The sequence below is a fragment of the Eublepharis macularius genome, chromosome 4 (assembly GCF_028583425.1).
Source record: "Eublepharis macularius isolate TG4126 chromosome 4, MPM_Emac_v1.0, whole genome shotgun sequence".
NCBI lineage: Eukaryota > Metazoa > Chordata > Lepidosauria > Squamata > Eublepharidae > Eublepharis > Eublepharis macularius.
The window spans coordinates 167,497,473-167,740,158 of NC_072793.1; the positions used below are offsets into that span (position 1 = coordinate 167,497,473).

The 242,686-nt window shown below is 44.4% G+C and overlaps 5 protein-coding genes and 1 pseudogene across 5 annotated transcripts; 3 read left to right on the forward strand and 3 right to left on the reverse strand.

Annotated features, from left to right (window-relative positions):
• Positions 1 to 11,158: 11,158 nt before the first annotated feature.
• LOC129327781 (zinc finger protein 160-like) lies at positions 11,159 to 60,524 on the reverse strand. Its single transcript, XM_054976536.1, has 11 exons — positions 60,242 to 60,524; positions 59,360 to 59,494; positions 58,632 to 58,739; positions 57,110 to 57,208; positions 56,803 to 56,904; positions 43,494 to 45,217; positions 30,011 to 30,239; positions 28,831 to 28,938; positions 28,103 to 28,210; positions 26,274 to 26,375; positions 11,159 to 14,692 (listed from the first exon to the last, which is right to left on the reverse strand). The coding sequence occupies exons 2-11, from the start codon at positions 59,481 to 59,483 to the stop codon at positions 12,963 to 12,965; spliced, it is 4,434 nt and encodes a 1,477-aa protein (XP_054832511.1). The 5' UTR covers positions 59,484 to 59,494; positions 60,242 to 60,524; the 3' UTR covers positions 11,159 to 12,962.
• Positions 60,525 to 70,758: 10,234 nt separating this feature from the next.
• On the reverse strand, positions 70,759 to 85,904 carry LOC129327153 (zinc finger protein 420-like). The gene is made up of 3 exons (XM_054975625.1): positions 85,705 to 85,904; positions 85,497 to 85,598; positions 70,759 to 75,803 (listed from the first exon to the last, which is right to left on the reverse strand). Exon 3 carries the CDS (start codon positions 75,760 to 75,762, stop codon positions 74,074 to 74,076), a length of 1,689 nt encoding a protein of 562 aa, XP_054831600.1. The 5' UTR covers positions 75,763 to 75,803; positions 85,497 to 85,598; positions 85,705 to 85,904; the 3' UTR covers positions 70,759 to 74,073.
• Positions 85,905 to 93,988: 8,084 nt separating this feature from the next.
• On the reverse strand, positions 93,989 to 154,492 carry LOC129327782 (zinc finger protein 420-like; annotated as a pseudogene).
• A 2,748-nt stretch (positions 154,493 to 157,240) lies between these two features.
• Positions 157,241 to 171,817, forward strand: LOC129327144 (zinc finger protein 397-like). The gene is made up of 7 exons (XM_054975614.1): positions 157,241 to 157,315; positions 160,467 to 161,425; positions 164,167 to 164,275; positions 165,997 to 166,079; positions 168,247 to 168,373; positions 168,817 to 168,924; positions 169,962 to 171,817. Exons 2-7 carry the CDS (start codon positions 160,742 to 160,744, stop codon positions 170,768 to 170,770), a joined length of 1,920 nt encoding a protein of 639 aa, XP_054831589.1. The 5' UTR covers positions 157,241 to 157,315; positions 160,467 to 160,741; the 3' UTR covers positions 170,771 to 171,817.
• A 3,651-nt stretch (positions 171,818 to 175,468) lies between these two features.
• LOC129327125 (uncharacterized) lies at positions 175,469 to 208,717 on the forward strand. Its single transcript, XM_054975580.1, has 13 exons — positions 175,469 to 175,606; positions 178,485 to 179,475; positions 180,502 to 180,622; positions 180,871 to 180,953; positions 182,524 to 182,650; positions 184,295 to 184,429; positions 190,666 to 190,741; positions 195,204 to 195,912; positions 197,589 to 197,709; positions 199,284 to 199,366; positions 199,629 to 199,755; positions 201,260 to 201,367; positions 204,804 to 208,717. The coding sequence occupies exons 2-13, from the start codon at positions 178,765 to 178,767 to the stop codon at positions 205,703 to 205,705; spliced, it is 3,303 nt and encodes a 1,100-aa protein (XP_054831555.1). The 5' UTR covers positions 175,469 to 175,606; positions 178,485 to 178,764; the 3' UTR covers positions 205,706 to 208,717.
• A 5,167-nt stretch (positions 208,718 to 213,884) lies between these two features.
• LOC129327783 (zinc finger protein 397-like) lies at positions 213,885 to 227,907 on the forward strand. Its single transcript, XM_054976537.1, has 6 exons — positions 213,885 to 214,583; positions 217,226 to 217,316; positions 221,650 to 221,732; positions 222,594 to 222,750; positions 223,623 to 223,730; positions 227,102 to 227,907. The coding sequence occupies exons 1-6, from the start codon at positions 213,885 to 213,887 to the stop codon at positions 227,905 to 227,907; spliced, it is 1,944 nt and encodes a 647-aa protein (XP_054832512.1).
• Positions 227,908 to 242,686: the final 14,779 nt, after the last annotated feature.

Below are 242,686 nucleotides of genomic sequence, written 5' to 3' on the forward strand. Positions count from 1 at the left end.
ACGTTTTTGTACAAGGAACGAGAGGAAAGAGGTTTTAGATCCCCAAAGAACATGTTCTTCTCTAAAACAATGGAGTGAAACTTTTGATTATGTGAGACTGCACCTGTGCTGTGTAGAACTCAAAATAGTTAATGTCTGAACCTTCTATAGAAGGTATGCAGTAGATATAGTAACCAGACTCAACACGGTACACTGACAACAATAAAGACGGCAGGTGTTTGATATGGAAATTAGGTATGGAAAACATGTATCCATTAACATTCCAATGACATCTGAAAAGGTATATAACCTCTGTAGGCTGGCTATGTACCTTGACAAAAAAGCTTGTAATGTTTTCTCCTCCACTATTCTGCATTAGTTCATTATGCTTTTCTTTCCAGAATCAGCACCTTATGTCTATTAATTGGGTTGTACATACAGGGGTTCCCTATTTGGGCTAACATCCCTTAGCACTTTTCAGGGCTTGGTTGTCCTTAGGAGAGGAGGATCCCTGACGGATTTCAGCAAATTTCCCTCAAAAGGGGGGGGGAATTGTCCCAGGGCTGCAGCCCACCAGCCTCGGTTTTCCAGCCTGCTCTTAAACGCATCCATCTCCAGGAAATCTTCGGGTTCCAGGGAGATCCTGGGAATTGTAGCATCCGCCTGGAGAGCCAGAGGTGACCATGTAAAAGCAGGTAGGGAATGGAATGGCCAACAAGGCAAAAAGGTAGGGAGATGTTAATGATCCTTTAAAACAATATTTTAGAAAAGAAAGCCTTAAATACTGTACTTTTATTAAGCTCTTTCTGGCCAAAATTAATCAGGAAGAGCAGGGAACCAGGATATTACAGACTTTGTGGGGAGGGAGCAGAAACCAATAGGAAAAGTCAGATGAAGGCAAGAACAACATTCTAGATATAAGGGCAGGAGATGGTTTAAATTTATTACACTCTTCCCAAACTAAACTCATTTTAAACAACAAAAATACATTTGAACTACAGGTAAAGGCACCGTAATCAGCCAACTCACATATTAGGGAGGCCTAGATGGGGAGTGAGGCACCCATCCACAAAACTTTCATAGGTGCCAAGTTCCGGGACTCATGGCATGCAATTTGCTGTTTTGTGCAAAAAGAGAACACAAAGTCCCTTTACACGGAAATCCTAAGCAGAATTACTCCAGTCTAAGCCCACTGAAATCAATGGAGTAACTCTGGTTAGGATTTCACTCCTTGTGCACAACCTCCATGGCATGCAGGTTCTACATCAAATCTGTTTGAGGAAAACAATTTTGTGATGCAAAAACACCACTTAATGTGTGTTCCACAGCATGTTGTGGCCAATCAATCATTGTGTAAATAAACTTCCCAGACAATGTCTTCTAAGGTTTTACATTCAACCAGACGCCCCTCTAATGGTAAAACTGAAGGTCACTTGCACTTGCCATACCACAAAGTCCTCTGTGACGATATTCGGCGTATCAATGTATTTAGGTATTAGAATACTCAGTCTCACCCCATTTTTGCATTTAGAATTAAGAACTATGTCACAATCTAATTTATACTACTAGAGTTTTACAATAAATAACCACCACAGAAACACAAACACAAGACAGACTCAACGGAAAAGGCCTACAAGGACAAAAAATTCAGATGATCTTGGAAGATCTGTAGAAAAGAAACTATCTGCAGTACAGGGGGGCTGGGATGGGGAGTTCTCAAGAGGAGGTGCAGCTACTGAGAAAGTTTTCCTGTCCTTCCCCGCCCCCAACTAAATTTCTTTGATGGGGTCCCACAATAAGGTCTCCTCAGCCAAACTCAGAATAAGAGCCTGGATTAGCTTTCCCAACTTTGGGTTGGAAAATTCCTGAAGATTTGGGGAGGGGAACCTGGGGAGGGGAAGGTTTGGGGAGGGGACGGAACTCAGTAGGGATGTGATCTCACAGCGTCCACCTTCCAAAGCTGCCCTTTTCTCCTGGGGAATTGTTCTCTTTAGTCTGGGATTGTAATTCAGGGAGAACTCCCAGCCCTGCCCGGAGGTTGGCAAGCATAATCAAGCCATTTGGGGCCTGAAAGATGAGTACCAACACATTATATTGGCTCCAGTGACACACTTTGGCAAACAACGTATTCGGTAGAAGACTGTGCCCAGTCCCTGTAAGCACCTCCTGGCCAGACCCGCTTTATAAACCAGTTGACAGTTCCAGGTCATGGCAGCTCCAATAAACAACATGTTACGCGGATCCCGGCAGGAGTGAGCCTCACCCCTCTACTTTTCCTCACGAGCCAAATTCCGTCTCATGATTGGAACTATCCCAGTATTTCTTGGCCGCGAGGCTCACTGGAGGATTATATATTCTCACTGGGACTTCCAGTCCCTCTGACTGATGCTGATTCACAGGGAACCCCCTCCTCTGCATTTGCCACCTTGATATAGGTCTCTTTGGGGATTTCTTGTGCATAGGATTGCCAAATCTGGTTGGGAAATTCCTAGGGATTTGGGGTAGAGATTGGGGGAAGGCAGGGTTTGGGGAATGGAAGTACCACCAGGGCAAGGGGTATAATTCCATGGAGCCCAGCCTCCAAAGCAGCCATTTTCTCCAAGTGAAGTGATGTCTGTAGCATAGAGATCACTTCCTCTATAGTCTGCAGATTCCTACTAATTTGGGGGGGGGGGTTGGTTGTCTCCAGACCCCACCTGGAAGTTGGCAACCATACTTATGCCCTTCTGGGTCATGTCTGTTCTGCTGTCTTTGCTCTAGAAGGTGGCATGCCTCTTACTTTTCACAAAAGAAAACAGGTTTCTCATCGGAATATTGCTATTCTCCCCTGCCACAGATGACTGGCCCATTGCCTTCCTTCTTCTCATTTCTCACCCTCACACCTTTCTCAAGGCATGTTAGAGGCATGAGATCCTTTACCTGTGACCCGTCCCATTCATTAGTTTGGCAGTCATGCCTGGGATCTGAGACCCTGAAATAAACTGAGGCGTTTTAAATCTCTCAATGAATCTGCAGCTAGAGCTAATTGTTACGGAATCATAACAATTCAAACTCGGCCAGGAAAATTTATTCCCTGGATAGGCAGTTCTGGGGGTTGTGATGAAAGGGAAGCGCAGCACTCGCAGTCTGTGTTCCTATGGGGCCACTTGGTGGTGGAGAGTGCCCTCAAGTCAGAGTGGACTTATGGCGACCCCTGGTAGGGGTTTCATGGCAAGAGTCTAACAGATGTGGCTTGCCATTGCCTGCCTCCGAAACCCTGGTCCTTGTTGGAGGTCTCCCATCCAATTACTAGACTAGGCTGACCCATTAGTTTCTGAGGACTGACGAGATCAGGCTCACCTGGACTATCTAGGTCAGGGCAAGTGGCCAATTATTTACTTAGTAAAGTCTGTTGTGCCCCTCTTTTCCTCTGGAATCAAGGCTGCTTACAGGTTGCAGTTAGAACATTCTGATTTAAAACCATCAGACTAAAATCCCAGGTAAACCTGGACTTCTGGTTTGGATAATGGTGATCTGACGTGGTCCGGGGAGCTGGACCATCAAGAGTGACTGTTTGGGCAGGCCAGGTGCTTAGATCGCCAGCTGCCACCCCTCTACAGGGAGAAGAGGGGCTAGAACGCTACGAGACCCTGAGAGTGAGTGATCTCGGCAGCAGGGGGAGTCCTAGATAAGGATTTTCCTCATCGTCTTGAGGTCCCCTCGGAGAAGGGCGAGCTAAAATCTCTGTAGTGCTCTTGGAGTCATTGGATTGACATAAGGTCACCAGAAACCAAGCTTCAGTACCAGATTTGGCCAATTTGAAACAAAAGAAACAGCACAAAAGACCTAAACAGAACAAATTGAGGTAAAGATCTTTATCTTGCTTTCGGACTCAAAACTAGAAGAGAGTTTTAATTAAAAGTTAATATTGTGGATCGTGTTGATAACACAAGAAAGGAGCAAGGCATTTTGAAGAAAGAAGTGGAACTCAATAGACTATAAAGTGCTAAAGAAGAGAAAATAACTTTTGTTTATGCATACCTGTGGTTTCGGAAGAGATAACTGACGTTGAGAAAAGGGAGGAGGCTGAGAAGCTGTGGAGCAAATATCGCGAGAGGGCAGAATGCATGAAGAACAGAGAGTGTCACTGCCTAGAGAGGCTTAGTCTGGAGAGCAAGAAGGAAGTGGGAACTGCAAAGAAGACCACGGAAGGAAAATGAATGGAAAAACGCGAGACAAAGCAACGAGAGGACAAAAGGAAGTGGATGCCCACCATTCTGAGAAGGGAAAAGGACGAAGGAAGCTACCATGGAGAATTTCCGCCCGTCATTTGGTGAGATTATAGTAGATTGGACTCTTAAACTAACAAAAACAATATATTTGAACTAAAATATAAAAAAGTGGAATACTAAAAACTGAGTTTTGGGGCGGGAAGAAAACCAGCTTAGGAGCATGAAGAAAGTAAAGAAGAAATGGCAGGCTGCCATAGGAACGGCTATAGAATTGCTGGGGGGAAAAGTCACAGAGGGAAATAAAGAACTGAGCCAATCTATGCAGAAAATGGGAGAAAGTCTGATTAAAAACATAAAGGATTTAATTAAAGTAGAAATGGAGAAGGAGGAGCCACAATCTACAAAGCAGACAACTCAAGAGATGGAGGGAAAAGACACTGATTTGTTACCTAGTTTAAAAGTTGAAAAGCAAGCATTTCAAGATCATGTGTCAGGAAGCAAATATGAAACTACAGGAAAAGAACCGGGAATTTGCGATGTGCTAGAGGAAATATCACAGGGTATGCAAGAGCAAATGATTGAAGTTTTGACAGAATTTTTAAACAAGCAATCAGAAGAGTTAACAACAAATTTGGTCTTGGCATACAGAGTCAACTCCAGTTATATGCAACAGAAGAATTTACAAAGAGATAATACTAATCAAGGGAAAATTAGAAGAGTGAAAGAGGAAACCCTGAAATGGCAAGCTGAAAGTTCACTGTTAATGGAGGAAAGCAGAGAAGGAATTATGAAAGAGCACCTTAGCAGGAGCAGGAGAGAAAACAAAAAGAGCAGAGAACTACCACCAAAGCTGAGAGACAGTAGTTCAAAATTTAAGTTGCAGGAAGGACTAAGTTTCTAGCTTTAAGCCGCAAGAGCAATTTAAAGGACTGAATTTACAGTTAAAATCTGAGCTGCATCTAAATGGTTAATGGAACAAAATTAGAATATGTTGAAAATTAAATTTAAACTTGTATATGATAGAAATGGATAAATCTATAAGAAGTTATGAGAATGAAAGTCAAGTAATTTTTATAGATTAGGAGAAAGTAAAAATTAAAATTTATTGGGGAAAAAGCTGAGAGATAAAAGTGTAAGATTTAAGCTACAGATGGGAAATACCTGAAGGACTAACAGTGCAATCCTATGGAGAGTTACACCAGTCTAAGCCCATTGAAGTCAATGGCCTTAGACTGGAGTAACTCTCCATAGGATTGCACTGTTAGTTTCCAGCTTTAAGCTACAAGAGCTATTTAAGGGATTGAATCTATGGTAAAAATGCAAAGTTATATTGAATTGGTTAAGGAAACAAATTGTAATATATGGAAGATGGGAGTTAAACTGTGCTATATGGTTGAAATGATCAAATTGCTAAGATAGTTATGAGAATAAATTCAAGAAAATACTTTTTTATAGATTGGAAGAAATTTTAAATTAAAACTGATTTTGAAAAGTAAGGGGATCTGATAGAATAAGGGTAGTCTATTGAAAACTATAGAAATGTAGTAATAAATAATAAGTTACAACTTTGCCTTTAATAATAGGGACAAATGAAAGTAATGTAGAGTTAACGATAAGAAATAAAAGAGTCGTAGTGCTGTTGGGAGTCAACATAGAAAAAGGGGGGAGGTGGGTCACATATCAATATAAGGGGAAAATATGTAATAAAATGATTTGTGGAATGTATGTTAACCCATCCAATAAATTTTTTTTAAAAAAAAAATCCCAGGTAAACCTCAACATGTGCCAATGCATCCACCCTTCCTTCTCATTCAAAAGAGATAGATTTAAATGGGTTTTTATTGTGCCTTTCCAAATAAATTGTCTGAGGCAGCAAACAAGACCGCTCAGGGACCTGACAAGCACTAGGGACCTGTCCACTTCCAGCTTGGTCACTCTTCCCTGATTGGCCCAGCCATTCAAGGTCATTTGCATATGCAGGCTGATTAGGGCTCACAACATTCCACACCTCACCTCCCCAGAGACAGTTGGAATACAGTGGTCATTTGCATATACGACCTGATTGGGCCTCACCCTCCACATTCTAAACAGTATGCAGTTGCTATTGGGAGTCTTTGAATGTGTCCTGAGGTCAAATGCACCTCCCCTCAAAGTTCACTAGGGTTGCCAATCTCCCTGTGGGGCTGGCAGGCTCCTGCCTGCTTGCCCCCCCCCCCTCTGATTGGTTAGCTGTGGAACTCTGTGTTTTGAGGTAAAAATCAGGTCAAGGAAACTGCAGACAACTGAAGACAGTACAAGACTCTGTGGGTCCAGAGGCCAGGTCTACCTGTGTAGCAGCCAAGAAAGGGGAAGGTAGATCGGGTCTCAGAAGAAAAAGCCAGTAAGGGGGAGGAAGAAGAGGTGAGGGGGAAGGTGGGGGTGGGGGCGAGGAGGCGGCCAGCCGGGGCGATTCAGTGTCCCTCCAGCCAGTGGAAAGGTGGGGGGGGAGGGGGGAGGCGGCCAGCCGGGGGGATTCCACGTCCCTCGGGCCAGTAAGGCAGCCGGCTGGGGCAATTCAGTGCCCCTCAGGCAAGTGGGAAGGTGGGGGGGCGAGGAGGTGGGGGGGAGGCGGCCACCGAGGCAATTCAGTGCCCCTCAGGCCAGTGGGAAGGCAGGGGTGGGGGTGAGGAGGTGGCCAGCCAGGGCGATTCAGTGCCCCTCGGGCCGGTGGGAAGGTGGCAGGGGAAGACGGCCGGCTGGGGGATTCAGCACCCCTCAGGCCAGTGGGAAGGCGGGGGGTGAGGAGGTGGGGGGAGGTGGCCACCGAGGCGATTCAGTGCCCCTCAGGCCAGTGGGAAGGCGGGGGTGGGGATGAGGAGGTGGCTGGCCAGGGCGATTCAGCACTCCTCAGGCCGGTGGGAGTTGTAGCATTGTACCCCACACGGAGGCCCACCCGTCCCCAAACCCGGCTTTCCCCAGGCTCCACCTGCAGATCTCCAGGAATTTCCCATTCCATAGCTGGCAACACTCCCCAGATGAAACTCGTTTCAACAACCACCCCAGTAAAAATACATTCAAAAAGCAGGTAAAGGCAGCTGAACCAGCCAAGTCGCATATTAAGAGGCCTAGATGGGGAGTGAGGCACCCATCCGCATACCCTTCACAGGCTCCAAGTCCCAGGACTCATGGCATGCACTTGGCTGTTTTGAGCAAAACAGAACACCACGGGTAATTCTCCTTAGTCCACAACCTCCAGGGCATGCCATTTACTGTTCTACATCAAATCTGTTTCAGCAAAAAACAGTTTTGTGCAACAAAAACACCGCTTAATTTGTGTTCCACTGCATGTTGTGGTCAATAAATCATTGTGTACATAAACTTCCCAGATAACCTCTAAGGCTTTACGTTCAACCAGATGCCCCTCCAATGGCAAAACCCAAGGTCACCCACACTTGCCATTCCACAAAGTCCTCTGTGATGATATGCAGCGTGTGCTGCTTCCACAGCAAGCTGAACATGTTGCTCAGTTAATGAGTATGTACTAGGAACAGAACATTTGGCTGCAGCTTTAAGAGAAGTGCATCCTGGGAGTTGTAGGGCCTTACTCCATACATCTCACTTTTTGAGGAATTCAGAGCCTGCCAAAACTTGTTAGGGCCATTTCCTCCTCTGTTTATTCACACCTTGGCAGGGAGAGGAGCAAGTCATCTCTTTTTTTACACATTCACAGGGTCTACAAAGCTTCACCATGGACCTCTATCCATGAAAGATGCACTGTCTCCTTTCATTATTTAATAGAAGTGTGTGTAGAGATTCCTATAGGGTTGCCAGTTCAAAATTGGGAAATTCCTGGAGATCTGGGAGGTAGTTTTAAATCAGAATGTTTTTTGTGTGACCTCTAACCTGCCTTGATCCCAGAGAAAAGGAGGAGTATAACATACTTTAATCCTGTAACATAATTGTGTTAACAGGTTTCCGACAACTCACATTTTATCCTGGTGCATCTGCACGGGAACACCAGGATAAAAAGTGTGTGGTCGAACATGGCCTCCAGAGGGCGCAGCTGGCAGCAGATGGCCAGGCAAGCCTGCCTGTCCCTCTGCCACCGGACGACATAGCCTAGCTGGAGGGGAACGGCGCAGTAAGAGCGATGCGCCTGCAAGGGGAGAGCAATGCGCCCGCCATCCTACAAACCCCGGTGGAGCTGGGGTGTGCCGCTCTTGGCAGAGCCAAGGCAACGGGGCAGGATCTAATAAGGGGCTGGGAATATGATCTGAAATTGGATTTACCTTTTTGACCAAATGATAATACCCGCTTAGTTGGGAGCAGTGGAAGTCAGTGGGTAGCAGCAATGCTACGATTTCTTTTTCATTCCCTCTTCCATTATCTTTTGTATCCTCAGCTGGGTTTGATGGGAAAAACCGGGGTTACCTTTACAATGCCTGGGTAAACTTCGAGTTACATATGATAATGGTGAATTTATGTATTTATTATTTATTCAAAATGAATAAAGGCATATTACACAGTATAAATCAATGCAACCAATAGGCAGAGATATCTATTAAACCAAGTAATAGGACTAGGATTACAGCAAAGTGAAACAAAGTACAGCGCATCATATATGATATGTTAAACAATGAAGAAAATGGCATTATGTAAATATAAGAACAACATAGTGAGAGTAGGGTAGTATTACATTTAGCAAACAAATAATACATAATATACACACAGATATATCTGTCTTTTCTAAAAATGCAGCTCTATTACCATTAGAGAAATCCACTCCTCAGTAGTTCTGCTTTATATAGTTTGCAGAATGCTATCAACCACCTCTGTAATGTGGGCGGTTGGGGTAGGCATGCTGAGACGTCTAGGGCAACGTGGCTCCTCAGGAGTGGAGCGGGGAGTTTAAACCTCCAGGCCTTGCGCCTCTCCAGCAGGTAGCTCAGGTACTCCGGACTGAAGCCCAATGGGGTTGTTTGGTGTACAAAAAATCGGAGTGGAATAGAAGGCATAATCTGCTCCTCACGATGCCCTTGTTCTAGTCCTAAATGAAGTCTGTCTCAACCCTCCCCCCCAAAAAGGGGTAAACTTCACACTCTGAACTCACAGCAGAAAGAGGCAGCTATCCGTTACATCTCTGTATGAGTCACAGACCTGTGCCTGCCTCCTGCTAGTCAGCAGCCATGCTCAGAACACTGAAGGGTGAGAATTCTGACAATCATACTTTTTCAAGGGGCAAAACTCTTGGTCAGGCTACTGAATTGCCTTCTATTCTGGATAGTCACTGAGCTACCTGGATACATTCTCATGCTGATAAAGATACCAACCTCTGAGAAAAATGTTGAGTGTTGTACTCATTACTCATCTTGACATCTTTCCAGTTAAATCTGGAATTTGGAGAACTGCATAGTATCCCAATTGTGTAATGAGAGATCTTAAAAATCTTTCAAAAAAGAACACACATACCATTCTGCTGGAACATTCACAAGGAAATTCTTTAATTAGTAAAGCTGGCATAATACAAATAATAGAACTACAATGTCTTCAGAAAGAGAGCTGGGAGCTTCAACCTGAGAACAAAACAGGCACTCGAAAATCCATCTGGTTCAAACAGGGAGGCTTACACGGCACGGGCAACCTGGAACCAACTCAGCGTGATTAACAGATAATTTCTTATGGAACCTATACAGCACTACAACACATCAAGTGTATCAAAACGGAGGGATTAGAAAGTTGCATAACAGCTGTAATGACCCCATCCATAACAGCCAAAACAGAGTTACAGCAGAGCAAAAGCAGAAGAGAAAAAAAGAGGAAAAAGACAGAAGATAACAGGGTGGTTTAAGTTGATTTAAAAATAATAAAATTTGCTGTTAGAAATTTTAATTGGATTTTTCTTAAGACAAGATTCTCTGGCAAAGTCAATAATGCTAAGAAAAGTAGAAGACAGTAAAAGAGGAAGACCTAAAACAAGATGGTTTGACTCAATAAAACAAAGCCACGTCCTCCAGTTTGCAGGATCTGAGCAAGTCTCTCAACAATATGCCATTTTGGAGGTCTTTTATTCATAGGGTCTCCATAGGTTGGAGGCAACTTAGTGGCACTTAACACACACATTTTTATTCAAATTGAATTTTGGGGTGAAATGTTTTTGAATTAAAATCTACCTAAAGATCGTTTTGTATTTAAGATACATTATAGCCCAAAGCCCATCATGAAATAAGGATTAATTTTGAATTATGTAGTATGACACTTTATATTCATACAATGTTTTAAAAAATTATAAATGAATGCCATTAATTCATTCCTTAGGGCCCTAATGTCATGATCTCCCAGAGGGTTTTGTAAGATTATTCTGAGTAATTTTTCTATTTAGAAAACACCAAGGCAAACTATTGGTTTTGCAGTTATCTAAACTCAAGTTCCGTCTGCACAGATAACATGCCTCTTCTTAACAGCAACATTTAAAAAAAAACATTAAGAGTTGAGAAAGAGACCTCAATCCTATGTTTCCTCTGCAAATCCATGTACACATGATCAACCCCTTACCTCTTAAGTGATAAGTTTCAAGAACGTCTATATATAAAGACAAGCGTCTTGACTGACTCATCAATGCCCAGCCCAAACTCCTGGGCCTAGAAACATAATTTAGGGAGAACATTCCATTCGTACAATATATAATTCGTACAATGTGGACTTGGATTATTTGGGCAATAAGGTTAAAATATTGAAGGATGTTCCATTTTTGGCTCGTAAAAGAAGATTTAAGTATAAAGGACTTGTGGCTTTCTTGAGGAAATGTGATGTAAAATATAAATGGTTGTTTCCAGAAGGCGTCTGGTTTAGATATAAGGATCAAACCTACAAGATTATATCGGAAGCGCAGCTGACAGACTTTTTGTTCAACCATCAGGAGTTCCAGCAAGAAGAAAGTCCAAAGTCTGAAGGGGAAAGTGGGGGGGGGGGGAGGAGAGAGCGGGCACAGCCGCTCCAGCTGCGCAGAGAGAACTGAGACCGAGACGTAGGGGGGGGGGAGGAAAACCTGATCCTGAACATAGTCTGTATTGTATAAGATCTACCAATCTGATAGCATATTAGAAAGTTAACTTTTAAGAAAAATTGCAGCATGAAGGGAATACAAGATATGTAGTGTAGCGTTTGTTGTCTGTATGTTGCTCTTCCCTTTTTCCCAGTTCCTTTTCTTTTTTTCCCCCCATTATACTTTGTAGTCTTTTGTAGTTTTTTATGTTAGATATTAAAAAAAAAATTCATTCCTTAGGGCCCTTATGTCATGATCTCCCAGAGGGTTTTGTAAGATTATTTTGAGTAATTTTTCTATTTAGAAAACACCAAGGCAAACTATTGGTTTTGCAGTTATCTAAACTCAAGTTCCATCTGCACAGATAACATGCCTCTTCTTAACAGCAACATTTAAAAAAAACATTAAGAGTTGAGAAACAGACCTCAATCCTATGTTTCCTCTGCAAACCCATGTACACATGATCAACCCCTCACCTCTTAAGTGATAAGTTTCAAGAACGTCTATATATAAAGACAAGCGTCTTGACTGACTCATCAATGCCCAGCCCAAACTCCTGGGCCTAGAAACATAATTTAGGGAGAACATTCCATTCCTTTCATGATTCCTTTCACCTACTAAGAAGGGATTTTAAGAAATTCGCCCCCTAATGGAGTAAAAAGAGGTAAAATGTGTTTTTCCAGAGATACAGCTTCCCTGTGTGGCTGGCAGGCTACTGCCTGCTTCTACCCCCACCCACTGCCAGCTTGGCCACTCTTCCCTGATTGGGCCAGCCTTTCAAGGTCATTTGCATATGCAGGCAGATTGGGGTTCACAACGTTCCACACACCACGCCCCCACCCCAAAGAAGTTGGAACTCAGAGATCATTTCTGTATGTGGCTGGATTGATTCTCAACCTCCGCATTCTAAATAGTATGCAGTTACTATTAGAAGGAATTGAATGTGTTCTGAGGTAAAATGCACCTCCCAGTCTTTCCCTAAAATTTCACTAGGATTGCCAATTTAAAAAAACAAAAACAAAAAATGTTACATACCCCTAAATATTATAACTGGATTTAGAGTAGTTGAATACCATAGTAAAGCACAGATACCAAGCTCGTCAATGAATAAAAGATTGTTTGGGGTGGAATAGATCTGGTAAGAGAATATTAAGTGCTAAGTGTAAGGAGTAAACACTACAAATGAAAGTGAAACTTCTAGAACAGAAGACACTAGATGTCTTTTGATCTTTGCTAGAGGCGCCTGCAATTCATATTATTCTCACCCTTAAAAGAGATCCCATTTGGAAATATTTTTGTTTAACCACATTAGTTAACATGGATGTTTAAGCAAATATAAGAATAGGTATTTATTTATTCATGTCATTTACACTCTGCCTTGCTCACTGAAACTCAAGGCGTATTACGTTGTGTGAGATTTCAATAAAAAATGCCAAAGGAGAAATAAATGCAAGTTTACAAAGACATAACATTAGCAAAAATCCAATACAAAGTTAAAGAAATGCTGAAAAAGAACATAAACAATTTTATGATTGACATTTCTAAAAATGAAATCTTCATCAGGGTTGTAAATATTAAGATGATAAAAATCAGCCAAGAATGAGCCTTTATATAGAAAACCATGATTTAAATCGACCTTACTAATGATTTAAATCCAGTTGATTTCAATCTAATCCACTTGTACAGTTTCTCTATCACAGTCTTCATATGTACAGTGAAAGTTGAATTCCAACAACTCCCTCCTTCGGCATTTATATATGAATGTTTTGGTGTGAATTAAGGCTGTCTCTCCGACAGAAGCTCTCGCCACATTTCAAACATTTATAAGGCTTCTCCCCCGTGTGAATCCTCTGATGTATTTTTAGGCTGCTGCTCACTGAGAAGTTTTTCCCACATGCCAAGCATTTGTATGGCTTCTCCTTTGTGTGAATTCTCTGATGTACTCTTAGGCCACTGTGCCAAGAGAAGCTCTTCCCACACTCCAAGCATTTGTAGGGCTTCTCCCCTGTGTGAATTCTCCAGTGTTGAATGAGGCTTGATTTAACAGAAAAGCTCTTGCTACAATCTGAGCATTTGAATGGCTTCTCTCCTGTGTGCCTTCTCTGATGTTGAATAAGGCTTCTTTTTTCAGAAAAGCTCATGCTACAATCTGCACATTTGAATGGCTTCTCCCCTGTGTGAATTCTGTGATGATAAGTAAGGCCTGATGTAAAAGAAAAACTCTTGCCACAATATGAGCATTTGTATGGTTTCTCCTTTGTGTGAATGTTTTGATGCATAGCAAGGCTGTTACTTCGACTGAAGCTCTTTCCACACTTCAAACATTTATATGGCTTCTCGCCTGTGTGAATTCTCTTGTGTCGAAAAAGGCCTGATGTATCAGAAAAGCACTTGCTACAATCTGAGCACTGAAAAGGCTTCTCCCCTGTGTGCACCCTCTTATGTTGAATAAGGACAGATTTATGAGAAAAGCTCTTCCTACAAACAGAACATTCATATGGTTTTTCCAGTGTGTGAACTCTGCGATGGACAGTTAGGTGGCTACTGTGGCTGAAGCTCTTTCCACACTCTAAGCATTTAAATGGCTTCTCCCCTGTGTGACTTTTCTGATGTGAAGAAAGGCTGTCATTCCGAGAGAAGCTCTTCCCGCACGTCAAACACTTATATGGCTTTTCTGCTGTGTGAATCCTTTGATGTTCAGTTAGATGATGATTCCGTGAGAAGCTCTTCCCACACTCCAAACATGTATATGGCTTCTCCCCTGTGTGAATCCTCTGATGCAAAGTAAGGCTGCAATTCCGTGAGAAGAACTTCCCACACTCCAAACATTTATATGGCTTCTCCCCTGTGTGAATCTTCCGATGCAAAGTAAGGCTGCAATTCCGTGAGAAGAGCTTTCCACACTCCAAGCACTGAAATGGCTTCACTCCTGTGTGAATTCTTTGATGTAGAGTAAGTCCGCCATTAATAGAGAAGCTCTTCCCACATTCCAAACATTTATATGGCCTCTCCCCAGTGTGAGTTCGTTGATGTTCAGTTAGGTGGTGATTCTGAGAGAAGTTCTTCCCACACTCCAAACATTTATATGGCTTCTCCCCTGTGTGAATCCTTTGATGTACAGTTAGATCGGATTTCCAAGAGAAGCTCTTCCCACACTCCAAACATTTATATGGCTTCTCCCCTGTGTGAATCCTTTGATGTATCGTTAGGTAGCGATTCTGAGAGAAGCTCTTCCCACACTCCAAACATTTATTTGGCTTCTCCTCTTTGTGAATTTTCTGGTGAAACTTAAGGTTGTCATTCTGAGAGACACTCTTCCCACACTCCAAGTATTGATAGGGCTTTCCTCCTGTTTGAATGTTTTGTTTTTTCATAGCCCTCAATTGATACCTGAACCCTTCCTCTTCTGCCTCCACATCCTCCACTCTTGCCACAGCCATTCCTCCTGGTTCCTTGCCACTCTTTGTCTCCCACTCATGCCCTGATGGAATATAAGACAGCAATTACCAAGCAATATTTTCCCCAATGAGAACTAGAGGCCACTAAACCCTCAGCAATCTCCAGGCAAAAACCTTGTTTTATTTCTCTGCAGTTACTTCTAAGGACTCTCCAGAGGAGCACCCAGCAGGCTAAATATGAGGCTTCCTTTCTTTCCTGATATTATGGTTGGAGGAAGGGGAAGAGAGGGCAATTGGACTCTCAGTGTTTCTTGGGCAGAAATCCTTTCAATGAAGGAAAGTGAACTCGGCCCTCCCAGGACTCCAACATGACTAGGAAATCCGGAAGAAACACATTCTTGTACAGTAATCAGCATGTAAGGAACATCATCTCATTCAGGGTTCAGTTCCGGACAGGAGTGGATGGCGTCATGCCAAAACTTGGAAAGAGGGATCTGCGCTTTAAAAAATTGGGTGCTTTTTCAGATTCTGGTATCAGGAAGGCCATAAATATCAGCATTTCAGACATTCGGTTCTAAAAATACCAGTTTTGCATTCAGATTTTGTTTCCCAGGAATCCAAAATTATTCAGCTGCATTCTCTATAGGGTAATCTCTCTAGGGGCCTGAAGGGACTGATTTTCAAGCAAAACTAAAGCAGAGCTACTGCTGCCTCTACATTAACCCCCCCCCCTCCCCAAGTTTCAAGAGAATTAGACCATGGGGTCCAATTCTATGAGACCCTGGAGAAGCCCCCCCCCAGTGACTTTTCCTTGTTTCCTGGGTGTGGGGAATCCAATGCTTTCTCCTGGGAACAGAAGCCTTAGCCAAACACACAACAGCAACCACAAGCCAAAAGCCACCCAACGCAAATGGAACCAGCAAAGCCCAAGAGCTCTCCATCACTCACAGTAGTTGAAGAGTGGCAAGCTGACCCTTAAAGAAGACTAACTGTTCAACTCTCCCTCCCTCCCAATCCTAGGTTCCTCCGGTAGAGTTGCCACTACCCTAACTGAAAAACCTTTGGCTCTTCACAAGCTCTTTGCAAGAGACGAATCACACATTCCTTCTGGAAAACCCAGAGTGGGAGATCCACATGTCCTCTGTGAAATTAAATGGGATGCCAGTTTTTAGACAATAGATGATCCCCACAACCAATGAAGTACCTGCTAGAAGCTCTGCTTCCTTCAAGTCCTGGACAAACACTCTTTCTCCAGGCGAGAGAGAGGGCTGTCTTTGGAAAACAGATATTCTTCCATGGTAGGGACAAATAGCAAGAAATACGGATCATTTAAAAATCTGGTTTTAATAGGAACTCCAAGATACAGAGGGAAAACTCCCAGGAACCCCTCAACTGTATACTATATATATCAAAATTTAATTACACTATCATGATCCAAATACAAAGATATACACAATTTCATACAATGTTACAATATTACAAAGACTCATTCCATAAATACAATCACATATTATACATTTCCAAGGTGCTGTAATAGACAGGAGCCAATTCTGTTACACAGTTAAATCCTTTCCTATGCCAATGGCTTGAAAGGAAACAAATCTCTATAGTCAAAAGAGGTGTGAATTCCAAATAGCTGCAGATACAGTTAAATCCTTTCCTATGCCAATGGGTTGAAAGGAAACAAATCTCTATAGTCAAAAGAGGTGTGAATTCCAAATAGCTGCAGATTTCATAGTAGAAAATCTAGATGGCAAATTCCAGAGTACACCATCCGGGTCCCTCCCCGGTTCTCCTGGTAGTTGGCAACGAGCCCGCCAGCTAAAACTGCTCGTTTCGGATTCCCTTCTTCTCAGCCTCCTTTCTGCCATAAAAATGTCACAAATTACCAGCTACACTTAATACAAACATTTAAACAGTACAGTTAACTTCTTTAACTTACCTATACATAACTTCCGAAGTCACAGTCTCCAACTTAATGTGCTCACAGCAAGGCTTTCTCCTTCCAATCAGTGATAATACACAACAGGTGCCTGTCTACAGTTCCGTGCCTCTTTATTCTTTCCTCTTTCCTTTTTCTCGTTCCTCTTAAAGGCACAGTACTCTCTGTCCTCCATACCTCATTGCTGCAGATCCAACACTACTCACAGGAATACTGCAAAGTTAATTTCATTGTTTAACCCATGGGGTACCAGACAATTCATTCTATAGATCCATTGAGTCTCCAATTGCAGTAACTTGTTGTCGTTTCGTACTGCCCACATAAAACAGGGGACATGGACATTGAATAATATATACCACTTGTGACGTAGAACATGTCGAAAAGGACTTGGAATAAAGTGGCCTTCCCGTCCCAGGATGTTTAATCGATGTTAAAGGTATACTTAGGGCACATACATTACAGTGGCCACAAGTATGATGGCCAATTGGCAATAAAGACGGAACGATGTCCTCCCTGAAGTCTGAATGTACCAAAACGTCACGCAAACTGCGAGTTCGTCTGAACCCGACCTTCAAAGGTATGTCACATCCTGGTATATCCTTGATGATATGCCAATGCCTTTTAACAATACTGGCAATATTACCAGCTAAATGGGAAAATTCAAGTCCCCATGTAACACCCCCATCAACATGCCTCTGTATATAATGAGTTCTTAATAAGTCCTGCCGCGGTTTAGCTATTGCCCGCCTCCGGGCACCATCTACCACTTTTCTCGGATATCCTCTCAATTCAAAGCCTCTACTCATGTTAAGTGCCTTCTGTTTGAAATCCGAGACATTGGTAGAGTTACGTTTAATGCGAAGGAATTGGCCATATGTGGGCAGTACGAAACGACCAGTTAGAGTAAGAATAAGGGAACATCTTTCTAAAATTCGTACAAGAAACCTAGAAGCCCCATTAGTGGATCATTTCACTCAGTGTCATGACAACGAAACAGAACTTAGATTTTCAGTACTTGAGGTAGTGCAATCTAATAACAGCAACAACAACAAGTTACTGCAATTGGAGACTCAATGGATCTATAGAATGAATTGTCTGGTACCCCATGGGTTAAACAATGAAATTAACTTTGCAGTATTCCTGTGAGTAGTGTTGGATCTGCAGCAATGAGGTATGGAGGACAGAGAGTACTGTGCCTTTAAGAGGAACGAGAAAAAGGAAAGAGGAAAGAATAAAGAGACACGGAACTGTAGACAGGCACCTGTTGTGTATTATCACTGACTGGAAGGAGAAAGCCTTGCTGTGAGCACATTAAGTTGGAGACTGTGACTTCGGAAGTTATGTATATGTAAGTTAAAGAAGTTAACTGTACTGTTTAAATGTTTGTATTAAGTGTAGCTGGTAATTTGTGACATTTTTATGGCAGAAAGGAGGCTGAGAAGAAGGGAATCCGAAACGAGCAGTTTTAGCTGGCGGGCTCGTTGCCAACTACCAGGAGAACCGGGGAGGGACCCGGATGGTGTACTCTGGAATTTGCCATCTAGATTTTCTACTATGAAATCTGCAGCTATTTGGAATTCACACCTCTTTTGACTATAGAGATTTGTTTCCTTTCAACCCATTGGCATAGGAAAGGATTTAACTGTGTAACAGAATTGGCTCCTGTCTATTACAGCACCTTGGAAATGTATAATATGTGATTGTATTTATGGAATGAGTCTTTGTAATATTGTAACATTGTATGAAATTGTGTATATCTTTGTATTTGGATCATGATAGTGTAATTAAATTTTGATATATATAGTATACAGTTGAGGGGTTCCTGGGAGTTTTCCCTCTGTATCTTGGTATTTTGGAATCCATCCCATTTAGTATTGTATTTAATAGGAACTCACCATTTGTTTGTTTGTTTAGGTTATTGACAGTTCACCTTTCACACTGAGAAGGTGATTGCACCGTCTAAGTCAATTTGATCAACAGCTCCAACATTCAATAAACAGAACAATAGACTAAGCATTGCAGAAATGATAGAAGTATACATTCAAATACAGGAATAGAGAGATGAAATTCTGCTGAAGCAAAACACGTGTAAGTGGACATTATTAAACAACAGAGAAAGTATCCAAAGGGAGCTAGTACCTAGTAGGATAGTTTAAAGTCCCAGGCACTATACTAAAGCATATCTCTGAACCATTTCCTTACAGCACAGCCCTATCACCTGAGTAAAAAAGCCCCATGAATAAGTCAGTTGTGCGTATTTTGCAGAAAGAGTGTGCAGGCAGCTGCAGATCTTGCCCATTTGCAAGTTTCTATCTGCAGAAGGCCCCATTCAGAGCATGGCAGAGCATGAGGGAGAGGCAATCAACAGATATGAGCGGCTGTCAGCCTCCGCCATCAAGGGATCAGTGCCTAGGGGAGGTTCACCCTCCAGGGTGCCCTTTCTGCCAAGACTGTGCAGTGGATAGGCCTCAGAACAGGGAAGGATGGGTTTACAAGCTCACTTGATCCTGCTCTCCCCCCTCAGACCAGCCTGGTTTCCTCTCCCTCACGCTTGACTAGGCTGGATCTGGCTTCCTCCGTGTCTACCCTGCCCCCCTCCTTTTATAGGGCCTCATGGATGTGGCTCCGCCCCCACCTCCTTCCCCACTCAGGGCTGTTGTTCCCTCCCACTTGGGAGGAGCACCGGTCCCACGAGCCAATCCCTGTGTCTTGCACCCCCCACCAGCTGCTCCATAGCCCTGCTCAGCTTCCCTGATCGGAGGGGCTGCTTGGCCCTTTCCATGCAGGGGGGCCTGAATGCCACGCCTTCACACTCAGCAGCAGCAGTTGATCAACAGCACCAACATTCAATAAACAGAACAATATACCAAGCATTGCAGAAATTAGAAAATATAAATTCAAATGCAAGAATACAGAGATGAAACTCTGCTGAAATACAACACATGTAATTGGACGTGACATATTAAACAGAGAAACTATCCAAAGGGAGCATATCTAACAGAAAGTACCTAGTAGGATAGTCTAAAGTCCCTGTCACTATACTGAGGCATATCTCTGAACCACTTCCTTACAGCACAGCCCTATCACCTGAGTAAAAAAGTCCCGGTGCCGTGCTCAATTGGCATTCTTTGGGGTCTTCCAACAGACTTATGGGTAAACTCCTGACTTGATGAATTGCCCTGTTTCGTGCCTGAATAAAGACAAAGGCCATCTTATTGCTCCTCCTGGATCTGTCTGCAGCCTTTGACATAGTAGACCATGCCATCCTGTTGAGGCCCTGATGGACAGTGCTCTTGTGGCTACCAGAAGGAAATTGAATGCTTTGCGAAACTTTGAAGTGGTTGAAGATTGCAGAGTCGCTCCTGAAGAAGCAGCTACTGCGAAACCTTTGAAGCTAGCCTTTGGTCAGTAAAGCTAGCTTTACTACCACCAGGCAGATTTATTACTACTCCGTTTCAAGTTACTGCTTTGAAATATACTTCTTTGAATGAGAAGAAGCCCCTTTTCTGAACTGCTGTAAGAAACTCATTGGCACTTTGGTAACGACTATACTGTTGTATAGACTGTTGTACTGGGATATTTGGTCTTGTATTTGTTTCCAGATTTACTGGTTATGTAACTGTTTGTTGAAGAATGAAGATTCTGGTTGCCTTGCATTTTTGACAAATTGGTACAAGTAAAAATATCTGTGTGTTTAGAAAGGACTGACTGTGATATATGTAATTGGAATAATATTTTGAATATATAGGATTGATTGCACCTTTGCACATTTACATTTTAGTAAATTGTTGTTATATTTTTGAAATTTAAGAGGAGAGCTTTTTTGTCTGGAGGCATTTAAAAACAGACGTGGGCATCAAAGGATGCACCCTGGACTGGTTTAAATTGTTTCTCATGGAGCAGACTCAAAGGGTTGCTGTCGGAGATCAGCTATCTCCAGAATGATAACTATTTTATGGGGTCCCACAGGGTGCAATCCTATCTCCCATGTTATTCAACCTCTACGTAAAACCTTTAGGAGAACTCATTCGCAGTTATGGAGTTGGATGTCATCAATATGCAGAAGACACCCAACTCTATTATCTCACTATCTAGGTCCCCACAGGATGCAGTAGAAATCTTAGATCGCTGCCTGACAGCTGTGGTGAAATGGCTGAAAAATAACAAATTGAAATTAAACCCAGACAAGATCAAAGTGAGGCTTGCTGGGAAGTCAGATGTCCTGAAAGACATTGTACTCCCCACTTTCAATGGAGTTTGTCTGACCCTTGTAGACTCAGTTAAGAGCCTAGGGGTTATATTGGATCCAATGCTGCTACTAGAAAAACAAGTTAAAACAGCTGCAAAAAAATGCTTTCTACAATCTCACTCTAACTTGGAAGATGGCTTCTTATCTTGACACAGCCGACCTGGCCACCTGGATCCATGCCATGGTAACAACAAAACTTGACTATTGTAATGCATTATATATTGGTATTCCATCTAAGTTAACTAGGAGGCTCCAATTGGTGCAAAATGCTGCAGTTTGACTGTTAGCAGGAGCATGAACATCACTCTCATCCTGCAGTCACTCCATTGGCTACTTATCAGCTACCCTGCTCAATTCAAGGTACTGATTGTTACATACAAAGCTCTTCATGGTCTTGGCCTGATATACCTATGGGACCGCTTCCCTCTCTATGTCCCTCCTCAGCAGCTTCACTCATCCAAACAGGGTCTCTTGCAGATACCAGCCTGCACATGGGCAAACTCAACTGCAGACCGTACATGGTCTGTGGTGGCCCCTACCCTATGGAACAGCCTGCCTGAGGAGGTCAAGAGAGCTCCTACACTCCTGGCTTTCCGCAAACAATGCAAAACTGAATTATTCAAAAAGGCTTTTTACTCAGATTGGAGGACAGTATTGTAGGGAGGGAATCCTGGATGTTTCACTAATAGGAGGCCGGTATTATAGGGAGGCCCCCCCGGATGTTTTGCTAATGAGTTGGGAATAGGGATGTGTGCTTCGGGATTCCAATTCAGGTTAAATACCCGAATCAGGCTCGATTCAGGAAGATGTTGGCCTGTTTACATTTGCAAACAGCCAGCAAAGTTCTGAAAAATGCAAGCTTCCTGCTCTTTCTTAGCAGAGGGGAGGGGAAGGAGTGAGTGACTCACTAGAACCTCCTCCACCCCCTCCCATCCGGTAAAAAAAGGCAGGAAACTTGAAAGCAACACTTTCCTAGCTGTTTGCAAAGTTGCTTGCAAACAGCACGAAAAGTGCTGCTGTCAGAGATTCCCTCCTTTTTTTCTGAATGGCAGGGTAGTTAAGGAGGGATAGTGGTACAGTAATGCCAATAAAGGTTGCTGAACTGATAGCAGTACCAGGGAGAGGAGGGAGGGAGATCAGAGAAGGGAGGGGGGAGGTAGGAGTGTCCAATCCTACTGTTGCATCCTCCTTCCAGCCAACGGATTCTCTGGAAGGAGATGCTGCAGGGGATATAAATTGGAAGCTTGTATTTTGGCCAGCCTACATTTTTCCTTGGCCTACAGTGAGACATTGAAAGACTTCCTCTGCTGGATAGACTCTGTGTCTCCATGCTGTACATGGAGATTACCTCGGGTTCCTCTAGAGTGTCTCACAGTTTCAGCCTGAAGCCAGCATTGGGGGGGGGTAGTCCCTCTTTTAATAATTTAATATTGATGTAATAAATGTTAAGGTAACATTAATGGCTGCTGTTACCATAAATCTAATACATTAAATTTATTTAAATTGAATTTTTGTTGGTATGATTCTCTGATGTGAAGTTTGGTCCTCATTGGGAACAATGGAAAGTGGCACTGGCTGGCCAGCCTGTTCTCACAAGCCCTAAGTGGAAGACCTCTCCTTTCCTACAGACAGCCACCCAACCTTAAACGACTTCTCACCTACAACCATGAATTGGCTAGCAGAGTCACCAGCAAAGATAACAGACCCGAAAACAGACCAAGATGCCAGCTCTGCCCTCATATCTACCCAGGAAATACAATTACAGGACCCAATGGCGTCAACTACACTATTTCTGGCTCTTACAGCTGCTCATCCTCCACCATGATATATGCCCTCATGTGCCAACAATGTCCATCTGCTCTGTACATTGGACAAACCAGCCAACCTCTGCACAAAAGAATAAATGGACACAAATCTGACATTAAAAATGGCAACATCCAGAAACCAGTGGGAGAATACTTCAATCTACCAGGACATTCCATCAAGGACTCAAATGTCACTGTAATTCAACAGAAACCTTCAAAAACAGAATCCAATGGGAAGCTGCTGAATTGGAATTCATATGTAAATTTGTTTCAGTTAGGCTTGGATTGAATAGAGACTATAAATGGTTGTCTCATTATCAGAAGCTACTGATTGCATCTACTCCCCACCTCCCCTCTCCCCCTATATATCTGACCAGTTACCCTCCATGCATCTGATGAAGAGAACTGTGATTCTCAGAATCTTATGCTACAGTAAAGTTGGTTAGTCTTAAAGGTGCTACTGGATTCTTTTCTATTCTGGTGTGATGTTAGTCCTCATAGGGAATAATGTGGCTTGGAGAACCTTGGGGGGGGGCATAACATGGCCCCCCAAAGTCCAATCTCCCTGAAACTTGGGAGGCCGTGATAGGACGGTTGGGAGAGCATTCCCTGTAGGTTTGATGCATTTTGCTAGCAAAATGCCACCCCCAGCCTCCTGGGAACCATCCCCTACCATTTTCCCCACAGGGAACAATGGAGATCGAGGGCGGCTGGGGGGACTTTCCTATCTCCCTGAAACTTGAGTGGTCTTGAGAGGAGGGTTGGGAGAGGATCCCCTGCAGATTTGGTATTATTAGGAAGGAAATGCCACCCCCAAGCCCCCGGATAGCCAGGAGCAGCGTTTCCCATTGGAAACAATGGCCAAATCTTCCCTAAAAATGCCTAATTGGCTTAAATACTCGAACCTGAAGCAGCTTGCTTCGGGTTTTGGGTTTACCCGAATTTTTTTCTTGCTCTCGGTAAACCAGAAGCAGGAAATCTCTTGGGGGTGACCACTCCTAGTTGGGAACCATGGGCCCCACCATTATATTACTTTACATATTAACTGTTGCTTTGAATATGTACTCATATATGCTGCTTGTGCTTCATGTTGTCTAATGTCAATCCTTGAAGTGGTTAAGTTCGGTTTCAGCTATCCTTCAACCCTGTAATGGATCCTTGCTAATGCTATGTCTCTGTAAACTTGTATTAATTTACCCTATGATATTGTTTATAAGAAACGTCTTTGACTCTGTATGAAAATGCTTACCCTTGTGCTTGCTACTAATTGTACTGATCTCACACTATGTAATCTGCCTTGACTGTCAATGAGAAAGGTGGACTATAAACAAATAAATAAATAAATGCTGTTCCGGGGAGAAATTCACTGGAATTCACTCCACGCTATTACATCTCAGTGTACATTTTGTGCTAGGTCAACTTTTGTTATTTATTTATTATATTGGTAGAATACTGTTTATGAGATATGCATACCACCGAGGAAGGCCTTTCGGTCCAAACTGCATCTGGTTTGGGGTTCTATACCTAGAGATGAACTGTACTAATTTACCTGTATGTTCGTGGTTTTATTTGAATATATACAAAGTTTTAGTACTTATATGTTCAACTGTATCATGGATGTTTTTAAATCTAACTTATGTGTTTTTATCTGATTAATTAAATTAGACACTTGTGTTTTTAATCTTTTCTCTTACATTCAAAGTTATATTTTATATTTTTCTTTTGTTCCAACCTACTTGGTTACCCGGATCTGTGATATCGTAGCAACCATTTTTTTGTGAATGCTTCAGCATTGCATCGAGACACCACAGAGTAGGTCTACAGGCAGCTGCTACCACCAGGAAACACCCAGTCCACTAAGCATGCAAACAGAAGCAAGGGCAGTCGTCCTCATCCCAACCCAGCCATTTGCAAGGCACTCCGCCACTCCTACATGCATTTAGCTGTATTAAACTCTTTCTACCATCCATAATTAAAGCAGCTCAGTGTTTCCCTGGGAGCATTCAGGCAAAGTTAGTTTCCCAGTATATCGGTTGTAACGAAGGAGGGATGAGAAACTCTCTTCCCCCTTTTTAATTTGGCTGCCCTCCCATTCCTGCACACTGCACAACAGTTCACCAGTACTCAGAGCAAGAGATCGCCACAATTGTGTGTGTCTCTCTCTCTCACACACACACACAGTCACACAGACACACCCCATGACATCATTTGGCTTGCATTCTGGAGACGTGCAGAGGGACGCCTCGGCTATAGACCAGGTGTTAGTCTTGGGTGACTATTTCAGGCGTTGCAAATGTGTCGCAGCTAATTCTCTTCTCTTGACCCAGTAAAGCTTCAAATTTAGGAGTCAGAAGATGTCAAGATTATTTAAATAATTGGGATGAACAAGCCTTCTGGAACCCAGAAGGATCTATGACCCTCCAGGGGAGAACTATTTTAACATCTCCCCCCTTTTTGCAGGGCTTTAGTGCCATATTCCCGCTTGCCTTCAGTGGGTAACGGTCAGACCATGGGTTCAGGCCCAGTCTCCAAACCCAAAAGAAGACCTTCCCTCAAAGGCTCAGCGCAAAAGATGCAGTCCAGAGTGGGGCCTGTCCCTGTTTTTTAATACTATTCTTTTATTTATATCATTTATAGTCCACCTTTCTCACTGAGACTCAAGGCAGACTACAAAGTGTGAGATTAGTACACTCGATATCAGGAACATTTCCGTAACCAATGCCATAGGGTAAATAGATACAAGTTCACAAAGATGGCATTAGCAGGAATCCAATACAACATAGCGGTGAGGTCTATGGTTCCTAACTCATTAGTGGATCATCTCAGATCCCCTCCCTACAATACTGCCCTCCTAGCTGAGAGTGGCCCAAGGCTGCCAATAAAGCAAGTAAGTTCTGGGCCAGCCCTGACAGGGAGCATTCAGCCAGAACAATCGGTCTAGATGTCTCCGGCACCATGTCCGACAGCCCCAAGAGGCAAAGCAGGACCTCCACCCACTGAGCTACAACGCCTCCTCAGAACAGAAGGTGGTGGCAGGATAGGTCATCAAAGGGGAGGAAGAGGAATCCAGAAATGGAGCTGCTGCTGCTGGGAAGGGCTGTGCATTCTCTGTCATGTTTAGTTTGGCCCTGACATGGCTACTGTCCTGGAAGTGGCACCCACAAGAACGTTCCCATATGAAAATAGAACACCTTTTATTTTCATTCCTTCATCAGACAAAACAAAACAGGCGGAGATCCCATAGAAAAACATCCCAAGGAATGCTTTGAAATGGACCCTTGGTTGTCTTGCTTCCCCCCACCCCCATTTCTCTTCCTGCACAGGAGGTCTTCCCCAAATCCCCTCGTTTTCACACTGAAAGCCAGTAACGAAAGAGACAACATCATTTTGTCACCTGGCGTGTGTTTCTTCTGGTCTCCACAGGCCTGCTTTGCTTCTGGAGAGAGGAGCAAGGGGCTGCCTGCCTTGCTGTAAGAGGCAACAGGCCGGGGTCCAGCAGGGAACACAGGGAATAAGGAAGGGGAGGGAGAATGATCGGGGAACTTCCTCCTAACTCAAATCTCCCGTGCCAGCATAACGTAAGAACTTGGGGGGCCCAAAGAAGAGACCCTTCCTGGCACTGCCGCCCCTGTTTCTGCAGGAGCAAAGGAGAGGAGACTCACTCTCACCTGGCTCAGCTGGGAAGGACACGTTCTCTCGAGAGCGTCCTGGTAACCTGTCCAGCACTCCTTCCGAGGCAAGGCCTTCCTCTTCCCTCAAAGTCCCATCATCTGTGTGAGGAGGAAGAGAGATAGGGAATCTACAATCTATAAAGAGAGGATGTCTGAGAGAGGAGAAAATTGTTCTCGGATGACTTTGAGAAGTGGGCCAACCTACAAGGGTCTTTCCAGGGTTCAAAGGGTCTTTCCAGGGTAAAATTAAATAGAAACCTAATTCTCAAACCTTAAAGGGTCCCACCACATTCCAAGCAGGTACCTGCTGCTAGTTCTGTGTCCTTGGGGTCCTGGACACATGCTTCTTCCACTTCCTCCTGTTTAATGGCGTGGCCATCATTGGGAATGTGATTTTCTATAGCTGGGGGAATTCGAGAACACACCATTTAGACATGACTTTTCTTATATACACTGAACGTCAAAAAGATCTACTATCTCCTATGCGTTCTTCATCATTTCTTCCACATGGAGCTCTTCTTCTGTGTTTCCTCCAAATGAGAGTGGATTTTAATTGGGCTTCTGCATGACGTCACATTATTTTTGTCACACTTCTGGGCTTTCCTCAGCTCTGATTTGGAGTTCCCCAAACCTCTCTTGATATATAATCTTTCCTGGGAGATCCTCCCCAAACAGGTTCTCGGAAAGCACAGAAAGGGAGGGGCGGATGTTCCCCTCTCCCTCCCCATTCAAACGAGTCTCAATTCTCCTCACAGCCGCCATTCTCCATCCTCCTCCAGGCTTTTTGTCATTTTACTGGTCTATTGCTACAGGGTAAAAACTCTACTGCAATAGACCAATCAATGGTTTGGAAAAGAGGCAGAGAGCTCCCTATTAGCAATGTGGGAAGGGGTGGGGGGGAATGGTGGGCAGGAGAGGGGGAAATGGAGAACATCATGGTGTTTGTGGGGGGGGTTATCTGTTTGCCTTGAAAGTGACAATGAGATTGAACACAGTATTGCTGAATTTAGCCAGTATGTGGGGAGGAGGACGTTGGAATTTGAACTCGTGACCCTGCCTTAAACTGAGTCAGACCACTGGTTCGTCTGCCAACTTGTCACTGACTCAGGTCTCAGGCCAAATATTATCCACTCTGGTCACAGGCACAGAAAGGGCTTTCCAAACACCTCCTGTGTGAGATCCATTCACTGGAGATGCTGGGGGTTGAACTGGGGACCTTCTACAAGCAAAGTAAACGCTCTAACCACTGAGCTCTGACTCCTCCACCCAGCAGAAGGGCAGAAGATTGTGTGTGTGGTGGTCAAGAAAGAAGGGAAGGGGGAAGAAACCAGACACGGAGCTGCTGTTCCTTGAAGTAGCCGTGCGTTTGCTCTCCAGTCTGCTATGGCCCTGATGTGGCTAATGTTTTGGAAGTTGCATCCATGAGAGCAGCCGTTATGAAAACTGGACGCTGCAGTTTTACTGAAGTTTTAATGTAAATTATGTTTTACTAGTAAAGAGAGGCAGGAACTGCCACCCGCTCCGTGTCTGATCTCAGCAAGTTGAACGGAGGTGGTGGGCATCACCCCCTGCTCTGTGCCTGATCCCAGCATCTGATCTGAAGGCTCCTGATCTGCTCCTGATTCTAGCTGGGTGAAGGGGGGGGGGGTAGGCATCCCACCTGCTCCGCTACTGATCCTGGCCTTGGCTGGAACACGGTTAGCCTTTTATATAATAGGACTGTTGTAACCCTCCCTGAGCCTGCATATGCAGAGGGCAGGATAGAAATCTAATAAATAAACAAATACCCAGAAATGACCTTTACTGCTTTGCTTCGACTCTCTTACCTGACAAGGGGACCTTTCCACGCCTTCCCATTTCCTCAGAGCTCTGGAGGAACAGCATTTCCCTTGGAGGCAGCTGAGAATCAAGGAATGACCCTGGGACCAAAAGCCCTTCAAGGCGGAGCAGGAAAAGAACAAGAAAGGATTTAGTCCTTCTAAGAACGTTTTGTGCCAGGGGAGTTAGGGGGACAGAGGTCATTTCCAGTATTCAAGGTGCCTACAATGTCTTGGTGCCAAGATGAGCACAAGGAAAGTATCAGATTACATATACACTTATAAACAGATAAAAAAGCTAGAATGAGAGGGAAGGAGGAGAGATTGTGGGGTGTGGGATAACATCTTTCAGAGATGTCAGCTGAAAAACTGGGGTGCCCTGTGGTTTTTCCAGGGGTATGAATGTAGGAGGGGATCATGAAAAGGGGGAGGAAGTTCAAACTGGAGGCCAAAGAGCACCTTCCTGTCCCTCCAAAATACCACAGCAGTGTTCCTGGAACCGCTCAGCAGAGAGGACGGAGGGGGGCTCTGCAATGACGGTTTCAATTGGGATGTCATCCGTCCTTCCCAATCAGAGCCTTCTCCAGCTAGAGATTTCTCCTCAGAGCACAAAAGTGTTGAATGCATTCATTCAGAGGCACTGCAAACTTAGGAGAAGGAGAGTTGGTGTTTGCCTCAGTGGCAGATGAGGAAAACATTCTCTTCCCTATCAAGGAAAAAAGGGGAAAGACCCTTACCCAGAGAAGCCACAGTCTCGTAAATTTCCTGCATCACTTCCCAGTAGAGAGCTCTCTGGGCCGGATCCAGGAGAGCCCATTCCTCCTCCGTGAAGAGCACGGCCACCTCTGCAAAGGACATCATGGAGGGGGTCTCTGAATTAGGAGAAGACACCCATTTGATTCATCTCTTGGCGTTCCTGAGCATTTAAGTAACTAAGCATATGCCTAATACAGCTCATTCAATTTTTTTAGAAAATGCACTACACAACAAAATAGCAATAAAAATTATTTTTCCAGCCTCAGAGACTACTGTCTTGCATGTTGCAATCCAGAAATACCCAGTGGCATTTTCAAGCAATTACTCTGCTTTAAATGTCTTTGACTGAGAAGGAGTTCTGTTCTACTCTAAAGCTTTCATCCAGTTCAATAAACATAAGCTGGGCCATTTATGAAGATCATATCATTTGTACTCTTTGTAGTCTTTCTTATAACAAACCGGGGGTAGGAGCAGGCGTGTGCCATAGAATAGCAAGCTTTTGTGCTGATGTTTACTGATCTTTGCTCCTTCTGCTAGGATTGCAACATGTACAGCTTGCACCTGAAGTGCCAATAACGTTCTGTATCTCAGGAGATTTTGGATTTAAAAGGAAAAGGAGAAGTATAATGGAGGTGCTGCAGCAAACTGCAGTATTATGAGGAGCGGTTGAATTTCGTATTTTAAAAACTAAGGAGGGAAATTATTCGGTTAGGGACTCGGGCTGGTTGCATGCCAGGGCAGCCTCTCTTTCGCCTTTTCTTTCCCCTGCGCTCCCTCCCGCCATGTTTCTCTCTCTCAATTCCTGCCTGACCCCCACCTGCTTCTTGCACCGGAACTCTCACGAGAGAGAATCATCAACTCACTTTTGCTGCAGCCACGGGAAAGCCAAATTCGACCTTCAAGCAGGAAAAACGAAGAAGAGCCGCAGTTTCCAGCAGATTCCCTCTGAAAGAGAGGAAGGCAAGAGTCCCACGGCAGCAGCCCAGAGGCCTCGGTTTTCCCGCCTTCTCCAGGAGCAGAAACAGGCAAGATATTTCACACAAAGACGCTCGAGAGCCTGCCAGTTCGCGCAGCCTGAGAGTCACGGGGACTCCGTCTTGCAAGCCGCGCACACGGAGCCAGATCTCGCGCGTTCTGCCTGCGAAGGCTCGCGAGGCCGACCCCAATCCCGCCGCTTCCGCCTCCGGTTGTGCCTTCTTTTGCCCTCGACGACCGGCAGGTGTCGCTGTTTCTCCCCGTATGTCCGGCGATTCCCTGCAGCGATGCTAGTGGCCGCTGCTGGAGAGGGTTTCGGGTGCCTTTTGTCAATGCCTTTTTCCTGCGACGTGCCAAGCATCTTGTCCCCATTCATTGAAAAGCAAGGGATCCCCTGAGGGATCTGAGTCTGGTTCTAAGGAAGCCACAACGGCTTCTCGGTAGGAGGAAATGGGGTTGATCGGGTTATAGCTAAGATGGAGAGCCAGTTTGGAGTACTGGTTAAGAGCGGCAGGACTCTCATCTAGAGAACCGGGTTTGATTCCCCTGCTACAAGCCAGCTGGTTTACCTTGGGTCAGTCACAGCTCTTCCGGAGCTCTCTCAGCCCCACCCACCTCACGGGGTGATCGTTGTTGTGGGGATAATAATATATTTTGTAAATCGCACTGAGTGAGTGTTAAGGTGGCCTGAAGGGTGGTATATACATTGAATGTTGTTATTGTTATTAATGTGGGAGCATAAGAGTGAATAAGGCACAGCAGAAAAATTGGACGTTTTTGTACAAGGAACGAGAGGAAAGAGGTTTTAGATCCCCAAAGAACATGTTCTTCTCTAAAACAATGGAGTGAAACTTTTGATTATGTGAGACTGCACCTGTGCTGTGTAGAACTCAAAATAGTTAATGTCTGAACCTTCTATAGAAGGTATGCAGTAGATATAGTAACCAGACTCAACACGGTACACTGACAACAATAAAGACGGCAGGTGTTTGATATGGAAATTAGGTATGGAAAACATGTATCCATTAACATTCCAATGACATCTGAAAAGGTATATAACCTCTGTAGGCTGGCTATGTACCTTGACAAAAAAGCTTGTAATGTTTTCTCCTCCACTATTCTGCATTAGTTCATTATGCTTTTCTTTCCAGAATCAGCACCTTATGTCTATTAATTGGGTTGTACATACAGGGGTTCCCTATTTGGGCTAACATCCCTTAGCACTTTTCAGGGCTTGGTTGTCCTTAGGAGAGGAGGATCCCTGACGGATTTCAGCAAATTTCCCTCAAAAGGGGGGGGGGAATTGTCCCAGGGCTGCAGCCCACCAGCCTCGGTTTTCCAGCCTGCTCTTAAACGCATCCATCTCCAGGAAATCTTCGGGTTCCAGGGAGATCCTGGGAATTGTAGCATCCGCCTGGAGAGCCAGAGGTGACCATGTAAAAGCAGGTAGGGAATGGAATGGCCAACAAGGCAAAAAGGTAGGGAGATGTTAATGATCCTTTAAAACAATATTTTAGAAAAGAAAGCCTTAAATACTGTACTTTTATTAAGCTCTTTCTGGCCAAAATTAATCAGGAAGAGCAGGGAACCAGGATATTACAGACTTTGTGGGGAGGGAGCAGAAACCAATAGGAAAAGTCAGATGAAGGCAAGAACAACATTCTAGATATAAGGGCAGGAGATGGTTTAAATTTATTACACTCTTCCCAAACTAAACTCATTTTAAACAACAAAAATACATTTGAACTACAGGTAAAGGCACCGTAATCAGCCAACTCACATATTAGGGAGGCCTAGATGGGGAGTGAGGCACCCATCCACAAAACTTTCATAGGTGCCAAGTTCCGGGACTCATGGCATGCAATTTGCTGTTTTGTGCAAAAAGAGAACACAAAGTCCCTTTACACGGAAATCCTAAGCAGAATTACTCCAGTCTAAGCCCACTGAAATCAATGGAGTAACTCTGGTTAGGATTTCACTCCTTGTGCACAACCTCCATGGCATGCAGGTTCTACATCAAATCTGTTTGAGGAAAACAATTTTGTGATGCAAAAACACCACTTAATGTGTGTTCCACAGCATGTTGTGGCCAATCAATCATTGTGTAAATAAACTTCCCAGACAATGTCTTCTAAGGTTTTACATTCAACCAGACGCCCCTCTAATGGTAAAACTGAAGGTCACTTGCACTTGCCATACCACAAAGTCCTCTGTGACGATATTCGGCGTATCAATGTATTTAGGTATTAGAATACTCAGTCTCACCCCATTTTTGCATTTAGAATTAAGAACTATGTCACAATCTAATTTATACTACTAGAGTTTTACAATAAATAACCACCACAGAAACACAAACACAAGACAGACTCAACGGAAAAGGCCTACAAGGACAAAAAATTCAGATGATCTTGGAAGATCTGTAGAAAAGAAACTATCTGCAGTACAGGGGGGCTGGGATGGGGAGTTCTCAAGAGGAGGTGCAGCTACTGAGAAAGTTTTCCTGTCCTTCCCCGCCCCCAACTAAATTTCTTTGATGGGGTCCCACAATAAGGTCTCCTCAGCCAAACTCAGAATAAGAGCCTGGATTAGCTTTCCCAACTTTGGGTTGGAAAATTCCTGAAGATTTGGGGAGGGGAACCTGGGGAGGGGAAGGTTTGGGGAGGGGACGGAACTCAGTAGGGATGTGATCTCACAGCGTCCACCTTCCAAAGCTGCCCTTTTCTCCTGGGGAATTGTTCTCTTTAGTCTGGGATTGTAATTCAGGGAGAACTCCCAGCCCTGCCCGGAGGTTGGCAAGCATAATCAAGCCATTTGGGGCCTGAAAGATGAGTACCAACACATTATATTGGCTCCAGTGACACACTTTGGCAAACAACGTATTCGGTAGAAGACTGTGCCCAGTCCCTGTAAGCACCTCCTGGCCAGACCCGCTTTATAAACCAGTTGACAGTTCCAGGTCATGGCAGCTCCAATAAACAACATGTTACGCGGATCCCGGCAGGAGTGAGCCTCACCCCTCTACTTTTCCTCACGAGCCAAATTCCGTCTCATGATTGGAACTATCCCAGTATTTCTTGGCCGCGAGGCTCACTGGAGGATTATATATTCTCACTGGGACTTCCAGTCCCTCTGACTGATGCTGATTCACAGGGAACCCCCTCCTCTGCATTTGCCACCTTGATATAGGTCTCTTTGGGGATTTCTTGTGCATAGGATTGCCAAATCTGGTTGGGAAATTCCTAGGGATTTGGGGTAGAGATTGGGGGAAGGCAGGGTTTGGGGAATGGAAGTACCACCAGGGCAAGGGGTATAATTCCATGGAGCCCAGCCTCCAAAGCAGCCATTTTCTCCAAGTGAAGTGATGTCTGTAGCATAGAGATCACTTCCTCTATAGTCTGCGGATTCCTACTAATTTGGGGGGGGGGTGTTGGTTGTCTCCAGACCCCACCTGGAAGTTGGCAACCATACTTATGCCCTTCTGGGTCATGTCTGTTCTGCTGTCTTTGCTCTAGAAGGTGGCATGCCTCTTACTTTTCACAAAAGAAAACCGGTTTCTCATCGGAATATTGCTATTCTCCCCTGCCACAGATGACTGGCCCATTGCCTTCCTTCTTCTCATTTCTCACCCTCACACCTTTCTCAAGGCATGTTAGAGGCATGAGATCCTTTACCTGTGACCCGTCCCATTCATTAGTTTGGCAGTGATGCCTGGGATCTGAGACCCTGAAATAAACTGAGGCGTTTTAAATCTCTCAATGAATCTGCAGCTAGAGCTAATTAATAAATAAATAATTGTTACGGAATCATAACAATTCAAACTCGGCCAGGAAAATTTATTCCCTGGATAGGCAGTTCTGGGGGTTGTGATGAAAGGGAAGCGCAGCACTCGCAGTCTGTGTTCCTATGGGGCCACTTGGTGGTGGAGAGTGCCCTCAAGTCAGAGTGGACTTATGGCGACCCCTGGTAGGGGTTTCATGGCAAGAGTCTAACAGATGTGGCTTGCCATTGCCTGCCTCCGAAACCCTGGTCCTTGTTGGAGGTCTCCCATCCAATTACTAGACTAGGCTGACCCATTAGTTTCTGAGGACTGACGAGATCAGGCTCACCTGGACTATCTAGGTCAGGGCAAGTGGCCAATTATTTACTTAGTAAAGTCTGTTGTGCCCCTCTTTTCCTCTGGAATCAAGGCTGCTTACAGGTTGCAGTTAGAACATTCTGATTTAAAACCATCAGACTAAAATCCCAGGTAAACCTGGACTTCTGGTTTGGATAATGGTGATCTGACGTGGTCCGGGGAGCTGGACCATCAAGAGTGACTGTTTGGGCAGGCCAGGTGCTTAGATCGCCAGCTGTCACCCCTCTACAGGGAGAAGAGGGGCTAGAACGCTACGAGACCCTGAGAGTGAGTGATCTCGGCGGCAGGGGGAGTCCTAGATAAGGATTTTCCTCAGCGCCTTGAGGTCCCCTCGGAGAAGGGTGAGCTAAAATCTCTGTAGTGCTCTTGGAGTCATTGGATTGACATAAGGTCACCAGAAACCAAGCTTCAGTACCAGATTTGGCCAATTTGAAACAAAAGAAACAGCACAAAAGACCCAAACGGAACAAATTGAGGTAAAGATCTTTATCTTGCTTTCGGACTCAAAACTAGAAGAGAGTTTTAATTAAAAGTTAATATTGTGGATCGTGTTGATAACACAAGAAAGGAGCAAGGCATTTTGAAGAAAGAAGTGGAACTCAATAGACTATAAAGTGCTAAAGAAGAGAAAATAACTTTTGTTTATGCATACCTGTGGTTTCGGAAGAGATAACTGACGTTGAGAAAAGGGAGGAGGCTGAGAAGCTGTGGAGCAAATATCGCGAGAGGGCAGAATGCATGAAGAACAGAGAGTGTCACTGCCTAGAGAGGCTTAGTCTGGAGAGCAAGAAGGAAGTGGGAACTGCAAAGAAGACCACGGAAGGAAAATGAATGGAAAAACGCGAGACAAAGCAACGAGAGGACAAAAGGAAGTGGATGCCCACCATTCTGAGAAGGGAAAAGGACGAAGGAAGCTACCATGGAGAATTTCCGCCCGTCATTTGGTGAGATTATAGTAGATTGGACTCTTAAACTAACAAAAACAATATATTTGAACTAAAATATAAAAAAGTGGAATACTAAAAACGGAGTTTTGGGGCGGGAAGAAAACCAGCTTAGGAGCATGAAGAAAGTAAAGAAGAAATGGCAGGCTGCCATAGGAACGGCTATAGAATTGCTGGGGGGGAAAGTCACAGAGGGAAATAAAGAACTGAGCCAATCTATGCAGAAAATGGGAGAAAGTCTGATTAAAAACATAAAGGATTTAATTAAAGTAGAAATGGAGAAGGAGGAGCCACAATCTACAAAGCAGACAACTCAAGAGATGGAGGGAAAAGACACTGATTTGTTACCTAGTTTAAAAGTTGAAAAGCAAGCATTTCAAGATCATGTGTCAGGAAGCAAATATGAAACTACAGGAAAAGAACCGGGAATTTGCGATGTGCTAGAGGAAATATCACAGGGTATGCAAGAGCAAATGATTGAAGTTTTGACAGAATTTTTAAACAAGCAGTCAGAAGAGTTAACAACAAATTTGGTCGTGGCATACAGAGTCAACTCCAGTTATATGCAACAGAAGAATTTACAAAGAGATAATACTAATCAAGGGAAAATTAGAAGAGTGAAAGAGGAAACCCTGAAATGGCAAGCTGAAAGTTCACTGTTAATGGAGGAAAGCAGAGAAGGAATTATGAAAGAGCACCTTAGCAGGAGCAGGAGAGAAAACAAAAAGAGCAGAGAACTACCACCAAAGCTGAGAGACAGTAGTTCAAAATTTAAGTTGCAGGAATTACCTGAAGGACTAAGTTTCTAGCTTTAAGCCGCAAGAGTAATTTAAAGGACTGAATTTACAGTTAAAATCTGAGCTGCATCTAAATGGTTAATGGAACAAAATTAGAATATGTTGAAAATTAAATTTAAACTGTTGTATATGGTAGAAATGGATAAATCTATAAGAAGTTATGAGAATGAAAGTCAAGTAATTTTTATAGATTAGGAGAAAGTAAAAATTAAAATTTATTGGGGAAAAAGCTGAGAGATAAAAGTGTAAGATTTAAGCTACAGATGGGAAATACCTGAAGGACTAAGTTTCCAGCTTTAAGCTACAAGAGCTATTTAAGGGATTGAATCTATGGTAAAAATGCAAAGTTATATTGAATTGGTTAAGGAAACAAATTGTAATATATGGAAGATGGGAGTTAAACTGTGCTATATGGTTGAAATGATCAAATTGCTAAGATAGTTATGAGAATAAATTCAAGAAAATACTTTTTTATAGATTGGAAGAAATTTTAAATTAAAACTGATTTTGAAAAGTAAGGGGATCTGATAGCATAAGGGTAGTCTATTGAAAACTATAGAAATGTAGTAATGAATAATAAGTTACAACTTTGCCTTTAATAATAGGGACAAATGAAAGTAATGTAGAGTTAATGATAAGAAATAAGAGTCGTAGTGCTGTTGGGAGTCAACATAGAAAAGGGGGGGAGGTGGGTCACATATCAATATAAGGGGAAATATGTAATAAAATGATTTGTGGAATGTATGTTAACCCATCCAATAAATTTTTTTTAAAAAAATCCCAGGTAAACCTCAACATGTGCCAATGCATCCACCCTTCCTTCTCATTCAAAAGAGATAGATTTAAATGGGTTTTTATTGTGCCTTTCCAAATAAATTGTCTGAGGCAGCAAACAAGACTGCTCAGGGACCTGACAAGCACTAGGGACCTGTCCACTTCCAGCTTGGTCACTCTTCCCTGATTGGCCCAGCCATTCAAGGTCATTTGCATATGCAGGCTGATTAGGGCTCACAACATTCCACACCTCACCTCCCCAGAGACAGTTGGAATACAGTGGTCATTTGCATATACGACCTGATTGGGCCTCACCCTCCACATTCTAAACAGTATGCAGTTGCTATTGGGAGTCTTTGAATGTGTCCTGAGGTCAAATGCACCTCCCCTCAAAGTTCACTAGGGTTGCCAATCTCCCTGTGGGGCTGGCAGGCTCCTGCCTGCTTGCTCCCCCCCATCCCACTTTGATTGGTTAGCTGTGGAACTCTGTGTTTTGAGGTAAAAATCAGGTCAAGGAAACTGCAGACAACTGAAGACAGTACAAGACTCTGTGGGTCCAGAGGCCAGGTCTACCTGTGCAGCAGCCAAGAAAGGCGAAGGTAGATCGGGTCTCAGAAGAAAAAGCCAGTAAGGGGGAGAAAGAAGAGGTGAGGGGGAAGGTGGGGGGTGGGGGCGAGGAGGCGGCCAGCCGGGGCGATTCAGTGTCCCTCCAGCCAGTGGAAAGGGAGGGGAGGGGGGGAGGCGGCCAGCCGGGGGGATTCCACGTCCCTCGGGCCAGTAAGGCAGCTGGCTGGGGAAATTCAGTGCCCCTCAGGCAAGTGGGAAGGTGGGGGGGGGCGAGGAGGTGGGGGGGAGGCGGCCACCGAGGCAATTCAGTGCCCCTCAGGCCAGTGGGAAGGCAGGGGTGGGGGTGAGGAGGTGGCCAGCCAGGGCGATTCAGTGCCCCTCAGGCCGGTGGGAAGGTGGCAGGGGAAGATGGCCAGCTGGGGCGATTCAGCGCCCCTCAGGCCAGTGGGAAGGCGGGGGGGGCGAGGAGGTGGGGGGGAGGCGGCCACCGAGGCGATTCAGTGCCCCTCAGGCCAGTGGGAAGGCAGGGGTGGGGGTGAGGAGGTGGCCAGCCAGGGCGATTCAGTGCCCCTCGGGCCGGTGGGAAGGTGGCAGGGGAAGATGGCCGGCTGGGGCGATTCAGCGCCCTTCAGGTCAGTGGGAAGGCGGGGGGCAAGGAGGTGGGGGGAGGCGGCCACCGAGGCGATTCAGTGCCCCTCAGGCCAGTGGGAAGGCGGGGGTGGGGATGAGGAGGTGGCTGGCCAGGGCGATTCAGCACCCCTCGGGCCGGTGGGAGTTGTAGCATTGTACCCCACACGGAGGCCCACCCGTCCCCAAACCCCGCTTTCCCCAGGCTCCACCTGCAGATCTCCAGGAATTTCCCGTTCCATAGCTGGCAACACTCCCCAGATGAAACTCGTTTCAACAACCACCCCAGTAAAAATACATTCAAAAAGCAGGTAAAGGCAGCTGAACCAGCCAAGTCGCATATTGAGAGGCCTAGATGGGGAGTGAGGCACCCATCCGCATACCCTTCACAGGCTCCAAGTCCCAGGACTCATGGCATGCACTTGGCTGTTTTGAGCAAAAACAGAACACCAAGGGTAATTCTCCTTAGTCCACAACCTCCAGGGCATGCCATTTACTGTTCTACATCAAATCTGTTTCAGCAAAAAACAGTTTTGTGCAACAAAAACACCGCTTAATTTGTGTTCCACTGCATGTTGTGGTCAATAAATCATTGTGTACATAAACTTCCCAGATAACCTCTAAGGCTTTACGTTCAACCAGATGCCCCTCCAATGGCAAAACCCAAGGTCACCCACACTTGCCATTCCACAAAGTCCTCTGTGATGATATGCAGTGTGTGCTGCTTCCGCAGCAAGCTGAACATATTACTCAGTTAATGAGTATGTACTAGGAACAGAACGTTTGGCTGCAGCTTTAAGAGAAGTGTATCCTGGGAGTTGTAGGGCCTTACTCCATACATCTCACTTCTTGAGGAATTCAGAGCCTGCCAAAACTTGTTAGGACCACTTCCTCCTCTGTTTATTCACACCTTGGCAGGGAGAGAAGCAAGTCATCTTTTTTCACACATTCACAGGGTCTACAAAGCTCCACCATGGACCTCTATCCAGGAAAGATGCACTCTCTCCTTTTATTATTTAATAGAAGTGTGTGTAGAGATTCCTATAGGGTTGCCAGCTCAAAATTGGGAAATTCCTGGAGATCTGGGAGGTGGTTTTAAATCAGAATGTTTTTTGTGTGACCTCTAACCTGCCTTGATCCCAGAGAAAAGGAGGAGTATAACATACTTTAATCCTGTAACATAATTGTGTTAACGGGTTTCCGACAACTCACATTTTATCCTGGTGCACCTGCACGGGAACACCAGGATAAAAAGTGTGTGGTCGAACATGGCGTCCAGAGGGCGCAGCTGGCAGCAGATGGCCAGGCAAGCCTGCCTGTCCCTCTGCCACCAGACGACATAGCCTAGCTGGAGGGGAACGGCGCAGTAAGAGCGATGCGCCTGCAAGGGGAGAGCAATGTGCCCACCGTCCTACAAACCCCGGTGGAGCTGGGGTGCGCCGCTCTTGACAGAGCCGAGGCGACGGGGCAGGATCTAATAAGGGGCTGGGAATATGATCTGAAATTGGATTTACCTTCTTGACCAAATGATAATACCCGCTTAGTTGGGAGCAGTGGAAGTCAGTGGGTAGCAGCAATGCTACGATTTCTTTTTCATTCCCTCTTCCATTATCTTTTGTATCCTCAGCTGGGTTTGATGGGAAAAACTGGGGTTACCTTTGCAATGCCTAGGTAAACTTCGAGTTACATATGGTAATGGTGAATTTATGTATTTATTCACTAAGAATAAAGGCATATTACACAGTATAAATGAATGCAACCAATAGGCAGAGATATCTATTAAACCAAGTAATCGGACTAGGATTACAGCAAAGTGAAACAAAGTACAGCGCATCATATATGATATGTTAAACAATGAAGAAAATGGCATTATGTAGACTTGCTGAGACGTCTAGGGCAATGTGGCTCCTCAGGAGTGGAGCGGGAAGTTTAAACCTCCAGGCCTTGCGCTTCTCCAGCAGGTAGCTCAGGTACTCCGGACTGAAACCCAATGGGGTTGTTTGGTGTACAAAAAATCGGAGTGGAATAGAAGGCATAATCTGCTCCTCACGATGCCCTTGTTCTAGTCCCAAATGAAGTCTGTTTCAACCCTCCCCCCCAAAAAGGGGTAAACTTCACACTCTGAACTCACAGCAGAAAGAGGCAGCTATCCGTTACATCTCTGTATGAGTCACAGACCTGTGCCTGCCTCCTGCTAGTCAGCAGCCATGCTCAGAACACTGAAGGGTGAGAATTCTGACAATCATACTTTTTCAAAGGGCAAAACTCTTGGTCAGGCTACTGAATTGCCTTCTATTCTGGATAGTCACTGAGCTACGTTGATACATTCTCATGCTGATAATAAAGATACCAACCTCTGAGAAAAATGTTGAGTGCTGTACTCATTACTCATCTTGACATCTTTCCAGTTAAATCTGGAATTTGGAGAACTGCATAGTATCCCAATTGTGTAATGAGAGATCTTAAAAATCTTTCAAAAAAGAACACACATACCATTGTACTGGAACATTCACAAGGAAATTCTTTAATTAGTAAAGCTGGCATAATACAAATAATAGAACTACAATGTCTTCAGAAAGAGAGCTGGGAGCTTCAACCTGAGAACAAAACAGGCACTCGAAAATCCTTCTGGTTCAAACAGGGAGGCTTACACGGCAGGGGCAACCTGGAAGCAACTCAGCATGATTAACCAGTAATTTCTTATGGAACCTATACAGCACTACAACACATCAAGTGTATCAAAATGGAGGGATTAGAAAGTTGCATAACAGCTGTAATGACCCCATCCATAACAGCCAAAACAGAGTTACAGCAGAGCAAAAGCAGAAGAGAAAAAAAGAGGAAAAAGACAGAAGATAACAGGGTGGTTTAAGTTGATTTAAAAATAATAAAAGTTGCTGTTAGAAATTTTAATTGGATTTTTCTTAAGACAAGATTCTCTGGCAAAGTCAATAATGCTAAGAAAAGTAGAAGACAGTAAAAGAGGAAGACCTAAAACAAGATGGTTTGACTCAATAAAACAAAGCCACGTCCTCCAGTTTGCAGGATCTGAGCAAGTCTCTCAACAATATGCCATTTTGGAGGTCTTTTATTCATAGGGTCTCCATAGGTTGGAGGCAACTTAGTGGCACTTAATGCACACATTTTTATTCAAATTGAATTTTGGGGTGAAATGTTTTTGAATTAAAATCGACCTAAAGATCGTTTTGTATTTAAGATACATTATAGCCCAAAGCCCATCATGAAATAAGGATTAATTTTGAATTATGTAGTATGACATTTTATATTCATACAATGTTTTTAAAAATTATAAATGAATGCCATTAATTCATTCCTTAGGGCCCTAATGTCATGATCTCCCAGAGGGTTTTGTAAGATTATTCTGAGTAATTTTTCTATTTAGAAAACACCAAGACAAACTATTGGTTTTGCAGTTATCTAAACTCAAGTCCCGTCTGCACAGATAACATGCCTATTCTTAACAGCAACATTTTAAAAAAAACATTAAGAGTTGAGAAACAGACCTCAATCCTATGTTTCCTCTGCAAATCCATGTACACATGATCAACCCCTTACCTCTTAAGTGATAAGTTTCAAGAACGTCTATATATAAAGACAAGCGTCTTGACTGACTCATCAATGCCCAGCCCAAACTCCTGGGCCTAGAAACATAATTTAGGGAGAACATTCCATTCGTACAATATATAATTCGTACAATGTGGACTTGGATTATTTGGGCAATAAGGTTAAAATATTGAAGGATGTACCATTTTTGGCTCGTAAAAGAAGATTTAAGTATAAAGGACTTGTGGCTTTCTTGAGGAAATGTGATGTAAAATATAAATGGTTGTTTCCAGAAGGCGTCTGGTTTAGATATAAGGATCAAACGTACAAGATTATATCGGAAGCGCAGCTGACAGACTTTTTGTTCAACCATCAGGAGTTCCAGCAAGAAGAAAGTCCAAAGTCTGAAGGGGAAAGTGGGGGGGGGGGGGGGAGAGAGCGGGCGCAGCCGCTCCAGCTGCGCAGAGAGAACTGAGACCGAGACGTAGGGGGGGGGGGGGAAACCTGATCCTGAACATAGTCTGTATTGTATAAGATCTACCAATCTGATAGCATATTAGAAAGTTAACTTTTAAGAAAAATTGCAGCATGAAGGGAATACAAGATATGTAGTGTAGCGTTTGTTGTTTGTATGCTGCTCTTCCCTTTTTCCCAGTTCCCCTTTTCTTTTTTCCCCCCATTATACTTTTGTAGTCTTTTGTAGTTTTTTATGTTAGATATTAAAAAAAAATTCATTCCTTAGGGCCCTTATGTCATGATCTCCCAGAGGGTTTTGTAAGATTATTTTGAGTAATTTTTCTATTTAGAAAACACCAAGACAAACTATTGGTTTTGCAGTTATCTAAACTCAAGTTCCGTCTGCACAGATAACATGCCTCTTCTTAACAGCAACATTTTAAAAAAAACATTAAGAGTTGAGAAACAGACCTCAATCCTATGTTTCCTCTGCAAATCCATGTACACATGATCAACCCCTTACCTCTTAAGTGATAAGTTTCAAGAACGTCTATATATAAAGACAAGCGTCTTGACCGACTCATCAATGCCCAGCCCAAACTCCTGGGCCTAGAAACATAATTTAGGGAGAACATTCCATTCCTTTCATGATTCCTTTCACCTACTAAGAAGGGATTTTAAGAAATTCGCCCCCTAATGGAGTAAAAAGAGGTAAAATGTGTTTTTCCAAAGAGATACAGCTTCCCTGTGTGGCTGGCAGGCTACTGCCTGCTTCTACCCCCACCCACTGCCAGCTTGGCCACTCTTCCCTGATTGGGCCAGCCTTTCAAGGTTATTTGCATATGCAGGCAGATTGGGGTTCACAACATTCCACACCCCACGCCCCGCCCCAAAGAAGTTGGAACTCAGAGATCATTTCTGTATGTGGCTGGATTGGTTCTCAACCTCCGCATTCTAAATAGTATGCAGTTACTATTAGAAGGAATTGAATGTGTCCTGAGGTAAAATGCACCTCCCAGTCTTTCCCTAAAATTTCACTAGGATTGCCAATTAAAAAAAACAAAAACAAAAAATGTTACATACCCCTAAATATTATAACTGGATTTAGAGTAGTTGAATACCATAGTAAAGCACAGATACCAAGCTTGTCAATGAATAAAAGATTGTTTGGGGTGGAATAGATCTGGTAAGAGAATATTAAGTGCTAAGTGTAAGGAGTAAACACTACAAATGAAAGTGAAACTTCTAGAACAGAAGACACTAGATGTCTTTTGATCTTTGCTAGAGGCGCCTGCAATTCATATTATTCTCACCCTTAAAAGAGATCCCATTTGGAAACGTTTTTGTTTAACCACATTAGTTAACATGGATGTTTAAGCAAATATAAGAATAGGTATTTATTTATTCATGTCATTTATAGTCTGCCTTGCTCACTGAAACTCAAGGCGTATTACATTGTGTGAGATTTCAATAAAAAATGCCAAAGGAGAAATAAATGCGAGTTTACAAAGACATAACATTAGCAAAAATCCAATACAAAGTTAAAGAAATGCTGAAAAAGAACATAAACAATTCTATGATTGACATTTCTAAAAATGAAATCTTCATCAGGGTTGTAAATATTAAGATGATAAAAATCAGCCAAGAATGAGCCTTTATATAGAAAACCATGATTTAAATCGACCTTACTAATGATTTAAATCCAGTTGATTTCAATCTAATCCAGTTGTACAGTTTCTCTATCACAGTCTTCATATGTACAGTAAAAGTTGAATTCCAACAACTCCCTCCTTCGGCATTTATATATGAATGTTTTGGTGTGAATTAAGGCTGTCTCTCCGACAGAAGCTCTCGCCACATTTCAAACATTTATAAGGCTTCTCCCCCGTGTGAATCCTCTGATGTATTTTTAGGCTGCTGCTCACTGAGAAGTTCTTCCCACATGCCAAGCATTTGTATGGCTTCTCCTTTGTGTGAATTCTCTGATGTACTCTTAGGCCACTGTGCCAAGAGAAGCTCTTCCCACACTCCAAGCATTTGTAGGGCTTCTCCCCTGTGTGAATTCTCCAGTGTTGAATGAGGCTTGATTTAACAGAAAAGCTCTTGCTACAATCTGAGCATTTGAATGGCTTCTCTCCTGTGTGCCTTCTCTGATGTTGAATAAGGCTTCTTTTTTCAGAAAAGCTCATGCTACAATCTGCACATTTGAATGGCTTCTCCCCTGTGTGAATTCTGTGATGATAAGTAAGGCCTGATGTAAAAGAAAAACTCTTGCCACAATATGAGCATTTGTATGGTTTCTCCTTTGTGTGAATGTTTTGATGCATAGCAAGGCTGTTACTTCGACTGAAGCTCTTTCCACACTTCAAACATTTATATGGCTTCTCGCCTGTGTGAATTCTCTTGTGTCGAAAAAGGCCTGATGTATCAGAAAAGCACTTGCTACAATCTGAGCACTGAAAAGGCTTCTCCCCTGTGTGCACCCTCTTATGTTGAATAAGGACAGATTTATGAGAAAAGTTCTTCCTACAAACAGAACATTCATATGGTTTTTCCAATGTGTGAATTCTGCGATGCACAGTTAGGTGGCTACTGTGACTGAAGCTCTTTCCACACTCTAAGCATTTAAACGGCTTCTCCCCTGTGTGACTTTTCTGATGTGAAGAAAGGCTGTCATTCCGAGAGAAGCTCTTCCCACACTCCAAGCACTTATATGGCTTTTCTGCTGTGTGAATCCTTTGATGTTCAGTTAGATGATGATTCCGAGAGAAACTCTTCCCACACTCCAAACATGTATATGGCTTCTCCCCTGTGTGAATCCTCTGATGCAAAGTAAGGCTGCAATTCCGTGAGAAGAACTTCCCACACTCCAAACATTTATATGGCTTCTCCCCTGTGTGAATCTTCCAATGCAAAGTAAGGCTGCAATTCCGTGAGAAGAACTTTCCACACTCCAAGCACTGAAATGGCTTCACTCCTGTGTGAATTCTTTGATGTAGAGTAAGTCCGCCATTAATAGAGAAGCTCTTCCCACATTCCAAACATTTATATGGCCTCTCCCCAGTGTGAGTTCGTTGATGTTCAGTTAGGTGGTGATTCTGAGAGAAGTTCTTCCCACACTCCAAACATTTATATGGCTTCTCCCCTGTGTGAATCCTTTGATGTACAGTTAGATCGGATTTCCAAGAGAAGCTCTTCCCACACTCCAAACATTTATATGGCTTCTCCCCTGTGTGAATCCTTTGATGTATCGTTAGGTAGCGATTCTGAGAGAAGCTCTTCCCACACTCCAAACATTTATTTGGCTTCTCCTCTTTGTGAATTTTCTGGTGAAACTTAAGGTTGTCATTCTGAGAGACACTCTTCCCACACTCCAAGTATTGATAGGGCTTTCCTCCTGTTTGAATGTTTTGTTTTTTCATAGCCCTCAATTGATACCTGAACCCTTCCTCTTCTGCCTCCATATCCTCCACTCTTGCCACAGCCATTCCTCCTGGTTCCTTGCCACTCTTTGTCTCCCACTCATGCCCTGATGGAATAAAAGACAGCAATTACCAAGCAATATTTTCCCCACTGAGAACTAGAGGCCACTAAACCCTCAGCAATCTCCAGGCAAAAACCTTGTTTTATTTCTCTGCAGTTACTTCTAAGGACTCTCCAGAGGAGCACCCAGCAGGCTAAATATGAGGCTTCCTTTCTTTCCTGATATTATGGTTGGAGGAAGGGGAAGAGAGGGCAATTGGACTCTCAGTGTTTCTTGGGCAGAAATCCTTTCCATGAAGGAAAGTGAACTTGGCCCTCCCAGGACTCCAACATGACTAGGAAATCCGGAAGGAACACATTCTTGTACAGTAATCAGCATGTAAGGAACATCATCTCATTCAGGGTTCAGTTCCGGACAGGAGTGGATGGCGTCATGCCAAAATTTGGAAAGAGGGATCTGTGCTTTAAAAAATTTGGTGCTTTTTCAGATTCTGGTATCAGGAAGGCCATAAATATCAGCATTTCAGACATTCGGTTCTAAAAATACCAGTTTCGCATTCAGATTTTGTTTCCCAGGAATCCGAAATTATTCAGTTGCATTCTCTATAGGGTAATCTCTCTAGGGGCCTGAAGGGACTGATTTTCAAGCAAAACTAAAGCAGAGCTACTGCTGTCTCTACATTAACCGCCCCCCCTCCCCAAGTTTCAAGAGAATTAGACTATGGGATCCAATTCTATGAGACCCTGGAGAAGACCCCCCCCAGTGACTTTTCCTTGTTTCCTGGGTGTGGGGAATCCAATGCTTTCTCCTGGGAACAGAAGCCTTAGCCAAACACACAACAGCAACCACAAGCCAAAAGCCACCCAACGCAAATGGAACCAGCAAAGCCCAAGAGCTCTCCATCACTCACAGTAGTTGAAGAGTGGCAAGCTGACCCTTAAAGAAGACTAACTGTTCAGCTCTCCCTCCCTCCCAATCCTAGGTTCCTCCGGTAGAGTTGCCACTACCCTAACTGAAAAACCTTTGGCTCTTCACAAGCTCTTTGCAAGAGACGAATCACACATTCCTTGTGGAAAACCCAGAGTGGGAGATCCACATGTCCTCCGTGAAATTAAATGGGATGCCAGTTTTTAGACAATAGATGATCCCCACAACCAATGAAGTACCTGCTAGAAGCTCTGCTTCCTTCAAGTCCTGGACAAACACTCTTTCTCCAGGCGAGAGAGAGGGCTGTCTTTGGAAAACAGATATTCTTCCATGGTAGGGACAAACAGCAAGAAATACGGATCATTTAAAAATCTGGTTTTAATAGGAACTCCAAGATACAGAGGGAAAACTCCCAGGAACCCCTCAACTGTATACTATATATATCAAAATTTAATTACACTATCATGATCCAAATACAAAGATATACACAATTTCATACAATGTTACAATATTACAAAGACTCATTCCATAAATACAATCACATATTATACATTTCCAAGGTGCTGTAATAGACAGGAGCCAATTCTGTTACACAGTTAAATCCTTTCCTATGCCAATGGCTTGAAAGGAAACAAATCTCTATAGTCAAAAGAGGTGTGAATTCCAAATAGCTGCAGATACAGTTAAATCCTTTCCTATGCCAATGGGTTGAAAGGAAACAAATCTCTATAGTCAAAAGAGGTGTGAATTCCAAATAGCTGCAGATTTCATAGTAGAAAATCTAGATGGCAAATTCCAGAGTACACCATCCGGGTCCCTCCCCGGTTCTCCTGGTAGTTGGCAACGAGCCCGCCAGCTAAAACTGCTCGTTTCGGATTCCCTTCTTCTCAGCCTCCTTTCTGCCATAAAAATGTCACAAATTACCAGCTACACTTAATACAAACATTTAAACAGTACAGTTAACTTCTTTAACTTACATATACATAACTTCCGAAGTCACAGTCTCCAAATTAATGTGCTCACAGCAAGGCTTTCTCCTTCCAATCAGTGATAATACACAACAGGTGCCTGTCTACAGTTCCCTGCCTCTTTATTCTTTCCTCTTTCCTTTTTCTCGTTCCTCTTAAAGGCACAGTACTCTCTGTCCTCCATACCTCATTGCTGCAGATCCAACACTACTCACAGGAATACTGCAAAGTTAATTTCATTGTTTAACCCATGGGGTACCAGACAATTCATTCTATAGATCCATTGAGTCTCCAATTGCAGTAACTTGTTGTCGTTTTGTACTGCCCACATAAAACAGGGGACATGGACATTGAATAATATATACCACTTGTGACGTAGAACATGTCGAAAAGGACTTGGAATAAAGTGGCCTTCCCGTCCCAGGATGTTTAATCGATGTTAAAGGTATACTTAGGGCACATACATTACAGTGGCCACAAGTATGATGGCCAATTGGCAATAAAGACGGAACGATGTCCTCCCTGAAGTCTGAATGTACCAAAACGTCACGCAAACTGCGAGTTCGTCTGAACCCGACCTTCAAAGGTATGTCACATCCTGGTATATCCTTGATGATATGCCAATGTCTTTTAACAATACTGGCAATATTACCAGCTAAATGGGAAAATTCAAGTCCCCATGTAACACCCCCATCAACATGCCTCTGTATATAATGAGTTCCTAATAAGTCCTGCCGCGGTTTAGCTATTGCCCGCCTCCGGGCACCATCTACCACTTTTCTCGGATATCCTCTCAATTCAAAGCCTCTACTCATGTTAAGTGCCTCCTGTTTGAAATCCGAGACATTGGTAGAGTTACGTTTAATGCAAAGGAATTGGCCATATGTGGGCAGTACGAAACGACCAGTTAGAGTAAGAATAAGGGAACATCTTTCTAAAATTCGTACAAGAAACCTAGAAGCCCCATTAGTGGATCATTTCACTCAGTGTCATGACAACGAAACAGAACTTAGATTTTCAGTACTCGAGGTAGTGCAATCTAATAACAGCAACAACAACAAGTTACTGCAATTGGAGACTCAATGGATCTATAGAATGAATTGTCTGGTACCCCATGGGTTAAACAATGAAATTAACTTTGCAGTATTCCTGTTAGTAGTGTTGGATCTGCAGCAATGAGGTATGGAGGACAGAGAGTACTGTGCCTTTAAGAGGAACGAGAAAAAGGAAAGAGGAAAGAATAAAGAGGCACGGAACTATAGACAGGCACCTGTTGTGTATTATCACTGATTGGAAGGAGAAAGCCTTGCTGTGAGCACATTAATTTGGAGACTGTGACTTCGGAAGTTATGTATATGTAAGTTAAAGAAGTTAACTGTACTGTTTAAATGTTTGTATTAAGTGTAGCTGGTAATTTGTGACATTTTTATGGCAGAAAGGAGGCTGAGAAGAAGGGAATCCGAAACGAGCAGTTTTAGCTGGCGGGCTCGTTGCCAACTACCAGGAGAACCGGGGAGGGACCCGGATGGTGTACTCTGGAATTTGCCATCTAGATTTTCTACTATGAAATCTGCAGCTATTTGGAATTCACACCTCTTTTGACTATAGAGATTTGTTTCCTTTCAAGCCATTGGCATAGGAAAGGATTTAACTGTGTAACAGAATTGGCTCCTGTCTATTACAGCACCTTGGAAATGTATAATATGTGATTGTATTTATGGAATGAGTCTTTGTAATATTGTAACATTGTATGAAATTGTGTATATCTTTGTATTTGGATCATGATAGTGTAATTAAATTTTGATATATATAGTATACAGTTGAGGGGTTCCTGGGAGTTTTCCCTCTGTATCTTGGTATTTTGGAATCCATCCCATTTAGTATTGTATTTAATAGGAACTCACCATTTGTTTGTTTGTTTAGGTTATTGACAGTTCACCTTTCACACTGAGAAGGTGATTGCACCGTCTAAGTCAATTTGATCAACAGCTCCAACATTCAATAAACAGAACAATAGACTAAGCATTGCAGAAATGATAGAAGTATACATTCAAATACAGGAATAGAGAAATGAAATTCTGCTGAAGCAAAACACGTGTAAGTGGACATGACTTATTAAACAACAGAGAAAGTATCCAAAGGGAGCTAGTACCTAGTAGGATAGTTTAAAGTCCCAGGCACTATACTAAAGCATATCTCTGAACCATTTCCTTACAGCACAGCCCTATCACCTGAGTAAAAAAGCCCCATGAATAAGTCAGTTGTGCGTATTTTGCAGAAAGAGTGTGCGAGCAGCTGCAGATCTTGCCCATTTGCAAGTTTCTATCTGCAGAAGGCCCCATTCAGAGCATGGCAGAGCATGAGGGAGAGGCAATCAACAGATATGAGCGGCTGTCAGCCTCCGCCATCAAGGGATCAGTGCCTAGGGGAGGTTCACCCTCCAGGGTGCCCTTTCTTCCAAGACTGTGCAGTGGATAGGCCTCAGAACAGGGAAGGATGGGTTTACAAGCTCACTTGATCCTGCTCTCCCCCCTCAGACCAGCCTGGTTTCCTCTCCCTCACGCTTGACTAGGCTGGATCTGGCTTCCTCCGTGTCTACCCTGCCCCCCTCCTTTTATAGGGCCTCATGGATGTGGCTCCGCCCCCACCTCCTTCCCCACTCAGGGCTGTTGTTCCCTCCCACTTGGGAGGAGCACCGGTCCCACGAGCCAATCCCTGTGTCTTGCACCCCCCACCAGCTGCTCCATAGCCCTGCTCAGCTTCCCTGATCGGAGGGGCTGCTTGGCCCTTTCCATGCAGGGGGGCCTGAATGCCACGCCTTCACACTCAGCAGCAGCAGTTGATCAACAGCACCAACATTCAATAAACAGAACAATATACCAAGCATTGCAGAAATTAGAAAATATAAATTCAAATGCAAGAATACAGAGATGAAACTCTGCTGAAATACAACACATGTAATTGGACGTGACATATTAAACAGAGAAACTATCCAAAGGGAGCATATCTAACAGAAAGTACCTAGTAGGATAGTCTAAAGTCCCTGTCACTATACTGAGGCATATCTCTGAACCATTTCCTTACAGCACAGCCCTATCACCTGAGTAAAAAAGCCCCGGTGCCGTGCTCAATTGGCATTCTTTGGGGTCTTCCAACAGACTTATGGGTAAACTCCTGACTTGATGAATTGCCCTGTTTCGTGCCTGAATAAAGACAAAGGCCATCTTATTGCTCCTCCTGGATCTGTCTGCAGCCTTTGACATAGTAGACCATGCCATCCTGTTGAGGCCCTGATGGACAGTGCTCTTGTGGCTACCAGAAGGAAATTGAATGCTTTGCGAAACTTTGAAGTGGTTGAAGATTGCAGAGTCGCTCCTGAAGAAGCAGCTACTGCGAAACCTTTGAAGCTAGCCTTTGGTCAGTAAAGCTAGCTTTACTACCACCAGGCAGATTTATTACTACTCCGTTTCAAGTTACTGCTTTGAAATATACTTCTTTGAATGAGAAGAAGCCCCTTTTCTGAACTGCTCTAAGAAACTCATTGGCACTTTGGTAACGACTATACTGTTGTATAGACTGTTGTACTGGGATATTTGGTCTTGTATTTGTTTCCAGATTTACTGGTTATGTAACTGTTTGTTGAAGAATGAAGATTCTGGTTGCCTTGCATTTTTGACAAATTGGTACTAGTAACAATATCTGTGTGTTTAGAAAGGACTGACTGTGATATATGTAATTGGAATAATATTTTGAATATATAGGATTGATTGCACCTTTGCACATTTACATTTTAGTAAATTGTTGTTATATTTTTGAAATTTAAGAGGAGAGCTTTTTTGTCTGGAGGCATTTAAAAACAGACGTGGGCATCAAAGGATGCGCCCTGGACTGGTTTAAATTGTTTCTCATGGAGCAGACTCAAAGGGTTGCTGTCGGAGATCAGCTATCTCCAGAATGATAACTATTTTATGGGGTCCCACAGGGTGCAATCCTATCTCCCATGTTATTCAACCTCTACGTAAAACCTTTAGGAGAACTCATTCGCAGTTATGGAGTTGGATGTCATCAATATGCAGAAGACACCCAACTCTATTATCTCACTATCTAGGTCCCCACAGGATGCAGTAGAAATCTTAGATCGCTGCCTGACAGCTGTGGTGAAATGGCTGAAAAATAACAAATTGAAATTAAACCCAGACAAGATCAAAGTGAGGCTTGCTGGGAAGTCAGATGTCCTGAAAGACATTGTACTCCCCACTTTCAATGGAGTTTGTCTGACCCTTGTAGACTCAGTTAAGAGCCTAGGGGTTATATTGGATCCAGTGCTGCTACTAGAAAAACAAGTTAAAACAGCTGCAAAAAAATGCTTTCTACAATCTCACTCTAACTTGGAAGATGGCTTCTTATCTTGACACAGCCGACCTGGCCACCTGGATCCATGCCATGGTAACAACAAAACTTGACTATTGTAATGCATTATATATTGGTATTCCATCTAAGTTAACTAGGAGGCTCCAATTGGTGCAAAATGCTGCAGTTTGACTGTTAGCAGGAGCATGAACATCACTCTCATCCTGCAGTCACTCCATTGGCTACTTATCAGCTACCCGCTCAATTCAAGGTACTGATTGTTACATACAAAACTCTTCATGGTCTTGGCCTGATATACCTATGGGACCGCTTCCCTCTCTATGTCCCTCCTCAGCAGCTTCACTCATCCAAACAGGGTCTCTTGCAGATACCAGCCTGCACATGGGCAAACTCAACTGCAGACCGTACATGGTCTGTGGTGGCCCCTACCCTATGGAACAGCCTGCCTGAGGAGGTCAAGAGAGCTCCTACACTCTTGGCTTTCCGCAAACAATGCAAAACTGAATTATTCAAAAAGGCTTTTTACTCAGATAGGAGGACAGTATTGTAGGGAGGGAATCCTGGATGTTTCACTAATAGGAGGCCGGTATTATAGGGAGGCCCCCCCGGATGTTTTGCTAATGAGTTGGGAATAGGGATGTGTGCTTCGGGATTCCAATTCAGGTTAAATACCCGAATCAGGCTCGATTCAGGAAGATGTTGGCCTGTTTACATTTGCAAACAGTCAGCAAAGTTCTGAAAAATGCAAGCTTCCTGCTCTTTCTTAGCAGAGGGGAGGGGAAGGAGTGAGTGACTCACTAGAACCTCCTCCACCCCCTCCCATCCGGTAAAAAAAGGCAGGAAACTTGAAAGCAACACTTTCCTAGCTGTTTGCAAAGTTGCTTGCAAACAGCACGAAAAGTGCTGCTGTCAGAGATTCCCTCCTTTTTTTCTGAATGGCAGGGTAGTTAAGGAGGGATAGTGGTACAGTAATGCCAATAAAGGTTGCTGAACTGATAGCAGTACCAGGGAGAGGAGGGAGGGAGATCAGAGAAGGGAGGGGGGAGGTAGGAGTGTCCAATCCTACTGTTGCATCCTCCTTCCAGCCAACGGATTCTCTGGAAGGAGATGCTGCAGGGGATATAAATTGGAAGCTTGTATTTTGGCCAGCCTACATTTTTCCTTGGCCTACAGTGAGACATTGAAAGACTTCCTCTGCTGGATAGACTCCGTGTCTCCATGCTGTACATGGAGATTACCTCGGGTTCCTCTAGAGTGTCTCACAGTTTCAGCCTGAAGCCAGCATTGGGGGGGGGGTAGTCCCTCTTTTAATAATTTAATATTGATGTAATAAATGTTAAGGTAACATTAATGGCTGCTGTTACCATAAATCTAATACATTAAATTTATTTAAATTGAATTTTTGTTGGTATGATTCTCTGATGTGAAGTTTGGTCCTCATTGGGAACAATGGAAAGTGGCACTGGCTGGCCAGCCTGTTCTCACAAGCCCTAAGTGGAAGACCTCTCCTTTCCTACAGACAGCCACCCAACCTTAAACGACTTCTCACCTACAACCATGAATTGGCTAGCAGAGTCACCAGCAAAGATAACAGACCCGAAAACAGACCAAGATGCCAGCTCTGCCCTCATATCTACCCAGGAAATACAATTACAGGACCCAATGGCGTCAACTACACTATTTCTGGCTCTTACAGCTGCTCATCCTCCACCATGATATATGCCCTCATGTGCCAACAATGTCCATCTGCTCTGTACATTGGACAAACCAGCCAACCTCTGCACAAAAGAATAAATGGACACAAATCTGACATTAAAAATGGCAACATCCAGAAACCAGTGGGAGAATACTTCAATCTACCAGGACATTCCATCAAGGACTCAAATGTCACTGTAATTCAACAGAAACCTTTCAAAAACAGAATTCAACGGGAAGCTGCTGAATTGGAATTCATATGTAAATTTGTTTCAGTTAGGCTTGGATTGAATAGAGACTATGAATGGTTGTCTCATTATCAAAAGCTACTGATTGCATCTACTCTCCACCTCCCCTCTCCCCCTATATATCTGACCAGTTACCCTCCATGCATCTGACGAAGAGAACTGTGATTCTCAAAATCTTATGCTACAGTAAAGTTGGTTAGTCTTAAAGGTGCTACTGGATTCTTTTCTATTCTGGTGTGATGTTAGTCCTCATAGGGAATAATGTGGCTTGGAGAACCTTTGGGGGGGCATAACATGGCCCCCCAAAGTCCAATCTCCCTGAAACTTGGGAGGCCGTGATAGGACGGTTGGGAGAGCATTCCCTGTAGGTTTGATGCATTTTGCTAGCAAAATGCCACCCCCAGCCTCCTGGGAACCATCCCCTACCATTTTCCCCACAGGGAACAATGGAGATCGAGGGCGGCTGGGGGGACTTTCCTATCTCCCTGAAACTTGAGTGGTCTTGAGAGGAGGGTTGGGAGAGGATCCCCTGCAGATTTGGTATTATTAGGAAGGAAATGCCACCCCCAAGCCCCCGGATAGCCAGGAGCAGCATTTCCCATTGGAAACAATGGCCAAATCTTCCCTAAAAATGCCTAATTGGCTTAAATACTCGAACCTGAAGCAGCTTGCTTCGGGTTTTGGGTTTACCCGAATTTTTTTCTTGCTCTCGGTAAACCAGAAGCAGGAAATCTCTTGGGGGTGACCACTCCTAGTTGGGAACCATGGGCCCCACCATTATATTACTTTACATATTAACTGTTGCTTTGAATATGTACTCATATATGCTGCTTGTGCTTCATGTTGTCTAATGTCAATCCTTGAAGTGGTTAAGTTCGGTTTCAGCTATCCTTCAACCCTGTAATGGATCCTTGCTAATGCTATGTCTCTGTAAACTTGTATTCATTTACCCTATGACATTGTTTATAAGAAACGTCTTTGACTCTGTATGAAAATGCTTACCCTTGTGCTTGCTACTAATTGTACTGATCTCACACTATGTAATCTGCCTTGACTGTCAATGAGAAAGGTGGACTATAAACAAATAAATAAATAAATGCTGTTCCGGGGAGAAATTCACTGGAATTCACTCCACGCTATTACATCTCAGTGTACATTTTGTGCTAGGTCAACTTTTGTTATTTATTTATTATATTGGTAGAATACTGTTTATGAGATATGCATACCACCGAGGAAGGCCTTTCGGTCCAAACTGCATCTGGTTTGGGGTTCTATACCTAGAGATGAACTGTACTAATTTACCTGTATGTTCGTGGTTTTATTTGAATATATACAAAGTTTTAGTACTTATATGTTCAACTGTATCATGGATGTTTTTAAATCTAACTTATGTGTTTTTATCTGATTAATTAAATTAGACACTTGTGTTTTTAATCTTTTCTCTTACATTCAAAGTTATATTTTATATTTTTCTTTTGTTCCAACCTACTTGGTTACCCGGATCTGTGATATCGTAGCAACCATTTTTTTGTGAATGCTTCAGCATTGCATCGAGACACCACAGAGTAGGTCTACAGGCAGCTGCTACCACCAGGAAACACCCAGTCCACTAAGCATGCAAACAGAAGCAAGGGCAGTCGTCCTCATCCCAACCCAGCCATTTGCAAGGCACTCCGCCACTCCTACATGCATTTAGCTGTATTAAACTCTTTCTACCATCCATAATTAAAGCAGCTCAGTGTTTCCCTGGGAGCATTCAGGCAAAGTTAGTTTCCCAGTATATCGGTTGTAACGAAGGAGGGATGAGAAACTCTCTTCCCCCTTTTTAATTTGGCTGCCCTCCCATTCCTGCACACTGCACAACAGTTCACCAGTACTCAGAGCAAGAGATCGCCACAATTGTGTGTGTCTCTCTCTCTCACACACACACACAGTCACACAGACACACCCCATGACATCATTTGGCTTGCATTCTGGAGACGTGCAGAGGGACGCCTCGGCTATAGACCAGGTGTTAGTCTTGGGTGACTATTTCAGGCGTTGCAAATGTGTCGCAGCTAATTCTCTTCTCTTGACCCAGTAAAGCTTCAAATTTAGGAGTCAGAAGATGTCAAGATTTTTCAAATAATGGGGATGAACAAGCCTTCTGGAACCCAGAAGGATCTATGACCCTCCAGGGGAGAACTATTTTAACATCTCCCCCCTTTTTGCAGGGCTTTAGTGCCATATTCCCGCTTGCCTTCAGTGGGTAACGGTCAGACCATGGGTTCAGGCCCAGTCTCCAAACCCAAAAGAAGACCTTCCCTCAAAGGCTCAGCGCAAAAGATGCAGTCCAGAGTGGGGCCTGTCCCTGTTTTTTAATACTATTCTTTTATTTATATCATTTATAGTCCACCTTTCTCACTGAGACTCAAGGCAGACTACAAAGTGTGAGATTAGTACACTCGATATCAGGAACATTTCCGTAACCAATGCCATAGGGTAAATAGATACAAGTTCACAAAGATGGCATTAGCAGGAATCCAATACAACATAGCGGTGAGGTCTATGGTTCCTAACTCATTAGTGGATCATCTCAGATCCCCTCCCTACAATACTGCCCTCCTAGCTGAGAGTGGCCCAAGGCTGCCAATAAAGCAAGTAAGTTCTGGGCCAGCCCTGACAGGGAGCATTCAGCCAGAACAATCGGTCTAGATGTCTCCGGCACCATGTCCGACAGCCCCAAGAGGCAAAGCAGGACCTCCACCCACTGAGCTACAACGCCTCCTCAGAACAGAAGGTGGTGGCAGGATAGGTCATCAAAGGGGAGGAAGAGGAATCCAGAAATGGAGCTGCTGCTGCTGGGAAGGGCTGTGCATTCTCTGTCATGTTTAGTTTGGCCCTGACATGGCTACTGTCCTGGAAGTGGCACCCACAAGAACGTTCCCATATGAAAATAGAACACCTTTTATTTTCATTCCTTCATCAGACAAAACAAAACAGGCGGAGATCCCATAGAAAAACATCCCAAGGAATGCTTTGAAATGGACCCTTGGTTGTCTTGCTTCCCCCCACCCCCATTTCTCTTCCTGCACAGGAGGTCTTCCCCAAATCCCCTCGTTTTCACACTGAAAGCCAGTAACGAAAGAGACAACATCATTTTGTCACCTGGCGTGTGTTTCTTCTGGTCTCCACAGGCCTGCTTTGCTTCTGGAGAGAGGAGCAAGGGGCTGCCTGCCTTGCTGTAAGAGGCAACAGGCCGGGGTCCAGCAGGGAACACAGGGAATAAGGAAGGGGAGGGAGAATGATCGGGGAACTTCCTCCTAACTCAAATCTCCCGTGCCAGCATAACGTAAGAACTTGGGGGGCCCAAAGAAGAGACCCTTCCTGGCACTGCCGCCCCTGTTTCTGCAGGAGCAAAGGAGAGGAGACTCACTCTCACCTGGCTCAGCTGGGAAGGACACGTTCTCTCGAGAGCGTCCTGGTAACCTGTCCAGCACTCCTTCCGAGGCAAGGCCTTCCTCTTCCCTCAAAGTCCCATCATCTGTGTGAGGAGGAAGAGAGATAGGGAATCTACAATCTATAAAGAGAGGATGTCTGAGAGAGGAGAAAATTGTTCTCGGATGACTTTGAGAAGTGGGCCAACCTACAAGGGTCTTTCCAGGGTTCAAAGGGTCTTTCCAGGGTAAAATTAAATAGAAACCTAATTCTCAAACCTTAAAGGGTCCCACCACATTCCAAGCAGGTACCTGCTGCTAGTTCTGTGTCCTTGGGGTCCTGGACACATGCTTCTTCCACTTCCTCCTGTTTAATGGCGTGGCCATCATTGGGAATGTGATTTTCTATAGCTGGGGGAATTCGAGAACACACCATTTAGACATGACTTTTCTTATATACACTGAACGTCAAAAAGATCTACTATCTCCTATGCGTTCTTCATCATTTCTTCCACATGGAGCTCTTCTTCTGTGTTTCCTCCAAATGAGAGTGGATTTTAATTGGGCTTCTGCATGACGTCACATTATTTTTGTCACACTTCTGGGCTTTCCTCAGCTCTGATTTGGAGTTCCCCAAACCTCTCTTGATATATAATCTTTCCTGGGAGATCCTCCCCAAACAGGTTCTCGGAAAGCACAGAAAGGGAGGGGCGGATGTTCCCCTCTCCCTCCCCATTCAAACGAGTCTCAATTCTCCTCACAGCCGCCATTCTCCATCCTCCTCCAGGCTTTTTGTCATTTTACTGGTCTATTGCTACAGGGTAAAAACTCTACTGCAATAGACCAATCAATGGTTTGGAAAAGAGGCAGAGAGCTCCCTATTAGCAATGTGGGAAGGGGTGGGGGGGAATGGTGGGCAGGAGAGGGGGAAATGGAGAACATCATGGTGTTTGTGGGGGGGGTTATCTGTTTGCCTTGAAAGTGACAATGAGATTGAACACAGTATTGCTGAATTTAGCCAGTATGTGGGGAGGAGGACGTTGGAATTTGAACTCGTGACCCTGCCTTAAACTGAGTCAGACCACTGGTTCGTCTGCCAACTTGTCACTGACTCAGGTCTCAGGCCAAATATTATCCACTCTGGTCACAGGCACAGAAAGGGCTTTCCAAACACCTCCTGTGTGAGATCCATTCACTGGAGATGCTGGGGGTTGAACTGGGGACCTTCTACAAGCAAAGTAAACGCTCTAACCACTGAGCTCTGACTCCTCCACCCAGCAGAAGGGCAGAAGATTGTGTGTGTGGTGGTCAAGAAAGAAGGGAAGGGGGAAGAAACCAGACACGGAGCTGCTGTTCCTTGAAGTAGCCGTGCGTTTGCTCTCCAGTCTGCTATGGCCCTGATGTGGCTAATGTTTTGGAAGTTGCATCCATGAGAGCAGCCGTTATGAAAACTGGACGCTGCAGTTTTACTGAAGTTTTAATGTAAATTATGTTTTACTAGTAAAGAGAGGCAGGAACTGCCACCCGCTCCGTGTCTGATCTCAGCAAGTTGAACGGAGGTGGTGGGCATCACCCCCTGCTCTGTGCCTGATCCCAGCATCTGATCTGAAGGCTCCTGATCTGCTCCTGATTCTAGCTGGGTGAAGGGGGGGGGGGTAGGCATCCCACCTGCTCCGCTACTGATCCTGGCCTTGGCTGGAACACGGTTAGCCTTTTATATAATAGGACTGTTGTAACCCTCCCTGAGCCTGCATATGCAGAGGGCAGGATAGAAATCTAATAAATAAACAAATACCCAGAAATGACCTTTACTGCTTTGCTTCGACTCTCTTACCTGACAAGGGGACCTTTCCACGCCTTCCCATTTCCTCAGAGCTCTGGAGGAACAGCATTTCCCTTGGAGGCAGCTGAGAATCAAGGAATGACCCTGGGACCAAAAGCCCTTCAAGGCGGAGCAGGAAAAGAACAAGAAAGGATTTAGTCCTTCTAAGAACGTTTTGTGCCAGGGGAGTTAGGGGGACAGAGGTCATTTCCAGTATTCAAGGTGCCTACAATGTCTTGGTGCCAAGATGAGCACAAGGAAAGTATCAGATTACATATACACTTATAAACAGATAAAAAAGCTAGAATGAGAGGGAAGGAGGAGAGATTGTGGGGTGTGGGATAACATCTTTCAGAGATGTCAGCTGAAAAACTGGGGTGCCCTGTGGTTTTTCCAGGGGTATGAATGTAGGAGGGGATCATGAAAAGGGGGAGGAAGTTCAAACTGGAGGCCAAAGAGCACCTTCCTGTCCCTCCAAAATACCACAGCAGTGTTCCTGGAACCGCTCAGCAGAGAGGACGGAGGGGGGCTCTGCAATGACGGTTTCAATTGGGATGTCATCCGTCCTTCCCAATCAGAGCCTTCTCCAGCTAGAGATTTCTCCTCAGAGCACAAAAGTGTTGAATGCATTCATTCAGAGGCACTGCAAACTTAGGAGAAGGAGAGTTGGTGTTTGCCTCAGTGGCAGATGAGGAAAACATTCTCTTCCCTATCAAGGAAAAAAGGGGAAAGACCCTTACCCAGAGAAGCCACAGTCTCGTAAATTTCCTGCATCACTTCCCAGTAGAGAGCTCTCTGGGCCGGATCCAGGAGAGCCCATTCCTCCTCCGTGAAGAGCACGGCCACCTCTGCAAAGGACATCATGGAGGGGGTCTCTGAATTAGGAGAAGACACCCATTTGATTCATCTCTTGGCGTTCCTGAGCATTTAAGTAACTAAGCATATGCCTAATACAGCTCATTCAATTTTTTTAGAAAATGCACTACACAACAAAATAGCAATAAAAATTATTTTTCCAGCCTCAGAGACTACTGTCTTGCATGTTGCAATCCAGAAATACCCAGTGGCATTTTCAAGCAATTACTCTGCTTTAAATGTCTTTGACTGAGAAGGAGTTCTGTTCTACTCTAAAGCTTTCATCCAGTTCAATAAACATAAGCTGGGCCATTTATGAAGATCATATCATTTGTACTCTTTGTAGTCTTTCTTATAACAAACCGGGGGTAGGAGCAGGCGTGTGCCATAGAATAGCAAGCTTTTGTGCTGATGTTTACTGATCTTTGCTCCTTCTGCTAGGACTGCAACATATACAGCTTGCACCTGAAGTGCCAATAACGTTCTGTATCTCAGGAGATTTTGGATTTAAAAGGAAAAGGAGAAGTATAATGGAGGTGCTGCAGCAAACTGCAGTATTATGAGGAGCGGTTGAATTTCGTATTTTAAAAACTAAGGAGGGAAATTATTCGGTTAGGGACTCGGGCTGGTTGCATGCCAGGGCAGCCTCTCTTTCGCCTTTTCTTTCCCCTGCGCTCCCTCCCGCCATGTTTCTCTCTCTCAATTCCTGCCTGACCCCCACCTGCTTCTTGCACCGGAACTCTCACGAGAGAGAATCATCAACTCACTTTTGCTGCAGCCACGGGAAAGCCAAATTCGACCTTCAAGCAGGAAAAACGAAGAAGAGCCGCAGTTTCCAGCAGATTCCCTCTGAAAGAGAGGAAGGCAAGAGTCCCACGGCAGCAGCCCAGAGGCCTCGGTTTTCCCGCCTTCTCCAGGAGCAGAAACAGGCAAGATATTTCACACAAAGACGCTCGAGAGCCTGCCAGTTCGCGCAGCCTGAGAGTCACGGGGACTCCGTCTTGCAAGCCGCGCACACGGAGCCAGATCTCGCGCGTTCTGCCTGCGAAGGCTCGCGAGGCCGACCCCAATCCCGCCGCTTCCGCCTCCGGTTGTGCCTTCTTTTGCCCTCGACGACCGGCAGGTGTCGCTGTTTCTCCCCGTATGTCCGGCGATTCCCTGCAGCGATGCTAGTGGCCGCTGCTGGAGAGGGTTTCGGGTGCCTTTTGTCAATGCCTTTTTCCTGCGACGTGCCAAGCATCTTGTCCCCATTCATTGAAAAGCAAGGGATCCCCTGAGGGATCTGAGTCTGGTTCTAAGGAAGCCACAACGGCTTCTCGGTAGGAGGAAATGGGGTTGATCGGGTTATAGCTAAGATGGAGAGCCAGTTTGGAGTACTGGTTAAGAGCGGCAGGACTCTCATCTAGAGAACCGGGTTTGATTCCCCTGCTACAAGCCAGCTGGTTTACCTTGGGTCAGTCACAGCTCTTCCGGAGCTCTCTCAGCCCCACCCACCTCACGGGGTGATCGTTGTTGTGGGGATAATAATATATTTTGTAAATCGCACTGAGTGAGTGTTAAGGTGGCCTGAAGGGTGGTATATACATTGAATGTTGTTATTGTTATTAATGTGGGAGCATAAGAGTGAATAAGGCACAGCAGAAAAATTGGACGTTTTTGTACAAGGAACGAGAGGAAAGAGGTTTTAGATCCCCAAAGAACATGTTCTTCTCTAAAACAATGGAGTGAAACTTTTGATTATGTGAGACTGCACCTGTGCTGTGTAGAACTCAAAATAGTTAATGTCTGAACCTTCTATAGAAGGTATGCAGTAGATATAGTAACCAGACTCAACACGGTACACTGACAACAATAAAGACGGCAGGTGTTTGATATGGAAATTAGGTATGGAAAACATGTATCCATTAACATTCCAATGACATCTGAAAAGGTATATAACCTCTGTAGGCTGGCTATGTACCTTGACAAAAAAGCTTGTAATGTTTTCTCCTCCACTATTCTGCATTAGTTCATTATGCTTTTCTTTCCAGAATCAGCACCTTATGTCTATTAATTGGGTTGTACATACAGGGGTTCCCTATTTGGGCTAACATCCCTTAGCACTTTTCAGGGCTTGGTTGTCCTTAGGAGAGGAGGATCCCTGACGGATTTCAGCAAATTTCCCTCAAAAGGGGGGGGGGAATTGTCCCAGGGCTGCAGCCCACCAGCCTCGGTTTTCCAGCCTGCTCTTAAACGCATCCATCTCCAGGAAATCTTCGGGTTCCAGGGAGATCCTGGGAATTGTAGCATCCGCCTGGAGAGCCAGAGGTGACCATGTAAAAGCAGGTAGGGAATGGAATGGCCAACAAGGCAAAAAGGTAGGGAGATGTTAATGATCCTTTAAAACAATATTTTAGAAAAGAAAGCCTTAAATACTGTACTTTTATTAAGCTCTTTCTGGCCAAAATTAATCAGGAAGAGCAGGGAACCAGGATATTACAGACTTTGTGGGGAGGGAGCAGAAACCAATAGGAAAAGTCAGATGAAGGCAAGAACAACATTCTAGATATAAGGGCAGGAGATGGTTTAAATTTATTACACTCTTCCCAAACTAAACTCATTTTAAACAACAAAAATACATTTGAACTACAGGTAAAGGCACCGTAATCAGCCAACTCACATATTAGGGAGGCCTAGATGGGGAGTGAGGCACCCATCCACAAAACTTTCATAGGTGCCAAGTTCCGGGACTCATGGCATGCAATTTGCTGTTTTGTGCAAAAAGAGAACACAAAGTCCCTTTACACGGAAATCCTAAGCAGAATTACTCCAGTCTAAGCCCACTGAAATCAATGGAGTAACTCTGGTTAGGATTTCACTCCTTGTGCACAACCTCCATGGCATGCAGGTTCTACATCAAATCTGTTTGAGGAAAACAATTTTGTGATGCAAAAACACCACTTAATGTGTGTTCCACAGCATGTTGTGGCCAATCAATCATTGTGTAAATAAACTTCCCAGACAATGTCTTCTAAGGTTTTACATTCAACCAGACGCCCCTCTAATGGTAAAACTGAAGGTCACTTGCACTTGCCATACCACAAAGTCCTCTGTGACGATATTCGGCGTATCAATGTATTTAGGTATTAGAATACTCAGTCTCACCCCATTTTTGTATTTAGAATTAAGAACTATGTTACAATCTAATTTATACTACTAGAGTTTTACAATAAATCACCACCACAGAAGCATGAACACAAGACAAACTGAATGGAAAAGGCCTACAAGGACAAAAAATTCAGATGATCTTGGAAGATCTGTAGAAAAGAAACTATCTGCCGTACAGGGGGGGCTGGGATGGGGAGTTCTCAAGAGGAGGCGCAGCTACTGAGAAAGTCTTCCTGTCCTTCCCCGCCCCCAACTAAATTTCTTTGATGGGGTCCCACAATAAGGTCTCCTCAGCCAAACTCAGAATAAGAGCCTGGATTAGCTTTCCCAACTTTGGGTTGGAAAATTCCTGAAGATTTGGGGAGGGGAAGGTTTGGGGAGGGGAGGGAACTCAGTAGGGATGTGATCTCACAGCGTCCACCTTCCAAAGCTGCCCTTTTCTCCTGGGGAATTGTTCTCTTTAGTCTGGGATTGTAATTCAGGGAGAACTCCCAGCCCTGCCCGGAGGTTGGCAAGCATAATCAAGCAATTTGGGGCCTGAAAGATGAGTACCAACACATTATATTGGCTCCAGTGACACACTTTGGCAAACAACGCATTTGGCAGGAGACTGTGCCCAGTCCCTGTAAGCACCCCCTGGCCAGACCCGCTTTATAAACCAGTTGACAGTTCCAGGTCATGGCAGCTCCAATAAACAACATGTTACGCGGATCCTGGCAGGAGTGAGCCTCACCCCTCTACTTTTCCTCAAGAGCCAAATTCTGTCTCATGATTGGAACTATCCCAGTATTTCTTGGCCGCGAGGCTCACTGGAGGATTATATATTCTCACTGGGACTTCCAGTCCCTCTGACTGATGCTGATTCACAGGGAACCCCCTCCTCTGCATTTGCCACCTTGATATAGGTCTCTTTGGGGATTTCTTGTGCATAGGATTGCCAAATCTGGTTGGGAAATTCCTAGGGATTTGGGGTAGAGATTGGGGGAAGGCAGGGTTTGGGGAATGGAAGTACCACCAGGGCAAGGGGTATAATTCCATGGAGCCCAGCCTCCAAAGCAGCCATTTTCTCCAAGTGAAGTGATGTCTGTAGCATAGAGATCACTTCCTCTATAGTCTGCGGATTCCTACTAATTTGGGGGGGGGGGTTGGTTGTCTCCAGACCCCACCTGGAAGTTGGCAACCATACTTATGCCCTTCTGGGTCATGTCTGTTCTGCTGTCTTTGCTCTAGAAGGTGGCATGCCTCTTACTTTTCACAAAAGAAAACAGGTTTCTCATCGGAATATTGCTATTCTCCCCTGCCACAGATGACTGGCCCATTGCCTTCCTTCTTCTCATTTCTCACCCTCACACCTTTCTCAAGGCATGTTAGAGGCATGAGATCCTTTACCTGTGACCCGTCCCATTCATTAGTTTGGCAGTCATGCCTGGGATCTGAGACCCTGAAATAAACTGAGGCGTTTTAAATCTCTCAATGAATCTGCAGCTAGAGCTAATTGTTACGGAATCATAACAATTCAAACTCGGCCAGGAAAATTTATTCCCTGGATAGGCAGTTCTGGGGGTTGTGATGAAAGGGAAGCGCAGCACTCGCAGTCTGTGTTCCTATGGGGCCACTTGGTGGTGGAGAGTGCCCTCAAGTCAGAGTGGACTTATGGCGACCCCTGGTAGGGGTTTCATGGCAAGAGTCTAACAGATGTGGCTTGCCATTGCCTGCCTCCGAAACCCTGGTCCTTGTTGGAGGTCTCCCATCCAATTACTAGACTAGGCTGACCCATTAGTTTCTGAGGACTGACGAGATCAGGCTCACCTGGACTATCTAGGTCAGGGCAAGTGGCCAATTATTTACTTAGTAAAGTCTGTTGTGCCCCTCTTTTCCTCTGGAATCAAGGCTGCTTACAGGTTGCAGTTAGAACATTCTGATTTAAAACCATCAGACTAAAATCCCAGGTAAACCTGGACTTCTGGTTTGGATAATGGTGATCTGACGTGGTCCGGGGAGCTGGACCATCAAGAGTGACTGTTTGGGCAGGCCAGGTGCTTAGATCGCCAGCTGCCACCCCTCTACAGGGAGAAGAGGGGCTAGAACGCTACGAGACCCTGAGAGTGAGTGATCTCGGCAGCAGGGGGAGTCCTAGATAAGGATTTTCCTCATCGTCTTGAGGTCCCCTCGGAGAAGGGCGAGCTAAAATCTCTGTAGTGCTCTTGGAGTCATTGGATTGACATAAGGTCACCAGAAACCAAGCTTCAGTACCAGATTTGGCCAATTTGAAACAAAAGAAACAGCACAAAAGACCCAAACAGAACAAATTGAGGTAAAGATCTTTATCTTGCTTTCGGACTCAAAACTAGAAGAGAGTTTTAATTAAAAGTTAATATTGTGGATCGTGTTGATAACACAAGAAAGGAGCAAGGCATTTTGAAGAAAGAAGTGGAACTCAATAGACTATAAAGTGCTAAAGAAGAGAAAATAACTTTTGTTTATGCATACCTGTGGTTTCGGAAGAGATAACTGACGTTGAGAAAAGGGAGGAGGCTGAGAAGCTGTGGAGCAAATATCGCGAGAGGGCAGAATGCATGAAGAACAGAGAGTGTCACTGCCTAGAGAGGCTTAGTCTGGAGAGCAAGAAGGAAGTGGGAACTGCAAAGAAGACCACGGAAGGAAAATGAATGGAAAAACGCGAGACAAAGCAACGAGAGGACAAAAGGAAGTGGATGCCCACCATTCTGAGAAGGGAAAAGGACGAAGGAAGCTACCATGGAGAATTTCCGCCCGTCATTTGGTGAGATTATAGTAGATTGGACTCTTAAACTAACAAAAACAATATATTTGAACTAAAATATAAAAAAGTGGAATACTAAAAACTGAGTTTTGGGGCGGGAAGAAAACCAGCTTAGGAGCATGAAGAAAGTAAAGAAGAAATGGCAGGCTGCCATAGGAACGGCTATAGAATTGCTGGGGGGAAAAGTCACAGAGGGAAATAAAGAACTGAGCCAATCTATGCAGAAAATGGGAGAAAGTCTGATTAAAAACATAAAGGATTTAATTAAAGTAGAAATGGAGAAGGAGGAGCCACAATCTACAAAGCAGACAACTCAAGAGATGGAGGGAAAAGACACTGATTTGTTACCTAGTTTAAAAGTTGAAAAGCAAGCATTTCAAGATCATGTGTCAGGAAGCAAATATGAAACTACAGGAAAAGAACCGGGAATTTGCGATGTGCTAGAGGAAATATCACAGGGTATGCAAGAGCAAATGATTGAAGTTTTGACAGAATTTTTAAACAAGCAATCAGAAGAGTTAACAACAAATTTGGTCTTGGCATACAGAGTCAACTCCAGTTATATGCAACAGAAGAATTTACAAAGAGATAATACTAATCAAGGGAAAATTAGAAGAGTGAAAGAGGAAACCCTGAAATGGCAAGCTGAAAGTTCACTGTTAATGGAGGAAAGCAGAGAAGGAATTATGAAAGAGCACCTTAGCAGGAGCAGGAGAGAAAACAAAAAGAGCAGAGAACTACCACCAAAGCTGAGAGACAGTAGTTCAAAATTTAAGTTGCAGGAAGGACTAAGTTTCTAGCTTTAAGCCGCAAGAGCAATTTAAAGGACTGAATTTACAGTTAAAATCTGAGCTGCATCTAAATGGTTAATGGAACAAAATTAGAATATGTTGAAAATTAAATTTAAACTTGTATATGATAGAAATGGATAAATCTATAAGAAGTTATGAGAATGAAAGTCAAGTAATTTTTATAGATTAGGAGAAAGTAAAAATTAAAATTTATTGGGGAAAAAGCTGAGAGATAAAAGTGTAAGATTTAAGCTACAGATGGGAAATACCTGAAGGACTAACAGTGCAATCCTATGGAGAGTTACACCAGTCTAAGCCCATTGAAGTCAATGGCCTTAGACTGGAGTAACTCTCCATAGGATTGCACTGTTAGTTTCCAGCTTTAAGCTACAAGAGCTATTTAAGGGATTGAATCTATGGTAAAAATGCAAAGTTATATTGAATTGGTTAAGGAAACAAATTGTAATATATGGAAGATGGGAGTTAAACTGTGCTATATGGTTGAAATGATCAAATTGCTAAGATAGTTATGAGAATAAATTCAAGAAAATACTTTTTTATAGATTGGAAGAAATTTTAAATTAAAACTGATTTTGAAAAGTAAGGGGATCTGATAGAATAAGGGTAGTCTATTGAAAACTATAGAAATGTAGTAATAAATAATAAGTTACAACTTTGCCTTTAATAATAGGGACAAATGAAAGTAATGTAGAGTTAACGATAAGAAATAAAAGAGTCGTAGTGCTGTTGGGAGTCAACATAGAAAAAGGGGGGAGGTGGGTCACATATCAATATAAGGGGAAAATATGTAATAAAATGATTTGTGGAATGTATGTTAACCCATCCAATAAATTTTTTTTAAAAAAAAAATCCCAGGTAAACCTCAACATGTGCCAATGCATCCACCCTTCCTTCTCATTCAAAAGAGATAGATTTAAATGGGTTTTTATTGTGCCTTTCCAAATAAATTGTCTGAGGCAGCAAACAAGACCGCTCAGGGACCTGACAAGCACTAGGGACCTGTCCACTTCCAGCTTGGTCACTCTTCCCTGATTGGCCCAGCCATTCAAGGTCATTTGCATATGCAGGCTGATTAGGGCTCACAACATTCCACACCTCACCTCCCCAGAGACAGTTGGAATACAGTGGTCATTTGCATATACGACCTGATTGGGCCTCACCCTCCACATTCTAAACAGTATGCAGTTGCTATTGGGAGTCTTTGAATGTGTCCTGAGGTCAAATGCACCTCCCCTCAAAGTTCACTAGGGTTGCCAATCTCCCTGTGGGGCTGGCAGGCTCCTGCCTGCTTGCCCCCCCCCCTCTGATTGGTTAGCTGTGGAACTCTGTGTTTTGAGGTAAAAATCAGGTCAAGGAAACTGCAGACAACTGAAGACAGTACAAGACTCTGTGGGTCCAGAGGCCAGGTCTACCTGTGTAGCAGCCAAGAAAGGGGAAGGTAGATCGGGTCTCAGAAGAAAAAGCCAGTAAGGGGGAGGAAGAAGAGGTGAGGGGGAAGGTGGGGGTGGGGGCGAGGAGGCGGCCAGCCGGGGCGATTCAGTGTCCCTCCAGCCAGTGGAAAGGTGGGGGGGAGGGGGGAGGCGGCCAGCCGGGGGGATTCCACGTCCCTCGGGCCAGTAAGGCAGCCGGCTGGGGCAATTCAGTGCCCCTCAGGCAAGTGGGAAGGTGGGGGGGCGAGGAGGTGGGGGGGAGGCGGCCACCGAGGCAATTCAGTGCCCCTCAGGCCAGTGGGAAGGCAGGGGTGGGGGTGAGGAGGTGGCCAGCCAGGGCGATTCAGTGCCCCTCGGGCCGGTGGGAAGGTGGCAGGGGAAGACGGCCGGCTGGGGGATTCAGCACCCCTCAGGCCAGTGGGAAGGCGGGGGGTGAGGAGGTGGGGGGAGGTGGCCACCGAGGCGATTCAGTGCCCCTCAGGCCAGTGGGAAGGCGGGGGTGGGGATGAGGAGGTGGCTGGCCAGGGCGATTCAGCACTCCTCAGGCCGGTGGGAGTTGTAGCATTGTACCCCACACGGAGGCCCACCCGTCCCCAAACCCGGCTTTCCCCAGGCTCCACCTGCAGATCTCCAGGAATTTCCCATTCCATAGCTGGCAACACTCCCCAGATGAAACTCGTTTCAACAACCACCCCAGTAAAAATACATTCAAAAAGCAGGTAAAGGCAGCTGAACCAGCCAAGTCGCATATTAAGAGGCCTAGATGGGGAGTGAGGCACCCATCCGCATACCCTTCACAGGCTCCAAGTCCCAGGACTCATGGCATGCACTTGGCTGTTTTGAGCAAAACAGAACACCACGGGTAATTCTCCTTAGTCCACAACCTCCAGGGCATGCCATTTACTGTTCTACATCAAATCTGTTTCAGCAAAAAACAGTTTTGTGCAACAAAAACACCGCTTAATTTGTGTTCCACTGCATGTTGTGGTCAATAAATCATTGTGTACATAAACTTCCCAGATAACCTCTAAGGCTTTACGTTCAACCAGATGCCCCTCCAATGGCAAAACCCAAGGTCACCCACACTTGCCATTCCACAAAGTCCTCTGTGATGATATGCAGCGTGTGCTGCTTCCACAGCAAGCTGAACATGTTGCTCAGTTAATGAGTATGTACTAGGAACAGAACATTTGGCTGCAGCTTTAAGAGAAGTGCATCCTGGGAGTTGTAGGGCCTTACTCCATACATCTCACTTTTTGAGGAATTCAGAGCCTGCCAAAACTTGTTAGGGCCATTTCCTCCTCTGTTTATTCACACCTTGGCAGGGAGAGGAGCAAGTCATCTCTTTTTTTACACATTCACAGGGTCTACAAAGCTTCACCATGGACCTCTATCCATGAAAGATGCACTGTCTCCTTTCATTATTTAATAGAAGTGTGTGTAGAGATTCCTATAGGGTTGCCAGTTCAAAATTGGGAAATTCCTGGAGATCTGGGAGGTAGTTTTAAATCAGAATGTTTTTTGTGTGACCTCTAACCTGCCTTGATCCCAGAGAAAAGGAGGAGTATAACATACTTTAATCCTGTAACATAATTGTGTTAACAGGTTTCCGACAACTCACATTTTATCCTGGTGCATCTGCACGGGAACACCAGGATAAAAAGTGTGTGGTCGAACATGGCCTCCAGAGGGCGCAGCTGGCAGCAGATGGCCAGGCAAGCCTGCCTGTCCCTCTGCCACCGGACGACATAGCCTAGCTGGAGGGGAACGGCGCAGTAAGAGCGATGCGCCTGCAAGGGGAGAGCAATGCGCCCGCCATCCTACAAACCCCGGTGGAGCTGGGGTGTGCCGCTCTTGGCAGAGCCAAGGCAACGGGGCAGGATCTAATAAGGGGCTGGGAATATGATCTGAAATTGGATTTACCTTTTTGACCAAATGATAATACCCGCTTAGTTGGGAGCAGTGGAAGTCAGTGGGTAGCAGCAATGCTACGATTTCTTTTTCATTCCCTCTTCCATTATCTTTTGTATCCTCAGCTGGGTTTGATGGGAAAAACCGGGGTTACCTTTACAATGCCTGGGTAAACTTCGAGTTACATATGATAATGGTGAATTTATGTATTTATTATTTATTCAAAATGAATAAAGGCATATTACACAGTATAAATCAATGCAACCAATAGGCAGAGATATCTATTAAACCAAGTAATAGGACTAGGATTACAGCAAAGTGAAACAAAGTACAGCGCATCATATATGATATGTTAAACAATGAAGAAAATGGCATTATGTAAATATAAGAACAACATAGTGAGAGTAGGGTAGTATTACATTTAGCAAACAAATAATACATAATATACACACAGATATATCTGTCTTTTCTAAAAATGCAGCTCTATTACCATTAGAGAAATCCACTCCTCAGTAGTTCTGCTTTATATAGTTTGCAGAATGCTATCAACCACCTCTGTAATGTGGGCGGTTGGGGTAGGCATGCTGAGACGTCTAGGGCAACGTGGCTCCTCAGGAGTGGAGCGGGGAGTTTAAACCTCCAGGCCTTGCGCCTCTCCAGCAGGTAGCTCAGGTACTCCGGACTGAAGCCCAATGGGGTTGTTTGGTGTACAAAAAATCGGAGTGGAATAGAAGGCATAATCTGCTCCTCACGATGCCCTTGTTCTAGTCCTAAATGAAGTCTGTTTCAACCCTCCCCCCCAAAAAGGGGTAAACTTCACACTCTGAACTCACAGCAGAAAGAGGCAGCTATCCGTTACATCTCTGTATGAGTCACAGACCTGTGCCTGCCTCCTGCTAGTCAGCAGCCATGCTCAGAACACTGAAGGGTGAGAATTCTGACAATCATACTTTTTCAAGGGGCAAAACTCTTGGTCAGGCTACTGAATTGCCTTCTATTCTGGATAGTCACTGAGCTACCTGGATACATTCTCATGCTGATAAAGATACCAACCTCTGAGAAAAATGTTGAGTGCTGTACTCATTACTCATCTTGACATCTTTCCAGTTAAATCTGGAATTTGGAGAACTGCATAGTATCCCAATTGTGTAATGAGAGATCTTAAAAATCTTTCAAAAAAGAACACACATACCATTCTGCTGGAACATTCACAAGGAAATTCTTTAATTAGTAAAGCTGGCATAATACAAATAATAGAACTACAATGTCTTCAGAAAGAGAGCTGGGAGCTTCAACCTGAGAACAAAACAGGCACTCGAAAATCCATCTGGTTCAAACAGGGAGGCTTACACGGCACGGGCAACCTGGAACCAACTCAGCGTGATTAACAGATAATTTCTTATGGAACCTATACAGCACTACAACACATCAAGTGTATCAAAACGGAGGGATTAGAAAGTTGCATAACAGCTGTAATGACCCCATCCATAACAGCCAAAACAGAGTTACAGCAGAGCAAAAGCAGAAGAGAAAAAAAGAGGAAAAAGACAGAAGATAACAGGGTGGTTTAAGTTGATTTAAAAATAATAAAATTTGCTGTTAGAAATTTTAATTGGATTTTTCTTAAGACAAGATTCTCTGGCAAAGTCAATAATGCTAAGAAAAGTAGAAGACAGTAAAAGAGGAAGACCTAAAACAAGATGGTTTGACTCAATAAAACAAAGCCACGTCCTCCAGTTTGCAGGATCTGAGCAAGTCTCTCAACAATATGCCATTTTGGAGGTCTTTTATTCATAGGGTCTCCATAGGTTGGAGGCAACTTAGTGGCACTTAACACACACATTTTTATTCAAATTGAATTTTGGGGTGAAATGTTTTTGAATTAAAATCTACCTAAAGATCGTTTTGTATTTAAGATACATTATAGCCCAAAGCCCATCATGAAATAAGGATTAATTTTGAATTATGTAGTATGACACTTTATATTCATACAATGTTTTAAAAAATTATAAATGAATGCCATTAATTCATTCCTTAGGGCCCTAATGTCATGATCTCCCAGAGGGTTTTGTAAGATTATTCTGAGTAATTTTTCTATTTAGAAAACACCAAGGCAAACTATTGGTTTTGCAGTTATCTAAACTCAAGTTCCGTCTGCACAGATAACATGCCTCTTCTTAACAGCAACATTTAAAAAAAAACATTAAGAGTTGAGAAAGAGACCTCAATCCTATGTTTCCTCTGCAAATCCATGTACACATGATCAACCCCTTACCTCTTAAGTGATAAGTTTCAAGAACGTCTATATATAAAGACAAGCGTCTTGACTGACTCATCAATGCCCAGCCCAAACTCCTGGGCCTAGAAACATAATTTAGGGAGAACATTCCATTCGTACAATATATAATTCGTACAATGTGGACTTGGATTATTTGGGCAATAAGGTTAAAATATTGAAGGATGTTCCATTTTTGGCTCGTAAAAGAAGATTTAAGTATAAAGGACTTGTGGCTTTCTTGAGGAAATGTGATGTAAAATATAAATGGTTGTTTCCAGAAGGCGTCTGGTTTAGATATAAGGATCAAACCTACAAGATTATATCGGAAGCGCAGCTGACAGACTTTTTGTTCAACCATCAGGAGTTCCAGCAAGAAGAAAGTCCAAAGTCTGAAGGGGAAAGTGGGGGGGGGGGAGGAGAGAGCGGGCACAGCCGCTCCAGCTGCGCAGAGAGAACTGAGACCGAGACGTAGGGGGGGGGGGGGAGGAAAACCTGATCCTGAACATAGTCTGTATTGTATAAGATCTACCAATCTGATAGCATATTAGAAAGTTAACTTTTAAGAAAAATTGCAGCATGAAGGGAATACAAGATATGTAGTGTAGCGTTTGTTGTCTGTATGTTGCTCTTCCCTTTTTCCCAGTTCCTTTTCTTTTTTTCCCCCCATTATACTTTGTAGTCTTTTGTAGTTTTTTATGTTAGATATTAAAAAAAAAATTCATTCCTTAGGGCCCTTATGTCATGATCTCCCAGAGGGTTTTGTAAGATTATTTTGAGTAATTTTTCTATTTAGAAAACACCAAGGCAAACTATTGGTTTTGCAGTTATCTAAACTCAAGTTCCATCTGCACAGATAACATGCCTCTTCTTAACAGCAACATTTAAAAAAAACATTAAGAGTTGAGAAACAGACCTCAATCCTATGTTTCCTCTGCAAACCCATGTACACATGATCAACCCCTCACCTCTTAAGTGATAAGTTTCAAGAACGTCTATATATAAAGACAAGCGTCTTGACTGACTCATCAATGCCCAGCCCAAACTCCTGGGCCTAGAAACATAATTTAGGGAGAACATTCCATTCCTTTCATGATTCCTTTCACCTACTAAGAAGGGATTTTAAGAAATTCGCCCCCTAATGGAGTAAAAAGAGGTAAAATGTGTTTTTCCAGAGATACAGCTTCCCTGTGTGGCTGGCAGGCTACTGCCTGCTTCTACCCCCACCCACTGCCAGCTTGGCCACTCTTCCCTGATTGGGCCAGCCTTTCAAGGTCATTTGCATATGCAGGCAGATTGGGGTTCACAACGTTCCACACACCACGCCCCACCCCAAAGAAGTTGGAACTCAGAGATCATTTCTGTATGTGGCTGGATTGATTCTCAACCTCCGCATTCTAAATAGTATGCAGTTACTATTAGAAGGAATTGAATGTGTTCTGAGGTAAAATGCACCTCCCAGTCTTTCCCTAAAATTTCACTAGGATTGCCAATTTAAAAAAACAAAAACAAAAAATGTTACATACCCCTAAATATTATAACTGGATTTAGAGTAGTTGAATACCATAGTAAAGCACAGATACCAAGCTCGTCAATGAATAAAAGATTGTTTGGGGTGGAATAGATCTGGTAAGAGAATATTAAGTGCTAAGTGTAAGGAGTAAACACTACAAATGAAAGTGAAACTTCTAGAACAGAAGACACTAGATGTCTTTTGATCTTTGCTAGAGGCGCCTGCAATTCATATTATTCTCACCCTTAAAAGAGATCCCATTTGGAAATATTTTTGTTTAACCACATTAGTTAACATGGATGTTTAAGCAAATATAAGAATAGGTATTTATTTATTCATGTCATTTACACTCTGCCTTGCTCACTGAAACTCAAGGCGTATTACGTTGTGTGAGATTTCAATAAAAAATGCCAAAGGAGAAATAAATGCAAGTTTACAAAGACATAACATTAGCAAAAATCCAATACAAAGTTAAAGAAATGCTGAAAAAGAACATAAACAATTTTATGATTGACATTTCTAAAAATGAAATCTTCATCAGGGTTGTAAATATTAAGATGATAAAAATCAGCCAAGAATGAGCCTTTATATAGAAAACCATGATTTAAATCGACCTTACTAATGATTTAAATCCAGTTGATTTCAATCTAATCCACTTGTACAGTTTCTCTATCACAGTCTTCATATGTACAGTGAAAGTTGAATTCCAACAACTCCCTCCTTCGGCATTTATATATGAATGTTTTGGTGTGAATTAAGGCTGTCTCTCCGACAGAAGCTCTCGCCACATTTCAAACATTTATAAGGCTTCTCCCCCGTGTGAATCCTCTGATGTATTTTTAGGCTGCTGCTCACTGAGAAGTTTTTCCCACATGCCAAGCATTTGTATGGCTTCTCCTTTGTGTGAATTCTCTGATGTACTCTTAGGCCACTGTGCCAAGAGAAGCTCTTCCCACACTCCAAGCATTTGTAGGGCTTCTCCCCTGTGTGAATTCTCCAGTGTTGAATGAGGCTTGATTTAACAGAAAAGCTCTTGCTACAATCTGAGCATTTGAATGGCTTCTCTCCTGTGTGCCTTCTCTGATGTTGAATAAGGCTTCTTTTTTCAGAAAAGCTCATGCTACAATCTGCACATTTGAATGGCTTCTCCCCTGTGTGAATTCTGTGATGATAAGTAAGGCCTGATGTAAAAGAAAAACTCTTGCCACAATATGAGCATTTGTATGGTTTCTCCTTTGTGTGAATGTTTTGATGCATAGCAAGGCTGTTACTTCGACTGAAGCTCTTTCCACACTTCAAACATTTATATGGCTTCTCGCCTGTGTGAATTCTCTTGTGTCGAAAAAGGCCTGATGTATCAGAAAAGCACTTGCTACAATCTGAGCACTGAAAAGGCTTCTCCCCTGTGTGCACCCTCTTATGTTGAATAAGGACAGATTTATGAGAAAAGCTCTTCCTACAAACAGAACATTCATATGGTTTTTCCAGTGTGTGAACTCTGCGATGGACAGTTAGGTGGCTACTGTGGCTGAAGCTCTTTCCACACTCTAAGCATTTAAATGGCTTCTCCCCTGTGTGACTTTTCTGATGTGAAGAAAGGCTGTCATTCCGAGAGAAGCTCTTCCCGCACGTCAAACACTTATATGGCTTTTCTGCTGTGTGAATCCTTTGATGTTCAGTTAGATGATGATTCCGTGAGAAGCTCTTCCCACACTCCAAACATGTATATGGCTTCTCCCCTGTGTGAATCCTCTGATGCAAAGTAAGGCTGCAATTCCGTGAGAAGAACTTCCCACACTCCAAACATTTATATGGCTTCTCCCCTGTGTGAATCTTCCGATGCAAAGTAAGGCTGCAATTCCGTGAGAAGAGCTTTCCACACTCCAAGCACTGAAATGGCTTCACTCCTGTGTGAATTCTTTGATGTAGAGTAAGTCCGCCATTAATAGAGAAGCTCTTCCCACATTCCAAACATTTATATGGCCTCTCCCCAGTGTGAGTTCGTTGATGTTCAGTTAGGTGGTGATTCTGAGAGAAGTTCTTCCCACACTCCAAACATTTATATGGCTTCTCCCCTGTGTGAATCCTTTGATGTACAGTTAGATCGGATTTCCAAGAGAAGCTCTTCCCACACTCCAAACATTTATATGGCTTCTCCCCTGTGTGAATCCTTTGATGTATCGTTAGGTAGCGATTCTGAGAGAAGCTCTTCCCACACTCCAAACATTTATTTGGCTTCTCCTCTTTGTGAATTTTCTGGTGAAACTTAAGGTTGTCATTCTGAGAGACACTCTTCCCACACTCCAAGTATTGATAGGGCTTTCCTCCTGTTTGAATGTTTTGTTTTTTCATAGCCCTCAATTGATACCTGAACCCTTCCTCTTCTGCCTCCACATCCTCCACTCTTGCCACAGCCATTCCTCCTGGTTCCTTGCCACTCTTTGTCTCCCACTCATGCCCTGATGGAATATAAGACAGCAATTACCAAGCAATATTTTCCCCAATGAGAACTAGAGGCCACTAAACCCTCAGCAATCTCCAGGCAAAAACCTTGTTTTATTTCTCTGCAGTTACTTCTAAGGACTCTCCAGAGGAGCACCCAGCAGGCTAAATATGAGGCTTCCTTTCTTTCCTGATATTATGGTTGGAGGAAGGGGAAGAGAGGGCAATTGGACTCTCAGTGTTTCTTGGGCAGAAATCCTTTCAATGAAGGAAAGTGAACTCGGCCCTCCCAGGACTCCAACATGACTAGGAAATCCGGAAGAAACACATTCTTGTACAGTAATCAGCATGTAAGGAACATCATCTCATTCAGGGTTCAGTTCCGGACAGGAGTGGATGGCGTCATGCCAAAACTTGGAAAGAGGGATCTGCGCTTTAAAAAATTGGGTGCTTTTTCAGATTCTGGTATCAGGAAGGCCATAAATATCAGCATTTCAGACATTCGGTTCTAAAAATACCAGTTTTGCATTCAGATTTTGTTTCCCAGGAATCCAAAATTATTCAGCTGCATTCTCTATAGGGTAATCTCTCTAGGGGCCTGAAGGGACTGATTTTCAAGCAAAACTAAAGCAGAGCTACTGCTGCCTCTACATTAACCCCCCCCCTCCCCAAGTTTCAAGAGAATTAGACCATGGGGTCCAATTCTATGAGACCCTGGAGAAGCCCCCCCCCCAGTGACTTTTCCTTGTTTCCTGGGTGTGGGGAATCCAATGCTTTCTCCTGGGAACAGAAGCCTTAGCCAAACACACAACAGCAACCACAAGCCAAAAGCCACCCAACGCAAATGGAACTAGCAAAGCCCAAGAGCTCTCCATCACTCACAGTAGTTGAAGAGTGGCAAGCTGACCCTTAAAGAAGACTAACTGTTCAACTCTCCCTCCCTCCCAATCCTAGGTTCCTCCGGTAGAGTTGCCACTACCCTAACTGAAAAACCTTTGGCTCTTCACAAGCTCTTTGCAAGAGACGAATCACACATTCCTTGTGGAAAACCCAGAGTGGGAGATCCACATGTCCTCTGTGAAATTAAATGGGATGCCAGTTTTTAGACAATAGATGATCCCCACAACCAATGAAGTACCTGCTAGAAGCTCTGCTTCCTTCAAGTCCTGGACAAACACTCTTTCTCCAGGCGAGAGAGAGGGCTGTCTTTGGAAAACAGATATTCTTCCATGGTAGGGACAAATAGCAAGAAATACGGATCATTTAAAAATCTGGTTTTAATAGGAACTCCAAGATACAGAGGGAAAACTCCCAGGAACCCCTCAACTGTATACTATATATATCAAAATTTAATTACACTATCATGATCCAAATACAAAGATATACACAATTTCATACAATGTTACAATATTACAAAGACTCATTCCATAAATACAATCACATATTATACATTTCCAAGGTGCTGTAATAGACAGGAGCCAATTCTGTTACACAGTTAAATCCTTTCCTATGCCAATGGCTTGAAAGGAAACAAATCTCTATAGTCAAAAGAGGTGTGAATTCCAAATAGCTGCAGATTTCATAGTAGAAAATCTAGATGGCAAATTCCAGAGTACACCATCCGGGTCCCTCCCCGGTTCTCCTGGTAGTTGGCAACGAGCCCGCCAGCTAAAACTGCTCGTTTCGGATTCCCTTCTTCTCAGCCTCCTTTCTGCCATAAAAATGTCACAAATTACCAGCTACACTTAATACAAACTTAATACAAACATTTAAACAGTACAGTTAACTTCTTTAACTTACCTATACATAACTTCCGAAGTCACAGTCTCCAACTTAATGTGCTCACAGCAAGGCTTTCTCCTTCCAATCAGTGAACAAACACCATTTGTTTGTTTGTTTAGGTTATTGACAGTTCACCTTTCACACTGAGAAGGTGATTGCACCGTCTAAGTCAATTTGATCAACAGCTCCAACATTCAATAAACAGAACAATAGACTAAGCATTGCAGAAATGATAGAAGTATACATTCAAATACAGGAATAGAGAGATGAAATTCTGCTGAAGCAAAACACGTGTAAGTGGACATTATTAAACAACAGAGAAAGTATCCAAAGGGAGCTAGTACCTAGTAGGATAGTTTAAAGTCCCAGGCACTATACTAAAGCATATCTCTGAACCATTTCCTTACAGCACAGCCCTATCACCTGAGTAAAAAAGCCCCATGAATAAGTCAGTTGTGCGTATTTTGCAGAAAGAGTGTGCAGGCAGCTGCAGATCTTGCCCATTTGCAAGTTTCTATCTGCAGAAGGCCCCATTCAGAGCATGGCAGAGCATGAGGGAGAGGCAATCAACAGATATGAGCGGCTGTCAGCCTCCGCCATCAAGGGATCAGTGCCTAGGGGAGGTTCACCCTCCAGGGTGCCCTTTCTGCCAAGACTGTGCAGTGGATAGGCCTCAGAACAGGGAAGGATGGGTTTACAAGCTCACTTGATCCTGCTCTCCCCCCTCAGACCAGCCTGGTTTCCTCTCCCTCACGCTTGACTAGGCTGGATCTGGCTTCCTCCGTGTCTACCCTGCCCCCCTCCTTTTATAGGGCCTCATGGATGTGGCTCCGCCCCCACCTCCTTCCCCACTCAGGGCTGTTGTTCCCTCCCACTTGGGAGGAGCACCGGTCCCACGAGCCAATCCCTGTGTCTTGCACCCCCCACCAGCTGCTCCATAGCCCTGCTCAGCTTCCCTGATCGGAGGGGCTGCTTGGCCCTTTCCATGCAGGGGGGCCTGAATGCCACGCCTTCACACTCAGCAGCAGCAGTTGATCAACAGCACCAACATTCAATAAACAGAACAATATACCAAGCATTGCAGAAATTAGAAAATATAAATTCAAATGCAAGAATACAGAGATGAAACTCTGCTGAAATACAACACATGTAATTGGACGTGACATATTAAACAGAGAAACTATCCAAAGGGAGCATATCTAACAGAAAGTACCTAGTAGGATAGTCTAAAGTCCCTGTCACTATACTGAGGCATATCTCTGAACCACTTCCTTACAGCACAGCCCTATCACCTGAGTAAAAAAGTCCCGGTGCCGTGCTCAATTGGCATTCTTTGGGGTCTTCCAACAGACTTATGGGTAAACTCCTGACTTGATGAATTGCCCTGTTTCGTGCCTGAATAAAGACAAAGGCCATCTTATTGCTCCTCCTGGATCTGTCTGCAGCCTTTGACATAGTAGACCATGCCATCCTGTTGAGGCCCTGATGGACAGTGCTCTTGTGGCTACCAGAAGGAAATTGAATGCTTTGCGAAACTTTGAAGTGGTTGAAGATTGCAGAGTCGCTCCTGAAGAAGCAGCTACTGCGAAACCTTTGAAGCTAGCCTTTGGTCAGTAAAGCTAGCTTTACTACCACCAGGCAGATTTATTACTACTCCGTTTCAAGTTACTGCTTTGAAATATACTTCTTTGAATGAGAAGAAGCCCCTTTTCTGAACTGCTGTAAGAAACTCATTGGCACTTTGGTAACGACTATACTGTTGTATAGACTGTTGTACTGGGATATTTGGTCTTGTATTTGTTTCCAGATTTACTGGTTATGTAACTGTTTGTTGAAGAATGAAGATTCTGGTTGCCTTGCATTTTTGACAAATTGGTACAAGTAAAAATATCTGTGTGTTTAGAAAGGACTGACTGTGATATATGTAATTGGAATAATATTTTGAATATATAGGATTGATTGCACCTTTGCACATTTACATTTTAGTAAATTGTTGTTATATTTTTGAAATTTAAGAGGAGAGCTTTTTTGTCTGGAGGCATTTAAAAACAGACGTGGGCATCAAAGGATGCACCCTGGACTGGTTTAAATTGTTTCTCATGGAGCAGACTCAAAGGGTTGCTGTCGGAGATCAGCTATCTCCAGAATGATAACTATTTTATGGGGTCCCACAGGGTGCAATCCTATCTCCCATGTTATTCAACCTCTACGTAAAACCTTTAGGAGAACTCATTCGCAGTTATGGAGTTGGATGTCATCAATATGCAGAAGACACCCAACTCTATTATCTCACTATCTAGGTCCCCACAGGATGCAGTAGAAATCTTAGATCGCTGCCTGACAGCTGTGGTGAAATGGCTGAAAAATAACAAATTGAAATTAAACCCAGACAAGATCAAAGTGAGGCTTGCTGGGAAGTCAGATGTCCTGAAAGACATTGTACTCCCCACTTTCAATGGAGTTTGTCTGACCCTTGTAGACTCAGTTAAGAGCCTAGGGGTTATATTGGATCCAATGCTGCTACTAGAAAAACAAGTTAAAACAGCTGCAAAAAAATGCTTTCTACAATCTCACTCTAACTTGGAAGATGGCTTCTTATCTTGACACAGCCGACCTGGCCACCTGGATCCATGCCATGGTAACAACAAAACTTGACTATTGTAATGCATTATATATTGGTATTCCATCTAAGTTAACTAGGAGGCTCCAATTGGTGCAAAATGCTGCAGTTTGACTGTTAGCAGGAGCATGAACATCACTCTCATCCTGCAGTCACTCCATTGGCTACTTATCAGCTACCCTGCTCAATTCAAGGTACTGATTGTTACATACAAAGCTCTTCATGGTCTTGGCCTGATATACCTATGGGACCGCTTCCCTCTCTATGTCCCTCCTCAGCAGCTTCACTCATCCAAACAGGGTCTCTTGCAGATACCAGCCTGCACATGGGCAAACTCAACTGCAGACCGTACATGGTCTGTGGTGGCCCCTACCCTATGGAACAGCCTGCCTGAGGAGGTCAAGAGAGCTCCTACACTCCTGGCTTTCCGCAAACAATGCAAAACTGAATTATTCAAAAAGGCTTTTTACTCAGATTGGAGGACAGTATTGTAGGGAGGGAATCCTGGATGTTTCACTAATAGGAGGCCGGTATTATAGGGAGGCCCCCCCGGATGTTTTGCTAATGAGTTGGGAATAGGGATGTGTGCTTCGGGATTCCAATTCAGGTTAAATACCCGAATCAGGCTCGATTCAGGAAGATGTTGGCCTGTTTACATTTGCAAACAGCCAGCAAAGTTCTGAAAAATGCAAGCTTCCTGCTCTTTCTTAGCAGAGGGGAGGGGAAGGAGTGAGTGACTCACTAGAACCTCCTCCACCCCCTCCCATCCGGTAAAAAAAGGCAGGAAACTTGAAAGCAACACTTTCCTAGCTGTTTGCAAAGTTGCTTGCAAACAGCACGAAAAGTGCTGCTGTCAGAGATTCCCTCCTTTTTTTCTGAATGGCAGGGTAGTTAAGGAGGGATAGTGGTACAGTAATGCCAATAAAGGTTGCTGAACTGATAGCAGTACCAGGGAGAGGAGGGAGGGAGATCAGAGAAGGGAGGGGGGAGGTAGGAGTGTCCAATCCTACTGTTGCATCCTCCTTCCAGCCAACGGATTCTCTGGAAGGAGATGCTGCAGGGGATATAAATTGGAAGCTTGTATTTTGGCCAGCCTACATTTTTCCTTGGCCTACAGTGAGACATTGAAAGACTTCCTCTGCTGGATAGACTCTGTGTCTCCATGCTGTACATGGAGATTACCTCGGGTTCCTCTAGAGTGTCTCACAGTTTCAGCCTGAAGCCAGCATTGGGGGGGGGTAGTCCCTCTTTTAATAATTTAATATTGATGTAATAAATGTTAAGGTAACATTAATGGCTGCTGTTACCATAAATCTAATACATTAAATTTATTTAAATTGAATTTTTGTTGGTATGATTCTCTGATGTGAAGTTTGGTCCTCATTGGGAACAATGGAAAGTGGCACTGGCTGGCCAGCCTGTTCTCACAAGCCCTAAGTGGAAGACCTCTCCTTTCCTACAGACAGCCACCCAACCTTAAACGACTTCTCACCTACAACCATGAATTGGCTAGCAGAGTCACCAGCAAAGATAACAGACCCGAAAACAGACCAAGATGCCAGCTCTGCCCTCATATCTACCCAGGAAATACAATTACAGGACCCAATGGCGTCAACTACACTATTTCTGGCTCTTACAGCTGCTCATCCTCCACCATGATATATGCCCTCATGTGCCAACAATGTCCATCTGCTCTGTACATTGGACAAACCAGCCAACCTCTGCACAAAAGAATAAATGGACACAAATCTGACATTAAAAATGGCAACATCCAGAAACCAGTGGGAGAATACTTCAATCTACCAGGACATTCCATCAAGGACTCAAATGTCACTGTAATTCAACAGAAACCTTCAAAAACAGAATCCAATGGGAAGCTGCTGAATTGGAATTCATATGTAAATTTGTTTCAGTTAGGCTTGGATTGAATAGAGACTATAAATGGTTGTCTCATTATCAGAAGCTACTGATTGCATCTACTCCCCACCTCCCCTCTCCCCCTATATATCTGACCAGTTACCCTCCATGCATCTGATGAAGAGAACTGTGATTCTCAGAATCTTATGCTACAGTAAAGTTGGTTAGTCTTAAAGGTGCTACTGGATTCTTTTCTATTCTGGTGTGATGTTAGTCCTCATAGGGAATAATGTGGCTTGGAGAACCTTGGGGGGGGGGCATAACATGGCCCCCCAAAGTCCAATCTCCCTGAAACTTGGGAGGCCGTGATAGGACGGTTGGGAGAGCATTCCCTGTAGGTTTGATGCATTTTGCTAGCAAAATGCCACCCCCAGCCTCCTGGGAACCATCCCCTACCATTTTCCCCACAGGGAACAATGGAGATCGAGGGCGGCTGGGGGGACTTTCCTATCTCCCTGAAACTTGAGTGGTCTTGAGAGGAGGGTTGGGAGAGGATCCCCTGCAGATTTGGTATTATTAGGAAGGAAATGCCACCCCCAAGCCCCCGGATAGCCAGGAGCAGCGTTTCCCATTGGAAACAATGGCCAAATCTTCCCTAAAAATGCCTAATTGGCTTAAATACTCGAACCTGAAGCAGCTTGCTTCGGGTTTTGGGTTTACCCGAATTTTTTTCTTGCTCTCGGTAAACCAGAAGCAGGAAATCTCTTGGGGGTGACCACTCCTAGTTGGGAACCATGGGCCCCACCATTATATTACTTTACATATTAACTGTTGCTTTGAATATGTACTCATATATGCTGCTTGTGCTTCATGTTGTCTAATGTCAATCCTTGAAGTGGTTAAGTTCGGTTTCAGCTATCCTTCAACCCTGTAATGGATCCTTGCTAATGCTATGTCTCAGTAAACTTGTATTAATTTACCCTATGATATTGTTTATAAGAAACGTCTTTGACTCTGTATGAAAATGCTTACCCTTGTGCTTGCTACTAATTGTACTGATCTCACACTATGTAATCTGCCTTGACTGTCAATGAGAAAGGTGGACTATAAACAAATAAATAAATAAATGCTGTTCCGGGGAGAAATTCACTGGAATTCACTCCACGCTATTACATCTCAGTGTACATTTTGTGCTAGGTCAACTTTTGTTATTTATTTATTATATTGGTAGAATACTGTTTATGAGATATGCATACCACCGAGGAAGGCCTTTCGGTCCAAACTGCATCTGGTTTGGGGTTCTATACCTAGAGATGAACTGTACTAATTTACCTGTATGTTCGTGGTTTTATTTGAATATATACAAAGTTTTAGTACTTATATGTTCAACTGTATCATGGATGTTTTTAAATCTAACTTATGTGTTTTTATCTGATTAATTAAATTAGACACTTGTGTTTTTAATCTTTTCTCTTACATTCAAAGTTATATTTTATATTTTTCTTTTGTTCCAACCTACTTGGTTACCCGGATCTGTGATATCGTAGCAACCATTTTTTTGTGAATGCTTCAGCATTGCATCGAGACACCACAGAGTAGGTCTACAGGCAGCTGCTACCACCAGGAAACACCCAGTCCACTAAGCATGCAAACAGAAGCAAGGGCAGTCGTCCTCATCCCAACCCAGCCATTTGCAAGGCACTCCGCCACTCCTACATGCATTTAGCTGTATTAAACTCTTTCTACCATCCATAATTAAAGCAGCTCAGTGTTTCCCTGGGAGCATTCAGGCAAAGTTAGTTTCCCAGTATATCGGTTGTAACGAAGGAGGGATGAGAAACTCTCTTCCCCCTTTTTAATTTGGCTGCCCTCCCATTCCTGCACACTGCACAACAGTTCACCAGTACTCAGAGCAAGAGATCGCCACAATTGTGTGTGTCTCTCTCTCTCACACACACACACAGTCACACAGACACACCCCATGACATCATTTGGCTTGCATTCTGGAGACGTGCAGAGGGACGCCTCGGCTATAGACCAGGTGTTAGTCTTGGGTGACTATTTCAGGCGTTGCAAATGTGTCGCAGCTAATTCTCTTCTCTTGACCCAGTAAAGCTTCAAATTTAGGAGTCAGAAGATGTCAAGATTTTTCAAATAATGGGGATGAACAAGCCTTCTGGAACCCAGAAGGATCTATGACCCTCCAGGGGAGAACTATTTTAACATCTCCCCCCTTTTTGCAGGGCTTTAGTGCCATATTCCCGCTTGCCTTCAGTGGGTAACGGTCAGACCATGGGTTCAGGCCCAGTCTCCAAACCCAAAAGAAGACCTTCCCTCAAAGGCTCAGCGCAAAAGATGCAGTCCAGAGTGGGGCCTGTCCCTGTTTTTTAATACTATTCTTTTATTTATATCATTTATAGTCCACCTTTCTCACTGAGACTCAAGGCAGACTACAAAGTGTGAGATTAGTACACTCGATATCAGGAACATTTCCGTAACCAATGCCATAGGGTAAATAGATACAAGTTCACAAAGATGGCATTAGCAGGAATCCAATACAACATAGCGGTGAGGTCTATGGTTCCTAACTCATTAGTGGATCATCTCAGATCCCCTCCCTACAATACTGCCCTCCTAGCTGAGAGTGGCCCAAGGCTGCCAATAAAGCAAGTAAGTTCTGGGCCAGCCCTGGCAGGGAGCATTCAGCCAGAACAATCGGTCTAGATGTCTCCGGCACCATGTCCGACAGCCCCAAGAGGCAAAGCAGGACCTCCACCCACTGAGCTACAACGCCTCCTCAGAACAGAAGGTGGTGGCAGGATAGGTCATCAAAGGGGAGGAAGAGGAATCCAGAAATGGAGCTGCTGCTGCTGGGAAGGGCTGTGCATTCTCTGTCATGTTTAGTTTGGCCCTGACATGGCTACTGTCCTGGAAGTGGCACCCACAAGAACGTTCCCATATGAAAATAGAACACCTTTTATTTTCATTCCTTCATCAGACAAAACAAAACAGGCGGAGATCCCATAGAAAAACATCCCAAGGAATGCTTTGAAATGGACCCTTGGTTGTCTTGCTTCCCCCCACCCCCATTTCTCTTCCTGCACAGGAGGTCTTCCCCAAATCCCCTCGTTTTCACACTGAAAGCCAGTAACGAAAGAGACAACATCATTTTGTCACCTGGCGTGTGTTTCTTCTGGTCTCCACAGGCCTGCTTTGCTTCTGGAGAGAGGAGCAAGGGGCTGCCTGCCTTGCTGTAAGAGGCAACAGGCCGGGGTCCAGCAGGGAACACAGGGAATAAGGAAGGGGAGGGAGAATGATCGGGGAACTTCCTCCTAACTCAAATCTCCCGTGCCAGCATAACGTAAGAACTTGGGGGGCCCAAAGAAGAGACCCTTCCTGGCACTGCCGCCCCTGTTTCTGCAGGAGCAAAGGAGAGGAGACTCACTCTCACCTGGCTCAGCTGGGAAGGACACGTTCTCTCGAGAGCGTCCTGGTAACCTGTCCAGCACTCCTTCCGAGGCAAGGCCTTCCTCTTCCCTCAAAGTCCCATCATCTGTGTGAGGAGGAAGAGAGATAGGGAATCTACAATCTATAAAGAGAGGATGTCTGAGAGAGGAGAAAATTGTTCTCGGATGACTTTGAGAAGTGGGCCAACCTACAAGGGTCTTTCCAGGGTTCAAAGGGTCTTTCCAGGGTAAAATTAAATAGAAACCTAATTCTCAAACCAGAGAAATTCAGAAACAGGCAAGATATTTCACACAAAGACGCTCGAGAGCCTGCCAGTTCGCGCAGCCTGAGAGTCACGGGGACTCCGTCTTGCAAGCCGCGCACACGGAGCCAGATCTCGCGCGTTCTGCCTGCGAAGGCTCGCGAGGCCGACCCCAATCCCGCCGCTTCCGCCTCCGGTTGTGCCTTCTTTTGCCCTCAACGACCGGCAGGTGTCGCTGTTTCTCCCCGTATGTCCGGCGATTCCCTGCAGCGATGCTAGTGGCCGCTGCTGGAGAGGGTTTCGGGTGCCTTTTGTCAATGCCTTTTTCCTGCGACGTGCCAAGCATCTTGTCCCCATTCATTGAAAAGCAAGGGATCCCCTGAGGGATCTGAGTCTGGTTCTAAGGAAGCCACAACGGCTTCTCGGTAGGAGGAAATGGGGTTGATCGGGTTATAGCTAAGATGGAGAGCCAGTTTGGAGTACTGGTTAAGAGCGGCAGGACTCTCATCTAGAGAACCGGGTTTGATTCCCCTGCTACAAGCCAGCTGGGTGACCTTGGGTCAGTCACAGCTCTTCCAGAGCGCTCTCAGCCCCACCCACCTCACGGGGTGATCATTGTTGTGGGGATAATAATAACATACTTTGTAAACCACTCTGAGCGTGTTAAAGGGTGGTATATACATTGAATGTTGTTATTGTTATTAATGTGGGAGCATAAGAGTGAATAAGGCACAGCAGAATAATTGGACGTTTTCGTACAAGGGACAAGATGAAAGATGTTTTAGATCTGCAAAGAATGTGTTTTTCTCTAAAAGAATGGAGTGAGACTTTTGCTTATGTGAGACTGTACCTGTGCTGTGTACAGTCTCACAACGTATCAATATCAAAAAGAGTCCAGTAGCACCTTTAAGACTAACCAATTTTATTGTAGCATAAGCTTTCTAGAATCAAGTTATCTTCGTCAGATGCCTGATACAGAGACTGGTCAAATATAGAAGAGGAGGGAGAGAAGGGGAGGAGAGAGAAGAGGCAATTAGGGGGTGGAAAGGGAGGGTGCAATCAAAACATTCCTTTGCTAGTTCCTTTGCTTTGATTGCACCCTCCCTTTCCCCCCATATTAATCTCACCCCATTTTTGTATTTAGAATTAAGAACTATGTTACAATCTAATTTATACTACTAGAGTTTTACAATAAATAACCACCAGAGAAGCACGAACACAAGACAGACTCAACGGAAAAGGCCTACAAGGACAAAAAATTCAGATGATCTTGGAAGATCTGTAGAAAAGAAACTATCTGCCGTACAGGGGGGGCTGGGATGGGGAGTTCTCAAGAGGAGGTGCAGCTACTGAGAAAGTCTTCCTGTCCTTCCCCGCCCCCAACTAAATTTCTTTGATGGGGTCCCACAATAAGGTCTCCTCAGCCAAACTCAGAATAAGAGCTTGGATTAGCTTTCCCAACTTTGGGTTGGAAAATTCCTGAAGATTTGGGGAGGGGAAGGTTTGGGGAGGGGAGGGAACTCAGTAGGGATGTGATCTCACAGCGTCCACCTTCCAAAGCTGCCCTTTTCTCCTGGGGAACTGTTCCCTTTAGTCTGGGATTGTAATTCAGGGAGAACTCCCGGCCCTGCCTGGAGGTTGGCAAGCATAATCAAGCCATTTGGGGCCTGAAAGATGAGTACCAACACATTATATTGGCTCCAGTGACACACTTTGGCAAACAACGCATTTGGCAGGAGACTGTGCCCAGTCCCTGTAAGCACCCCCTGGCCAGACCCGCTTTATAAACCAGTTGACAGTTCCAGGTCATGGCAGCTCCAATAAACAACATGTTACGCGGATCCCGGCAGGAGTGAGCCTCACCCCTCTACTTTTCCTCAGGAGCCAAATTCCATCTCATGATTGGAACTATCCCAGTATTTCTTGGCCGCGAGGCTCACTGGGGGATTATACATCCTCACTGGGACTTCCAGTCCCTCTGTCTGATGCTGATCCACAGGGAACCCCCTCCTCTGCATTTGCCACCTTGATATAGGTCTCTCTGTGCCATCCTCTCAAACTCAGGGGGATTTCTTGTGCATTGGATTGCCAAATCTGGTGGGGAAGGCAGGGTTTGGGGAATGGAAGTACCACCAGGTCAAGGGGTATAATTCCATGGAGCCCAGACTCCAAAGCAGCCATTTTCTCCAGGTGTTGTCTGTGACATAGAGATCACTTCCTCTGTAGTCTGCAGTTTACTGGTAATTCTCGGGGGGGGGGGGAGGTCTCCAGACCCCACCTGGAAGTTTATGTGGGACACAACTCTGACCTCCCCTAAATTCTGAGTAGTAAGCAGAGGCCCTCAGAGGCCCTGAGTGATATTTTATGCAACTCTAGATATAGCACAAACATGTAGCAGAAAGATGACTATATGAATATAGATGTAATCGTTTTATGATTTTTGTCTTTGCACAGCCACACAAAGAGAAGCCCCTTACCCATCTTCCTCTTGTCCTTGCAAGCTAACAAAAGTGCTGACAGTAGAAAATGAAACTGCATTTCTAGAATCTGTGAGAAGAAAACATTGCAAGAGATAGTTGGTCATCATCCTGCCATAGATTGGGGCACTTGTATTAAAGCCTTTGTTTCAGGAACGCTGGGAAATGTTCTTTGCTCAACACCTATATCATGTAATGGAATAAATTAACAATGGGTAGTTGTCCTGCTAGTTATATCAAGGATGGGAACAGATCTGGGCTAGTCTTTAAAATGACACACATCTGCCCAATGGATACTTGAACTGATAGAGTTACCAAAGAAAGAATGTTTGCTCTTTGAAATGATAAACAACTTTTACAAGTGTTAATTGGGTAAGGGGACAACCCCCAATTATGCTAAACCAATGGAATGATGCTAAGTCATATGTACATGTAACTAACTCAACCAATAACTTGCTGAATACATAATGAACCCAAGGTGATAAAAGTTGATGTAATGTTTCTCAGACCTCTAAAGAACGGTTGGTCTTCCCTCTATTTGAATAAAGTAACTCAGTTTCCTCTCCTCATCGGACTCTATCTGTCTGCTTCTTCTGAATTGGGCCTGAGGCAGAACAGGCCACGAATTTGCATGGTTCATTTACTTTTGGCCTCCTGGGTTATGTCTGTTCTGCTGTCTTTGCTCTAGCAGATGATGTTACACAAAAAGTGCCCTTCTGCCCTTACCCAGATTCTTCAGAGCAAAAGGAGGAAACAGACAAGTGCTTCTTTCAATGATTGTATTGAATATTGCAATATGGGTACCCAGCTTTCAAAGGAGCCATGAGTACCAAAGAATATAAAGCTTACAAGCAGTTTTCAAGACATTTTTCAGTACAAAAGGAACTACCTGCAGATTAATTTGCAATTGGTCATTACATACATCTGATCTCTACAGTCCTTTCAATTGGCTACTTCTCAGTTCTCTAACGAGTCTCTTAACTTTTTCATTCCTCTTATTTGATCACTACCTATTTCTGACTTGAACTACTCACTTTTGCTGACTTCCAAACTTTAGAATCCAGAGTTATAGATATAGGGAGTGAATGTGCTCTTCTTGTATCTATTTCTCCCTTCTCATGAGACAATAGCCTAAAGAATGTGTGGCCTTATCTAAGTTCCCTAAGCAACTGAGAAAAGAGAAACATTTTCGGCCTGTTATGTTGTTCTGAAGCAACTTTCAGCAAAGATGGAATGGTGAAAGAGGCAAAGGCGGGGCGGGTTGCAAGCACTATTAATTCATTCTAAGAATATGTATATGAAAGTATGAAAGATTATAAACCCTTATAATAAAAGGGCTATTAAAAATCTTAACTCTACAATGGCATGCCTCTTACTTTTTACAAAAGAAAACAAGTTTCTCATCGGAATATTGCTATTCTCCCCTGCCACTGATGACTGCCCATTGCGTTCCTTCCCACCATCACACCTTTCTCAAGGCATGTTAGAGGCATGAGATCCTTTACCTGTGACCCCTTCCATTCACTTGTTTGGCAGTTACCACTCATGCCTGGGATCTGAGATCCTCAAATAAACAGACGTTTTAAATCTCTGAGTGAATCTGGAGCTAGAGGTAATTGTTATGGAATCATAACAACAATTCAAACTCGGCCAGGAAAATTTATTCTCTGGATAGGCAGTTCTGGGGGTTGTGATGAAAGGGAAGGGCAGCACTCACAGTCTGTGTTCCTATGGGGCCACTTGGTGGTGGAGAGTGCCCTCACGTCAGAGTTGACTTATGGCGACCCCTGGTGGGGGTTTCATGGCAAGAGTCTAACAGATGTGATTTGCCATTGCCTACCTCCGAAACCCTCGTGGGAGGTCTCCCATCCAATTACTAACCAAGGCTGACCCTGCTTAACTTCTGAGGACTGACGAGATCAGGCTCACCTGGACTATCTGGGTCCAGGCATGTGGCCAATTATTTACTTAGTAAAGTCTGCTGTGCCCCTCTTTTCCTCTGGAATCAAGGCTGCTTACAGGTTGCAATTAGAACATTCTGATTTAAAACTACCAGACTAAAATCCCAAGTAAACCTCCACATGTGCCAGTGCATCCACCCTTCCTTCTCATTCAAAAGAGATAGATGTCCGCGGTAGTAAACAAGACAGCTCGTGGACCTGATAAGCTCTAGAAGGGACAGCTGTATCTCCTTAGGGAGGGAGTTCCAAAGGTTGAGCACCATGCCAGAGAAGGCCCTGGCTCAGGTTGCCACTTACTACTTGACTAGACTCTGATGGCAGGGGTATCCAATGCAAGGCTACTGAAGATGACTGGAGCAGACAGGCAGGTACCAATGAGGGGCTGGGGGGTATGATCTGAAATTGGATTTACTTTGCTTCTTTTTAGTGATAATTCCCCCTTGGATGGGAGCAGTGGAAGTCAGTGGACGGAGACAATGCTACTTTTTCATTCCATTATCTATTTCTCTTCCATTATCCAGTCCAGATCCCATCTTTTGTCTCCTCAGCTGGGGTTGGTGGGAGAAACAGGTTACTTTTGCACTGCTGGGGTAACCTTCGAGTTATATATGGCAATGGTAAATGTATATATTTATTTATTATTTATTCACTAAGAATAAAGCATATTACACAGTATAAATCAATGCAATGAAAAGACAGAGAGATCTAATAAGTGATGTAATAGGACTAGGATTACAGCAAAGAGAAACAAAGTACAGAGCATCAGATAAGGTATGTTAAACAATGAAAAACAGTATTAGCTATGTATATAAAGACAAGTGCCCAGACTGACTCATCAACGCCCATCCCAAACCCCTGGACCTAGAAATATGAATGATATAAACATCACTAAGAAGAGATTTTAATAAATTTGCCCTCTAAAGAGGTGAAAAGGGGTAAAATGTGTTTTCCCAAAGGGATATAGCTTCCCTGTGTGGCTGGCAGGCTACTGCCTGCTTGCCTGCCTGTCCACTTCCAGCTCAGCCACTCTTCCCTGATAGGCCCAGCCATTCAAGGTCATTTGCATATGCAGGCTGATTAGGGCTCACAACATTCCACACCTCACCTCCCCAGAGACAGTTGGAATACAGAGGTCATTTGTATATGTTGCTATTGGGAGTCATTGAATGTGTCCTGAGGTCAAATGCACCACCCAGTCTTCCTCTCAAAGTTCACTAGGGTTGCCAATCTCCCTGTGGGGCTGGCAGGCTCCTGCCTGCTTGCTCCCCCCACCCCACTTTGATTAGTTAGCTGTGGAACTCTGTGTTTTGAGGTAAGAATCAGGTCAAGGAAACTGCAGGCAATTGAAGAAAGATGGTACAAGACTCTTGAACAGGGATTTTATATAAAAGTCAGCATAGTAACTAAGTTTTTAAATGTTCATGGGGAGATGGTACACAACCTTTCTAGGGGCCATTTCAATGCAAACCTCTCACATGAACCTGCCAAAGTACCCACCACACCACCTCTCCCTCAGTCCAAGTCTACTTCACACCTCTCGCAGCCGTCACCTCCTACTTCCCCCAAGAAGCCTCCTGACAGACATCATGCAAGATACACAGACACTAAAAGGAGGAAGCAACTTAGAGATGTGGCAAAGAAATATGCAACCAACTAAAAAAACCCCAAAAACACAAACCAAAAAATGTTACATACCCATACATATTATAACTGGATTTAAAGTAGTTAAATATCATAGTGAAGCTCGGGTATCAAGCTAGTGTAAATATAAAAATAACATAGTGATAGATAGTATTACATTCATCAAACAGATAATACATAATATATACACAGAGACTGATTGATTTGATTGATTAGATTTTTAACCCGCCCTCCCCAAAAGCAGGCTCAGGGTGGGTTACAATCATAAATAAATTATAATGGATAAAAACAATAACATCTCAGTACAAACATGAATTTCAGTATTCCAGATGGGGCACCTTTCCCCTTCCCCTGCCCACCATACACCAGGAAAAGGGAAGGAAATGGTGGAGGTGTGGGTTGGTGAAACTCTTAACTCTCCAAGAGAAAGTTCATCGTCCTCATGCCTTTATAAAAGTGCCTTTTCTACTAATACAGGTCTATTACCATTAAATGCATTCCTCAATAGTTCTGCTTTACATAGTTTGCAGAATGCTGTAAGCCACCTCGGTGTTGTGGGTGGTAGGTATGGAATGCTGGACAATTCCTGGGCAATGTGGCTCTCCAGGATTGAGGAGGGGGATTCTTCCTCCATGCCTTTTGTCTCTCCTGCAGGTAGCTCAGGTACTGTGGATTGAAGCCCAATGCAGTCGTTTTGGGTAGGAAAAGTGGAATGGAACAGAAGGGATAATCTGCCCTTCACTGTATGACGTTGTTCTGCTCTCAAATGAAAGTCCATTTAAACCATGACAACCTGGAGTAAGCACCAAACAGCTGGTCCTTGCATTTCTGTATGAGTCCCAGCCCTACGGCTTCCTCCTTTTATGTAGCTGCCATGCTCAGAACACTGTGGAGTGTGAACTCTGAAAGAGTCATACAGCGACACTGTCATGGTTATGCCAATAAAGGTTCTGTCTTGTGAAAGAGTCATACCTTTTCAAAGGACAAAACATTTTTTGGTCAGCCTGCTGAATTGTCTTCTACTCTGGATAGTCACTCAGCTATGTGGATACAGGCTCAAGCCAATAATAAAGATACCAACTGCTGAGAAAAATGTTTAGTGTTTTATCCATTAGTCACATTTACATCTTGCCAGTTAAAACTGGAATTTGGAGAACTGCATAACGACAAACACAACAACAACAAAAAGCCCACCATCTAAACCACATACACAACATACAATATTACACACAGGAATAAGGAGTGAGCATATAATAAAACAAATTAAATAAGAAAAATGAGAGAAAAAACAAAGATAAAAAAATAGGCAATGCTGAATCAAACTGTTAATGGAGAACAACCACATCCATAATAGCCAAAGCAAAGTTACAGTGGAGAAGAAGTGGAAAAGTTGGGAAAAGAAAGAAGGAAGGTGGATACAAGTTGATTTAAAAAAATAAAATTGGTTATTTAAATTTTAATATAGATATTTTAATTTAAATTTTGTGCGATGAAATGCTTTTTCAGTTAAAATCTAACTAAAGTTAGTTTTCTATTTCAGATACATTATACCTCAAAGGCTTTTCATTATGACATAAGGATTAATTCTGAATTATGTAGTACGAGACTGTATATTCATACAATGTTTTTAAAAATTATAAATGAATTCAATTAATTCATTCATTAGGGCCCTATTGTCATGTTCTTCCAGAGGTTTCTGTAAGATTAATGGGTAACTTTTCTATCTAGAGGACACCATCACAGATACTTGGTTTTGCAGTTTTCGAAACTGAATTTCTATATGCACAAATAACATGCCTTTTCTTAACTGTAATGTTTTAAAATAAACATTTAGTGCTGAGAAATAGACCTCAATCCTATTGTTCCTCTGCAAATCTATGTACACATAATCAACCCCTTACCTCTTAAGTGATTAAGTTTCAAGAATAGATATGGAACAGATTTGGATAAGGTGATGTTAAGTGCGAAGTATGAGGAGTGAGGAGCAAACACTACAAATGAAAGTGAAACTTTGACAGCAGAAGACTCCAGAAGTCTTGAGAACATTGGTAGGGGTGCCTGAGATCTATCATATTATTCTCTCCCTTGGAGAAGCCATATTGGCAGCAGGCCATACAAATGTTTTTGTTTAACCGACAGAAGCTCTCTCCACATTTCAAACATTTATACAGTTACGTCCTGTGTGAATCCTCTGATGTACTTTTAGGCTGCTGCTCACAGAGAAGCTCTTCCCACACTCTAAGCACTTGTACGGCTTTTCCTCTGTGTGAATCCTCTGATGTACTCTTAGGCCGCTATTCCCAGAAAAGCTCTTCCCACACTCCAAGCATTTGTAGGGCTTCTCCCCTGTGTGAATTCTCCTGTGTTCAATGAGGCTTGACTTAACAGAAAAGCTCTTGCTACAATCTGAGCATTTGAATGGCTTCTCTCCTGTGTGCATTCTGTAATGTTTAGTAAGGTTTGCTCTACAAGAAAAACCCATGCTACAATCTGAACATTTGAATGGCTTCTCCCCTGTGTGCATTCTGTAATGTTTAGTAAGGCTTGATCTACAAGAAAAACCCATGCTACAATTTGAACATTTGAATGGCTTCTCCCCTGTGTGAATTTTTTTATGTGAGGCAAGGCTGCTACTTTGACTGAAGCTCTTTCCACACTCCAAGCATTTATATGGCTTCTCACCTGTGTGAATTCTCTTGTGTCGAGAAAGGCCTGATGTATCAGAAAAGCACTTGCTACAATCTGAGCACTGAAAAGGCTTGTCCCCTGTGTGCACCCTCTTATGTTGAATAAGGACAGATATATGAGAAAAGCTCTTGCTACAAACAGAACATTCATATGGTTTTTCCAATGTGTGAACTCTGTGATGTACTCTTAGGTCGCTACTGTGACTGAAGCTCTTTCCACACTCTATGCATTTATATGGCTTCTCCCCTGTGTGACTTTTCTGATGTGAAGAAAGGTTGTGATTCCGAGAGCTTTTCCCACACTCCAAGCACTTATATGGCTTTTCTGCTGTGTGAATCCTTTGATGTTCAGTTAGATGATGATTCCGAGAGAAGCCTTACCCACACTCCAAACATTTATATGGCTTCTCCCCTGTGTGAATCCTTTGATGTACAGTTAGATCACATTTCCAAGAGAAGCTCTTCCCACACTCCAAACATTTATATGGCTTCTCCCCTGTGTGACTCCTCCGATGCAAAGTAAGACTCCCATTCCGGAAGAAGCTCTTCCCACACTCCAAGCATTTAAATGGCTTCACCCCTGTGTGAATTCTTTGATGTACAGTAAGTTTGTGATTCTGAGAAAAGCTCTTCCCACACTCAAAACATTTATATGACTTCTCTCCAGTGTGAATCCTTTGATGTGCAGTAAAGTTTCCATTACGGGTAAAGCTCCTCCCACACTCCAAACATTTATACGGCTTTTCCCCTATGATGCGAAATAAGACTGTCGTTCCGAAAGAAGTACTTCCCACACTCCAAACATTTATATTCTTTCTCCCCTTTGTAAATTTTCTGGTAAAACTTAAGATTGTCATTCTGAGAAAAGCTCTTCCCACACTCCAAGTATCGATAGGGCTTTCCTCCTGTTTGAATATTTTGTTTTTTCATAACCCTCGATTGATACGCGAACCGTTCCCCATTCACAAACCATTTATTCCTTCTCTTTTTGTCCTGTATTTTCTCATGGCCTGGGATCGTATGCAAGGTTCTGCACTGAGAGGCAGCCAAATCCTTCTTCTGCACCCAATGGACTTCCATTTTCCTTCTCAGCTGTCTCTTCCTTAAACGTCGTTTCCCAGGTTCCTCTTCTGCCTCCACATCCTCCACTCTTGCCACAGGCATTCCTCCTGGTTCCTTGCCACTCTTTGTCTCCCACTCATGCCCTGATGGAATAAAAGACAGCAATTACCAAGCAATATTTTCCCCAATGAGAACTAGAGGCCACTAAACCCTCAGCAATCTCCAGGCAAAAACCTTGTTTTATTTCTCTGCAGTTACTTCTAAGGACTCTCCAAAAGAGCACCCAGCTGGCTAAATATGAGGCCTCCTTTCTTTCCTGAGATTAAGTTCGAAGGGAGGGGGAGAGGGCAACTGGCCTCTCAGTATTTCTTGGGCAGAAATGCTTTCCATGAACCCACGACTCCAACGTGACAAGGAAATCCGGAAGGAGCCATTCTTGTACAACAATCAACATGTAAGGAACATCATCTCTTTCAGGGTTCAGTTCCGGACAGGAGTGGATGGCGTCATGCCACAACTTGGAAAGAGGGATCTGCGCTTTAAAAAAGAACTCAAGGATATGAAACCTGAGCTGGTGAAAGAGGTTAAAGAGACAGTAAAGAATGAACTGGCAGAAGTGAAGAAGGGAAGGGAAACAATACAAAATGACCTGCAGGCGACACAGCAAAGAGTCAATGTAGTGGAAAATGCGGTGGAGAACCTTGCAGACACGCAACGAACAGAGATGAGGGTGATGAGGGGAAGAATGGCAGTTGCGGAGAGCAAGCATATGGAGAAGCAGCTGAGGTTTCGCGGTTTGCCGGAGGTAGAAGGAAAGACGGCCCAAGAACAGATTACCGAGGTGTTAGCTGAATACCTGGGAAAGGAGGAGGAGGAAACTGTGGCTATTCTAGATGTGGTGTATCGAATAAATTCAAGAATTGCGACCCAAAGGAAATTACCAAGAGACGTGATTGTGCAATTTACGTCTAGAAATATAAGAGAAATGATTGTGAGTAACCAATTTCAAGAACCATTGGAGGTTGATGGCAAGACGGTTATTATTATGAAGGAGTTACCCAGATCGGTGTTGCTAGATCGGAAAAAATACAAAGCCTTAGTCCAGTCTCTGAAGGACATGAAAATAAGGTACAGATGGGAATTACCAGAAGGAGTGTCCTTTGAATTTGGAGGAGTGAAAAAGCGCATCAGATCTGAATTAGAAATGGAAAAGTTTTTGAGGGACAATGAAAAGGACTTACCAACAACAAGGTTATGAATATGGAGTGTAAAGTGTTATCTTGGAATGTAAATGGACTTAACTCACCGAATAAGAGAAAAAGTATTTTCCACTGTCTATTAAAACAAAAATGTGATATTGTGTGTTTGCAAGAGACTCATATCCGAAAGCAGGATGTAAAATATCTTAAACTGAACAAATTGGGCAATGACTTTGTAGCGGCCTCAAAAAAGAAAAAAAGGGGAGTGGCATTGTATATAAAAGAGGAGCTACAGCCAAAATTAGTGATGAGAGATGTGGAAGCCAGATTTTTAGCAGTGGAATGTACATGGAATTTAAAGAGAGTGTTGGTGATTGGAATTTATGCACCTAATGGAGCAAAAGAAAGCTTCTTTGAGGATTTAAGGAAGCAATTAGATGAACTTTCTTACGACCAGATAATTCTTGCAGGAGACTTCAATGGAGTTACAAACTTGGAACAGGACAAAAAATCACTAACTGTACAAAAGAAAAGAGGATTATTACCAAAGACTTTTTTTGTATTAATGCAACAGGAAATTTTGGAAGATGTATGGAGAAGACAGAATCCTAAAGGCAGACAATATACGTTTTACTCTGCGAGACACTTTACGTTATCACGAATTGATATGATCTGGGCCTCAAAAGACTTAACGCTTTGGACTAAGGACGTAGAAATAATGCCCATGGTAGGCTCAGATCATAATCCAATTATGTGGAAGTTTGGAAAAAGAACCAAAAGGAAAGGATGGAGAATAAATGAGGACTTGTTACAAGAGGGAGAAAATATGGAGATGTTGAGAAGGGAAACTAAGTTCTTCATACAACACAACATTAATAGAGAAGTACCAACTAATAAGGTATGGGATACCTATAAGGCAGTAATTAGAGGTATACTAATGGACTTAAATGGAAGAGCTAGGGAAAAAAGAGAGGAGAAGAGACAGGAGATTATGGAGAAAATAAAAGCCAAAGAAATACAATTAAAGAAAAGACCAGGGAAAAAGAAAATATACCAGGATATTAAAATCCTTCAAGAGCAGCTGATGGCAATGAATAATAAAGAACTGGAATGGAATCTTAAGAGAATGAACCAAAAGTCGTTTGAAGGTGCAAATAAACCTGGGAAATATTTGGCGTGGCAATTGAAGAAAAGAAAGGAAAAGAAGACAATAAATAAAATATGTGAGGACAATAAAGTATATCTGGAACAGACGGCTATTAGCAGAGCCTTTTACAAATTTTATGCTAAACTGTACAACAAAAAAGAAGTGAATAAAGACTCAATAGCGATGTACTTGGGGAAAATGAAGCTCCCAGTAATTTCGGAATGATGGAGAGATAAACTGAACAGTGAAGTAACAGAGGAAGAGATAAGGAAGGCAATACAGTCAACAAATCTGGGAAAGGCGCCAGGACCTGATGGACTTACAGCCAAATTTTACAAGGTAATGGTCAATGAACTGGTGCCATTCCTAAAAGAAGTCATTAATGGTGTTTTGAGGGATCAAAGGATTCCTGATACTTGGAGTGAAGCTAATATATCATTGATCCCCAAAGAAGGACAAGATTTGACTAATGTTAAAAATTACAGACCTATTTCACTACTTAATAATGATTATAAAATCTTTGCGAAGATATTGGCGGAAAGAGTAAAGGGATGGCTTTCCGAAGTTATTGAGGAGGAACAAGCTGGTTTTTTACCAAACAGACAAATTAAAGACAATTAAAGACAGTTATAAATGCTATTGAATATTATGACAAGCGTTGTGATAAGGAGGTTGGTTTCTTCTTTGTGGACGCTGAAAAAGCATTTGATAATTTGAACTGGGATTTTATGTTTGCCACTATGGAACAGCTACAAATGGGGGAAAGATTCATAAGAGCAGTGAAAGAAATCTACAGAGACCAGAGTGCAGCAATTGTGGTGAATGACGAGGTGACTAAGAAACTGACCATAGCTAAAGGTACAAGACAAGGTTGCCCGTTGTCTCCACTGTTGTTTATTTTGGTTTTGGAAATATTGATGATACAGATTCGAGAAGATAATGCAATCCGTGGAATAAAAATAAAAGACTTTTCCTACAAGGTCAGAGCATTTGCGGACGACATAATGCTAATTGTGGAAGATCCAATTGAGAATATGCCAAAGGTAATAGAGAAAATTAAGGAATTTGGAGATTTGGCAGGATTCTATGTAAATAAAAAGAAGTCCAAGATATTATGTAAAAAGATGACCAAACAAAAACAACAATTATTAACGGAAATAACAGATTGTGAAGTAACAAGCAAGGTGAAATATTTGGGAATTGAACTGACTGCAAAGAATATAGATCTATTCAAAAATAATTATGAGAAACTGTGGACTCAGATAGAGCAAGATTTGATTAAATGGAATAGATTGAATTTGTCATGGTTGGGAAGAATTGCAGTAGTCAAGATGAATGTGCTGCCAAGAGTGATGTTTCTGTTACAAACAATACCAATTTTTCGGGACTCTAAGCAGTTTGAAAAATGGCAGAGGAAAATATCGGACTTTGTTTGGGCAGGCAAGAAGCCTCGAGTGAAAATGAAAGTATTACAAGATGCAAAAGAGAGAGGGGGAATGCAACTGCCCAATCTAAGACTCTACTACGATGCAATCTGTTTGGTGTGGCTGAAAGACTGGATGACGCTCAAAAACCGCAAACTACTGGCCTTAGAAGGATATAAAAAAATATTTGGATGGCATGCTTATCTGTGGTATGACAAAGTAAAAGCAGACTCTATGTTTTTACACCATTACATTCGGAGAAGCCTCTTCACAATTTGGAAGAAGTATAGAGATTACCTACAGGAAGGAATTCCCTCCTGGGTGGTTCCTTATGAAGTAATAGATCCGAGAACTGTCGATAATGAACAACAGTGTTTAACATATAAGGAGATAACACGAACAGAATTTTCCAAACTAAGAATAAAGATGCAAGACGAGTTGTCTCCAAGTTATGACTGGTTTCAATATAGACAGATTAGAGATCTTTATAACTCGGACTGTGCGAAAGGAGGGGTAAGAATGGAGAATTCGGAATTAGAGGAGGTAATTTTACAAGAGGATAAAAAGGAAATCTCTAAGACTTATAAAGTGTTGCTAAAATGGTACACAGAAGATAAGACAGTTAAAGTGCAAATGGTGAAGTGGGCTATAAACTTTAATAAAGAAATAACAATGGAGGCGTGGGAATACTTGTGGAAGAATACATTGAAGATCACGACATGCACTAACATTAAAGAGAACGTTTACAAAATGATTTATCGTTGGTATTTGACACCAAAGAAAATTGCGTTAGGGAATTCGAATATGTCTAATAAATGCTGGAAATGTAAAAAGCATGAAGGGTCTTTGTACCACATGTGGTGGACATGTGAGGTAGCTAGGCAGTACTGGGGGGAAATAATAAGAGTGATAAGTGAGATTTTACAATTTCAAGTTAATAAGAACCCAGAACTCTTGCTACTGAACTTGGGAATGGAGGATATTCCAGCACAATACAGGACATTGTTATTTTACATGACAGCAGCGGCTAGACTTTTGTATGCGCAAAAGTGGAAAGTACAAGAAGTGCCAACTATCGAGGACTGGATTTACAAATTGCTGTACATGGCAGAAATGGATAAAATGACAAGGAAACTGAGAGACCTTGATCCAGGACAGTTTAACATGGATTGGGAAAAGTTGAAGCAATATTTGGTGAAAAAATGGGAAGTGGGAGGAGAACTGTGGCAGTTTGAAAATTACTGAAATACAACAAAAGAAGAGGGAAGTGACTTTACCGGGGGGAGGAAAGTTAAATGGGAAATTCTAAGCAACGATTTTATTTGACTATTATATATAGTATTAAGTAATAGAGGTAAAATCAAAAAGAGTCCAGTAGCACCTTTAAGACTAACCAATTTTATTGTAGCATAAGCTTTCGAGAATCAAGTTCTCTTCATCAGATGCCTGATCCGAACTGGTCAAATACAGAAGAGGAGGGGAGGGGAAAGAAGGGGACATATATCACAAGAGGACAGGATGCAATTAGTGTGAAGGCAATCAAAACATTCCTTTGCTTGTAAATGTAAACATCTCCTTTTGGTGTGGAGTCAGTTTGCCGTGTTAGTTTGCCGCAGTGAAAGTATCCAATTCCTATGTAGTATAAGTCCTCGATAACCACAGCTCTCCCTGCCAGCTGCATCTGACAAAGAGAACTGTGGTCCCCGAAAGCCCACACGTACTCAGGCTGAGATAATTGACAAACAAAGCCCACACCAGGCGTCACTGGGCTCCCCCAGACCACGCCTCTGTAAAGGAAATCTGTTACCTGTGATAATGTGATAACCATTCATAGTCTCTATTCAGTCCCAGCTTGACAGAGTCAAATTTGCATATGAATTCCAATTCAGCAGCCTCCCGTTGGATTTTGTTTTTGAAGGGTTTCTGTTGAACCACAGCGACTTTTAAGTCTTTGGTGGAATGTCCTGGTAGATTGAAGTGTTCTCCCACTGGTTTTTGGACGTTTCCATTTCTAATGTCAGATTTGTGTCCATTTATTCTTTTGCATAGAGGTTGGCTGGTTTGTCCAATGTACAGAGCAGAAGGACATTGTTGGCACATGAGGGCATATATCACATTGGAGGATGAGCAGCTGTAAGAGCCAGAGACAGTGTAGTTGATGCCATTGGGTCCTGTAATTGTATTCCCTGGGTAGATATAGGGGCAGAGCTGGCATCTGGGTCTGTTGCAGGGCCTGGTACCTGTGCTGGTGACTCTGCTGGCCGATTCATGATTGTAAGTGAGAAGTCGTTTAAGATTGGGGGGCTGTCTGTAGGCAAGGAAAGGTCTTCCACCCAGGACTTCTGAGAGAGAGGTATCATTTTCCAGGATGGGTTGTAGCTCCCTGATGATACGTTGGATGGGTTTGAGCTGGGAGCTATAGGTGACAACCAGTGGTGTTCTGTTGTTAGTTCCTTTAGGTATGTCCTGGAGCAGACTGTTTCTGGGTACTAGTCTGGCCCTGTTGATTTGTTTCTTCACTTCATTTGGTGGGTACTGTAGTCTCAAAAATGCTTGTTGTAAATCTCTTAAGTGTGAGTCTCGGTCGAGAGCATCGGAGCAGATACGGTTGTAACGTAAGGCTTGGCTGTAGACAATAGACCGAGTGGTATGTTTAGGGTGGAAGCTGGAGGCATGTAGATATGAGTATCGGTCTGTTGGTTTCCGGTATAAGGTGGTATTTATGCGTCCATTATGTAGTTGTACAGTGGTGTCCAGGAAGTGTACCTGTTGTGTAGAGTGGTCCAGGCTTAGGTTGATAGTAGGGTGAAAGTTATTGAAATCCTGATGAAATCTCTCAAGGGCTTCCTTCCCATGGGTCCAAATGATGAAGATGTCATCCAGGAATCTTAAGTATAGTAGTGGTTCCAGTGGATGGGAGCTGAGGAAGCGTTGCTCCAAGTCCGCCATGAATATGTTAGCATATTGTGGTGCCATGTGTGTGCCCATGGCTGCGCCATTAACCTGTAGATATAAGTTGTCACCAAATTCGAAGTAATTGTGAGTGAGTACAAAGTGACAAAGTTCAGTGGCGAGGTGTGCTGTGGTTTTGTCCGTGATAATATTCCGTATGGCTTGCAGTCCATCTGCATGTGGGATATTGGTGTACAGGGCCTCCACATCCATGGTTGCTAGGATGGTGTCATCTGGTAGGTTGTTGGACTGTATTTTCCTGAGGAAGTCAGTGGTGTCCCGTAAGTAGCTACGTGTGCTGGTGGCATAGGGCCTGAGGATAGAGTCCATGTATCCCGAGACTCCTACTGTGATGGTGCATTTTCCTGAAATAATTGGGCGTCCTGGGTTACCTGGTTTGTGGATTTTGGGTAGTAGGTAGAATCTTCCTGGTCGTGGTTCCTGGGGTGTGTCCATATGGATGCATTCTTGTATGTCCATGGGGAGTGTTTTTAATATTTTATTGAGTTCCCTTTTGTATTGCTCCGTGGGGTCAGAAGGTAGTATTTTATAGACTGTTGTGTTGGAGAGTTGTCTTTCTGCTTCTTGTATATAATTTTGTTTGTCCATGATGACAACTGCTCCGCCTTTGTCAGCTTCCTTGATTACGATGCCAGAATTATTTTGGAGGCTGTTTATGGCCTCTCTTTCTCCACGGCTGAGATTCTGCTTTAGGTGTTGTTGTTTGTCAATTATCTCAGCCTGAGTACGTCTACGGAAGCATTCAATGTAAAAGTCCAATGAGGAGTTACGGCCCTCAGGGGGTGTCCATGTGGAATTCTTTTTCCTGGAGTTTTGTAACGATGGTTGTGTATTGCTGGGTTGGGGGGGGGGCTTCTGAGGCTGCTGTGATGGTGTCTGTTCAGTGCTTTGTTCATCGTTTTGTTCAGCAGAGTAGTTGAAGAATTCTTTCAGTCTTAGGCGTCTAAAATAGGCCTCCAGGTCTCCACAAAGTTGTATGGTTTGTGTGGGTCTGGCTGGGCAAAAAGATAGTCCACATGAGAGGACTGATTCCTCTGCTGGGCTCAGCTTGTAACTGGAAAGATTGATGATGTTGCTTGGTGGATCCAAAGTGTTTTTGCTCTCTGTTGCAGGCAGGAGTTTTGAGAATTTCTTCTCCTTCTTGTTCTGTAATTCAGTGAATAGATTGCAATAAATAGTTTCTCTGGTTGTGGTAAACATCTGCCAGTTCCCGGTCTGTGCAGAAGGGGTGTACTTCATGGAAGAGTCTAGTTCAGAGATCTCTTGCTTGATCCATTGTTGCTTGCTGTACATCAGTCCAATGAGGTGAATTAAGAGTTTCCTGGATAAGGTGTTGCATAGTTTCTCACTGTAGTCTGTGTAGTAAGTGGATTTCAATGGATTCCTCACACGAAGTCCCTTGGGTAGAATGTCCAGTCTTTTGCATGTAGAAAGAAAGATGATGTCTGTTTGTATTTGTGCCAGTTTCTTCATGAGGTTGATGGATTTCCTCTCCATTCGGCTGAATGCAGTGCTTTCCATGGTCATAGATCCAGAGGAGTTAGCCGTGTTAGTCTGTAGTAGCAAAATCAAAAAGAGTCCAGTAGCACCTTTAAGACTAACCAATTTTATTGTAGCATAAGCTTTCGAGAATCAAGTTCTCTTCATCAGATGCCTGATCCGAACTGGTATTTGACCAGTTCGGATCAGGCATCTGATGAAGAGAACTTGATTCTCGAAAGCTTATGCTACAATAAAATTGGTTAGTCTTAAAGGTGCTACTGGACTCTTTTTGATTTTGCTACTACAGACTAACACGGCTAACTCCTCTGGAAGTAATAGAGGTGTTATTATAAGAACTATAAGGATAGAAACTAATTAATTTTATTTCTGGCAGATAATTGTGTAATGGAGGAATTGTATAACTAAAACAGAAGGAATATAAGAAAAGTAGAAAGGAATATATAGTAACATATAGAATATGAGTTAAATTGACTGATTTATGCCAAATGTATATTGAGTTTATAAGTACTTAGAAAGTATGGGTCAAATTGATTGATTATTTCTGGTAGATAATTGTATAATGGAGATATTATATAATCAAAATAGAATGAATATAAGATAGAAGAAAGTAAAGAGCAATATATAGAGTATAAGTTAAATTGATTGACTTACTGACTTATATTGAATGTATACAATGTTTATAGAAGTACTTAAAGTTATGTAGAATAAGGAACAAATTGTTTGTCCCATATTGACGAGACTAGAATGAATAAGATAGACTATAGAGCATAAAAATTAGACAAATGATTGTTATTATTAAAGAATATAAGTCAGGAATATAATACTTAGTTGATAAGTTAAATGGGAAGGGGAATAGAGATAGCACTGTGTTATAATAAATAAGTTTAGAAGAGAATGAAAGCATATGCTTAATAGAATAAAATAAGTTTGAAATGAGTAGGGGGAAAAGGGTTGGAAAACTGTTGGAAGTCAACAAAAGGGGGGGGGAAAGGGAGGGGGTTAGAACGGGAATATTTAAAGGAAATTGATTGTAATGAATAATATAGTGATTTCTAATCCAATAAAAATTTTAAAAAAAATTGGGTGCTTTTTCAGATTCTGGTATCAGGAAGGCCATAAATATCAGTATCCCAGACATTCGGGTACAAAAATACAAATTTTGTATTCAGATTTCCCAACACCCCCTGAATCCAAAATTATTCAAATGCACCATTCTCTATGAGGCAATCCTTCTGGGGGCCGATTTTCAAGCAAAACTGCAGAGTTATTACTGCCCGTCCATTAAACACCCCTCCCCAAGTTTCAAGAGAACTGGACCATGTGATCCGATTCTATCGTACCCTGAAGAAGGTTCTCTCAGCCATTTTGCATTGTTTCCTGGGGGTGGAGAAACCAATGCTTTCTCCGGGGCACAGAAGCCTTAGCCACACATACAAGAGGAGCCACTGGCCAAAAGTGTCCCAGTGCAAATGGAGCCACCAAGGCCCAACAGAACCCCCTGTCACTCACAGAAATTGCCCTTAAGGAAGACCAGCTGCTCAACTCTCCCCCTCTCCCATTCCTAGGTTCCTCCAGTAGAGTTGCCACCACCCAAAGTGAAAAAGCCTTGACCCGTCACCAGCTGTTTGCAGGAACCAAATCACACATCCCTAGTGGATAACCCAGAGTGGGAGATCCACGTGTCCTCAGTGAAATTAAATGGGATGCCGATGTTTAGACACTAGAGGAGCTCCACAACCAATTAAGTACCTGCTAGAAGTTCTGCCTCCTTTGAATCCTGAACAAGCACCTCTTCCTGCTTCTCCAGGCAAGAGAGAGGGTTGTCTTTGAGAATCAGAGATCCTTCCATGGTAGGGAAAAATATTAAGACATAAGGATCATTTAAAAATCTAGTTTTAATGGGAACTCACCATTATTATTTTTTAATAATATTATTTACAATTCACCTTACACACTGAGACCCGGAAATTTGCACAGTCTAAATCAGTATGATCAACAACTCCAACATTCCATAAACAGTACAATAGACTAAGCATTGCAGAAATTAGAAAAGAAGTATACATTCAAATACAGGAATACAGAGATGAAACTCTGCTGAAACTAAACACAAGTAATTGGACATGGCATATTGGACAGCACAGAAATTATCCAATGGAAGCACATCTACATCAACAGACAGTACCCAGTAGTATAGTCTACAGTCCCTGTCACTATACTAAAGCATATCTCAACCATTTCCTTACACCCCAGTGCTATTACCTGAGTAGAAAAGCCCCCTGAATAAGTCAGTTGTGCATTTTTTGTAGAAAGAGTGTGCAGGCAGCTACAGATCTTGCCCATTTGCAGGGTGCTCACCTGCAGAAGGCCACGTTCAAATAAGCAAACTTGCCATGGCAGAGCATAGGGGGAGAGGCGATCCAACAGGTACAAGTGCCTGTCAAGCGGTCAGTGCCTGGGGGAAGTTCACTCTCCAGGGTGCCCTTTCTGCCAGGAATGTGGTGTGGTCCTCAGAACAGGGGAGGATGGACTTACAAACACCCTTGCTCCCCCTCTCCCCCCAGATCAGCCTGGTTTCCTCTCCCGCACACTTGCCTAGGCTGGATCCGGCTTCCTCTGTGCCTGCCCTGCCCACCCCCCTTTTATAGGGCCTCCTGGATGTGGCTCCACCCACCAGCCTCCTCCCCCACCCAGGGCTGCTCTTCCCTTCCCCTTGGGAGGAGCACTGGGCCCACGAGCCTATCCCTGTGACTCGGGGGCTCCCCACAGCTGTCCCATAGCCTTGCTCAGCTTTCCTGATGGGTGGGGCTGCCTGGTCCTTTCCATGCAGTGCAGCCTGGATGCCACACCTCCACACTCAGCAGCAGCAGCAGCACCCTGATGCCTTGCTCGATCGGCATTCTTCCAACAGCCCACTGGGCTCCCCTGTCCAAGAAATTTCTGGTCAATGTCCAGCACTCCATCTTGAACCTTAGACCTCATACTGCTGACTGTCTATAAGACTTATAGGCAAAGGAAGAACTCCTGCCTTGATGAACTGCCCTTATGATGGTTCATGCAGTTCTATGGGAGAATTTCAATGGAATTCACTCCACGCTGTTGCATCTCACATCTCAGTGTCCCTTTTGTGCTAGGTCATTCTTTTGTGATTCATTTATTATATTGGAGGAGCATTGTTTATGAGATATACTAACCACTGAGGAAGACCTTCGGCTAAAAAGCCTTTGGATTTTGGTTCTCTGCATTTGGAGATGAAATATACTAAATTACCAGTATATGAGTGATTTTAAATGTATATATACAAGGTTTTAGTACTTATATGTTGAACCACATTGTGGATGTTTTAAATCTAACTTATGCATTTTACCTGATTAATTAAATTATATGCCAGTATTTTTATTCTTCTCTCTTACACTCAAATTTATATTTCATATTTTTCTTTTGTTCCAACCTCCTTGGTTACCCTCTGTGTATGTAGCTGTACTAAGTCTTTCTATTATCCATGCTTAAAGCGGCTCCGTGTTTCTCTGGAAGCATTCAGGCGAAATTAATTTCCCATTCTATCAAGTTGTAACGCAGGAGGGCTGAGAAACGCCCTTCGTCCTTTTTAAGTTGGCTGCCCCCCCATTCCTGCAGACTGCACAATAACGGGACTCCAGTATATATAGGAACAGGTCCCTGCAATTGCATTACACACACACACCCCAGGGTATCATTTGGTTTGCGCTCTGGAGATGTGCAGAGGGACGTCTCTATACACAAGGTGTTGGATTTGGGTGACCACTTCAGGTATCACAAAAGCGTCACAGTAATTGTCTTTTCTTGACCCAGTAAAGCTTCAGATTTAGGAGTCAGAAGATGTCAAGATACTTTAAATAATTGGGATGGAATCCAGAAGGATCTATGACCCTCCAGGGGAGAACTATTTTAACATTTCCCCCCTTTTTGCAGGGTTTTAGTGCCATATTCCCGCTTGCCTTCAGTGGGTAATGGTCAGACCATGGGTTCAGGCCCAATCTCCAGTCCCAAAAGACCTTCCCTCAAAGGCTGAGCGCAAAAGACTCAGTCCAGGGTGCGCCCTTTCTCATGTGCGGGGCCTGTCCCTCTGCGAAAGTGGCACAAGGCTGCCAATGCCACAATGACATTCCGGGCCAGCCCTGGGTGGAACATTCGGCATGGATGTTGAAGTCACCCAGAACCATCGGCCTAGACGTCTCTGGCACCATGTCCGAGAGCACCAAGAGGTAAAGCAGGGCCTCTACCCACTGAGCTACAACTCTTCCTCACGGCAGGAGGTTGTGATGGGCTGTCATCAAACAGGAGGAGGAGGAAGAATCCAGAAATGGAGCTGCTGCTGGGAAGAGCTGTGCATTCTCTGTCATGTTTAGTTCAGCTCTAACATGTTCTGGAAATGTCACCCACAAGAAGGTTCCTGTCTGTTCCCCAAAATAGGAGAAGGCGAGTGCTGGTTATTGGGGATTCCCTACTGAGAGGGCTAGAGGGTAAAGTATGCCAACCGGACCTGTCGTCTTCAGAGGTATGCTGCCTACCAGGTGCACCTATCCAGGATGTGGCAGAAAGGGTAGCACGACTCATCAAGCCCACAGATTATTATCCCTTCTGGCTGATCCACGTGGGAACAAATGACATTGCCTGGCACAGTCCAGAATGCGTTAAAAGAGACTACGTGACTCTGGGTAAAAGGGCTAAGGACCCAGGAGTGCAGGTTGTATTATCATCGGTTCTTCCTGTTGCAGGCCATGGTTTACAAAGGGAAAGAAGAATACGGCAAATAAATACGTGGCTACGTAGATGGTGTCATTGGCACCCTTTTCACACTGCTTACCTGCTGCCGCAACGACACGAAATATCGCACAAAAAACTCAGAACATCGTGTTTCCCCGCACGAGATTTGCATGACGTCATGAAAATCTCACGCGAGAAAAGGCGATGTTTCATATTTTTTGCGCGATATTTCGCGTCGTTGCGGCAGTAGGTAAGCAGTGTGAAAACGGCCCAGGAAACATTTCAGCGTTTCGGACCATGGTTTGGTTTTTGGACACTCACAACTGGAATTCTAGGATTTAGAGATACAACTTGTTCAAAAGGACAGACAAATAAAGAAGGGGGCGGAGGAGGAGTATTATATGTAAAGGAGGTATATACTTGTGAGGAAATACATGTATCTGAGCATAGGTAAAAATAAAAGGAGTAAGAAATAATAATGATATTAGGGTAGGGGTCAGCTATAGACCACCAAGACACGCAGAGGACTTGGATGAGAAACTCCTAGAACAAATTACACAGTTCACAAAGAGACGGGGACACATTAGTCATAGGAGATTTCAACTCCCCAGATATCTGTTGGAAGTCTAACTCTGTTAAAAATGAAAGGTCAAATAAATTCCTGACTTGTTTTGATGACAACTTCATTTTTTCAAAAAGTAGAGAGGGAAACAAGGGGTTCTGCTATCTTGGACCTGATTCTCACCAACAGAGAAGAACTAGTTGACGAGGTGAAAGTAGTGGACACCCTTGGGAGCAGTGACCATGAAATTTTGGAATTTACAGTCTTGGGGAAGGGAAAAGCTGTATGTAGTCAGACATATAGGTTGGACTTCAGAAAAGCAAATTTTAACGAACTGAAAGTTATGCTGGGTAGAATCCGATAGTCAGAAACACTTAAGGAGACGGGAGCTGAAGAGGGGTGAGAATTTCCTAAAGGTGAAATACTGATGGGACAATCACAAACAATTCCTATGAGAAGGAAAAGTGGGAGGAGCTCAGCAAAGCCAAGATGGCTCCATAAACAGCTTTCTAATGAATTGAAAAATAAAAAAGACTCATTTAGGAAATGAAAGGAGGGCCTTATAACCAAGGATGAACATAAACAAATAACCAATGCTTGTTGGGACAGCATTAGAAAAGCTAAAGCTCAGTAAGAGCTTAGGCCAGCAAGAGATGCTAAAATCAACCTCCCCAAAAAGGTTCTTTGTTTATGTTCAAAGTAAGAAAAAGACAAATGACATGGTAGGCCCATTGCAGGGACCAGAAAGTGAAACTGTAACAGGTGATGAAGAGAGGGCAGAACTGCTTAATTCCTACTTTTCCTCAATCTCCTCCTGTGAGGGAAACGGTGCTCAACATGGCAATAACAGAACACAGGATGGGGGAAGGGAGTCGCTGCCTAGGATCAGCACAGAGGTAGTACAGAAAGACCCAGTTTCTTTAAATGAACCTAAGTGCTCAGGGCCAGATGAACTGCATCCGAGAGTACTAAAAGAGCTTGCTGATATAATTTCTGAGCCTCTGTCCATTGTTTTTGAGAATTCTTGGAGATCAGGCCAGAAGATTAGAGGCGGGCAAATGTTGTCCCCATATTCAAGAAGGAGAAAAAGGAGGATTCGGGTAACTACCGACCTGTCAGCTTGACGTCTCTACCTGGAAAAGTTCTAGAACAAATCGTTAAAAGAGTCAGTCCTTGAGCATTTAGAAAGTGATTTGGATAAAGGAATAGAGGGAATGTTTATTAAATGTGCAGATGATACTAAATTGGGAGGGATTGCAAATATGGTAGAAGACAGAGTCAGGATACAGGCTGTCCTTGACAGGCTGGGAAACTAGGCTAAAACAAATAAAATGAATTTCAACAGAGATAAATGCAAAGTTCTGCATTTAGGTAGGAAAAATCAAATGCATAATTATGGGATGGCGGAGACTTATCTTGGCAGCAGTAGGTGTGAAAAGGATCTAAGGGTTGTAGTAGACCATAGACTGAACATGAATCAGCAGCATGATATGGTAGATGAAAAGGCATAAACAAGGGTCATAAAGCCTCAGAACCCAAGGAAACACTACACGGTGTTAAATTACATACAAACTATATTCAGTGCAATCAATTGTATATGTACAGTGAATCCAATAAATATATCTATCAAAACGATATATCAACAGAAGCATCGTGTCCAGATCACGAGAAGTGATGGTATCATTCTACTCTGCTCTGGTTAGACCTCATCTAGAGTATTGTGTTCAGTTTTGGGTACCACAATTTAAGAAGGATATAGACAAGCTGGAATATGTCCAGAGGAGGGTAACAAAGATGGTGAGGGGTCTGGAGACCAAGTCCTGTGAGGAAAGGTTCAAGGAGCTCAGTATGTTTAGCCCAGAGAGGAGACAACTGACAGGTGATATGATAACTATCTTCAAATATTTGAAGAGCTATCATATAGAGGATGGCGCCCGAAGGTCGGACCAGAACCAATGGGTAGAAATTAAACAAAAAGATTTTTCAGCTAAACATGAGGAAACAGTTCCTGATAGAGCAGTCCCTTAGTAGAATAGGCTTCCTCGGGAGGTGGTAGGCTCTCCTCCTTTGGAGGTTTTTAAGCAGAGGCTAGATGGTCATCTGACAGCAATGCTGATTCTGTGATCTTAGGTAGATCGTGAGAGGGAGGTTAGGAAGGGTTACATCAGTGCTTAGTTATTGTGGCCCCTTCTTACACGCCCAGGGTAAGGCCAATCACAACCTTGCGGTCAGGTGGCAATTTTCCCCAGGCCAGTTTGGCTAGGAATCCTGACAGTGTTTTGCTATCTTCTGGTCATGTGATATGGGTCACTGGGTGTGTGTGTCGCGGGGGGGGGGGAGGTAACTGAATTTCCTGCATTGTGCTGGGGGTTGGAATAGATGACCCTTGAGACAATTTCCAACCCTATGATTCTATGAACAACTTTTACGTAGATTGTGTCCATGATTAGACAAAACATAACAGGAGGAGGTCCCATAGAAAAACATCCCAAGGAATGCTTTGAAATGGACCCTTGGTTGTCTTACTTCCCCCACCCCCATTTCTCTTCCTGCACAGGAGGTCTTCCAGGTCTTCCCCAAATCCCCTTGTTTTCAAACTGAAAAACAATAACAAAATGGGCAACATCATTTTGTCACCTGGCCTTTGTTGCTTCTGGCCTCCCCAGGCCTGCTTTGCTTCTGGAGGGAGGGGCAAGGGGCTGCCTGCCTTGCTGTAAGAGGCAACAGTCCTGGAGTCCAGCAGGGAACACAGGGAATAAGGAAGGGGAGGGAGAATGATCGGGGAACTTCCTCCTAACTCAAATCTCCCGTGCCAGCATAACGTAAGAACTTGGGGGGCCCAAAGAAGAGACCCTTCCTGGCACTGCCGCCTCTGTTTCTCCAGGAGCAAAGGAGAGGAGACTCACTCTCACCTGGCTCAGCTGGGAAGGACACGTTCTCTCGAGAGCCACCAGGTAACCTGTCCAGCACTCCTTCCGAGGCAAGGCCTTCCTCTTCCCTCAAAGTCCCATCATCTGTGTGAGGTGGAGAGAAAGAAGGAATCTACAGTCCATAAAGAGAGGAAGTCTGAGAGAGGAGAAAATTGTTCTAGGATGACTTTGAGAAGACTGGACCGGCCTACAGAGAACAGAGACCTGTTCAGGGTTCACTTGCAGAGTGAATGAGGTCTTGCCACAGAACAAACACTCAGGGCGGGACACAAAGATCTTTCCTGGGTGAAATTAAATAGGAATCCTATTCTCAGACCATAAAGGGCCCCCCGACACTTCCAAGCAAGTACCTGCTGGCAGCTCTGTTTCCTTGGGGTCCTGGAAACACGCCTCTTCCACTTCCTCCAGCTGAGAGGTGTGGCCATCTTGGACAATTTGAGATTTTTCTATACCTGGGAAAATTCGAGAACACACCATTTAGATGTGACTTTTCTTATATACATTGAACATCATAAAGTTTTGACTACTATTTCCTACACGTTCTTCATCATGGAGCTCTTGCTGTGTTTCCCTCAAACGATAGTGGATTTTAATTGGGCTTCTGCATGACATCACATTATTTTTGTCACCCTTCTGGGCTTTCATTGGCTGTTTTGGGGTTCCCAAACCTCCCTTGATATATAATCTTTCCTGGGAGATCCTCCCCAAACAGGTTCTAGGAAAGCACAGAAAGGGAGGGGCGGATGTTCCCCTCTCCCTCCTCATTCAAACGAGGCTCAATTCTCATCACACTCGCCATTCTCCATCCTCCTACAGGCTTTTTGTCATTTTGTTAAAAGTTATTAGTATTAAGTATATTGATACAGAGTGAAAACTGTACTGAGACATGCTAATCAACGATTTTGAAAAGAAGCAGAAAGCTCCCTACTAGGATGGGGTGCAGGATGGTGGCCTGGAGGGGGAAGAACAGAGAACATCACCTGGGGAGGAGGTGAATCTGTTTGCCTTTGCATTTGCTGTGACAACGAGAGCAAACACGGTATTGCTACGTTTGGCCAGGGGAGGAAGTTGGAATTCGAACTCGTGATCCTGCCCTATACTGAGTCAGACCACTGGTTCATCTGCAAAACTGTCATTGACTCGGGTCGCTGGCAAAATATTATCCACTCTGGCCACAGGCACAGAAAGGTCTTTTCAAACACCTCCTGTGTGAGATCCATTCACTGGAGATGCTGGGGGTTGAACTGGGGACCTCCTACATGCACAGCAAAGGCTCTAACCACTGAGCTCAGCATGTGTGCTCAAGAAAGGAGGGAAGGGGGAAGAAACCAGACATGGAGCTGCTGTTCCTTGAAGTAGCTGTGCATTTGCTCTCCTGTCTGGTATGGCCCCGATGCGGCTAATGTTTTGGACACCTGGACTCAGATTTACTCCTCAACTGGATAAAACAGACCGAACGGAGATCTCACAGAGTAACTCCTAAACACTACCCAGAAATGATCCCTTTGCAGCCTTGCTTCTGCCCCCTCACCTGACCAGACGGCCTCTTCGTGCCTTCCCGTTTCCACAGAGCTCTGGAGGAAGAGCATTTCCCTTGGGGGCAGCTGAGGGTTGAGGAAGGGCTCTGGGACCCAAAGGCCTTGAAGGGAGAGCAGAAAAAGAATATGGCGGGATTTAGTCCATTCAAGTATGTTTGTGTGCCGAAAAGCTGCAGATACTGGTGAGGGGAGCTGGGGGGCAGAGGTTATTTCTAGGATTCAAGCTACTGGCCATGCCTTAGTCCCAGGATGAGGGAAAGGGAAGCAGCAGGCCATAGGTATATTTTATCTTCTGTTGTAACCCGCCCTGAGCCCGCTTGCGGGGAGGGCGGGATATAAATAATACTAATACTAATAATAATTGCTAGAATGGCAGGGAAGGAGGAGAATTTTGTGGGTGTGGGAGTACATCTTTCAGAGAAGTCAGGTGAAAAACTGGGGTGCCCTGTGGTTTTTCCGGGGTATGAATGTAAGAGGGGATCATGAAAGGGGGGGAGAAGGTTCAAACTGGAAGCCACCCAGCATCTTCTTGTCCTTCCAAAATATCAGAGCAGTGTTCCCAGAACCGCACAGCAGAGAGGATGGAGGGGGCCTCCGCAGAGATAGGCTCAACTGGGATATCATCCATCTCTCCTGATCAGAGCCTTCTCCAGCTAGAGATTTCTCCTCACAGCGCCCAAGTATTGAATGCATTCGTTCGGAGGCACTGCAAACTGAGAAGGGGGAGTTGTTGTTGTCCTCAGTGGCAGATGAAAGCCAAAGATGTCCTGAAGACAAAGCAGCACTGAGGAAGAAGCCCCCAGGACCTTCTCTTCCCTATCAAGGAAAAAAGGGGGAAGACCCTTACCCAGAAAAGCCACAGTCTCGTGAACTGCCTGCATGACTTCCCAGTAGAGAGCTCTCTGGGCCGGATCCAGGAGAGCCCACTCCTCCTCCGTGAAGAGCACGGCCACCTCCGCAAAGGACATCGGGGGGGGGGGCCTCTGAAAGAGGAAAAGACACCCGTTTGATTCACCTCTTGGCATTCCTGAGCACTAAGGTAACGAAGCAGATTTCCAACGCTGCTCATTCATTTTTTTTAGAAAATGCACAACACAACCAAATGGCAATAAAAATTAATTTTTTTCAGCCTCAGAGTCTTGCATGTTGCAATCCAGAAATACCCAGCGGCATTTTCAAGCAATAACTCTGCTTTAAATGTCTTTGCCTGAGAAGGAGTTCTGTTCTACTCTAAAGCTTTCATACGACAAATATAAACTCAACAAACATAAGCTGGGCCATTCATGGAGATCACATCATTTGTACTCTTTGTACTCTTTCTTGTAACAAACCTATTTCAACGAGGCTTTGATATGGGGCAGGTGTGTGCCATAGAATACCAAGCTCAATTGTGCTCCTTCACAGATTTTTGCCTGTACAGCTTCTGCATCGCAAAAGATTTTGAAAAGGAAACCACCTCCCTGAAAAAAGGAGTATAATGGAGGTACTGCGGCAAACTGCCATATTATGAGAAGGGCTTGAATTTCAAGTTTTAAAAACTTTAAAAACGAAGGGGGACAACGGCTAGGGACTTCGTCTGGTTGCCCCTCTTTCTCCCTTTCTCTCCTCACCCCACCCCCGTCCTCTCCCCAGCCATCTCTCTCTCTCTCTCACTCTCGCATACACACACACACACAATTCGTGCATAATACCCCACCTCCTTCTTGCCCCAGACCTCTCTTGGGAGGGATCAGCAACACATTTTTCCTGCAATCACAAGAAAGCCCAATTCTGCCTACAAGAACGGATAATGAAGAAGAGGAGAATCCCTGCCCAATGCCAGCAGATTTAAGAGGAACCAAAAAGAGTCCTGGGGCAGCAGCCCAAGTTTTCCTGTCTTCACCAGGAGCGAAAATAAACAAGGCATTGTACACAAGTAGGCGCAAGAGTCTTACTTTCTGCGTGGTCTTCTATTCAAGGGTATTCCGTCTTCACGTGGAGCCGGATCTCACCCGTTCTGCTTGCCAGTGTCAGCTTGCGAGGAAGCGCGCCAATCCCGCAGCTACCGCCTCTGGCACGTCATTATTTTGCCCTCAACGACAGGCAGGTGTCGCTGTTTCTCCATTTATGGGGTGGTGATTTCCGTCGTTTCCCTAAGGCCACACCAGTCACAGACCAGTATAAAGACGCATAATGATAAAGAGTTAGGCAATGCATTCAGACAAAAGTATCTAGGGGAAACCTGGTAGTAGGGCAGCCGTCGGAGGCCAAAGCTCAGTGTAAGCCAGCATCCAAAAAGTAAGATTCATATTGCTCCCTCTTTTCTCAGGCCCCCCACCCTGCCTGCAAACCGTAGATATATCTCAAGCCCTGCCCGGCTTGCAGGCTCAGCTGTATCTTAAGCCCCACTCTATATGCCAGGGGTTTAGATAATATAACCGCTCGCTTGTAGACTATATATAAATATTATTCGTTGTTTTCTATCTTGCCTTCATGCTTAGGCAGGAAGTGTATGTGGTTTCTACAAGATGAAAATAGCTGCGGTCGGTCATATAAACTAGGACGTAAAGTAACAGATGCTTCAAGAGCTGTGCTTTTGCGGTTAGGCTTGCAGACGTGTGTGTGTGTATGTTGCTAATGTGTGGCAAACCATATAAGGTACAAAGCAAATAGGAGTAGAGGGGTTTCACTATTAGAATAGTGGGAGAGGTAAATTAAGGTGGAACTTCCAGGTGAATACCCGAAAGGTGTAACTCCCAAACAGCCCAGCCAGTGGGGAGAGGGAGACGGAAACTGCACATGGGATAGGGTAGTTTTATCTGTCAATTTCCAGTGATGATTTACCACTATAAAAATGCTTGCTCAGAAAGCCTCGGGGTTCCCCTTTTGGGCACCTGCAGGCCTCTGTATCTCTTGCTCTCAATAAAGTGCCTTGAACCTCTCACGGCCTCGGTCTCACTTGCTGGGGGCAGAAGCAGGCAGGGCCGGCGCTACCGTTGAGCACTCGGTTGACAGTTCCAGGTCATGGCAGCTCCATAGACAACATGTTACGCAGATCCTGGCAGGAATGAGCCTCACCCCTCTACTTCTCCTCACAAACCAAATTTCATCTCGTAACTGGAACTAATCCAGTATTTCTTGGCTGCGAGGCTCACTTGATGATTACATGTCCAGAGCACCTGACGAAGAGAGCTGTGGCTCTCGAAAGCTTATGCTACAATAAAGTTGGTTAGTCTTGAAGGTGCAACTGGACTCTACTATTCTGATTATTACACATTCTCATTGGCACTTCCCATCCCTGTGACTGATGCTGATCCACAGGGAACCCCCTTCTCTGCAGTCACCACCTCGATTCAGGCCTCTCTGGGCCACACTGTCAAATTCAGGGGGGTTTCTTGTGCATTGGGTTGCCAAATCTGGTTGGGAAATTCCTAGGGATTTGGGGCGGAGATTGGGAGAAGGCAGGGTTTGGGGAGTGGAAGTACCACAGCACCCATTTTCTCCTGGGGAAGTGATGTCTGTAGCATTGCGATCACTTCCTCTGTAATCTGCAGGCCAGGGAGGGGTGGACTTCCCCCATACTGTCCAGCCCACCAGTTAACATCTGCCTCCCAAGTCCTGCTCAGGGTCCCCACCCACCCACAACCAGATGCAGGGCTTTTTCCATGGTGGCACCTTGCTTGTGCCATGCCCTTTCCTTGAGTCTCGCCTGGTACCCATGCTACTTTCTAAAGATGTTGTTGAAAGTCAACTTGAGAAACAAGTTTTTCCAACCCAGAGGCAGCAAACCTGTGGGTGTCCCGGGTGATTTTACACTGTCCTGGCCCCACACAAGGGGGCCACCATTTTCTGTTTGCTGCTTGGCCCTGCATCAGCAGGTGGATGAGACACATCAAGATGGCTGCAGTTCAGATTCCAACACCGGAAACCAGGGGAAACACAGGAGGGAAACCTGGCAGGCAAGAAGGTCAAGCGGGGGAGCGAGGAGGTGGGGGGAGCCAGTATTGTGCAATCCTATGGGATTGGGCCCCTGGGGGAGTTTGTCAGGGAAAGGAGTTACACGAAGCGTTTGAAGGAAAGGAGAAGGATGAATAGTGGTGTCTGAAATAATATCACCTCTGTTGTACCTGCTTTAAATTATATTGCCTATATGGATGCCTCCTGCTTTCATTACCCTTCCCTCCTTGTTCCATTAACCCCCTCAGTATTTTGAGTTCTCATTCAATTATTATTATTTAGAACATTTCTGTGTTACTTTCCCACCCAAAAATTGTCCCCAAAGTGGCATACTTTCAAGTATTTCCACACTAACACATCAAAAACAACATTTAAAATCATTAAAATATTTAAACTAATTAACAAAGTGTATAAACACATGAGAACCCAAACAGGACGCAGGGCTAATAACAGCGAATGAGCGAGTATCAACAAACAAGAAAGTCAGCATCCACTGGTGGAAGAACACAATGGAGGGAGGCAGCTGTATCTCCTTAGGGAGGGGGTTGCCAAGGTTGGGCACCATGCCAGAGAAGGCCCGGGCTCAGGTTGCCACTTCCCCCCCGACTGGCCTGTAACAGCAGGGGCACCCCATGCAAGGCCTCCCAAGAGGGCTGGAGCAGATGGGCAGGATCTAATGAGGGGCCGGGGGTATGATCTGAAATTGGATTTGCCTTGCTTCTTTTTAGTGATAATCCCCCCTTGGTTGGGAGCAGTGGAAGTCAGTGGGTGGAGGCAATGCTACTTTTTCATCCCCTCTTCCATTATCCAGCCCAGGTCCCATCTTTTGGATTCTTAGCTGGGGTTAGTGGGAGAAACTGGGGTTATTGCATTGCCTGAGTAACCTTCAAGTTATATACTAGTAATCATGATTCCATATATTTATGTATTTATTGTTCATTCAGTAAGAATAAAGGCATATTACACAGTATACATCAATGCAATCAACAGTCAGAGTGATCTAATAAGCAACGTAATAGGACTAGGATTAAAGCAAAGAGAAACAAAGTACTGAGCATCAGATAAGTTATGTTAAACAGAGGTGGGCATGGATAGGAATACCCCATGGACTGCTGGCCCAAGGTCCATTGATTTTCACAGACCACAAACTTTTCACGGACCAGCCTATTTCACAAACCAGTTCATCGGTCCGTGGTCCATCACGTCTGGTAGCCCTGGCTTTGCTTCCTTCACACCCAGAGAGCCCAAAACTGCAGATAATCTTCAGCGGCCTCTCTTCCAGCCACCTTCCAAGTTTGGTCAAGATTGCATTTTGGACGTCCAAGTTACAGACCCCCAAAGCAGCCACTCCCAGGAAACTTCCAGTAGATACTAGGAGTTGCAAATGCCCATTGACTTGCATTGGCTAGCAACACCAAAAAGTTGCAGTGAGACAAAATCAAACAGAAAAGAGAGAAGGAAGAGCCCCCTCACTCACCATACAGACACTTTCCCAGTTGTTGCCTAAGAAATTAATTCTTGCTCCTTGCTTGCATAGAGAAGAATGGGAGCTCTCTCCTTGGCAGGCAGAGCTGCCTATCAAGGCTTTGAAGGCTAAGATTGGCTGCAGACTGTCCACCCCTCTGTTGCAGAATGGGAGCTCTCTGTTTGGCAGGCAGAGCTGCCTATCAAGATTTTGAGGGCTAAGATTGGCTGCAGAATGTCTACCCCTATGTTGCAGAACAGGAACTGTCTGCTTGGCAGGCAGAGCTGCCTATTAAGTTTTTAAGGGCTGCAAAAGGGCTGTGGACATCCCCTCCATTACCTTGGGAATTGACAGATCGACGCCAGCATGTCTGGACTCACAGACTACGGACCGGCCCAAACAGACCAAAGTGAGACCCCCAAATCATGTGTTTGCGAACTATGAGCCAGGCCAGACCGCATCTAATTTAGGTCCGTTTTTCGGACCGTGCCCACCTCGAATGTTAAGCAATGCAAAACCCAGAATAGGTAAATATAAAAACAACATATTGAGAGTAGGATAGTATTACAGTCATCAAACAGATAATACATAATATAGACACAGAGAAACGTCATAGTCCTCATGCCTTCATAAAAGTGTCTTTTCTAATAATACCACTCTATTGCCATTAAATGCACTCCTCAATAGTTCTGCTTTACTTAGTTTGCAGAATGCTGTAAGCAGCCTCTGTATCCTGGGAAGTAGGTGTGAGAATGCTGGAGCTTCTAGGGCAATGTGGCTCTTCAAGACTGGAATGGGGGATTCGTCCTCCATGCCTTTTGTCTCTCCTGCAGGTAGCTCAGGTACTCTGGATTGAGCCCAGTGGGGTTGTTTTGGGTAGGGAAAGGGGAATGGAACAGAAAGCAGAATCCTCCCCTCACTGTATGACATTGTTCTAGTCTCAAACAAAGTCCATTTAAACCAAGAGAACCTGCGGTAAAGCTCCAAACACTGAATTCACAGTGGAGAGAGGCTGCTGTCTGCTGCATCTCTGTATGAGTCACAGCCCTACACCTGCATCTGACGAAGAGAGCTGTGGCTCTCGAAAGCTTATGCTACAATAAAGTTGGTTAGTCTTAAAGGTGCTACTGGACTCTTTACTATTTTACTACTACAGACTAAGATGGCTAACTCTTCTAACCCTACACCTGCCTTATTCTATGCAACAGCCATGCTCAGAATACTGTGGGGTGGAAACTCTTGGCCAAGTCAACCTGAAAAATCAGCAGTGGCTGAACATAGCCTAACTCAAACAGGGCACAGTATCTTATTCCAGGACACCAAAATACTGGACAACACTTCCAACTACTTTGTCAGATTGCACAGGGAAGCCATTGAAATTCATAAGCATAAGCAAGACTTCAACAGGAAAGAAGAGACCTTAAGAATGAACAGAGCATGGTTTCCAGTCCTGAAAAACACCAGGCTAACAAAATACTCTACAAGTTACAATAGCCCTGCAGATAAGATTAGCATATCAGGCACCAATCCATATGTAAAAGAACCTCCTCAGGATACAGAGAAGCATTAGCATTCCATTAGCATTCCACACCCTGGAATCTCTTACAGGATGACACAACCCAAACCCACCTTCCTGAGTAGATATAAATGACCCTCTAACATCTTCTCCACAGTTTGACATACAGAACAACAATAATAAAGGGAATAAGGCTAAGAGAATCAATTAATTTCTAGTTAATTTCTAATCAGATAAATCATAATGGTTAAAGATACCAGAATGTATAAACATCAAAGTAAATTTTCCCCTCCATCACCCCTATAATGCTTCTAAACAAAGTTGAATATCTTAGCTTGTTAATTTAATGTTTTTATTTAACTGTTAGACTATAGACTAAAATAAACTGTTAGTCTATTTTTCTTTTAGTTATACTATAACAGAATATATAGCCCTTAAAACATACTAATTATTTTAGTTTAATTTTAATTATACTGTAACAGAATATATAGGGCTTAAAATAGATCTCCTCCTCAGTCTCTTGTTTGTGTTCATTTGTCATGGACCAACCTGGCCCAGCGGAGCAGAGAGACTCAGAGGACTCTTCTGAGGAAGAGGCAGCTGGTGAACCTGACCCAGATCCACAGCCAGTGGCAGAGGCACTGCAGGAGGAGGCAGGCCCTGAAGGCTCAGATATTGGTCCACAGCCAGGTCCCAGCACATCGGTCCCTCAGCTTCCCAGCCCTGGGCTGGCAACAGAAAGCCAGGTGCTGACCAGCTCTCCCCCTTCCTCACCAGAGCCTCGGGAGCGCTGCCAGAGGAGGGCTAGAAGAGCCCTCCAAGCCAGAAGGCGCAGTGCCAGGCTAGCAGCACAGCACCGGCCCAGCATCATTAGTGATGATGAGTGCTCGCAGGAGCAGGACTGAAACAGCAGGCAGGTGCTTGCTGTAGCACAGGCAGCTGAGCCCTGTGAGGGTTAAAAGCAGCCGAAGAGGGAGTGGCTGCGTGGAAGCAACGAGTCTGCTTACTAATGACCTTGCTGCTGTGTTTGGAACTGATTCTCTTGTCCCTGACCTTGGCCTGTTCCTGTGGATGTGTTTCTGGAATTCCCCTTTGGACTTGAAGCCGTGAGTGTGCCCAATTGGTGCCTGAACCTTGGAACTGGGTGCTGCCCTTCTCGGACAACTTGGGAGTTATCCCTTGCCTGCTGCCAGCGTGAGTCCGCATCGGGACATTGTCATTCCATTATCAACTTCCAAAAAACCTTATAATCATTTAAAGCAAAATCATAATCCAATTAGTATCTAATTGTATGAATCACAATACTTAGAGGTATCAAAATATATAATCTTCAGGGTAAGTTTTCTTCTCTCTCATCGCTCTACTGCTTCTGAATAGGATATCTAATAATGATCAAGGCAGAAGAGAACCCTGAATATTTTATTTTCAATGTTTTGCTCGGCTTAGCAAGTTTTCTATCTTAGCTTGTTAATTTTACTCTTACTATTTAACTATTATAAATCCCCCCTCAATCACCATTTATGTTCCTTTTCTTCATATTTCCTCATAAGTTATGTGCTTTGAGTTTAGTCACCTTCCACAGAACCATATAACCATTGGATCGCCTTGTCAAAACAGACCTCCTGGATCAAAGTCCCTGTGAGCCTTCAGACAGTCTTGTGTTGACTAATGATATGCACTCTTTAAGTCCATGAAAACCAGACTCATGCATGTTCTGCCAAAACCCAAATTATGTCTTCTTCAGGAAAAATAATTCGGGAGAATTATTTGATGTTGATTAACACAATAGAAGCCCTTTGCACATTCAAGGCACTTTCTCTGTCACAATCTTCACATGTACTGTAAAGGCTGAATGTATATAAACAACTCTTCCTTCAGAGTCAGGCTCAATATTTATATGTGAATGCGTTGGTGTAAACGAAGGCTGTCTCTCCGACAGAAGCTCTTCCCACACTCCAAGCATTTGTAGGGCTTCTCCCCTGTGTGAATCCTCTGGTGTACTTTTAGGCTGCTGCTCACTGAGAAGCTCTTCCCACACTCCAAGCATTTGTAGGGCTTCTCGCCTGTGTGAATTCTCCGATGATGATTAAGGCTTGATGTATCAGAAAAGCACTTGCTACAATCTGAGCATTGATATGGCTTGTCCCCTGTGTGCACCCTCTTATGTTGAATAAGATGAAATTTTTGAGAAAAACTCTTGCTACAAACAGAACATTCATATGGTTTTTCCAATGTGTGAACTCTGTGATGTATTGTTAGGTGGCTACTCTGACTGAAGCTCTTTCCACACTCTATGCATTTATATGGCTTCTCCCCTGTGTGACTTTTCTGATGTGAAGAAAGGCTATCATTCCGAGAGAAGCTCTTCCCACACTCCAAGCACTTATATGGCTTTTCTGCTGTGTGAATCCTTTGATGTTCAGTTAGACGATGATTCCGAGAGAAGCTTTTCCCACACTCCAAACATTTATATGGCTTCTCTCCTGTGTGAATCCTCTGATGCAAAGTAAGGCTGCAATTCCGTGAAAAGCTCTTCCCACACTCCAAACATTTATATGGCTTCTCTTCTGTGTGAATCCTCTGATGCAAAGTAAGGTTGCAATTCCGTGAAAAGCTCTTCCCACACTCCAAACATTTATATGGCTTTTCCCCTGTGTGGATCCTCTGATGCGAAATAAGACTGTAATTCCGAGAGAAGTACTTCCCACACTCCAAACATTTATATTCTTTCTCCCTTTTGTTAATTTTCTGGTTAAACTTAAAGTTGTTATTCTGAGAGAAGCTATTCCCACACTCCAAGTATTGAGAGGGCTTTCCTCCTGTTTGAATATTTTGTTTTTTCATAACCCTCGATTTATACCCGAACCGTTTCCCATTCACACACCATTTATTTCTTCCCTCTTCATTGTGTATTTTCTCATGGCCTGGGATTGCATGCAAGGTCCTACACTGAGAGGCAGCCAAATCCTTCTTCTTCACCCAATGGACTTCTGTTGTCCTTCTCAGCTGTCTACTCCATAAACCTCGTTTCCCAGGTTCCTCTTCTGCCTCCACATCCTCCACTCTTGCCACAGCCATTCCTCCTGGTTCCTTGCCACTCTTTGTCTCCCACTCATGCCCTGATGGAATAAAAGACAGCAATTACCAAGCAATATTTTCCCCAATGAGAACTAGAGGCCACTAAACCCTCAGCAATCTCCAGGCAAAAACCTTGTTTTATTTCTCTGCAGTTACTTCTAAGGACTCTCCGGAGGAGCACCCAGCTGGCTAAATATGAGGCCTCCTTTCTTTATTGATATTACTTTGGAGGAAGGGGAAGAGGAGGCAATTGGACTCTCAGTGTTTCTTGGGCAGAAATGCTTTCCATGAAGGAAAGTGAACTTGGCCTTCCAATGACTCCAACATGAGAATATCTGGAAGGAGCACATTCTTGTGCAACGATCAGCATGTAAGGAACATCGTCTCTGTCAGGGTTCAGTTGCGGACTGGAGTGAATGATGTCGTGCCACAACTTGGAAAGAGGGATCTGCGCTTTTAAAAATTTGGTGCTTTTTCAGATTCTGGTATCAGGAAGGCCATAAATATCAGTATCCCAGACATTTGGGCACAAAAATATAAATTTGTATTCAGATTCCACCACCCCCCGAATCCAAAATTATTCAAATGCATCATTCTTATTACTTCAGCACCCTGATGCCTTGCTCGATCGGCATTCTTCAGGGCCTTCCAACAGCCCACTGGGCTCCCCTGTCCAAGAAGTTTCCGGTCAAAGTCCAGCACTCCATCTTGAACCTTAGACCTTCTGCTGCTGACTGTCTAGAACAGACTTATAGGCGAAGGAAGAACTCCTGCCTTGATGAAGTGCCCTTATGATGGTTCATGCAGTTCTATGGGAGAATTTCCATGGAATTCACTCCATGCTGTTGCATTTCACATCTCAGTGTCCCTTTTGTGCTAGGTCATTCTTTTGTGCTTCATTTAGTATATCGGAGGAGCATTGTTTATGAGATATACTAACCACTGAGGAAGACCTTCGGGCTAAAAGGATTTGGATTTGGGTTTTCTGCATGTGGAGATGAAATATACTAATTTCCCAGGATATGAGTGATTTTAAATGTATATATACAAGGTTTTAGTACTTATATGTTGAACCACGTTGTGGATGTTTTAAATCTAACTTATGCATTTTACCTGATTAATTAAATTATACACCAGTGTTTTTATTCTTCTCTCTTACACTCAAATTTATCCTATAACATAATTGTCTTAGCATCTTTCCGATGATGCACATGGATTCTACAGCGCAGGCGTGCTCTCCAGCGCCCCTAGCGGAGATAAGCTGGGAGTTAAGCTGGCATTGAAGCCAAACCAGGCTGGGTACAGGAGCTTGCCGGGTGCCTGACTCCTCCCCCCACCCTGCACTCCTGGCCTTTCCAGCCCGATCGGGCCCAGGAGCAACGGACACCTGCCTCCCCCCTCCCCCATCCTTCTAACCCGATCGAGCCCAGAAGCTTGGCGGGCACCTGCCTCCTTCCCCCCACCTACCACCCCTTCCAGCTGAACTGGGCGCCAGAGCAAAGGGCACCTGCCTCCTCTCCCCGCCCAACCCCCACTCCTCGCCCTTCCAACCTGATTAGGCCCAGAAGCAACAGGTGCTTGCCTCCTCTCCCCCCACCCCCCACTCCTGGCCTTTCCCGTTCCTTCAGAGACCAGGTCTACCTTTCCCTTCCTTGGCTGGGCAGGTAGACCTGGCCTCTGGACCCGAGAAGGCCATGTCTACCTACTATGACTCTGCTGGATTGGTAGACCTGCAAACAAACTATATAAACCACACCCTACTAACTAGATTATATGAATTTATCAACTTGTTTAATAAAGCACTTTCATAAGAATTATAAATACAAGCAAAATACAAATTCACATCATCTGAGGATCAACATCCATCATAACCCAATTCAAATATATAATTTTTGTTGTGCTGTGCAAGACTCAAATATAGTAAAGGTAACTGCTGACGGGTTGCCAGCAGAAACTCCCGTTCCGGAATCCCTTTATCAAAGCAGTTACTTCTGTAAAATACATCCAAAAATAATTTTTAGAATTCATATACAATGCACAAAAATAACCATATGATTGCACTACTACATACTCACAAACAGTTTTGATGGATGACATTTCAATAAATACTGTAATGTGAGTATGTAGTAGTGCAATCATATGGTTATTTTGGCTTGGAGGGCTCTTTAATTATATATTTGAATTGGGTTATGATGGATGTTGATCCTCAGATGATGTGAATTTGTATTTTGCTTGTATTTATAATTCTTATGAAAGTGCTTTATTAAACAAGTTGATAAATTCATATAATCTAGTTAGTAGGGTGCGGTTTATATAGTTTGTTTGCTAATTCATCCTGCACCTCTCTCTTGTGTTAATTTCGGGATTGGTAGACCTGGCTGCTATACTCCCAGACACCAGGTCTATCATCCAAAGCATTGCCAGTGCAGTAGACCTCAGAACAGGTTTATCTCCCCCCTTCCTTCCCTGAGTTGGTAGATCTAGCTTCAGGACCTGCAGAGGCCAGGTCTACCTTTCTTTCCTTTAGAGGGCTAGTAGACCTGGCCTCTGTACTCCTGGAGACCAGCTCTACCTCCCATTCTTTTACATGGTCAGACTTGCAGAAGCCAGGTCTCCCCCCTACAAACACAGCACTCCTTCCCTCTGCAGGCACCTAATTTAGCCCCAATCGGAGCCAAATTGGGCGGCTCTGGGGTGCAGGACCACACCAGGGAGCTTGCCGCCCCCCGACAATGCTCCCTGCGTCTCCAGCCGTCTGATTCTGCCCCAATCGGGTGTCTGTGGGAAGCAGGAGCACACCAGGGCCCTTGCCACCCCCCTCAGCACTCCCCACTCTGCAGCTGCTTGTGGGGGGCACCAGCTCCAAGTTGGGAAATTCTTGGAGATCTGGGGGGTGAAACCTGGAGAAAGTGGGGTTTGGGGACAGAAAGGACCTCAACATAACATAATTCCATAGACTCCACCCCCTAAAAGCAGCCATTTTCTCCAGGTGAACTGATCTCTGGCCTGGAGATCAGTTGTAATTCCAGGACATCTCCAGCCGCTACCTGGAGGCTGGCAACTCTACGCGGAGCACGCCAGGGCCCTTGCTGCCCACCAGCAGTGGTTCCCGCCTCTGCAGCTGCATGCAGGAGCATACTAGGGGGCTTGCCGCCCCTGCAGCAGCTGGCTGCGGGGCACAGGACCATGCCAGGGCCTTTGCTGCACCCTCCCCCAGTAGCACACTCTGCCTCTGCATGCCAGGGCTCTTGCTCCCCCCTGCAATGCTCCCCGCTCTGCATATGACTGTGGGGCGCTGAAGCACAGCGGAGCCCTTGCCACCCCCCCCCCCGGCAGCTCTCCCCGCCTCTGCAGCCAGCCATGGGGCCGAATCGGGTGGCTGTGAGGCGCAGGAGCACTCCAGGGCCCTTGCCGCCCCAGCAGCGCTTCAAGCCTCCAGAGCCACCTGATGCGGGCCATAAAGGTGGCAGACAGGCCCGTCATGGCAGCGCTGCCCTCCCAAGGACCTGCAGCAGGGCCCCACTAAATCAGTTTTCTAGAGCCCGTTGTGTTTTTTTCTCACAATGGGCTCTGTTGCTAGTATTTTATATTTTTCTTTTGTTCCAACCTCCTTGGTTACCCTCTGTGTATGTAGCTGTACTAAGTCTTTCTATTAGCCATGCTTAAAGCGGCTCCGTGTTTCTCTGGAAGCATTCAGGTGAAATTAATTTCCCATTCTATCAAGTTGTAACGCAGGAGGGTTGAGAAACTCCCTTCGTCCTTTTGAAGTTGGCTGCCCCCCCATTCCTGCAGGCTGCACAATAACGGGACTCCAGTATATATAGGAACAGGACCCTGCAATTGCATTACACACACACACACCCCAGGGCATCATTTGGTTTGTGCTCTGGAGATGTGCAGAGGGACGTCTCTATACACAAGGTGTTGGATTTGGGTGACCACTTCAGGTATCACAAAAGCATCACAGTAATTGTCTTTTCTTGACCCAGTAAAGCTTCAGATTTAGGAGTCAGAAGACGTCAAGATACTTTAAATAATTGGGATGGAACCCAGAAGGATCTATGACCCTCCAGGGGTGAACTATTTTAACATCTCCCCCCTTTTTGCAGGGTTTTAGTGCCATATTCCCGCTTGCCTTCAGTGGGTAACGGTCAGACCATGGGTTCAGGCCCAATCTCCAGTCCCAAAAGACCTTCCCTCAAAGGCTGAGCAGAAAAGACTCAGTCCAGGGTGCGCCCTTTTTCATGTGCGGGGCCTGTCCCTCTGCGAAAGTGGCACAAGGCTGCCAATGCCACAATGACATTCCGGGCCAGCCCTGGGTGGAACATTCGGCATTGTCAGGGCTTGCAGCGGCCCCCACTGGGTGGGGCGCCAGGCGGTCTGCTCCTGACATCAAAGGGGTGCCAGGGATGCTGCAGGACCCTGCTCTGTGGAAGGAGGGGTGGTATACATCACCCAGACTCCCTCTCAATCCACTTGCTGGCCTGCTCAACCTGTGCCCTTTGAACTCTGCCATCTCCTCCTCCATCCACACTCCTCCTTGCCTCTGCTCCAACTCCACTCCTACTCACACCCACCACCTCAGAGCTCTTCCTAGCCATACTTCATAGGGCTTTCCTTCTCTGCCCCGCCCTCCTTCCAGGCTCTCCTCTCCTGACTTGGCCCAGCTGTGCCTCCCCTCAGGTGTTTCTCTCCCATCACTAATCCCTTCTAGGCTTCCTTGCCTTTCTGGCAGGGTGGGGTTAAGTGCGAACAAACCCCAGCTGAGTTTTCCTTGGCCTTGCTCCTGAGGAGCTGCCCCAGTAGGCCTCTGAGCTGCTGAGCTTGCCTGACCTTGCTCATGAGGAGCTGCCCGTGTTGGCTTCTGTGCTGCTGAGGTTCCCTGGCCTTGCTCATGAGGAATTGCCCTGGCCAGCTTCTGGGCTGCCTGCCCATTGATGCTGGGCTGGGCTGCCCATCTCCTCTCCCAGAATGCCTGTGGCAGCTCCACCTGGAGTCCTTTGCTCCTGGCACTCCCTGAGCCTGGTTATTGCCTTCTAGCTGGCGGATAGGCTGGGGCGTGGCTCTGAGTTGTTGTGGCTGCTTCTTCTCCTCGGCTGGTAAGGGCTCTGTTTGGGCCGCTGCTGGGTCCCTATTCCCCCTGCCTTTGCCTTCTCCCTCTGCTTTGCCCAGTCCCCTGCCTTCTCCCTGGAGGGGGGAGCTAGCTGGCCTGGGTCTGCCCCTTCTAACCCGCTGGGGCCTTGGACCTTTCCCCCTTTCCCCTGGCATAGGCAGGTTCTGGCTCTGATGGCTGGCCGGGGCATCAGGGCCACTGCCTCCCGGCTGTCTCCCACTGCTTCCTCCCGGCAAAGCCAGGGGCTGTGCCTCAGACCTCGGACAGGCATGTTGAAATCACCCAGAACAATCATCTCGAAGTCTCTGGCACCATGTCCGAGAGCACCAAGAGGTAAAGCAGGGCCTCTGCCCACTGAGCTACAACTCTTCCTCACGGCAGGAGGTTGTGATGGGCTGTCATCAAACGGGAGGAGGAGGAAGAATCCAGAAATGGAGCTGCTGCTGGGAAGAGCTGTGCATTCTCTGTCATGTTTAGTTCGGCTCTAACATGTTCTGGAAGTGGTACCCACAAGAAGGTTCCTGTCTGTTCCCCAAAATAGGAGAAGGCGAGTGCTGGTTATTGGGGATTCCCTACTGAGAGGGCTAGAGGGTAAAGTGTGCCAACCGGACTTGTCATCCTCAGAGGTATGCTGTCTACCAGGTGCACCTATCCTGGATGTGACAGAAAGTGTAGGATGACTCATCAAGCCCACAGATTATTATCCCTTCTGGCTGATCCACGTGGGAACAAATGACACCGCCTGGCACAGTCCAGAATGCCTTAAAAGAGACTATCAGTGCAATCCTATGGAGAGTTACTCCAGTCTAAGGCCATTGACTTCAATGGGCTTAGACTGGAGTAACTCTTCATAGGATTGCACTGTATGTGGCTCTGGGTAAAAAGATTAAGGACCTGGGAGTGCAGGTTGTATTATCATAAGTTCTTCCTGTCGCAGGCCGTGGTTTAGGAAGGGAAATAAGAATACTGCAAATAAAAGACTGGTTATGTAGATGGTGTCGTCATAAGAAAAGATTTGGGTTTTTGGACCATGGTTTGGTTTTTGGACACTCATAATTGGAATTCTAGGACTGAGGCATACAACTTGTTCAAAAGAGAGAGACAAATAAAGAAGGGGGCGGAGGAGGAGTATTATATGTAAAGGAGGTATATACTTGTGAGGAAATACATGTATCTGAGCATAGGTAAAAATAAAAGGAGTAAGAAATAATCATGATATTATGGTAGGGGTCAGCTATAGACCACCAAGACACGCAGAGGACTTGGATGAGAAACTCCTAGAACAAATTACACAGTTCACAAAGAGATGGGACACATTAGTCATAGGAGATTTCAACTACCCAGATATCTGTTGGAAGTCTAACTCTTAAAAAGGAAAGGTCAAATAAATTCCTGACTTGTTTTGATGACAACTTCATTTTTTCAAAAAGTAGAGAGTGAAACAAGGGGTTCTGCTATCTTGGACCTGATTCTCACCAACAGGAAAGAACTAGTTGACAAGGTGAAAGTAGTGGACACCCTTGGGAGCAGTGACCATGAAATTATGGAATTTACAGTCTTGGGGAAGGGAAAAGCTGTGTGTAGTCAGACATATAGGTTGGACTTCCGAAAAGCAAATTTTAACAAACTGAAAGTTATGCTGGGTAGAATCCCATGGTCAGAAACACTTAAGGAGACAGGAGCTGAAGAGGGGTGAGAGTTTCCTAAAGGCGCAATATTGAAGGGACAATCACAAACAATTCCTATGAGAAGGAAAAATGGGAGGAGCTCAGCAAAGCCAAGATGGCTCCATAAACAGCTTGCTAATGAATTGAGAAATAAAAAAAGACTCATTTAGGAAATGGAAGGAGGGTCTTAAAACCAAGGATGAAGCCTGGAGCACAGCATCAGGGATCCTTTGCTCACCCTCTCTTGCTGCTGCAAAGAGCTGGGTTCAAACTCTCCTGGTCAATACTGGAAAGGGGAATGCTATTTATTTTTGTATTGTGTATATTTTGTCTTGGTCTACTGATTCCCTTTATTCCCTGAGAGTGACAGTTACCTCAATAGTTAGTTTATTATTGTGTGTTGGGTAATTTTTTTAAGGATTTTTTTTTAAAATAAAGCTTGTTCGTTGGAGATCTGTAGATTTTATTTCCCTAAGAATTTGTTATTTTGTATAAAGTATGTTCTTAAAATAAAAAACCCAAGGATGAATATAAACAAATAATCAATGCTTGTTGGGACAGTGTTAGAAAAGCTAAAGTTCAGTATGAGCTTAGGCCAGCAAGAGATGCTAAAAACAACCTCCCCCAAAAGGTTCTTTGTTTATGTTCAAAATAAGAAAAAGACAAATGACATGGTAGGCCCATTGCAGGGACCAGAAAGTGAAACTGTAACAGGTGATGAAGAGAGGGCAGAACTGCTCAATTCCTACTTTTCCTCAGTCTCCTCCTGTGAGGAAAACGGTGCTCAACATGGCAATAACAGAAAACAGGATGGGGGACGGGAGTCGCTGCCTAGGATCAACATATAGGTAGTACAGAAAGACCCAGTTTCTTTAAATGAACCTAAGTCCTCAGAGCCAGATGAATTTCATCCAAGGGATCTAAAAGAGCTTGCTGATGTAATTTCTGAGGGCCAAGCTACACATGACGAATGACACTTGAACGGCAAGTGTATTTCTCCCTGTTCACTTGCCCTCCACTCAATCCACTTGCCGTTCAAGTGTCATTCGTCATGTGTAGCTTGGCCCTGAGCCTCTGTCCATTGTTTTTGAGAATTCTTAGAGATCAGGCCAGAAGATTGGAGACGGGCAAATGTTGTCCCCATCTTCAAGAAGGAGAAAAAGGAGGATTCAGGTAACTACTGACCTGTCAGCTTGACATCTCTACCTGGAAAAGTTCTAGAACAAATTGTCAAAAGAGTCAGTCTTTGAGCATTTAGAAAGTGATTTGGATGAAGGAATAGAGGGAATGTTTATTAAATGTGCAGATGATACTAAATTGGGAGGGATTGCAAATATGGTAGAAGACAGAGTCAGGATACAGGCTGTCCTTGACAGGCTGGAAAACTGGGCTAAAACAAATAAAATGAATTTCAACAGAGATAAATGCAAAGTTCTGCATTTAGGTAGGAAAAATCAAATGCATTATTATGGGATGGCAGAGACTTATCTTGGTAGCAGTAGGTGTGAAAAGGATCTAAGGGTTATAGTAGACCATAGACTGAACATGAATCAGCAGCATGATATGGTAGATGAAAAGGCAAATGCAGTTTTGAACTGTATCAACAGAAGCATCATGTCCAGATCACGAGAAATGATGGTGTCATTCTATTCTGCTCTAGTTAGACCTCACCTAGAGTACTGTGTTCAGTTTTGGGCACCACAATTTCAGAAGGATATAGACAAGCTAGAACGTGTCTAAAGGAGGGCAACAGCGATGGTGAGGGGTCTGGAGACCAAGTCCTTTGAGGAAAGTTTCAAGGAGCTCAGTATGTTTAGCCCGGAGAGGAGACATCTGACAGGTGATATGATAACTATCTTCATATAGAGGAAGGCCAGACCAGAACCAATGGGTAGAAATTAAACCAAAAGACTTTTCAGCTAAACATTAGGAAAAAGTTCCTGACAGAGAGGTCCTTTAGTAGAATAGGCTTCCTTGGGAGGTGGTGGGCTCTCCTCCTTTGGAGGTTTTTAAGCAAAGGCTAGATGGCCATCTGACAGCAACGCTTATTCTGTGATCTTAGTTTCTGTACCATGCATCTGACGAAGAGAACTTGATTCTCGAAAGCTTATGTTACAATAAAATTGGGTAGTCTTAAAGGTGCTACTGGACTCTTTTTGATTTTGCTACCACAGACTAACATAGCTAACTCCTCTGCATCTGTGATCTTAGGTAGATAATGAGAGGGAGATTAGGAAGGGTTACATCAGTGCTTAGTTATTGTGGCCCCTTCTTACACGCCCAGGGTAAGGCCAATCACAACCTTGCGGTCAGGTGGCAATTTTCCCCAGGCCAGTTTGGCTAGGGATCCTGACGGTGTTTTGCTATCATCTGGGCATGTGGTAAGGGTCACTGGGTGTGTGTGGGTGGGAGGGGAGGTAACTGAATTTCCTGCATTGTGCTGGGGGTTGGACTAGATGACCCTTGAGACAATTTCCAACCCAATAATTCTATGAACAACTTTTACGTAGATTGTGTCCTTGATTAGACAAAACAGGAGGAGAGAGCCAGTTTCGTGTAGTGGTTAAGAGCACGGGCCTCTTATCTGGAGAGCCAGATTTGATTCCCCACTCCTCCACTTGAAGCCAGCTGTGTGACCTTGGGCTAGGCACAGTTCTCTGGAGCTCTCTCAGCCCCACCCACCTCACAGGGTGATTGTTGTGGGGTAATAATAACACTTTGTAAACTACTCTGAGTGGGCATTAAGTTGTCCTGAAGGGCAGTATATAAATCAAATGTTGTTGTTGTTGTTGTTATTATTATCCCATACAAAAACATCCCAAGGAATGCTTTGAAATGGACCCTTGGTTGTCTTGCTTCCCCACCCCCATTTCTCTTCCTGCACAGGAGGTCTTCCCCAAATCCCCTTGTTTTCAAACTGAAACCCAATAACAAAATGGGCAACATCATTTTGTCACCTGGCCTGTGTTGCTTCTGGCCTCCATAAGCCTGCTTTGCTTCTGGAGGGAGGGGCAGGGCATGCATTGCCATAAGAGGCAACAGGCCGGGGTCCAGTAGGGAACACAGGGGATAAGGAGGGGGGGAATGATCGGGGAACTTCCTCCTGACTCAAACCTTCCCTGCCAGCATAACGTAAGAACTTGGGGGCCCAGAGAAGAGACCCTTCCTGGCACTGCCGCCTCTGTTTCTCCAGGAGCAAAGGAGAGGAGACTCACTCTCACCTGGCTCAGCTGGGAAGGACACGTTCTCTCGAGAGCCACCAGGTAACCTGTCCAGCGCTCCTTCCGAGGCAAGGCCTTCCTCTTCCCTCAAAGTCCCATCATCTGTGTGAGGTGGAGAGAAAGAAGGAATCTACAGTCCATAAAGAGAGGAAGTCTGAGAGAGGAGAAAATTGTTCTAGGATGACTTTGAGAAGACTGGACCGGCCTACAGAGAACAGAGACCTGTTCAGGGTTCACTTGCAGAGTGAATGAGGTCTTGCCACAGAACAAAAACTCAGGGCGGGACACAAAGATCTTTCCTGGGTGAAATTAAATAGGAATCCTATTCTCAGACCATAAAGGGCCCCCCGACACTTCCAAGCAAGTACCTGCTGGCAGCTCTGTTTCTTTGGGGTCCTGGAAACACGCCTCTTTCACTTCCTCCAGCTGAGAGGTGTGGCCATCTTGGACAATTTGAGATTTTTCTATACCTGGGAAAATTCGAGAACACACCATTTAGACGTGACTTTTCTTATATACATTGAACATCATAAAGTTTTGACTACTATTTCCTACACGTTCTTCATCATGGAGCTCTTGCTGTGTTTCCCTGAAATGATAGTGGATTTTAATTGGGCTTCTCCATGACATCACATTATTTTTGTCACACTTCTGGGCTGTCCTTGGCTGTTTCAGGGTTCCCAAACTTCCCTTGATATATCATCTTTCCTGGAAGATCCTCCCCAAACAGGTTCTGGGAAAGCACAGAAAGGGAGGGGCCGATGTTCCCCTCTCCCCATTCAAACGAGGCTCAATTCTCCTCACACCTTCCGTTCTCCAGCCTCCTACAGGCTTTTAACATTTTTTCAAGCTATTGGTATTAAGTATATTGCTACAGTGTTAAAACTCTACTGAGACATGCCAAGCAATTATTTTTAATAGAGCCAGAAAGCTCCCAACTGGCAATGCGGGACAGTGGGGGGAAGTTGGGCAGGAGTGGGGAGAATGGAGAAGGTCATTGTTTGCCTTTGCATTTGCAGTGATAATGAGAGAAACATGGTATTGCTACATTTGGCCAGTGTGTGGCAGGGAGGAAGTTGGAATTCGAACTCGTGATCCTGCCCTATACTGAGTCAGACCACTGGTTCATCTGCCAAACTGTCATTGACTCGGGTCGCAGGCAAAATATTATCCACTCTGGCCACAGGCACAGAAAGGTCTTTTCAAACACCTCCTGTGTGAGATCCATTCACTGGAGACGCTGGGGGTTGAACTGGGGACCTCCTACATGCAAAGCAATGGCTCTAACCACTGAGCTCAGCATGTGTGCTCAAGAAAGGAGGGAAGGGGGAAGAAACCAGACACGGAGCTGCTGTTCCTTGAAGTAGCTGTGCATTTGCTGTCCTGTCTGATATGGCCCCGATGCGGCTAATGTTTTGGACACCTGGACTCAGATTTACTCCTCAACTGGATAAAACAGACCGAACGGAGATCTCACAGAGTAACTCCTACACACTACCCAGAAATGATCCCTTTGCAGCCTTGCTTCTGCTCCCTCACCTGACCAGACGGCCTCTTCGTGCCTTCCTGTTTCCACAGAGCTCTGGAGGAAGAGCATTTCCCTTGGGGGCAGCTGAGGGTTGAGGAAGGGCTCTGGGACCCAAAGGCCTTGAAGGGAGAGCAGAAAAAGAATATGGCGGGATTTAGTCCATTCAAGTATGTTTTTGTGCCGAAAAGCTGCAGATACTGGTGAGGGGAGCTGGGGGGCAGAGGTTATTTCTAGGATTCAAGCTACTGGCCATGCCTTAGTCCCAGGATGAGGGAAAGGGAAGCAGCAGGCCATAGGTATATTTTATCTTCTGTTGTAACCCGCCCTGAGCCCGCTTGCGGGGAGGGTGGGATATAAATAATACTAATACTAATAATAATTGCTAGAATGGCAGGGAAGGAGGAGAATTTTTGGGGTGTGGGAGTACATCTTTCAGAGGAGTCAGGTCAAAAACTGAGGTGCCCTGTGGTTTTTCCAGGAGTATGAATATAGGAAGGGTCATGAAAGGGGAGAGAAGGTTCAAACTGGAGGACACAAAGCACCTTCAAGACCCTCCAAAATACCACAGCAGTGTTCCTGGAACTGCTCAGCAGAGAGGACGGAGGGGGGCTCTGCAAAGACGGCTTCAATTGGGATGTCATCCATCCCTCCCAATCAGAGCCTTCTCCAGCTAGAGATTTCTCCTCAGAGCACAAAAGTGTTGAATGCATTCGTTCTGAGGCACTGCAAACTTAGAAGGGGAGGGAGTTGTTGTTTGCCTCAGTGGCAGATGAGGAAAACATTCTCTTCCCTATCAAGGAAAAAAGGGGGAAGACCCTTACCCAGAGAAGTCACAGTCTCGTAAACTTCCTGCATGACTTCCCAGTAGAGAGCTCTCTGGGCCGGATCCAGGAGAGCCCATTCCTCCTCCGTGAAGAACACGGCCACCTCCGCAAAGGACATCGGGGGTCTCTGAAAGAGGAAAAGACACCCGTTTGATTCACCTCTTGGCATTCCTGAGCACTAAGGTAACGAAGCAGATTTCCAACGCTGCTCATTCAATTTTTTTAGAAAATGCACAACACAACCAAATGTCAATAAAATTTTTTTTTCAGCCTCAGAGTCTTGCATGTTGCAATCCAGAAATACCCAGCGGCATTTTCAAGCAATAACTCTGCTTTAAATGTCTTTGCCTGAGAAGGAGTTCTGTTCTACTCTAAAGCTTTCATACAACAAATATAAACGCAACAAATATAAGCTGGGCCATTCATGGAGATCATATCATTTGTACTCTTTGTACTCTTTCTTGTAACAAACCTATTTCAACGAGGCTTTGATATGGGGCAGGTGTGTGCCATAGAATACCAAGCTCAATTGTGCTCCTTCACAGATTTTTGCCTGTACAGCTTCTGCATCGCAAAAGATTTTGAAAAGGAAAAAGGAGAAGAATAATGGAGGTACTGCGGCAAACTGCCATATTATGAGAAGGGCTTGAATTTCAAGTTTTAAAAACTTTAAAAACGAAGGGGGACAACGGCTAGGGACTTCGTCTGGTTGCCCCTCTTTCTCCCTTTCTCTCCTCACCCCACCCCGTCCTCTCCCCAGCCATCTCTCTCTCTCTCTCTCTCTCTCTCTCTCTCTCTCACACACACACACACACACACACACACACACACACACACACACACACACACACACACACACAATTCGTGCATAATACCCCACCTCCTTCTTGCCCCAGACCTCTCTTGGGAGGGATCAGCACCTCATTTTTCCTGCAATCACAAGAAAGCCCAATGCTGTCTTCAAGCACGGAAAACGAGGCAGAGGAGAATCCCTTACCCAATGCCAGCATATATCCCCTGAAAGAGGAACCAAAAAGAGTCCTGGGGCAGCAGCCCAAGTTTTCCTGTCTTCAGCAGGGGCGAAAATAAACAAGGCATTGTACACAAGTAGGCGCAAGAGTCTTACTTTCTGCGTGGTCTTCTATTCAAGGGTATTCCGTCTTCACGTGGAGGAGCCGGATCTCACCCGTTCTGTTTGCGAGTGTCAGCTTGCGAGTGTCAGCTAGCTGCCAATCCCGCAGCTACCGCCTCTGGCACGTCATTATTTTGCCCTCAACGACAGGCAGGTGTCGCTGTTTCTCCCAATATGGGGTGAGACGTTTCCCTAAAGCCACGCCAGTCACATCCCAGCATAAAGATACATAATGAAAAAACAAAAAGAGTCCAGTAGCACCTTTAAGACTAACCAATTTTATTGTAGCATAAGCTTTCGAGAATCACAGTTCTCTTTGTCAGATGCATGGAGGACCAAAAGAAACTGGTCAGATATAGAGGAGGAGAGGGGAGGGCGAGGTAGATGTGTAGCAGAATTGGGGTTCACCAAGAATTGAGACCAGACAGGATCTTAGGAAGGAATGGAGTCTATTTGCCGGCAGGACCCAGCGTGACTAAAGTCACAAAGAACTTACAGTTACATCACAGAAGGTGGTTACCCACTAGCTAACGGTTACAATTTTGCTGTGCCTGCAATCTTACAACATACAGTTATACAGTTTACCATATTTAGTTATTCCGTTGCCTCCTCCTCTTTGCACTCTGCTTAGCCTCTGTTTCTTCTTTGCAAGTTAAGCAATTTGTTCTGCGGCGAGTTAAGCAATTTGTTCTGCTGAATTTAGCTAAGAATAACAGACAATGTCTGGTACATTTCTACAGTCTTGGGCGTTACCCAACTCCATTTGGACAGTGTTAAATTTGGACAAAGGACAGGCTGTAGAAAGAGACAAGCTGAAAATGATTAGATATTGACCATTGATCATAACTACTGGCTATATTAGCTGCGTGTAGCAATTAACAATTTTCTCGGCTACAGATGCAAACAGCTCCTTCTGATATGGAGATCAGTTTGCTTCTGTAAAGGTTCAGAGGAGTTAGCCGTGTTAGTCTGTAGTAGCAAAATCAAAAAGAGTCCAGCAGCACCTCCAGGACCAACCAATTCCACTGCAGCACAAGCCAAGAACCACATCTCTCCCCGCCAGATGCATCTGACAAAGAGAACTGTGATCCTCAAAAGCCCACACCAGGTGCCACTGGACTCCCCCTGACCCTGCCTCTGTAAAGGAAATCAGTTACCTGTGATAATGAGATAACCATTCATAGTCCCTATTCAGTCCCAGCTTGACAGAATCAGATTTGCATATGAATTCCAATTCAGCAGCCTCCCGTTGCATTTTGTTTTTGAAAGGTTTCTGTTGAACTACAATGACCTTTAAGTCTTTGATGGAATGTCCTGGTAGATTGAAGTGTTCTCCCACTGGTTTCTGGAAGTTTCCATTTCTAATGTCAGATTTGTGTCCATTTATTCTTTTGCGTAGAGGTTGGCTGGTTTGTCCAATGTACAGAGCAGAAGGACATTGTTAGCACATGAGGGCATATATCACATTGGAGGATGAGCAGCTGTAAGAGCCAGAGACAGTGTAGTTGATGCCATTGGGTCCTGTAATTGTATTCCCTAGGTAGATATAAGGGCAGAGCTGGCATCTGGGTCTGTTGCAGGGCCTGGTACCTGTACTGGTGACTCTGCTGGCCGATTCATGGTTGTGAGTGAGAAGTCGTTTAAGGTTGGGGGGCTGTCTGTAGGCAAGGAAAGGTCTTCCACCCAGGGCTTCTGAGAGAGAGGTATCATTTTCCAGGATGGGTTGTAGCTCACTGATGATACGTTGGATGGGTTTGAGCTGGGAGCTATAGGTGACAACCAGTGGTGTTCTGTTGTTAGTTCCTTTAGGTTTGTCCTAGAGCAGGCTGTTTCTGGGTACTAGTCTGGCCCTGTTGATTTGTTTCTTCACTTCATTTGGTGGGTACTGTAGTCCCAAAAATGCTTGTTGTAAATCTCTTAAGTGTGAGTCTCGGTCGAGAGCACTGGAGCAGATACGGTTGTAACGTAAGGCTTGGCTGTAGACAATAGACGGAGTGGTATGTTTAGGGTGGTAGCTGGAGGCATGTAGATATGAGTATCGGTCTGTTGGTTTCCGGTATAAGGTGGTATTTATCCGTCCATTATGTAGTTGTACAGTGGTGTCCTGGAAGTGTACCTGTTGTGTAGAGTGGTCCAGGCTCATGTTGATAGTAGGGTGAAAGTTGTTGAAGTCCTGATGAAATCTCTCAAGTTAGGAAATGAAAAAAGTTAGGAAATGCATCGAAAGAAGAGAATCTAGAGGTCGCTAGGCACTATAGGGCAGGCATCAGAGAGTCCAAAGCTCAGAATGAGCTGAGACTGGCCAGAGGGGATCACCACAACAGAAAAACTTTCTTTAGATACTTGAGGAGCAAATGGAAGGTGAAGGGGGTGATACCCCCATAGCTGGGTCAAATGGAAACGAAGGGAGAAAGGCTTAGTGCCTACTTTGCCTCAGTTTTCTCCCTGAAGGAGAGAACAGGCCCAGCTAGAGATGGTAGTAGACAAAGCATGGCTTCAGGGCTGCTGCTAGACACTGGCAGAGAAGTTGTGGGGAAGCATCTCGCTGCACTGGGTGTGTACAAATCCCCTGGGCCGGATGAGATCCACCCGAGAGTGCTTCAGGAACTTTCCAAAGAACTTGCAGACCCTTTGCCGATCATTTTCCATGCCTCTTGGAAGACAGGTAATGTGCTAGAAGACTGGAGGACGGAAATTGTCATTCCAATATTCATAAAAGGGAATAAGGACGATCCTGGGAATTATAGGCCAGTCAGCCTGACCTCTGTCCCAGGGAATATACTGGAACAGATATTAAAGGCATCAATCTGCAAGCATCTGACAGACAACATGGTGATATGGGTAAGTCAGCCTAGATTTGCCTTCAAATGTTCTGCCAGACCAATAGCATCTCCTTATATGATTGAGTAACAGGCTTACTGGATCCCGAGAACGCTGTTGAGGTAGTTTATATGTGGATTCAGTAAAGCTTTTGACAAGGTTCCTCATGATGTTCTGATGGGTAAACTGGAGAACTGTGGACTGGACTCTAGGATGGTGAGCTGGACGGGGAACTGGCTGGATAAATGCACTCAAAGAGTAGTTGTCAATGGCATCACGTCTGATTGGGGTCAAGGGGAGAGCCACAGGGCTTGGTTTTGAGCCCAGTGCTTTTCAATATTTTTATAAATGATCTGGATGAAGATATGAAGGGGTTCTTCATTAAATTTGCAGATGTCACTGTTACACAGAACAGTGCACCTTTGCCCCCAACCCAATCTGAGACAAAGGAATGAGACGAACGAGGGCTGGAAAAGTTGATTGATATATTGCAATATAGACCTCAAAACAGGCCTCCATGCACTCTAGTAAGACAAAGAAATACCTCATCTTTCATACCTTTTACTTACATCACTAACAGCATTATTCTACAGTGGTTTATTATTGGTTTTCACATGCACTTGACCACCTATACACCCACTGATTGGTTTTGTTCACTTCACACAGTTATCCTCGTGAGATTTCTGTAAGCGTAGTGTAGCTTATCATATTGCTAAATTACATCTTTTGCGTTTTTTGGGTTAACACCAACCCCTTTTCCAACAACATGATCTACACAGTGCCAAACATGTATCTTTCAAGAGAGGAGAGGGTGTATGCTCATCACTTCTGGAGGGAAAGTCAACCTTGGAATGTTTTTATCTGCTCCTCTATGTGGCAAAGTAGAGAACTTTCTATTGTAGCCATGGGAAGGCAAAGATGAAAATTAACAAACCCTCTGAGGAGTGATCTCTGCTGGCTCTGGCTTTTAAACTATACTTCCCAGCTAACATTACATCTCCCTACACTTGATGAACATGTGCCGAGGCCTCTCATGTAGAGAGACTCTATGACTCTATCTTACTATAGCCTGTGCCCAATAATGGGAACCAGCAATGGAGAAAAACTCCCCAGAAAATTTCTTCCTTTCAGAGACTCTGGCAGCATCTCAACTGACCTGGACAGATTGCAGAAACGCAGGAAGGCAAAGAGGATGCAGACTCCAAAAAACCGTGAATAGATGGATAGGTAAGGTAAAGCAAGCACCAAGTCATTACTGATCCATGCTGGGAGGTTGCATATCTCATTTTCTTGGCAGACTTTTGTTATGGGGTGGTTTGCCATTGCCTCCCCTAGTCATCTGCACTTTACCCCCAGGAAACTGGGTACTCATTTTTCCGACCTTGGAAGGATGGAAGGCTGAGTCAACCTTGAGCCGGCTACCTGAACCCAGATTCTGCCAGGATCGAACTCAGGCCATGAGCAGAGCTTGGGCTGCAGTACTGCAGCTTACCACTCTGTGCCACGGGGCTCTTAATAGATGGATACCAGAAGTAAAGAGAGAGACACCCTTTTGTTTTACATCTTGAGGATTACAAGTACTGAGTAATAAATAGGATCCTCGGACAGAAAAGGCTGTTTGACACCTCAAGGGCAGCTGGAAGACCTCAGCACAGGATTCTCCGATAGCCTCTTGAGCTCCTCACAGCTTTTGGATTATATACAATGACCTATTTTATTTATTTATTTCAAATTTGTATTCCGCCCTCCCCGCAAGCGGGCTCAGGGCGGATACCAACATATTAAAAATACAATTAAAATACAATAAAAATGCACATTCATTAAAAACAATACATTTAAAACAAGATGATGGACCTAGGCTTTCAGGATAAAATAATCCTACGATTTTGATATTTCACTTGCAAATGCCATTCTGGACAGAGTTATCATTTGACAGGAAAAGCCATTCACTCATCATTGTGTCAAGAATTATACCTTGTAAAGGCAGTCACTCTTCTCACATCAGTAAAGGTATTCTGATGACGATCCCCTTTGACTCACAGGTAAGCTTCAATGACCTATGACAGATTGCACCCCAAAGTATACACCAATGTGTGTGTTATGCGTCCTCCAACATGACCTATCAATCTATCGTTAACCGAGTTGCTCAGATCCTGCACACTGGATGATGTGGCTTCCTTTACCGAGTCCAGCCATCTCCTTTTGAGTCTTCCTCTTTTCCAATGAGTCTTGTCTTCTCATAATGTGACCAAAGTACGATAGCCTCGGTTTTGTCATTTTAGCTTCTAGGGAGAATTCTGGCTTGCTGTGATCTAGAACCCACTTATTTGTCTTTTCGGCTGTCCATGGTATCCGCAGAACCCTCCTCCAGCACCACATTTCAAGTGAATCAACTGTCTTCCTGTCAGTCAGCTCATTCAGCCACAACCCAGAGTTTATCAGCTGTAACCAAAATCTGAAATTCTGGACCCCACTCTTTATTTTCCCCATTGGTAAAACCAGGTGCATGAAGGTCTGAGCAAGCCCCCTTCCCCAACTTTGTAGATGGCTCTCCAGACCATCTTGCATGCCAACCGTGAACACACTGGGATCCTCTTCAGGATGAAGTATGATTGGCTTTCTCCATATCCTTCCTGTTTCCAGCTGCCTCATCTTTGAGACAGCTGCCTCTTCCCCACCCACCGCCCCAGCTTACCGTTGACTCTGGAAGAAATACACAATAACTTCAATTAAGTGTTTGGTTTTCAATTGCTACTATTGACAGGATTGTCCCGGTTTTCATGTCTTTTTATGCTGAATTCCCTATGTTGTAATCAGGCACTAAAAGTAAATTAAATTTTAAATTTTAAAATAAAATGGAGGGAAAAAAAAGATTTGTATCCTTCATGAATATCTGTTTGTGACATCTAACCATAATTAGAAAAGAACACCAGTGTTTCTTTTTTTTGTTTTATTATTATTTTATTGATTTCAAAAAGAATACATACATATACACATAGACATCACATCAAGCACTTCGTAAGAAATCTACAGTGATGATAACAACAAACTATGTATTATACTCATTTTCCATCTCTACAGTTCCTTCTTCCTTATATCTTGTTTTCCTTATCCAAAACCTAATTTTCCTGTAAGTCTACCCTGCTTATTTCCTATAAGTATTCTCTCCTATCTTCATATCCTTCTTGTTCCATAATTTGATTTAACCCATCTATGAAAGGGTGACCATCTTTTCTGCAGATCGCCCCTACTTTGTTCTTTTATCAAGTCTGTTAAGACATCAATTTCTGCTGTTTTTAAGATTTTTCCTATCACTTCTCTTTTCAATGGTATCTCTAGTTTCTTCCAGTACCTCGCATATGTTATTCTTGCTGCCGTAATTATATGAAGCATCAAATACCCGTTTTCCTTCTCTACCCCCTCCAACATAATATTCAATAAGAACCATTCTGGTTTGAAAGGTATGGCCATGCCTAATACTTCTTGAAGTAACCCATGTATCATCTTCCAATATTTCGCTGCCTTTTTACATGACCACGTGATAGAACATACCTAACTTTTCTTTACATTTCCAACATTTATTGGATGTATCCGCATACATTTTAGACAGTTTCTCCAGTGTCACATACCACCTAGAATACATTTTATACAAATTTTCTTTGAATGGCTTTGTTATTTTGATATTCATCTTCCATGTCTGTGACCATTGTTCTAAATCTATCTCATGCCCCAAATTTTGTGCCCACTTTGTCCTACAGTCTTTTATTACTTCATCTTCCCTTTTCAGTTGCATTAGATATAGATAGAATTTCTTAATTATTTTTTCGTTTGTCTCCAATAGTAATTTATCAAAGGGGGGCTGTTCCAAACAGAACTCTTGCGGTTTGTCTTTAGCAAATCTGGACTCAATTTGTGCTCTTAGCCCCCAGCCCATCTGTATATCCTGTTCTTTTAATTCCTCTATTGAGTTTAACTTTCCATCTTTCCCTAGTAGTTGCTCAAATCTATATATTTCCTCCCAATTTAATAAATTTGGGTGAGTGAATGCTTCCACTGGTGACACCCATTTTGGAATTCTTTTGTAAATCTCCTATTTTAATTTCTCCCACACTGACATTAAGGACTTTCTTATTACATGATCTTTGAAGTACTTACGTACCTCAGCTTTCTGATACCAGAGGAATGCATGCCACCCCAATTTAAGATCATACCCTTCTAGCTTTAAGAGCCTTATATTCTGGATTAAGATCCGTTCTTTAATCCATACCAGTACACAGGCTTCGTAGTGCGTTTCCCAGTCTGGCAAAGCACATCCCACTTTTTCTTTTAATTCTTGTAGAGCTTTCAGTCTTATTCTAGGTCTTTTGCCATGCCATATAAATTTTGAAGTTATTCTATTTAATTCTTGAAAGAACGCTTTTTTCTGTATGATTGGTATGGTCTGGAATAAAAACATGAACCTAGGCAATGTATTCATTTTGATTGTGGCTATACGCCCCAACAGTGATATATGCCTATCTTTCCACTTATTTAAATCCTCCACAACTGCTTTAATTAATTTTTGGTAATTGTCCTCCCTCAATGAACTAGCTCTAAAGGTTATATAGATTCCTAGGTATTTCACTATTTTTCCCCATTGGAATCCAGACTTCTCTGTTAATTCTTTAATTTGTGCTTTTGTCATATTTTTGATGATAATCTTTGTTTTTTGCTGATTGACCTTCATTCCTGCCATTTCCCCAAATCTTGTTATTTTTGATATCAGACAGTCAATATGCTCTATTGGTTCTTCCAAAATACATACTAGGTCGTCCGTAAAGGCTTGTAACCTATATTCTTCGCCTTTTATTACTGTTCCTTTTATCCCTTTATCTTTTCTAATTTCATTATTTAGGACTTCCAGAGACAAGATTAATAAGTGTTTCAACCATTCTCTGCCTTCTGTATCCATTCAGCTTTTCTTTTGAGTTTTTCTTCCTCTCGTAAATCCACATTTTCCCTGGTGATCTGCCCAAAACAGCCTTCTTTGTAATCCAAGTATTTAACAAGCCTTCTCGGAGACATTGAGAGGTACAAGTGCTCATGCTCACTGCCTGGAAAAACCTTCCTTGTCACAGTTTCTAGTCTCCATGGACTCGTTGGTGTGATGTCAGGTGGTCACTCCGACGGAAGGTCTTTCCGCATGTGAGGCATTTATATGGTCTCTCCCCTGTATGTACACTTTGATGTGAGAAAAGGTGTGCTCTCCGAATGAAGCTTTTGCCACACTCTAAACATTTATATGGTTTCTCCCCTTTGTGGATCTTTTTGTGGGAAAAAAGGCCAGAGTTCTGTTTGAAGCACTTTCCACACTCTGAGCATTTGTATGGTTTATCGCCTGTGTGCATTCTGTGATGCGCATTAAGGCGTGTGCTGCGACAGAAACTCTTCCCACATTCAAAGCACTGATAGGGCTTCTCTCCTGTGTGTACTCTTTGATGTGAAGTCAGGTGGTCATTCCTTCGGAAGCTCTTTCCACACTCAAAGCATTTATACGGTTTCTCCCCTGTGTGCCCTCTTTGATGAGAAATAAAATCTCTTTTCTGACCGAAGCTTTCACCACATTCTGGACATTTGTGTCGTTTCTCCCCTGTGTGAAACTTCTGATGTGAAGTAAGGTGCTTCCTTTGACTGATGTTCTTTCCATCTTCACTGCAATTATATAATTTCTCCACTGTCTGGATTCTCTGATGCCTCTTAAAACTGGATCTCCTTCGCTGCTGCTTTGATCTCTCTTGATTCTCAGTTTCACCTTCAGCCTCCAGACCCTCATCTCCTCCTGAATACTCCTCACCTGCTTCTCTCTCATTCTCTGTTTGCCTCACACCTGCAGCCAATATAAAGTGAGAAACACAATGATGAATCTTAGAATGTGTCAGTGCTCAGCTCTTAAGCTATGGCGAGCATCACTCTGGACCCTCACACATCAAGCACACCAGGGCTCTTGGATATAAAGGCTTTATTCCAGTAATTTGCAAATTCCATAGTAAAAGATTCTAAATTGACTAAGAAGTTGGAAGGAATGAACTAACAGGGCAAAAGGGTCAGGGAACCCATCTCTTCCCCGCCCCCATCTTATTAGCATATCAGCAGTGGGAAGAAACTGGACAAAGTTCTCATGGCAACAGTGTGAAAGTAGCAAACCCAAACACGTCTGGCTCACACAGCCATGGCCGAGATTACAGTTCTTACTCAGGCAATTTGTACCAAAACAACTGAGCATTCTCATCCTTAGGAAGGAAATAACGCGAAGACACCTGTAACATCCTGTCAAGGCACAGCAAAGGCATATGGCAATTAAAGTACTCTTTTACACACTGCCTGAATGGCAGGATGCCTGGAAAACAGGAGACCTCTGAATCTCTATGCAATAGGTACCTCAGAAAATAAACAATCTTGGTAACAATATTAGACTGAAGCTAGGAATGTTTCAGATAAATTGATCAATGTGTGGAAGAAAAATATTCATTTGAGAGTGACAGTCACATAGTGGCTAGAGTGTCAAACTGGGATTATTTATGTCCAAATCCCCACTCTGCCAAAAAAGCTCATTGGGTGACCTTGGGTGAGTCAGACACTCTCAGCCTGGCCTACCTCATGAGGTTGTTGTGAGGATCAGGGGAGGATGCCAGGAGAACAATGTGATAAACTGCTTAGGGGAGAAAGCAGGGTAGAAATAAAAAATAAGCACAACAACATACAAATAAGAAGAGTGGTCAGGGAAACTTTTAGCATTGGTCAGCTAAGCACTGAGGGAGACAGGATGGCCTTCAGAGATTCCACAGCCAGCAGATAAGAGCCCTGAGGAACACACACTGCTTAGCCAGGGCAATAATTAGCAAGCGTTCTTCTTCCAATTAAAATTGGGGGGGGGGGCTGGAAAAGCCCCTGCAGTCTACCACTGTAAGTTGGAAGGGAGGGATGGAGGGCCCAGAACTCAGCAGACCTTGCCCCCATCTTCTGAGATCTCATCTAGAAACTTCCACTTAGCTCTATACAGACTATTGTAGATGCCTCTGGCTCTCTAGGACCTCAGGCTGGGGGGCTAGGGGTAGGGGCCGTGGCACAATAGTAGAGTACCTTACTTTGTGTACCAAAGGTCCCAAGATCTGTGCAGACATGTTTATTTATTCAGATAGTTTTACCCAGCTTTTCTCTCTAATGTGTAACCAAAGTGGCTTAGAGCATTATTCTACTCTCCTCCATTTTATCTTCATAACGACCCCGTGAGGTAAGTTAGGCTGGGAGAGTGTGACTGGGCCAAGGTGTCACAGACAACTCTCACGCCAGTCTGAGGGTAAGAAATGTGGCCAAGGGTGGATTGGGAATAAAGAACTGCTCTGGCAGTGGCCTCAGGTTTCCAGTGGCCTCAGGTCAAAGGCAGAGCTTAGCAGGTCGCAGGGTATCTAGCCCAGCAGCACAACAGGCACAGAACTGTAGGATGTCCAGTGACAGCAGATACTGGAGGGAGTTGCCAGCGTGGTGTATTGGTTAGACTGCTGGACTAGGATCTGGGAGACCTAGGTTTGAATTCCCATCATGGTCCTATTCACAACTATGGAGAAACACACAGATTCTACCTGTGTTCTATTTCGAACATCCGGTCAAATTGCTTTATGATGTTACCCCCTTTTTTCTGACTTTCCCTATTACGCAAAAATTACTCAAAGCACCTCCGGGATCAGTTTTTCTGAGACTCTTTCACAAATCATTTAAACAGACCCTGCTATGAATGAAACAGTTTCTAGCAAAAATTAGGTCCTCAAATCTACAGCTGTTTTTCTTTCAGCAATCAGAATGCTTAATTCCTGTTAAACTTGTATTGTTACATACTTTTTAAAATATTTCTTTTTAAAATGTCCAATTTAGATCGTCAATTTTCTGTCTTCTCATGTCATAAAATTGGCCCTTTGCCTCAGCTGCTTTCAAGTTGTCTTATTGTTTGCTTACTTTTGACGGTCCCAGCGCCTGTGATCTTTGCCCAAGCCTCTAGACAAACATTCTCTTATTCTGGGATCTTTGCCCAGACCAATATGACAGGCCACTGGTAGTCACGTAAAAGACAAAATTCTCATATGAGGCTTTTTTGAAAAGGGCCTGAAATCCCATACATTAAGATGCACTGGAAAGGCCTATGATTCCATGCATTTTCCATCCTCTCGCATCAGACTATTGGTCAATGTAGTTGAGTACTGTCTACTCTAACAGTCCCACTCATTCTCCAGGGAATCAAGTAGTGATTTTGCCCAGATCTACTTGAGCAGGACCTTTTTTAAGTGGAGATGCCAGGGACTCAACCTGGGGCTCAGATTGGAAAGCAAGACCTTCAAGGATGTGGTACGATGTGCCAGAGAAAACAAGCACACCCATATTGGATCAGAAAAATGGTCCCTTCTGTTTCGCTCAATGACTAACCAAATGCCTCCAAAAGGCCCACAAGCAGGGCACAGATGCCAAGGACTGACCTTACTGTGCCCCCCCTTACCCACAGTCACTGGCATTTGGGTTTTTTCTCCCTCTGAACATGGAATTTCCATGCAGACATCTTGGCTAAATAGTACCGATGGGCTCATCATCCAAAAACTCATCTAACTAGGATGACATTGCCTCTCTGAAACAAAAATCTTCTTGATCAACAGAAGAACTGAGAGAGGAAGGTTAGATGACCTGCAGATTCAATGGAGACATTCACGACAATGCGCCACCACAGCAAGAGAAAGGCAAATTATGTTCTCTCTGTGGCCTATTACATCTTGTTGCTCAGTTAAAGAAGGCCTGAGGAATAAGCTTCCCACCTCCCTTCTCTCCCATGTTCATGTCGAAAGGGCAAAGACCCTTACCCAGAGAGGTCACCGTCCTATAATTTTCCTCCATAACTTCCCAGTAGAGGGCTCTTTGGTCTGGATCCAAAAGCGCCCATTCCTCTTCGGTGAAGAATATAGCCACGTCCTTGAAGGACACTGGTGGTTCCTGAAAAAGGAAACATTTCTTAGTTGATAGAGCATTTGTAAGAGATGGAAAAATCCAAAAAAGCAAAATCTAGTTTATATATACAGATAACATCCATTTTATAAGTGACCAGACCTCAGGAAAGCATGCATCACTTTTGGCTCCAGCTTTCTGATCAATGCACTATGTCAGCCTGTCTTCCATTCTCCATAATATGATGGAGACAAAAGGAAGAAAAGCGCATCAAGCACTTCAAACCCAGATAAGACAACAGTTGCGATCAATTAGCCGACCTCCTCTTAGGGTTCATTTTGACTCATGACAGATTTCAATTTATTGTAGCTTATATGCTTGCAACATAAGTGCTATTCCATAAAATAAGAAATTTTAAACAAAAAAAATCTTCCATGATCTGCATTTTGCTATCAACAACTCACTTGTTGCTGCCCTGCTTCTACTCCTGTTACACGATATCCTGACCATACAGAAAGGAAGCCCAATAACTTCTGCAGGGGAAAGGAGAGATCCAAACTAAATTTTCCAGTCACAGAATAGAAATTTCCTGCCTCCCCCTCACATTGTGGCTCTCTGATCTTAAGAAAACTCTGACAAGGGACTCTGAAGAATGATACGGGGGAGGCGGGAAAGTGAAATAATTGGAAATTGCCAGTTCAGTTTGGATCCACCCCATAGGCCTGAGAGAAGGAAAAGGTCTGGTGACAGGTATCCAGGGATAGGGGTCCAAGGGGGCTACCTCCCGCCTGCCGTTTCAAGTGCTGCTTACAGCCACTCAAACCCCTAGCAGGCCTCCTGGAAGAATAGCCCTTACCCCTCCTGCTGAGACTCACCAGTCTCTGGGTTCTTTTCCAACCTGGGGGACTCTGCACACACTTGGTCAGACACTCATAGACACAAGGCTTACACAAAAGGTGTTTATTACTTCAGAAGAATGTATGCAAGTAGCAGGAAACACTCTACTGAGGCACAAGCAAAGGGCATTTAAAACAATAAAAGCTTGTCTATATTAACTATAGCTGACTAACATTTCTCTGAGGAGAACTTGAGGCTTATAGTCATTAACATACTCCTTAAACTATACCAGGCAGGTCTGGTCCTCAGGCCTGGCATAGAGCAAAATATCTCCCTCATGCTGATGGGAAAATAGCCTGGAGCCACCTGAGGGCTGAGAGGAGCCAACCTCCCCCTCTCAGATTCCTAGCCAATCAGAGGTGCCGTCAATCCACGTTGCTAGGCGGGAACTGAGATAAGACTCCCTTGTTTCTCAAGGCCCCCTCTCTCGGCAACAGCTTGCAGGTGCAGTTAATTAGCTGAGCCAGACATTCTGCTCCCAGGAAGTTAAGCCAGAACTAGGCCTGTGGAAACTTAGAAGCCTGAACCAATACAGGCAATGGACTTAAAGGGGCTCTGCTAGACAACAGGGAGCTGAGGAGGAAAGAAGCCATAAAAAAATAAGAGAGGGTATCCTGAGGACTGGAGGGCTTATATTTTAGTGTTATATTCTATTTATGTACTGTTTTATTTATATAATGTTAAGTGTTTAAACTGTATTGTATGAAATGGAAATGTTGTATTCCGCCCTGAGCCCGCCTGGTGGGGAGGACGGACTAAAAAATCTAATAAATAATATTCATTTTTGCTTCATTTACACCCCACCTTTCTCCCCAAAGCAGCTTACAACGTGCTTCTCTCTTCCATTTACACCTACACTGTGGCTGAGAGTTTGCGACTCACCCAACAAGTTTCCATGGCAGACTGGGGAAATGAACCCGAGCCTCACAGACCCTCATCCATTACTCTAGCCAAAACACCATACTGGCTCTCGTGTATGAAATTTATTTTATTTATTTAACTCAATTTATATTCTACCCTCCCCACAACAGCAGGTTCAGGGCGGATTACATACAATGTAAAACATGAAGAGAGAGAGAGAGAGATACGCACTTAAAAACAGAATTAAAATCACATAAGTATTATAAATATTTAAAACAGTGTGGCAGCACTTCTCAAAAAAGAATCCATCACCCAGTCCTCTCTGCAGCTGTCCGCAAATCATCAGAAACACAGCAGTCAGGCAAAGGGAATGTTTGTGGATTATGGACCACAGAACCTGGGGAAGGACACTATCAAAAGCAGGGGCTGAATTTCGCTTTGCGGTTCGAATCGGCTACTAAGTCGAACTCGGCACCCTTACCTGCTTTTCCAGCATGGCTACCTGTTGCTGACTCATAAGATGCTCCTCTTCCACAGCCACCACCTGGAGACCAAGCTGCAGCCTCAACATCCAAGAAGTCTCCTGAGCCACTCGGTATAATTTCTCTTCTGCTGTCTTTACCTTGGAACACAACACAGATCCAGAACTTCATAAATGAACACCTTCACAGAGTCATCACACTGCTATATTCTCAGACCAAAAGGGCACCCCCCCCCGAGTCTCCCCACTCCAGCATTACACATTGCTCCAGGATCTTGTCCACCTTCCCTATGTTGTGTTAGTTTCTCTGCAAAAGTGTGTCCTGGACTAGATTTTGAAGGAGGAGAGTGTAGGATCTGAGAAATCTGCCTTCAAATGCCAACTTGGATATGAACTCATGGTTCATCTACTTTCACTTCCTGTTTGTTTCCAAGCACAATTCACACTGTTGATGGTGATGTTTAAGGCCCTGTATGTTTTGGGACCAACGTTCCCAAAGGAATGCCCAGTCCCTAATGACCCTACCCAACCACTACAGTCATCTCCAGAGGCCCTGCTTCGAGTGCCCCCACCTTTCGAGATGAGGAAGAGGGCAACCTGGGAGAGGGACTTCCAGGAAGCAGCACCAAAACTCTGGCACTCTCTTCCCAGGTAGATTCGCCTCTCCCCTTCCATTGCCATCTTCTACAACCAGGTGAAGCCTTCTTTGTTTCCCTTGGCATTCCCACAGTGATCCTTCCTTCGTGCCCAGTGTTTTGGTGGCTGTTTTTATTATTTGTATTCATTTTAAGCTCTTGTTTTAACGATATATTTGTGTGCTGGCTTTTTGATGACTTTCAAGATGAAATTTTAATTTTTTAAAAAAAATTGTTAGCTGCCTTGGTGGCCCTATGAGGGCAGAATGCAGGGTAAAAATCTGTGTAATAAACAAATAATAAATAAATGAACTTGCTGGAGACACTTGGCCGATCATTCTGAAATGAAGAATACCCTGCATGTTTTCCATTTATCTATTTAAATATTTATTCTCCACTTTTCTCTCCAGTGGGGACCGAATTCAGCTCACAACATTCTTCTCAATTTTATCCATACAATTAGGCTGTGAGATAGGTAAGGCTGAGTGTAACTGGTCCAAGGTTACCCAGTGGGCTTCCATGGCAGAGTAGGGATTCGAACCTGGGTCTCCCAGATCTTAATCTTTGCCATTCTTGTCGCTATTGAACACAGGAAGAGCCAGCATAAATGTTGGCAAACACTTTCCGGTTAGTTTTTGTTAAGCACTGAGCAGTCTTGGATTGTTGGTCCCACAATACAAAGTCTATTCAACAGAACTGGAGTCAGTTATCCAAACCAAGCCCCTAAGAGACCAGCTTTGCTTCATGGCAGCCTGCTCTCTACTAGAGAAAAAAAATGAGTTTTGCTCTGAAATTTTGGATCTGACTTCTAAATGCTCCCCAAATGTGTCAAGGCCTAGCCTGAGGAGGATGTGAGGAGTCATTTTCCTCATTAATTAGATCAGGGGCGTACCTGCATTATCAACACAAAGAAGCTTTCCCCCAAAGCATTTAAGTGATGAATTTTGCTTTCTGGGCCTGTTTCACAGAGACAATAGCAAGTCATTAGGCTGTCTTGGCAGGGAGAAGGTTTCGCAGCTATTGTCCAAGTGAAGAAATCTATGTGCCACTCTGATATCAAGCTGTGGAACCTGACTTTAGCTCCTGCCATTTGCCTACCCCAAAGAAGGAATCTCACCATATAGGTTTTCTACACACATACAGCATTGGGAAGGGAGTGCATTTTTCCTAATCCCACACTCTCCCTACCTAATTTATCACAAGTAGGGTTGCCAACCTCCAGTTGGGCCCTGTTACAACTTATCTCCAGATTACAGAGATCAGTTCTCCTGGAGAAAATGGCTGCTTTGGAGGGCAGACTCCATGGCATTATACCCCACTGAGGTCCCTCCCCAAACTCTGCCTTCCCCAGACTTCACCCCCAAATCTCCACAGATTTCCTAACACAAAGATGGCAGCGCTACATCATTTAATGTTCCTGTGAGAGTAAGACAGAGGAGGCAAGAAACATAAACACTACTCTGAGCTCCTTGGAGAAAGGGCAGCATAAAAACCAATTAGATAAAAATTAACCACAGCATGATATAAGGAGTATAGAATTTATCACACGATAGTTGCAACACATACATATTTAGCAACCTTTCCTATCTAGATGGGCTGAAATTGGGGGGATGGCGTGCTGGAAAGCGGAACATTGCCTTTTTAAATTTTAATTTATACCCCGCTTTTCTCCCCAATGGGGATCCAAAGCAGCTTACACTGTTCTCCTTTTCATCATATCCTCACATCCACCCTATGAGATGTGGGGCTGGCCCAAGTTCACCCTGCATTGCATGATTCCACATCTGGGTCTCCCAAATCCTACTTTGACACTTTAACCATACAGCCCCCTCATCCCCCTCCCCATCCACCAGATTTTACTTTGAAATCCAAAGGACTGTTGTGGAGGCATCTAGTGCGAAAACACACACACCAAACAAAAGGCACCAGAAAACAGATCGTCTCTGGCATATAGGGCTAGATGGAGCATCCCAAATGCAATCTGTAATGCAGCAATGGCTTTTCTACTCTGAATGGCTATGTTTGAAGAAGAGTCGTGTACTACTCTAAAGCTTGCACACATTTTTGAAATACGAGATGGAATCAAATGACATACCTTTTGTTCCGTGTTTCCAATTAACAATAAGGTCTTTTCAAAATCAAGCATTGAATCTTCCAGAGAAATGGGATAGGTATCAGGCATTAGGTTGCCAACTCCGGGTCAGGAAATTTCTGGAGATTTGAGGGTGGAGCTTGAAGAGGGCAGGGTTCGAGTAGGGGAGGAACCTCAGCAGCTTATAACTCCACCCTCCAAAGCCACCACTTTCTCCAGGGTCTGAAGACCAGTAGTAAATCCAGGATATCCCCCCCCCCTACCACCTGAATGATGGCAACCCTTCAGGCACAAGAACCGCAGCTTTGGAACAACTTTCCTCTATGCAGCGTGGTCTCTAGAAGCAAGCCACTACTTTAAGGGAGATTTTGGATTGCGTTTTTAAAAACGAGAAGAAACATATCTAAACCACATTACATCAGATGTTTTGTTTAAAGACCAAAGGGGACGGGATTAATAAACACGATTACATAAATATAATCACAGTACAATAAAATAAACTGATCTGAGTTAAAGCCGTTTGTTACCAGTCTTATTCCAGCTTCCCTTTTTCTGATTCTCGCTCCCCGCACCCAGTTAGTTACTTCCCACAACTCACTGCCCGCAACCTCACCTTTCTTAAAGACCTGCAGAAACCTCCTCCACGACGCCGGCTTAAGCGATCAAAAACCAGGAAGTGAGGAAACCGCTGGTTTACTCGGCTTTCCTAAAATTACCAGACCGTTCTAGGAAAAGATCTCAGTTGCCTTAACTCTTGCGGTGCCAACCCAGAGAGTTACACCTTTTCTAAAGCCCTTTCCCTTTACTAAAGCCTTCTTCCTGAACTGTTGGGTTAGAATAGTTTTTTATTGTTTTTACTTTATATGGCTATTTTATATTATTTTAACAATATTTTTGGGAACTGCTTTGAGAGACTTTTAATCTAAGAGTGTGGGTAAAAACCTACCAAATAATAAACAAATATCAATAGAAATATGATACTCAGAATTCTAGTTAGTTATAAATGGTGTCTGGCAAGGGGTAATCACATCCCGGTACATTCAATACTACTACTAATGGATTCTGCCTGATATTACAAAATAATCTGAGACTTGTTATTTTGAATGTGAATACATAGCACAGTTTAGGGGGGGCTATTGGGCTTTTAACCCCTACCATTTCCTCTTACCTGGATAGCCCAGGTTAGCCTGATCCCATCAGATCTCAGAAGGTAGGCAAGACTGACCCTAGTTAATACATGGATGGGAGACCACCAAGGAAGTCCAGGGTCTCTAGACAGAGGCAAGGAGTGGCAAACCTCTTCTGTCTTTTACTTTGAAAACCTATGGGGCTGCCATAACCTGGGTGTCACTTAATGGCATAAAAAGGTTTAAGAATGCATTTTAGGCCCCCCCCCCAAAGTACAGCAAATGCTTGACTCCCCCCTCCAACAACTAAGGATTCCAATCCTCACCTGCTTGTAAATATCTTGTGCTGGAATCAAAATCTGCAGTGTTCTTTGGTTCTCCAAAGGTGCAGGAGAAGTTTAATTCAGGAATTTCTAGAACATAGACAGAGGGTTCCTGGAATAGTAAAGAGCACATTTTAATTTTTCTTAAAAGCTTTATGTGCAGTTCACATTCAGTACTTCAACAGCCCACTACCCCGGTTCCCCTGCACTTCAGAGTTCACTGATGAAAACAGCTCTTGGGAATCTGGAGAAATTTCCAGCAGCTCCTGCCCTAAAAAGGGGAGGGCAGGCAGGCGTTGCCTCCTCCTGCATGACTGATCCCAACTGGGTGAAGATGGGGGGGGGGAGACATTGCCACCTGTTCTGCTCCTGATCCCAGACAGGTGCAAGTCATATCTCCACCATGAAAGGGGCTACTTACTTTTGAAAAAAGCGAAGCCTGGAAATTCAGAGAATCTGCTGCACATACTGTTATAACGTTATATCACAAGCTGCTCCTCACAGCACTATGGAGCAAAGGCTCAGATGCTCTCCTAAAGCCCACTTGTGAGTGAGACAGGATTACTGCATCATCCGCACATAACAGGGTATGAATTGCTCAGGTTTAACATGGTATCAATATAATGATAATCAATTGCCATTAAAAAACCCCTTAAAAGTCCTAGTTGTGCAAGGCAGTGTGTGCGCTTATTTGTGGTGGACTAGGCTTGCCAACTCCAGTTGGGGCCCCCAAGATCTCCCAGAATAACAACGAATCTCTGGACAACAGAAATAATCCACCTAGAAAAAATGGCAGCTTTGGAGGATAGACTCTATGGATAGACCCTGCTGAGGTTGCTCCCCTTCCCCCAAACCCTCCCTCCCTGCGCTCTACCCCCAAATCTTCAGCAATTTCACAATTCGGAGATGGCAATGCTATGGGGGGGGGGGTGAGCTGGGGCTGGAAACTGCTGGTATCCCTAATATATAGAAGCCCTGTTGCCCCTGCACTGCGCTGTTCCCATGATGGCCACTAGGAAAGATAGGTTCAATCCCCCTGTGCAAATAGATCCCGAGGAGCTGGCCATGTTATTCAGTAGTAGCAAAATCGAAGAGTCCAGGAGGACCCTCATATCTACCCAGGAAATACAATTACAGGACCCAGTGGCATCTCTGGCTCTTACAGCTGCTCCTCCTCCAACGTGATATGTGCCCTCATGTGCCAACAATGTCCATCTGCTCTGTACAAAAGAATAAATGGACACAGATCTGACATTAAAAATGGCAACATCCAGAAACCAGTGGGAGAACACTTCAGTCTACCAGGACGTTCCATCAAGGACTTAAAGGTCACTGTAGTTCAACAGAAACATTTCAAAAACAAAATCCAATGGGAAGCTGCTGAATTGGAATTCATATGTAAATTTGATTCAGTCAGGCTTGGATTGAATAGAGACTATGAATGGTTATTTCATTATCAGAAGTAACTGATTTCATTATCAGAAGCAAACTGATTCCATTACGAGAAGCTACTGATTGCATCTACTCCCCACCTCCCCTCCCCACCTATATATCTGACCAGTTTCTTCTTACCCTCCATGCATCTGACGAAGAGAACTGTGATTCTCGAAAGCTTATGCTACAGTAAAGTTGGTTAGTCTTAAAGGTGCTACTGGACTCTTTTCGCTTGTGCAAATATTCTGTCTCTATGCGATGCGGCAACAATTCTGAGCAAATATTTAACCTCCGTGCCAGGAAAAATTTTCCTAGCCGATTTTTATATAGCAAGCCTCTGCTAAACACAATGGTAAGCAGAATGGCAGGTAAATTGCAGATTTAAAAAAAAAAAAACATTGATTCGGCTATGTCTCCGTCTCTTTTGGAATCCTGGGAAATGTAGTTTTGTAACTGAAAAAGACCGTAGAGTGGAAGTAAGGCAAGAGAGCCTCCACTTTTATTTCCTGTTCCCATCATAGAGATAGAAAAAGACTAGAGTTACACACGGCCCCCCTGGCTTCCGGTTTTGTTTGAAAACTCCATAGATCTTTTCTTAGAGTGGTAAGTGCGCGCGATGTGCTTTGCATGCAAGTCGGGTTGCCTGAAATCGACCTCCCTCTGCCCTGCCCTGCAAAACGGGAGAGAGGCATAGGGGGAACCAAGCGCAGCAAGGTGGCGGAGAGAAGCAACGGTGATCCGGAAGGTTTCCAGTTTAGATCTTGCCTCTGCCACTCACTGAATGGCTTCGTGTAAGCCATTTTCTCTTTCAGCCCCCTCTCTGCAATATGTAGGGGATAATAACATTGGCCCACATTGCAAGGCTGTTGTGAGGATTGGAGCGCAATAACGAACTCTAAAAGTGGTATGCGAATGGGAAGGGTTTATGGTTGTATCCTCGGACTTCTTAAATAAAGGGCCAAGGAAGATTGCTTGTGCAACAGCTGGTTGCAGAATTCCTTGCACCTCCCAATGGGTCTGAAGGTGGCCTGTTTATTATTTATTCAGAGCCCCGGTCCCTTTGTGCGATGTGGGTATAACAACGTGCCCTTCCCTGACGAGGGTTTTCGGGAGCAAAGCTCAACACACCCATACCATCTACTGCAATCCACAATTTAATTTAATGTATTAGATTTATATTCCGCCCTCCCTACACCAGCAGGTTCAGGGAGGATACGAGGCGGTTGTTTGTACACACACATACACCCCGCACCTTTACGATAGATGAATAATACCCCAGACTACCATGCAAGGTTGTGGTAAGCCGTTGCTCCTCAGCTTAACCTCACTTCTCTGCTCTTGGTGGGGAAGGGAAGATGAAATGAGATTGTACCTTCACATTTGCCCATCAGATTGTCATGTGTGCTGTTCAACCCGCCCCTGCCTTCCTCATGAGAGAAATAAGGTCAACCTTAAAGGGGTCAACTCGAGCAATTCTGAATTGTGCTTTATATAAGGCAAATGACCACCACCCACCCTGCGCCTTTTGGTTTTGAATGGCTGCACAGAAAGATGGAGGGAGGGAGGCAAAGGGCCAACACCCTTTCAGCCCCAAATATAGACATGAAGGGGTGTATAAGGTAGCCAGTGTCCAGGTGTGGACCAAGATCCGGAATTACCACTGATCTCCAAGCGACTGAGGTCAGTTCTGCTAAAGAAAATGGCAGCTTCAGAGGGTGGGCTCTACGGCACCACATCCCACCCCCAGATTCCCTCCTGCACAAGCACTTCAGGGTTTTCCCAGTCTGGAGTTGGCACCCTTAAGGGAGTGTCTCTGCAGTTGCACACCGAGTGAACCCTGAAAGAGGGCTGACATGCCTCCCTCTCCCCCTCAAAACCCTTTGGGTTCACCACTCCTTCCTATCTTGCATCTGAAAGGAATATGAGGTCTGCATTTAGGCTGTTTCTCCTCCCCTCCTTCTGGTGTAAGCTGTTTGGGTAGGGAGCTGTCTTGTGGGTCTCTCACAATGTACAATGCACTGTACACTGGCATGACTTTGTGCAACACCTTAAATTTATCTCAGAGAGACTGCAAGGGAATGAGATTCTCCTTTGGGATTTGATTTGGTTTTGGATAGACTTGGGGTATTTTTTGTGTCTCGGTGAAAGAAAAAAGAACAAGCAACATGGATCGAATGCAGAGAACATGCTATAATGTGACCAGCAATAAAGTCAGGCTAATTTCTTGCGTGCATCTTACAGAAGATATAGGCAAGAACAGGTCTTACCATTCTGGCTTGAAAAATCTGCTTTCTACCATTCTGTTTCTTAAAATTTTGCAACATCCATTCTGATTAAGGTTGTGCAGCATTTTGGCAATTTGGTTGGTCCGAAGAAAAGATATATGGATTTCAGTCTTGTTTTTTGATTTGCGTGGTCCAATACGGCTGTATAGCTTTTTTAACAACTGTGAAATTCCAGAGAGGGTCACTCAAACAGCGTCTGGGGCTTCTCTGGTGTGATTTTTCTGCATACCCAAATGGAGAAACATCTCATGATTGCTGACCACTGATTACTGGACCTGCAGTGTCGCTGAATCACGATCAAACTTAAATTGATTAAAGAGTGTCAGCATTCTGCATTTTACCCACTGCTTCAACACGGGTCTTAGTGCCTCCTTGTCCATCTGCAAAATGGGTGTAATAAGTCAGCTTTGCCCTGTTTTTATAAGTCAGCAATGGTTAGTACTTGGATAGGACACCACCAAGTACCAAGAGTTGCTATGTAGAGGGAGAGAATGGCAAACCACCTTGCTCATCTCTTGCCTTGAAAACCCTGAGGGTTTGCTATAAGTCAACTGCAGCTTGACAGCACTTAATTGTTGGATTATGATCTTAAGAACGTTTCTTAAGTCCCAGTGTTCAGAGGTACACCCTCTCTGTGTCCGTTGCTAATTCATCAGCTCTTGACAGTCATCTAGGCAATAACTTGTGTTTGTTGGGCCCCTTTTGAGAGAGGAGGAGAAAAGGCTAGATATAACTATTGTAAGATTTAAATGTCTGTACTCCAAAGGTTCACTCACTCCTTATAGATGGAGGTATTGCTAAGAGACAACCTCTGAACAAAATGGCTGTCCATAGATGGAATTGCTCCTAGAGCCAGTTTAGTGGTGTAGAGTAGTGGTGAAGAGCATGGGACTCTAATCTGGAGAGCCGGGTTTGATTCCCCACTTCTCCACTTGAATCCAGCTGGGTGACCTTGGGCTAGTCATGGCTCTCTGGAGCTCTCTCAGCCCCACCCACCTCACAGGGTGTTTTGTTGTGGGGGATAATAGTGACATACTTTGTAAACCGCTCTGAGTGGGCATTAAGTTGTCCTGAAGGGCGGTGTATAAATTGAATGTTATTATTATTATGTTAAGTGGAATGTACAATGGAGTTATCTGAAAATGTTCTTTTTATGAGAGTTGCCTTTCCATTCTTTCCTGACTCTTTCAGAAAAAAAGGATAGCTTGCCTAGGCTTCCTATTGAATTCATGACTGAGGTGGGATTTGAACTTGGGACTTCATGGTTCGGCCTCTTGGGACTTCATGGCTTGAACCACTTAATGGTTTATACAAGATGTATTTGATGAAGGGAGCTTTGGCTCTTGAAGGCTTATACTCTGAAAAAAAATAGGTCTTCAAAGTGCTGCTGGACTCATATTTTGCTACTCTGTAATAATGCATGTTTGAAATGGTCTATTCTGTATTTTAATTATGGTGTCTTTCTTTAGCCTTTTCAGGAATCCTCCTTGTAAATCAGAAACATCTCTTGAGGAATGGCCTTGGGATATTGGTAGCTTTTGTCTTGGCGAAGAAAGAATAGCAGGGATCAACCCCTCGAACCTCAAGGCTGGGTCATCCTCTTTTGGGAGGGTATGTAAGACAAGTCAGTAAGGCAGTTTGCGAGGATTTCTGTCAGGAATCGACTTGACAGGAAAACCACCACTTGGTCTCTAGTTCTGGATTTGTGGGGATACAGCCAGGAGTGACTGTGATAAAGGAGCAAATGTCAGCAGGCCCAGAACGAGAAGAGGAAACCGAAGGAGCAGCAATCCAAATAGTTAATCCTGAAGATATGGCAGAGCAGCCCAGATGGAGAACGTGGCGAGAGGGCAGAGAGGAGCCCCGCTGGGAAGCCCAGTGGCAGGAATTCTTGGGGGGGATGGATTCCCCTCATGTGGAGTGGAGGAAGGAGTCCAGCCCCTGGGAGGATGCCAAGTCTTTCTTGGCCTCCTTTGAGCAAGTGGCCATAGCCTGTCAGTGGCCCAGGGAAGAATGGGTGGCCCGGCTTCTGCCAGCACTGAGTGGAGAAGTCCAGCAAGCCTTTAGCAGCCTGGAAGCCAGAGACAGGGAGGATTATGGGAAAGTGAAGGTAGCCATCTTGCGTGGGGAAGCCAACCGCATGGAAACGCTGCGCCAGCACTTCCGGCAGTTCCGCTTGAGGGAGGTGGAAGACCCGCGCCGGATTTACAGCCAGCTGCAGGAGCTTTGTTGCCGGTGGCTGAGGCCAGAGAGGCACTCGAAGGAGCAGATCCTGGAGTTACTGATCCTGGAGCAGTTCCTGGCCATCCTGCCACCGGAGCTGCAGAGCTGGATCAGAGCTGGAGAACCGGACACTTGTGCCCAGGCCGTGGCCCTGGTGGAGGATTTCCTCATGAGCCAGCAAGAGGCTGAAGCAGAGAAATGGCAGGTGAGTCCCCAAATGAATAAAACAGAGAATGTGTTGGAAAAGCTGGACTCCAGTCACTGAAGGCAAAGGGAACGAAACCAGAAGAGGCTCAGGTTCATACTTGGCTGAGTCTTGAGATGGAGGAACTTCCACATCTGTAGTGCAGTCATACAGAATAGCCATGCTTGCCCCATAATAACATCTTGTAATTGTTTTAAATATTTGTAGAAAATTTTTAGAAAATCTTGTATTATTTTTAGCACTTTTACAGAAGGAGACCAGTTGCCAAATAATTAATAACTCTGATTTGTTTACTGTTACCAATCAACCACAGTGTTTAATACTTATTGGCAGCTGTTGGTCCTTAATAACATTTTGTTCATAATGATTCCAAAATTTGTTTAATACAATTTATTTTCTATGATTGTACTAGCCCCCCCAAAATCCGTTTTGTTTAGGAGAAAATTGAAATAATTATTGTCTTATCAGATTGTACATTAAGAACATGAAGGCCACAATTCTAAGGACATTTTCCTGTGAGTAAGCAACACTGAATAACATGGAATTTACTTCTGAGTAGACATTATTATTATTTTAATTAGAGAAGGCATGCTTCTGTATCATGTACAGTGTTAACACATACAGTGTACTATTTAGCACTGCAAATTTTTAAAAAGTTTTCTTAATGATTCAAAAAATAAATTAATTTTGTAAAGATTTTAAAACAGATGCCATCAACATTATAGGAAAGAAGGAAAGTTTTTATTATCTGGATTTGAAAAATAGTCTGTTCTCCACACACCTGGCATTATTTGCCAACAACAGGAAAATCCACAAGCCCTGCTTACCAGAGATTGATTGGTTGATTATTGATTTGCATTGTTTATACCTCATGCTTTTCTCCAGCGGTGATCCAAAGTGGCTTATATCATTCTCCTTCATTTTACCCGCACAACTACCCTGTGATGTAGGTTAGGCTGAAAGTGTGTGACTGGCCCAACATCACCCAGTGAACTTCCCTGGCAGAGTGCAGCCTCAGTCCTGGGTCTCCTAGATCCTGGTCCGACACCCTAACCACTACACCACACCGACCAGTGGAGTTGAGTGTACATAGCACAAGCAATATTTTGTTAGTTTTGAAGGTGCTGCTGGGCTTGTCTTTTGTTTTACAGCACAAGCAGTGATCCCTTTTTCCAGCTGTTTCCAATTCTTGAGGGGTGGATCCCTAAACCAGTGATACCCAGTGGCTCAGGAGCCCTATGTAGCTCTTTGAGATGTCACCTGTGGCTCTTTCCAGCACTATTCCTCAATGTAGCAACTGCCTCATGCTTAGGGTTACCATTCCGCCGCCGGGGAACCCCTGCTCCCAGCCTTCCGCCCCCTGCGCCTGTTTACTTGGCTGGTGAGGGGGGGGCATGCTCCTGCACTCACAGCAGGCCAGTTTGGGGGAGAATTGTGCCCTGTAGGGCCTGATCTGGCCCTTGGGGAGTGCAGGAGCACTCCTGGCTGGCCTTTGACCCCCCACGCAATGACATCACGCCTGGAAGTGACATCACCACACAAGCTGGAAGCAAAAGCATGCGTGCGTAGCGGCAAGGTGAGTGTCAGGCTGCCAGTCTCCCACCAGGGGAGTAAAGGGACCTGGCAAATCCTTGGTTTGGGCTCCAGGGAACCTGGCAACCCTACCTATGCTTCAGGAAAGAGGGCACGGCCTTTGTCTGGTGGGGATCGTGGCTTTCCCACCTTGAAACAGCCACTGTCAGAGGAATGGGAAAGCTGCAAGGCTCCCTGAGTTGCAGTCCTCATGCTAGGGATGGAAATAAATGTGGCTCTCCACTAGCCACGGAGTAAGTACCACTGCCCCAGGGTTTGTTCCCAGCCTAACATTGTCGTATTAAGGGCTATAATTAAATTTAGGAGGTACAATGTAACATGGATCTTTTCAGTGATGCATTGCCATAGTACAGTACAATCCTAACTGGAGTTACACCCTTCTAAGCCCACTGAAATCACTGTACACAACTATTCACTGTAGAAAAAAAATCTATCTCCATCTAATTCATATCATTAAGCAATCAATAATAATACCCTTCTAAATACTACCATCAAGTTCCTATCTCTTAATCAGAGTCAGCAGGTTCTAATAGTGATTTTTAATGTTTATCTCTATGGAGTAGGCTCCAACCATCTCTTCCATTCAATTTCGCCAGGTCCCTTCCTCCCTACAGCCCCGCCCATCGCAGATCCCATGATCCCCCAGCATAGCACTTCTGGATGACCAAAGGGGACCACTCCTCCCTCTTTCTGGTTGGATCCCATCATGGATCCATCTTTTACTCTTGGTAGGTTACCTAGATCAACACTGTCATCCAAAGAGGGGTATAAATGAAGTGGGGTAGGTGGGGTTTAAATGAAGTATGTAACAAACAGAAAAACCAGAGATGCAGCTTTAACCGGTAGGTAGATGGAGGGAGCTAAACCTGTTGGAATCCTGCCTGATGCATCCATCTGCCATGTTCCAAGAAGCAGTAATGTCTCACACTCCTTGACTCAGTCTTTGCAATGATGTCACTTCCCTTAGCCTCCAGATGACTGCATGAGAACCAGTGTGCAGCTGTGACCTTTTGTTGTCAAAAATACTTCCCTTGGATTATAAATAAAAAGGACTAGGACTTGGGGTAGGGGCAAGCAGGCCACGGGAATCACAGCCGTGCCCCCTCTGTTCTAAGTTGCATTGTTCTCTTTTTCTGGGGTTTCCGCAGAAGGTCTGCTTGGGTTCCCCAGACGTAGAAGAGGAGTCCTCCGATGCTGCGCCGAGAGAGATCTATGAAGTTGCCAAGCAGAATGGGGAGGCAGAGAGCAGTTTGTTGGGTAAGGATTTGTGGTGTTGTTTGGTCCTCTGCCTCATTTGTGTTTGTGGAATGGTTCTGAGTTGGCAACCCTGTCTGGTGACCAAGTGTAAATGAAAGCCAAAGTTCTTGTACTGTTAATAGTTGGTTGGAAGAGGGAAATTTGGCAGAAGTGGGGAATAAAAAGCTGCACCTGCCAAAATTCTCTCCTTTTGAAACATTTCTCTCTCCGGCCATTTTTAACATCAACTAATGGGTAGGATTTTTTCATAAGAATTTATTTCACATGACCCTTATTTGTCTTGAAAGTGTACACACTTTCTCCAACGGAAATACCCTTCGGCTTAGGGAGATCTGAAGTGAAAAATGTTATCAGAAGGCCTTTTGAAGAAGTAAAGAGGCTGTTAGCAAGAGTTTACTCAAATGCTGTGTGTTGAATGGATATGGAGAGAGGTACAAAGGAAGACTGCGGGGACCCCTGTCCCTTTTAAAACCGATTTGAAAGAGGTCATTCTAGCTGATGCCGCTTGTCATGTAGAGGACCAGAAACCTGAAATAGCTGAAATTCCGTCTTCTGTGACTCTCTGGCCTCTTTTTGAATCTGGAAAAAAGTGAAGACTCCAGTAGCACCTTTAAGAATAACCAACTTATTTGTAACATAAGCTTTCGAGAACCACAGCTCTCTTAGTCAGACGCATGGAGCATGGTTTTTGAATCTGGTAATACTAGAGGTACCAGGGATCTCAGAAGAGCAGCTTATGTGTTGCCCATTCAGGGCTCACTGGTTTTTTTCCAGATTTTCCCTGAGCTGCTTTGGCTTCACTGGGAATTCCCTTTGCCAGACAGCTCCTCAGTTCAGAACCTAAGAGGGTAGAGCAGAACCACCTGGAATTTCTCTGTTCTTTTGTCCATGTTGAGGGGGTTCTTTGCAGAGCTACATGGGTCGGCTGACATAGACTAATACAGAGCAGTCCTGAACAAGATCTAAGAGAGAAAATATTTTTCGATAGAGTTATTGTGTCAATTTTGACCTCAAACTGCTTTGGTTTTTGCCCAGCTTCTACATGTTCTCTTGATAGGATTGCTAGCTCACACTTGGGAAATACCTGGAGATTTGGGGGTGGAGTCTGGAGAGGGTAGAGTTTGGGGGGGGGGGAGAGACCTTACTAGGGTATAATGCCATTTATTATTAATCTACTCTCCAAAGCAACCATTTTCTTCGGGAGATCTGACCTCTGTCAGTTGAAGATCAGTTATAATTCTGGGAGATCTCCAACTTCTACCTGGAGGCTGGCAACCCTATTTCTTGAGCCATTACTTTTCGTCTCACATTTTTCCTAGGGGGGGGGGGGTCTAGTTCTTCTGTTTCCACTTTTACTACTCCTAAATCTTCTTCTAGCAGATTAGTTGGAGCCACATTTGTTCCCATGTGTAATGTTCCCTGTTGTTTTGTTTGTTCCTCTCACTTCCAGCCCATTTTTCTCTGACTGAGCCCTGACTAAACCTCTGGCAATTTTTTGGGGCAAGAGTACAAAAGAAGACAGGCTCCTGGGCCTTGCAGAAGAGAAGAGAGAATTTTGACAGGGGCAAATTTTCCCAACGCTGTATGACAAGCTGCCTCAGCCAAAATTCCTTCCTGAGCACACCTGTTCAAGAGGGAGAAAGCCTGTCCTGTTTTGCATTGGCTCAAACAACAGATGGAGAGATTTCCCCCTTCTAAATCCTCCTTTCCATTCATTGTAGGCAGAGGAACCAATTGCCTGGATCGCTCTAGTCCATCGCTTTCTCCGGAAGTACAGGAAGTGGCCGGAACCGAGCAGACAGAGGTAGGTGACATTCCAGAGGGCCAGTTTGCGATGGGCAAGGAGAGGGCAACTGCATGAGCCAGACACTGTCCGAATCATCCCTATGGTCAGCCTTGATTTTCTGATACCTGTTCGGTTTTTGCTTTTGATAGGGGAAGTTGGAATTTGAAGGCAGACGTACACTGGAGTTGCTTTCTTGAGGGTTTCAGCCCCTGTAGAAATTAAATGCCTGTAAATGTGCACAACCACACAGGTGAAATCTTGGCAAGGTTAATTTTGAGTTACCAGTTGTGTATCTGATAAAGGGATTTTCTTACAGCTGCATAGATTCTAGCCAAATTCCTTTTGGCTGTCTATCTGACCAAACTTTTGCTTCTACTGAAGAAGTGAGCTGTGACTCATGAAAGCTCATACCCCAACTCAAATTTTGTTAGTCTTATAGGTGCTACTGGACTCTTGCTCTTTCCTTTGCTTCTGAAAGGCATGCTGGGATGAGTCTTGGCTGCCTCCCTCCCTCTTTCCCTGGCCTCAAGAGTATCTGGATATTGTGGTTTTGATTCCCCGGTACTCCCTTTATTGTCTTTCTAATGTATCCCTCTTGATATGCAAAAAGATAACAAGAGGTGCCATAAGGGTGTCAAGTGCAACACTTAGACTATAGTGCCTGTCAATCCTTTAGTATAGTGAATAGATACGTTTCATAGAATCATAGAGTTGGAAGGGGCCATACATACCATCTAGTCCAACCCCCTGCCTAGTGCAGGATCAGCCTAAAGCATCTCTGACAAGTATTCATCCAGCCTTTTCTTGAAAACTGTCAGTGAAGGGGAGCTCACCACCTCCCTAGGCAGCTGATTCCACTTTTGAACTACTCTGACCGTGAAAAAGTTCTTCCTAATATCCAGCTGGTACCTTTGTGCATGTAATTTAAGCCCATTGTTTTGGGTCCTACCCTCTGCTGCCAACTGGAACAGCTCCCTGCCCTCCTCCAAATGACAGCCTTTCAAATACTTAAAGAGAGCAATCATGTCCCCCCTCAATCTCCTCTTCTCCAAACTAAACATTCCCAAGGCCCTCAGCCTTTCCTCGTAGGGCTCAGTCTCCATCCTTATCCTCCTGATCATCCTCAACTTCCATTTTTGTGGAAGTAACTTGATATTCTAAATAGCTTTTTGATGGCTTGTTGGCATGCCCTGGGTGGCATGCATGGTCAGGTATATCTGCTGTGCATCAGTTTATTTGGGTCTTTTTACCCTAATAAACTTTTTTACTTTGCCCATATTCCTGCCTTGGGCAATTTGGGTGCTGGGTCTTGTTTTGGGTCCTCCCTCCATTGGGATTCTGGTGAGTCCCCTCTCAGTATTCAGAAGGCAATTGTGTGGGTTCCCCCACCCCAGTGTATCCTCAATCATGGAACACACACAGTCTAGGATGTGCTGTTGGAGAGTAAACCCGTTCAGGAGCCACAGAAGAAGAGTCTTTTGCCATGGGATGTGTGTGTGTGTGTATCCTTGATGGGGGACTACAGGCCTTGCATGTACAGAAAATTCTCTTTGCTTTCATCTCTGTTAATGGTGAGGGGTGTAGGATAAAGGGAAGAGACCATATTTGTATGTATTATGCCATTTTCCGTTAGTTAACTAAGGTCCCGTCTCTGGGTTTCTGTGTCTGAATGTGAAACGGGGAGACGTAGGTTCAAATCCTAATTCTGCCAGTGAAACTCATTGGGTGATCTCGAGCCAGTCTCTCTCTCTCTCTCTCTCAGCCAACCTCCCTCACAGGGTTGTTGTGAAGATGAAATGGAGAAGGAGTGAATTATGCCTTCCCCCTCTGAACTCCTTGGGTGTAAGGTGGGATAACATCAATAGAGTTATATTTTCCTCTGTCGTGCATGTTCACCTGAAGGTGATTTTAACTCATCACTGGTGATCAGAGAATGGACTTTTAATATACGCTGAGTGCAGGTTTGTTATAATTACCTTTTTGCATGTTGTATGTCCAGGAGAAGGAAGGATGCTAACAGAATGATTGGTTTACCCTGTTGTTTAATTGTAAATGTATAGGTGGAATGGGAATTGTAAATCCCTTAATTGCTTTTGAAATTAAAGGACAGGCTTTTGCAGCTGTTCCTTAATGCTGTTTGTCCTGCAGTGGGCTCTGTCAGCTAGGGATGCCTCTCTCTTTCCAGGAACTGATGAACCTCAAGGAGACAGGCGTGGCTGTGCATGTAATTGAGCAGAGCCCAGCAGAGCTTGGCCCAAGGACCATGTTTTGGCAAGTCCTGCGGGAAGATGGAGAAAATGTCGATTCCTTGGGTAAGGATCTCTTCCTGCTCAGGTACAGTCAATCCAGGAAACATTTCTGTATATGCTAGCATTGGAAATGGTTACGCACATAGCTTTCACTTATATGCGTAGGATGTCACAGATATGCCTGCCAAAAGGTGAGATGGTATTTTACTGGAATGGGTTAGCTGAGTGTCAACTCTTACTTCAAAGAGGTCTGAGGGGAAGATAGGAATTGTCGCAATGGCTTTCACAAAGGCACTGTCGTCTCCCAAGAGCAGTGATATTTCCTAGCATAGTTCTGAGTGGGTGCTCTCTCTTCCAGATTCCTCAAATGTAGACCAATGAATGGTTGCTAGATTCTTTGTCATGTATTATATATCATTCTTATCCATTAGAAATGGAAAAATCCACAAATATTTTGAGTGCCCCAAACCACTGGAAATAATTCAGCTTTTCTTTCCACACTCAAGAGGGACTTTTAGTTCCCAAACCTGACCTCCTTTCTGATCCAGAAAAAGAGGAAGTGATGTTCATCCCATTTCCAGAGGAAGGAGATAGACTCACAGGCAGACCTTCAGGTAAGGAGCTCAAGAAGTTGGTTTGATAAGCCTAGCTTCCCTCAAAGAGACCGTTCACATCTCTCTCATCTGTCCCAGAAGTATATACACAGTCTTCTAATTTTCCCATGGCTAAAATGAGCAGAATGAACGTGAACAGAAGGAAAAACAGTTTCTATGCAGATAGTTTCAGGTAGGTAACTGTGTTGGCCTGCAATAGAACAGCAGGACTTGAGTCCAATGGCACTTCAGAGACCAACAAGATTTTCAGGGTGTTGTTCCCCTGCTTAGGGAAGCCTACCCAGCCTCAACTACAGTCCTGGCCTTTCCCTGCTCTGTGGAATGGCTCCTGAAGAGGTGAGTGAAGCATGGAACACTTTTTCATTTGCCAGGGTTTTTCATGGAGTGTAGGCTACAGGTATTTGAGGGGAAAGAGGTCATTGAGGGGGTTTATTGTGCCTTGTATGTTTTAAAATTTCATTGGTAAGCTGCCCTGGGCCATAAAGGAAGGGTGAGATGAATGTATTTTAATAAAGTAGTAAAGGAGGAGGTGGTAGCTGTTTTGAAAAGATGAGAACATGCATCTGACAAAGATAACTATGGTTGTCGAAGGCTTTCACGGACAGAGAACGATGGTTGTTGTGGGTTTTCCGGGCTGCATAGCTGTGGTCTTGGCATTGTCGTTCCTGACATTTCACCAGCAGCTGTGACTGGCATCTTCAGAGGTGTAGCACCAAAAGACAGAGATCTCTCAGTGTCACAGTTTCAGTGACACTGAGAGATCTCTGTCTTTTGGTGCTACACCTCTGAAGATGCCAGCCACAGCTGCTGGCGAAACGTCAGGAACTATAATGCCAAGACCATGGCAATACAGCCCGGAAAACCCACAACAACCATAACTATGGTTCTCGAAAGCTTATGCTACTGTAAAGGTGGTTAGTCTTAAAGGTGCTACTGGACTCTTCTATTTTGCTACTACAGACTAACACAGCTAACTCCTCTGGTTTTGAAAAGAGATAGCCAGAACATGAACAAATCTCTTCCCACTGTCTCTGCAGGCGGCAGGAAAGGTATTAAGCTTAAGGTGAAGAATTCACAGTGCGGCGAAACCGAACCAGAGGAAACGGTGCTGGATTTAACCCAGGAGTTGGCGACGACAGAGGAGATTCAAGAGCAAAGATACACATTCAAAAGGCTGCCCGGAAGAAAGTTCACGAAAGGAAAGAATGAACCCAGTGACTTTGCAGGAATTCACACGGCTGCCGATAGTGAAACTGCACTGCGTGAGGGTTCTAACCTGCCCTTGGCGTCCAAATATGGGAGACGATACCACTACAAATCAGGACTTGTTATGATCCACCCTGGAGAGAACTCCTACGAGTGCCCTGTGTGGGGGGGAGAATTCCAGCAAAAACCGTACCTTCCTAATGAGCAGAGAAGCTGTCCGGGAGTTGGTTTCTCTGAAGGCTGGAGGAATTTGCACCAGGGAGATGCACTGTTTCGGCATCCAAGCGCCTATACAGTGGAGAACACCTACGAGTGCTCAGAATGTGGGAAAAACTTATCTTGTAGAAGAACACTTAAGGCTCATAAAAGAATCCACACTGGAGAGAGACCCTATGAATGTTCCTATTGTGGGAAATTCTTCAGCCACAGCATGAATTTGAAGCGGCATCAGAAACTTCACACTGGTGAGAGCCTTTATGAATGCCCCGACTGCGGCAAAAACTTTTACCGGCGAGATAAATTCATCGAGCATCAGAGGATTCATACAGGGGAGAAACCTTATGGGTGTCTTCAGTGTGGGAAAAGCTTTAGCCACAGGGGCACACTGGTTAGCCACCAGAGAATCCATATAGGACATTGACAGAGCTTAGACTGTAAAAGTTAATTTTTCGTCAGAAACTCTCCAATAGAAAATCTCACTGGTATGCTCCTGAGACTCCAAGATGTAGAAAAGGCTTTTTTAAAAAAAATCAGCACATGTCATTCTGACACCACAAGAATTTTTGGCAGATGTGAACAAAGACCAGAGAATCACATGGGAGAAACACAAGAATTGCCACCCTCAGTTGGATTAAAATGCTCATTTAATCCAGTGTGGCTGCCCCAATAAATTGAATGGTGGCATGAAGGAGAAGGCTGTCCCCTTTTGCTTGTCTTTAGAATCTGATATGTAAGGGTAAACTGCCTTTGGACAGGGAGGTTCTGCTTATCTGCTGAGCTAATAGCTGCTGATAGGACTACCCTTCAGGGACCATTGACACAAATTCCAGCCTACTCTATAAAATTCTTTATTGTGCAAACCAATATCTTGAGTTTCTTTAGACTCAGCCAATGATCAGTTTCATTGGGTGTCACTGATCCATCCAAGGGAGAAAATCTGCTCATTTCTCCACCCTGTTCATAATTGTATAATGCTGCATTGTTGCTTTCTCTCTCCAGGACACACACATGCAGAGTTGTCATCTTTTCTTTCTAACAGTAAAAGCCCCCAAAGTTTCAGCTTTTCCTTGTAGGAAAGTGCTCCAAAGGGGGTTGCCAACAGGCCTGGAAAACCTGTCCTGACCCTTGGATCGAGGATTCATGTGTGAAATGGACCGCTGAAACTTTTCATGGCATGAAGGTAAACAAAATCATCTGATAAACAAGCCCATTAAGCCTTTGATAAAGGGGACAGAACTTTTTTTCTGATCCAAGCAGTTGGCAACTCTATCTCTAACCCTTCCACCATTTTGATTGCTGTTTTCAACACTTTGTCTAACTCTGTAAAGAGGAAAGAGTTTCATCTTGAGCCTCTAGTGGTGTGCCTGATCCTATGCTAGGATCAGGGAGAGAAAAGAACAGTTGCTACTCATCCTGCTGATCATTACAGGCAGACCTGATCTATTTACACATATGCTAATAAAACTGTAATAACAGCATGGGTTAAGTATATATCTTCAAACCAAGGCTTCACTTCATGCATCTGTCGAGTCAGGCTGTAGCCCCTGAAAGTGCAGACAATACTGAATTTATCATTCTCAAAGGCCCCATTGTCTAACTGCTTCAGTTTCTTTGATTTTCTTGCAACAGATCCATCCAGCTTGCCCATTCAAAGGTGCTCTTGAACAATCTACCCTGTACCAGGGGTAAATTCAGACTGCACAGTTCTGATTGAGGTGGGGGGTGGAAGTTTTTTGCACTGCCATTTTTGGGAGTACCAGCTGCTGCTGCTGACATGCAGCCTACCACTCCATTCTGCAACGTTTGATACTTCCCTCTAGCCAAGGGAAGCTTTCTTGAACTTCTTCCAGCAGAAGAGCTGCTTAAGTTGGCAGAAAATTGCATGAAGGCATTAAATTTTGCTGAGCAACAGGCTGCTGTGTTTTCTAAAAGCAAAACATCATGTGGTGGGAAAGGGGGATGCCTCAGTCCAAGTTGCAGGCAGGCTTCTGTTTCTTCCTTGAGCTGGGCAGAGTAGGAGTAGATTTCCACCCGAAATCTCCAGGAATTTTCCAACCTGGAGCTGGCAGCCCTACTTTCTGAGGCCTCTTCTTCTCCTCCTTTGCCGTGCCTGGCAGCCCCCCCTTGCTGTTCCCCCTCAGTCCCAGTTGCCATAGATGCCAGGTGGCAAAGGGCCAGCATATTCCTGGAGCCCAGGGGCAGTCTTAGCCGCAGGGCATCCAGGGCAGCTATCCGAAGTCCCACATTGGGGGCACCCTGCAAGCCCTCAGTGCCCTACAGCCAGCTGCCCTAGCTCCTGCTGCCACCACTGACGGATCCCTCATATTGTCTGAGACAAGCAGTATGGGAGGGAGGCAAACGGCTGCAGGCCAGTGCCCCACCAACCACCCTATATCAGATTGCCCTCCCACCCCCACCTGAGTGATTCTGGGACCCCATCCTTGTTTCTCCTGGGACCCCAGACTCATGAAAAACGTTCCTGCTGGAGCCCTCAGACTGCATAGAGGCAGGAATTCTCTTCTGGCCATCTACATGCTCAGGAGAATTATGACCCATTGAAGTTATGCCTGTCAGGCAACAGTTATGGCAGTTTTAAAATAAAGAGCTTTCTAGTCTCCCCATCTGTAATTTCTAGGGGATTTGGCAAGAAAGAATAAAAGAGGCACAGCAGTATCCCCTTGGAGGCTAACATGTTGTGCCAAAATGAAGCTTTGGGCCACTCTCCTTAAATGTCAGTTGCCCCACGATGGCAGCCACGAGAGGAACGCCATTTTGCCTCTGGCCAGATGGCCATGGAGTGCCATGTAGGGTGGTATTATTTAGTCTTCTGGGCTGAGATGATGGGACTTGGTTTTTTAATGCTTTGCTTTTCTCTAGGTTTTTTTATCAGATGATTTTTTAAAAATATATTTTTTAATTGTCTTGGGATCCTTCTGTTAATATTGCAATAAATGATGAGTTGTGAGCCACCATGGGGGCCATGTGGTCAAAAGGTGGGTAGAAATATTTAACATAAATGAATAAATGTGAAATCTCCTCTGTATACTTGCGGGGAGTGGTATCAGGAAGCTGGAACTGTGTGGGCAATGTGAGACTTTCAGGGTTGGTGTCTGAAGACTGTTCCTCCCTGTTTTCTACTACATCCACCAATGATTCAGGAGTGTTCAGATGGACTTCTGGACTGAAGACTCCATGGGGTCATTTGGGGTCAAGAAGGCATTTTATGGAGCATCTTGTTTGATTTGGCCCTCAGTCATTCTTGACCGTGAGCTGACCGTCACCTCTCTGTATGAGTTGTGGCTTCAAACCTGCTGCCTGCTAGTCAGGATGCCTACTATTCAGGATATGGTGACCCAACCAGAAACACAAAGACCAGGGGGGTGGGGCGATAGAATCTATGGGAAGAGAATTCTTACTCTTTCACACTCTAAAACAGCCTCAACTGATCAGAGAAGGCAATAAAAGGATTGTGAGGTGAGGGTGGGGGGGTCCTATCCCTGTAAGAGGGGCTTAATGTGTGGAAATGAACAGCTGTACTTCCCCCCCCCCATGGTGGTAAATAAAACGACCTAGTAAATAATGCTGCATTAAACCTCTGTTAAAAGGGACGACATTTTTCTCCAGGTCAGCTGGCAAGCCTAGAGACTTCTTGTCTTTCCTTAGCTAACCTAACCAGTGGCTACTTCCAAGACTCTTCTGGCCAGCTGAGATGGGAACATATTTTGGCTTGAATATGAGATTCTTGTGCATCTTGAGTCAGATGGGGTTGCTTGAAATTCATGAAAAGGAACATTGATTTTCCACACTATCCCAACTCTTATGATTCCTAGAGCATTATTCTGAGTAGTGGTGTAGTGTTTAGAGAGTCAAAAAAGGATTTGGATTGTCTGTGTTGGAACCCCCGCTCTGCTATGGAAGCTCGTTGGATGACCTTGGTCCAGTCACTCTGTCGGCTCAACCTACCGCATAGGGTGGTTGTTGTAAGAATAAAATGGAGCAAGGGGCAACATTGTTTCATGCTGCTTTGGTCGCTGTTAAGGAGAAACATGGGGTATAAATAGCTATAAACCTTTTTATTAGACCTTGTTTTTAAACTGGCTTCTCCTCTTAACATCTCCTGCCTTTCTGCCATCTACACCTTTGACTATAAAATATAGCTGCCAGTCAGATGTACCCTTCATGCCTCTGAGGAAGTGGGCTCGGAGTCACAAAACCTCGAGCTGAAAAACGATTTCGTGAGTCTTCAAGATATTACTAGACTCCTGGCTTTGCTGCACCAGCATCTTCCACATACTTGGATCTTTGCAAGTAACATCAAACAAAGAAGCCATTTAAGCAAAAGGCCTTTCGGAGGCTTGCAATCCAAATGCAACCCCCTCCGGGCGTGATGGAAAAGGCAGGCTTGCATCTGGGATGCTTTTCCTCCCAGGCGCTTGAAAGGTTAAAACTCTTGTCTCTGCAGCCTTGGAGAAACAGGAGAAGGGGGCGGGGACGTCAATGGGGAAGCCCTCCTCTCTCCTTGGAGGGACTTTTGTTTGGGAAAGGCTGCGGGAGAGGTGAGTTAAGGCGGATCATGGGGGAGGGGGGAGATAAGAAAGCGGAGAGGGGTGGATCCAGGGGAGGATGTGCGCATAAAAGTCGGGTGGAGGGAATAGGTAGCTGAGCAGCAGACCCCAAGCAAAAGGGGGGTTGGAAGGTACACCCCCCCCCCCGCGGTGGGTAGAGAGGCTGGTTTCGCTCAAAGCCTGACGTCTTTCCCAGAAAGTCTTTCCCTTAACCCCTTCGTCCTCGCATCCTCCAACGGAAGGAAAAGTCCTGCAAAAGTGCAAATGCCCCCCATCCATCTAAATTCCCACTGCAATCTCTTCCTTTCTATTCTCCGGCAAAGAGCAATTTATGCAGGCTGGTGTTTCGCAGGCGAATGCGTGTAAAGCTCGGGAGGGCTGCATTCGCTTCTGCGGCTCTCCCCTCCCCTCCTCTCCCGGTGCCAAGAAAAGAAAAGGCACCCACCACCCCCACCCCCAGACAGGGCGCCTTGGCCACACAAGTGTCTGATCCCATTGTATTGTGTCTAAAGCGGATTAAAGAGCCGCGCCGTTTGAATACATTGAAACGGGGATTCCATTCGGCATCGGAAGCGATGGTTAAAGCCGGGTTTACTAAAACTGCAAGGCCAAGCGCATTTGGGAAGGAAGGCCTGGTCTAGACCTGCCGCAGAATGGACCGGGGAAACGGACTGTAGCACTTCGGACTGCAGGTGGGGGAGAGTTATGTTTTTCCTATTCCCGTTGTAAAAAAATTCCCTCCTGATAAAACAAAAAATCGCCGGTCAAGAAAAGGCTGTGACCTAGCCCTTTGTGGGTTAGCTTTTCAGTTTCGCGGAATTATGTATATAAAGGAACTTTGAACCACATCAGTCCTCCCTCACATCCTGAAGTGGTGCAGTCCAGCCTACCTCCGCAACACACTGCCGCTCCTCCTGTGGCTGGCTTTAGACCAAGTTTAAACCCTTTTGAAATCGGCAAGACAAAAGCAGGAGAGAGAGAGGGGTACTGTGAAATCCTCCAGATTTCTTAGAGTTGAACACCCTTTGACTTCAACAAGCAAGCAAAATTTAAGGCTTGTGTGCAGAACCAGCTTGTGGAACTCATTGCAACATGGAATTAGTACCTGTGACTTAAAAAAAAAGGACTGGGTAAATTAAAAATAGGTGAGGTATATCATTTCCTCTCACCTGGAAAAATATAACAACTATGCAAACACCCTATAAAAATGCTGGCATACTCCAGTCTGCTCTTAGGGACCTATTAGCCATCATGGGTGGTCCTCTCCCCAGAGCTTGGTTATTCTCTGCAGTTTTCTTTTAGCACATATGCACAGGGAATAGGGGTAGGTTTGCCAGCTGGCCTGGAGGAGAATGCCCTGTCCCTTGAGACATTTAATTTATTTTATTTATTACATTTCTAGACCGCCCTGCCCTCCCCGTTAGACGGGCTCAGGGCGGTGTGACAACATACAATTAATAACATACAGTTTAAAAACAATTAAAACATTATAAATAAACATTAAAACACTATTCCATATACAATAAAAATTTCTCAATTGGTGGATATAAATATTAAAATACAGCATTTTAGGCGCAGGGCTTGGCTGTTACATCAAGCCCTGTGTCACACTTACGAGCTCCTGCATGGGTGGTGGATGGTCTTCAGTGGTATGGCCGGCGAGAGGCCATGTGTACAAATGGAGAGCTGAAGCTTTTCATGGCATGGAGGTAAATTACACCACCTGGTAAATAACATCCCCATTAAACTTCTTTTAAACGGACAGGACATTTTCCTCCAGGCCACCTTAGTGATTATAGTGATTATTATATCAGTTTATCTCTTCGAAGCCTTGTGTTTGTGATTGCATGCATTTACAGATGTCACATGGTACCTTTCATAATAGTGAGTGGAAGTACCATTATTCAGTGTGACATCATCAGACCCCCCCCCCCCTCCCTATGCCATCACCATACACCCTCCGCATGAATCTCAGAGTGTGGGATGGTGGGAACCTGGAAAATCTCTACTAGGTGATGTACTGAACACATGGCACTAATCTACTTTCTGCCTATTCCTGGCATGCATATAAGTATGTATGTCAGTTTCAGCCTCAATTCTTCCAGTCTGTAATATAGGTATCATAATAGTGGTCTGTCTTTCAGGCCTGTTGTAAGAATTGCTGCAATAATGTACAGGAAGAGCTTTGAACATTGTAAAAACGCTTAAGCATGATAAGGAGTTCTGTTTTCATTGACCCATCATCCCCTTCCCATTTAGACCACACTAAGGCTGATGATGGTGGGTCGCCATAGGTTGGAGGCGACTTGGTGGCACATAACACACACACGAGGCTGATTATGTTTAGGGCTGCCAATTGTCCTGGAAAAATGTCCTGTCCCTTTTATGGAGATTTCCCAGTTGATGTTATTTCCTTCCATCCCTCCTGCCCATTTCCACATATTAAGCTTCTATTTTATTTATTTATTTATGTCATTTATAGTCTGCCTTTCTCACTCAAGGCGGATTACGCAATGTGAGAACAGTACAGTCAGTATCAAGGACAATTTCATAAACAATGCTGTAGGGTAAATAAATGCAAGTTTACAAAAACATAACATTAGCAGATACATTTTTCTCTTGGCCAGCGGGCAACACGATTTAAATGCAATCAATCTCTCTCTCCCCTCCATTTCATCCTCATAACATCCTTGTGAGTTATGTTAGACTGAGAGAATGTTGTTTCCCAAGTAATGCTATTGACCTCCAACCCATGAATATCTTCAGCTGTCCATTTTCACACATTAAGCCTCTATGGGATGAGACGTCTTTTTCTTCAGGCCTCCTGGAAACCTTAATCAAACCACATTTTTTAAAAATATAACTGTGTCATCAGTGTTGTTATGAGAAGAGTCTAAAAAGCCATTCTTGCTCCTGGCACTGAATTTATTAAAGAATTTGACTTCAGTAGTTAAAGAGTGGTTAAATGGGAATTTGTTTTCTCCTAGACCAAAAAAAGAAGTTATTGTAATACAAGAGATTGAATACATTTGCTATAAACTAGATGCCTTTTGTTAAATTTTGAAATGATACTTGCATCCTGCTCTACATTGTAGCTTTCAGAAATTAATGTCTAATGCTTAAACCTTCAATAAACATAAAATAAAAAATAAATAGCCAGAGGCCAAAGGAATGCAAATTCTTCTCAGGCTCTTTTCCAAAGGCCTGGAGCTTTAAGCATGGAGGCGTTGCTAGGAGACAGGAGCAAAATGGATTTCCACAGCTGGGCCTGCTGCCACAAGAGGAGGTGCCATTCTGCATAGGAATAGCCTCTTCCTGCATTCTGCCCCCCCTAACATTTTAGGAAGGGAGCTGAGATCCCCCAAAGCGTCATTTTGACTCATAGCTGAGGGAGGATCTTAACCAGGGACTACATGGTGCAGGGCTGAGACTTTTAGCTGTTGATAAATTCACAGATATGGGTGTTTATTTTCTACTTTGCCTCACCTTTGGGATGTGAATTTTGGAAGTGCTCTGTCCAAATTGTGTCTCTCCGTGATATTTTAACTATCCCATTGTGTGTCTCTTCAGCCTAGGAAGAAATTCCCCTTGTAAATCAAAATGGTCTCCCGAGGATGGCCTTAGACCTCCAGTGGCCTCTGACAGCAAGTCTTCCTCATAAGCTTTGGGGAAGGGTCATCTGCTTCAGGGAATGTAAGAGGCAGAAGTTGGGCCTTTTCTTCCTTTGTGTTTTTAGGAAGACCGGGACTTGGAGAATAAAGATTTTCTGCCTCAAACTGATCTGTCAGAGAGGGATCTTCACTTGCTCTTGTTCTGGATTTTTTAAAGGAGAGAGGCACAAGAGAAAGCTATGGAGCAAACCTCTGCAGGCCCAGAACTTGAAAAAGGAGCCGGAAAAACAAACAGCACAATTGAGCCAGAAGAGATGGTGGAACGGTCTAGATGGAAAGCACTACATGAATGTAAAGAGGAGCCATACAAGGGTCTGCGCCAGCACTGGGAAGCTCAGTGGCAGGAATTCTTGACGGGTCTGGATTCTCCTCATGCAGGGTGGGAGAAGGATCCTAACCCTTGGGAGGATACCAAGGCCTTCCTGACCTCCTTCGAGCAAGTGGCCCAAGCCTGCCAGTGGCCCAGGGAAGAGTGGGCGGCACGGCTCCTGCCGGCGCTAAGTGGAGAAGCCGAACAGGCCTTCCACAGCCTGGAAGCCAGAGACAGGGAAGATTATGGGAAAGTGAAGGAGGCCATCTTGTGTGGGGAAGCTAACCGCATGGAAACCCTGCGCCAGCACTTCAGGCAGTTCCGCTCCCGGGAAGTTGAAGACCCGAGACGGATTTACAGCCAGCTGCGGGATCTTTGCCGCCAGTGGTTGAGGCCGGAGAGGCACTCGAAGGAGCAGATCCTGGAGCTGCTGATCCTGGAGCAGTTCCTGGCCATCCTGCCACCGGAGCTGCAGGGCTGGATCAGGGCAGGTGGCCCTGAGAATTGCACCCAAGCTGCAGCCCTGGTGGAGGATTTCCTGTTGAGCCAGCAAGGGAGGCCCAAGACAAAGAAATGGCCGGTAAGGAATCAGCATTTAATCTCCAGTTAAAAATAGGTAGAAATGATAGCATGTAAGAAAGGCTGAAACCTTCCTGAATGGCTTGGCTACACCCTTGAAGTCCATTTCAAATAAAAGTAGTTTTAGACGCTCCTTATAGATGATCAGGTTCACACTTTAGGGAGTCTCCAGTTGGAGGAAATACCACACTTTCTGCTGCTGCAGCTGCGAGGAATATCCATCCCTGGTAAAGTTGTTACCACGATGAGTTAATATAACTTTCACTTAGATAGAGTCATTATTGTTTTTAGACATCATAATTTTCTTTAGTACTCTGCGTCCTCCCAAAGTATGCCCGGAGTGACTTTTCCAAGGATAAGCAGGAGGTGCTGGGAAAGAGAGGACTGCAGGCAAACTCCCTGTGCCTTCTATGCACTCATGATTGGATACTGGCCAGCAGACGGTCCACATTTTCCTGCATTCCTCTTTCTTCCAGCAGTCCATTCCACCTGAATGGTCATCCCAAGGGTCGCAGGACCCATAGAGAGGAGTAGTCTTGTGGGCTGGCCCGCTGCAGTAATGAGGAGGAAGGGGCTAAATCTCCTTTTCCTTTCTCTTCTTTCAGCACAGCATGGATGAATTGGTCATCAGGTTTCCCCCTTCCTTCTCCTCACTGCAGTGGCCCCCTGACCCACAATGCTATTCCTCTGCAAAGATTCCACAAGGGTTGGAATCTGCAGCAACAGAGAGAATGCTAGGGAAATGGGGGTTCCGCCTCCATGAGACTGGATGCAGACGGGTAGCACACATGCAGTAGCTGAGATCCATTGTTGTTGTTAATGACTTTTCATTTGACCAGTTCCTCTCCTTCTGTTGCAGACCCCCAGTTCACCTCTCATGCTGTTCCCAAGAGTCTCATCTCCCACAAGAGTAGCATTTTGAGCTCCAAAATGCTGACAGAAATCCCTTCTATTGGTGGAAATGACCACCAAGCCCTCTTCCCTAGCCTTGGCCGTCTGTTCTGATGGGAATCATTTCCTCTTTCAGGGGCCATTGCAGGAGGTGTGCCTGGGTTCCCTGGATGCAGAGATGAAGCCCCCAGACCCTGTGCAGAGACAGATCTACAAAGACACCGAGCAGAGCAGCAGCGGGGTGATCAGTTCTCCAGGTCAGTACTTAGTTAACTGTTTTGTAGCTTTCACTTGTGTGAGATAGTTCAGATGATCAGTTGTGGCTGCAAGTTCCCTCCTTTGAACTTCCTCCCCATGTCTTGACTGATGGGCAGTTTCCCAATTTTGGAATTCCCTGTCTGCATGCAACTATAAATGGGAGAGGAAACCTGTCCTCTCTTATATCTGGTCGCCTTAAAGATATGGACCAATTTTCCTTCTAAAGTCTCTCTTCTGTTCTTCATAGGCCATAGACCTGAATGTTCTGGTTTGCCCCCTTCATTGATACCCCCGGAAGGACAGGAGACAGCTAAAGGTGAACGGGCCAAGGTACGTGATGATCTGCAGAGCCAATTTATACTTGGCGTGGCCGTGGCTCTGGATGAGGCAAAAAACCCGCCCTGACTCTTCATGTCCCTGCAGAGGATCCATGGAGCAGGGATCACGGGGCAGTCAGGCGGGTAGTTGTGAACTTCCTGCATTGTGCAGGGGTTTGAACTAGATGACCCTAGAGGTCCCTTCCAACCCTATGATTCTATGACCCTGAGTGTCTGGTAGCTGTCCCCTCTCCCTATTTCACTTTTAAAGAAGATGTTTGGAGGTCTGTGGTTTTAGACACTTGCACATGGGAGTTGCAAGCTCTGTGTGGGGATCAAATACTGAGGGTCAGCATTGTGTAGTGGATAGGATGTTAAATTAAGAACCTGGGAGGACCCAGGTTCAAATCCCCACTTCTACCCTGGAGGCTCACTGGGTAACTTTGGGCCAGTCAGCTTCTCTCAACCTAACATACCTTACAAGGTTGTTGTGAGAAAATGTAGGTTCTAAGCATTTTTGAGTCCCAGTTGAGGAGAAAAGTGGGGTATAAATAAATAAAAGTTAAAAATGCATGGATCTAATGTCTGGTGCTCGTGTCTGTAAATATACATGAATGCTAAGGTACTTAGCTGAGCAGTGGGGTAGGATCTGACCCAGTGTAACGTGCAGCCTGCCATCTTGATAGCACAGTTGTGTTTTTCTATGTAGTGGGGTGGATCCTACCCCTATTCTACCACTCCATGGAACAAATTTTATTTATTCATTCATTCATTCATTCACCACCTTTCTCTTTGACTCCAATATGAAGCCATCCTCCAATGTAAGAAGCTTCCTCCAAATTAAGTGGCTCCTTAGGCTGGAGGAAGACTCCTGAGATGATGGATCCCCCACGGTATCCTAAATTAAAACAATGGGCTGGATCCACTCTAACTTGCCAGTTTCCACAATGTTTTTTTATAAATGTGCACAAGTCAGTCCCTGTTGTCATCTGTGGAAGGCCAGGCATCTAGTAAGAATATAGTTATGAAGAGGAGAGAGGTATGCAGGGAGAAGCAGTTGAAATAGCATCTGAGTGCCGCGGGTTCAAATCTCCTCTCTGCCATGGAAGTTTTCTGGGTGACCTTGGGCCAGTCACTCGATCTCAGCCTCATCTGCTTCACAGAGATGTTGTTGTGAGAATAAAATGTGCAAGGAAGAATTATATACTGTTGAGATCTCCTTGAAAGAAAAGCAAGGTAAAAGAAGTTGCTAAATGGGTAATGTGGAGGCTCCCTATTCCCCCACCTGGTAAACTCACTTTATGAAAGCTTCGTATCTGGACACTGTGAGTAAAAATCATCTCTAACAGCTGGGCAAGTGGCTGTATTTATTGTATATAGGTTTATCATAATTTTTCTTTGTATTCTTTAAATTGGGATGATTACAGGATGCTAGAAGGGTGGGTTCCCATGAATGGACTGGATTGTAACTTGAAAGGAACTGGAATTTGGACATAAAAGCTATGATCTGAGGTCTGAGCCTTAAAGCTGCATGTTGTGCTACACAATCTGACGGGTTTGGGTGGCATTTTCCTTTTTCCCAGGCACACATGAAACTCAAGGAGACAGGCGTATCTTTGCACGTGGTTGAGGAGGCTTTGACACAGCCAAGCCAAAGGACCATCTTTTGGCATGTCCTGCAGGAGGATGGTGGGAATGCAAATACCTTGGGTAAGCATCTCTGTGTCTGGTTGCCAGTTATAGGATCTGAAAGAAAACATCCCTCCCTCCCTCCCTCCCTCCCTCCCTCCCTCTGGCCCCTTTCAGATTTTAAAATATCTGTAATATGAAACAGTACTCATTTAAGAATCTAACAGAGGAAGCAGAGACTCACTTTCAAATTCCAAACATAGATCATATGAAGAATTTAGTTAGTTGATGTATTGCCTACCTTTCAACTAAAAAAGGCCCCACAGCAGTTTGCAACACAATAAAATACAATAAAGGTCAATAAAACGCCAGTAAAATACAGTTTAAAATACAGTAAAAATCAATAAAAGTCAGTTTCCCAATAGCGCCACGTACCTACCACACCATTTTGTACCCTGCTGTACCATTTCATATCAATCTAATTCAAATCCCTTTGGAAAAGCCAGGTCTTTAAACTCATCCAGAAAACCTTTAGGGGGAAAGTTTGAAGAGGAATTCCTCTCCTCCTCTTCCTTCCAGATTTCTTTGCCCTATAAGGGGAGGGGAATCTGCATGTGTGTGTGAGGGGGCAGGCCCCACTTGTCTTCCTGTTGTACACTAAAGGGATATCAAACAGGCTTTTTAGTTCACTTTTCTGATTCAAGTCCTAGAAAAGCTGGTCTCAGGATACAGAGGCCATAAAAGAGGCATGGTGTTGCCGTTTCTTTAAACTCTTGTCTTCTGATGAACAAATGGATGTTTCTCTAGCCTTTTGGTCCCATCATAAAAAGCTGGATTCCGTGGGTGCTACATGGACAACATGACTAGGGGTTACCTTGGCTATGGAGTCTGGGAAGGCTGGTCCTAACTCAAAAGGAGGAAGGGGGATCCCTTCTCACTGAGGAAGATGGTTTAAGTCTTTCGTGGTGTGGTTCATCTGTGATGGAGAAAGGGGAGAGGTAGAGGAGGCTTGCCTCTACTTTGCCATCCTCCGACAAGATGAGCACCCATCCTGACAGATGCTCAGGTATCTTTGTAGCTAAACATTAGTCAATCTCTTTTCCTTTTCATATTAGCTGTTAACCTTAGTATGCTATATCATTCTATATATTGTGTACTCTGTTTTGTATATTCTAATGTAATCCAATAAAGACCTTTCTATAGTTAAGAACACTCTTGAAAGCTTATACCCTGGAAATCTAGTTGGTCGTAAAGGTGCTATTGGATCTGAACCTTGCTCTGTTAAAAAATAACCACTAAAAGCCAGCAATAACAAATGTAAACAGCACATGCATATATATGCTGGCCTCTTTTAGAGCATCCATGCAGCTGCTCTTTATCCAAAGAAGCCAAAAGCCTCTTCTTTAAAACTTCAGTCTTTGATTGCCTCCAGAACTGCAGAAAGGGTTTGGCTGTTCTTATGTCTTCTAGAAGACTGTTTCATAGCATCAGAATGGATGCGGTTGTTCGTACTCACCTAGAAGGCATTGCTGTGCTGAGTGGAAGGGCCTCATCGGGGTGTACCCAGAATGTTAGTTATCAAGACAAGAATAAAAAGGATGATTGTAGCGGAAATGTTGAAGAGGAGAGGCAGATTACAGTGGAAAGGGGAAAGAACCGGAAGTAGACTGAAAGGGTTCAGAGGTCACCTGGAAACATACAAATCCTTCTTTTCTGCCTCTGCAGGTGATGGGAGTAGAAGACAGCTCAAGGTGGGGAATTCTTCCTGTGAAAGAAATGAGCCAGAAGTAACTCCTGGGTTGGACCCGGAAATGACCCAAGGAAATTTGCTGATGCCGGCTGAGATACTCAAGGAAACATGTGAGTCCATCATCGGAGCTGCAGAAGGAAGCCTTAGAGCTACTTGGGGATACATGGTGGCAGCTTAGATGGGGAAGCCTTTATTCTTCTGGCACAGTAGAAGGTTTAAATAAAGTTTTGTTATTAAACACCATAGGAAGAACAGGTATGAATATCCACTGGGTGTATTGGGCAGGGTAGGTGGGTTTTTCAGCAAATATCAGGCCTTGATAAAGATACGAGAATCTCTGTAGGAGAGAGATTATACAAAGGCCAAGAGAAGGACTCACATATTGATACCATACCCTGTATTATAAAAAGTTATGTATTGCTTGTTTTCATATGTAAAAATCTATTGGTTTATTTGGCATGTGTAATTCTACTTTTGGTACAGATGTTACTGTTAGAAGCTGGGGCCTACAAGGAATAGCCTGGGGGAGGGAAGGGATTTGAAAATTGCACTTCGCTTAAAAATCTCCTCTTTGATGATTCTCTGAATTCTGATGGAGCGGGCTGACTTTCCCCTCCCTTTTAATTAACACGCAACTCTTCTCAACATTCAGTATTTACTGCATCCTATTATTCCTCGTCAGGCCATTTGGGGATGGTGGGGGCAGAGTGAAATGTCTTTTTTTCATTTAATTTTTAAAAAGTCATATTTTCCTGCTTAGCAAGGAAGCCCCACAAGTATGTAGAGAGCCTGATCTTGTTTATGGTGGCCTGAGTTGTCTGGTTTCATCATCCACATGGGTAAAGGTCAGATGACTGTTAGACACAGCAATAAGCTTGGGGGCCCACAAGGACTTGCTAAGGGCTAACAATTTGACAGTCCCTCCTCCCCCATCTCTTCTTTCAAGCAAGGTGCTTAATTCTCACCCCTCCCCATTTCCTCTTTAAATCAGCTCCAAGGTCCAGCTCTTTAAATCAGCTCCAAGGTCCAGCAATGGCAGTGGAATATGTCCAGGCTTAGGCTGGAGGAAGTTCTTCCATCTTCCTTCCAATTTAAGAGGCTTTTCTTGCAGTGGAGGACTCCCATAAGTTAGAGAAATACTTCTTAGGATGGAAGAAGGCCTCATACTTTGCTCAGTGGGAGTCATTAAATACATTCCACCATTCTAATCTGTGGGGTTGCCAACCTTTGGGTGGCAACTGGCAGGATTCAGAGAACGGAGACCCATGGGAATGGCTTTGAGCGATGCTGCAATTTCATATCTAGATGAAAAACTGGAAGTAATATCACTACATTGCATGACACTCTTAAGAATCCCCCCAATCTCTATGGTAAACCATAGAGATCGAGAGGATTCCCAGAGTGTTTTGTGACAGGGTGGTATCACTTCCAGCTTTTTGGCCAGAAATGAAGTCACGATGTCATGTGTCACCGTCCCTCCCTCATTTTTTTCTCCCACTGCCCATTGAACATTGTTGGAGGGGACAGGAGCGCTGGTGGGGGTTCTCCCTCTGGAAGTGGACAGTTGGCAATCCTGTTAGTTCCTCTAGAGTTTGACACTCACATTAGCTGCAGTCCTGAAAAAGAGTTAAACCCTTCTAAACCCAACAGCTCCAATGGACTTAAAAAGATGTAACTAGGGTTGACAAAAGGCTTGGGGGAAAATGTCTTACCTTTTAACTAAAGGCTTAATGTGCGGAAATGGGCAGTTGAAGGTTTTCATGTCATAGAGGTAACTAACAGCCTATTAAGTATCTATTCACTTTTTTCCAGGCCAGTTGGGAATCCTTAGGTGTAATTTTGCTTAGAATTGCCCTGTAAACTTACTGAAAATATTTCCCACTGGACTTAGTGGGACTGACTTACAAGTAATCACATTTGAGATAAACAAAATTTACCCCGTTCTTCTTGCCATTGCTTTTCCCCTAAGCTCCTTGGGAAGAGCACTTTGTGAGGCCGCTGAAGACACTAGAGCTCTGGAATTCTTTCAGAGTTTGAGTCTATTTTGAATCCCTTTCACCAGGAAAACCATGTTGTGAGGAGCGACTGACACAACGGAACACAGCAGGACTGTTCTCTATCGGTGCCTCCCTAGGACTAGTTGGATTAAATGTATAGGTACCTAATCTCCAGAATTTATATAAGGCACACCTTTCCAGGAACAGAATCGGGGTTACCTTTCTGCAATGTGTTCGTAGAGACAGGTGAAGAATGAGGCGTTTAGCAAGCACATGCTGTATGGCAGAAGGGGAGGCCAGCAGCAAGACACTTTAAAAGAGAGAGAGACCTCCAGAGCACTGGACAAAATTCCTTTCTCTGTCTCTTCAGGTGAGGAGAAGAGAAGTCACATCAAGATGGAAGAATCGCAAGAGGGAGAAATGGGCCCAAAGGAAATGCATGAGATGTTGGCAGAAGTAACCCAATGGAACATTCCAGGGACGCCTGAAATTCCAAAGCAAAGCCATGTAGCCAATTGGCAGCAAAAGAAGCCAGCAGAAGAAGAGAATGAATATGGCCAGCACTCAGAGGTTATTAGCAAAACCAGCCTGGTCCCTGCAGAGGGACAGAAGCCCTTGTTCTCCAAGTATGGGAGAAAATATCGCTACAAATCAGGACTTGTTATGGTACATACTGGTGAGAACCCCTTTGAATGTCCCACATTGGGGGAAAACATCCCACAACACCAGAGAATCCATACTGGCGAGAGACAATTTGAAATCTCAGAGTACGGTTTGATCGGACATACAGCAGAGAGACCTTATCAGTGTTACGAATGTGGGAAAAGCTTCAACTGTAGAACATCACTGGACAGTCACCAAGGTGTCCATACTGAAGGGAGACCCTATGAGTGTTCACAGTGTGGAAAACGCTTCAGACACCGGCAGACTTTGTTAAAGCATCAGAAAATTCACACCGGAGAGAAACTGCACAAATGTCCTGAATGTGGGAAAGTCTTCACTTCTAAAGGGGAATTAATGAGGCATCAGAGAATCCACACAGGAGAGAAACCGTACAAATGTCTGCAGTGTGGGAAATCTTTCAGACAGAGGGTCCACCTGATAAGTCACCACAGAACCCATACTGGAGAGAAGCCATTCATGTGCCTCAAGTGTGGGAAAAACTTGCATCGGAGAAATAAGTTGATCATCCATCTGGAATCCCATAGAACACAGGAACATTATGAGTGTCCCGAGTGTGGGAAAAGCTTCAGTCAGAAAGCTACACTGATGAATCATCGGAGCACCCATGTGGGACACTGACACTTCAGATTCCTTTGGTGGTGAGTACTTTCCCTGGAACTCCAGTTTGAAAAGCAAGATGGTAACAGATCCATGCCCTAACATGACCTATGGACTCTTGCCACAGATTCTGCTCTCTCTACATTTATTTATTTAAATTGTATCTGCCTCTGTGGTTCTCCCTCAAATTGCTGCTTAATGCAATTTAAAGCCATAATAATAGTATCAATGAAAACCACCTGCAGCCCAAATTTTAAAAATTCCTCTTACCATCTTCACTGAAGAAGGTAGCGCTGATTCTTGAAAGCTTACGCCCTGAAGATCTTGTTGGCCCCTAAGATGTTGCGGGGCTCAGAACCTGCTGCATCTTCAAATACTATCCTGAATAGTTCTGCTTTATAAATTCTCCTGAAAACCAGGAGAGTAAATTCTTTCTCTTGACCTTTCCAGAAATGTGGAAAACACTTGAGACCATCAGGATTTGAAACCTGAGAGCCTGTTGTAGAGGTTCTAAACAGTGCTACCAGATCAGCAAGGAGATTTTATTGTCATGTCCAGAGTTGCCACACAGGAGAGAGTGATTGTTTATGGATTTTGGTCCCTATCGTGAAGGGCTTTAAATTGAAGGATCCGCATCTTAAATTCAACCCAGACATCTAGCTAACACGAAGACCTTAAAAATAGACATCTTATGATAAAACCATGCCTGCTGCGTTTTGGATAGATTGGAGTTTCTGGTCTGTCTTCAAGGGCAGCCCCATGTACAGCATGTTACAGTAGTCTAATCTCTTTATCCTATTTGTTAGCAACTGGGCAGCCATGTACCATTGCAGGAGGCATAGAGGATTTCACTGCATTCTACTCTACTTCAAAAGCAAATGTCACCTTGTCAGTACCAGAGTGTCGGCAGCATGTCAACTGGGAAATGGTGCCTATTTGACTTTAGTGGGTCTGACGGCCTTCTGAACTGTAATTATCCAGGGCACCAAAGTGGAACCTTTCGTGTACAGAAGTCATGTACTTTATCCCATTTATCCACCATTTCTCTTATGTTTGTTGTCTCCTGTGTTTCATTTTTAGAAGGAACCTGTGGTCCTGAACTTTTTAAAGCACGATGTGTATTGATGGGACTAGTCAAATAACAATACTGCCAATTGATGGGAAACACCTAATGAGCGCTAGGGAGGCAGGTTTCCTTCCCTTGCTTGTATGATCCCTGGAAGTGCCTGGTGGGTCACCTTTAGGGAAAAGATGGGGGAATAGATGGATTCTTGGTCCATTTAATTTGGGCTTTTCTTGGGATAACATGATGTTGGGCATGACTGATAAGTCAAAATGGGACCGTTCTGATCTCCAGAGCTTTGTGTCAGCCATCCCTCAACTAACACAAGCAGAATCAATTATACAACCCCTCAATTTGCATAATTGGTAACAATTGTAAAGTTGACCTTTACTTTGCACCAAATGCAAATATTGTTGCTATATAGTGCAGAACGCTCCTCTCTTTCTGTCTCTGCAGGTGGCAGGAAGGGGATTAAGCTCAAGGTAGAGAATTCTCAGTGAAGAGGAATGAGCCAAAGGAAATGCACAGGACCATACCGGATTTAACCCAAAGGAACATGTTGGTGACTGCTGAGATTCAGCAGCAGAGATGCAAGCCTGAAAAGCAGCAGAGGACAAGGCCAGAGCAAGGAGGGACAGAATCCCACGAGTTTGCAGAAATGGATACAGCTTCTTGTAGTGAAACCACTGTGCCTCCAAGACCTCAACAGCCCTTGGTCTCCAGAGTGAGAAAACACCAGTCTAGATCAGGAGTTGATTGGGTGCATGTGAGAGAGAACCTCCAAGCGTGCCCTATGGCGAGGGAAGAACCCAATCTGATACTGGATCTCAGTAAAGATACTGCATGTTGTGCAGGAGAAATATTATGAAATTTTCATAAAACAGATAGTTTGAGTGGACATCTGAGTACACATACAAGAAGGAAGTCTTAAAATGCTTTGAACATGAAGAACAGAGATCGGTCCAGCATCTGTGAGTTGGTACTGGAGAGGAACCCTGTATTGCGCTTGATCTTTTTGAGGTGTCATTCAGAATGCCATATGGAAGAGGGCCCTTTGCCTGCACGGACAGGAAAGAAGGTTACCTTGAAAGGAGAAACTGATTGGAAGAACATTAGAGGATTCTTATAGGGGAGAAACCCTCTGAATGGACCTGTGGTGGGCATGTCCTTCAGCAAGTATAATCATTTGAAGAGACATCAGAAAATTCATATAGTTCACAGAAGTTTGGAGTGCCCCAAATGTGAAATAGTATTTTCCTCTTGGAGAAATTTGAGGATTCATATAGGGGAGAAACCTTATGGATACCCTGAGTGTGGGGAAATCTTTACTCACTTGGTTAGCCACCAGAGAATCCAGGGAGTGTATTGACAAGACAATGTTTTCAGCTTGTTCGATAGAAAACCACCAACAGCAGAAAACCATCTTAGAGGCCAGAACATCCAAAGGGCCAAAAAACGTTGTCAGTGCCCCTGAATGTGTAATTCTTATACGTCTGATCACACAACAGAGAATCTTACAGACTGTACTGTTGTTTTGAATTTCTTTCACCTTGCTGATGGTTGGCTGTTTTCCTGCTCTTTGTGTGTGCTCAAAATAAATTAATATATTATTTTCCCCTTTGGATTTTTTAAAACTTTTACTTCTGAACCACTTTGGACATCTTTTTAAATATGGGAAAAATTTAAATATAAATATTTAAGAGATTTTGTCTGCAGTCCATCAAAGTAAATGCATGCGGTATCATGGTTGGACTAGGACCGGGGGGACCCAAGTTCAAATTCCCGCTTGCCATGACACTGGGTGACTTTGAGCCTATCAAGGCATCTTAGCCTAGCCTATCTCACAGGTTTGTGCGACTAGAATGAAGAAAAGAAAGCCTTGGGTGCCTCCCTGAACTCCTTAGAGGGTGGGATAAAAATGTAAAAAAAAAAAAAAAGTAATCGTCAGCAATGTCTTGCTGGAGCAGACCAATGTCTATTTAATTCATTGTTGTGTTTTTCACAGCTTTTAAGCAGATGCTTCAGAACAAAGGCATGACGGTGATGTCTGTTGGTCTTCACTCGGCATCTGGTATTTGGAGGTAGGCTGCCTCTGAAGCTGGAGGCTCTATTTTATCTGCAACAGTGTGGGGGGAGGATGAGCTGAAAATCACAAGCACGGCTAATGACCAATGTGTAAAATCGCAGTATTATTTTATAAAACACATCACATGTACACCCAGGTGTATATACACTAAATGCACACTTCTGTTAATGCATGTGCATCATTTCCACTTTCTTGTTCTGCTTCTCGTTGTCTTTCATGACTAAGAAATGTTCATAGCTTTATCTGCCTCTAAAAGCACCCTGAGCCAATTACCATCCCTATAAGTTGTAGCAAATTTTTAAAAAATGCAAAAAACTTTATTAGGTCTTTCCTGAACTAACCACCAATAAATTTAATCCACAAGGGGAAAAAAATCCCAGTCCCCATCTACTTTCTCCAAATTTTTATCGCCCCTCCCTTACTTCGTTGTTTTTTAAATTCAAAAGCTTCATACCTCCTTAGCAGTTCTTTGTAAGGAAAGGACTCCAACCACCTTGATAGCTTTGATTACCCTTTTTGACAACTTTTCCCCGTTATTAAGGAGAAAGCAAGTAGGATTGCCAGCCCAGTGTTGGCAACCAGCAGGAGGGCTGGGGGCAGGGCATGCAATTAAAAAAAAAAAGTGGTGCTCCTGACACCACTTCCAGCATGAACCTGGATATTACGGTCATCACACACTGACACAATGACAAAAATTCTGGGTTTATGCTGGCTTCAGAGGGTCCCAAATCTCTGCCTGAAGCCGGATTGAAACGGATTCAAGAATTTGCTGGATGTGAGTTCAGATTGGCAAGTCTGAGCAAGTTCCTTTTTCACAGGATTCCAGTGCAACTGTGTGGTCGCTGAATCTATTTCCAGTGATGCTGTAGATGCTCTGAACTGGTTTTTGGAATTGGTAATGGGCTGGATATGGGTCAACAAGCTGAAACTTGACCTTGGCAAGGCAGAGAAGTGCCTGCATTGGCTCGGAGTGCTTTTGCCCAGTTTTGGCTGGTTTATCAGCTATGCGCATTTCTGGCTCAGTCAGATCTAGCCACAGTGATCCATGCCTTATTTACATCTCAACTGGACTACTGCAATGTGATCTCCTTGGGGCTGCCCTTGAAGATGGTTCCGGAAGCTGCAGCTAGTGTAGAATGCTGCTGCTAGACTGCTGGTCAGGGCCAACTATTGGGAACATGTGACCCCAATGTTAAGCAATTATACTGGCTACCAATCCATTCCTGAGCACAATTCAAGGTTTTGGTCTTTAAAGCCCTACATTAATATCTGAAGGACTGTCTTCTCCCATATGTTCCTGCCCAGGCATTCATTAAGATCACAGGGAGAAGGCCTGTTGACTGTCCCATCAGCTACAGAACAGCAAGATTTGAGTCCAGTGGCACTCAAGGGAGCTCTGACGCTTGAAAGCTCTTACCCTGAAAATCTTGTTGATCTCTGAGGTGCCTCTGGACTCAGATCCTGCTGTTCTACTGCAGACCAACGTGGCTACCTACCTAAAACCACCCATTAAAGAAGCTCATTTGGTGGGTACATGAGAAGGTCTTTTCAGTGGCAAGTTGCAACCCCATGTTTGTTGAACGTCTACCCCAGGGAGGCGTACCTGGCCCTCTTGCTTTCGTTCTTTAGGAGGCCGTCAAAGATGGTTCTATTTAAGATGGCCCGTGGCTGATTTAGTTTTTCTATTTATTGGCAGTCCTAAATTATAGTTGTAAATTGTGGTCTTTTATATATTTTTATGGTGGTTGTTTTATTAATATTGTTAAGCCGCCTTGAGTGCTGTAAGGTAGAAAGGCAGCTAATAATTTTTTTAAAGAAATAAAACAGTTGGTGAGGTCCCTGCCCCAGAGAGCTTACAACTGGCTTCTTTTCCACAAGAGGCAGGGAGGAATGACCTTGCGACCTCTGTCATAAGAACAAAACCAAAAGTCTTTCTGGCACCTGCTTCGTGATGCAGAACACAGTTCCCGCGGTGGTTCTTCTTACCTTTGAAGGGTTAAACTCCAGTCTTTGTAGCAGTTGATAAATCTGAGCAGGGGGTGGGGATGCCAGTGAGGAAGCGGCTTTTCTCTTCTTCCTGTGGCAGGACTTTTGTTCCTGAATGGCTGCCGGAGAGGTGAGTTTTCTTAACAAAAGAACATGCTGTCATGGCAACACTGCCCTCACCAATCCACAGGTGTTCCAGGCAAGAGATAAGCAGAGGCGGTTTGCCATTGCTTTCCTCTGCATAGCAGCTCCAGTCTTCTTTCTTTGGTGTTCTCCCGTCCATGTACTGACCGTGGCCATCTCTGCTTATCTCCCAAGCTCTGACACCTGTGGACTAAGCTGGGTTATTCAGCCTGAATTGATGGGGATTCTGGAAATAAAGAGAAGGAAAGGCAAAGGGTGGTGTGGGGCAGGAAGCTGGAAAGAGTGTTCCAGAGGGGATAGCCACATTAAATCTGCCACAGCCAAAATAACAAAGAGTCTGGTGGCACCTTAAAGACTATTGAATTGATCATAGCAGAAACTTTATGTAAGAGGCATGTTTAATTTGGGAGCTTTCACTCTGTCACAGGGTGTTTTCTTCCAACAGTGTCTGCTGTCCAGTGGGATATAGTGTCAGAGTAGGATCTGGGAGACCCAGGTTCAAAAACCAGCTCTGCCATAGTAGCTCACCAAGTGACCTTGGTTCAGTCACACATCCTTGTAGTTTAACCTACCTCACATGGTTGTTGTGAGGATAAAATAGAGGAGAGAACAATGTGAGGTGATTTGGGCTCCCATTGAGGGGGAAGGCAGGGTATAAATGAAATAAATAAAACTTGTGCTGAGACCATCACTACAGTTATAGTGGGGTAAAAAAATCTAACAGATGCTCTTAAAATAAGTATTTGGGGTTTTAAAAAAATAACTCAGAGAAGGTCTGTAAAACTTCCTACTTCCTAAGAATCTGGAGAAACGTCCGTGGACTTCACCTCCTTTGCTGGCATGGCTTCTATGTCTTTGACATCTGAATGGCAGGCAAATATTCAACAGGTAGAGAATTTCCCAGTATGGGAGCTTGATGGAAACTTCATCTGGTAAATACTTGCCTGGTTTAAGAGTATTAGTTGGTTAAGCCATGTTAAGAGGAAAGTAATATAATTTAAAAGGGGAAGGTTTTATTTGAACAAAGAGCTCTCTCTTTTATTGCTTGGTGATAGGGTTGCCAGGTCCCCTCTCCCTCAGGACAGGAGGTGGGAAGCCTGGCCCTCACATTATTAGATGATTTCCAGGAATTGATGTCATCATGCAGGGCCTTGTGCTGCCCTTAGGAGTGCCCTCGCACTCTGCGGTGGGCCAATTTAGGCTCCTAGTGGTCCCAGTTCAGCTTCTTTGGGACTCAAATTGGCCCACTGCGGAGTGGAGGGATGGGATGGGGTAGTGGAGGGTGGGAGCGGGGGATCCCTTGCCCCCAGCAGGGGACTGGCAACCCTACTTGGTCAGCTACGCCAAGTAATGAAATGGGAAGTTAGTTCAAATTTTACCTCACCTGCAGATTTACCCAGTAGTTTTAAGCAAGGAACTGTGTCTCAGCTTTAGTACATCATCTGAAGATTGGGCATAATCTCTGTTCCTAAAATGGCTGCCAGTTGGCTGCCTTAATCTCCCTAGTTTTTGTTTAACCCCTACAGGCCTTTGCCTAGGCCTTCCCGTTTATACTACATAATGACTATTTAAACAGATTCCTCCTTCTTCGTCTGCACATGGATCCTACACCCTTACCTTATACGAACTGCCAAGGATTCAGAGAGTAGGTATATTTCCTGGCCTGTGTCCCCCTACATCCATTTGGGCCTTGAGGATGGTGGCCTTGCTAGGAGATGGACCCCAAACAAAATGGCTGCCCATAGTTTGCTGATACAAGGGAAGGATACAACAGTGTAACACAAAACCTCTTATAGGAAGCATTTATATTATACCCTCCATGCCCTTTTCAAAACGAAGAGTGAGTGGCATGAAGCTTGGTGTTGAATTCATGGCTACAGAGGGTGGGGGTAACATTTGAACCCAGGCTTGGGACTCAGACCATTAGTCATATTAGGTTTTATTAAAATTGTTTAGACTCTCTTCTCATGGGAACTTCTTTTCCATTTGTACCACATTTCCAGAAGGAACGGTATATTTCAGGTGGTCCATCAAACTGTATGCCCCTCCCCCTTCTTTTTAAGCATTATGTGTCTCTTTAGCTCCAGAAGAACTTCCCCTTTCAAATCAGAAATGCCTCCAGGGAACAGTCATGGATTGCGGTGGGTGCCAGAATTTCAATTCTTGTCATCTAGTCAGTGTCCTCACCCAGGGTCAGCCTCCTGCAGTGAAAATACTTGAGCCCAGGAAGCAGAAGTTCAGCCTTTTCCTCCTTTGAGTTTGCGGGAAATTTTAACCACAAAGATTTTCTGCCTAGAATCTATTTGCCAGCAGGATCACTGTTCTAGATTTGCAGGTGTAGAGCCAGCAGCAAAAATGATGATGGAGCAAAATTCTGCAGGCCCGAAAGGAGGAGCGGTCCAGGCAATTCAGCCTGAATATCTGGCAGAGCAGCCCAGATGGAGAGCGTGGCAAGAGGGCAGGGAGGAACCATGCTGGGAACCCCAATGGAAGGAGTTTCTGAGGGGGCTGGAGTCCTCTCATGCAGAGTGGAAGAAGGAGCCCAGCCCCTGGGAGGATGCCAAGTCCTTCCTGGCTGCCTTCGAGCAAGTGGCCCAAGCCTGCCAATGGCCCAGGGAAGAGTGGGCGGCCAGGCTCCTGCCAGCACTCAGTGGAGAAGCCCAGCGGGCTTTTGGTGGCCTGGAGGCCAGAGACAAAGAGGATTATGGGAAAGTGAAGGCGGCTATCTTGTGTGGGGAAGCCAACCGCATGGAAACCCTGCGCCAGCACTTCCGGCAGTTCCGATCCCGGGAGGTAGGAGACCCACGACGGATTTACAGCCAGCTGCAGGAGCTTTGCCGCTCATGGCTGAGGCCAGAGAGGCACTCGAAGGAGCAGATCCTAGAGCTGCTGATCCTGGAGCAATTCCTGGCCATCCTGCCACTGGAGCTGCAGAGCTGGATCAGGGCTGGCTACCCCGAGAATTGCACTGAAGCTGCAGCCCTGGTGGACGATTTCCTCATGAGCCAGCAAGAGGCCAAGGCAGAGAAATGGCAGGTAGGGATTTAACTTCATAGTCCGTAATACGGGTGGGGTTGCTGGGATCATCCATGATTGTTCAATTAAAATGGTATAGAGGCTATAACTGAAAGGCTGACTTCTTGCTAACCAGCTGAAGTCCATTTGAAATACGTGCATCTTCTAAAAGATGCTAAGGCTCGCATTTGGAAAGACTCTAGCTGAAGAATTCCCATCTTTGTCCTATTATTTTTAGAAACAATTAATAGTAATATTAAATATTTAAGTTGAATACTGTTGTTTAGGGCCCATGACTAACATTTATGTTCTAAATAATACCACTGGTAGCCTCTCCAAAATCTTTTCAGATGTTTTATTGGAATTTGAGCAGCCTTATGTGTATTCATCACTTACACAACAGAAACATTCCCTGTTATTGGCAATGGAATTACGGTGAACAAACAACTTATCATTGTGAATAAGCATTGATCATTCTAGGGGGTGGAGTGGTTTTCCATTTTTGTGTATTCTTTTGTACTGTTCAGTCCTAAGAATCCTTTGTAGTGGATCCACTCATAGCATCTGAAGAAGTGGGCTCTAATCTATGCAATCTGATTCTAGAATGAAATTTTGATAGTCTTCATGGTGTCATGGGACTCATATTTATTTTGAGAGAGGGTATGATCTCCTTAACCTCACATTTGGCACTATGCGGTAGGTTAAAGTCTGCCACCTTTTTTCCCCTGGCAGCAGTATTGCCAGCTGCCTGCTTACGGCAGGCAAAGTCCTGGCAATTTATACCTGTCTGCCAGTTGACAGCGGATTGGCAGAATGCAGGCCAGGGAAGTGGGCATGTGTGCAATCGTGTGCCTGCTCAATGACCTTGCTTCCAGCATGATCTGGAAGCAATAGCATTGTGCCAGGGCGGATTCTTTAATGCTCAGTCCAACACTTAGTCTTTTAACTACGTTTTGGGCCAAGTGTTAATGAATCGGTCTTGGAACAACACCATTGCTTCCAGCTTGTGCTAGAAATGACATCATTGGCCAGGGATGCTATCGCTTGCACAGGCACTGGTAAGTTTCCTCTACCCCATCACCTCCCACCAGTTGCCTCGGGGGGACTTGGGAACCCTGCCTAGTAGACACCTGAGAATCAAACATTCCCAGATGAAGCTTTACCTGGCTCATCAAAGAAGGTTGATCGGGGACTGCAAAGTTTGGTATAGTCATTAAGAGTGGCAGGACTCTAATCTGGCAAGCCAGATTTGATTCCTCACTCTTCAGCTTGAAGTCAACTGGGAGACCTTGGGTCAGCCACAGCTTTCTCAGAGCTCTCTCAGCCCCACCTCACAGGGTGTTGTGGGGATAATAATGACATACTTTGTGAACCACTCTGAGAGGGCATTAAATTGTCCTGAAGGGTGGTATATAAATTGAATGTTGTTGTTATTGTTATTATTTTAGTGATGGAAGAAGCTTTATAGCTGTTGGAATTTTGCTAGCCTTCCTCCCAAAATCTCAGAAGCAGTGACAGTAAACTGAGCTGTCAATCCTCTTTGGGCCTTACAGTGATGAAGTTTGCTTGGTGGTGAACAGCCTCATGATGGCTACTGAGATTTTTGTTGTTTGCAAAAACAGGTTCTTGAATTAATACTGAAAGAAGAGGAGTGGGATGCCTCTCGATCAGTTCTGATATGATTCTTCCTGTTTCAGGGGCCTTTGCAGGAGAGCTGGCTGCAGTCCCAAAAAGCAGAAGTAGAGCTGCTGGGCTCTGCCCAGAGAGAGATGTACAGGGAAGCCAAGCAGAGCATCCAGGGAGAGATGAAGTTCCTTGGTAAGGATTCACAGGGCTGTTTACCACTCTGTACCTTACTTTTCTGTGAGGCAGAGACTCCTGTGCCTTCAGCAGTTGCACAGGAAAGGAAGTTTGAACAGATGTAATTTGCTGTATACAGGGCTTTTTTCCTGGAAAAAGAGGTGGTGGAACTCAGTGGGTTGCCCTCGGAGAAAATGGTCACATGGCCGGTGGCCCCGCCCCCTGATCTCCAGACAGAGGGGAGTTTAGATTGCCCTCTGCGCAGCAGAGATCAGGGGGCGGGGCCACCAGCCATGTGACCATTTTCAAGAGGTTCCGGAACTCCACCACATTCCTGCTGAAAAAAAGCCCCGGCTGTATAGGAGTCGACTGTCTCCATCTGGAAAGTCCAATCAAAAAGTGAGATAGACTAGAGAATTTCCCCACTGAAATAAGCTTCCCTTTGATATGAAAGTCTGTATTAAATTAAAACAGGCATCCCCCACTCCAACCTGGATCTGTTTCTAATACTCTGTATTTCAAAGAGAAGCGCATTTAAAGAGAAGCGCATTTAAGTATGTTATCGGTCAACCTGAGAAGGCATTATGAAGGTTCAAAACAGCCATTAACAGGCTTTTAATCCAAAAAGATATATATTGCATTTCAATACATCTGTTTCTCCACAACGCTCAAGGTGTCTTGATCCTCTTCTATTTTATCCTCAAAACAACCTTGTGAGGCAGGCCAGGCTGAGATAGAGTGACTGGCCTAAGATCTGAGCCTGATGGCTGAGCAGGAATTCAAACCAGTGCCTCCACCGCCCTTGGTTGATGGTCTAGCTGCTATACCACACTGGCTTTTTGGATTATAGGGAATGTATTTAATCAATATGATGTGCAGCTGCAAAATGAGGGCAGAAAGTCTCAGAACCTTCAATAATTATGTGGAAGAGAGAATTCTGGCAGACACGGCTTGTCATGTCAGAGAGAGCAGAGCTGGTCCAGTCAAAATCCCTCCTTCTCTACCTCAGTGACTTCTTTTTCTAATACATAGTGGTTAAGTGGTTGGCTGTGAATCAGCACTCTATCAGTTCAACTCCCACTCCTGCCATGAAATCAGTAGGTGGTCTTGGGTAAGCCACTCCTCTCAGCCCCAGCTCCCCAGCTGTATTGTGGGGATAACAACAACACTGACTTTGTTCACCACTCTAGTAATCTCAAGCAATCATTACAATGTAGCAATAAAACAAAGCAGAAGATGTATCTTCAAAGCATTCAGCTCTGATCAGGACTTACTTCATTTTTAGATTTTTTTTGACCATCAACTTCACCTTGATGCTTCCATGAACTATAATATTTTGCCAGATTACAAAAAAAAAATAAAATAAAAAATCCTTTGCAAGCCTTGAAATGCTCAAAACCAAACCCGCAGACCAAAGCAGGAGAGAATCCTGTCATGCCACTTCTCTCTCTTGTATGACAACCTGTCTCTGCCTAAATTTGTTCTGTCTTGTATGAAAGGGGGTGGGAAACTTCCTCCAGAGCTTGGCACCCCAAGGACCAAAAGGCAGTTTGGATTTCCCCTTATAAAATTTCTCTTCCATTCTTCCTCAGGCAAGGAAACCAAATGGAAAAGTCTCTCCAGTTCACAGTTTCCGCCTGAAAAGCAGGAAATGGCTGCCTCTGGGCAGACCGAGGTATGTGATACTTCGGGCGGGGAGTGGGCAGTTTGCGGCATGCAAGTCTAGGGCTCCATTTGAACTAGACAAACAACTTCTGCTGTGATCATCCCTGGTTATCACGGTAGCCCTGGTTTGGTTTTTTTTGTACACATTCCCTGATAAATCCTTGATTGTGTCCCAAGTATTATAAAGGAACTGGTAAAAGTTCTGCAGCACATTTCTGCTGCTTCTTGTGCAATCAGATCCAACTGGGGTCAGGGTTTTTTGCTCTTTCTAGGGACCGATGGACCTCAAGAAGTCAGGTGCGTCGATGCCCACGGAGGAGCAGGCTCTGATTCTACCCCGCCAAAAGACCATGTTCTGGCAAGTCCTGCCAGGGGATGGGAGGAATGCAGAGTGTTCAGGTAAGGAGCCATTCCACTCGGAGCTAGTATGCAAACATCACCCAATGTGATTGCAATTTTAAAAACTGTATAATGGATAAGACGCTGTAGTTCAGATATTAAGTGTGTATAATATAAAATAAGGTACACATGAGTTTCTAAATACTTTTCTATGAGTAAAGCATTTACCATAAAATAGTGGGAAGGGGTAGAAATATGACTGAATTTTAGCTGAATGGGCTACCAAGTGCTGTCTCTTTCTTCACCTTTGTTTCCCTTGGCCTCACTTCCACCATTCCCCCCTGTCCTTGCTTTGGCTTCCAGAACTGTTCTAAGTATGGAAGGTTTGACCTCCTGCCCCCGGCCCCATCGCCAATGCCCAATACAGCAGCTGGAGAAAGGGGGGTGTATGACATTGAGACAATGCCATAACATTACATCCAGTCATGTAACCAAAATGACATAATGCTGTAGAGATTCTCCAAAGTGTTTTGGGAATTTATAAAGTGTCCTGGCAACCTATGGTGTCACTTTTGGTTATGTGATCAGAAGTGACATCACAGTGTTGCTGTACAGTATCATGCAGCCCCCTCTCCCAGAAGCTCCCAAGAGCTGCAAACCCTTGGCTGACAACCTATTGTTTTCTTTCTGTAATATTAGATAAGTTGGTTGTTAGGCATGCAAATAGGTCTGAGCTGTAAGTAAGAATATGGTGAGTACTGGTAATGGCTACTGATGTTGTAAAGTCTCTTAAAACAGAGGAAAAATAAAAATCCCCTCTACACTTCCTAGAGGGGAAAAGCATTTGCATTTGAGGGAGCATACTCTATTTGAAAAGCTGCACATTCTTCAAACACTATTTATTTAGTGACTTAATGCATTTATCATTTGTCTTTCTTGTTAAGCCTCAAGGCAGATTACAGACTTATAAGAGCAAAGCAAAAAAAATGCAAAAATATATACAATGAATGATGCAATAAAAACTTGGTTACAGAATCAAAGAACAAAGGAATAAAATCAGTATAATATATAAAATAGCCTGGATTTCAAAAAGTATAGGAGCCAAGGAACTCATGTTTTAATGTCTGATCTTTGCTGCCTTGGAGGACTCTATTTGGGTAGAAAGTTAGCATATAAAATAAATAAAATAATAAGTGGAACTAAATTCCACAGAAAAATTAGATGGAGACAGTAGCATACCTCTAATAAGTAATAAGAAAGAGAACTGCCTAAAATTTCTCCTGGCAATTAAAATTTTGACACCACTACCTTTCTAGAAAGTGCACAATTCCATTTTACCATTACCTTTCTTGGTGAGACTCAAGGCAGATTCGTTCCTTTAATTAAGAAAAAATTACCTTCCTGAACTATTCTGTTTTGGACATCATAGGAATGGACTTTTTTGATTTTTTTCCCCTGAGGTGTGTTTTCAGTTTTAAGTCAAATATTTGTGAATATATTTGTGTTCCAAGGTGGTGGAAATAATTCTCTGTTTCCCTCCCCTCCCCCTCTCCCTCTGCTCAAGAGAGGCTTTTAGTTCCTAGACCTGACCTATCCACCCTTCCAGAAAAAAAGGAAGTGCTGTTCAATCAAGTCCCAGAGGAAACAGAGAGACTCCCAGGCCGTGATTCAGGTAAGGAGCTGGAAATGCCAATCTGCCTGATCTTTCTGTTTGGGAAGAAAGTCCCCAAGGAGAGCAAGAGTGTACACAACCCTTGTTCCTTTCACAGAAGCAGTTTAAACTGATTCTTGTAATCTTCCTTCTTCTCATGTATGTAAGTGCAAAATAAAGATGACAAGACCAACGAGTGGGGTGTAGGAATGCCATTTGACCTGGGCTGAGCAGGGTATGCCCTGGTTAGTACTTGTATGGAAGTTCAAGTCACTATGTAGTAGCAGACACTGTTAAACTATCTCTTTCCTTTCTTGCCTTGAGGGGTCACGATAAGTTGGTTGCAACTTGACCGGCGCCTTACACGCACATTGCAAGCAGGCAGTGTGTATGTCATTGTGAATCCTACTTAACAGCTACTGACTCATAAGCGATTGAATGGCTTCTTTCTTTAATTCCGGGAATTGCAAATTAAGAAATGTGGCTTCGTTGTACCACGTGTTCTCCCCACAGCTAGCATGAGCAGAATAAAAGACCCAAAAGAGCTACATTTCTTGATAAGCAAATCCCAAGATTCTGCATGTCCAGAACTGGCATTTGGCTTCCTTTAGCACAGAATTTTTTCATTGGTTCACTTAAAAGATAGGGAGGACCCCCAAACATGAGGCCGCCAAGATATGACTCGAAAGCTCCTTGGTGTTCCACAATAATTCCCTTGGGGAAGTATTTTGAAATCCACCTGAGACTTCATATTAAAATGTATTTAGTCCATTTTAAATCCAACACTTCCTCCAAGCAGCTCAAGGCACTGCGCACCCATCCCACCCCCTTTTATCCTCACAACCAACCTGTGAGTTAAGTTAGGCTGAGTGAGAACGACCAACTCAAGGCCAGCAAGTTTCACAAGTGCAATGTAGAGTTGCTCTCCTGGATGCTAACTTGACTTTCCAACCACTACACCATGCTGGCTCCAGGGAAATTGGGACTGTTTTCAGGTGTCATGCCAAATGGGAATTAGTGCAGCACCATGGCTCAGGGGTAAAACATCTGCTTTGCATGCAGAAAGCACCTCCATTGTGCCCCCATAATGGTCCCCTCCTTTTTTCCTTCCATACCTTGCATGTTATGCGAAATCAACGCCATTTGATGGTGCCACCTGTTGGGGCCTGAACAGAGCTTGTTAACTCCTCATCAGTTAGGATTCTTAACTGGGATTCAAGCCTGGTTTAGTATTCTGGCATGTGGAGGTGGTGGTGGTGGAGAAAAAAAAAACAATGCCCAGAATGGAGAAGCAAGGAGAGATCAGCCAGGTGAATGGACAAGCTACATGCATGCCGGTTGTGGCAAACTAGAGGTTGATTCCAGCTCAGGATGGCAATAGAATTCAGCCTAGGCATCTGTCATTGTCTCATAAAGCACAACACCCAGGACTTTGGCTGAATTTCTTCCCTTCCACTTCCCCATACGGAAGCCATGATGCATTCAAAGCAGAGTTTCAAACAAGGATCTGGGAAACCCGGGTTTGCATCCCTCTTTGCCATGGAAGTTTGCTGGGTGACCTTGGGCTGGCCTCTCTTGCTCTCTGCCAAACCTTCCTTTTCCCTGCCCCAGTCCCCTGTGTAGGCCCATTTCCTCACCACACCACCAGCAGCCTCTGTTTGGTTTCTTAAGGCAGTTGACATAATTGTGATAATGTTATAACAGTCTTCTCATAGGTTATTTGAATTCCCAGCTTCTGCTTTAAAAAAATTCTCTGTCCCCATCCATTGCCTTTCCCCCGATTTCTCTGCAACAGATGGGCTAGAGACTGAATGTTGTTGTTGTTTTAATGAAAGCTGAAAATTCTGAGAACTCAATAGAGGGGTTGTTGTAATATTATAATGCTACATCAATTGTCAGTCAGTTTCAGAGGTATGAGGAAATGACATGAATGGCAACTGGGGCAGAGAAAATGGTGCTAATGTAGGCAACATCGAGAAGACTCAGACTTTCCCATCTATGTGGGTGTGCTAGCCTGATTTTGCTGTGATTGTCATGACATTATAATAATATGTTAAAGACATGTATGATTGTTATAACATTATCATCAATACATTTAATTCTTAATGTGGCCCCATCTGTGGCTACTTAAATCCTGAGATTGGAGCTATGTACAGACAAGACAGTTCTGCGCACTTGAGAAAAGCCCCAGCTTTGCAGGAAAATCTGAAATGTAAAAAGAAAAATATATTGGGGGGGGGGACTTCTCCTAAATGATAGAAGTAGCATCTGTAGCTTTGAGAAACATGTGCCATTAGTGGCTGTTGCTAGGCAACCACAGGTCAATTGTCAGAGTTCAAGATGTCAGTAAAAGGCAAGAGAAGAGGCAGGGCCCTTCCTAGGGCTGCTTTGGCCTTACCAGGGCCAGGGCCAGCAGCAACCACTGGGCAATTTTCTACCACCCTATATTGAAGACTCACCCAGGCTCACCTGCTTGCTACTGTCCAACAGCAACCACTCCCCAAAAACCAGTGTGGTGTAATGGTTAAAGTTTCAGACTAGGATCTGGGAGACTGAGGTTTGGATCCCCACTCTAGAAGCTCACTGGGTGATTGGGTTTTTGGTCCCCATTGTGGAGAAAGGCAGGGTATAATATAGCAGGATATGCCGAGGAGAGGGGAGATAAAAGGTAGACTGGTGTTTGGAAAGGAGAAAAGGAATCAAGGAAAATTGAGAATATGGAGGCTTCCAAGAGAAGGGAAAAAGGAAATAGTGTGTAGAGAGGATACTATGGAAAGTGAGGTCCTCGCCATTGCAACTGGGCTCAGTTTAGCCAATGTCGTGCACCGATGCCCAGCCCAGTAACTGGCACCATGCAATTTGGCCAGAAGTTTCCTGGAGAAAGACTGCCACAGGGGAAGGCAATGAGGGAAAGCTGAAGATGGAGGGGGCAGATAAAAGTGGGTTGGCTGGTGGGTGGAAAAGAGAGAATGAAGCAGGTGAGGAGGAGAGGCTATAGTGGCTTTCAGGGAAGGAAAGAGGAAATAACGGGAGAGGGGAAATAAGAGGCCCCCACAAGTCCTTGCGGGTCTCCCACTTGTAACAATATAGTGTGTAATGGAATAAGCATGTTTAATGATTTAAGAGAAACAAACAAAGCCCTTTGGTAGTGGGAGAAATGGCCACTGCAGGAGACTGGGCAAGGAGAATGCGGGGAACTTGCCTCGTGGAAGCCCCGTTTCTGCTGCACTGTAGTGGCAGCCACAGTAGTAACCAGGGAATCATGCAAACCCCTCCCCATGCATTGCCCTAGAATATAAGGTTCATATGATCATCAAGACAGGAGGCACAAGATGGTTTTAGCCAGATGTGGCAAGAATGAATTCCTATAACTTCAATATCAAAGTCACAGGAATCATAAAAACAAAAACAAAAAGGCCCCAAAAGATAGATTGTATTTCTTCCTCTGTCTTTGCAGGTGATGGAAAGAGAGGTCCAATCAAAAAGGAATACTTGCAAATGGGCCCCGAGGAGACACAAGAGAAAACATCAGAAGTAACTCATTGGAGTATTCTTGGGAGATATGAAGTTCCTAAGCAGAGGCGTGAGTCCAGTTGGCAAGAGAAGAAGCCAGCAAGGAGAGAAAATGAATGCAGCCAGCTCTCAGAAGGTATAAATAAAACAAGCCCTGTTCACAGAGAGAGAAAGAAGCCCTTGTTCTCCAAGTATGGGAGAAAATATCGTTACAAACCAGGAATTGTTCTGATACATCCTGGCGAGAACCACTTAGAATGCCCCACAATGGGGGAAAACATCCAGCAAATAGGATGCCTTGATAAACCTCAGAGAATCTATGTAGATGAGAAGCGATACGAAATCTCTGAGTACAGGAAAATAGAGGGCATGATTGGACATCAAGGTAATTGTGTAGGAGAGAGACCTTATCAGTGTCCTGATTGCGGGAGACGCTTCAGTTGCAGAATGTCATTAGAGAATCACCATGGTCTTCACACTGAAGGCAGACCCTATGAATGTTCTCATTGTGGGAAATGGTTCCGGCACAGAACGACATTGGGGAAACATCAGAAGCTTCATACCAGAGAGAGAGTACACGAATGCCTGGTGTGTGGGAAGCTCTTCATTTCTAATGCTGCGTTAATGACTCATCAGAGAATCCATACAGGAGAGAAACCATACAAATGTCCTCCGTGTGAGAGAACCTTCACTACAAAAGGAGAATTAACAAGACACCAGAGAATCCATACCGGGGAGAGACCCTTTGAGTGTTCTCAGTGCGGGAAGGGCTTCATGCGGAGAGAACATTTGGTGACTCACCAGAGAACCCATGCGCGTAACTGTTCAAATAACCTGAATAAATAAATTGAAGCTGCCTTGCATAGAGCTTCCTAGAGTCTTATATAAATTGTTCAGGTGTCCAAAATGTGAGAGAAACTTCTCTGGATGAGACCTGTTAAGGAGTCATTAGAGAATTCACAGGAAAAAAGAATCATAGAATCATAGAGTTGGAAGGGGCCATACAGACCATCTAGTCCAACCCCCTGCCCAGTGCAGGATCAGCCTAAAGCATCTCTGACAAGTATTCATCCAGCCTCTTCTTGAAAACTGCCAGTGAAGGGGAGCTCACCACCTCCCTAGGCAGCTGATTCCACTTTTGAACTACTCTGACCGTGAAAAAGTTTTTCCTAATATCCAGCCGGTACCTTTGTGCATGTAGTTTTAGCCCATTGCTTCGCATCCTACCCTCTGCTGACAACTGGAACAGCTCTTTGCCCTCCTCCAAATGACAGCCTTTCAAATATTTAAAGAGAGCAATCATGTCCCCCCTCAACCTCCTCTTCTCCAAAGTAAACATTCCCAAGGCCCTCAGCCTTTCCTCGTAGGGCTCAGTCTCCAGACCCCTGATCATTCTTGTCGCTCTCCTCTGCACCCTCTCGATTTTGTCCACATCCTTTTTGAAGTGAGGCCTCCAGAACTGCACACAATATTCCAGGTGTGGCCTGACCAAGGCAGTATAGAGAGGGGCTATGACCTCCTGCGATTTCGATGCTATGGCCCCTTTGATACAACCTAGGATTGAATTAGCCTTTTTTGCCACCACATCACACTGACTGCTCATGTTCAGTTTACAGTCCACTCTTACCCCAAGATCCCTTTCACATATACTACTGCCCAGAAGTGTATCCCCCATCCAGTATTTGTGCTTCCCATTTTTGTGGCCCAGATGTAATACTGTGCACTTGTCTTTGTTGAATTGCATCCTATTCACAGCTGCCCACTTCTCCAGAGTATTCAGGTCTTGTTGAATTTTAATTCTATCTTCTTGGGTGTTTGCTACTGCTCCCAATTTGGTATCATCAGCAAATTTAATGAGCAGCCCTTCCACTCCTTCATCCAGATCATTGATAAAAATATTGAAAAGTACCGGGCCCAAAACCGAGCCCTGTGGCACCCCACTAGACACCTCCCTCCAATCTGATGAAAGGCTGTTGACCACCACTCTTTGAGTGCTGTCCTCCAACCAGTTCCCTATCTACCGAACTGTCCTATAGTCCACTCCACAGTCTTCCAGTTTACCCATCAGAATGTCATGGGGGACCTTATAAAAAGCTTTACTGAAATCCAGATAAATCACGTCAACAGAGTTCCCCCGATCCAGTAAGCTGATCACTCGATCAAAGAAGGAAACCAGGTTGGTCTGGCAAGATCTGTTAGGAACAAAACCATGCTGACTTCCCCGGATCACTGAGTGGTCCTTCAGATGCTTACAGATTGATCCCTTTAAAATCTGTTCTAATATCTTCCCAGCAACAGAAGTCAGACTGACCGGCCTGTAGTTTCCCGGGTCATCCTTCCTCCCTTTCTTAAAGATTGGGATAACATTCGTTCTTCTCCAATCTTGTGGCACATCCCCAGTCCTCCAGGAGACCTTGAAGATGATGGACAGGGGTTCTGCAAGTTCTCTGGCAAGTTCTTTCAGCACTCTTGGGTGCACCCCATCTGGCCCAGGGGATTTGTATTCATCCAGTGCAGCCAGATGCCTCTCCACAACCTCTCTGTCAATTTCAATTAGCCACTCAGGTGTCCTGCCACATTTTCTACTATCTCTAGATGTGCCTGAGTTCTTCAGGGAGAAAACAGAAGCAAAAAAGTCATTAAGCCTGTCTGCTTTTTCTCTGTCCTGCATCAGAGTTTCTCCATCTACTCCCAAGAGCGGTCCAATTGCCTCTTTTACCTTGCGTTTGCTTCTCACATATCTGTAGAAGTTTTTCTTATTGTAGAGAGCCCTCCTGGCCAGACCCAGCTCGTACTGAGCTTTGGCCTCTCTGATGGCTGATCTGCAGTACCTAGTAACCCTCATATACTCCTCTTTTAGAGGTCTGTCCTTCTCTCCATTTCCTGAACCTTTTCCTTTTTCTCCCTTAGCTTATTATGGAGCTCTCTGTGCATCCACATCGGTTTCTTGGAGCCCTTACCATGTTTCCGTCTTGCTGGGATAGTGAGGGCTTGAGCTTGCAAAAGCTCGTGTTTGAGAATGTCCCACCCTTCACTCGCTCCTTTCCCTTCCAGCACACTCCCCCACGGAATGACTCTCATCAAGCCTCTGAGTTCATCGAAATTGGCCCTACGAAAATCTAACCTACGAGTCTGGCTATGAACTTCCTTGGCTCCCCACAGCAACTGGAATTCAAGAAGGACATGGTCACTTCCCCCTAAGGTCCCCACCACCTTCATCTCATCTACCAATTCTTCCCTGTTGGTTAATATCAAGTCTAGATTATCAATAGTCCTGACACCAGGGGCAGTATTTGATTGAACATTGGGAGATTCATACAGGGCAGGAAACTTAAGGATGCCCCCAAATATAGGCAAAAGTCACAGGAGTACACTAGTTAACTCCCAAAGAATCCATGTAGGGCATTAACAGAGTTTAAACTATAGAAGTTCAGTTGTCTACAGAAAATCTCCATTAGCAAATACTGCCTTTTTATGCCCCAGGCAAGAATCCAAAGGACAAAGAAATATCAGATGACTTGGCCATGTAATTTTTACATTTCAAGGATGTCAGCTGACATGATCAAAGAGCAGAAAATCTCACAGGCGCTATTGATCCTCCCCCCCTCCCCCCAGTGTTATCCTGCTACATATGTTGCTGGTTGTGTTGTTTGCTTGTTTTCAGTTTCATTTTTCTGTTACTTGTGTTACTTGAAATACTGATTTCTTTCCATATTTTTTTCTCTTGCATGTTTATATTTTGAAATCTTCAGGTGAGCCACTTTGGATTTTTTTAAGGGAAAAAAGAGCTAAATAAATGAATTCTGCTCACAGCCAAGCTGAGTAAACATATGAAAAATAAAAATCCGAAATGCTTTACGTAATTAGTGTTACCTTGTATTGCTTTCTCACAGCAGGGCACAAAGGAGATATCTCAAAGGTGCAAAGGTTTGATTTATCTCAAACAGACCTATTGTTCAGAGGCAGAATGTCCATGGAATCTCTAACATGGATAGTTGTTATTGGTTAGCTACACTACACATATCTTCCAAACCACCCTTTAAAAAACCACTTAAACCTGTGGACATCCACCCCCATCACATGGCAACTACAACCTTATGCAACCTTACGTCTTGTATCAAGAAGGCCTTCCTCTTGTCTCTTCTGATCTTATCGTTGTTCAGCTTCATTATTATGAAGCTATGTTAACAGTGAGGGAGAAATGTTTTCTTTTATCCACTTCTCCACACTATTCTTGCTTTTGTGTACCTCTGCCATGATTGTGGGGATATCATCTGGTTTTCTAAAGGAACAGGTACCTAAAATATTCCTTGAAGGGCTTGTGCACCTCTGACAGTGCTATCCTAAGCCGGGTTACATTCTTTTAAGTCCACTGAAGTCAAGGGGCTTGGATGTGTGGTTAGGATTGGCGTATCGGTTGACCCTGTCATTCCTTCTTGAGTTGAACGATCACTGGGCAAAGAGGAAATCAGAGTTCCTGCCGTTTTGCTAGTTGGAAGGAGGAGGGAATTTTGGCAAGGGCCCCCTGCAGCAGGTAGAAAAGCTGCATTGGCTGAAAATTCTCTCTTGCCTGAAACTCACAAGGTACAAGAGCCATACTTTCCTCCTTTGCGCACTCTTACAGGTGCTATAAAGAGTACAAATATGAGCTGCCTGTTTATGTTCAAATGCTGTATTTTATGGTCGCTACCAATGTTTTAAATTTATGATGTAAATCTGCTCTGAGCCCACTTGCAGGGAGAGCGGACTGTAAATGAAATTATTATTATTAATAATAATAATGAGGAGGAGGAGGTTCCTCATTTCTGGACAGTTTTCATGCAGGTTGTTCCCTGAAAGTGTTCCTTTGCTTTATGCACAGAAACATCAGACAGAAGTTCTGCTCTTATCCCAGAGTAGGTGAGAAAACTTGAATTAAATCTCCAATCTGTTTATGCCCTGAAATTCTGAGAGAGGCAACTGCATTATTAGAACTTTTGGACTCACTGTGGAAACATTTTTTAAATGGTTTTCTCCATACTCTGGGTCTGCAGCCTTTTAGGGCATTCTCTGGTACTGCCAACTTTTAAACTGGTCCCTTTAATATCAGTTTGATCTGCAGCAAATACTAGGTGATGTGATTGATCTCCATGCCTTGCACAGCTTCAACTGTCCACGTCCACACATTAAGCCTCTGTCAAAGGGACAGGATATTTTTCTCCAGACCAGCCAGTAACCCTAGGACCCCCTCACACAACCAACAAATATATGGTTTTGTGCTCGTAAGGGAATTACATGACAACAAAGTGGCAAAGCCCTTAGATGATAATGGACTACACTGTTTTAGAGGGCAAATTCCAACTTTGAGTTGCATAAAATACACACCCAAGGTAATGCCAATCGCCACTTTGGGGTCAGGAAGCAATTTTCCCCAGACCAGTTTAGCCAGGGATCCTGGAGGTTTTTTGCCATCCTCTGAGCACGGAGCAAGGGTCACTGGGTGTGTATGTGGGTGGGGGGGAGGTAGTTGTGAATTCCCTGCATTGTGCAGGGGGTTGGACTAGATGACCATGGAGATACCTTCCAACTCTATAATTCTATGACAGCTTGAAATGTTTCAGGGTTGTTTATGTATTACTTTAGTGGTTAGAGTGTCAGGCTAGGGTCCGGGAAACCCAGGTCAGAATCCCTGTTCTGCTAGGGACACTTACTGAGTGGCTGTGGGCCAGTCACATGCTTTTAGCTTCACCTACTTCAAAGTTGTTACGAGGATAAAATGGAGGAGAAGAGAACGATGTAAGCTGCTTTGGGTCCCCATTGGAGAGAAAAGTGGGGTATAAATTAAGAAAATAAAAATCTACAAAGTGACTGCAAATGGAACACGTTTGGGAGCCTACACCTTTAGATGCTTGAACAGCTAAACTCTGATCTGAGAAATTTGTGCAGTGGGTGGGGGATATTGATGGGGAAGCCCTCCCTTCTGAAAGGATATTTGCTTCTGAATGACTGCATGAGAGGGAGGGAGCTGGTGGGGTAGAGATGGAAGTCCAGGAAATGAAGAGAAGCAGAGAGCCATCCCCATAACTGATGTAGCTCACGTAAGTGCAGTTGTCTCAAATTTAGACTGTCACTTTCTCAAAAGCAGGGCCTGGATTTCCTTTTGATTATAAATGGTGGTGGCACAATGATCACAAAGGAATAAAAACTTGTGTACCACCTGGGTGGGGGCCAGGGGCTTTCCTCAAGCGGTTCTCTGTGAGTCCTGCATCTCCAAACAGAGCGTGCCCTGTTCATGATGGTTTAACGCAGGTTGGTGAATCTGTGCCACTGTGGACTCGCTCTTCTGTACCAAAGATGGCTTTGAGGTACTTTTCATCCATTTTGTTTAACACTGATAGATTAAGGGGACTCCAGTCTGCTTCAGCTACTGGAAGTCATGAATTTTCTCTTCTGGAGAGTTGTCCCTTGGGATAAGTTGATGCAGATTGTCAAAGATGTATATGTCTGATGAAGCGGGCGCTGCCATGAAAACCTATGCTGGAATAAAATTTTGTTAAGGCATTAAATGTGCCTTGAGACTCCAATCTGGTGGTGCTGCAACAGACTAGAGGCCACCTGTCTGTAAAAGGGACACAAATCCGATGCATCTGATGATGTGAGCTCTGACTGGCGACAGCTTGTGCTGGGATGAACTAAAGTGTCACACTAGATTCCTCTCCCCCTCACCCCCCCTCCCCAGTAAAAGGTGTGTATTTGAGAACAAAGCTGATATTTTTGTAGAAGCTTTTTTTGGAAACATGTCTTTTGGCTTCTCAAAGCAGATTGCTAACAGGCCTGTGAGGGAAAAAATGTCTGCTCCCCTGCTTAAAAGAGGCTTAAAGGAGTGTTATTTAGCACTCCTTTGATGATATTACTATTTATCTCCATGATGTGAAAAGCTTCAGCTGCCCGTTTCCATCCATTCAACCTCTATCAGAAAGACAGAACTTTTTTCCTCCAAGTTGTTTTCATCCTTATCTCAAAACCTAAAAATTGCTTTATTATTCCAGTGCAAACTATCTAAATTGCCTCAGGATGCAGTAGAGATCTTGGGTTGCTGCCTGACCACTCAGGTCAAATGTCTGAAAACAAACAAATTGAAACTGAACCCAGACAAGACAGAAGTGATGCTGGTTGGGAATACAGAGATCTTGAATAATGTTGTACTCCCCACTTTCGATGGAGTTCATCTGACCCTTCCAGGCTCGGTTAAGAGCCATGGGGTTATACTGGATCCAGGGCTACTGCTAGAAAAGCAAGTTAAAGCCGCCTCAAAAAATCAGTCTAGCCTGGAAGATGGCACATTATTTCAACTCAGCCAATTTGGCCACCTGGATCCATGCCATGGTAACATCTAGACTTGACAACAGCAACAAAATGGACATAGATCTCCCCTGTAAGTAAACTCCAACTTCAGATGGTCCAGAATATCACTCCCATTTTGCAGTCACTCCACTGGCTACTTATCAGTTACTGGACTCAGTTCAAGGTATTGGCTATCACATACGAAGGCCTACATAGTCTTGGTCTGACATATCTGCAGGACCACCTCTATGTCCCACCATGGCAGCTTCATGGGGGTGGGGGTGGGATGATGTTTAAAGGGCAAGAAGTGGCGGGGCCCTTTAAACTCAGCCCCAAAGCTTTCCGAAGCATTCCAAATGCTTCGGAAAGCTTTGATTAGGGATTTCCAAATTGGAGCCAGCATGCTGGACTTGATTCGGATATCCCTAATCTTTACGGATCGGGTCCGATTCAGGTAATTTACCCGAATTGGAAACCCGAAGCGCACACCCCTAGTTTCAAGTGCAACTGCAGGAACTGTTTCAGAAGTGCATTCATTCAGTTCATTTATACCCCACCTTTCTTCCTAATGGGGACACAACACAGTTTACATCATTCTCCTCTTCCTCATTTCATCCTCATAACACACCTGTGAGGTAGGTTAGGCTTCCAAATGGAGGAAGATATTAGTTCAAATGTATATTAGTTCAAATGTGTACTTCAGCCACAAACTGGCCAGGTAGCCTTAGGCTTGCCAGTCAGTTGCAGCCTCAGTTTCCTGTATAATAATGGGCACAGCAAAATTCCACAGCATTCTTGTCAGAATGTTAAAAACCGTAAGAGCAGAAGAAGAGCCCTGCTAGATCAGACCAGTGGTCCAGCTAGTCCAGCAAGCAGTTTCACACACACACACACACACACACACATATTAACCTCTGTTCACAGGAGACCCTCAGAATCCCTTGTTCATCCTGTCTTTCCTCCCTTTATCAGCCCCACTCTGTGTGAATCACCAGAGCTTAAAGGACAACAATTTCCTCCTAGACTTCTTCCAACCACTCAAGCCTCAAAGATAGAGGTGTTATTAGGAGACATGTTGGGCCTAACTCCTTATAGCTTTGATGTTTGAAGAGGATGTGCAATAATGGATGGTATTAATGGGTTCCTATTACTGCCTTCCCTTTTTGACGAGCTTATCAAATTCAAGGCTGAGGTAACATTTGAACCCATGATTTCCTGGTTGCTGCTCAGCTTCTTTTAGCCAGGGTATTTCTCACTAAACTCACAAACATGTTCTCTTCATCTACAGGATTTATTGCTGGAGTTTTCACACTCTGTGGGAAGGGAAGGTGCCTATTAACAAAGGAATCCAAATTGAATGCTGTTTGTTATTTAACTGAGGTTCCCCCTCCCCCTCTTTGCACTGTGCTTCTGTTTAACTCAGAGAGATTCTCCCCTTGCAAATCAGAAATGCCCCTGGCGATGGCTTTGACCTGCTGGCGGTTTTTGACAATCACCACTTTTTTGTCATCCAGTAAAACTCATCAACAGGGACCTCTTTCCATCTGGAAGAATATAAAAGCAGCACAAGAAGTTGGGCCGTTTCTTGTGTTTGTAGGAAGAGCAGGAGTTGGAAAACAAAGATTTTCTGCTTGGAATCCATCTGCCAGCTGGCCCTCACTTGATCTTCAGTTCTGGATTTCGGGGACTAGAAAGAAAGATTATGGATCAAAACTCTGTAGGCCCAAAAGAAAGGACAGAAAAAGTTGTCTGGATAGTTCCGCCTGAAGGTGCGGCGGAACAGCCTGGATGGAGAGAGTGGCGAGAGGGCAGAGAACAACTGGTCAAAGACCAGCAATGGGAATCCCAATGGCAGGAGTTCCTGGGGGGACTGGAGTCCCCTCACACAGGGTGGGGCAAGGAACCCAGCCCTTGGGAGGATGCCAAGGCTTTCTTGTCCTCCTTTGAGCAAGTGGCCCAAGCCTGCCAGTGGCCCAGGGAAGAGTGGGTGGCCCGGCTCTTGCCAGCACTGAATGGAGAATCTCAGCGGGCTTTTGGCAGCCTGGAGGCCAGAGACAGGGAGGATTATGGGAAAGTGAAGGTGGCCATCTTGCGTGGGGAAGCCAATCGCATGGAAATGCTGCGCCAGGACTTCCGGCAGTTCCGCTCCCAGGAGATGGAAGACCCACGCCAGATTTACAGTCGGCTGCAGGAGCTTTGCTGCCAGTGGCTGAGGCCAGAGAGGCACTCGAAGGAGCAGATCCTGGAGCTGCTGATCCTGGAGCAATTCCTGGCCATCCTGCCACTGGAGCTGCAGAGCTGGATCAGGGCCAAGGGTCCGGAGAATTGCACCCAAGCCACAGCCTTCGTGGAGGATTTCCTACTGAGCCAGCAAGGGGGACCCACAACGAGGAAATGGCAGGTGAGATTTCAGTATTTGACTGCCAGTGAGTCTAACAAGATGTAATTTGTAGAATGAGTTGTTGGATCAAGTGCAGTTGTCTGTTTAAAAGACAGATAAAATTGGTTTACCTAGAAAACCTGCTACCTCCTTGACCAGCTTAACTGTCTCCACCTGTTGAGGTTGTTCCATATAAGAGATCCATTCTTGAAAGTGCTCAGGCTCATGCTTTTGTGAGTCTCCAGACGAGGAAATTCTGCACATATGGTGCGTCTGTACGGAATAAGCATCTAAAAGAAACTGTGGTGTAGTGGTCAAAGTGCTGGACTAGCATGTAGAAGACCCAAATTTGAATCCACACTCTGCTATGGGAGCTTACTAGGTGACCTAGAGCAAGTCATTCTTTCACAGCCTAACCTACCTTACAGGGGTGTTTTGTGGATAAAATGGTGGAGGGGAGACAACACTGGAAGCCATTTTGGGTCTTCATTGTGGAGAAGGGAGAGATGAGAAACCAAATATCTAAATAAATGCCCTATTGGGTTTATTAGGTATCTTCCAATTAAATATGGGGGAAGTTGCTTCTTTTATTAACAGCGATTTCAGAAACAAACTGCTTATTCTGATTCCTATTCTCATTTTCTGAGTAAGCCTTGGACAGTTACAGTGCAATCCTATGTATATTTACTCATTAAGTAAGTACCGCTATGTTCAGTGGGGTTCATTCCTTGGTAAATTTGCATAGGATTTCATGCTTAACCTGACACTAGACTTGTAAGGTAGGCTTAGGGTTGCTAACTGGCCTGGAAAAAAACCCTTGCTGCTGCTGCTGACAACAACAACAACAACAACAATATTCAATTTATATACTGCCCTTCAGGATGACTTAACACCCACTCAGAGCGGTTTACAAAGTATGCTATCATTATCTCCACAACAAACACCCTGTGAGATGGGTGGGGTTGAGAGAGCTCCTAGAAGTTGTGACTAACCAAACATCACCCAGAGGGCTTCAAGTGGAGGAGTGGGGAATCAAACCTGGTTTTCCAGATTAGAGTCCCGCATTCTTAACCAATACACCAAACTGTTAGTAAGATAACTTGGCCTATCTAACTTTCTATTTTAACGGAGAGCCACTGGGTCTGATCGACAAGTGCGCAACTATCATTGCTCTCTTTTATTTTTGACAGAGACCTGCGGCATTAGCAGTGAGTCAAAAATCCATAGACACTCCATCCTGTGTATTCACTGAGGGTCACACTGCACCTGTTGGAATTCTGCCTGCTGCATCCCTCTTTAAAACTAAGAAGCTGCAGTGGGGGGAAAAATTGACAAACCTCAGCCAGCCTTGTGAGAACCAGGAAGCTGTTAAGAACTTTCTTTCAAACATTTCTTCACTTAGAGCCAGAAAGGGATACGATTTGAGTAAGGAAAGTGTTAAGGGAATTTTTATAATTTTAAGGTTTTACTCGCTTTTTCTAGGTAAAAGATAAGTAAAACAAAAGGGTGTTTAGAGTTACAACAGGATAGCATCCAAAATGCTTGGACATTATGGCTTTGATGTGCCAGCATGATCAAATTACGGATGTAACCCTCTTAAAGATAACAAGGGGTGCCAGATGGGTGTTAAGTGTCACCCTTTTGATCTGTAAGATCTGCTAACTTTTTAGAAATTACTGACTTAGGCTTGTTCGTCTTTTGTAAACTAGGCTGCATTTGTAAACAATTTTCTGATGACTTTGTTTGTAAGAAGGTATACCAATGGGTGATTTCTTTGTAAGATAAACACTTTGTCAAATCTGTCTGGAGTGCATCAGTTTGAGTCTTTTCTCCAATGAACTTTCCCCCCCTTGTTTTTGCCATAACTTGCTGCCTTGGTTTATTTGAGATCTCCTGTCTTGGAAAGGGAATTCCCACTATTGGGATATGGGTTTTCCCCTCAGAGAAAGCATCTTTGACCCATATTAATAGCGCTCCCAACCTCCTCCTGAGCAAAATTAAATGGGAGTCTCATGAAACCTTGAAAGAAAATAGACAATACTAACTGTGATGGACCAAGGGTCTGATTCAGTATAAGGCAGCTTCATGCGTTGCCCCTCCTCATTACTTCTCTCAATCCCATTTTCTGTTTGATGAGCTCTAAGCATAAACTGAGCTGCTTTGGAAGGACACTCTAAAACATCTGATTCATGAAAGCCTATGCCGGAAGAGGCTTTGTTAGTATTTAAGGTGCTACTTAAGGTGGCCAATTCTGGCTTGGCAAATAGCTAGAGATTTGCGGGCAGTGCCTGTGCAGGGAGAAATTTGGGGAGGAATTTCACTTAGAATCTGTGGTCCACCCTGCAAAGCTGCCATTGTCTCCAGAGGAATTGTAGATCAGTTGTAATTCTGGGAGAACTCCAGGCCCCAGCTGGAAGATGGCAACCCTACTGGATTCCTGTTTAATTTTATTGCTGTGACCTAATACAGGGACTCCTCTCAGAGCCAAGCTACAATGTAGCTGTAATGGAGCTGCAGCTGTAATGCAGCTGTAATGGAGAGCCAAGCTGTAAAACCAGGACTCCTACATTTCCCATCAAAACATGAGGTAAGCTGACAAGCGTCCAACCTGTGTAAGGCGTCACTTGTAGCTTGGCTCTCAGCTAGACTATTTTTTTTTTCAGGTGGTCCACCAAGATGCAGAAGAGGCCCTCTTGGATCCTGCTGAGACACAGAGCAACAAGGAAGTTGAGCAGGTGGAGATCAGTTTGCCAGGTAAAAGATCCCCTGCCTCGTTCAATCCTCCAAGTCAGTGTTTGAGGGACAGTTCCCATGTAAAAGCCAAGGCTCTTCTTCAGGGGTGATGAAATATGGGTTATATAAATCTTTCATGTCTTGGCTTCATCTTCTAGGTAGTCTATTGTGTGATTGACTTCTTAGTAAACAGATGGGGGAGCAGGGCAGGCTGCAAATCAGTTGTCTGCCTTTTTGAAAAAAGCTTCAATTTTGAGTTTTAAACATTGGTAAAGATTGTGTCTGTGGTGGTCTGGACCAGTGAAAACCAGAGCAAATGTTTAAGTCAGGGTTGCTTATGGGATGCCAGCAATCCCTGCTGCTGTTGTATCTGAAGTACTGAGCTCTGTCTAAGGAAGGTAATATGAAAGATCTCCATCTGAAACCCTGGAGACCCACTGCCACTCTGAGTAGATAGTGCTGACTTTGATGGACCAATGATCTGATTCAATGTAAGGCACCTTCATGCATGTCCATGTGTGTTCAGTGCTCCACTTAGCCCAGCATCCTGTTTCCAGCATTGGGCAGCTCCCAGCAAGCCCACAGGAGTCCTGAAAATGGATGCCTGCCTCTGTTGGTGACCCCACTAACTGGTATTCTGAGGTATTATTACCACCTCTGAACATGCAAGTTCCATGTAGCCCTCATGATAAATAGCCATTGATCAACTGGTTCCCCATGGATACGTCTTAAAAAACTACCTGTGCTCTCACCCATCACCATATCCTGCAGTACTGAATTTGACAACTGGGTGTTGTGTCAAGATGTACTCTTTGGGACGTTTTGTCTGACCTCAGCCTGTTCATCAATTTCATTGGGCGCCCCCAAGTTCTAGAGCAGTGTTTCTGACTAAATTAAACCTTCATATCCCAAGGAACCCAGACCTATGAAAATGTTTACAGGCCAGAAAAAGTTGATGGCGGGGAACACAATTCAATTAGTCTTCGACCAGCTGCTCCTTGAAGACTGCCAATGAGGGAGAACACACCACATCCGTAGGCAGCCAATTCCACTGCTGAATTACTCTTAACATGAAGAAGTTATTCCTAAAAATAAGAAACAAACACAGACACAATACAACTAAATATAACCTTGATAACTACAATATTTAGAGGGATATTTGGAATTAATTGCAGCATTCCTGATTATTTATTTATTCTTCCATGATTAATTGTGAAATCCCTGAAGATGTCCAGAGGAACTGTTCTAGTGTTTTGGGAGAGGAAGGAAAATGTTTTTTCTTTCCCCATCTCATGTATAATTTTATAAACCTCTTATCATGCTCTAACTTTGTCATCTTTATTTTTTGTAAACAGAAAATCTTCCAAGTGTTCTTTCCCTATTGGGAAGGTGCTCCGAATCTGGCCATTTGGTTTCCCATTTTCTGCGCCTTTTGGAATTCTGTGAATAACTTTATGGAGAGGAAGTTTAATCTGTTTTTAAGAACTGTATGCAGGATTCTGAATACAGCCACACACTAGAATTGGCATAGGGGTGGTAGATAAACACCTAGCTTCTTTAAATGAAATCAAGTCCTCAGGATGAGATGAATTGCATCTTAGGGTACTAAAGGAAATCACTGATGTAATTGCAGAGCCTCTGTTTATCACCTTTGAGAGTTCTTGGAGAACAGGTGAGGTGCCAGAAGATAGGAGGTGGGCAGATGTTTTCTTATCTTCACGAAGGGAAAAAAGGAGGATCCCGGTAACTGATGACCTGTCAGCTTGACGTCCGTACATGGAAAGGTTTTAGAACAAATCATCAAACAGCCAGACCTTAAGCATTTAGAAAAGATGGCTGTGATTACTAAGAGCCAACATAGATTCCTCAAGAACCAGTAATATCAACCTAACCTTATTTCTTTTTTTGAGTTACTATTTGTTGGATCAGGGGAATGCTGTGGACATAGTTTATCTTGATTATCAGTTAGGCTTTTAATAAGGTTCCAAATCATATTTTTGTTGACAAGTTGGTAAAATGTTGTCTGGATCCTGTTACTGTAAGGGGGATTTGTAACTGGTTGACAGATTGTACCCTAAGAGTGCTTCTAAATGGTTCCTTATCCTCATCTTCTTGGAGAGGTGACAAGCGGAGTGCCTCCAGGATTTGTCCTGGGCCCTTTGTTGTTCAACATCTTTATAAATAACTTGGATGAAGGAATTGGGGAGATGCTCATTAAATCTGCAGATGATCCTAAATTGGGAGGGGTTATAAACACAATAGAAGACAGAATCAGGATTCAAGGTGATCTTGACAGGCTGGAAAACTGGGCTAAAACTAACAAAATGAATTTCAGCAGAGATAAATGTAAAGTTCTGCACTTAGATAGAAAAAAATCAAAGACATAATTATAGGATGGGGAGGCTTCTCTTGGCAGTAGTACATATTTAAAGTATCAAGGGGCCTTAGTAGATCTGAAAGAGTTGGCAGTGTGATATGGCAGCTAAAAAGGCAAATGTGATTATGGGCTGTATCAACAGAAGTGTAGTGTTTTCGGATCACACAGAGTTATGGTATCACTTTACTCTGCTGTGCTTAGACCTCACTTGGAATATTGTGTTCAGTTTTGGGTACCACAGTTTGAGAAAGATGTTGATAAACTAGAACATGTCCAAAGGAGGGCAACAAAGATAGTGAGAGTTTGGAGACCAAGCCTTATGAGGAAAGGTTGAAAAAGCTGGGTATGTTTAGCCTGGAGAGAAGACAACTGAGAGGTGATATGCTAGCCATCTTCGAGTATTTGAAATGTTTCCACATAAAGGATGGAGTGGAGTTGTTTTCTGTTGCCCCAGAATCAACAGGTTAAAATTAAAGCAAAAGAGATTTTGGCTAAACATTAAGAAGAACTTCCTGACCGTTAGAGCAGCCCCTCAGTGGAACAGACTTCCTTGGCAGGTGGTTCCTCTGGACCTATGGAGCCCAGATCTTCCTGCCATAAACTTGAAGGGCAGGTAGACCTGGCCTCCATCCTCTTAGAGGCCAGGCCAATGGGGTGGGGGGGAGTGGGGAATGAACTTCCCAGGGCACACTCCCTGATGGTGCAGCACACTCCTGTGTGCCACGGTAGGATGATTATGGTCCAAAGAAGGGCCAAATTGTCCCACTGCAGGGTGCAGGAGCAGGGCACTTTCTCCCCCTCGCCCAGCAACACTCCTGGGTTCCACAGCTGCCTGATTCGGCCTGAATGGGAGCTGAATCAGGCAGCTGCTAGGTGCAGGAATGCTCCAGGGCCCTTTCCGCCCCCACCTGGCAGTACTCCTGGGCTCCGCTGCGGCCTGAATTGGGGCCGAATCAAGCGGCTGTGGAGCGCTCTAGGGCTCTTTTTGCCCCCCCCCACAGCACTCCTGGGCTCCACGGTGGCCAGAATCAGGCCAGGATAGGTCAGTGGATGGAATGGCCCACCGGCCTGCCAAGCCCTCCACAGCCCAGTGGGCCAAGGAGGCCACAGGAGGGATGGGTCCGCCTCCCAGCCCTTCCTCACTGCGATTGGCTGGCCTGCTGCCCTTCCTCAGCCCAGATTGAGGCACTGGGGAGGGGGCGATGCCAGGCCTGGCCACCCAGCCCTCCACTCAACTGGATCGGGGCACGGCAGAGGCAGCAATGCCTTGTCCACCTGCCCTGCTCTTTCTAGAGCCTGTTGTATTTTTTCCCCATGACAGGATTTGTTGCTAGTAAGATAATACTTACATTTTATTTCGAGTTATTTGAACTCTGTTTCAGACCTTTACTTTTTTTCAGATTTCTGCAATCCAAGCTCTACTGCTATATTTTATTGGATGTCCCATGGTGTTGATTGCATTTAACCTACAGTATATAAGCTGCTTTAAGTCTCAGTGAGAAAGGCAGACAATGAATAACATTTTAAAAAACCGTTAAGCTTACTCAGGAACCTTTGAGGAGGGACTTTGTTGAACATTTTCTGCAAGTTCAAGTAGATAATATTTTCCATCTTGCTTTTAGCCACATATCTGTTAATATTTTTAAGAACAACAAAAAGTTGGTGAGGCAGGGCCTCCCTTCACAAAAGGCGCACTGATTCTTCCTCAGTACAGCTTACTCTTCTACAGGCTTAATTCTAATGTTAAGAACTGCTTCTGCCAGTCTACCCATAACAGACATTGGGCTAATTGGCCCAATGGACCCTCCTGGAATTATTTTTTTTAAAAAATGTGATACATTTGATGTTTCTGATAGAGAAGCCAGTTCTATGGGCACTGTGTTATTGTTAGGTGACTGACAATTTCAGCCTTCCTTACCAAACTGACGGAAGGAGGTACTGAGTCCTTTTCTAAAACCCCTCTTCTGTCCTTTCCAGGTAATGGAACACAGTGGTGCCATCACTCTAGTTCACTGCTTCCTCCTGAAGGACAGGAGAGGCCTGAAGCTGAGCAGATCAAGGTACGTGATGTCCTGTTGGGGCAGTTTTCAGTCTGCAAGGTGGGCACCACCTACCTGCCCATGATGAATTGCTGTCCCTATTTCTCCTTCAGGAGAGATTTGGGTGGAGGGTGTCCAACTGGAGGTGGGAGTTGAACTTGAGGCAAGTGCCCAAAAATGTTCCTATTGAAATTTGTGGCACATCAGAGGGTATGTTGGAATAATTGAAAAGAAGGTAAAGGCCATTTCTCTGCACAATTGCATAGAAATTGTGCCACCTCAGCATGTGTGACTTTCAAGCAGAACTGAACAGCTATTGCTTTTAGAAATCTGGCCCCAGTGGGCAGAATTGCTCCTGCCTAGAGCACCACTGGATTTGTTATTTGGGTTTGAATTCCTTACCTCTCCTGTGTTGGCTTTTGTTTAAAAATAGCAAGCAAATTACCAGCAATGTTTGTGGAGATGTTTCCAGGATCATCCACACTTATGGCAAATCTTTTAGAAAAGCTTTCCTGCCTGGTCGCTGACACTCACCATTAGCTATCAAGACACAAGATTTCTTTCTTTCTTTCTTTCTTTCTTTCTTTCTTTCTTTCTTTCTTTCTTTCTTTCTTTCTTTCTTTCTTTCTTTCTTTCTTTCTTTCTTTCTTTCTTTCTTTCTTTCTCTTGCTTGCTTGCTTGCTTGCTTGCTTGCTTGCTTGCTTGCTTGCTTGCTTGCTTGCTTGGTCTAAAGCAAATTGATCAAAGAATGCCATGAAAGTGAGTTTGCCCAAAACTGCATATTTAAGAATTTTGTGATGACTGGAATTGGAATTCTTTTTACTTTTAGAGATAAGAGGACATGATCTTGTGACTGCTTCTGTGCATTATTTCTCTTGCCAGGTGATGGGGGCATTTTGCTCTTCCCAGGCAGTAACAAACCTTGAGGAGATGAGCGCAACTTTCCACAGGGTGGAGAAGAGTCAAACACAGGATCACAACCAAAAGACCATGTTTTGGCAAGTTCTGCCAGAGACCAGTGGGGAAGTAGAATCTTTAGGTAAGGGTCTCTTCCACTGAGGTACGCTCTGTCCCATCTATTGAGTTGCCATATATAGAATCTGAAAGAGGAGATAGAGACGGATCCACTCTTTCAAATTCTGAACATATTTGATCTGAAACAAGACATATAAAAGTTGTAGTACATTGATGGAGATTATTGTTGATTGCTACCAAAATATGCACCAAATGCTGGGAAAGGTATAAAAAAAGATGGCTGTACAGGTATCTGATATGTCTTTATCTTGCCCATCCTCCAAGGAACTCAGAGCAACATACAAAATTCTCTCATGTTTTTTTCCCCTCCTGTGATGGAGGCGAAGCGGCAAGTGTGAATGGCCCAAGGTCAAACAGTGAGCTTTGTCAGAGTGGGGATTTGAACCTAGGTCTGTCAGATGCTGTTTTGGTACTCTAAGCACTACACCATATTAGCTCACAATAGGGCTGTGGGCCAGTTTATACTATCCTCTACTTCTTTTTCCAGGGAACTTACTTTCCCTTGGCCCCTTTCTCCTCAACTTCTCTGTCCTTTTTGGGCCTGGTATGCTACCTTTGCTTCCAGTACTACTAAATGTTACAACATTTTGCCCCTTTTCATAGTCTGAGATGTGTTGGTTACTGGCCATGCAAATCGGTCTGAGGTGAAGGTGGAATTGGCTACTGATGTCACAAAGGTGATTGACACAAAGGCTGCAGGTTTTTCAAACAGGTTAATTCCTTCCCAGATATGCGATTGGATATTATATGAACGCATTTTATGTTGTGCTTTTCTTACACTTTTGTACTGACCAACAACCGAAAGCTTATAATCCATGAGTTTTTTTAACCCACAAGCACCAATATTGATTCTTTGTTTTTCTCTCTGCACTCAAGAGGGCCTTTTGGTTCCCAGAGATGATCTCCCTTTCAACGTGCAGAAAGAGGAAGAGATATTGGTCCAGTTCCCAGAGGAAAGGAGGTCATTCCTAGGTCAAGGTTCAGGTAAGGGATGCATCAGAAGGCTAGAGTACGCGCACACACACACACACACACAGACAAGTTTCTTCTCACCCGGAAGTACTTTACATATAGATTCTTCTATTTCTCCCATGGCTAAAAGCAGCCAGGGCTTATTTCGAGGGGGAACACGCAGGGATGCAGTTCCGGCAGTTCCCCAAAGAGGTCACATCAGGTGGCCCCGCCCACCTGACTCTCAGACATTTTGGGCCTGTTTCAGCCTGGATTGGGGTCAAAATGGCCCGGATTGGGCCTCTGACGGGTGGTGTATCACTCTCCCACTCAACAGCGGCCAGGATTGGGTCCAAAACAGCCAGGATAGGTGATGTCAGGGGGTGTGGCATATGCAAATCAGTTATGCTAATGACACACTTCTAGTGATGTCAATGGGCGTGGCATATGCTAATGAGTTATGCTAATGAGTTCCTCCAGCTCTTTTTCTACAAAATGACCCCTGAAAGCAGCAAATTGAATTCTACAAAGACATGCTCATATATTCGTGTATTTCCATGCAAGTGCCAAGAAGTTGGAGAAGCTGGTTTTGAGATTCTTTTATTTAAAACATAAAGCAAGCTCCTAGCCCTTAGCATCTTTGAGATTCATTTATTTAGCCCGCATCTGATTCCCCCCCCCCTCCAATGCGCTACAATTTTTTAAAAAGTTTCATTCCTGGCAATAGTTTATAATCAAGGTACACACAGGGAAGACACTTTGGAATGGGTGGGAGAAGGAATGAGTATTTTGAAAACGGTGCTCAAAGTACAATCCTATAACAGAAAGGGATCTAGCAGTGCGCATGTAAAGTGCCATCAAGTTGCAGCCAATCTATGGTGATCCCATAGAGTTTTCAAGGCATGAGATGAACAGGGGTGGTTTGCCATTGCCTGCCTCTGCGTAGCGACCCTGGACTTCCTTGGCAATCTCCCATCCAAGTACTAACCACAACTAACTTTGTATTGTCGAAGGCTTTCACGGCCGGAGAACGATGGTTGTTGGGGGTTTTCCGGGCTGTATTGCCGTGGTCTTGGCATTGTAGTTCCTGACGTTTCGCCAGCAGCTGTGGCTGGCATCTTCAGAGGTATAGCACCAAAAGACAGAGATCTCTCAGTGTCACAGTGTGGAAAAGATGTAGGTCATTTGTATCTACTCAGGAGGGGTGGGGTTGAGCTGAGTCATTCTGTAAGAGTTTCCCAGGGTGTGGAATGCTAATGGCGGGAGGCTTCACTGTAACCTGAGGAGGTTCTTTTGCATATGGATTGGTGCTTGATGTGCTAATCTTCTCTGCAGGGCTATTGTCGGGTGTGGAGTGTTTTGTTGGCCTGGTGTTTTTCAGAACTGGAGCCCATGCTCTGTTCATTCTTAAGGTTTCTTCTTTCCTGTTGAAGTTTTGCTTATGCTTGTGAATTTCAATGGCTTCCCTGTGCAGTCTGACAAAGTAGTTGGAAGTGTTGTCCAGTGTTTTGGTGTCCTGGAATAAGATACTGTGCCCTGTTTGAGTTAGGCTATGTTCAGCCACTGCTGATTTTTCAGGCTGTCCAAGTCTGCAGTGTCTTTCATGTTCTTTTATTCTTGTCTGGATGCTACGCTTTGTGGTCCCGATGTAAACTTGTCCACAACAGTGTTGTCCTTTGATATATATGATTCATCCTGGGTTTGATTGCTCTTCCGAAGAGCAATCAAACCCAGGATGAATCAAACAACCAAGGAAAAACAGTCACCTACAGGAAAAGTGTTTTTGCCATATATCAAAGGTATTACTGATCAGATGGGAAAGCTTATGGAAAAGCATAACCTTCAAGCAGTATTCAGACCCACCCGAAAAATACAACAGATGCTACGATCAGCAAAAGACAGCAGAGACCCCCTCACCTCTGCAGGAGTATACCGTATACCCTGCAGCTGTGGACAAGTTTACATCGGGACCACAAAGCGTAGCATCCAGACAAGAATAAAAGAACATGAAAGACACTGCAGACTTGGACAGCCTGAAAAATCAGCAGTGGCTGAACATAGCCTAACTCAAACAGGGCACAGTATCTTATTCCAGGACACCAAAATACTGGACAACACTTCCAACTACTTTGTCAGACTGCACAGGGAAGCCATTGAAATTCACAAGCATAAGCAAAACTTCAACAGGAAAGAAGAAACCTTAAGAATGAACAGAGCATGGGCTCCAGTTCTGAAAAACACCAGGCCAACAAAACACTCCACACCCGACAATAGCCCTGCAGAGAAGATTAGCACATCAAGCACCAATCCATATGCAAAAGAACCTCCTCAGGTTACAGTGAAGCCTCCCGCCATTAGCATTCCACACCCTGGGAAACTCTTACAGAATGACTCAGCTCAACCCCACCCCTCCTGAGTAGATACAAATGACCTACATCTTTTCCACACTGTGACACTGAGAGATCTCTGTCTTTTGGTGCTATACCTCTGAAGATGCCAGCCACAGCTGCTGGCGAAACGTCAGGAACTACAATGCCAAGACCACGGCAATACAGCCCGGAAAACCCCCAACAACCATCACAACTAACTTTGCTTAGATTGTGACATCTGATGAGATCAAGTTAGCCTGATCAGAACCCGGCGATGTAGAAACAGACTTGGCACAATTAAGATCTTGCACAACATCTAGTGCCTTCCTCCCGATATATTACAGCACCCAGAAATTAGTTGTGCAATGTCTTGTGCAAGTGGAAACACAAGTGGGGGTATAATCGGTTTGTCTTAATGCAATGGCACTCACTCTGTAGCTCGTGCATTTGAAATTCCAATTGACCGGTTCCCTCTCTGCCTTCACACTCTCTACTTGGGTGAGAGATTGTCAAGGTGCCTGGAGGAGAGCAAACTGGGTGCAGAGGAAGGGGAGGAAAGGAGCACCCATTGTGGCCAAATTGCTCTTTTGTGGGAGGTTTTACTCTCCCTTCCCCTGTCCTCCTGAGAGCACCGAGGCTGTGGGAAAGGGTGGAGGATCTGGAGAGAATGGCACAAGACCTGCAGCTCAGGCAGGCTTGCAACTTACCCATCCTCCAGTAGTGGCTATTTCAAGGTGCAAGCCACCTACCAGGCATAAGCCCCACTGGGCAATCACCTTGCCCACTTTTCTGAAACATGGAGTGGGAGTCACATGGGGGAATGGTGCTCACAAGAGCCACAGGTGGCATGTCAAAGAGCCACGTGTGGCTTCTGAGCACTCAGCAGGCATCCCCGACTTAGCCTACATGGCTACGGCGCTCTTTCTTTTGTCTTTCTGCTTGCGCAGGAGCTCTAAGGCAAGCAGTTTTGTGGTAGATCCAACAGAAAGCCCAATTCCAGAAGAAGTGCAAAATTCTTCTCTCTTACTCTCATAGGTGATGGGAAAGAAAGTCAGTTGGAAGTGGGGGAGCCTTCTAGTGGACAAAATAAATCAGGGGACCCAGAGGTGACCAAAGTGGACATGCTGGTGACGGCTGAGTTTCACAAGGAAAGACGCGAGTCTAAATGGGAGCTGAGGAAGAAATCACTGCAGGGGCAAAATGAATCCCAGGACCTTTCGGAAGGTCTCAGTGCTGCGTGTGACCAAACCCACCCAGAGCACCCAAGGAAGGAAAAGCCGTTGTTCTCCAGGTATGGTCGAAGGTACCGCCTCTCATCAGGGCTTGTTACAGAACTCACCACCAGAGATGACCATGATGAATGCTCCACATCGGACAGCAGCTCAGACCTTGATGAACATCAGAGAAACTCTACAGGAGAGAAATCCTACAAATGCTCCAAGCACTGGGAGCATTTCCCCAAGGAAATTAATCTGATGAGACAACAGAGCAGGCATACAGGAGAGAAAAAGTATGATCTCCCCGAATGTGGGGAAAGCATCACTTCAAAGAGTTTAATGAGACATGTGAAAATTCACTGTAGGCAGAAAGCTTATAAGTGCCCCTTGTGTGGGAAATTCATCAAACGGAAGCCAGATTTGGACAGACATCTGAGAATCCATACAGGAGAGAAACCATTCAAATGCCCCGTATGTGGTAAAAGCTTCTCTCGGACAGATGACTTGAGCAAACATCAGAGCAGTCATGGAGGAAAGATCTCTTATGAATGCTCCCAGTGTGGGAAAACCTTCCGGCACCTGACCTTTATGCTTAAGCATCAGAAAATCCACAAAGGATATTAACAGCGGAGAGTATAGTTTTCATATCTTCTTGGGCACCAACAAATGGTCTTAATTTTCTGTCCACATGTACATTTTAGTTTTTCCTTCCTTTTGCGCCTTCTGATCAAACCAGAATTCTGTTGGGATAGGCACAAATTTTCACTAATGTTGTGGTGACCCATTCCCTCCTCCCCGTCCCCGTACAGTAACATTAAAGAGGAAATAATTCCTTTATTTCCAGTGGGATAGATCAAGATGAGTAGCTGCCTGTAGCAGTAGAAAAGAGCAAGAGTCCAGTAGCACCTATAAGACTAACAGAATTTGTGGTAGGGTATGAGCTTTCATGAGTCACAGCTCACTTCTTCAGGTACAGATTCAGAAGTGAACTGTGACTCACGAAAGCTCATACCCTACCACAAATTTTGTTAGTCTTATAGTTGCTACTGGACTCTTGCTGTTTAATTCCAGTGAGTCCCTGTGTCTGAACTGGGTACTGTTAATTACTTTCCCAATAAAAAGTATTCTTAGTCACCATCTTAAGAGCCAGAGTGGTGTATCGGCTAGACAAGGATCTAGGAGTTCCAGATTCGACTCCCCACTTTGCCACAAGAGCTCACTGGCAGTGTTATCTTTAGTAGAATCGCTCCCTTGAACTGAAGCCAACAGGCCTAAAAGGATGTCATGGGAGGGTGACTTTGGGCCACCACACCGTCACAGCTTAACCTCCTTGCAGGGTTGTTGTGAGGATAAATGTAGGAGGAGGAGTACTATGTATGCTACAGTCCTGCTTACCCGATGGGAGACAAGCCTTAACCATTTACAGCTGTGGTTCTCCATTAACTGTGGTTCTTGTGTCAAAATCCCAAGTCACAGTCCAGAGTCAGGTAACACTATCCAAAAGGCAATCCTCAAGGTTCCAAGAAGCACCAACAAGCGGATCCGGCAACTAGTAAGCTAGCTGGCAAGACTGCGGACAACTAGATCCCTGGTTCCAACCTCACTGCAACCTTATTTATGGAGTTCCCCCTACAGGTGAGGCTGGGCTCCTTATTAGCTTAGGTGGGTAGCTGGATTTGTCTGCAGTCGGAATTGAGTCCTGTGGCTCCTTAGAGACCAACAAGATTTTCAGAGTGTGAGCTTTTTAGCTCCCTTCTTCAGACACAAGTAGGAATGGAAGGCCCAGGGTTCTCCATTCTTTCTTCTGTCTGAAGAAGGGAGCCCTGACTCTGAAAATCTTGTTGGTCTCTAAGGTACCACTGGACTCAACTCCTGGGTTCTTTGTTAGGCTCCTTTCTGCATGCTGAGTCATCTCCAAGCTGAGCCATCTCCTCCACTCCTGAGGAGTACTGTGGCCCAGATCCTGCAGTGACTTATTGGTCTCTCCTGGTACTTCCTCGGCAGTGGGGGAGGCCGTGGGCTGCCAAGGGCACACTCTTGTGCCTGGTCAAGGTCTCTACACTAATTCTTCACCTTCTCTGGGTCCTTCAGGAGACCGTGGCAGCTCTGGCAGTAGGCTGGCCCATGGTGGCTCAGAGCCCCTTTGGGGACCCCTGAGAGAACTGCCTCACAGGAGGGGCCTGCCAAGGCAGGGCTCGGAGGCAGACTGTGGACTCCTCTTCCCATGTTAAACCAGGGCAGTCCATGAGAGTCAGTTTCTTGGATAAAGGGCAAGATAGAAATATGCTAATTATATCGCTGCTGAGAATCCCATGCAGTGGGAAAGGGGTCTGCATTCAGACATCACCACCAAATGGAAGACTTCCATTTCCGATTTTGGCATGCCATGCAAGAGGAGGAAGAAGGGAATGTTCGAGCCTGATGATAAACCAGGTTTATGCTCATCATGAATGAGCCCTGGTCTGTTTGGGATGTCTGAGCCAAGCGTCAAACTTCAAGCACAAAGTGAAAGATACAAAGGAGTGATTGGCTGTGAAGAGAATCAAAAGGAATGGATGGAGCATCTCTTTTTTGCAGTCTTGCTCTTCTTTGGCCAGGTGGTTTAGCTGCAACTTGACAATTCATTTGTAACTGTTCAATATTGCTCATTTGCGTTTTAATTCTGTGCAAACAGTTTTGTAGTGCCAACAGATTTTTTTAATGGGCATAGTTCCTAATAGAATATATCCTTGCTGGGAAATGATTCCTGTGGAATTCAGTGAGGTTTGTTTCAAAGTAAACATGTCTGGAATGCTGCTGCCAAACTAGGCATAGGTGTCTGAAAGGAGCTCTGACTCTCAAAAGCTGTCATCTTGAAAATCTTGTGGGTCCCTAAGGGACCACTGGCCTCAAATCCTACTAGACATAAGCACAATATGTTGTCTTTGTTTAACTCCTTCCCCCACCCTGTGGGATCCAGAAGCTGCCCAGGTTGAACTCCCAGAATGGACTGATCTCTTGTCCGTGAAATCCTTCCATTGAACTCTCCCTCGAGATGTACAGGAGCATAAACAGAACATTTATCTCAAATGTGGGGGGAATGCAGCAACATGATCAGCCGTCCGGGAACTCAAGGGCCTGAAGAGCCATGAGTGAGGGGAAAACTTGAGGTGGTCACATAGCCAGTGGCTCTGCCCCCTGCTCTCCAGACAGAGGGGAGTTGAGATTGCCCTCCACACTGCTGGAGCAGCACGGAGGGCAATCTAAACTCCCCTCTGTCTGGAGATCAGGGGGCGGGGCCACCAGCCATGTGACCATTTTCGCCGAGGGCAATTTAAACTTTAAAAAACTCCCCCCTTGTTCCACCTGACCCAAAGTGACATCATTGTGCGGTCCTGAGTTCCACCACTGAGTTCCACCACCTCTTTTCCCAGAAAAAAAGCCCTGAGCATATCTATAGACACACACACACACACACACACACACACAAGGCTATGGTGAAAAAACCCTATTAAAACAGCTGAAGTGTTGCGGCCTCATTTGGAATACTGTGTGCAGTTGTGGTCATCATATTTCCAAAAGGACATTGCAGAGTTGGAAAAATTACAGAAGAGGGAGCCCAAGATGATTAGGGATTTGGAGTGCTTTTCCCATGACGAAAGCTGAAGAGTCTGGGAAGAAGACTAAAGGGGGACATGAGAGAGCTTTATAAAATTATGCACAGGAGAGAGTGGGCAAAGAGTGGACTTTTTCTCCCTCTCCCAGTAACACCAGGGCATCCAGTAAAGCTGATGAGCAGTAGATTCAGGACAGACAAAAGGAAATGATTCTTTACACAACAAGTAATTAAAATGTGGAATTCACTGGTGGTGGATGTAGTGATGGCCACAGGTACATACAGATTTAAAACAGGATTCGAAAGATTCATGGAGGACAGGTGTCTCAGTGGCTATTAGCCCTGGTGACTAAAGGGAACATCCATAACCAGAGGCAGTAAAGCTGGGAGGCAACACCCAGGGAAGGCATTGGCCCCTATGCCCTATTGTTGGCCCTCCATAAGTAACTGGTTGGCCACTGTGTCACGGCATGAGAAAGGATGCAGAACTAGATAGACCACTGGTCTGATCCAGCAGGGCTCTTCTTACGTTCTTAGAGTGGGAGATACACATTAAGGGGAAGCCAGAAAGAAAGTGTTTGCTGAAACAACAAGTGACCCAGAACACAGCCCATATTTCTCTCTCTGCTTCTTCAGGTGTTGAGAAGAAAAGTCAGATCATGAGGGAGGATTTGGAAAGGGAACAGATGGGCCCAGAGAAAATGCAAGAGACAGCAACAGAAGGGACCCAGTGGATCATTCCTGGGATATCTAATATTCACAAGAAGAGATGTGATTACCGAGGGCCCATGGAGGAACAGAATGAATCCAGGGACTGCTCCAAAGGTCTTCCAGTTGCCCTTAGCAAAACTAGCCCAGCCACAGAGGGACAAAGGCCCTTGTTCTCCAGGTATGGGAGAAAATATCATTACAGATCTGGACTTATTTTGATAGATATCAGAGATCGCCCCGGTGAAATGTCAGAAATAGCATGAATGTCCTGAGTGTGGAAAAGTCCTCACTTTTAAAAAAGGCTTAACAAGACATCAGAGAAATCATACAGGAGAAAAACCCCATCAGTGTCCTCGATTTGGGAAAACCTTCAGTCAGAGGGAACATTTGTTGAGACATCAAAGAACCCATACTACATAGAAGCCATTTCAATGTCCTCCTGAGTACGGAGGAAGCTTCTCTCAGAAAGAGGAGCTAATCAGGCATCAAAGATGTCACAAAGAACAGATAAGTTAGAGATGCCTCTGGAGGGTGGGGATCAGCTTTGTCCCAGAAGCACACCGGTTAATTGCCAGAGAATCCATAGGACTGTAGCACATTTAATGGATCAGGGGTGCCATATTTGCTCAGACTGCAAAAGCTTCAACAGCATATTTGTCTTATTAGGAACGAACAGCCTTCTTTAACCTGCTGTCCTCCATGATGTCACACAACTCTCTCCAGAGGCAACTCTGGACACAATTCATAACTAACCAACAAACCAAAATTCCTGGTTCGATAGGTTTGCTTGGAGACATATACATAGAAGGTTGTTTCATTTCTTTTGTTTTTGTTATTACAAAAACTGTTTCGTCATTGGGTGTTTCACATGGTTTTATTTTGTTATTGTTTCTTATGTTGTTTTATTTTTATAATTCTATTTCATTATTATTTTCTATTGATTTCAATGGAAGAACACCCCCCCCCTTCCTCGAGTCTGTACCTTCCTGGTTTTCTACTTGAACTGGACAAAGTTCAGAGAGATTGCAGTACCCCACTAGGACATCTACACTGCCAAATATCAGACAGTTAGAATAAAAGGGTTCCCCTTGTTGAGGCAATAAAATGTGTCCATGTTTAACATTAAAGTCTATGGGAGCAGCTTGAGGAGTTGGCACTGCAGCCACTTAGCTTGAAGAACAATAGCTCGAACTTGCAGTGGGGACTTCCAGTATCAGGCAGACAGCTGCGGCCGCTTTTTCAAAATCACCCCTTCTTCTCCCTCTGCCAGGTCTGTCCCATCACGCTGCACATTCTTCCCACCAGAGCCAAAAGATCCCCTGCCAGTCATTATGTGCCATGTACGCTCGCAGATGTCAGATAAGATAGTGTAACGTGTGTATGAAATGTATGTAATTTTATTACTGGACTGTGTGAGCAGCTTCACTTACCGGGATTCTTAACCAGTGTTGAATCTCAGTTAAGATTCCTGTTTACTGGGAGGGGGGGGGACCCTCAGTTAATGAAGGTGCCCACATTTGAACATCATAAATCTTGGAAGGCTTCTGTTTTCAATCTGGGTGCTCCATGCAAAAGAAGGAAGGAATCTGTGTGCAAAGTGAGTTTTATGCCCATCACGAAGAAAGTGGTTCTTTTATAAGTTCTGGAGACTTGAACTTTAAGCACCAGCTTGCAGGCTTTGGTTATTGTGGTAGCCTACATGTGCAGAAGGCTCTCTCTTTGCCATCTGCTTTACTTTGGCAAGTTGATTTTGTTGAGTATTTTGTACAGTTTAAAGTTGTCTGGATGTTAGTTCTCTGTAATACGCCCTATGGACCTGATGGCTAAAAATGTAGGACTTCCCTTGGAATGAAATAAACCTTTTCCAGGAAGGCATTGCCATTCAGCCTGATGAAGTTTGTTTCTGAATGAATGTTAGTAATCAGAAAAGGGCTATAGCTCAGTAGTAAAGCAGTTTATTTGCATGCAGAAGGTCTCAGGTTCAGTCCCTGGCATCTCTAGCTGAAAGGTGATGTGAAAGTCCTCTGCCTGATACCATAGAAACCGGTTCCCATCAAGAGTGACATTGGGCAATACTGACCTTGAATGACCAGTAGACGGCAGTGATGTAGAAGCTGTGGCTCAGTGGAAGAACATCTGCCCTCTATGTGGAGAATCCCAGGTTTAGTAACCAGTATCTCCAGTCTAAAAAAGGATCAGGTTACTAGTTGATGTAAGGGATCTCTGCCTGGGATCTTGGAGAGCTGCTGCCAGTCGAAGCAGACAATATTGACTTCAATAGGCGCATGGTCTGGCTCCAGCATGAGGCAGCTTCATCAGCTTTGAATGCAGAAGGTCCCCAGTTCGATTCCAGGCATCTCCTGTGTAAATGCTCTCAGCTTGCTGATGCTGAGGAAAACCTTTCTTTGCCTGAGCCTAAGTGGAAATGCCAGGGCTTGAACCTGAGCTGTTCAGTATGGAAAAATCAGCCACTGACTTATACCCCTTCCCTTAAAGGGCAAAACCATACAAACACTCTGAACTCAGGGGAAACTTCCATCAGGGAAACAAGTTGATCAACCATCTGGGAACTCAAAGACATTCTAAATGTCCTGAATGTGGGAAAAACTTCAGTGGGAAAGCTACATTGATTAACTGTCAGAGCAACCATGAAGGACATTAACAGAGTTCATACCTCCCTAGTCTGGAAAGGAATTCCAGAAGGGGAAGAAGGCATGCTGTTCTGTTGCAACAAAACCCAAATGCCCTCTTGTGGCTCTATATTATAGACTATCAAATTGGATTCATGCGAGGCAATGTTTATTTATTTTACGTACTGTGTATCTATCTGCCTTTTTCACTGAGACTCACTGAGACGGTGTCTGCCAATAACTGTCCATACAAAGAGACATCTAATAAGCACAGTGAATGTTGACATAAATCAATAAGAAGAGTCATCTCTGGAGAAATGTATGAGGATTAGGATGGCAGAAATCTGAATGTGCATAGCGTATTAGATATGATACCGAGTGCAGATGTAATGAAGAAAAATGGTATTGCATAAGTAGAAAACAAGGAAACAACAGGGTAATACGTGCAGCAGATTGATATGATCTATACACAGTGGTCTAATCCACATTCTCCCTCCATCTGTAAATGGCCTCCCTTATGAGTATGTAGTAATGGTTTGTCATAAGCCACCTTGAGCAGGTCTCTGGAGCATTTAAATTTTCCAAGTAAATAAATAAAACTATCATGAAGTAGAATCTTTGTGGGCAGACATATGTATAGTGTTAGAGGGGGGAAATAGAAACTTAACTACAACAATGTTGGTGGTAACCAGCAAACCATGGTGGGTGGGAGGTGGGAGTTAGAAAGACAAGGGCTGTGCTGACTGGACGCACTGGGAAGAAGTGCTCTAGCCACACAGGCTTGCCTCAGAACCAGATGGCCACTGTGTGGGTTTGGGAGTGGATGACAGGTGGAAGCTGTGGGTGAAATCAAGTTACCAATAGGAGTCCCATTTAGGGAAGGTGGATATACTGCAAACTCACTTCCCCAGTAATCCATCTCACACTTCATTATTCCTCAACAGCACCACTAGATTAGTTTCAAAATTAAAGATGTTATTTAAATTTTCATTAAGTTATGCACAATAGTAAACCATTTATATTTGAGGATACTTAGTACTTTAAAGGTGGAATAGCAGAAGTGGGAAGGAAAATATACATCATGGTCCTATAATAAAACAGTGAAATTTTAAGTGTTTCTTTGACCTAGATGGATCACACTGCCACAGTGATGATGTCTAAAACAGTGTTCAAAACAAATGTCCTTAAAGCACTCTGCTGCAGGACTGCTAACTCTGGCATGGGAAATTCCTCGAGATTTGGAGTTGGAACCTGAGGACAGCGGAGTTTGGGGAGAAGAGGGATTTTAGCAGGGTATAATACCATAGAACCCACCCTCCAAACCAAGCATTTTCTCCAAGGGAACTGACTTTTGTTGTTTGGAGAGCAGTTGTAATTCTGGGAGATCACCATGTCCCACTTGGAGGCTGGCAACCCTAGGTTAGAGCTCCTTTTCTACAGGGAAAGGTTGAAGAGGCCGGGAATATTAAGTTTAGAAAGAAGATGACTAAGGCAAGGCATAGAAGAGGTTTATAAAATGATGGATAGGGTGGAGAAAGTGGATATAACTTTTTATCCCTCTCCCATACTTGAACTTGGGGAAGCCCAGTAACATTGATGGACAATAGATTCAGAACAGAATAAAGCAAGACTTCTTTATACAAACACTAATTCTCTTGCCATGAAAACCCCACCAGGGGTCACCATAAGTCAGCTATGACTTGAGGGCACTCTCCATCACCAATTCAGTTATGCAATTCACCATCAATGGCCAGCCACTAGCATACGTTGACTTCCATTTTTTGCTGCTTGATACCAGCCACTGAAGTCCACTGAACACACAACACAGGATGCTGATTAACAGATCTTATGGCCTGAAAAATCGTCCTTCCCTGCCTGATCATCAAATCTATGGGAGAATTCAGGGTTTTAACCCTGAACACAATGTTTAACCCTGAACACACGGTCTTAACCCTTGCCCACTAGAGGGAGATAGACAGTTGGGGTATTCCTTATAAGGAAAAAAAGGCGCAATTTTCCCTGAGAGACTGGAGGGCCTGAAGCTGCAGGGGGAAGCCCTCTCTCCTCAGAAACAGTCCGTTGTATGAACTCTGTATTAATGTTATAGGTATGAGAATTTCTTATACTTATTATTGGAAGGGAAGATTGTGTTTATATTGAGGAGGGTCATGTCCTAGACCCCTCTACTCCATCTCCTTTTTTTTCTTCCTTTTTCATCCTAGTAAGGTGCATCCTCATTTACACCATATCTCTGTCATTGAAATGCAATCTTCTTTCTCCCCTTCAGTCATCTACATATCAATGAATCCAAGCCTGTAGACTTCCAGGAGCCTGAAGAACTGAGCTTTCTCCCAGGCCGTGCCCCTCTCAGGCCTTAAGGATGGAGGCGTTGCTAGGAGACAGGCACAGGATAAGATGGCTGCTGTAGTTGGGCCTGCTGCTATGAGGGGGGATTAAATTGTCTGAACACGCTCTTCTTGGCATTTTCATCCCTTTTTACCTTTTTTGAAACTGAAAGGGAAAAGGGAATTTGTCTTAAGCCGCCAACTTATTTCCTTGTTCAGCCTCTTGGTTCTCCTAACAGAATAGTGCAACTAAACACATTCTTATTTAATGCCTGTAAAAATATCAGAATATAGCCTCTCTCTGCAAACTCTCAGAAAGGGTTTATTTCTTACTCTTTGAGAAAGGAAGAGGAGGGCCATTCAATCTGTACCAGCCCCTCCACTCTAGCTATTTCATTGAGAATGTCTCTGTTTAGCCTAACAACGCCCCCATTGCACAACAGAAATGCCTCCAGGGAGCTCCTTTATTGATGGAGGCCTCTGACAAATTTGCAACTCTTTTATCACCAAATCTCCTTCTACAGGTGTCCCTCTCAGTCAGGGTCTGCCTCTTAATGCAGATAACTGGGCATGAGCACCCAAAAGGCAGAAGCTGAGCTTGTTACTCATTTGGATTTCTAGATTTCTGCCAAGCGTCCAGTTGCCAGCAGGATCATTATTCTAGATTTGTGCATATATAGCCAGGAGGAACAAATCTCCAAGAAGGAAAATCAGCAGGCCCAAACATGGAACAAGGAGAAGCAATCCAGGTAGATCAGTCAAAAAGTATGGCAGAGCAGCTTGAATGGAGAGCGTGGCGAGAGGGAAGAGAGGAGCCAAGCAGGGAAACTCAGTGGCAGGACTTCTTGGGGGGGCTGGATTCCCCTCACACTAGTTGGGAGAAGGAGCCCAGCCCCTGGGAGGACGCCAAGGCCTTCCTGGCCTCCTTTGAGCAAGTGGCCCAAGCCTGCCAGTGGGCCAGGGAAGAATGGGTGGCCCGACTCCTGCCAGCACTGAGTGGAGAAGCCCAGCAGGCCTTTGGCAGTCTGGAGGCTGGAGACAGAAAGGATTATGGGAAAGTGAAGCTGGCCATCTTGTACAGGGAAGCCAACCGCATGGAAACACTGCGCCAGCACTTCCGGCAGTTCCGCTCAAGAGAGGTGGAAGACCCACGCTGGATTTACAGCCAGCTACGGGAACTTTGCTGCCAGTGGCTGAGGCCGGAGAGGCGCTCAAAGGAGCAGATCCTGGAGTTGCTGGTTCTGGAGCAGTTCCTGGCCATCCTGCCACCGGAGCTGCAGAACTGGATCAGGGCCGGCGGCCCTGAGAATTGCACCCAAGCAGCGGCCCTGGTGGAGGATTTCCTGCTGAGCCAGCAAGGGGCCAAGGCAGAGACACAGCAGGTGAGGGATCCATATCTAATCTGCACACTTTCTAACAAGACTCAGAATATGTTCTTAGGTGTTCATCATCTGGGCTTCTTTAGTTAAAATGGGGTAGAGTTGATAACGTGAAAAACAGTTGACTGCCCCAAGCTGTTTAACGACTTCCCAGAAGTCCATTCAAAATAAGAGCATCTTTGGAGGATGTATCATCAAAGGCTTTCAAGGCCGGAGAACGATGGTTGTTGTGGATTTTCTGGGCTGTATAGCCATGCCAAGACCATGGCTATACAGCCTGGAAAATCCACAACAACCATCTTTGGAAGAGTCCAAAAAAAAAAAAATCTCAGGCTCACCCTTTGGTGAGTCACCAATTGGAGGAAATTCTATGGTGCTGGCACCCATCTTTGCACCTTATATAATTAATTGCTTTAAATATGTACTCCTATGTACTACCTGTGTTTTATGTTGTCTAATGCCAATCCGAGAAGTGATTATGTTCTGTTCCAGTATTTTCTTCTACTTTGTATTGGATTCTTGCTAACGCTATGTCTTTTTAAACTTGTGTCTATTTACCCTATGGCATTGTTTATGGAAATGTCCATGACACTGTATGGAAATGTACTTGATACTGATTATACTAAGCTCATAGTGTGTAATCCTTCTTGAGTCTCAGTGAGAAAGGCAGACTATAAATGACATAAATAAATATACATTACATTTATCTTCCACTTAAATGCTCCAAAACTTTTAACAGAGATTTTTAACTGATTTTTTTTACAGTAATATAAATGTTTATAACCTTTTGGCAAAAAGAGACATTCACAGATCTCCTGTTCCTAAGATTGATTTCCACTGCTACAGCTGCCAACATCCTGGAGGGAAAAGTTTCTTTTTCATTTAATAGAGACTTAATGGGCAGTTATTACCAGGTGCTGTTATTTCCCTCCATGCCATGCCATGCCATGCCATGCCATGCTTCAACTGCCCATTTACACACTGTATAGTCTCTGTTAATGGGCAAGTCATTCCCCCTGGCCAGGCTATTGGCAACTAGGCTCAGGTCAATCACAATAATTCACTAACAACTTATCTCTAACATCCTTCCATTAAAGAAGTTATAAAAATCTTTGAAACAATTTGTTCTTTGATTCCTCTAGCAATTGCTTGTCTTTTCTCATAAATAAATGCTAAGGCTTTTCAGGGTGTTGCTTCTTGGTATGGTACATTAGTATTGCAGCCTTAACCTTACAATAACTATGTGAGGCAGGGTTAGAGTTGCCTGCTGGGTAGAAGAAAAACAGCCAGGCTTGCTCCCATCCCTTTAAACGGAGGATTGGCTTGCTTACATCAACATAAGTGGTGTGGTATGGTGGCTAGAATGATGGGATCGGAGAGACCCAGGTTTGATTCCCTGTTCTGTAGCAGAAACTTGCTAGGTGACCGTGGGCCAGTCACACACCCTTTGTCTAACCTACCCCAGAAGGTTGTTATGAGTATGAAATGGAAGAGAAGAGAATTATGTAAGGCGTTTTGGGTCCCCATTGGGGAGAAAGATAGCGGGTAAATGAAACAAATAAATGCCTCAGGAGGTAAAGCTTTTCATGGCCTAGATGCCTTAGTGGCCCTTATGAGGGCAGAGAAGAAGGGTAACCATTTTTTAAAACGGAGGCAAGCCTGAACACCCATTTATTCCTGCAGCTACGGGAGTGGTTTCAGTAGGACCCTGCTGTCTTTTGCAGCACCATGACACTGTTGAAAATTGACGGGGGTAGCTTTTCCCACCACATTGATGCACCTATGGAGGGAGTGCTGCCCCCCTTGGAATTCTACCAGGCATGCTCCACTTAAAATCACAGAAGTTCGGATGGGGATGGGGAGGGGGTCCATTTGACCCTGTTGTGAAACTTCAACAGCCTCATAAAAACTAGGGAACTGTCGAAGGCTTTCTTTTTCTCAGCATCTTCTGTTGTGGGTTTGGGGGAGCAGCATGTCTCCCCTGTTTGCTGCAGTGGCACTGAGTTGCGTCACTCTCTCCCTTTTGGGGTCCATTGCAGGAGATGAGCCTGGGTGTCCTGGATGCAGAGGGGGAATCCCTGGATCCCACACAAAGACAGATCTCCCAAGATGCCAAGCAGAACAGTGACGAGGAGATCAGTTTGCCGGGTAGGTTCTTTGAATGATGGGTTGTAGTGTTTGGGGTGTATTTTGGGTACCAAGGAAGTGAGCCTCTTGTGCATTCAACAGTTGCTCAAAACAAGAAAATGTTGTCACCTCCAGGTTGTCTTGAAGGGAATGAGAAGAGCTGCTCCCGGAAAAGTGCTCCCTTTACAGAAGAAGCAGGAAGTCCACTTACCCCAATTGCCAATGGAAAGGTGGAAAATCCATATCTGAAAACAGGTTTCTCTCTTCTCTTTAACACAAAAAGCTGCATCTCAGTTTTGTATGTATATTTATCCCACAATTTCTCAGAGTATCCGTTTGAAACAGGTTTGCATTTAACGAGGGACTCCAAGGCAGCTGTTAGCGCAGCATTTTTACTTTGTTTGTAAAGGCGGGTAATCGGGGCGTCTTACTTTTCACAAATTTTACCTGATGCAGAGATAGGAAATTCTATGGCAGTCACAATTCCTTTCTTCTTCACCTGATCATTTTCTGTTTGCATCAGGTTACCCCTTAGGTGCAATATCCAGCCAACTTTTTTACAGAACCAGCTTTCTCCTTGTCTAATGTATTGTTGAAGGCTTTCACGGCCGGAGAACGATGGTTGTTGTGGGTATTCCGGGCTGTATTGCCGTGGTCTTGGCATTGTAGTTCCTGACGTTTCGCCAGCAGCTGTGGCTGGCATCTTCAGAGGTGTAGCACCAAAAGACAGAGATCTCTCAGTGTCTCCTTGTCTATTTCACTGTGATTGGGGCTCCCTCACAATATTCTTTTCCAAGGACTGCCCCTCTGCCAGATTGTTGAAATAACCCTTGCAAGACTTGAGTTGAGACAGGAAAATAGCTATTGCAAAACCTGAGCTTCTTGGCCCTAATTGTTAGGTCCTAAGATGAGGAAGGATTCTTCCTCAAACAAAGGGATACATTTAGAAACACTACTGTCTTTAAAGAGTTGAGACTACATGGAGCAGCAAAATCTGCAAAATAATTCCTCCCAGTCTTGTTCTTGCACAGGAAAATAGCTTGGGAGAAAGGTAAAGGCCGTCTACATGGTGTCATTATAAGCCCATTGGGCTGTCCTTTTTCAAAAAAGCCATTCTCTGCAGTTGCTGTGTGGCTGTGGGGAACCCAAATTGGGTCTGGGGAACCAGGATCCAACCTCCAAACAGTAATATATAATTTGGCCCTAAGTCTCTGACAGTCTCTTTGTGGAGTGACCCAGCACTAAAAATGATAAGTCTCCAGGGTCTTTATCAGTTGTGCAGAAGAGTTTTTAAAGTTAATAAAAAGTTTATTTTAATTAAAAAAAAATTTAAAAAAAAAGTTGTGCAGAAGAGGATATTTTGTCAAGTTCCAATTTTCCTGTCTGGGAAGCTGCTTCTGTCTAAATTCCCCTAGTACACAACTGTTAAAGGGACTGGAAAATTCTCCTGTTTTCATCTGGTTATGCTATGAAATGATGATTCCCCTTCTAAAATCTACCCCTCTGCCCTCCAGGCCATGGAACAAAACACACAAGTCTCTCCAGTCTCCCGCTTTCTCCAGACCGACAGGAAGTGGACAAAGGTGGGGTGACTGAGGTAGGTGATGTTCTGGCAAGCCAGTTTGCCAGATGAAAGGGCCATACCAAGTATGGAGCAAAGAACAAAAGAAGAGGTGTGGTGGACAAAGTTGTTTTATTCCAGTATACTGTCCCTGTGTGTTTTGCTGATGTTTCTTCAGGGGAGTTGGTCTATCAGGTGCTTTAAACAGCAACAATTTCTTTAAGAGTTGCTATAGAAGGCACCCAATATTATTATGTATTTGAATCAAACAACTTTTTCCTCAGCGCCACTTTTCTTTTGTTGTTTATTGCTCTCGTCCAACAGTTTGCCATGGGCAAGGCCAGGCTTCTCATAAGCCTGAAAACATTCTTTGCTCTCATCCTCCCTGGACGTTAAGGCAGTTCTGAGATGTTGAGTAGTTCTCCCTGATAAATTTCTGACCCAATTTCTCCTTGGGTGGGGGGTTGCCTGGTAAGATACACAGAGCTGCTGTCCTTTGAATTTTAGCTCTAGAAATTAGTTCTCTGAGAGGGGGAGAAGTCGCATCTTGCCGTTGATGCTCATGCCTTTTAATGAACTGACAAGGTATGGTTGTTTACCTGTTTCCAGGGACAGATGGACTTCAAGGAGATGGGTGTGTCTTTGCACATTGTGGAGCAGACTCTGATTCAGCCAAGCCAAAAGACCATGTTCTGGCAAGTCCTGTCAGAGGATGATGGGAAAGTACATCCTTCAGGTATTTTTATTTCTTTTTCTTGATTTGCTTCATTTATACCTCACCATTCTTCCCAACGGGGACTCAGAAATATGGATGTGTGATTTCTTTATATCCAGTTCAAAAATATACCTAAAAAAAACCTTATCAATCTTTTTGGGTATATTTGGGAATCTTGATCATATCTAGGGTTCTTGGATATACCAATATTCCTATCCCAATTAATCCCAGAAATATTCGGGAGTAACCAGGGTTGCCATTTTAAAGATAGCAGCAGTTTGTTTTTCTTCTTTTGCAGGTTTCCTGGGCAAAAGGAGGGAGGGGGGAGGCTGATTCTCTT

Bases quoted from the DNA above. Each gene is read 5' to 3' on its own strand.
- LOC129327781 (XM_054976536.1), bottom strand. From the start codon at position 59,483: ATGATGTCCTTTGCAGAGGTGGCCGTGCTCTTCACGGAGGAGGAATGG. The intron at 56,905-57,109 runs GTACCTGCTTGG...CTCCTCACACAG, and splicing joins GGACACAGAACTAGCAGCAG to ATGATGGGACTTTGAGGGAA. The intron at 30,240-43,493 runs ATATAAATGCCG...TGGCTTCCTTAG, and splicing joins ATTCACACCAAAACATTCAT to AACCAGACTCAGATCCCTCA.
- LOC129327125 (XM_054975580.1), top strand. From the start codon at position 178,765: ATGGAGCAAACCTCTGCAGGCCCAGAACTTGAAAAAGGAGCCGGAAAA. The intron at 182,651-184,294 runs GTAAGCATCTCT...CTGCCTCTGCAG, and splicing joins TGGGAATGCAAATACCTTGG to GTGATGGGAGTAGAAGACAG. The intron at 190,742-195,203 runs GTAGGCTGCCTC...TCACTGTTCTAG, and splicing joins TCGGCATCTGGTATTTGGAG to ATTTGCAGGTGTAGAGCCAG.
- LOC129327153 (XM_054975625.1), bottom strand. From the start codon at position 75,762: ATGGCTGTGGCAAGAGTGGAGGATGTGGAGGCAGAAGAGGAAGGGTTC.
- LOC129327783 (XM_054976537.1), top strand. From the start codon at position 213,885: ATGGATCAAAACTCTGTAGGCCCAAAAGAAAGGACAGAAAAAGTTGTC. The intron at 221,733-222,593 runs GTACGTGATGTC...TTCTCTTGCCAG, and splicing joins CTGAAGCTGAGCAGATCAAG to GTGATGGGGGCATTTTGCTC. The intron at 223,731-227,101 runs GTAAGGGATGCA...TTACTCTCATAG, and splicing joins ATTCCTAGGTCAAGGTTCAG to GTGATGGGAAAGAAAGTCAG.
- LOC129327144 (XM_054975614.1), top strand. From the start codon at position 160,742: ATGTCAGCAGGCCCAGAACGAGAAGAGGAAACCGAAGGAGCAGCAATC. The intron at 164,276-165,996 runs GTAAGGATTTGT...CATTCATTGTAG, and splicing joins GGCAGAGAGCAGTTTGTTGG to GCAGAGGAACCAATTGCCTG. The intron at 168,925-169,961 runs GTAAGGAGCTCA...CTGTCTCTGCAG, and splicing joins ACTCACAGGCAGACCTTCAG to GCGGCAGGAAAGGTATTAAG.